Source organism: Salvelinus fontinalis, chromosome 12 (assembly GCF_029448725.1).
Source record: "Salvelinus fontinalis isolate EN_2023a chromosome 12, ASM2944872v1, whole genome shotgun sequence".
Classification (NCBI taxonomy): domain Eukaryota; kingdom Metazoa; phylum Chordata; class Actinopteri; order Salmoniformes; family Salmonidae; genus Salvelinus; species Salvelinus fontinalis.
The window spans coordinates 59,791,345-60,079,702 of record NC_074676.1 but is presented as its reverse complement, the minus strand read 5'-3'; the positions used below and the strand labels follow the sequence as shown (position 1 = coordinate 60,079,702).

Sequence of the window (288,358 nt, the reverse complement as noted above, 5' to 3'; positions counted from 1 at the left end):
ACAGTCCTCACTCCCATAGATAATAAACCAACACCACAGTCCTCACTCCCATAGATAATAAACCAACACCACAGTCCTCACTCCCATAGATAATAAACCAACACCACAGTCCTCACTACCATAGATAATAAACCAACACCACAGTCCTCACTCCCATAGATAATAAACCAACACCACAGTCCTCACTCCCATAGATAATAAACCAACACCACAGTCCTCACTACCATAGATAATAAACCAACACCACAGTCCTCACTCCCATAGATAATAAACCAACACCACAGTCCTCACTACCATAGATAATAAACCAACACCACAGTCCTCACTCCCATAGATAATAAACCAACACCACAGTCCTCACTCCCATAGATAATAAACCAACACCACAGTTCTCACTCCCATAGATAATAAACCAACACCACAGTCCTCACTCCCATAGATAATAAACCAACACCACAGTCCTCACTCCCATAGATAATAAACCAACACCACAGTTCTCACTCCCATAGATAATAAACCAACACCACAGTCCTCACTCCCATAGATAATAAACCAACACCACAGTCCTCACTCCCATAGATAATAAACCAACACCACAGTCCTCACTCCCATAGATAATAAACCAACACCACAGTTCTCACTCCCATAGATAATAAACCAACACCACAGTCCTCACTCCCATAGATAATAAACCAACACCACAGTCCTCACTCCCATAGATAATAAACCAACACCACAGTCCTCACTCCCATAGATAATAAACCAACACCACAGTCCTCACTCCCATAGATAATAAACCAACACCACAGTCCTCACTCCCATAGATAATAAACCAACACCACAGTCCTCACTCCCATAGATAATAAACCAACACCACAGTCCTCACTCCCATAGATAATAAACCAACACCACAGTCCTCACTCCCATAGATAATAAACCAACACCACAGTCCTCACTCCCATAGATAATAAACCAACACCACAGTCCTCACTCCCATAGATAATAAACCAACACCACAGTCCTCACTCCCATAGATAATAAACCAACACCACAGTTCTCACTCCCATAGATAATAAACCAACACCACAGTCCTCACTCCCATAGATAATAAACCAACACCACAGTCCTCACTCCCATAGATAATAAACCAACACCACAGTCCTCACTCCCATAGATAATAAACCAACACCACAGTTCTCACTCCCATAGATAATAAACCAACACCACAGTCCTCACTCCCATAGATAATAAACCAACACCACAGTCCTCACTCCCATAGATAATAAACCAACACCACAGTCCTCACTCCCATAGATAATAAACCAACACCACAGTTCTCACTCCCATAGATAATAAACCAACACCACAGTCCTCACTCCCATAGATAATAAACCAACACCACAGTCCTCACTCCCATAGATAATAAACCAACACCACAGTCCTCACTCCCATAGATAATAAACCAACACCACAGTCCTCACTCCCATAGATAATAAACCAACACCACAGTCCTCACTCCCATAGATAATAAACCAACACCACAGTCCTCACTCCCATAGATAATAAACCAACACCACAGTCCTCACTCCCATAGATAATAAACCAACACCACAGTCCTCACTCCCATAGATAATAAACCAACACCACAGTCCTCACTCCCATAGATAATAAACCAACACCACAGTCCTCACTCCCATAGATAATAAACCAACACCACAGTCCTCACTCCCATAGATAATAAACCAACACCACAGTCCTCACTCCCATAGATAATAAACCAACACCACAGTCCTCACTCCCATAGATAATAAACCAACACCACAGTCCTCACTCCCATAGATAATAAACCAACACCACAGTCCTCACTCCCATAGATAATAAACCAACACCACAGTCCTCACTCCCATAGATAATAAACCAACACCACAGTCCTCACTCCCATAGATAATAAACCAACACCACAGTCCTCACTCCCATAGATAATAAACCAACACCACAGTCCTCACTCCCATAGATAATAAACCAACACCACAGTCCTCACTCCCATAGATAATAAACCAACACCACAGTCCTCACTCCCATAGATAATAAACCAACACCACAGTCCTCACTCCCATAGATAATAAACCAACACCACAGTCCTCACTCCCATAGATAATAAACCAACACCACAGTCCTCACTCCCATAGATAATAAACCAACACCACAGTCCTCACTCCCATAGATAATAAACCAACACCACAGTCCTCACTCCCATAGATAATAAACCAACACCACAGTCCTCACTCCCATAGATAATAAACCAACACCACAGTCCTCACTCCCATAGATAATAAACCAACACCACAGTCCTCACTCCCATAGATAATAAACCAACACCACAGTCCTCACTCCCATAGATAATAAACCAACACCACAGTCCTCACTCCCATAGATAATAAACCAACACCACAGTCCTCACTCCCATAGATAATAAACCAACACCACAGTCCTCACTCCCATAGATAATAAACCAACACCACAGTCCTCACTCCCATAGATAATAAACCAACACCACAGTCCTCACTCCCATAGATAATAAACCAACACCACAGTCCTCACTCCCATAGATAATAAACCAACACCACAGTCCTCACTCCCATAGATAATAAACCAACACCACAGTCCTCACTCCCATAGATAATAAACCAACACCACAGTCCTCACTCCCATAGATAATAAACCAACACCACAGTCCTCACTCCCATAGATAATAAACCAACACCACAGTCCTCACTCCCATAGATAATAAACCAACACCACAGTCCTCACTCCCATAGATAATAAACCAACACCACAGTCCTCACTCCCATAGATAATAAACCAACACCACAGTCCTCACTCCCATAGATAATAAACCAACACCACAGTCCTCACTCCCATAGATAATAAACCAACACCACAGTCCTCACTCCCATTGATAATAAACCAACACCACAGTCCTCACTCCCATAGATAATAAACCAACACCACAGTCCTCACTCCCATAGATAATAAACCAACACCACAGTCCTCACTCCCATAGATAATAAACCAACACCACAGTCCTCACTCCCATAGATAATAAACCAACACCACAGTCCTCACTCCCATAGATAATAAACCAACACCACAGTCCTCACTCCCATAGATAATAAACCAACACCACAGTCCTCACTCCCATAGATAATAAACCAACACCACAGTCCTCACTCCCATAGATAATAAACCAACACCACAGTCCTCACTCCCATAGATAATAAACCAACACCACAGTCCTCACTCCCATTGATAATAAACCAACACCACAGTCCTCACTCCCATAGATAATAAACCAACACCACAGTCCTCACTCCCATAGATAATAAACCAACACCACAGTCCTCACTCCCATAGATAATAAACCAACACCACAGTCCTCACTCCCATAGATAATAAACCAACACCACAGTCCTCACTCCCATAGATAATAAACCAACACCACAGTCCTCACTCCCATAGATAATAAACCAACACCACAGTCCTCACTCCCATAGATAATAAACCAACACCACAGTCCTCACTCCCATAGATAATAAACCAACACCACAGTCCTCACTCCCATAGATAATAAACCAACACCACAGTCCTCACTCCCATAGATAATAAACCAACACCACAGTCCTCACTCCCATAGATAATAAACCAACACCACAGTCCTCACTCCCATAGATAATAAACCAACACCACAGTCCTCACTCCCATAGATAATAAACCAACACCACAGTTCTCACTCCCATAGATAATAAACCAACACCACAGTCCTCACTCCCATAGATAATAAACCAACACCACAGTCCTCACTCCCATTGATAATAAACCAACACCACAGTCCTCACTACCATAGATAATAAACCAACACCACAGTCCTCACTCCCATAGATAATAAACCAACACCACAGTCCTCACTCCCATTGATAATAAACCAACACCACAGTCCTCACTACCATAGATAATAAACCAACACCACAGTCCTCACTCCCATTGATAATAAACCAACACCACAGTTCTCACTCCCATAGATAATAAACCAACACCACAGTCCTCACTCCCATAGATAATAAACCAACACCATAGTCCTCACTCCCATAGATAATAAACCAACACCACAGTCCTCACTCCCATAGATAATAAACCAACACCACAGTTCTCACTCCCATAGATAATAAACCAACACCATAGTCCTCACTCCCATAGATAATAAACCAACACCACAGTTCTCACTCCCATAGATAATAAACCAACACCACAGTTCTCACTCCCATTGATAATAAACCAACACCACAGTCCTCACTCCCATAGATAATAAACCAACACCACAGTCCTCACTCCCATAGATAATAAACCAACACCACAGTCCTCACTCCCATAGATAATAAACCAACACCACAGTTCTCACTCCCATAGATAATAAACCAACACCATAGTCCTCACTCCCATAGATAATAAACCAACACCACAGTTCTCACTCCCATAGATAATAAACCAACACCACAGTCCTCACTCCCATAGATAATAAACCAACACCACAGTCCTCACTACCATAGATAATAAACCAACACCACAGTCCTCACTACCATAGATAATAAACCAACACCACAGTTCTCACTCCCATAGATAATAAACCAACACCACAGTTCTCACTCCCATAGATAATAAACCAACACCACAGTTCTCACTCCCATAGATAATAAACCAACACCACAGTCCTCACTCCCATAGATAATAAACCAACACCACAGTTCTCACTCCCATAGATAATAAACCAACACCACAGTTCTCACTCCCATAGATAATAAACCAACACCACAGTCCTCACTCCCATAGATAATAAACCAACACCACAGTCCTCACTACCATAGATAATAAACCAACACCACAGTCCTCACTACCATAGATAATAAACCAACACCACAGTCCTCACTACCATAGATAATAAACCAACACCACAGTCCTCACTCCCATAGATAATAAACCAACACCACAGTCCTCACTCCCATAGATAATAAACCAACACCACAGTCCTCACTCCCATAGATAATAAACCAACACCACAGTCCTCACTCCCATAGATAATAAACCAACACCACAGTCCTCACTCCCATAGATAATAAACCAACACCACAGTCCTCACTCCCATAGATAATAAACCAACACCACAGTCCTCACTCCCATTGATAATAAACCAACACCACAGGTCTCACTCCCATAGATAATAATAAACCAATATTTAGAATGAAATCTCAGCATCAGCAGCGGACAGTTTCAGCTTTATCAGGAACTCTAGAACAAAATATGTATTTGGTCTAGACACTGTATTCCTGAAGAGACACAAATATTCTCTGATTGCCCCTATCGTACATGTAGTTAATATGTCTGTCAAATATGGGTTCTTCCCCAATGCTTGGAAGTCTGCTGCAGTGATGCCTGTTTTAAAATCTGGTGACCCGACACTGGTGGAAAATGACCAACCTATAAGCATTCTTCCACTGGTAGAAAATGACCGACCTATAAGCATTCTACCAGTGGTATGAAAATGACCGACCTATAAGCATTCTACCAGTGGTATGAAAATGACCGACCTATAAGCATTCTACCAGTGATATGAAAATGACCGACCTATAAGCATTCTTCCAGTGGTATGAAAATGACCGACCTATAAGCATTCTACCAGTGATATGAAAATGACCGACCTATAAGCATTCTACCAGTGGTGGAAAATGACCGACCTATAAGCACTGACTTGGCTCTGACCTAACATAATCGGTTGGTATGCTTTCGTCGTAAAGCCTATTTGAATTCTGACATGTTGGCTGGATTCACAAGTGTAGCTTTAATTTGGTATCTTTCATGTGTGATTTCATGGAAGTTTGATTTTTATAGTAATTTATTTGAATTTGGCACTCTGCATTTTTACTGGCTTTTGGCCAAGTGGGACGTTAGTCCCAAATATCCCAGAGAAGTTCATGTGTCCACTGAAGCCATTAGTTGGATGTATTCCTATCTGACAAACAGAAGTCAAAAGGTTTGTTTGAGGAACACTCAGTCGGACTCTCTTTACATTAACATTGAGGTCCCACAAGGGTCAATATTAGGCCCCATTCTGTTTACCATCTACAGTGCATTCGGAAAGTATTCAGAAATCTTGACTTTTTCCACATTTTGTTACATTACAGTATTATACTAAAATTGATTAAATCGTTTTTTTCTCACATCAATCTACACACAATAACCCATACTGACAAATCAAATACACATTTTGTAATTTTTTTTGCAAATGTATTTAAATAATATAAAAATATCACATTTACATAAGTATTCAGACCCTTTACTCAGTACTTTGTTGAAGCACCTTTGGCATTACAGCCTTGAGTCTTCTTGGGTATCTTGCCTTTTTGGCCCTGTCCGGGGGTATCATCAGATGGGGCCAGTGTCTCCTGACCCCTTCTGTCTCAGCCTCCAGTATGTGTGCTGCAGTAGTTTATGTGTCGGGGGGCTAGGGTCAGTCTGTTATATCTGGAGTACTTCTCCTGTCTTATCCGGTGTCCTGTGTGAATTTAAGTATGCTCTCTCTAATTCTCTCTTTCTCTCTTTCTTTCTCTCTCTCGGAGGACCTGAGCCCTAGGACCATACCTCAGGACTACCTGGCCTGATGACTCCTTGCTGTCCCCAGTCCACCTGGCCATGCTGCTGCTCCAGTTTAAACTGTTCTGCCTGCGGCTATGGAACCCTGACCTGTTCACCGGACATGCTACCTGTCCCAGACCTGCTGTTTTCAACTATCTAGAGACCGCAGGAGCGGTAGAGATACTCTTAATGATCGGCTATGAAAAGCCAACTGACATTTACTCCTGACGTGCTGACTTGCTGCACCCTCGACAACTACTGTGATTATTATTATTTGACCATGCTGGTCATTTATGAACATTTCAACATCTTGGCCATGTTCTGTTATAATCTCCACCCGGCACAGCCAGAAGAGGACTGGCCACCCCTCATAGCCTGGTTCCTCTCTATGTTTCTTCCTAGGTTTTGGCCTTTCTAGGGAGTTTTTCCTAGCCACCGTGCTTCTACACCTGCATTGCTTGCTGTTTGGGGTTTTATGCTGGGTTTCTGTACAGCACTTTGAGATATCAACTGATGTAAGAAGGGCTATAAAAATACATTTGATTTGATGACGCTACAAGCTTGGTACACCTGTATTTGGGGAGTTTCTCCCATTCTTCTCTACAGATCCTCTCGAGCTCTGTCAGGTTGGATAGAGAGCGTTGCTGCACAGCTATTTTCAGGTCTCTCAAGTGATGTTTGATTGGGTTCAAGTCCGGGCTCTGGCTGGGCCACTCAAGGACATTCATAGACTTGTCCAGAAGTCACTCCTGCGTTGTTGTCTTGGCTGTGTGCTTAGGATCGTTGTCCTGTTGGAAGGTGAACCTTTGCCCCAGTCTGAGGTCCTGAGCGCGCTGGAGCAGGTTTTCATCAAGGATCTCTCTGTACTTTGCTCTGTTCACCTTTGCCTTGATCCTGACTAGTGTCCCAGTCCCTGCTGATGAAAAACATCCCCACAGCATGATGCTGCCACCACCATGCCTCACCGTATGTTTCCTCTAGACGTGATGTTTGGCATTCAGGCCAAAGAGTTCAATATTGGTTTCATCAGACCAGAGAATCTTGTTTCTCATGGTCTGAGAGTCTTTATGTGCCTCTTGGCAAACTCCAAGTGGGCTGTCATGTGCCTTTTAATGAAGAGTGGCTTCCGTCTGGCCACTCTACCATAAAGGCCTGATTGGTGGAGTGCTGCAGAGATGGTTGTCCTTCTGGAAGGTTCTCCCATCTCCACAGAGGAGCTCTGGAGCTCTGTCAGAGTGACCATCGGGTTATTTGTCATCTCCCTGACCAAGGCCCTTCTCCCCTGAATGCCCAATTTGGCTGGAAGGCCAGCTCTAGGAAGAGTCTTGGTGGTTCCAAACTTCTTCCATTTCAGAATGATGGAGGCCACTGTGTTCTTGGGGACCTTCAATGCTGGATACATGTTTTGGTACCCTTCCCCAGCTCTGTGCCTCGACACAATCCTGTCTCAGAGCTCTACGGACAATTCCCTTGACCTCATGGCTTGGTTTTTGCTCTGACATGCACTGTCAACTGTGGGACCTTATATAGACAGGTGTGTGCTTTTCCAAACCAATTGAATAGGACTACACAGTCTGACCCCAACCCTACTGTCTACTAACTCATGTAGGACTACACAGTCTGACCCCAACCCTACTGTCTACTAGCTCATGTAGGACTACACAGTCTGACCCCAACCCTACTGTCTACTAACTCATGTAGGACTACACAGTCTGAACCCAACCCTACTAACTACTAGCTCATGTAGGACTACACAGTCTGACCCCAACCCTACTAACTACTAGCTCATGTAGGACTACACAGTCTGACCCCAACCCTACTAACTACTAGCTCATGTAGGACTACACAGTCTGACCCCAACCCTACTGTCTACTAACTACTAACTCATGTAGGACTACACAGTCTGACCCCAAACCTACTGTCTACTAGCTCATGTAGGAATACACAGTCTGACCCCAACCCTACTGTCTACTAACTACTAGCTCATGTAGGACTACACAGTCTGACCCCAACCCTACTGCCTACTAGCTCATGTAGGACTACACAGTCTGACCCCAACCCTACTGTCTACTAGCTCATGTAGGACTACACAGTCTGACCCCAACCCTACTAACTACTAACTCATGTAGGACTACACAGTCTGACCCCAACCCTACTAACTACTAGCTCATGTAGGACTACACAGTCTGACCCCAACCCTACTGCCTACTAACTCATGTAGGACTACACAGTCTGACCCCAACCCTACTAACTACTAGCTCATGTAGGACTACACAGTCTGACCCCAACCCTACTGTCTACTAGCTCATGTAGGACTACACAGTCTGACCCCAACCCTACTGTCTACTAGCTCATGTAGGACTACACAGTCTGACCCCAACCCTACTGTCTACTAACTACTAACTCATGTAGGACTACACAGTCTGACCCCAACCCTACTGTCTACTAACTACTAGCTCATGTAGGACTACACGGTCTGACCCCAACCCTACTAACTACTAACTACTAGCTCATGTAGGACTACACAGTCTGACCCCAACCCTACTAACTACTAACTCATGTAGGACTACACAGTCTGACCCCAACCCTGCTGTCTACTAACTACTAGCTCATGTAGGACTACACAGTCTGACCCCAACCCTACTGTCTACTAACTACTAACTCATGTAGGACTACACAGTCTGACCCCAACCCTACTGTCTACTAGCTCATGTAGGACTACACAGTCTGACCCCAACCCTACTGTCTACTAGCTCATGTAGGACTACACAGTCTGACCCCAACCCTACTAACTACTAGCTCATGTAGGACTACACAGTCTGACCCCAACCCTGCTGTCTACTAACTACTAGCTCATGTAGGACTACACAGTCTGACCCCAACCCTACTGTCTACTAACTACTAACTCATGTAGGACTACACAGTCTGACCCCAACCCTACTGTCTACTAACTACTAACTCATGTAGGACTACACAGTCTGACCCCAACCCTACTGTCTACTAACTACTAGCTCATGTAGGACTACACAGTCTGACCCCAACCCTACTGTCTACTAGCTCATGTAGGACTACACAGTCTGACCCCAACCCTACTAACTACTAACTCATGTAGGACTACACAGTCTGACCCCAACCCTGCTGTCTACTAACTACTAGCTCATGTAGGAATACACAGTCTGACCCCAACCCTACTGTCTACTAGCTCATGTAGGACTACACAGTCTGACCCCAACCCTACTGTCTACTAACTACTAACTCATGTAGGACTACACAGTCTGACCCCAACCCTACTGTCTACTAACTACTAGCTCATGTAGGACTACACAGTCTGACCCCAACCCTACTGTCTACTAACTACTAGCTCATGTAGGACTACACAGTCTGACCCCAACCCTACTAACTACTAACTCATGTAGGACTACACAGTCTGACCCCAACCCTACTAACTACTAACTCATGTAGGACTACACAGTCTGACCCCAACCCTACTGTCTACTAACTACTAGCTCATGTAGGACTACACAGTCTGACCCCAACCCTACTGTCTACTAACTACTAGCTCATGTAGGACTACACAGTCTGACCCCAACCCTGCTGCCTACTAACTACTAGCTCATGTAGGACTACACAGTCTGACCCCAACCCTACTAACTACTAGCTCATGTAGGACTACACAGTCTGACCCCAACCCTACTGTCTACTAGCTCATGTAGGACTACACAGTCTGACCCCAACCCTACTGTCTACTAGCTCATGTAGGACTACACAGTCTGACCCCAACCCTACTGTCTACTAACTACTAACTCATGTAGGACTACACAGTCTGACCCCAACCCTACTGTCTACTAACTACTAGCTCATGTAGGACTACACAGTCTGACCCCAACCCTACTAACTACTAACTACTAGCTCATGTAGGACTACACAGTCTGACCCCAACCCTACTGTCTACTAGCTCATGTAGGACTACACAGTCTGACCCCAACCCTACTGTCTACTAGCTCATGTAGGACTACACAGTCTGACCCCAACCCTACTAACTACTAACTCATGTAGGACTACACAGTCTGACCCCAACCCTACTAACTACTAGCTCATGTAGGACTACACAGTCTGACCCCAACCCTACTGCCTACTAACTCATGTAGGACTACACAGTCTGACCCCAACCCTACTAACTACTAGCTCATGTAGGACTACACAGTCTGACCCCAACCCTACTGTCTACTAGCTCATGTAGGACTACACAGTCTGACCCCAACCCTACTGTCTACTAGCTCATGTAGGACTACACAGTCTGACCCCAACCCTACTGTCTACTAACTACTAACTCATGTAGGACTACACAGTCTGACCCCAACCCTACTGTCTACTAACTACTAGCTCATGTAGGACTACACAGTCTGACCCCAACCCTACTAACTACTAACTACTAGCTCATGTAGGACTACACAGTCTGACCCCAACCCTACTAACTACTAACTCATGTAGGACTACACAGTCTGACCCCAACCCTGCTGTCTACTAACTACTAGCTCATGTAGGACTACACAGTCTGACCCCAACCCTACTGTCTACTAACTACTAACTCATGTAGGACTACACAGTCTGACCCCAACCCTACTGTCTACTAGCTCATGTAGGACTACACAGTCTGACCCCAACCCTACTGTCTACTAGCTCATGTAGGACTACACAGTCTGACCCCAACCCTACTAACTACTAGCTCATGTAGGACTACACAGTCTGACCCCAACCCTGCTGTCTACTAACTACTAGCTCATGTAGGACTACACAGTCTGACCCCAACCCTACTGTCTACTAACTACTAACTCATGTAGGACTACACAGTCTGACCCCAACCCTACTGTCTACTAACTACTAGCTCATGTAGGACTACACAGTCTGACCCCAACCCTACTGTCTACTAGCTCATGTAGGACTACACAGTCTGACCCCAACCCTACTAACTACTAACTCATGTAGGACTACACAGTCTGACCCCAACCCTGCTGTCTACTAACTACTAGCTCATGTAGGAATACACAGTCTGACCCCAACCCTACTGTCTACTAGCTCATGTAGGACTACACAGTCTGACCCCAACCCTACTGTCTACTAACTACTAACTCATGTAGGACTACACAGTCTGACCCCAACCCTACTGTCTACTAACTACTAGCTCATGTAGGACTACACAGTCTGACCCCAACCCTACTGTCTACTAACTACTAGCTCATGTAGGACTACACAGTCTGACCCCAACCCTACTAACTACTAACTCATGTAGGACTACACAGTCTGACCCCAACCCTACTAACTACTAACTCATGTAGGACTACACAGTCTGACCCCAACCCTACTGTCTACTAACTACTAGCTCATGTAGGACTACACAGTCTGACCCCAACCCTACTGTCTACTAACTACTAGCTCATGTAGGACTACACAGTCTGACCCCAACCCTGCTGCCTACTAACTACTAGCTCATGTAGGACTACACAGTCTGACCCCAACCCTACTAACTACTAGCTCATGTAGGACTACACAGTCTGACCCCAACCCTACTGTCTACTAGCTCATGTAGGACTACACAGTCTGACCCCAACCCTACTGTCTACTAGCTCATGTAGGACTACACAGTCTGACCCCAACCCTACTGTCTACTAACTACTAACTCATGTAGGACTACACAGTCTGACCCCAACCCTACTGTCTACTAACTACTAGCTCATGTAGGACTACACAGTCTGACCCCAACCCTACTAACTACTAACTACTAGCTCATGTAGGACTACACAGTCTGACCCCAACCCTACTGTCTACTAGCTCATGTAGGACTACACAGTCTGACCCCAACCCTACTAACTACTAACTCATGTAGGACTACACAGTCTGACCCCAACCCTACTAACTACTAGCTCATGTAGGACTACACAGTCTGACCCCAACCCTACTGTCTACTAGCTCATGTAGGACTACACAGTCTGACCCCAACACTACTGCCTACTAACTCATGTAGGACTACACAGTCTGACCCCAACCCTACTGTCTACTAGCTCATGTAGGACTACACAGTCTGACCCCAACCCTACTGTCTACTAGCTCATGTAGGACTACACAGTCTGACCCCAACCCTACTGTCTACTAGCTCATGTAGGACTACACAGTCTGACCCCAACCCTACTGTCTACTAGCTCATGTAGGACTACACAGTCTGACCCCAACCCTACTGTCTACTAGCTCATGTAGGACTACACAGTCTGACCCCAACCCTACTGTCTACTAGCTCATGTAGGACTACACAGTCTGACCCCAACCCTACTGTCTACTAGCTCATGTAGGACTACACAGTCTGACCCCAACCCTACTAACTACTAACTCATGTAGGACTACACAGTCTGACCCCAACCCTACTAACTACTAGCTCATGTAGGACTACACAGTCTGACCCCAACCCTACTGTCTACTAGCTCATGTAGGACTACACAGTCTGACCCCAACACTACTGCCTACTAACTCATGTAGGACTACACAGTCTGACCCCAACCCTACTGTCTACTAACTCATGTAGGACTACACAGTCTGACCCCAACCCTGCTGTTCCTATACAATACCATCTTGCCTAAAACAATGAAACATCCTGTATTTTGGTATATTCTGTTTGGTTCAGGTTAATTACCTCCATCAGTGTTTAGAAGTGGTAATGATGGGTCTCAGAAAAGGATAGTAATGTGTTTATATGAGGCTCTTACCTTGTGTCTGCACTTCAGGACCACTCCATAGGCACCTGGTGGAGAGAGTAGTACTTTAAGATGTCATCAAACTTACACACCAACACTGTAGACCTAATACTACCTGACCTAAAGCTTCCCTGTTTGTTGTTAACAACATGGAGTCACCTTCAGCAGCTAGTTTATTCAGATAAACAGAGAGTATCAACCAACAGCCACAATTAAATGCTGACAGGATGAATGTAGAACATGACGGGAGGTCTAACTTCTGCCCGTATGGGATCACAGGTAGTGTTCAATGGTTTAAATGTAGTGGTAATGTAGTGGTAGTGTAGTGGTAATGTAGTGGTAATGTAGTGGTAATGTTCCATAGTTTGAGTGTAGTGGTAGTGTAGTGGTAATGTTCCATAGTTAAGTGTAGTGGTAATGTTCCATAGTTTAAGTGTAGTGGTAGTGTAGTGGTAATGTAGTGGTAATGTTCCATAGTTTAAGGGTAGTGGTAGTGTAGTGGTAATGTTCCATAGTTTAAGTGTAGTGGTAGTGTAGTGGTAATGTTCCATAGTCTAAGTGTAGTGGTAATGTAGAGGTAATGTAGTGGTAATGTTCCATAGTTTAAGTGTAGTGGTAATGTTCCATAGTTTAAGTGTAGTGGTAGTGTAGTGGTAATGTTCCATAGTTTAAGTGTAGTGGTAATGTTCCATAGTTTAAGTGTAGTGGTAATGTAGTGGTAATGTTCCATAGTTTAAGTGCAGTGGTAATGTAGTGGTAATGTTCCATAGTTTAAGTGTAGTGGTAGTGTAGTGGTAATGTTCCATAGTTTAAGTGTAGTGGTAATGTTCCATAGTTTAAGTGTAGTGGTAATGTAGTGGTAATGTTCCATAGTTTAAGTGTAGTGGTAGTGTAGTGGTAATGTTCCATAGTTTAAGTGTAGTGGTAATGTTCCATAGTTTAAGTGTAGTGGTAGTGTAGTGGTAATGTTCCATAGTTTAAGTGTAGTGGTATTGTAGTGGTAATGTTCCATAGTTTAAGTGTAGTGGTAGTGTAGTGGTAATGTTCCATACTCTAAGTGTAGTGGTAATGTAGTGGTAATGTTCCATAGTTTAAGTGTAGTGGTAGTGTAGTGGTAATGTTCCATAGTTTAAGTGTAGTGGTAATGTAGTGGTAATGTTCAATAGTTTAAGTGTAGTGGTAATGTAGTGGTAATGTTCCATAGTTTAAGTGTAGTGGTAGTGTAGTGGTAATGTTCCATAGTTTAAGTGTAGTGGTAATGTAGAGGCAATGTTCCATAGTTTAATTGTAGTGGTAATGTAGTGGTAATGTTCCATAGTTTAAGTGTGGTGGTAATGTAGTGGTAATGTTCCATAGTTCAAGTGTAGTGGTAGTGTAGTGGTAATGTTCCATAGTTTAAGTGTAGTGGTAATGTAGTGGTAATGTTCCATAGTTTAAGTGTAGTGGTAATGTAGTGGTAATGTTCCATAGTTTAAGTGTAGTGGTAATGTTCCATAGTTTAAGTGTAGTGGTAATGTTCCATAGTTTAAGTGTAGTGGCAATGTTCCATAGTTTAAGTGCAGTGGTAATGTAGTGGTAATGTTCCATAGTTTAAGTGTAGTGGTAATGTAGTGGTAAAGTAGTGGTAATGTTCCATAGTTTAAGTGTAGTGGTAATGTAGTGGTAATGTTCCATAGTTTAAGTGTAGTGGTAATGTAGTGGTAATGTTCCACAGTTTAAATGTAGTGGTAATGTAGTGGTAATGTTCCATAGTTTAAGTGTAGTGGCAATGTTCCATAGTTTAAGTGTAGTGGTAATGTAGTGGTAATGTTCCATAGTTTAAGTGTAGTGGTAGTGTAGTGGTAATGTTCCATAGTTTAAGTGTAGTGGTAATGCTCCATAGTTTAAGTGTAGTGGTAATGTAGCGGTAATGTTCCATAGTTTAAGTGTAGTGGTAGTGTAGTGGTAATGTTCCATAGTTTAAGTGTAGTGGTAATGTAGTGGTAATGTTCCAGTTTAAGTGTAGTGGTAATGTAGTGGTAATGTTCCACAGTTTAAGTGTAGTGGTAATGTAGTGGTAATGTTCCATAGTTTAAGTGTAGTGGTAATGTTCCATAGTTTAAGTGTAGTGGTAATGTAGTGGTAATGTTCCATAGTTTAAGTGTAGTGGTAGTGTAGTGGTAATGTTCCATAGTTTAAGTGTAGTGGTAATGTAGTGGTAATGTTCCATAGTTTAAGTGTAGTGGTAATGTAGTGGTAATGTTCCATAGTTTAAGTGTAGTGGTAGTGTAGTGGTAATGTTCCATAGTTTAAGTGTAGTGGTAATGTAGAGGCAATGTTCCATAGTTTAATTGTAGTGGTAATGTAGTGGTAATGTTCCATAGTTTAAGTGTGGTGGTAATGTAGTGGTAATGTTCCATAGTTCAAGTGTAGTGGTAGTGTAGTGGTAATGTTCCATAGTTTAAGTGTAGTGGTAATGTAGTGGTAATGTTCCATAGTTTAAGTGTAGTGGTAATGTAGTGGTAATGTTCCATAGTTTAAGTGTAGTGGTAATGTTCCATAGTTTAAGTGTAGTGGTAATGTTCCATAGTTTAAGTGTGGTGGTAATGTAGTGGTAATGTTCCATAGTTCAAGTGTAGTGGTAGTGTAGTGGTAATGTTCCATAGTTTAAGTGTAGTGGTAATGTAGTGGTAATGTTCCATAGTTTAAGTGTAGTGGTAATGTAGTGGTAATGTTCCATAGTTTAAGTGTAGTGGTAATGTTCCATAAATTAAGTGTAGTGGTAATGTTCCATAGTTTAAGTGTAGTGGCAATGTTCCATAGTTTAAGTGCAGTGGTAATGTAGTGGTAATGTTCCATAGTTTAAGTGTAGTGGTAATGTAGTGGTAATGTTCCATAGTTTAAGTGTAGTGGTAATGTTCCATAGTTTAAGTGTAGTGGTAATGTTCCATAGTTTAAGTGTAGTGGCAATGTTCCATAGTTTAAGTGCAGTGGTAATGTAGTGGTAATGTTCCATAGTTTAAGTGTAGTGGTAATGTAGTGGTAAAGTAGTGGTAATGTTCCATAGTTTAAGTGTAGTGGTAATGTAGTGGTAATGTTCCATAGTTTAAGTGTAGTGGTAATGTAGTGGTAATGTTCCACAGTTTAAATGTAGTGGTAATGTAGTGGTAATGTTCCATAGTTTAAGTGTAGTGGCAATGTTCCATAGTTTAAGTGTAGTGGTAATGTAGTGGTAATGTTCCATAGTTTAAGTGTAGTGGTAGTGTAGTGGTAATGTTCCATAGTTTAAGTGTAGTGGTAATGCTCCATAGTTTAAGTGTAGTGGTAATGTAGCGGTAATGTTCCATAGTTTAAGTGTAGTGGTAGTGTAGTGGTAATGTTCCATAGTTTAAGTGTAGTGGTAATGTAGTGGTAATGTAGTGGTAATGTTCCATAGTTTAAGTGTAGTGGTAATGTAGTGGTAATGTTCCACAGTTTAAGTGTAGTGGTAATGTAGTGGTAATGTTCCATAGTTTAAGTGTAGTGGTAATGTTCCATAGTTTAAGTGTAGTGGTAATGTAGTGGTAATGTTCCATAGTTTAAGTGTAGTGGTAGTGTAGTGGTAATGTTCCATAGTTTAAGTGTAGTGGTAATGTAGTGGTAATGTTCCATAGTTTAAGTGTAGTGGTAATGTAGTGGTAATGTTCCATAGTTTAAGTGTAGTGGTAGTGTAGTGGTAATGTTCCATAGTTTAAGTGTAGTGGTAATGTAGAGGCAATGTTCCATAGTTTAATTGTAGTGGTAATGTAGTGGTAATGTTCCATAGTTTAAGTGTGGTGGTAATGTAGTGGTAATGTTCCATAGTTCAAGTGTAGTGGTAGTGTAGTGGTAATGTTCCATAGTTTAAGTGTAGTGGTAATGTAGTGGTAATGTTCCATAGTTTAAGTGTAGTGGTAATGTAGTGGTAATGTTCCATAGTTTAAGTGTAGTGGTAATGTTCCATAGTTTAAGTGTAGTGGTAATGTTCCATAGTTTAAGTGTGGTGGTAATGTAGTGGTAATGTTCCATAGTTCAAGTGTAGTGGTAGTGTAGTGGTAATGTTCCATAGTTTAAGTGTAGTGGTAATGTAGTGGTAATGTTCCATAGTTTAAGTGTAGTGGTAATGTAGTGGTAATGTTCCATAGTTTAAGTGTAGTGGTAATGTTCCATAGTTTAAGTGTAGTGGTAATGTTCCATAGTTTAAGTGTAGTGGCAATGTTCCATAGTTTAAGTGCAGTGGTAATGTAGTGGTAATGTTCCATAGTTTAAGTGTAGTGGTAATGTAGTGGTAAAGTAGTGGTAATGTTCCATAGTTTAAGTGTAGTGGTAATGTTCCATAGTTTAAGTGTAGTGGTAATGTTCCATAGTTTAAGTGTAGTGGTAATGTAGTGGTAATGTTCCATAGATTAAGTGTAGTGGTAGTGTAGTGGTAATGTTCCATAGTTTAAGTGTAGTGGTAATGTAGTGGTAATGTTCCATAGTTTAAGTGTAGTGGTAATGTAGTGGTAATGTGCCATAGTTTAAGTGTAGTGGTAATGTTCCATAGTTTAAGTGTAGTGGTAATGTTCCATAGTTTAAGGGTAGTGGTAATGTAGTGGTAATGTTCCATAGTTTAAGTGTAGTGGTAGTGTAGTAGTGTAGTGGTAATGTTCCATAGTTTAAGTGTAGTGGTAATGTAGTGGTAATGTTCCATAGTTTAAGTGTAGTGGTAATGTTCCATAGTTTAAGTGTAGTGGTAATGTTCCATAGTTTAAGTGTAGTGGCAATGTTCCATAGTTTAAGTGCAGTGGTAATGTAGTGGTAATGTTCCATAGTTTAAGTGTAGTGGTAATGTAGTGGTAAAGTAGTGGTAATGTTCCATAGTTTAAGTGTAGTGGTAATGTAGTGGTAATGTTCCATAGTTTAAGTGTAGTGGTAATGTAGTGGTAATGTTCCACAGTTTAAATGTAGTGGTAATGTAGTGGTAATGTTCCATAGTTTAAGTGTAGTGGCAATGTTCCATAGTTTAAGTGTAGTGGTAATGTAGTGGTAATGTTCCATAGTTTAAGTGTAGTGGTAGTGTAGTGGTAATGTTCCATAGTTTAAGTGTAGTGGTAATGCTCCATAGTTTAAGTGTAGTGGTAATGTAGCGGTAATGTTCCATAGTTTAAGTGTAGTGGTAGTGTAGTGGTAATGTTCCATAGTTTAAGTGTAGTGGTAATGTAGTGGTAATGTAGTGGTAATGTTCCATAGTTTAAGTGTAGTGGTAATGTAGTGGTAATGTTCCACAGTTTAAGTGTAGTGGTAATGTAGTGGTAATGTTCCATAGTTTAAGTGTAGTGGTAATGTTCCATAGTTTAAGTGTAGTGGTAATGTAGTGGTAATGTTCCATAGTTTAAGTGTAGTGGTAGTGTAGTGGTAATGTTCCATAGTTTAAGTGTAGTGGTAATGTAGTGGTAATGTTCCATAGTTTAAGTGTAGTGGTAATGTAGTGGTAATGTTCCATAGTTTAAGTGTAGTGGTAGTGTAGTGGTAATGTTCCATAGTTTAAGTGTAGTGGTAATGTAGAGGCAATGTTCCATAGTTTAATTGTAGTGGTAATGTAGTGGTAATGTTCCATAGTTTAAGTGTGGTGGTAATGTAGTGGTAATGTTCCATAGTTCAAGTGTAGTGGTAGTGTAGTGGTAATGTTCCATAGTTTAAGTGTAGTGGTAATGTAGTGGTAATGTTCCATAGTTTAAGTGTAGTGGTAATGTTCCATAAATTAAGTGTAGTGGTAATGTTCCATAGTTTAAGTGTAGTGGCAATGTTCCATAGTTTAAGTGCAGTGGTAATGTAGTGGTAATGTTCCATAGTTTAAGTGTAGTGGTAATGTAGTGGTAATGTTCCATAGTTTAAGTGTAGTGGTAATGTTCCATAGTTTAAGTGTAGTGGTAATGTTCCATAGTTTAAGTGTAGTGGCAATGTTCCATAGTTTAAGTGCAGTGGTAATGTAGTGGTAATGTTCCATAGTTTAAGTGTAGTGGTAATGTAGTGGTAAAGTAGTGGTAATGTTCCATAGTTTAAGTGTAGTGGTAATGTAGTGGTAATGTTCCATAGTTTAAGTGTAGTGGTAATGTAGTGGTAATGTTCCACAGTTTAAATGTAGTGGTAATGTAGTGGTAATGTTCCATAGTTTAAGTGTAGTGGCAATGTTCCATAGTTTAAGTGTAGTGGTAATGTAGTGGTAATGTTCCATAGTTTAAGTGTAGTGGTAGTGTAGTGGTAATGTTCCATAGTTTAAGTGTAGTGGTAATGCTCCATAGTTTAAGTGTAGTGGTAATGTAGCGGTAATGTTCCATAGTTTAAGTGTAGTGGTAGTGTAGTGGTAATGTTCCATAGTTTAAGTGTAGTGGTAATGTAGTGGTAATGTAGTGGTAATGTTCCATAGTTTAAGTGTAGTGGTAATGTAGTGGTAATGTTCCACAGTTTAAGTGTAGTGGTAATGTAGTGGTAATGTTCCATAGTTTAAGTGTAGTGGTAATGTTCCATAGTTTAAGTGTAGTGGTAATGTAGTGGTAATGTTCCATAGTTTAAGTGTAGTGGTAGTGTAGTGGTAATGTTCCATAGTTTAAGTGTAGTGGTAATGTAGTGGTAATGTTCCATAGTTTAAGTGTAGTGGTAATGTAGTGGTAATGTTCCATAGTTTAAGTGTAGTGGTAGTGTAGTGGTAATGTTCCATAGTTTAAGTGTAGTGGTAATGTAGAGGCAATGTTCCATAGTTTAATTGTAGTGGTAATGTAGTGGTAATGTTCCATAGTTTAAGTGTGGTGGTAATGTAGTGGTAATGTTCCATAGTTCAAGTGTAGTGGTAGTGTAGTGGTAATGTTCCATAGTTTAAGTGTAGTGGTAATGTAGTGGTAATGTTCCATAGTTTAAGTGTAGTGGTAATGTAGTGGTAATGTTCCATAGTTTAAGTGTAGTGGTAATGTTCCATAGTTTAAGTGTAGTGGTAATGTTCCATAGTTTAAGTGTGGTGGTAATGTAGTGGTAATGTTCCATAGTTCAAGTGTAGTGGTAGTGTAGTGGTAATGTTCCATAGTTTAAGTGTAGTGGTAATGTAGTGGTAATGTTCCATAGTTTAAGTGTAGTGGTAATGTAGTGGTAATGTTCCATAGTTTAAGTGTAGTGGTAATGTTCCATAGTTTAAGTGTAGTGGTAATGTTCCATAGTTTAAGTGTAGTGGCAATGTTCCATAGTTTAAGTGCAGTGGTAATGTAGTGGTAATGTTCCATAGTTTAAGTGTAGTGGTAATGTAGTGGTAAAGTAGTGGTAATGTTCCATAGTTTAAGTGTAGTGGTAATGTTCCATAGTTTAAGTGTAGTGGTAATGTTCCATAGTTTAAGTGTAGTGGTAATGTAGTGGTAATGTTCCATAGTTTAAGTGTAGTGGTAGTGTAGTGGTAATGTTCCATAGTTTAAGTGTAGTGGTAATGTAGTGGTAATGTTCCATAGTTTAAGTGTAGTGGTAATGTAGTGGTAATGTGCCATAGTTTAAGTGTAGTGGTAATGTTCCATAGTTTAAGTGTAGTGGTAATGTTCCATAGTTTAAGGGTAGTGGTAATGTAGTGGTAATGTTCCATAGTTTAAGTGTAGTGGTAGTGTAGTAGTGTAGTGGTAATGTTCCATAGTTTAAGTGTAGTGGTAATGTAGTGGTAATGTTCCATAGTTTAAGTGTAGTGGTAATGTTCCATAGTTTAAGTGTAGTGGTAATGTTCCATAGTTTAAGTGTAGTGGCAATGTTCCATAGTTTAAGTGCAGTGGTAATGTAGTGGTAATGTTCCATAGTTTAAGTGTAGTGGTAATGTAGTGGTAAAGTAGTGGTAATGTTCCATAGTTTAAGTGTAGTGGTAATGTAGTGGTAATGTTCCATAGTTTAAGTGTAGTGGTAATGTAGTGGTAATGTTCCACAGTTTAAATGTAGTGGTAATGTAGTGGTAATGTTCCATAGTTTAAGTGTAGTGGCAATGTTCCATAGTTTAAGTGTAGTGGTAATGTAGTGGTAATGTTCCATAGTTTAAGTGTAGTGGTAGTGTAGTGGTAATGTTCCATAGTTTAAGTGTAGTGGTAATGCTCCATAGTTTAAGTGTAGTGGTAATGTAGCGGTAATGTTCCATAGTTTAAGTGTAGTGGTAGTGTAGTGGTAATGTTCCATAGTTTAAGTGTAGTGGTAATGTAGTGGTAATGTAGTGGTAATGTTCCATAGTTTAAGTGTAGTGGTAATGTAGTGGTAATGTTCCACAGTTTAAGTGTAGTGGTAATGTAGTGGTAATGTTCCATAGTTTAAGTGTAGTGGTAATGTTCCATAGTTTAAGTGTAGTGGTAATGTAGTGGTAATGTTCCATAGTTTAAGTGTAGTGGTAGTGTAGTGGTAATGTTCCATAGTTTAAGTGTAGTGGTAATGTAGTGGTAATGTTCCATAGTTTAAGTGTAGTGGTAATGTAGTGGTAATGTTCCATAGTTTAAGTGTAGTGGTAGTGTAGTGGTAATGTTCCATAGTTTAAGTGTAGTGGTAATGTAGAGGCAATGTTCCATAGTTTAATTGTAGTGGTAATGTAGTGGTAATGTTCCATAGTTTAAGTGTGGTGGTAATGTAGTGGTAATGTTCCATAGTTCAAGTGTAGTGGTAGTGTAGTGGTAATGTTCCATAGTTTAAGTGTAGTGGTAATGTAGTGGTAATGTTCCATAGTTTAAGTGTAGTGGTAATGTAGTGGTAATGTTCCATAGTTTAAGTGTAGTGGTAATGTTCCATAGTTTAAGTGTAGTGGTAATGTTCCATAGTTTAAGTGTGGTGGTAATGTAGTGGTAATGTTCCATAGTTCAAGTGTAGTGGTAGTGTAGTGGTAATGTTCCATAGTTTAAGTGTAGTGGTAATGTAGTGGTAATGTTCCATAGTTTAAGTGTAGTGGTAATGTAGTGGTAATGTTCCATAGTTTAAGTGTAGTGGTAATGTTCCATAGTTTAAGTGTAGTGGTAATGTTCCATAGTTTAAGTGTAGTGGCAATGTTCCATAGTTTAAGTGCAGTGGTAATGTAGTGGTAATGTTCCATAGTTTAAGTGTAGTGGTAATGTAGTGGTAAAGTAGTGGTAATGTTCCATAGTTTAAGTGTAGTGGTAATGTAGTGGTAATGTTCCATAGTTTAAGTGTAGTGGTAATGTTCCATAGTTTAAGTGTAGTGGTAATGTAGTGGTAATGTTCCATAGTTTAAGTGTAGTGGTAGTGTAGTGGTAATGTTCCATAGTTTAAGTGTAGTGGTAATGTAGTGGTAATGTTCCATAGTTTAAGTGTAGTGGTAATGTAGTGGTAATGTGCCATAGTTTAAGTGTAGTGGTAATGTTCCATAGTTTAAGTGTAGTGGTAATGTTCCATAGTTTAAGGGTAGTGGTAATGTAGTGGTAATGTTCCATAGTTTAAGTGTAGTGGTAGTGTAGTAGTGTAGTGGTAATGTTCCATAGTTTAAGTGTAGTGGTAATGTAGTGGTAATGTTCCATAGTTTAAGTGTAGTGGTAATGTAGTGGTAATGTTCCATAGTTTAGGTGTAGTGGTAGTGTAGTGGTAATGTTCCATAGTTTAAGTGTAGTGGTAATGTAGAGGCAATGTTCCATAGTTTAATTGTAGTGGTAATGTAGTGGTAATGTTCCATAGTTTAAGTGTGGTGGTAATGTAGTGGTAATGTTCCATAGTTCAAGTGTAGTGGTAGTGTAGTGGTAATGTTCCATAGTTTAAGTGTAGTGGTAATGTAGTGGTAATGTTCCATAGTTTAAGTGTAGTGGTAATGTAGTGGTAATGTTCCATAGTTTAAGTGTAGTGGTAATGTTCCATAGTTTAAGTGTAGTGGTAATGCTCCATAGTTTAAGTGTAGTGGCAATGTTCCATAGTTTAAGTGCAGTGGTAATGTAGTGGTAATGTTCCATAGTTTAAGTGTAGTGGTAATGTAGTGGTAAAGTAGTGGTAATGTTCCATAGTTTAAGTGTAGTGGTAATGTAGTGGTAATGTTCCATAGTTTAAGTGTAGTGGTAATGTAGTGGTAATGTTCCATAGTTTAAGTGTAGTGGTAGTGTAGTGGTAATGTTCCATAGTTTAAGTGTAGTGGTAATGTAGTGGTAATGTTCCATAGTTTAAGTGTAGTGGTAATGTAGTGGTAATGTTCCACAGTTTAAGTGTAGTGGTCATGTAGTGGTAATGTTCCATAGTTTAAGTGTAGTGGTAATGTTCCATAGTTTAAGTGTAGTGGTAATGTAGTGGTAATGTTCCATAGTTTAAGTGTAGTGGTAGTGTAGTGGTAATGTTCCATAGTTTAAGTGTAGTGGTAATGCTCCATAGTTTAAGTGTAGTGGTAATGTAGCGGTAATGTTCCATAGTTTAAGTGTAGTGGTAGTGTAGTGGTAATGTTCCATAGTTTAAGTGTAGTGGTAATGTAGTGGTAATGTTCCATAGTTTAAGTGTAGTGGTAATGTAGTGGTAATGTTCCACAGTTTAAGTGTAGTGGTAATGTAGTGGTAATGTTCCATAGTTTAAGTGTAGTGGTAATGTTCCATAGTTTAAGTGTAGTGGTAATGTAGTGGTAATGTTCCATAGTTTAAGTGTAGTGGTAGTGTAGTGGTAATGTTCCATAGTTTAAGTGTAGTGGTAATGTAGTGGTAATGTTCCATAGTTTAAGTGTAGTGGCAATGTTCCATAGTTTAAGTGCAGTGGTAATGTAGTGGTAATGTTCCATAGTTTAAGTGTAGTGGTAATGTAGTGGTAAAGTAGTGGTAATGTTCCATAGTTTAAGTGTAGTGGTAATGTAGTGGTAATGTTCCATAGTTTAAGTGCAGTGGTAATGTTCCATAGTTTAAGTGTAGTGGTAATGTAGCGGTAATGTTCCATAGTTTAAGTGTAGTGGTAATGTAGTGGTAATGTTCCATAGTTTAAGTGTAGTGGTTATGTAGTGGTAATGTTCCACAGTTTAAGTGTAGTGGTAATGTAGTGGTAATGTTCCATAGTTTAAGTGTAGTGGTAATGTTCCATAGTTTAAGTGTAGTGGTAATGTAGTGGTAATGTTCCATAGTTTAAGTGTAGTGGTAGTGTAGTGGTAATGTTCCATAGTTTAAGTGTAGTGGTAATGTAGTGGTAATGTTCCATCGTTTAAGTGTAGTGGTAATGTAGTGGTAATGTTCCATAGTTTAAGTGTAGTGGTAATGTTCCATAGTTTAAGTGTAGTGGTAATGTAGCGGTAATGTTCCATAGTTTAAGTGTAGTGGTAGTGTAGTGGTAATGTTCCATAGTTTAAGTGTAGTGGTAATGTAGTGGTAATGTTCCATAGTTTAAGTGTAGTGGTAATGTAGTGGTAATGTTCCACAGTTTAAGTGTAGTGGTAATGTAGTGGTAATGTTCCATAGTTTAAGTGTAGTGGTAATGTTCCATAGTTTAAGTGTAGTGGTAATGTAGTGGTAATGTTCCATAGTTTAATTGTAGTGGTAGTGTAGTGGTAATGTTCCATAGTTTAAGTGTAGTGGTAATGTAGTGGTAATGTTCCATAGTTTAAGTGTAGTGGTAATGTAGTGGAAATGTTCCATAGTTTAAGTGTAGTGGTAATGTTCCATAGTCTAAGTGTAGTGGTAGTGTAGTGGTAATGTAGTGGTAATGTTCCATAGTTTAAGTGCAGTGGTAATGTAGTGGTAATGTTCCAGAGTTTAAGGGTAATGGTTCAGACTAGTCTGACCCAGAAGACGCGGTTCAGACTAGTCTGGCCCAGAAGACGCGGTTCAGACTAGTCTGGCCCAGAAGACGCGGTTCAGACTAGTCTGGCCCAGAAGACGCGGTTCAGACTAGTCTGGCCCAGAAGACGCGGTTCAGACTAGTCTGGCCCAGAAGACGCGGTTCAGACTAGTCTGGCCCAGAAGACGCGGTTCAGACGAGGGCCCAGAAGACGTGGGTTCAGACTAGTCTGGCCCAGAAGACGTGGGTTCAGACTAGTCTGGCCCAGAAGACGCGGTTCAGACTAGTCTGGCCCAGAAGACGCGGTTCAGACGAGTCTGGCCCAGAAGGCGTGGTTCAGACGAGGGCCCAGAAGACGCGGTTCAGACGAGGGCCCAGAAGACGCGGTTCAGACGAGAGCCTAGAACTGCTCATTAGGTTGACCATGTAAAGTGGTCAGACTGTGTCAGTACATTGGACTGGTTCTAATAGCTCAGTGTAGAGGTGCTTACAGTACACAGCTGAATGAAGCCTGAGCTTCGCCTTTGCAAAGTGTTCAGATGAATGAAGCCTGAGCTTCGCCTTGGCAAAGTGTTCAGATGAATCCATAAATATGAGCCCAGTGATTCCTTCCTGCCTACTGGCCCCTTTCAGCAGAGAGAGCTCATTCTGTGTCTGGCTCCTCTACAATGGAGAAGAAAGTCCCTGACTGTGGCTAACTGCAGCCAATGTACACAGGTAGAAATGGAATGCACCAGGCAGACAGGGACAACCTGAACAAGATAATATTTGCTCACCCTCTGTTTGATAAAAAGAGAGAATGATGCAAAGCCAGCCTGGCACCATGTTGTGCTGCTGTCCAATCAGCCCTGATTAATCAACACAAACGCAGCCAAACCTACATAATGCCAGCTGTAACCTATCTGAAATGGACCATTTATTTAGTTCTGCCAAGAGAGCAGCTAGGTCACAACACTCAACCTCTCGCTGGTGAAATAAAGCACGAAAACGCCATGATCATGTTATTGTTACATTGTTTAAGCGGAAAAACAGAGAGGGGAGAGGGGCTGGAGCTGGGTAGAGGGGCTAGGAACGGGGAGAGGGGCTGGGTAGAGGGGCTAGGAATGGGGAGAGGGGCTGGGTAGAGGGGCTAGGAACGGGGAGAGGGGCTGGGTAGAGGGGCTAGGAATGGGGAGAGGGGCTGGAGCTGGGTAGAGGGGCTAGGAACGGGGAGAGGGGCTGGGTAGAGGGGCTAGGAATGGGGAGAGGGGCTGGAGCTGGGTAGAGGGGCTAGGAATGGGGAGAGGGGCGGGTAATGGAGAGAGGGGTTGGAGCTGGGTAGAGGGGCTGGAGCTGGGTAGAGGGGTTAGGAATGGGGAGAGGGGCTGGAGCTGGGTAGAGGGGCTAGGAATGGGGAGAGGGGCTGGAGCTGGGTAGAGGGGCTAGGAACGGGGAGAGGGGCTGGGTAGAGGGGCTAGGACCGGGGAGAGGGGCTGGGTAGAGGGGTTAGGAATGGGGAGAGGGGCTGGAGCTGGGTAGAGGGGCTAGGAATGGAGAGAGGGGTTGGAGCTTCGTAGAGGGGCTAGGAATGGGGAGGGGGGTTGGAGCTGGGTAGAGGGGCGGGGAATGGGGAGAGGGGCTGGGAATGGGGAGAGGGGCTGGAGCTGGGTAGAGGGGTTAGGACTGGGGAGAGGGGCTGGAGCTGGGTAGAGGGGCTAGGAATGGAGAGAGGGGTTGGAGCTGGGTAGAGGGCTAGGAATGGAGAGAGGGGCTGGAGCTGGGTAGAGGGGTTGGGACTGGGGAGAGGGGCTGGAGCTGGGTAGAGGGGCTAGGAATGGAGAGAGAGGTTGGAGCTGGGTAGAGGGCTAGGAATGGGTAGAGGGGCTAGGAATGGGGAGAGGGGCTGGAGCTGGGTAGAGGGGCTAGGAATGGGTAGAGGGGAGAGGAGCTAGGAATGGGTAGAGGGGCTAGGAATGGGGAGAGGGGCTGGAGCTGGGTAGAGGGGCTAGGAATGGGGAGATGGGCTAGGAATGGGGAGAGGGGCTAGGAATGTGGAGAGGGGCTGGAGCTGGGGAGAGGGGCTAGGAATGTGGAGAGGGGCTGGAGCTGGGGAGAGGGGAGAGGGGCTAGGAATGGGGAGGGGGGCTGGAGCTGGGGAGAGGGGCTAGGAATGGGGAGATGGGCTAGGAATGGGGAGAGGGGCTAGGAATGGGTAGAGGGGCTGAAGCTGGGTAGAGGGGAGGGGGCTGGGTAGAGGGGATGGGGCTGGGTAGAGGGGTTAGGAATGGGGAGAGGGGCTAGGAATGGGGAGAGGGGCTAGGAATGGGGAGAGGGGCTGGAGCTGGGTAGTGGGGCTAGGAATGGGGAGAGGGGCTAGGAATGGGGAGAGGGGCTAGGAATGGGGAGAGGGGCTAGGAATGGGGAGAGGGGCTAGGAATGGGGAGAGGGGCTAGGAATGGGGAGAGGGGCTGGAGCTGGGTTGAGGGGCTAGGAATAGAGAGAGGGGTTGGAGCTGGGTAGAGGGGCGGGGAATGGGGAGAGGGGCTGGGTAGAGGGGAAGGGACTGGGGAAGGGACTGGGTAGAGGGGAAGGGACTGGGTAGAGGGGAAGGGACTGGGGAAGGGACTGGGTAGAGGGGCTAGGAATGGGTAGAGGGGCTAGGAATGGGGAGAGGGGCTGGAGCTGGGTAGAGGGGCTAGGAATGGGGAGAGGGGCTGGAGCTGGGTAGAGGGGCTAGGAATGGGTAGAGGGGCTAGGAATGGGGAGAGGGGCTGGAGCTGGGTAGAGGGGCTAGGAACGGGGATAGGGGCTGGGTAGAGGGGCTAGGAACGGGGAGAGGGGCTGGGTAGAGGGGTTAGGAATGGGGAGAGGGGCTGGAGCTGGGTAGAGGGGCTAGGAATGGAGAGAGGGGTTGGAGCTGGGTAGAGGGCTAGGAATGGGTAGAGGGGCTAGGAATGGGGAGAGGGGCTGGAGCTTGGTAGAGGGGCTAGGAATGGGTAGAGGGGAGAGGGGCTGGAGCTGGGTAGAGGGGCTAGGAATGGGGAGAGGGGCTGAAGCTGGGGAGAGGAGCTAGGAATGGGTAGAGGGGCTAGGAATGGGTAGAGGGGCTAGGAATGGGGAGAGGGGCTGGAGCTGGGTAGAGGGGCTAGGAATGGGGGGATGGGCTAGGAATGGGGAGAGGGGCTAGGAATGGGGAGAGGGGCTAGGAATGGGGAGAGGGGCTGGAGCTGGGGAGAGGGGCTAGGAATGGGGAGGGGGGCTGGAGCTGGGGAAAGGGGCTAGGAATGGGGAGATGGGCTAGGAATGGGGAGAGGGGCTAGGAATGGGTAGAGGGGAGGGGGCTGGGTAGAGGGGATGGGGCTGGGTAGAGGGGTTAGGAATGGGGAGAGGGGCTAGGAATGGGTAGAGGGGCTAGGAATGGGGAGAGGGGCTAGGAATGGGGAGAGGGGCTAGGAATGGGGAGAGGGGCTGGAGCTGGGTATTGGGGCTAGGAATGGGTAGAGGGGCTAGGAATGGGTAGAGGGGCTAGGAATGGGGAGAGGGGCTAGGAATGGGGAGAGGGGAGAGGGGCTAGGAATGGGGAGAGGGGCTAGGAATGGGTAGAGGGGCTAGGAATGGGGAGAGGGGTTGGAGCTGGGTAGAGGGGCTAGGAATGGGGAGAGGGGCTGGAGCTGGGTAGACGGGCTAGGAATGGAGAGAGGGGTTGGAGCTGGGTAGAGGGGCGGGGAATGGGGAGAGGGGCTGGGTAGAGGGGAAGGGACTGGGGAAGGGACTGGGTAGAGGGGAAGGGACTGGGTAGAGGGGAAGGGACTGGGGAAGGGACTGGGTAGAGGGGAAGGGACTGGGTAGAGGGGAAGGGACTGGGGAAGGGACTGGGTAGAGGGGAAGGGACTGGGTAGAGGGGAAGGGACTGGGGAAGGGACTGGGTAGAGGGGAAGGGACTGGGTAGAGGGGAAGGGACTGGGTAGAGGGGAAGGGACTGGGTAGAGGGGAAGGGACTGGGTAGAGGGGAAGGGACTGGGTAGAGGGGATGGGACTGGGTAGAGGGGAAGGGACTGGGGAAGGGACTGGGTAGAGGGGAAGGGACTGGGTAGAGAGGAAGGGACTGGGTAGAGAGGAAGGGACTGGGTAGAGGGGAAGGGACTGGGGAAGGGACTGGGTAGAGGGGAAGGGACTGGGTAGAGGGGAAGGGACTGGGTAGAGTGTCTGCCACTTTACAACTACTCATTGAAACCGCAGGAAACCAACACCATGGGAGAGAAAGACATGTTACCATGGCTGGCTTGCTGGCTGGCTGGTACAATATCTAGATCCAGTATTATGTAGCCTAGTCCAAAAATGTTCTGATTTCTAAAGTGCTTCATCATCCATTACCCACAAGCAGGCCCGCCGGCACACACACATACACACAGAATTGTTAGAAAGCCTCTGTAAGGTAGTAACGTAGCTAGTTATCTTACCTTCACCTACGATCCCAAGGACTTCAAATTTATTCATCACATCACCAACGTCAGAGTTCTTCATGAAGTTAAAAGGCAGCTGGGGTGAGGTCAAAGGTCAAAGGTGGGGTCAGAGGTATCCCAGCTAGAGGAGGGGGGTCTGGGCTGGTCTCCTGGCTCCTGGGAGGGGTTGACTACCAGTGGGCCTCAGGACGTGACACATTCTCCTTTCAATTGTCCCCCCTCACCAGATCACTTTCACCTTGACACAGAGGAAGTCACAACAATGAGCAGCGGAATCCAACATAATTAGGCTAACGTTTTAGGTCTGAAAATACCTGGCCAACTTTTATTTGAGTGAGCTATCCCTTTAAGTGCTGACTGTTCATGAACACCTCCTCATCTCCCACATAGCTGTGGGTTCAGTATGCAGAGTCCTGAGCTAGAATAAACCAGGCAGTATCCTGGTACAGGATGACTCTGCTGCTTCCTCTCTCTCTCCACTAACTGACAGGCTCAGAAAGCTACAGGTGATTATGGTGGTGGCTGATTTCCTGGACAACTAAGCTCTGCAAACAGCTGAACACACAGATGCTCCTTCCTCTTTGGTTTCAGCAGCAACCGCTGCATAATGTGAACAGGAATGCAGTGAGCAGTGTAGAGGATCTTCATTTCGTTTCCAACGTCAGGATGAATCATGCGTGGTAATGGACAGAGTCAGTGGAATTCAACACCTTCAAATCAGCTGGCAAATGATCCTCACCAGCACAGTGTTACTGAACACAGACTACAAGAGAAAAACAGATCCTGAAAATAAACATCTGGATTATGTAAGAAAATTAGGGAACAATCGTTGCCAATGACAACAAGAAGACATATTATATTATACAACGGGTGGGTCTAATCCTGGACGCTGATTGGTTAAAAGCGCATTCCAGCCAGTGTCTAGTCCACAAGTTACCACCGGTTAAATCTATGACGTTAAAATGCCTATTTACTCTGTTCCATCTGACTGACCAATCCACTGTCTCATCAGCCCAGCCAGGCAATGTAGACTCTGTTCCATCTGACTGACCAATCCACTGTCTCATCAGCCCAGCCAGGCAATGTAGACTCTGTTCCATCTGACTGACCAATCCACTGTCTCCTCAGCCCAGCCAGGCAATGTAGACTCTGTTCCATCTGACTGACCAATCCACTGTCTCCTCAGCCCAGCCAGGCAATGTAGACCCTGTTCCATCTGACTGACCAATCCACTGTCCCATCAGCCCAGCCAGGCAATGTAGACTCTGTTCCATCTGACTGACCAATCCACTGTCTCATCAGCCCAGCCAGGCAATGTAGACTCTGTTCCATCTGATTGACCAATCCACTGTCTCATCAGCCCAGCCAGGCAATGTAGACTCTGTTCCATCTGACTGACCAATCCACTGTCTCATCAGCCCAGCCAGGCAATGTAGACTCTGTTCCATCTGACTGACCAATCCACTGTCTCATCAGCCCAGCCAGGCAATGTAGACTCTGTTCCATCTGACTGACCAATCCACTGTCCCATCAGCCCAGCCAGGCAATGTAGACTCTGTTCCATCTGACTGACCAATCCACTGTCTCCTCAGCCCAGCCAGGCAATGTAGACTCTGTTCCATCTGACTGACCAATCCACTGTCTCATCAGCCCAGCCAGGCAATGTAGACTCTGTTCCATCTGACTGACCAATCCACTGTCCCATCAGCCCAGCCAGGCAATGTAGACTCTGTTCCATCTGACTGACCAATCCACTGTCCCATCAGCCCAGCCAGGCAATGTAGACTCTGTTCCATCTGACTGACCAATCCACTGTCTCCTCAGCCCAGCCAGGCAATGTAGACTCTGTTCCATCTGACTGACCAATCCACTGTCTCATCAGCCCAGCCAGGCAATGTAGACTCTGTTCCATCTGACTGACCAATCCACTGTCTCATCAGCCCAGCCAGGCAATGTAGACTCTGTTCCATCTGACTGACCAATCCACTGTCCCATCAGCCCAGCCAGGCAATGTAGACTCTGTTCCATCTGACTGACCAATCCACTGTCTCCTCAGCCCAGCCAGGCAATGTAGACTCTGTTCCATCTGACTGACCAATCCACTGTCTCATCAGCCCAGCCAGGCAATGTAGACTCTGTTCTATCTGACTGACCAATCCACTGTCTCATCAGCCCAGCCAGGCAATGTAGACTCTGTTCCATCTGACTGACCAATCCACTGTCTCATCAGCCCAGCCAGGCAATGTAGACTCTGTTCCATCTGACTGACCAATCCACTGTCTCATCAGCCCAGCCAGGCAATTTATAAACTTGATCTCCACTATAAAAAGCATCCAGACATTATCTCACATTTCCTTTAGACTAACATTTAGTTTAACAGCGGAGATTTGTATAAACTTTCCTGTTTGTCTCTCCGACATTTACAATGTTGTTTCAATACTCAAATTCGACCTCCAGCTGTCCAATAGTAATTAACGTGTCGGGAGTCGGAACGAGAAAGACAGCCAGGCAGCATTTCTCAGCCAGTCGAAATCATGAATCAGCTGGCATCATTTTAAATCAAATCAAATTGTATGTCACATGCGCTGAATACAACAGGTGTAGTAGACCTCACAGTGAAATGCTGAATACAACAGGTGTAGTAGACATTACAATGAAATGCTGAATACAACAGGTGTAGTAGACATTACAATGAAATGCTGAATACAACAGGTGTAGTAGACCTCACAGTGAAATGCTGAATACAACAGGTGTAGTAGACCTCACAGTGAAATGCTGAATACAACAGGTGTAGTAGACCTCACAGTGAAATGCTGAATACAACAGGTGTAGTAGACCTCACAGTGAAATGCTGAATACAACAGGTGTAGTAGACCTTACAGTGAAATGCTGAATACAACAGGTGTAGTAGACCTCACAGTGAAATGCTGAATACAACAGGTGTAGTAGACCTCACAGTGAAATGCTGAATACAACAGGTGTAGTAGACCTCACAGTGAAATGCTGAATACAACAGGTGTAGTAGACCTTACAGTAAAATGCTGAATACAACAGGTGTAGTAGACCTTACAGTGAAATGCTGAATACAACAGGTGTAGTAGACCTCACAGTGAAATGCTGAATACAACAGGTGTAGTAGACCTTACAGTGAAATGCTGAATACAACAGGTGTAGTAGACCTCACAGTGAAATGCTGAATACAACAGGTGTAGTAGACCTTACAGTGAAATGCTGAATACAACAGGTGTAGTAGACCTCACAGTGAAATGCTGAATACAACAGGTGTAGTAGACCTCACAGTGAAATGCTGAATACAACAGGTGTAGTAGACCTTACAGTGAAATGCTGAATACAACAGGTGTAGTAGACCTTACAGTGAAATGCTGAATACAACAGGTGTAGTAGACCTTACAGTGAAATGCTGAATACAACAGGTGTAGTAGACCTTACAGTGAAATGCTGAATACAACAGGTGTAGTAGACCTTACAGTGAAATGCTGAATACAACAGGTGTAGTAGACCTCACAGTGAAATGCTGAATACAACAGGTGTAGTAGACCTCACAGTGAAATGCTGAATACAACAGGTGTAGTAGACCTTACAGTGAAATGCTGAATACAACAGGTGTAGTAGACCTCACAGTGAAATAGCCTAGCTACTGTATATAGCCTCTCTACTGTATATAGACTAGCTACTGTATATAGCCCCTCTACTGTATATAGCCTCTCTACTGTATATAGCCTCTCTACTGTATATAGCCTCTCTACTGTATATAGCCTCTCTACTGTATATAGCCTCTCTACTGTATATAGCCTCTCTACTGTATATAGCCTCTCTACTGTATATAGCCTCTCTACTGTATATAGCCTCGCTACTGTATATAGCCTCGCTACTGTATATAGCCTCTCTACTGTATATAGCCTCTCTACTGTATATAGCCTCTCTACTGTATATAGCCTCTCTACTGTATATAGCCTCTCTACTGTATGTAGCCTCTCTACTGTATATAGCCTCGCTACCGTATATAGCCTCTCTACTGTATATAGCCTCTCTACTGTATATAGCCTCTCTACTGTATATAGCCTCTACTGTATATAGCCTCTGTACTGTATATAGCCTCTCTACTGTATATAGCCTCGCTACCGTATATAGCCTCGCTACCGTATATAGCCTCTACTGTTATTTTTCACTGTCTTTTTACCGTTGTTTTTATTTCTTTAGAATAATGCCAAGATTGTGCAAAGCTGTCATCAAGGCAAAGGGTGGCTACTTTGAAGAATCTCAAATCTCAAATATATTTTGATTTGTTTAACACTTTTTTGGTTACCACATGATTCCATATGTTTTTTCATAGTTTTGATGTCTTCACTATTATTCTACAATGTAGAAAATAGTATTAAAAATAAAGAAAAACCCTGGAATGAGTAGGTGTGTCCAAACATTTGACTGATAGTGCACATGGATATATACAAAGAAATGTCAATTGATAAAAAGGTCAAACGAAAAGAAGTGCAGCTAGTTTGCAGTCTTTACAGCTTCAGTTTGAAGTGATTGTGTTGGCTGTGTTGTTGGCTGTGTTGTTGGCTGTGTTGTTGCCTGTGCTGTTGGCTGTGCTGTTGGCTGTGCTGTTGGCTGTGCTGTTGGCTGTGTTGTCGGCTGTGTTGTCGGCTGTGTTGTCGGCTGTGTTGTCGGCTGCGTTGTCGGCTGCGTTGTCGGCTGCGTTGTCGGCTGCGTTGTCGGCTGTGTTGTCGGCTGTGTTGTCGGCTGTGTTGTCGGCTGTGTTGCTGGCTGTGTTGTTGGCTGTGTTGTCGGCTGTGTTGTCGGCTGTGCTGTCGGCTGTGCTGTCGGCTGTGTTGTCGGCTGTGCTGTTGGCTGTGTTGCCGGCTGTGTTGTCGGCTGTGTTGTTGCCTGTGTTGTTGGCTGCGTTGTTGGCTGTGTTGTTGGCTGTGTTGTTGGCTGTGTTGCTGCCTGTGTTGTTGGCTGTGTTGTTGGCTGTGTTGTTGGCTGTGTTGTTGGCAGTGTTGTCGGCTGTGTTGTTGGCTGTGTTGTTGGCTGTGTTGTCGGCTGTGTTGTTGGCTGTGTTGCTGCCTGTGTTGTTGGCTGTGTTGTTGGCTGTGTTGTTGGCTGTGTTGTTGGCAGTGTTGTCGGCTGTGTTGTTGGCTGTGTTGTTGGCTGTGTTGTCGGCTGTGTTGTTGGCTGTGTTGTTAGCTGTGTTGTTGGCTGTGTTGTCGGCTGTGCTGTTGGCTGTGTTGTCGGCGGTTCCGTCGGCTGTGCTGTCGGCTGTGTTGCTGGCTGTGGTGTTGTCTGTGTTGCTGGCTGTGTTGTTGGCTGTGTTGTTGGCTGTGTTGTTGGCTGTGTTGTTAGCTGTGTTGTTGGCTGTGTTGTCGGCTGTGTTGTTGGCTGTGTTGTTAGCTGTGTTGTTGGCTGTGTTGTCGGCTGTGCTGTTGGCTGTGTTGTCGGCTGTGCTGTTGGCTGTGTTGCCGGCTGTGCTGTCGGCTGTGTTGTTGGCTCAGTTGCCGGCTGTGTTGTTGGCTGTGTTGTCGGCTGTGTTGTTGGCTGTGTTGTTGGCAGTGTTGTCGGCTGTGTTGTTGGCTGTGTTGTTGGCTGTGTTGTTGGCTGTGTTGTTGGCTGTGTTGTTGGCTGTGTTGCCGGCTGTGTTGTTGGCTGCGTTGTTGGCTGCGTTGTCGGCTGTGCTGTCGGCTGTGTTGCCGGCTGTGTTGTCGGCTGTGTTGTTGGCTGTGCTGTTGGCTGTGTTGTTGGCTGTGCTGTTGGCTGTGTTGTTGGCTGTGTTGTTAGCTGTGTTGTTGGCTGTGGTGTTGGCTGTGGTGTTGGCTGTGGTGTTGGCTGTGGTGTTGGCTGTGTTGTCGGCTGTGTTGTCGGCGGTTCTGTCGGCGGTGCTGTCGGCGGTTCTGTCGGCGGTGCTGTCGGCGGTGCTGTCGGCTGTGCTGTCGGCTGTGTTGCTGGCTGTGTTGCTGGCTGTGTTTTTGGCTGTGTTGTCGGCTGTGTTGTCGGCTGTGTTGTCGGCTGTGTTGTCGGCTGTGTTGTCGGCTGTGTTGTCGGCTGTGCTGTCGGCTGTGCTGTCGGCTGTGCTGTCGGCTGTGCTGTCGGCTGTGTTGTCGGCTGTGCTGTCGGCTGTGGTGTCGGCTGTGTTGTCGGCTGTGTTGCTGGCTGTGGTGTTGGCTGTGGTGTCGGCTGTGTTGTCGGCTGTGTTGTCGGCTGTGCTGTCGGCTGTGTTGTTGGCTGTGTTGCCGGCTGTGTTGTTGGCTGTGTTGTTGGCTGTGTTGTTGGCTGTGTTGTTGGCTGTGTTGTTGGCTGTGTTGTTAGCTGTGGTGTTGGCCGTGTTGTTGGCCGTGTTGTTGGCCGTGTTGTTGGCCGTGTTGTTGGCCGTGTTGCCGGCTGTGTTGCCGGCTGTGTTGTTGGCTGTGCTGTTGGCTGTGTTGTTGGCTGTGCTGTTGGCTGTGTTGTTGGCTGTGTTGTCGGCTGTGTTGTCGGCTGTGCTGTCGGCTGTGTTGTCGGCTGTGTTGTCGGCTGTGCTGTCGGCTGTGTTGTCGGCTGTGCTGTCGGCTGTGCTGTCGGCGGTGCTGTCGGCTGTGGTGTCGGCTGTGGTGTCGGCTGTGTTGTCGGCTGTGTTGTTGGCTGTGTTGCCGGCTGTGTTGTCGGCTGTGTTGTCGGCTGTGTTGTCGGCTGTGTTGTCGGCTGTGTTTTTAGCTGTGTTGTTGGCTGTGCTGTTGGCTGTGCTGTTGGCTGTGTTGTTGGCTGTGTTGCCGGCTGTGTTGTTGGCTGTGTTGTTGGCTGTGTTGTCGGCTGTGCTGTTGGCTGTGTTGCCGGCTGTGCTGTCGGCTGTGTTGTTGGCTGTGTTGTTGGCTGTGTTGTCGGCTGTGTTGTCGGCGGTTCTGTCGGCGGTGCTGTCGGCGGTTCTGTCGGCGGTGCTGTCGGCTGTGCTGTCGGCTGTGCTGTCGGCTGTGTTGTCGGCTGTGTTGCTGGCTGTGGTGTTGTCTGTGTTGCTGGCTGTGTTTTTGGCTGTGTTGTCGGCTGTGTTGTCGGCTGTGTTGTCGGCTGTGTTGTCGGCTGTGTTGTCGGCTGTGCTGTCGGCTGTGCTGTCGGCTGTGCTGTCGGCTGTGTTGTCGGCTGTGCTGTCGGCTGTGGTGTCGGCTGTGTTGTCGGCTGTGTTGCTGGCTGTGGTGTTGGCTGTGTTGCTGGCTGTGGTGTTGGCTGTGTTGTTGGCTGTGGTGTTGGCTGTGTTGTTGGCTGTGTTGTCAGCTGTGTTGTCGGCTGTGTTGTCGGCTGTGTTGTCGGCTGTGTTGTTAGCTGTGCTGTTGGCTGTGTTGTTGGCTGTGTTGTTGGCTGTGTTGCCGGCTGTGTTGTTGGCTGTGTTGTTGGCTGTGTTGTTGGCTGTGTTGTTAGCTGTGTTGTCGGCTGTGCTGTCGGGTGTGCTGTCGGCTGTGTTGTCGGCTGTGTTGTCGGCTGTGCTGTCGGCTGTGTTGTCGGCTGTGCTGTCGGCTGTGCTGTCGGCTGTGGTGTCGGCTGTGGTGTCGGCTGTGTTGTCGGCTGTGTTGCTGGCTGTGTTGATGGCTGTGTTGTTGGCTGTGTTGTTGGCTGTGTTGATGGCTGTGTTGTTGGCTGTGTTGTTGGCTAGCTGTCGGCTGTGGTGTCGGCTGTGTTGTTGGCTGTGTTGTTGGCTGTGTTGCTGGCTGTGTTGATGGCTGTGTTGTTGGCTGTGTTGTTGGCTGTGTTGTTGGCTGTGTTGTTGGCTGTGTTGATGGCTGTGTTGTTGGCTGTGTTGATGGCTGTGTTGTTGGCTGTGTTGTTGGCTGTGTTGTTGGCTGTGTTGTTGGCTGTGTTGTTGGCTGTGTTGATGGCTGTGTTGTTGGCTGTGTTGATGGCTGTGTTGTTGGCTGTGTTGATGGCTGTGTTGTTGGCTGTGTTGATGGCTGTGTTGTCGGCTGTGCTGTCGGCTGTGCTGTCGACGGTGCTGTCGGCTGTGCTGTTGGCTGTGTTGCTGGCTGTGTTGATGGCTGTGGTGTTGGCTGTGTTGTTGGCTGTGTTGATGGCTGTGGTGTTGGCTGTGTTGATGGCTGTGTTGTTGGCTAGCTGCTCTGAACAACAGTTTCCTAACGAGAGAGCACATTTTCTATGCCAGGCGAAATTGCGCCTCATTAGGTCATCGTTATGGATGTATACAAATAAATGTCACTAGAAAAGAGATTAAACAAATGCAGCTACTGTTGTTCTTGTTTTTGACGTTTGACGTGGCTGTGAGTTAGCCGTAGTTGGCTAGCTAGCAAGCAGAGTAGGCTATAGTACAGACCTATTAGTAATAAAACATGGAAACCCTACTCCTATACAGTAAGGGCATATTAGTAATTAAACCATACAGTAGCCTACCCCTATACAGTAAGGGCCTATTAGTAATTAAACCATACAGTAGCCTACCCCTATACAGTAAGGGCATATTAGTAATTAAACCATACAGTAGCCTACCCCTATACAGTAAGGGCCTATTAGTAATAAAACCATACAGTAGCCTACCCCTATACAGTAAGGGCATATTAGTAATTAAACCATACAGTAGCCTACCCCTATACAGTAAGGGCCTATTAGTAATAAAACATGGAAACCCTACTCCTATACAGTAAGGGCCTATTAGTAATTAAACCATACAGTAGCCTACCCCTATACAGTAAGGGCCTATTAGTAATAAAACATGGAAACCCTACTCCTATACAGTAAGGGCCTATTAGTAATTAAACCATACAGTAGCCTACCCCTATACAGTAAGGGCCTATTAGTAATTAAACCATACAGTATCCTACCCCTATACAGTAAGGGCATATTAGTAATTAAACCATACAGTAGCCTACCCCTATACAGTAAGGGCCTATTAGTAATAAAACATGGAAACCCTACTCCTATACAGTAAGGGCCTATTAGTAATTAAACCATACAGTAGCCTACCCCTATACAGTAAGGGCCTATTAGTAATAAAACATGGAAACCCTACTCCTATACAGTAAGGGCCTATTAGTAATTAAACCATACAGTAGCCTACCCCTATACAGTAAGGGCCTATTAGTAATAAAACATGGAAACCCTACTCCTATACAGTACAGGCCTATTAGTAATAAAACCTGGAAACCTTACAGTAGCCTAATCCTATACAGTAAAGGCCTATTAGTAATTAAACCATACAGTAGCCTACTCCTATACAGTACAGACCTATTAAAAACAATATCTGGAAAATCTACTCCTATACAGTACAGACCTATTAGTAATAAAACCATATAGCAAGCTACTCCTATACAGTACAGACCTATTAGTAATAACACATGTAAACTATATAACAGCCTACTCCTACACAGTACAGGCCTATTAGTAATAACACCTGTAAACTATATAACAGCCTACTCCTACACAGTACAGGCCTATTAGTAATGAAACATGGAAACCCTACTCCTATGCAGTGCATGCCTATTAGTAATTGGATTATAGGTTAATTGTATGAAGCTAGATGTTAAATATCTACAGTTAGCCTAGACCTAGACAATATTTCAGCCATAACTCAAATCAATGTGTTCAAAAGGTCCGTTAGAGCCTCTATGTGTGTGTGCGTGTGTTATGATGCAAGTAGGCTAGCAGGGGCATGTTTTAACCCACACATATTACTGTACTGAGTGTCAGGCAGCTAGAGAGCTCTCTATCGTTTCAATACCAGACAGCTATAAACAGGAGAAACCAAAGAACAAGAAAATCCAACAGGAGCACACTGCACTTAACGTTACACAGAAGTCAAATGTTCAACGTCTACAGGGTTGACATTATGCCCTTGATCTAACGTTAGCATGCTAGCCACACAGATCCAGCATCGATGAACCTACCTACGTGCTCTACAGAGGGAGATACTACGCACTAAATGCCGAAATAAAACGGCTGATAAAAACACGTCATCTGAAACCTACTGTATATACCTACCTACTCAAAGTATTTCTAAAGGACGACAAAAAACGCTACTCACTCAGTTGTTTGTAAATTGCTAAACTGGACACATAGTCCACATCCAAGGCAGGAATTGTAATTGCAGCAACAGTAAGCAGAGCCTCCGGTTGACAACACACCACCAAGTAACGCTGCCAAGCAACCGTTTGAGTGACGTAACGGCATCCAGTCAAAATGCTTTAGGCTTCATTATACAAACGCCTTCCTTGTTTGAAACCAATGAAGGTGCAGAAAATACTGTGAGCGTTAAATGGGCGGGACATACTTCTGACAACAATGTCAGTTCACCAAAAAAGTCGACAATAAAGTTAATGTGTACATAATTATCAACATTTTGATTTAGACCTAATGGTAAACTGCTTTAATAATTTAATTCGAAAATGTTTGTTGTTTTACCATAAGAGAGATCCTACTCGGTGGCATAAATTTAGTTGATCAAAATCCAAAATCCAATTATCTATGGTTATGTGTCAACAATAGATACTATTTCCTTTTTTCATCTTCAATTAATTCATGCAGAGAATGTAATCCTAGTAGCTATCTGTAGAAGTGTTGTAAAATTCCTCACATTCTTATGCCCCCACCTGGCCTAAAGGTGACATCACAGGCAGACAAGCCAAAGAGTGTTCAATAAGTTTTCCACTAAGGTTTTCCATCCTCTCTAGACAAGCTACCATTACAGAACTGGCCATAGTGTCTACAGTCAATAACAGTAAGTACAGACTAAAACTGCAATAGACAAGCTACATGGTCTCATAAAAGGTTATCACTGATTTAGATGTGAAAAAATGAACTGTCATTGCAAACTGTAAGTATTGTTAGCAGTGGTGTAAAGTACTACGGGCGTTGTCCAGACAACGGACCGCTGGGAGAGACAGGGAGTTCTCCCAGCGCCTCCACCAGCACAGCCGGGGTCTCCACTACGCGCCCCTCCTTCTCCTGGTCCCAGTGCGATTCGTCTCTCCCTTCCCCAGGAATACAATGGGACGGCTGCAAACTGCCAGGGGTTCCTCATTCAGCTGGACTAGTACCTGGCAACCATCCACCCGGCTCCTTCTGGCCGTGAGACGGTGTCCGCACTCGTCTCGTGCCTCACCGGGAATGCCCTGGAGTGGGCCAACATCGTGTGGAGAGAGGGAGATGCGGCTTTGGACCAGTTTGAGGAGTTCACCCGCTGCTTTCGGGCAGTCTTCGACCACCCGCCCGAGGGTAGAGCGGTGGGTGAATGCCCTATTCCATCTGAGGCAGGAGACGAGGAGCGCCCAGGAGTTCACCCTGGAGTTTCGGACCCTGGCTGCCAGCGCGGAATGGAACGACAGGGCCCTGATCGACCATTATTGCTGCAGTCTGCGCGAGGATGTCCGTCGGGAGTTGGCCTGCAGAGACACCACCCTCACGTTCGACCAGCTGGTGGACCTATCCATCCGGCTGGATAACCTGCTGGCTGCCCGCGGATGTTAAGATCGGGGTCTGTTGGTTCCATCCTCCCTCCGATACCCATGGAGCTGGGAGGGGCGGTGTGCAGGGAGACCGGAGGGGGTTCCAGCTCGTGCACCATCTGTGGCCGCAGAGGTCACACTGCCGGTCGGTGCCGGGTTGGTTCCTCTGGGTATCGAGGCAGCAGGCAGGGCGCTGTGGCGTCACCCCAGGTGAGCCGGCACCATTCTCACACAGAGCCCTCTGTCACACATATGTTTGTGTATGTCACTTTTCCTGAGTTTTCCCCGCATTCCCAGCATAAGGCGCTCGTCGATTCAGGCGCGGCTGGGAATTTTATAGATAGATCATTCACCCATAGTTTAGGGATCCCCATTGTTACCGTGGCTGTGCCTTTCCCTGTTCACGCCTTAGATAGTCGACCATTAGGGTCAGCGTTGATCAGGGACGCCACCGCTCCTCTGGGCATGGTGACGCAGGGGGGTCACAAGGAGAGAATTAGTCTCTTCCTTATTGACTCTCCTGCGTTTCCAGTGGTGCTAGGCCTACCCTGGTTAGTTTGTCATAACCCCACTGTTTCTTGGCCACAGAGGGCTCTCACGGGGAGAGTGCTCGGGGAGGTGTTTAGGGGTTTCCGTTGGTGCTACTACAGTGGAAAGTCCAGATCCAGGTTTCCACCATGCGCATTCCCCCAGAATATTTCCCGATTTGGCTCTCGCCTTCTCCAAAAAGAAGGCGACTCAATTACCACCCCATCGACAGGGCAATTGCGCGATAAATCTCCTGGTAGACTCCTGGTTGCTGTGCGTTTTGTTGCCAACTTTACATTGCTAGCTGACAACTTTACGTTTTTATTTTTATTTTTATTTATTTTTATTACCGTTTAGCTTATATTTTTAATTTTTCATATTTTTTCCCTCATTCAACTTTTTCACTCAGACGCTTTATCTGGACATGGTTCGTCAGCACCTTCAACAGCCGAAGCTAAGTAGTAACATTAACATGATGTCTTCTAATTGCTGTCGCTGTACTCATAATATACAGGAGAACGATCGCCTTACGGCGAAAATAGCTGTGCTGCAAGCCCAGCTTCAGACGCAATCCTTAGGCAAGGGTCATTTCAGTGTAGGAAAGGAAGAAACAGCGTCTGTGCCACCAGTAAGTACAGATAGTAGTATAAATCCCCTCGCACAGTCCCCACAGCCGGACAACTTTCTCATGGCTTCTGGAGGGAAATGCTGTTGGAATGCTCAACTGGTGTCGCTCATTCAGCCGACAGAAACTTTCAACCGTTTTTCCCCATTATGTAGCGAGTCGGAGTCTGAGGCTGAGTCTTCTCTTGTCTCTACTCCTCCCGTTACGGGGTCTGGGACGCCGAAGGCTCCAACCATTAGCTCTGACAAATTGAAAACCCTAGTCATTGGCGACTCCATTACCCGCAGTATTAGACTTAAAACGAATCACCCAGCGATCATACACTGTTTACCAGGGGGCAGGGCTACCAACGTTAAGGCTAATCTAAAGATGGTGCTGGCTAAAGCTAAATCTGGCGAGTGTAGAGAGTATAGCGATATTGTTATCTACGTCGGCACCAACGATGTTAGGATGAAACAGTCAGAGGTCACCAAGCGCAACATAGCTTCAGCGTGTAAATCAGCTAGAAAGATGTGTCGGCATCGAGTAATTGTCTCTGTCCCCCTCCCAGTTAGGGGGAGTGACGAGCTCTACAGCAGAGTCTCTGGCCCCCTCCCAGTTAGGGGGAGTGATGAGCTCTACAGCAGAGTCTCTGGCCCCCTCCCAGTTAGGGGGAGTGATGAGCTCTACAGCAGAGTCTCTGGCCCCTCCCAGTTAGGGGGAGTGATGAGCTCTACAGCAGAGTCTCTGGCCCCTCCCAGTTAGGGGGAGTGATGAGCTCTACAGCAGAGTCTCTGGCCCCTCCCAGTTAGGGGAGTGATGAGCTCTACAGCAGAGTCTCTGGTCCCCTCCCAGTTAGGGGGAGTGATGAGCTCTACAGCAGAGTCTCTGGCCCCCTCCCAGTTAGGGGGAGTGATGAGCTCTACAGCAGAGTCTCTGGCCCCTCCCAGTTAGGGGAGTGATGAGCTCTACAGCAGAGTCTCACAACTCAATCGCTGGTTGAAAACTGTTTTCTGCCCTTCCCAAAAGATAGAATTTGTAGATAATTGGCCCTCTTTCTGGGACTCACCCACAAACAGGACCAAGCCTGACCTGCTGAGGAGTGACGGACTCCATCCTAGCTGGAGGGGTGCTCTCATCTTATCTACCAACATAGACAGGGCTCTAACTCCTCTAGCTCCACAATGAAATAGGGTGCAGGCCAGGCAGCAGGCTGTTAGCCAACCTGCCAGCTTAGTGGAGTCTGCCACTAGCACAGTCAGTGTAGTCAGCTCAGCCATACCCATTGAGACTGTGTCTGTGCCTCGACCTAGGTTGGGCAAAACTAAACATGGCGGTGTTCGCCTTAGCAATCTCATTAGGATAAAGACCTCCTCCATTCCTGCCATTATTGAAAGAGATCGTGATACCTCACATCTCAAAATAGGGCTACTTAATGTTAGATCCCTCACTTCAAAGGCAGTCATAGTCAATGAACTAATCACTGATCATAATCTTGATGTGATTGGCCTGACTGACACATGGCTTAAGCCTGATGAATTGACTGTGTTAAATGAGGCCTCACCTCCTGGTTACACTAGTGACCATATCCCCCGTGCATCCCGCAAAGGCGGAGGTGTTGCTAACATTTACGATAGCAAATTTCAATTTACAAAAAAAAAAATGACGTTTTCGTCTTTTGAGCTTCTAGTCATGAAATCTATGCAGCCTACTCAATCACTTTTTATAGCTACTGTTTACAGGCCTCCTGGGCCATATACAGCGTTCCTCACTGAGTTCCCTGAATTCCTATCAGACCTTGTAGTCATAGCAGATCATATTCTAATTTTTGGTGATTTTAATATTCACATGGAGAAGTCCACAGACCCACTCCAAAAGTCTTTCGGAGCCATCATCAACTCAGTGGGTTTTGTCCAACATGTCTCTGGACCTACTCACTGCCACAGTCATACTCTGGACCTAGTTTTGTCCCATGGAATAAATAGTGTAGATCTTAATGTTTTTCCACATAATCCTGGACTATCGGACCACCATTTTATTACGTTTGCAATCGCAACAAATAATCTGCTCAGACTCCAACCAAGGAGCATCAAATGTCGTGCTATAAATTCTCAGACAACACAAAAATTCCTTGATGCCCTTCCAGACTCCTTCTGCCTACCCAAGGACGTCAGAGGACAAAAATCAGTTAACCACTTAACTGAGGAACTCAATTTAACCTTGCGCAATACCCTAGATGCAGTTGCACCCCTAAAAACGAAAAACATTTGTCATAAGAAACTAGCTCCCTGGTATACAGAAAATACCCGAGCTTTGAAGCAAGCTTCCAGAAAATTGGAACGGAAATGGCGCCACACCAAACTGGAAGTCTTCCGACTAGCTTGGAAAGACAGTACCGTGCAGTACCGAAGAGCCCTCACTGCTGCTCGATCATCCTATTTTTCCAACATAATTGAGGAGAATAAGAACAATTCAAATTTATTTTTGATACTGTTGCAAAGCTAACTAAAAAGCAGCATTCCCCAAGAGAGGATGGCTTTCACTTCAGCAGTAATAAATTCATGAACTTCTTTGAGGAAAAGATCATGACCATTAGAAAGCAAATTACGGACTCCTCTTTGAATCTGCGTATTCCTCCAGGGCTTAGCTGTCCTGGATCTGCACAGCTCTGCCAGGGCCTGGGATCGGGAGAGACACTTAAGTGTTTTAGTACTATATCTCTTGACACAATGATGAAAATAATCATGGCCTCTAAACCTTCAAGCTGCATACTGGATCCTATTCCTACTAAACTGCTGAAGGAGCTGCTTCCTGTGCTTGGCCCTCCTATGTTGAACATAATAAACAGCTCTCTATCCACCGGATGTGTACCAAACTCACTAAAAGTGGCAGTAATAAAGCCTCTCTTGAAAAAGCCAAACCTTGACCCGGAAAATATAAAAAACTATCGGCCTATATCGAATCTCCCATTCCTCTCAAAAAAAATTGAAAAAGCTGTTGCGCAGCAACTCACTGCCTTTCTGAAGACAAACAATGTATACGAAATGCTTCAGTCTGGTTTTAGACCCCATCATAGCACTGAGACTGCACTTGTGAAGGTGGTAAATGACCTTTTAATGGCGTCAGACCGAGGCTCTGCATCTGTCCTCGTGCTACTAGACCTTAGTGCTGCCTTTGACACCATCGATCACCACATTCTTTTGGAGAGACTGGAAACCCAAATTGGTCTACACGGACAAGTTCTGGCCTGGTTTAGATCTTACCTGTCGGAAAGATATCAGTTTGTCTCTGTGAATGGTTTGTCCTCTGACAAATCAACTGTACATTTCGGTGTTCTTCAAGGTTCCGTTTTAGGACCACTATTGTTTTCACTATATATTTTACCTCTTGGGGATGTTATTCGAAAACATAATGTTAACTTTCACTGCTATGCGGATGACACACAGCTGTACATTTCAATGAAACATGGTGAAGCCCCAAAATTGCCCTCGCTAGAAGCCTGTGTTTCAGACATAAGGAAGTGGATGGCTGAAAACGTTCTACTTTTAAACTCGGACAAAACAGAGATGCTTGTTCTAGGTCCCAAGAAACAAAGAGATCTTCTGTTAAATCTGACAATTAATCTTGATGGTTGTAAAGTCGTCTCAAATAAAACTGTGAAGGACCTCGGCGTTACTCTTGACCCTGATCTCTCTTTTGACGAACATATCAAGACTGTTTCAAGGACAGCTTTTTTCCATCTACGTAACATTGCAAAAATCAGACATTTTCTGTCCAAAAATGATGCAGAAAAATTAATCCATGCATTTGTTACTTCTAGGTTAGACTACTGCAATGCTCTACTTTCCGGTGTCATGACGTTGGGTTGGGGGTAGGTTTACGACAGTCATAAATACCTCTCTCCCCACTATAACTGATGTGACATAAGGAAACCCATGGGTTAACATAGAGATTCTGGGTAACATCAGAAGTTGGGGGAAATGAACTATATTCTGGTAATCCGACCAACTGAACATATGCGGTGGTACTTAAGGTATATTATGTCAGTTCGGTTGCCCTCTGACACATTCTCATCAATGATAGAATGACATAAACGCTACTGTGAAAAGTCTAAACGTCAGAGGTATCGGATTCACATGGAATTGTTTTTTAATTCAAATGTTTGAATATGACATTGTTTGTGAAGAGGTGAAATGTAATTTTACCTTCCAAATGAGAGATCTGTGTTTTCATAAATTTGGCTTCTGCTCAACCAGGGGCCCGCCCCTGTGAAGAGACCTGGGTAATAGACTTTTCAGACACACCCCTCTCCCTCCACTATATAAAGCCAGAGACAAGAATATAACTTCCTGTTCCGGGTACTCTAGGATGACGATCCAGGGTCAGAATGGTTCAGATAATCACTATAGATGAAGCCAACATCAGCATGGACTTTGATTGTGAATGGTATGAACTTTGAACTCGTATTCACTACAGAAGTGATATCTCCTAGCCTTGGAGTTAGCAACAGCTAAACGCAGGTTCGGAAGGACAGTCCAAGTATCCCGTCTAATACACACAACGTGTTCCCGTGACTACCAGAGACTTCTTCAAAGGACAGAGGACTCAGGTGATGACACGGGCCATCTACCACCAACCTACTGAAGCGCAGCTCAGAGTAAATATTCATTGCATTTTCAAATGGCGGTAATTTAGAATGCATAAGATAAGATTTACGATAGCACAGCTCGCCTATGCTCAAGTCTCCCGCGCTTTCACTAGGACTCCCCCCCTTTCCTTTGTGTAACAAGCTGTCATATCGATTCTGCCCGCTAGGGACGTTTTTCTGTATGACGTAATTTGTGATCAAGTTATGATTTAATTGTGTATGTGTGTTTCTGTGTGATTAGTTAGATATTTAGTAAATAAATAATTAAACCCAATTTTGTATTGCTGATTCAACTTGTTAGCCAGGATTCTTGCAGATAATCAAGGACTTACAACTTTCAGATGAGACTGAATATAATGACGATTAATGTGACTGCTATTTAGTAAAATATAACTAAATCTTTAAGAGTTTATTCGAAAGATAACAGCTCTATAAATATTCTTTCGTGGTGCCCCTCTCTAGTTAATTAATATTTACATGATGAGTTCAATCAGGTAATATTAATTACGGAGAAATTATTTTATAGAATAGCATGTCATAGCAATCAATCTGGCATAGTCAAAGACACGACACCGGCTACCCGGATAAAGCACTAAATAAACTTCAGTTAGTGCTAAATACGGCTGCTAGAATCCTGACTGGAACCAAGAAATTTGATCATATCACTCCAGTGCTAGCTTCCCTACACTGGATTCCTGTTAAGGCAAGGGCTGATTTCAAGGTTTTACTGTTAACCTATAAAGTGTTACATGGGCTTGCTCCTACCTATCTTTCCGAGTTGGTCCTGCCGTACATACCTATACGTACGCTACGGTCACAAGACGCAGGCCTCCTAATTGTCTCGCTTTCTCCTATATATCTCCATTATTATGGAATGGTCTGCCTACCCATGTGAGAGACGCAGACTTGGTCTCAACCTTTAAGTCTTTACTGAAGACTTATCTCTTCAGTAGGTCATATGATTGAGTGTAGTCTGGCCCAGGAGTGTGAAGGTGAACGGAAAGGCTCTGGAGCAACGAACCGCCCTTGCTGTCTCTGCCTGGCCGGTTCCCCTCTCTCCACTGGGATTCTCTGCCTCTAACCCTATTACAGGGGCTGAGTCACTGGCTTACTGGTGCTCTTTCATGCCGTCCCTAGGAGGGGTGCGTCACTTGAGTGGGTTGAGTTACTGACGTGATCTTCCTGTCTGGGGTGGCGCCCCCCCTTGGTTTGTGCTGTGGTGGAGATCTTTGTGGGCTATACTCGGCCTTGTCTCAGGATTGTAAGTTGGTGGTTGAAGATATCCCTCTAGTGGTGCGGGGGCTGTGCTTTGGCAAAGTGGGTGGGGTTATATCCTTCCTGTTTGGCCCTGTCCGGGGGTATCTTCGGATGGGGCCACAGTGTCTCCTGACCGCTCCTGTCTCAGCCTCCAGTATTTATGCTGCAGTAGTTTATGTGTCGGGGGGCTAGAGTCAGTTGGTTATACCTGGAGTACTTCTCCTGTCTTATCCAGTGTCCTGTGTGAATTTAAGTATGCTCTCTCTAATTCTCTCGTTCTCTCTTTCTTTCTCTCTCTCTGAGAACCTGAGCCCTAGGACCATACGTCACGGCAAACCGGGCATGATGACTCCTTGCTGTCCCCAGTCCACCTGGCCTTGCTGCTGTTCCAGTTTCAACTGCTCTGCCTGCGGTTATGGAACCCCTACCTGTCCCAGACCTGCTGCTTTCAACTCTTAATGATCGGCTATGAAAAGCCAACTGACTTTTATTCCTGATTATTATTTGACCATGCTTGTCATTTATGAACATTTTGAAAATCTTGGCTCTCTCTAATTCTCTCCTTCTCTCTTTCTTTCTCTCTCTCGGAGGACCTGAGCCCTAGGACCATTCGTCAGGACTACCGGGCATGATGACTCCTTGCTGTCCCCAGTCCACCTGGCCTTGCTGCTATTCCAGTTTCAACTGTTCTGCCTGCGGTTATGGAACCGCCACCTGTCCCAGACCTGCTGTTTTCAACTCTTAATGATCGGCTATGAAAAGCCAACTGAAAATTATTCATGATTATTATTTGACCATGCTTGTCACTTATGAACATTTTGAACATCTTGGCATAGTTCTGTTATAATCTCCACCCGGCACAGCCAGAAGAGGACTGGCCACCCCTCATAGCCTGGTTCCTCTCTAGGTTTCTTCCTAGTTTTTGGCCTTTCTAGGGAGTTTTTCCTAGCCACCGTGCTTCTACACCTGCATTGCTTGCTGTTTGGGGTTTTAGGCTGGGTTTCTGTACAGCACTTCGAGATATTAGCTGATGTACGAAGGGCTATATAAAATAAACTTGATTGAAACTTGATTGATAGACGCTGCACTTCCCAGGAGTCATGTGTATCCCCTCTCACAGGCGGAGACGGAGGCTATGGAAACATATGTCTCCGAATCCCTGCGTCAGGGGTACATTCGGTCATCCACTTCACCCGCCTCCTCGAGTTTCTTTTTTGTGAAGAAGAAGGAGGGAGGTCTGCGCCGTGTATTGACTATCGGGTTCTGAACCAGATCACTGTGTGGTATAGTTATCCACTACCGCTCATAGCCACAGCGATTGAGTCGCGCTTCTTCACCAAACTAGGTCTCAGGAGCGCTTACAACCTGGTGCGTATCCGGGAGGGAGACGAGTGGAAGACGGCTTTCAGTACCACCTCAGGGCACTATGAGTACCTCGTCATGACATACGGGTTGATGAATGCGCCATCAGTCTTCCAGGCCTTTGTAGACGAGATTTTCAAGGACCTGCACGGGCAGGGTGCAGTGGTGGATATTGATGACATTTTGATATACTCCGCTACACGCACCGAGCACGTGTCCCTGGTGTGCAGGGTGCTTGGTCGCCTGTTGGAGCATGACCTGTACGTCAAGGCCGAGAAATGCCTGTTCTTTCAGCAGGCCGTCTCCTTCCTAGGGTACCGCATTTCCACCTCAGGGGTGGAGATGGAGAGTGACCACATTTCAGCCGTGCGTAATTGGCCAACTCCAACCACGGTAAAGGAGGTGCAGCTGTTCTTAGGGTTTGCCAACTACTACCGGAGGTTTATCCGGTGTTTTGGTCAGGTAGCAGCTCCCATTACCTCACAGCTGAAGGGGGGCCCGGTGCGATTGCTGTGGTCGGCTGAGGCGGACAGGGCTTTTGGTCACCTGAGGGCTCTGTTTTCCTCGGCTCCCGTGCTGGCCCATCCGTATCCCTCTTTGGCGTTCATAGTGGAGGTGGACGCGTCCGAGGCTGGGATAGGAACTGTGCTCTCTCAGCGCTTCGGTTACGCCACCGAAGCTCCGCTCTTGTCCCTTCTTCTCGAAGGAGCGAACTATGATGTGGGGGACCGGGAGCTGTTGGCTGTAGTCAAGGCTCTGAAGGCGTGGATACATTGGCTTGAGGGGGCTAAACACCCTTTCCTCATCTGGACTGACCACCGCAATCTGGAGTACATCCGGGCAGCGAGGAGACTGAACCCTCACCAGGCAAGGTGGGCCATGTTTTTCACCCATTTTGTGTTTACCCTTTCCTACAGACTAGGCTCCCAGAATGTTAAGGCAGACGCATTGTCCCGGCTGTATGACACAGAGGAGCGGCCCATGGATCCCGCTCCCATACTCCCCGCCTCCTGCCTGGTGGCGCCGGTAGTGTGGGAGCTGGACGCGGACATTGAGCAGGTGTTAGGTGCAGAGCCCGCTCCCGCCCAGTGTCCCGCTGGGCATCTGTACATCCCGTCTGCTGTTCGTGACCGGTTGATCTATTGGGCCCACACGTCACCCTCCTCTGGTCATCCTGGGATCGGTCGGACAGTGCGCTGTTTGAGCGGGAGGTACTGGTGGCCTACCTTGGCTAAGGACGTGAGGGTTTGTGTTTCCTCCAGCTCAGTGTGTGCCCAGTGTAAGGCTCCTAGGCACCTGCCCAGAGGGAAGCTACACCCCTTACCGTTCCACAACGGCCTTGGTCGCACCTGTCGGTGGATTTTCTAACCAATCTCCCCCCTCACAGGGTAACACCGCAATCCTGGTTGTTGTGGATCGGTTCTCGAAGTCCTGTCGTCTCCTCCCTCTGCCCGGTCTCACTACGGCCCTACAGACTGCGGAGGCCTTGTTTACGCACGTCTTCCGGCACTACGGAGTGCCTGAGGATATAGTGTCTGATCGAGGTCCCCAATTCACGTCTAAGGTCTGGAAGGCGTTTATGGAACGTCTGGGGGTCTCAATCAGCCTTACTTCAGGGTTTCACCCCGAGAGTAATGGGCAGGTGGAGAGAGTAAACCAGGATGTGGGCAGGTTTCTGCGGTCCTATTGCCAGGACCGGCCGGGGGAGTGGGCGGCATTCGTGCCCTGGGCCGAGATGGCACAGATCTCGCTTCGCCACTCCTCCACTAACCTCTCTCCCTTCCAGTGCGTACTGGGGTACCAGCCGGTTCTGGCACCATTGCATCAGAGTCAGACCGAGGCTCCTGCGGTGGACGACTGTTTCAGGCGCGCGGAGGAGACATGGGAAGCTGTCCGCGTTCACCTTCAGCGGGCCGTGCTGCGCCAAAAAGAGAACGCGGGCCGCCACCGCAGTGAGGCCCCGGTGTTTGCACCGGGGGACCGGGTCTGGTTCTCGACCCGAAACCTGCCGCTCCACCTGCCCTGCCGGAAGCTGGGTCCGTGGTTTGTGGGGCCATTTAAAGTACTCTGAGGAGAGTAAACAAGGTTTGTTATAGGTTACAGCTTCCCCCCAATTACCGTTCCATGTGTCTCTCCTCAGGCCGGTGGTGGCTGGCCCACTCCAGGAGTCTGAGGTGCGGGAGGTTCCTCCGCCACCCCTCTGGACTTCGAGGGGGTCCCGGCGTACTCCGTTCGCTCCATACTGGATTCGAGGCATAGGGCGAGGGGCCTTCAGTATCTCGTGGAGTGGGAGGGGGATGGTCCGGAGGAGAGGTGCTGGGTTCCAGTCGAGGACGTGTTGGACCCTTTAATGCTGCAGGAGTTCCACCGTCTTCGTCCGGATCGCAGCTGGAGCCGCGCGTCAAGGGGGGGGGGGGGGGGGGGTACTGTCACGACTTCCTCCAAAGTCGGTCCCTCTCCTTGTTCGGGCAACGTTCGGCGGTGGATGTCACCGGTCTTCTAGCCATCGCCGATCCACCTTTCATTTTCCATTTGTTTTGTCTTGTCTTCCCACACACCTGGTTTCAATTCCATCAATTACATGTTGTGTATTTAACCCTCTGTTCCCCCCATGTCCTTGTCCGGTATTGTTTATTGTGCACGTATTGTGTGGTGTGCGTCGGGTTATGTACCCATTTATTGATTGTACGGCACCCCCTACAATAGCCAAATGTTCCTTGGTTTCACTATCTTAAAACAACCACATATGTAAGCTTAGTAGAACTTGAATTTACTATTTCTATTTTTGACAACTTTTACTTCACTACATTCCTAAAGAAAATAATGTACTTTTTACTTACTTTAAATTCCCTGACACCCAAAAGTACATTTTGACAGGAAAATGGTCCAATTCACACACTTATCAAGAGAACATCCCTGGTCATCCCTACTGCCTCTGATCTGGTGGACTCACTAAATAGTTTGTAAATGATGTTTGAGTGTTGGAGTGTGCCCCTGGCTACACATAAATTAACAAAACAATAAAATGGTGCTGTCTGTTTTGCTTTATATAAGGTATTAAAAATATTTTGACTTTTACTTTTGATTCTTAAGTATATTTTAGCAATTAAACTTAATTATCAAAAGTAAATGTATTTCAAACCAAATAATTTTAGACTTACTCAGGTAGTATTTTACTGGGTGACTTTCACTCCTATTTGACACATCTTCAATTTAAGCCTACTAGAGAGTGTGTGCCCTCAGGCCTGGAGGGAAGCTGAAGTCATTCCGCTACCCAAGAATAGCAAAGCCCCCTTTACTGGCTCAAATGCCGACCAATCAGCCTGTTACCAACCCTTAGTAAACTTCTGGAAAAAATTGTGTTTGACAGTAAACAAATTGACAACAGAATTTCAGCATGCTTATAAGGAAGGACACTCAACAAGCACAGTACTTACACAAATGACTGATGATTGGCTGAGAGAAATTGATGATAAAATGATTGTGGGGGCAGTCTTATTAGACTTCAGTGCAGCTTTTGACATTATTGATCATAGTCTGCTGCTGGAAAAAATGTATGTGTTATGGCTTTACACCCCCTGCTCTAATGTGGATAAAGAGTTACTTGTCTGACAGAACACAGAGGGTGTCCTTTAATGGAAGCCTCTCCAACATCATCCAGGTAGAATCAGGAATTCCCCAGGGTATCTGTTTAGGCCCCTTGCTTTTTTCAATTTTTACTAACGATATGCCACTGACTGAGTAAAGCCAGTGTTTCTATGTATGCGGATGACTCAACACTACACATGTCAGCTACTACAGCAACTGAAATGACTACAACACAGTTTCAGAGTGGATGGCAAGGAATAAAACTAAAAGCATTGTATTTGGAACAAAACACTCACTAAACCCTAAACCTCAACTAAATCTTGTAATAAATGATGTGGAAATTGAGCAAGTTGAGAGGACTAAACTGCTTGGAATAACACTAGATTGTAAACTGTCATGTTCAAAACATATTGATGTAGCAGTAGCTAAGATGGGGAGAAGTCTGTCTATAATAAAGCGATGCTCTGCCTTCTTAACAACACTATCCTACAGGCCCTAGTTTTGTCGCACCTTGACTACTGTTCAGTCGTGTGGTCAGGTGTCACAAAAAAGGACTTAGGAAAATTGCAATTGGCTCAGAACAGGGCAGCATGGCTGGCCCTTGGATGTCCACAGAGAGCTAATATTAATAATATGCATGTCAATCTCTCCTGGCTCAAAGTGGAGGAGAGATTGACTTCATCACTACTTGTATTTACTTGTTGAATGCACCGAGCTGTCTGTCTAAACTACTGGCACACAGCTCAGACACCCATCCATACCCCACAAGACATGCCACAAGAGGTCTCTTCACAGTCCCCAAGTCCAGCACAGACTATGGGAGGAACACAGTACTACATAGAGCCATGACTACATGGAACGCTATTCCACACCAAGTAACTGACGAAAACAAATAAAAAAACATCTTATGGAACAGCGGGGACTGTGAAGCAACATAAACATTGGCACAGACACATGCACACACACACACACACACACACACACACACACACACACACACACACACACACACACACACGGTAACATACGTATTATACATTCACGTGGATTTAGTACTGTAGATATGTGGTAGTGGTGGAGTAGGGGCCTGAGGGCACACAGTGTGTTGTAGATATGTGGTAGTGGTGGAGTAGGGGCCTGAGGGCACACAGTGTGTTGTAGATATGTGGTAGTGGTGGAGTAGGGGCCTGAGGGCACACAGTGTGTTGTAGATATGTGGTAGTGGTGGAGTAGGGGCCTGAGGGCACACAGTGTGTTGTAGATATGTGGTAGTGGTGGAGTAGGGGCCTGAGGGCACACAGTGTGTTGTAGATATGTGGTGGTGGTGGAGTAGGGGCCTGAGGGCACACAGTGTGTTGTAGATATGTGGTAGTGGTGGAGTAGGGGCCTGAGGGCACACAGTGTGTTGTAGATATGTGGTAGTGGTGGAGTAGGGGCCTGAGGGCACACAGTGTGTTGTAGATATGTGGTAGTGGTGGAGTAGGGGCCTGAGGGCCCACAGTGTGTTGTAGATATGTGGTAGTGGTGGAGTAGGGGCCTGAGGGCACACAGTGTGTTGTAGATATGTGGTAGTGGTGGAGTAGGGGCCTGAGGGCACACAGTGTGTTGTAGATATGTGGTAGTGGTGGAGTAGGGGCCTGAGGGCAGACAGTGTGTTGTAGATATGTGGTAGTGGTGGAGTAGGGGCCTGAGGGCACACAGTGTGTTGTAGATATGTGGTAGTGGTGGAGTAGGGGCCTGAGGGCACACAGTGTGTTGTAGATATGTGGTAGTGGTGGAGTAGGGGCCTGAGGGCAGACAGTGTGTTGTAAATATGTGGTAGTGGTGGAGTAGGGGCCTGAGGGCCCACAGTGTGTTGTAGATATGTGGTAGTGGTGGAGTAGGGGCCTGAGGGCAGACAGTGTGTTGTAGATATGTGGTAGTGGTGGAGTAGGGGCCTGAGGGCCCACAGTGTGTTGTAGATATGTGGTAGTGGTGGAGTAGGGGCCTGAGGGCACACAGTGTGTTGTAGATATGTGGTAGTGGTGGAGTAGGGGCCTGAGGGCCCACAGTGTGTTGTAGATATGTGGTAGTGGTGGAGTAGGGGCCTGAGGGCACACAGTGTGTTGTAGATATGTGGTAGTGGTGGAGTAGGGGCCTGAGGGCAGACAGTGTGTTGTAGATATGTGGTAGTGGTGGAGTAGGGGCCTGAGGGCACACAGTGTGTTGTAGATATGTGGTAGTGGTGGAGTAGGGGCCTGAGGGCACACAGTGTGTTGTAGATATGTGGTAGTGGTGGAGTAGGGGCCTGAGGGCACACAGTGTGTTGTGGATATGTGGTAGTGGTGGAGTAGGGGCCTGAGGGCACACAGTGTGTTGTGAAATTGTCACGCCCTGGCCTTAGTATTCTTTGTTTTCTTTATGTTTTTTAGTTAGGTCAGGGTGTGACATGGGGAATGTATGTGTTTTTGTAGTGTCTAGGGGTGTTGTATGTGTATGGGGCAGTGTCTAGGGTAGTTGTCTAGTTATGTCTATGGCTGCCTAGATTGGTTCTCAATTAGAGGCAGCTGTGGTTCATTGTCTCTGATTGAGAGCCATATTTAAGGCAGTCATAGGCATTGGGGTTTTGTGGGTAATTGTCTGTGTCTATGTTGCATGTTTGCACTTAGTCTTTGATAGCTTCACGTTTGTTGTTTTGTTTCGTTTGTTCTTCTTCTAATAAAGAGAAGATGTATTTTTCACACGCTGCGCCTTGGTCCTCTCTCTCTCCGCAAGACGATCGTGACAGAAATCTGTGAATGTATTGTAATGTTTTAAAATGGTATAAACTGCCTTAATTTAGCTGGACACCAGGAAGAGTAATGGGGATCCATAATAAATACAAATACTCATTTTCTATCAAGGTATCTTTACTTTTACTCAAGTATTACAATTGTGTACTTTTTCCACCACTGGTAATACTGCAATTAATGTGCTAAAGAAATTAACTTTTTGTCCTTAATACAAAGCATTATGTTTGGGGCAAACTCAACTCAACACATCAGTGAGTGTCACCCTACATATTTTCAAGAATGGTGGTGGCTGCATCATGTTATGGGTATGCTTGTCAACATTAAGGGGTTTTATTTACAAAAACAAGAAAAGGAATGGAGCTAAACACAGGCAAAATCTTAGAGGAAAACCTGGTTCAGTCTGATTTCTAGCACTGGGAAACAATTCCACCTTTCAGCAGGACAATAACCTAAAACACAAAGCCAAATATACACTGGAGTTACATACCAAGATGACATTGAATGTTCCTGAGTGGCCTAGTTACAGTTTTGACTGAACTCTATGGCAATACTTGAAAATGGCTATCTAGCAGTGATGAACAACCAACTTGACAGAGCTTGAAAAATACAAAAATAAATAATAATGGGCAAATACTGTGCAATCCAGGATTGCAAAGCTCTTAGATACTTACCCAGAAAAAAGACTAACAGATCTCCATTATCATCATCCATTCCTATACAGGTTCTAGGCTATCCTAGGCAACCACTAGTGGGCGCTAGATCTCCATTATCATCATCCATTCCTATACAGGTTCTAGGCTATCCTAGGCAACCACTAGTGGGCGCTAGATCTCCACTATCGTCTAGGCCGTGTCCAGAAGAAAATACACTGTCTTAACAAAACACAATTTTCCACCACATGCTAGAGTGGCTAATGCTACTTCCTGATGTTGCGCCCAGTGTTCAGCCAGGAGTTTGACTTGACCTTTTGACTTGCTAATGACATTTTTTTTACTTCCGAATCCAGTGTTATATACCTGTTTATAAATGCTAGCTACATGTCAGGCTAGTCTGGTGTTATATACCTGTTTATAAATGCTAGCTACATGTCAGGCTAGTCTGGTGTTCTATACCTGTTTATAAATGCTAGCTACATGTCAGGCTAGTCTGGTGTTATATACCTGTTTATAAATGCTAGCTACATGTCAGACTAGTCTGGTGTTATATGCTTAACGACACTACTTTTTAGCCACAGACGTAAACGTCTCTTTTTGAATTTCAAGTGCTAGAGCTTGAACAGCAAGACCTGATATTACTACACAGGAGGGAAAAAGAGTGAAAACGTTGAGGTCATCCACTGAACACTACAAATAGGGATCATGAATACACACACATACATTACTCATGGGCATTAAAATGGAGTTGGTCCCCCCTTTGCTGCTATAACAGCCTCCACTCTTCTGGGAAGGCTTTCCACTAGATATTGGAACATTGCTGCTATAACAGCCTCCACTCTTCTGGGAAGGATTTCCACTAGATGTTGGAACATTGCTGCTATAACAGCCTCCACTCTTCTGGGAAGGCTTTCCACTAGATATTGGAACATTGCTGCTATAACAGCCTCCACTCTTCTGGAAAGGCTTTCCACTAGATGTTGGTACATTGCTGCGGGGACTTGATTCCATTCAGCCACAAGCACATTAGTGAGGCTGGGCACTGATGTTGGGCGATTAGGCCTGGCTCGTAGTTGGAGAGGACAGGCGATTTTTACACGCTAAGCGTTTCAGCACTCTGCGGTCCCGTTCTGTGATCTTGTGTGGCCTAGGTTGTTGCTCCTAGATGTTTCCACTTCACAATAACAGCACTTAAAGTTGACCGGGGCAGCTCTAGCAAGGCAGAAATTTGCCGAACTGACTAGTTGAAACGGTGGAATCCTATGACAGCGCCATGTTGAAAGTCACTGAGCTTTTCAGTAAGGCCATTCTACTGTCAATGTTTGTCTTTGGAGATTGCACGGCTTGGTGCTCGATTTAATACACCCGTCAGCAACGGGTGTGGCTGAAATAGCCGAATCCACAAATGTCAAGGGGTGTCCACATACTTTTGTGTCTATAGTGTAGTTTTAACAGAGCTGCGATTATATATTCACATTGTTATATTACAGCCTTATTTAAAAACGGGTTGGATTTTTTTTCTATTTATAATGTGAAATTAACATATGTACAGAAACACTCATGTGAAGGCCAAATTACAGAGGAGGAACTTCTTGAAACTTCTTAAATAGTGAAAGAGGTGACTCCGGGATGCTGCAAAGAAAAAGCCATATCTCAGACTGACCAATAAAAATAAAAGATTAAGATGGGCAAAAGAACACAGACACTGGACAGAGGAACTCCGCCTAGAAGGCCAGCATCCTGGATTCACCTCTTCACTGTTGACGTTGAGACTGGTGTTTTGCGGGTACTATTTAATGAAGCTGCCAGTTGAGGACTTGTGAGGCGTCTGTTTCTCAAACTAGACACTAATGTACTTGTCCTCTTGCTCAGTTGTGCACCGGGGCCTCCCACTCCTCTTTCTATTCTGGTTAGAGACAGTTTGCGCTGTTCTGTGAAGGGAGTAGTACACAGCGTTGTACGAGATTTCAGTTTCTTGGCAATTTCTCGCATGGAATAGCCTTCGATTCTCAGAACAAGAACAGACTGACGAGTTTCAGAAGAAAGGTGTTTGTTTCTAGCCATTTTGAGCCTGTAATTTAACACACAAATGCTGATGCTCCAGATGCTCAACTAGTCTAAAGACAGCCGGTTTTATTGCTTCTTTAATCAGGACAACAGTTTTCAGCTGTGCTAACATAATTGCAAAATTATTTTCTAATGATCAATTAGCCTTTTAAAATGATAAACTTTGATTAGCTAACACAACGTGCCATTTGGAACACAGGAGTGATGGTTGCTGATAACGGGCCTCTGTACTCCTATGTAGATATTCCATAAACAATCTGCTGTTTTCAGCTATAATAGTCATTTACAACATTAACAATGTCTACACTGTACTTCTGATCAATTTGATGTTATTTTAATGGACATAAATGTTGCTTTTCTTCAAAAACAGGGACATTTCTAAGTGACGCCAAACTTTTGAACGGTAGTGTATATATTAATGTTAGCTCTCCATTTAAGGTCCAGCCTTGCTGCTCTGTTCTGAGCCATATGTAATTTTCAGAGGACTCTCTTTTTGTGACACCTGACAGCACGACTGAACAGTAGTCCAGGTGTGACACCTGACAGCACGACTGAACAGTAGTCCAGATGTGACACCTGACAGCACGACTGAACAGTAGTCCAGGTGTGACACCTGACAACACGACTGAACAGTAGTCCAGGTGTGACACCTGACAACACGACTGAACAGTAGTCCAGGTGTGACACCTGACAGCACGACTGAACAGTAGTCCAGGTGTGACACCTGACAGCACGACTGAACAGTAGTCCAGGTGTGACAAAACAAAAGCCTGTAGGAGCTGCCTTGTTGTTAAAAAGGCAGAGTAACGCTTTATTATGGACAGACTTCTTCCCATCTTAGCTACTGTTGTATCAATATGTTTTGACCATGACAGTTTCCAATCCAGTAGTTGAGGTCAGTAGTTGTCAGTAGTTGTGGACATTAGCTGTGTGATTGTTGTCAGTAGTTTAGTTTGGTAGTTGAGGTCAGTAGTTGTCAGTAGTTCTGGTCAGTTGCTGTGTGGCTGCGGTCAGTAGTTTTGTTTGGTAGTTGAGGTCAGTTGCTGTGTGGCTGCGGTCAGTAGTTTAGTTTGGTAGTTGAGGTCAGTAGTTGTCAGTAGTTGTGGTCAGTTGCTGTGTGGCTGCGGTCAGTAGTTTTGTTTGGTAGTTGAGGTCAGTTGCTGTGTGGCTGCGGTCAGTAGTTTTGGTTGGTAGTTGAGGTCAGTAGTTGTTGTCGGTAGTTAGGGTCATTCATTTTGGTCAGTAGTTGTGGACATTAGCTGTGTGATTGTTGTCAGTAGTTTGTAGGGAGTGGTTGTTGTCAGTAATTGTGGTCAGTAGTTGTGTGGTCAGTAATTGTGGTCAGTAGTGTAGTTGTGGTCAGTACTTGTGTGGTGTATTAGTGGTGTGGTCAGTAATTGTATGGTTATGGTCAGTAGTTGTGGTCAATAGGTTTGCTCAGTAGTTGAGGTCAGTAGTTGTGGGATTGTGGTCAGTAGCTGTGTGGTTGTGGTCAGTGGATGTGGAGAGCAGTTTTGATAAATAATTGTGTGGTTTTGATTGATAGTTGTGGTCAGGAGTTGTGTAATTGTGGTCTGCAGTTGTGGTGAGTGGTTTTGGTCTGTAGTGTGGTCAGCAGTTGGGTAGTCAGTAGTTGAGTGACTGAGGTCAGTCGTGGTCAGTAGTTGTGTGGGTCAGTAGTGTGGTCAGTAGTTGTGTGTGTCAGTAGTGTGGTCAGTCAGTGTGGTCAGTAGTTGTGTGGGTCAGTAGTGTGGTCAGTCAGTGTGGTCAGTAGTTGGGTGGTTTTGGTCAGTCGTTGTGGTCAGTAGTTGTGTGGTGGTATTCAGTTAGGTTGGGTCAGTAGTGGTGGTCATTAATGCGTGGATGTGGTCAGTAGTTGTGGTCAGTAGTTGTGGTCATTAATGCGTGGTTGTGGTCAGTAGTTGTGGTCAGTAGTTGTGGTCAGTAGTTGTGGTCATTAATGCGTGGTTGTGGTCAGTAGTTGTGGTCAGTAGTTGTGGTCAGTAGTTGTGGTCAGTAGTTGTGGCCATTAATGCGTGGTTGTGGTCAGTAAATGTGTGGTTGTGGTCAGTAGTTGTGGTTATTAATGCGTGGTTGTGGTCAGTAGTGTGGTTGTGGTCAGTAGTTGTTTGGTGGTGGTTAGTAGGTGTGGTTAGTAGGTGTGGTCAGTAGTTGTGGTCAGTAATTGTGTGGTTGTGGTCAGTAGTTGTTTGGTGGTGGTTAGTAGGTGCGTGGTTATGGTCAATAGTTTTTCTCAGTACTTGTGGTCAGTAGATGAGGTCAGTAGCTGTGTGGTTGTGGTCATTAGTTGTGTGGTTGTGGTCATTAGTTGTGTGGTTGTGGTCAGTAGCTGTGTTGATGTGATCAGAAATTGTGGTCAGTAGTTGTGGTCAATCGTTGTGTGGTTGTGGTCAGTAGGTATGGTAAATACTTGGCTGTGGTCAGTAGTTGTGGTCAGTAGTTATGTTAATTAGATGCTTGGTCAGTTGTCTGTAGTCAATATTTTGTGGTCAATATTTCTGTGGCTGTGGTCAGTAGTTGTGTGGTTGTGGTCAGTAATTGTGGTCAGTAGTTGTGGTCAGTAGTTGTGGCCAATCATTGTGGTCAGTTAAGTAGATGTTTGGTCAGTTAATTAGATGTTTGGTCAGTAGTTGTGGGGTTCAGTATTCTGTGGTCAATATTTCTGTGGTTGTGGTCAGTAGTTGTGTGGTTGTGGTCAGTTATCATGTCGTCAGTAGTTGTGTAGTTGTAGTCACTAGATGTGGTCAGTAGTTGTGGTCAGTTGTGGTCAATAGTTGTGTGGTTTTGGTCAGTAGTTGTGGTCAGATTTTTCAGGGTTGTTGTCAGTATTCATGTCATCATTAGTTGTGTGGTTGTGGTCAATAGTTATGTGGTAGTAGTCACTAGATGTGGTCAGTAGTTGTGTGGTTATGGTCAATAGTTTTGGTAAGTAGTTGAGGTTAGTAGTTGTCAGTAGATGTGGTCAGTAGCTGTGTGGACGTGGATAGTAGTTTTGGTAAGTAGTTGTGTGGTTTTGATTGGTAGTTGTGGTCAGTAGCTGTGTGGACCTGGATAGTAGTTTTGGTAAGTAGTTGTGTGGTTTTGATTGGTAGTTGTGGGCAGTAGCTGTGTGGTTGTGGTCAGTAGCTGTGTGGATGTGGAGAGTAGTTTTGGTAAGTAGTTGTGTGGTTTTGATTGGTAGTTGTGTGGTTGTGGTCGGTAGTTGTGGTCAGTAATTGTGGTGAGTAGTTATGGTCAGTAGCTGTGTGGATGTGGAGAGTAGTTTTGGTAAGTAGCTGTGTGGTTTTGATTGGTAGTTTTGGTAAGTAGCTGTGTGGTTTTGATTGGTAGTTTTGGTAAGTAGCTGTGTGGTTTTGATTGGTAGTTTTGGTAAGTAGCTGTGTGGTTTTGATTGGTAGTTTTGGTAAGTAGCTGTGTGGTTTTGATTGGTAGTTTTGGTAAGTAGCTGTGTGGTTTTGATTGGTAGTTTTGGTAAGTAGCTGTGTGGTTTTGATTGGTAGTTGTGTGGTAGTGGTCAGGTAGGTTAGATCAGTAGCTGTGTTCAGTAGTTGTGAAGTCAGTAGTTTTGCGGTCAATAGTTGTGTGGTTGTGGTCAGTATTTGTGGTCAATACTTCTATGGTTGTGGTCAGTATTTGTGGTCAATACTTCTATGGTTGTGGTCAGTAGTTGTGTGGTTGTGTGGTCAGGAGTTATATTAATTAGATGTGTGGTCAGAAGTTGTGTAGTAGTGCTCAGTAGTTGTGTGGTTGTAGTCAGTAATTGTGTGGTTGTGGTCAGTAGTTGTGTGGTTGTGGTCAGTAATTTAGGTCAGTATGTGGTCAGTTCTGTGGTTATGGTCAATAGTTGTGTGCGTATGGTGAGTGATTGTGGTCAGTAGTTTTGTGGTTGTGCTCAGCAGTTGTGGTCTATAATTGTTGTCAGTGGTTGTGCTCAGTAGATGTTGTCCGTATTTATGGTCAGTAGTTTTGGTCAGTGGTTGTCTTGTGTTCAGTAGTTGTGGGGTAAATACTTGTGTAGTTACGGTCAGCAGTTTTGCTCATTACTTGTGGTCAGTAGCTGTGGTTAATATTTGTGTGGTTATGGTCACTAGCTGTGGTCAGTAGCTGTGGTTAATAGTTGTGTGGTTGTGGTCACTAGCTGTGGTCAGTAGCTGTGCGGCTTTGGTCAGTGGTATTATTATTCAAGATGACGTAGCAGTCGGACGTGTGTCTGTCTTGTCCCGTCCTGTCCCATGTATATATCGTTTTCTTCGTATATATTTGGTGTATATTTTAATCTCACTTTCCATCTACGGACTGAATAAACTCTCCTGCAACCTGCATCACCCAATGTGGTACAGATCTGCTATTTTTATACTTTAGAACCAGAACCCCCTTCAGAACCTAGCCAGCTAACTAGCTACTAGTCAGTAAGCCACTGCTAGCGGTCCTCACCGTTAACTCAGACATCAGCCAGCCTCTACCCGGTAAGTTCCTGCCAGTCTGCACAGCGCGATATCAACCCAGAGCATATCGGACTGCTTTTTCTCTACCACATCTCTGGATTCCTACCGCAAGCTCTGAACCTTTACACCAGATCATTGCAGCTAGCTAGCTGTTATCCGAGTGGCTACTCCTTGCTAACGTCTCCGTCCTGAAGCGAGCACCTGTTCGCCTGGAGCTAGCCTAGAGCTAGGCCCATATTCCGGCTAGCCAAAGAGGTCCACCAGCCAATTCTTGGGCTACAATACCTCTTTTGGCAATTGGCCCAGACCCTTTACTGCCGACACGGAGCCGCGCCGATCCATCACCACTGGTCTGCCGACGTAACTGTCCGAGGTGGTCTCAACAGGCTCCTCCGTTGCGACGTCGCCGGATGCCCATCTGCTATCCCCGGCCTGCTAGCTGTTTGAATCGCAGTGTCTCCAGCTCGCCTAGCGTAGCAGCGACTACTGAATTTGGCTCCCTGACTCATCTACTGCTACCCATTGGACCCTATGATCACTCGGCTACACATTCCTCTCCCTAATGTCAATATGCCTTGTCTATTGCTGTTTTGGTTAGTGATTGTCTTATTTCACTGTAGAGCCCCCAGCCCAGCCCAATATGTCTTAGATAGCCCTTTTGTTCCACCCCCCACACATGCTGAGACCTCACCTGGCTTAACTGGTGCCACTAGAGACAAAACCTCTAATCGTCACTGAATGCCTAGGTTTACCTCCACTGTACTCACATCCTACCATACCTTTGTCTGTACATTATACCTTGAAGCTATTCTTCGGCGACCAGAAATCTGCTCCTTTTACTCTCTGTTCCTAACGCACTAGACGACCAGTTCTTATAGCCTTTAGCTGTACCCTTATCCTACTCCTCCTCTGTTCCTCTGGTGATGTAGAGGGTAACCCAGGCCCTGCAGCCCCCAGCACCACTCCCATTCCCCAGGCGCTATCATTTGTTGACTTCTGTAACCGTAAAAGCCTTGGTTTCAGGCATGTTAACATTAGAAGCCTCCTCCCTAAGTTTGTTTTATTCACTGCTTTAGCACACTCCACCAACCCTGATGTCCTAGCCGTGTCTGAATCATGGCTTAGGAAGGCCACCAAAAACCCTGAAATGTCCATCCCTAACTATAACAGTTTCCGAAGAGATAGAACTGCCAAAGGGGGTGGAATTGCAATCTACTGCAGAGATAGCTTGCAGAGTTCTGTCTTACTATCCAGGTCTGTGCCCAAACAATTCGAGCTTCTACTTTTAAAAATCCACCTTTCCAGAAACAAGTCTCTCGCCGTTGCCGCTTGCTATAGACCACCTTCTGCCCCCAGATGTGCCCTGGAGACAACATGTGAATTGATTGCCACCCCCCATCTACCTTCAGAGCTCATACTGTTAGGTGACCTAAACTGGGACATGCTTAACACCCCGGCCGTCCTACAATCTAAGCTAGATGACCTAAATCTTCCACAAATGATCAAGGAACCCACCAGGTACAACCCCAAATCCGTAACCATGGGCACCCTCTTAGATATCATCCTGACTAACTTGCCCTCTGCTGTCTTCAATACACCTCTGCTGTCTTCAACCAGGATCTCAGCGATCACTGCCTCATTGCCTGCGTGCGTGATGGGTCCGCTGTCAAACGACCACCCGTCATCACTGTCAAACGCTCCCTAAAAACTTCAGCGAGCAGGCCTTTCTAATCGACCTGGCCCGGGTATCCTGGAAGGATATTGACCTCATCCTGTCAGTAGAGGATGCCTGGTTGCTCTTCAAAGGTGCTTTCCTCGCCATCTTAAATGAGCATGCCCCATTCAAAAAATGTAGAACTAAGAACAGATATAGCCCTTGGTTCACCCCAGACTTGACTGCCCTTGACCAGCACAAAAACATCCTGTGGCGTACTGCATTAGTATCGAATAGCCTCTGCGATATGCAACTTTTCAGGGAAGTCAGGAACCAATATTTAAGTATGCTCTCTCTAATTCTCTCCTCTCTTTCTTTCTCTCTCTCGGAGGACCTGAGCCCAAGGACCATGCGTCAGGACTACCTGGCATGATGACTCCTTGCTGTCCCCAGTCCACCTGGCCTTGCTGCTGCTCCAGTTTCAAATGTTCTGCCTGCGGCTATGGAACCCTGACCTGTTCACCGGACGTGCTAAAAAAGCCAACTGACATTTACTCCTGAGGTGCTGACTTGCTGCACCCTCGATAACTACTGTGATTATTATTATTTGACCATGCTGGTCATTTATGAACATTTGAACATCTTGGCCATGTTCTGTTATAATCTCCACCCGGCACAGCCAGAAGAGGACTGGCCACCCCTCATAGCCTGGTTCCTCTCTAGGTTTCTTCCTAGGTTTTGGCCTTTCTAGGGAGTTTTTCCTAGCCACCGTGCTTCTACACCTGCATTGCTTGCTGTTTGGGGTTTTAGGCTGGGTTTCTGTACAGCACTTTGAGATATCAGCTGATGTACGAAGGGCTATATAAATAAATTTGATTTGAATATACAGTCAGTTAGGAAAGCAAAGGCTAGCTTTTTCAAACATATATTTGCATCCTGTAGCACTAATTCCAAAAAGTTTTGGAACACTGTAAAGTCCACTGTATACTGTATACACTGTATTGTATAGTCCATGGAGAATAAGAGCACCTCCTCCCTGCTGCCCACTGCACTGAGGATAGGAAACACTGTCACCACCAATAAATCTACGATAATTTCAATAAGCATTTTTCTACGGCTGGCCATGCTTTCCACCTGACTACCTCTACCCCGGCCAACAGCTCAGCACCCCCTACAGCAACTTGCCCAAGCCCCCCCCCCCCCAACCCGCTTCTCCTTCACCCAAATCCAGACAGCTTATGTTCTGAAAGAGCGGCAACATCTGGATCCCTACAAATCAGCTGGACTAGACAATCTGGACCCTCTCTTTCTAAAATTATCCACCGAAATTGTTGCAACCCCTATTACTAACCTATTCTCAACCTCTCTTTCGTATCGTCTGAGATCCCCAAAGATTGGAAAGCTGCCGCGGTCATCCCCCTCTTCAAAGGGGGAGACACTCTAGACCCAAACTGTTATAGACCTATATCCATCCTGCCCTGCCTTTCTAAAATCTTCGAAAGCCAAGTCAATAAACAGATCACCGACTATTTCGAATCCCACCGTACCTTCTCCACAATGCAATCTGGTTTCAGAGCTGGTCACGGGTGAACCTCAGCCAAGCTCAAGGTCTTAAACAATATCATAACCGCCATCGATAAGATAGTACGTCTCCCGGGTGGCGCAGTGGTCTAGGGTACTGCATCGCAGTGCTAGCTGCGCCACCAGAGTCTCTGGGTTCACGCCCAGGCTCTGTCGCAGCCGGCCGCAACCGGGAGGTCCGTGGGGCGACGCACAATTGGCATAGCGTCGTCCGGGTTAGGGGTTAGGGAGGGATTGGCCGGTAGGGATATCCTTGTCTCAGTATGTGAAAAATGTAATAAAATGTATGCACTCTACTGTAAGTCGCTCTGGATAAGAGCGTCTGCTAAATGACTAAAATGTGAAAATGTAAAATGAGTACTGTGCAGCCGTCTTCATCGACCTGGCCAAGGCTTTCTACTCTGTCAATCATCGCATTGTTATCGGCAGGCTCAATAGCCTTGGTTTCTCAAATGACTGCCTCACCTGGTTGACCAACTACTTCTCAGATAGAGTTCAGTGTGTCAAATTGTGGGCCTGTTGTCCGGACCTCTGGCAGTCTCTATGGGGGTACCACAGGGTTCAATTCTCGGGCCGACTCTTTTCTCTGTATGTATCAATGATGTCGCTCTTGCTGCTGGTGATTCTCTGATCCACCTCTACGCAGACGACACCATTCTGTATACCTCTGGCCCTTCTTTTGACACTGTGCTATCTAACCTCCAAACAAGCTTCAATGCCATACAACACTCCTTCCGTGGCCTCCAACTGCTCTTAAATACAAGTAAAACTAAATGCATGCTCTTCAACCGATCACTGCCCGCACCTGCCCGCCCGTCCAACATCACTACTCTGGACGGTTCTGACTTAGAATATGTGGACAACTATAAATACCTAGGTGTCTGGTTAGACTGTAAACTCTCCTTCCAGACTCATATCAAACATCTCCAATACAAATTAAATATAGAATCGGCTTCCTATTTCGCAACAAAGCATCCTTCACTCATGCTGCCAAACATACCCTCGTAAAACTGACTATCCTACCGATCCTCGACTTCGGCGATGTCATTTACAAAATAGCCTCCAATACTCTACTCAGCCAACTGGATGTAGTTTATCACAGTGCCATCCGTTTTGTCACCAAAGCCCCATATACTACCCACCACTGCGACCTGTAAGCTCTCGTTGGCTGGCCCTCACTACATATTCGTCGCCAAACCCACTGGCTCCATCTATAAGTCTTTGCTAGGTAAAGTCCCGCCTTATCTCAGCTCACTGGTCACCATAGCAACACCCACCCGTAGCACGCGCTCCAGCAGGTATATTTCACTGGACATCCCCAAAGCCAACACCTCCTTTCCTTCTAGTTCTCTGCTCCCTATGACTGTAACGATTTGCAAAAAAATCACTGAAGCTGGAGTCTTGTATCTCCCTCACTAACTTTAAGCATCAGCTAACTACCATTACTGACCAACAGATTCACAAGTTGAAGTGTCAAGATTGGGCAAAGAATTACCTGAAAACAGATTTCTTCAAAGGTTTTATGGACAGATCTATTGAGAGTGACTCTTGATGGACCAGATGGATAGATGGTAGTTTGACCTATTCGGGTTGAAGACGGACTGAAACTCAACTCCCAAACCTACTGCCAGTTTCTGGAACATTCTTTCTTCAAGCAGTGGTACAGGAAGGAGTCCTCAGCATTCAGGAAGGCCATGATCTTTATACAGGACAATGCTCCATCACATGCGTCCAAGTACTCCACTGCTTGGCTAGCCAGCAAGGGCCTCAAAGATGCCCCAATAATGACCTGGCCCCCTTCCTCACCTGACTTAGATCCTATTGGGAACTTGTGGGCCCTTCTCAAACGTGAGATTTACAGTGAGGGAAGACAATACACCTCTTTGAACAGCATTTGGGAGGCTGTAGTTGCTGCTTCAGCGAAAGGTGATCGCGAACAGATGAATGATCTGACAGACTCCATGGACGGAAGGCTCATGACAGTAATTGAAAAGAAGGGTGGCTATATTGGTAACTGAATAATTATGAAAGGCCAAAAATGGTATTTGTCATTGTGTTACTTATTTGTTACACTTACTCAAAAAATGTACAATAAACAAGTGAGTTGGGAGAAATTACTTTTGTAATTTAGTTGCCTAATAATTCGGCACACATATTCCCCTGAGACAGACATATTCCCCAGAGACAGACATATTCCCCAGAGACAGACATATTCCCCAGAGACAGACATACTCCCCAGAGACAGACATATTCCCCAGAGACAGACATATTCCCCAGAGACAGACATATTCCCCTGAGACAGACATATTCCCCTGAGACAGACATATTCCCCTGAGACAGACATATTCCCCTGAGACAGACATATTCCCCTGAGACAGACATATTCCCCTGAGACAGACATATTCCCCTGAGACAGACATATTCCCCTGAGACAGACATATTCCCCTGAGACAGACATATTCCCCTGAGACAGACATATTCCCCTGAGACAGACATATTCCCCTGAGACAGACATATTCCCCTGAGACAGACATATTCCCCTGAGACAGACATATTCCCCTGAGACAGACATATTCCCCTGAGACAGACAAAACTCACCTTTCCATTGTTAAACATTCAGGTTTAACAATAATTGTGCACTTCGGTGTATATAAATTAGCAAATAGTTAAACTTTTTTTTGTCTTTGTCATTATGGAGTATTATGTGTAGATTGAGAAGGAGAAAACGATGTAATACATTGTAGAATAAGGCTGTAACCTAACAATTATGTGGAAAAAGTGAAGGGGTCTGAATACTTAAGGCACTGTATTAATGTAACTAGAATATAAACTGAGTGTACAAAACATTAGAAACAACTGCTCTTCCCATGACAGACTGACCAGGTGAATCCAGGTAAAAACAAATATTGATGTCACATTCACCTCAATGTAGTTGAAGGGGAGGAGACAAGGCTTAAAAATCCTTCTTTAACCTGAGACAATTGAAACATAGTTTGTGTGCCATTCAGAGGGTGAATGGACAAGACTAAATATTTAAGTGTCTTTGAACGGGGATATGGTAGTAGGTACCAGGTTCACCAGTTTGAGTCTGTCAAGAACTGCAACGCTGCTGGGTTTTTCACACTCAACAGTTTCCTGTGTGTATCAAGAATGGTCCAATGGACATCCAGCCAACTGGACACAACAGTAGGAAGCATTGAAGACAACATGGACCAGCATCCCTGTAGGAAGCATTGGAGTCAACATGGACCAGCATCCCTGTAGGAAGCATTGAAGACAACATGGACCAGCATCCCTGTAGGAAGCATTGGAGTCAACATGGACCAGCATCCCTGTAGGAAGCATTGAAGACAACATGGACCAGCATCCCTGTAGGAAGCATTGGAGTCAACATGGGCCAGCATCCCTGTAGGAAGCATTGAAGACAACATGGACCAGCATCCCTGTAGGAAGCATTGGAGTCAACATGGACCAGCATCCCTGTAGGAAGCATTGGAGTCAACATGGACCAGCATCCCTGTAGGAAGCATTGGAGTCAACATGGACCAGCATCCCTGTAGGAAGAATTGGAGTCAACATGGACCAGCATCCCTGTAGGAAGCATTGAAGACAACATGGACCAGCATCCCTGTAGGAAGCATTGAAGACAACATGGACCAGCATCCCTGTGGAACGCTTTCAACACCTTGAATTGAGGCTGTTCTGATGACTGGAGGAGGAGTTTTCTACTCTGATTCACCCAGAGGAGCTGGCCCTGAACCTGGGCCTCCCTCCCAGCCTGCTGGACTTCATCTACCAGTACTGGAAACTGAAGAGGAAGAGCAACTTCAACCGTGCTCTGCTGCCCCCTGGTGAGGAGGAGGAAAACTTGCTGCTGTTGCCTCGTGAGGACAGCATCCACACACGAATGAGGATGTTCATGCACCTCTGACAGGACTTAGAGAGGGTTAGTATTACTTATATTCTATTTAATATAGATATACACTGATTATACAAAGCATAAAGAACACCTGCTCTTTCCATGACATATACTGACCAGGTGAATCCAGGTGAAAGCTATGATCCCTTATTGATGTCTCCTGTTAAATCCACTTCAATCGGTGTAGATGAAGGGGAGGAGACGGGTTAAAGAAGGATTTATAAGCCTTGAGACGTGGATTGTGTGCCATTCAGAGGGTGAATGGACAAGACTAAATATTTAAGTGCCTTTGAACGGCGATATGGTAGTAGGTGCCAGGCGCACCAGTTTGAGTCAAGAACTGCAATGCTGCTGGGTTTTTCACACTCAACAGTTTCCTGTGTGTATCAAGAATGGTCCAATGGACATCCAGCCAACTGGACACAACTGTGGGAAGCATTGGAGTCAACATGGACCAGCATCCCTGTAGGAAGCATTGAAGACAACATGGACCAGCATCCCTGTAGGAAGCATTGGAGTCAACATGGACCAGCATCCCTGAAAGAAGCATTGGAGTCAACATGGACCAGCATCCCTGTAGGAAGCATTGGAGTCAACATGGACCAGCATCCCTGTAGGAAGCATTGGAGTCAACATGGACCAGCATCCCTGTGGAACGCTTTCAACACCTTGAATTGAGGCTGTTCTGATGACAACTCAATATCAGGATGTTTTGTGTGCGCGCGCGCACACACACACACACACACACACACACACACACACACACACACACACACACACACACACACACACACACACACACACACACACACACACGTACATAGATACATATACACACACACACACACACACACACACACACACACACACACACACGTACATAGATACATATACACACATATATACGCATGTATGTATAAATGTACACGTATGTATGTATATATGTATATACACACACATATTATATATATATAGTACTACAGACTGTACTACAGTAGTACTGTATTCTGCTGAACAAGAGGAAATGTGGACTAGGCTACTATTTATGAGATTTATAGTAGAGGAATAATATTTATTAAAAAGCAAGACATATGCCATAGACTTAATAGAGTCCCACAGTGGCAGTGTCATAATACCCATAAATCCCAGTGGTCAAACAGGGAAATGGTTCCAATCGTTTTTCCACCATACATTTTTCCCATATGGGATTTTAGAAACCCTTAAAATAAGGGCTGTGTTTCGTGTAGGCTTGCGCTGGCGTGATGTTTTGATAACCGTGGAAATCTCTCGAGGACAGGGTGATTTATCAATATATTCACATTTATCTACTCTCAGATTACAAAACGCTAATCAGCAGCAAAGTAGATGTCATGCAAAACTACAAATCCCTGCACGTCACCTCTAGCTGACAGCTTTGCTAACAGGTATTGTGTCAATGTAAAACTTGCACAAGCCAAATTTTTCCAATGTATTCATTACTACATTTAGCTAACATTAAATAGTTAATTCAGAGATTCTTTGCCTCGATTCGGTTGTCTCGTCCAGATCATCAAGGCATTTGTTGTTCTTTATGATAGCCACATTAGTAGCTATTGTAATTAGCATTTCATTTTAAATCAAATCAATTTATATAGCCCTTCTTACATCAGCTGATATCTCAAAGTGCTGTACAGAAACCCAGCCTAAAACCCCAAACAGCTAGTAATGCAGGTGTAGAAGCACGGTGGCTAGGAAAAACTCCCTAGAAAGGCCAAACCCTAGGAAGAAACCTAGAGAGGAACCAGGCTACGAGGGGTGGCCAGTCCTCTTCTGGCTGTGCCGGGTGGAGATTATAACAGAACCTGGCCAAGATGTTCAAATGTTCATAAATGACCAGCATGGTCAAATAATAATAATAATAAATAATACATGCCAATATATTGATTAAAGTCACCTTGTCCTAAAGAGATTTACACGTTTATCAAAACATCTCGCCAGTACAGCCTACAACCAGTGGAGGCTCCTCAGAGGAGGAAGGGGAGGACCATCCTCCTCAGTGAATTATATAAAAAAAATTGTAAAACATCATCAAGAAAAATAATTGATTAAAACACAGTTTTGGAATGAAGGTCTACAGTAGCCCCAACAGCACTCTGTAGGGCAGCACCATGGTGTAGCCAGAGGACAGCTAGCTTCCCTCCTGTTATGTAATGTAGGTCTACAGTAGCCTCAACAGCACTCTGTAGGGCAGCACCATGGTGTAGCCAGAGGACAGCTAGCTTCCCTCCTGTTATGTAGTGAAGGTCTACAGTAGCCTCAACAGCACTCTGTAGGGCAGCACCATGGTGTAGCCAGAGGACAGCTAGCTTCCCTCCTGTTATGTAGTGAAGGTCTACAGTAGCCTCAACAGCACTCTGTAGGGCAGCACCATGGTGTAGCCAGAGGACAGCTAGCTTCCGTCCTCCTCTGGGTACATTGACTTCAATATAAAACCTAGGAGGCTCTTGGTTCTCACCCCCTTCCATAGACTTACAGAGTTATGACAACTTCCAGAGAACGTCCTTCAACCTACCAGAGCTCTTGCAGCATGAACTGACATGTTGTCCACCCAATCAAAGGATCAGAGAATTAATCTAGTACTGAAAGCATAAGCTACAGCTAGTTAGCACTGCAGTGCATAAAATGTGGTGAGTAGTTGACTCCGAGAGAAAGGCAATATTTGAACAGTTTTCCACAAATACATTTGTTCTTAGTTTCACTTAGCTAGTAAATGTAGCTGGCTAGTTTAGTTACTCAAACACCCGGCTCAAACAGAGGGATGCTATGTTGGCTAGCTGGCTATGATTATCCAACACAACACTGGACCTCAAGTCAAGGTAAGCTTTAGGTATTATTCATTTGTTACTATCTAACTGATTATCTATTATCTAACTGATTACTGACTAAACACTGTAACGTTACTGCATGATTGTAGCGGGTTTACTAACCGGGGCCGCCGGTCTGATTACTGACTAAACACTAACGTTACTGCATGATTGTAGCGGGTTTACTAACCGGGGCCGCCGGTCTAACTGATTACTGACTAAACACTGTAAAGTTACTGCATGATTGTAGCGGGTTTACTAACCGGGGCCGCCGGTCTAACTGATTACTGACTAAACACTGTAACGTTACTGCATGATTGTAGCGGGTTTACTAACCGGGGCCGCCGGTCTAACTGATTACTGACTAAACACTGTAACGTTACTGCATGATTGTAGCGGGTTTACTAACCGGGGCCGCCGGTCTAACTGATTACTGACTATACACTAACGTTACTGCATGATTGTAGTGGGTTTACTAACACATTAGTTATATTAGCTGAGTTGACTAGGACGTTACTTTAGCTAATATGGGGACAACGATGCAGGCCGTGTGTAGCGGTTATGACATGGTTTGGCTTGGAAAGGTTTTTCCGCTTGGTCACATACAGCTGATGTGTTGTTCATTTGAAGTCCACAAGCGAAGGGAAAAGGTGAGAGGAGGAGAGTGCATTGAGGTTATAATGAATACAACGTGGCTGCTATGAAAGTGAACTGGGTTTATGCGTGATCAGGGATGTATTCATTCTGCCGATTCTGTTGAAAAACCTTTCTTTAAAACGGAAGCGAACAAAACGGGGATAAAATACATGAATTTGTCCAATAGAAACTCTTGTTTGCAACTGTTGGACTAATGATTACACTCTAGATCAGCTAGGTGCAGGCAGGAGTGTGCAAGGCGGTATTGAATGTGTAACTGTCTGTCCATGTGTCACTCTCATCTCAAATTATTCTCACAACCTGCGAGCACCTACATTGAAAACTCATTCATAGGCTAGGTTGTAGCAACCTCATGATGGGTACAGGAGAAATCACAGTATCATGTAGTAGCCTAAACCTATCCATGTTACATTGAACTGGGTGAATATGAATGACAGTAACCTAAACCTATCACTGTTACATTGAACTGGGTGAATATGAATGACAGTAACCTAAACCTATCACTGTTACATTGAACTGGGTGAATATGAATGACAGTAACCTAAACCTATCACTGTTACATTGAACTGGGTGAATATGAATGACAGTATCCTAAACCTATCACTGTTACATTGAACTGGGTGAATATGAATGACTAACCTAAACCTATCACTGTTACATTGAACTGGGTGAATATGAATGACAGTATCCTAAACCTATCACTGTTACATTGAACTGGGTGAATATGAATGACAGTAACCTAAACCTATCACTGTTACATTGAACTGGGTGAATATGAATGACAGTAACCTAAACCTATCACTGTTACATTGAACTGGGTGAATATGAATGACAGTAACCTAAACCTATCACTGTTACATTGAACTGGGTGAATATGAATGACAGTAACCTAAACCTATCACTGTTACATTGAACTGGGTGAATATGAATGACAGTAACCTAAACCTATCACTGTTACATTGAACTGGGTGAATATGAATGACTAACCTAAACCTATCACTGTTACATTGAACTGGGTGAATATGAATGACAGTAACCTAAACCTATCACTGTTACATTGAACTGGGTGAATATGAATGACAGTAACCTAAACCTATCACTGTTACATTGAACTGGGTGAATATGAATGACAGTCATCCAATATGCTGTAATAGAAATACGGCCACGAAACACAGCCCTTATTTTACATGTTTCTATGGGAAAATGAATGGTGGAAAAACGATTGGAACCATTTCCCTGTTTGACTGCCAGGCTTTATGGGTATTATGACTCATACTGTGTTACTCTAAGGTATTTCACAACTTTTACACCATTAGTGAAAAGTGAATATATTATACTGTAAATCTCATATCGATATATTCTATACATGTGGCATTTTCCAGCAATATCATAAAAGGGTTAAGGTTAAGGGTTACGGTTAAGGGTTACAATGGAAGATACCCATGTGTTTTCTGTAGAGCTACAACACAAAGTTGCCTTGATATAAAAACTGCCTTCATATAACACAGTACATATTCCAGTTTACTTTCCTAACAGTTTAAAAAACATTTCTTTTTCTAAAGAACATAGCTACAGAGGTTTCTCTCTCTCATTTCTGTTCTTAAGTCTCTCTGTTTTCCTTCAATACCAAAAGCTAAAAACAGAAATACATACTGTATTATAAATAGTTAGACACAGTTAAAATGTTCTAAGTCAGTCTGGTCCAGTTGTTCTCTACTATCTATTCTAAAACCTTAAGATGTTCCTCTGTTTTACATTTCTGAAAGGTGCTGTCTGTTAGGAGTGGCTCCTGTCTGAGTTCTCCGTCTCGCCCTCTGAGATGGCCTGCATGGGGGCTGGGTACTGCCTGCTGCGGATGCTGTAGCGGCTGCTGGTGGGTGGAGGAGGGATGCGGGATCGGTTCTGTCTGGGACAGGCTGAAGTGGACAGGCCTTTAGGAGAGAAGCCCTCTGTGAAGGGGCTGGGGAGCTTCTCCGTGCCTGGCGGGGGGAAGAGGGGCTTCTCAGCAAGGGGGTCTCCAGGGGCATTGGGGCCGATGGGGCTCTTCAAGATCTCTGTGGCTGACATGCGATAGCTGGAATATGACCGGCTGCCTTTCTTCAGGAGTAAAAGTTTAAACTCCTCATGGGAGGTGCTGGACTTCTTCAGGCTGCGATAGATGGGCCCCGGGGCCTTCTGGGGGCCCGTGGGGGTGGTTGGGGTGCTGGGGTTCACCAGAGAAGTCACAGTGTTGCCAGGTGGGGTGACTGGGGTACAAGGTGAGGTGCTCCCAGACGCAGCACACAGACGGCTCCGGGGACTTAACTCTCCAGAATCCTTCCTACCTAGAACTTTCCTCCTGGATCTATGAAGGACAGTGGAACAGTAGTTAGGACTGGGTGTAACAGTAGTTAGGACTGGGTGTAACAGTAGTTAGGACTGGGTGTAACAGTAGTTAGGACTGGGTGTAACAGAACAGTAGTTAGGACTGGGTGTAACAGAACAGTAGTTAGGACTGGGTGTAACAGTAGTTAGGACTGGGTGTAACAGTAGTTAGGACTGGGTGTAACAGTAGTTAGGACTGGGTGTAACAGTAGTTAGGACTGGGTGTAACAGTAGTTAGGACTGGGTGTAACAGTAGTTAGGACTGGGTGTAACAGTAGTTAGGACTGGGTGTAACAGAACAGTAGTTAGGACTGGGTGTAACAGAACAGTAGTTAGGACTGGGTGTAACAGTAGTTAGGACTGGGTGTAACAGTAGTTAGGACTGGGTGTAACAGAACAGTAGTTAGGACTGGGTGTAACAGTAGTTAGGACTGGGTGTAACAGTAGTTAGGACTGGGTGTAACAGAACAGTAGTTAGGACTGGGTGTAACAGAACAGTAGTTAGGACTGGGTGTAACAGAACAGTAGTTAGGACTGGGTGTAACAGAACAGTAGTTAGGACTGGGTGTAACAGTAGTTAGGACTGGGTGTAACAGTAGTTAGGACTGGGTGTAACAGTAGTTAGGACTGGGTGTAACAGTAGTTAGGACTGGGTGTAACAGTAGTTAGGACTGGGTGTAACAGTAGTTAGGACTGGGTGTAACAGTAGTTAGGACTGGGTGTAACAGTAGATAGGACTGGGTGTAACAGTAGTTAGGACTGGGTGTAACAGTAGTTAGGACTGGGTGTAACAGTAGTTAGGACTGGGTGTAACAGAACAGTAGTTAGGACTGGGTGTAACAGTAGTTAGGACTGGGTGTAACAGTAGTTAGGACTGGGTGTAACAGTAGTTAGGACTGGGTGTAACAGTAGTTAGGACTGGGTGTAACAGTAGTTAGGACTGGGTGTAACAGTAGTTAGGACTGGGTGTAACAGTAGTTAGGACTGGGTGTAACAGTAGTTAGGACTGGGTGTAACAGTAGATAGGACTGGGTGTAACAGTAGTTAGGACTGGGTGTAACAGTAGTTAGGACTGGGTGTAACAGTAGTTAGGACTGGGTGTAACAGTAGTTAGGACTGGGTGTAACAGTAGTTAGGACTGGGTGTAACAGTAGTTAGGACTGGGTGTAACAGTAGTTAGGACTGGGTGTAACAGTAGTTAGGACTGGGTGTAACAGAACAGTAGTTAGGACTGGGTGTAACAGTAGTTAGGACTGGGTGTAACAGTAGTTAGGACTGGGTGTAACAGTAGTTAGGACTGGGTGTAACAGTAGTTAGGACTGGGTGTAACAGTAGTTAGGACTGGGTGTAACAGTAGTTAGGACTGGGTGTAACAGTAGTTAGGACTGGGTGTAACAGTAGTTAGGACTGGGTGTAACAGTAGATAGGACTGGGTGTAACAGTAGTTAGGACTGGGTGTAACAGAACAGTAGTTAGGACTGGGTGTAACAGTAGTTAGGACTGGGTATAACAGTAGTTAGGACTGGGTGTAACAGTAGTTAGGACGGATATGGATAACAGAACAGGGGTTATGGATAACAGAACAGGGGTTATGGATAACAGAACAGGGGTTATGGATAACAGAACACGGGTTATGGATAACAGAACAGGGGTTATGGATAACAGAACAGGGGTTATGGATAACAGAACAGGGGTTATGGATAACAGAACAGGGGTTATGGATAACAGAACAGGGGTTATGGATAACAGAACAGGGGTTATGGATAACAGAACACGGGTTATGGATAACAGAACAGGGGTTATGGATAACAGAACTGGGGTTATGGATAACAGAACAGGGGTTATGGATAACAGAACAGGGGTTATGGATAACAGAACTGGGGTTATGGATAACAGAACTGGGGTTATGGATAACAGAACTGGGGTTATGGATAACAGAACAGGGGTTATGGATAACAGAACAGGGGTTATGGATAACAGAACTGGGGTTATGGATAACAGAACAGGGGTTATGGATAACAGAACTGGGGTTATGGATAACAGAACTGGGGTTATGGATAACAGAACAGGGGTTATGGATAACAGAACAGGGGTTATGGATAACAGAACAGGGGTTATGGATAACAGGACAGGGGTTATGGATAACAGAACAGGGGTTATGGATAACAGAACAGGGGTTATGGATAACAGAACTGGGGTTAGGGATAACAGAACAGGGGTTATGGATAACAGAACAGGGGTTATGGATAACAGGATTACATTTGTAAAAGTTAGAGCGCCTGTGTTTCTTTCTGGCAAAACAAGGTTATTAGCTTAGTGACCAGAAACCCACCTGTGTATCACCAGAAACCCACCTGAGTATCACCAGAAACCCACCTGAGTATCACCAGAAACCCACCTGAGTATCACCAGAAACCCACCTGAGTATCACCAGAAACCCACCTGAGTATCACCAGAAACCCACCTGTGTATCACCAGAAACCCACCTGAGTATCACCAGAAACCCACCTGAGTATCACCAGAAACCCACCTGAGTATCACCAGAAACCCACCTGAGTATCACCAGAAACCCACCTGTGTATCACCAGAAACCCACCTGTGTATCACCAGAAACCCACCTGAGTATCACCAGAAACCCACCTGAGTATCACCAGAAACCCACCTGAGTATCACCAGAAACCCACCTGTGTATCACCAGAAACCCACCTGTGTATCACCAGAAACCCACCTGAGTATCACCAGAAACCCACCTGTGTATCACCAGAAACCCACCTGAGTATCACCAGAAACCCACCTGTGTATCATGGCAAACAGCTCCTCTGTAGTGCAAGCCTTGGTGGGCGACAGGAAGACCTCACCCTCAGCCTTGGTCTCCTCACTCAGAGGAAAGATAGAGTTGTCACTGGGTCTGGAATCTGGAAAACAGGGCGGGGTTAATGTACAAGACAAAGCTTCATTTGGTTTAAAGGCACCTCACAATCCTTAATTTAAGCTAGCGTCTAGACTATTTAAAAAGATTTCTAGTCAATGACAGCAACAGTTGAACAGCTGTCTGATGTTTCAACTTTACTGCAGTAGCCCTGCTCTGTGTTTGGGAAGTCTGGGGCAGTCTCTGCGTACGGGGTAGTCTGGGGCAGTCTCTGCCTACGGGGTAGTCTGGGGCAGTCTCTGCGTACGGGGTAGTCTGTGGCAGTCTCTGCGTACGGGATAGTCTGGGGCAGTCTCTGCGTACGGGGTAGTCTGGGGCAGTCTCTGCGTACGGAGTAGTCTGGGGCAGTCTCTGCGTACGGAGTAGTCTGGGGCAGTCTCTGCGTACGGAGTAGTCTGGGGCAGTCTCTGCGTACGGAGTAGTCTGGGGCAGTCTCTGCGTACGGGGTAGTCTGGGGCAGTCTCTGCGTATGGGGTAGTCTGGGGCAGTCTCTGCGTGCGGGGTAGTCTGGGGCAGTCTCTGCGTGCGGGGTAGTCTGGGGCAGTCTCTGCGTACGGGGTAGTTTGGGGCAGTCTCTGCGTACGGGGTAGTCTGGGGCAGTCTCTGCGTACGGGGTAGTCTGGGGCAGTCTCTGCGTACGGGGTAGTCTGGGGCAGTCTCTGCGTACGGGGTAGTCTGGGACAGTCTCTGCGTACGGGGTAGTCTGGGGCAGTCTCTGCGTACGGGGTAGTCTGGGGCAGTCTCTGCGTACGGGGTAGTCTGGGGCAGTCTCTGCGTACGGGGTAGTCTGGGGCAGTCTCTGCGTACGGGGTAGTCTGGGGCAGTCTCTGCGTACGGGGTAGTCTGGGGCAGTCTCTGCGTACGGGGTAGTATGGGGCAGTCTCTGCGTACGGGGTAGTCTGGGGCAGTCTCTGCCTACGGAGTAGTCTGGGGCAGTCTCTGCGTACGGGGTAGTCTGGGGCAGTCTCTGCGTATGGGGTAGTCTGGGGCAGTCTCTGCGTACGGGGTAGTCTGGGGCAGTCTCTGCGTACGGGGTAGTCTGGGGCAGTCTCTGCGTACGGGGTAGTCTGGGGCAGTCTCTGCGTACGGGGTAGTCTGGGGCAGTCTCTGCGTACGGGGTAGTCTGGGGCAGTCTCTGCGTACGGGGTAGTCTGGGGCAGTCTCTGCGTACGGGGTAGTCTGGGGCAGTCTCTGAGTACGGGGTAGTCTGGGCAGTCTCTGCGTACGGGATAGTCTGGGGCAGTCTCTGCGTACGGGATAGTCTGGGGCAGTCTCTGCGTACGGGGTAGTCTGGGACAATCTCTGCGTACGGGGTAGTATGGGGCAGTCTCTGCGTACGGGGTAGTCTGGGGCAGTCTCTGCGTACGGGGTAGTCTGGGGCAGTCTCTGCGTACGGGGTGTCTGGGGGCAGTGTGTGTGTGTCTGGGGGAAGTGTCTGGGGATAGTGTGTGTGTGTCTGGGGGTAGTGTGTGTCTGGGGGTAGTGTGTTTCTGGGGGTAGTGTCTGGGGGTAGTGTGTTTCTGGGGGTAGTGTGTTTCTGGGGGTAGTGTGTTTCTGGGGGTAGTGTCTGGGGGTAGTGTGTTTCTGGGGGTAGTGTGTGTCTGGGGGTAGTGTGTGTGTGTCTGGGGGTAGTGTGTGTCTGGGGGAAGTGTCTGGGGGTAGTGTGTTTCTGGGGGTAGTGTGTTTCTGGGGGTAGTGTGTTTCTGGGGGAAGTGTCTGGGGGTAGTGTGTTTCTGGGGGTAGTGTCTGGGGGTAGTGTCTGGGGGTAGTGTGTTTCTGGGGGAAGTGTCTGGGGGAAGTGTCTGGGGGTAGTGTCTGGGGGTAGTGTGTGTCTGGGGGTAGTGTGTTTCTGGGGGTAGTGTGTTTCTGGGGGTAGTGTGTGTCTGGGGGTAGTGTCTGGGGGTAGTGTGTTTCTGGGGGTAGTGTGTTTCTGGGGGTAGTGTGTTTCTGGGGTAGTGTGTCTCTGGGGGTAGTGTGTGTCTGGGGGTAGTGTCTGGGGGTAGTGTGTGTCTGGGGGTAGTGTGTGTCTGGGGGTAGTGTCTGGGGGTAGTGTGTTTCTGGGGGTAGTGTCTGGGGGTAGTGTCTGGGGGTAGTGTGTGTCTGGGGATAGTGTGTGTCTGGGGGTAGTGTGTGTCTGGGGGAAGTGTGTGTCTGGGGGTAGTGTGTTTCTGGGGGTAGTGTCTGGGGGTAGTGTGTTTCTGGGGGTAGTGTCTGGGGGTAGTGTGTTTCTGGGGGTAGTGAGTGTCTGGGGGTAGTGTGTTTCTGGGGGTAGTGTCTGGGGGTAGTGTGTTTCTGGGGGTAGTGTCTGGGGGTAGTGTGTTTCTGGGGGTAGTGTGTGTCTGGGGGTAGTGTGTGTCTGGGGGTAGTGTGTGTGTGTCTGGGGGTAGTGTGTGTCTGGGGGTAGTGTGTTTCTGGGGGTAGTGTGTTTCTGGGGGTAGTGTGTGTCTGGGGGGTAGTGTGTTTCTGGGGGTAGTGTGTGTCTGGGGGTAGTGTGTGTCTGGGGGTAGTGTGTGTCTGGGGGTAGTGTGTGTCTGGGGGTAGTGTGTGTCTGGGGGTAGTGTGTGTCTGGGGGTAGTGTGTGTCGGGGGGTAGTGTGTGTCTGGGGGTAGTGTGTGTCTGGGGGTAGTGTGTGTCTGGGGGTAGTGTCTGGGGGTAGTGTGTTTCTGGGGGTAGTGTGTTTCTGGGGGTAGTGTCTGGGGGTAGTGTGTGTCTGGGGGTAGTGTGTTTCTGGGGGTAGTGTCTGGGGGTCGTGTGTGTGTTTCTGGGGGTAGTGTGTGTCTGGGGGTAGTGTGTGTCTGGGGGTAGTGTGTTTCTGGGGGTAGTGTCTGGGGGTAGTGTCTGGGGGTAGTGTGTGTCTGGGGGTAGTGTGTTTCTGGGGGTAGTGTCTGGGGGTAGTGTGTGTCTGGGGGTAGTGTCTGGGGGTAGTGTGTTTCTGGGGGTAGTGTGTTTCTGGGGGTAGTGTGTTTCTGGGGGTAGTGTGTTTCTGGGGGTAGTGTGTGTCTGGGGGTAGTGTGTTTCTGGGGGTAGTGTGTTTCTGGGGGTAGTGTGTTTCTGGGGGTAGTGTGTGTCTGGGGGTAGTGTGTGTCTGGGGGTAGTGTGTTTCTGTGGGTAGTGTGTTTCTGGGGGTAGTGTGTTTCTGGGGGTAGTGTGTTTCTGGGGGTAGTGTCTGGGGGTAGTGTGTTTCTGGGGGTAGTGTGTTTCTGGGGGTAGTGTCTGGGGGTAGTGTGTGTCTGGGGGTAGTGTGTTTCTGGGGGTAGTGTGTTTCTGGGGGTAGTGTGTGTCTGGGGGTAGTGTGTGTCTGGGGGTAGTGTGTTTCTGGGGGTAGTGTGTTTCTGGGGGTAGTGTCTGGGGGTAGTGTGTGTCTGGGGGTAGTGTCTGGGGGTAGTGTGTTTCTGGGGGTAGTGTCTGGGGGTAGTGTCTGGGGGTAGTGTCTGGGGGTAGTGTCTGGGGGTATTGTGTTTCTGGGGGAAGTGTGTGTCTGGGCGTAGTGTGTTTCTGGGGGAAGTGTGTGTGTGTCTGGGGGAAGTGTGTGTGTGTCTGGGGGAAGTGTGTGTGTGTCTGGGGGAAGTGTGTGTGTGTCTGGGGGAAGTGTGTGTGTGTCTGGGGGTAGTGTCTGGGGGTAGTGTGTTTCTGGGGGTAGTGTGTTTCTGGGGGTAGTGTGTTTCTGGGGGTAGTGTCTGGGGGTAGTGTCTGGGGGTAGTGTGTTTCTGGCGGTAGTGTGTCTCTGGGGGTAGTGTGTTTCTGGGGGTAGTGTGTGTCTGGGCGTAGTGTGTTTCTGGGGGAAGTGTGTGTGTGTCTGGGGGAAGTGTGTGTGTGTCTGGGGGAAGTGTGTGTGTGTCTGGGGGAAGTGTGTGTGTGTCTGGGGGAAGTGTGTGTGTGTCTGGGGGTAGTGTCTGGGGGTAGTGTGTTTCTGGGGGTAGTGTGTTTCTGGGGGTAGTGTCTGGGGGTAGTGTCTGGGGGTAGTGTCTGGGGGTAGTGTGTTTCTGGGGGTAGTGTCTGGGGGTAGTGTGTGTCTGGGGGTAGTGTGTGTCTGGGGGTAGTGTGTTTCTGGGGGTAGTGTGTGTCTGGGGGTAGTGTGTGTCTGGGGTTAGTGTGTTTCTGGGGGTAGTGTGTTTCTGGGGGTAGTGTGTTTCTGGGGGTAGTGTGTTTCTGGGGGAAGTGTGTTTCTGGGGGTAGTGTGTTTCTGGGGGTAGTGTGTTTCTGGGGGTAGTGTGTGTCTGGGGGTAGTGTGTTTCTGGGGGTAGTGTGTGTCTGGGGGTAGTGTGTGTCTGGGGGTAGTGTGTTTCTGGGGGTAGTGTCTGGGGGTAGTGTCTGGGGGTAGTGTGTTTCTGGGGGTAGTGTGTTTCTGGGGGTAGTGTGTTTCTGGGGGTAGTGTCTGGGGGTAGTGTCTGGGGGTAGTGTGTTTCTGGGGGAAGTGTGTTTCTGGGGGTAGTGTGTTTCTGGGGGTAGTGTCTGGGGGTAGTGTCTGGGGGTAGTGTGTTTCTGGGGGAAGTGTGTTTCTGGGGGTAGTGTCTGGGGGTAGTGTGTTTCTGGGGGTAGTGTCTGGGGGTAGTGTGTTTCTGGGGGAAGTGTGTTTCTGGGGGTAGTGTCTGGGGGTAGTGTCTGGGGGTAGTGTGTTTCTGGGGGTAGTGTGTTTCTGGGGGTAGTGTGTTTCTGGGGGTAGTGTGTTTCTGGGGGTAGTGTGTTTCTGGGGGTAGTGTGTTTCTGGGGGTAGTGTCTGGGGGTAGTGTGTTTCTGGGGGTAGTGTGTTTCTGGGGGTAGTGTGTTTCTGGGGGTAGTGTGTTTCTGGGGGTAGTGTGTTTCTGGGGGTAGTGTCTGGGGGTAGTGTCTGGGGGTAGTGTGTTTCTGGGGGAAGTGTGTTTCTGGGGGTAGTGTCTGGGGGTAGTGTCTGGGGGTAGTGTGTTTCTGGGGGTAGTGTGTTTCTGGGGGTAGTGTGTTTCTGGGGGTAGTGTCTGGGGGTAGTGTCTGGGGGTAGTGTCTGGGGGTAGTGTCTGGGGGAAGTGTGTTTCTGGGGGTAGTGTCTGGGGGTAGTGTCTGGGGGTAGTGTCTGGGGGTAGTGTGTTTCTGGGGGTAGTGTGTTTCTGGGGGTAGTGTCTGGGGGTAGTGTCTGGGGGTAGTGTCTGGGGGTAGTGTGTTTCTGGGGGAAGTGTGTTTCTGGGGGTAGTGTCTGGGGGTAGTGTCTGGGGGAAGTGTGTTTCTGGGGGTAGTGTCTGGGGGTAGTGTGTTTCTGGGGGAAGTGTGTCTCTGGGGGAAGTGTGTTTCTGGGGGTAGTGTCTGGGGGTAGTGTGTTTCTGGGGGAAGTGTGTGTCTGGGGGTAGTGTGTCTCTGGGGGTAGTGTGTTTCTGGGGGAAGTGTGTGTCTGGGGGTAGTGTGTTTCTGGGGGAAGTGTGTTTCTGGGGGTAGTGTGTTTCTGGGGGAAGTGTGTCTCTGGGGGTAGTGTGTGTCTGGGGGTAGTGTGTTTCTGGGGGAAGTGTGTTTCTGGGGGAAGTGTGTTTCTGGGGGTAGTGTGTTTCTGGGGGAAGTGTGTTTCTGGGGGTAGTGTGTGTCTGGGGGAAGTGTGTTTCTGGGGGTAGTGTGTTTCTGGGGGTAGTGTTTTTCTGGGGGTAGTGTGTCTCTGGGGGTAGTGTGTTTCTGGGGGTAGTGTCTGGGGGTAGTGTCTGGGGGTAGTGTGTTTCTGGGGGTAGTGTGTATCTGGGGGTAGTGTCTGGGGGTAGTGTCTGGGGGTAGTGTCTGGGGGTAGTGTGTTTCTGGGGGAAGTGTGTTTCTGGGGGAAGTGTGTTTCTGGGGGTAGTGTGTTTCTGGGGGAAGTGTGTTTCTGGGGGTAGTGTGTGTCTGGGGGTAGTGTCTGGGGGTAGTGTGTTTCTGGGGGTAGTGTCTGGGGGTAGTGTGTTTCTGGGGGTAGTGTCTGGGGGTAGTGTCTGGGGGTAGTGTGTTTCTGGGGGTAGTGTCTGGGGGTAGTGTCTGGGGGTAGTGTCTGGGGGTAGTGTGTGTCTGGGGGTAGTGTCTGGGGGTAGTGTCTGGGGGTAGTGTCTGGGGGTAGTGTCTGGGGGTAGTGTCTGGGGATAGTGTCTGGGGGTAGTGTCTGGGGGTAGTGTCTGGGGGTAGTGTCTGGGGGTAGTGTCTGGGGGTAGTGTGTTTCTGGGGGTAGTGTGTTTCTGGGGGTAGTGTGTTTCTGGGGGAAGTGTGTTTCTGGGGGTAGTGTCTGGGGGAAGTGTGTCTCTGGGGGTAGTGTGTTTCTGGGGGAAGTGTGTTTCTGGGGGTAGTGTCTGGGGGAAGTGTGTTTCTGGGGGTAGTGTCTGGGGGAAGTGTGTCTCTGGGGGTAGTGTGTTTCTGGGGGAAGTGTGTTTCTGGGGGTAGTGTCTGGGGGTAGTGTGTTTCTGGGGGTAGTGTCTGGGGGTAGTGTCTGGGGGTAGTGTGTTTCTGGGGGTAGTGTGTTTCTGGGGTGACCCTGGCGTGGAGGTGGGCCCTTCCTCTGCTGCTATCCTGAGAGACACTAATGGTTGGAACTCCTGAAGACTTACACTCCTCTTCTCTGCCAGCCACATCGCTGATTGGATAAGCTTGCAATGTTTCAGACTGATCACTTTTAACAGGCACTTTGTCTAGACTCTCTGAGGTTGTGGCTAAGCTGTGCTGACCAGGAAACATCGAAAGGTCTTCAGGTCTCGGGAGTTCAGATGGCTCAGGTGGTAGTGGTCGGTACTGTTCTTCCTCCAGACTGCTGCTACTCCCAGGGAATTTCTGTTCCTCTACCTCCTGACCTGGGGTCACTCTTGTGGTCTCAGCCCCCCTCTGGCAGACCTCCTGGTCTAGCAGGGACTGCTGGTCTGTAAGCGGCTGGTGTTGGTCTAGGAGAGGCTGGTGTTGGTCTCTGATGGTATGGTCCTCTTCTGCCAGTGTCTCCTGGTCTGGTAGTCTCTCCTGGTCTGTCAGTGTTTGGTCTACAGGCTGTCTGAAGGTGGTGGTACTCCACTGGGCTTCAGCAGGGTGTCTGTCCTGCCTGTACCTCACGCTACTGTGACCTGCTGGGTCCCTAGCAACAGGGCCTTCACTGGGGGCCAACAGTGACTCACAGTACTGTTGAGTGGGGGGAACCTGGGAGTTGTAGGCTGGATGCTTCCTGGTTGTAGACTCAGGGGACCTGCTGCTGGAAGGGGGGCTGATGTTCACAGTGGGACTCTTGGGTCTGGTGGCAACATCTGGGCCGGGCCGGTCAGGGCTCCCCTCTCCTTGCTTCCCCACAGACCTCAGCTGGACTGAGTGCAGCACGGTGGGGGTGAGGGTCATGGGAAGACTGATGGAGGTCTCGGTTGCCGCTCTGGCCTCAGCTGCTGCCGTCTGCTTGCTTTGCTGCAGGAGGTAGAGCTGGTTCCTGTGGCCTGGGGGCTTGGTAGAGACTGGAGGAGGGCTGGTAGGGTTAGCGCTGTGAAGGGCACGGAGGTCCTGGTGGCTGGGGGGGATGACTGGCAGCTCCAGATCTCTGGTGGTGACGGACAGAGATGACTTCCTCTCTGGAATCTTTGGCTTCCTCTTCTGATTGGTGGGTGACAGGGGACTGGGGAAGAAGGCGCAGGGAAAGGAAGAGGTGGGGGTGCCGGATTGGCTGGAGTAGCCACTAGATGGTGACACTAAGCAGGCCAGCCTCTCTGGAGAGGACATCTTGAAGTCCCCTTCTACTGAGGGCAGAGAGGACATCTTGAAGTCCCCTTCTACTGAGGGCAGAGAGGACATCTTGAAGTCCCCTTCTACTGAGGGCAGGGAGGACATCTTGAAGTCCCCTTCTACTGAGGGCAGAGAGGACATCTTGAAGTCCCCTTCTACTGAGGGCAGAGAGGACATCTTGAAGTCCCCTTCTACTGAGGGCAGGGAGGACATCTTGAAGTCCCCTTCTACTGAGGGCAGGGAGGACATCTTGAAGTCCCCTTCTACTGATGGCAGTGAGGGGGTGGAGCCTGACTGGGAGGTCTGGGACTCTGAACACTCCTGAGACTTTATGCATTCTATAACAGTTGTACCGGTAGCAGTGGAGGAGTTAGACAGAGAGCGATAGGGGTCCGTGTTTGACTTCAAGTCATTCACAAGCCAGAGATCTGCATAGTCTGACTGGACAGTTCCCTCATCTTTATATGAGCCTCTGTCAGAGGAACCAAACAGGCCGGAGCCCGGCATCTCCTCGGTGTCCTCCATCCGCCAGGTCTCGAGGGCCGCTAGGGGCTCCAGAGGGCCTTGCTCCAACCCTAACCCCCCCAGGCCCCCCTCCCCTCCCAGAGCAGGGTCCTCCAGGTGGCCCAGAGCAGGGTCGGGGTGAGGGAGGTTAGGGTGGCCCAGGGAGCCCTCTAGGTCTAGCTGTAACCTCCTCTCTCTGGAACACGACTTTCTTTGCTGCCCGCTGCGGTTCTTTGGTTCGGTGTCGTCAGGAGAATTTCCCCCCCCGCTGATCTTTCTTAGTGAGGAGCTGCGTCTGGGGGCAGAGGGCTTGGCCTTAGGTTTCCTCAATGTCAGACAGCGTCTCCCCAGAGTCATGTGCTCCTGTTCACAGTCAGAGTAGTTATACATGAAGCTCTTGCTCTCTTTCAGACCACAGTCAAAGTGCATGGAGGTGTAGTATCCTTCATTGTCTATGGAGTAGTATGACACAGTGTCAGCCTTCTCAGAAGGAGGCTTGTCTGTAGTGAAGCTCTCACAGGTAGCCATGCTGGTAAAGCTGGGGTACCCCAGACTCCCCTCCCCCTCTCTGGAGCGCTCAGGGCTGAAGTCATGGAGCCTGGCGTCAGGGTGGGGGTAACTCCACTCCCCATCACTAGCCGTGCTGACCCCTGCATCGTCCAGCTGCCGGTCGGTCTGGTATGGGTCCAGGATGAGGACGGGGGCAGGGTCATCTGTAGCGTGGGGGACGGTGTTCAGCGACAGCTCCGAGTCACAGTGGGAGGAGCCAGTGAGCTGGGGGGAGGCCGCCGTGGGGAGGGTCTCAGAGGTGTGGGAAGGGCATGTTGAGCTGCTGCCGCTCCAGTTCCCACTAGAAGATTGGTGGTCGTCTTTATGGTCCATCTGACACCCTACAACCTGCCTGGTGGATGTAGAGTGGAGCGGACTGGAGAAGGTATCTGAGCTGGAGGACATCTCACAGCTCCCTATTTCAACCTTCCGGGGGAGGCGGGATTGGCTCCTGTCAAACCAGGGGCTGCCAGTGCGCTGCTGGTACTTCAGGCTGGCCAGAGGGTGGTCCGGCTGGGACTGGTCATCTGCACTTTCCTCCCCCTTCTCCTTCAGCTCCCCCAACCCAGACAGGAAGTCATCAGTCTCGGAGGGAGACAGCTCCTCTTCCTCCTCCTCACTGTGGTGGTGAACCTCAATCAGTCTCCTCCCATCCCTTGGCTGGCTGCGTGACCGCAGGCGTACCCCCAGCGAAGAGGAGAACATGGCGCTGTTGCGCTCCGAAGTGTCCAGTAGAGAGGAGATGTTTCCGGTGGAGAGGGACAGCGGGACGGGGGTGGAGCTGACCCCCTGCTGACCACGCTGGTACTGGACCCTCCAGTGGGACGGCGTGCAGACCAGGAAGTCTTCAGTCTGGCAGCCAGAGTCCTTCTTGGTGTTCAGACGACTGCACAGGTCCTCGCTACAGAGAGCAGTGTTGCATCGGACAACCACTGTCCTCCCTCTGGCGCCCGGAGACTCATCAGAATCTGGAGGAGGAGAGGGTCAGAATTATAAACAGGAAGAGGGGTCAGGGTCCGACGCAGGAGGAGACACCGGGTCAGAGACACAGAAAGACAGGGTCAGAGTTAGACACAGGAGGAGACACCGGGTCAGAGACACAGGAAGACAGGGTCAGAGTTAGACACAGGAGGAGACACCGGGTCAGAGTCAGACACAGGAGGAGACACCGGGTCAGAGTCAGACACAGGAGGAGACACCGGGTCAGAGTCAGGCACAGGAGGAGACACCGGGTCAGAGTCAGACACAGGAGGAGACACCGAGTCAGGGTCAGACGCAGGAGGAGACACCGGGTCAGGGTCAGACGCAGGAGGAGACACCGGGTCAGGGTCAGACGCAGGAGGAGACACCGGGTCAGGGTCAGACGCAGGAGGAGACACCGGGTCAGGGTCAGACGCAGGAGGAGACACCGGGTCAGGGTCAGACGCAGGAGGAGACACCGGGTCAGAGTCAGACACAGGAGGAGACACCGGGTCAGGGTCAGACGCAGGAGGAGACACCGGGTCATAGTCAGACACAGGAGGAGACACCGGGTCAGAGTCAGACACAGGAGGAGACACCGGGTCAGAGTCAGACACAGGAGGAGACACCGGGTCAGAGACACAGGAAGACAGGAGGAGACACCGGGTCAGAGTCAGACGCAGGAGGAGACACTGGGTCAGAGTCAGACACAGGAGGAGACACCGGGTCAGAGTCAGACACAGGAGGAGACACTGGGTCAGAGACACAGGAAGACAGGAGGAGACACCGGGTCAGAGTTAGACGCAGGAGGAGACACCGGGTCAGAGACACAGGAAGACAGGAGGAGACACCGGGTCAGAGTTAGACGCAGGAGGAGACACCGGGTCAGAGTCAGACGCAGGAGGAGAGGGTCAGAGTTATAAACAGGAGACGACAACACCGGGTCAGAGACAGACGCAGCAGGAGACACCGGGTCAGAGTTATAAACAGGAGACGACGACACCGGGTCAGAGACAGACGCAGCAGGAGACACCGGGTCAGAGTTATAAACAGGAGACGACGACACCGGGTCAGAGTCAGACGCAGGAGGAGTCACCGGGTCAGAGTCAGACGCAGGAGGAGTCACCGGGTCAGAGTCAAACGCAGGAGGAGAGGGTCAGAGTTATAAACAGGAGATGACGACACCGGGTCAGAGACAGACGCAGCAGGAGACACCGGGTCAGAGACAGACGCAGGAGGAGACACCGGGTCAGAGTTATAAACAGGAGACGACGACACCGGGTCAGAGTCAGACGCAGGAAAAGTCACCGGGTCAGAGACAGACGCAGGAAGAGACACCGGAAGACAGGAGGAGAGGGTCAGAGTTAGACACAGGAAGACAGGGTCAGAATTAGACAGGAGGAGAGGGTCAGAGTTAGACACAGGAAGACAGGGTCAGAATTAGACAGGAGGAGAGAGTCAGAGTGAGACAGGAGGCCAGACTGAATTTACAAACGCACCCAAAATGGTTATTTGCATAGTGGAGTCTTTTGTTAAGAATTGTAGCTAGCTAAAATTTTTTACCATAATCCCAACTCATGACGTTACTACCCTGCATGAATCTGCAGGTAGCTAACCAATATCTGAAAACGTAGCTAGCTAGACTATCTTATACATCATTCATGGATAGACGCATCTCCTGTCGGATGCCATGGTTGCCCTTAGTTTGAAGATGTAATCCAGAGACAGGTGTTTTCTCCACCTCCTTATCTATCAGACTCGAATTCCACTGATTTCAAAACTGAGTCCTCCAGAAAGTGGAAAGCAATACTCTTGCAGTTTTACTACGCAATACACTTTTTTAACACATTACCTAGACATACTGAGCAGCTCAAATAGACAGAAGCGTGCGATATGGCAAAACAATCCAAACTCAATCATGGCTAGTGGGAAGGTTGCTCCCTTTTTCTGTGGCTAAACCAACTAGGCTCGTAATTTTACAATTTTATTCGCATTTACAGATAGCATACAAGTTTGTTATTAAGGCACATGTTTGAGAAGGCATTTCTGACCAAAAAAAGCATTTTGATTAAAAAGAGCTGTTCAGGCGGCTCTCCTGTGAAGTAGCGACCTGCAACATACAGCTTCCTGAAACAGGTCACGTGTGCTGAGGACAATCAGAAAGGGTCTTTAACCTTAACCTTTAGCATTATAAAGTCAACAGCAAAATGTCAGATAAAGCAGTTAGACAAATCCAGCTGTTAAACGTTTCTATAGTAAAGGCTTTACAATGTTGTTTCATTAGAACAGACTGGTATTACTTCTCATGTATGTTGTTGACACTGCTCCAAACAGGCAGATAACATGATATTGTAATCTAACAGCACCTGTTTGTCGTGCAACAGTATCTCTTGCACTTTCCACAAGGATTTTACATGAGGCCTAACATGAGGGTCACATGACACATTGCATTCAGAAAGTATTCAGACTAGACTTTTCCACATTTTGTTAAGTTACAGCCTTACCCCCCCCCCCTCATCAATCTATATGAGAATCAAAAACAGGTTTAGACATTTCTGCTAAAATATATATAATGAAATATCACGTTTACATAAGTATTCAGACCTTTTACTCAGTACTTTGTTGAAGCACCTTTGGCAGCGATTACAGCCTCGAGTCTTCTTGGGTATGACGCTACAAGCTTGGCACACCTGTATTTGGGGAGTTTCTCCCATTCTTCTCTGCATATCCGCTCAAACTCCGTCAGGTTGGATGGGGAGCATCGCTGCACAGATATTTTCAGTTGTGTCCAGATATGTTCGATCGGGTTCAAGTCCGGGCTCTGGCTGGGCCACTCAGGACATTCAGAGACTTGTCCCGAAGCCACCCCTGCGTTGTCTTGGCTGTGTGCTGAGGGTCGTTGTCCTGTTGGAAGGTTAACCTTCGCCACAGTCTGAGGTCCTGAGCGCTCTGGAGCAGGTTTTCATCAAGGATCTCTGTACTTTTACTGAGGAGTGGCTTCGGTCTGGCCACTCAACCATAAAGGCCTGATTGGTGGTGCTGCAGAGATGGTTGTCCTTCTGGAAGGTTCTCCCATCTTCACAGAGAAACTCTAGAGCCCTGTCAGAGTGACCATCAGGTTCTTGTTCACCTCCCTAACCAAGGCCCTTCTCCCCCGATTGCTCAGTTTGGCCGGGCGGCCAGCTCTAGGAAGAGTCTTGGTGGTTCCAAACTTCTTCCATTTCAGAATGATGGAGGCCACTGTGTTCTTAGGGACCTTCAATGCTGCCGAAATGTGTTGGTACCCTTTCCCAAATCTGTGCCTCGACACAATCCAGTCTCGGGGCTCTATGGACAATTCCTTCGACCTCATGGCTTGGTTTTTGTCTGACATGTATTGTCAACTGTGGGGCCTTTATATAAACAGGTGTGTGCCTTTCATGTCCAATCAATTGAATTTTCCACAGGTGGACTCCAATCAAGTTGTAGAAACATCTCAAGGATGATTAATTGAAACAGGATGCAACTGAGCTCAAATACGAGTCTCATAGCGAAGGGTCTGAATACTGTAAATCAGGTCTCTTTTATATATATATATATATATATATATATATATATATATATATATATATATATATATATATATGCAAAAAGATTCTAAACACCTGTTTTCGCTTTGTCATTATGCTGTTTTGTGTGTTGATTGCTGAGGAAAACATTTATTTGATCAATTTTAGAATAAGGCTGTGACAAAACAAAATGTGGAACAAGCCAACGATCTGAATAATTTCCACTGTGTGTCTAAAATACTTCTATCCACTAGACTAATAAATCATCAAAATGTTCCTTTCGATTATTTAATTAACCTATATTATGTTATTTTATGTTATCCCTTTGGAGCACATGCAAAAGCGATTTGGAGTTGTTGAACAGGGGTGACAAAATGTTTTATAATTTAATTGGAATGAACTGAATGATGATGAAGAAGGGGATTTAGAACAGTGTAAGAATTGCTCTTTCCTGCGTGCACACTCATAAAAATCTACTTTTTTCCTACTTTTTCAGAAGAAGCTGTAACTGGTCCGTAGCTTATTACTTACTAAAACTGATGTTACACTAAGGTTTAACAGTTTTAGTAAGGTTTCAATTCTAAGAGAAACGAAAATGGTCTGTTATATTCTGTATAGGTCCCGTGTGGCTCAGTTGGTAGAGCATGGCGCTTGCAACGCCAGGGTTGTGGGTTCAATTCCCACAGGGGGACCAGGATGAATATGTATAAACTTTCCAATTTGTAAATCTCTCTGGATAAGAGCGTCTGCTAAATGATGTAAATGTTATATTCAATTATATTCTTAAAATACATGTCTGCTAAAATAACAAGTTAATGGCGCAGCCATATAACCTTGGCTACTAAGCACAGATAAATAAAAAGAGGTTTCACATATTTCCCCGACCAGAGCTATTTAATGTATGTGTTTCTGTATTACATTTCCTTGTGGAATGTTACAGAAGAGATAACAACAATAGAAAGACAGAATGGAGTGGCAGAGAGTCAGGCAGAATGGAGTGGCAGAGAGTCAGGCAGACTGGAGGGGTAGAGAGTCAGGCAGAATGGAGTGGCAGAGAGTCAGGCAGACTGGAGGGGTAGAGAGTCAGGCAGACTGGAGTGGTAGAGAGTCAGGCAGAATGGAGTGGCAGAGAGTCAGGCAGAATGGGATGGTAGAGAGTCAGGCAGAATGGAGTGGTAGAGAGTCAGGCAGAATGGAGTGGTAGAGAGTCAGGCAGAATGGAGTGGCAGAGAGTCAGGCAGAATGGAATGGTAGAGAGTCAGGCAGAATGGAGTGGTAGAGAGTCAGGCAGAATGGAGTGGTAGCGAGTCAGGCAGAAAGGAGTGGTAGAGAGTCAGGCAGAATGGAGTGGTAGAGAGTCAGGCAGAATGGAGTGGTAGAGAGTCAGGCAGAATGGAGTGGCAGAGAGTCAGGCAGAATGGAGTGGTAGAGAGTCAGGCAGAATGGAGGGGCAGAGAGTGAGGCAGAATGGAGTGGCAGAGAGTCAGGCAGAATGGAGTGGTAGAGAGTCTGGCAGAATGGAGTGGCAGAGAGTCAGGCAGAATGGAGTGGCAAAGAGTCAGGCAGAATGGAGTGGCAGAGAGTCAGGCAGAATGGAGTGGCAGAGAGTCAGGCAGAATGGAGTGGCAGAGAGTCAGGCAGAATGGAGTGGTAGAGAGTCAGGCAGAATGGAGGGGCAGAGAGTCAGGCAGAATGGAGTGGCAGAGAGTCAGGCAGAATGGAGTGGTAGAGAGTCAGGCAGAATGGAGTGGTAGAGAGTCAGGCAGAATGGAGTGGCAGAGAGTCAGGCAGAATGGAGTGGCAGAGAGTCAGGCAGAATGGAGTGGCAGAGAGTCAGGCAGAATGGAGTGGCAGAGAGTCAGGCAGAATGGAGTGGCAGAGAGTCAGGCAGAATGGAGTGGCAGAGAGTCAGGCAGAATGGAGTGGTAGAGAGTCAGGCAGAATGGAGTGGTAGAGAGTCAGGCAGAATGGAGTGGTAGAGAGTCAGGCAGAATGGAGTGGTAGAGAGTCTGACAGAATGGAGTGGTAGAGAGTCAGGCAGAATGGAGTGGTAGAGAGTCAGGCAGAATGGAGTGGTAGAGAGTCAGGCAGAATGGAGTGGTACAGAGTCAGGCAGAATGGAGTGGTAGAGAGTCTGACAGAATGGAGTGGTAGAGAGTCAGGCAGAATGGAGTGGTAGAGAGTCTGACAGAATGGAGTGGTAGAGAGTCTGACAGAATGGAGTGGTAGAGAGTCAGGCAGAATGGAGTGGTAGAGAGTCAGGCAGAATGGAGTGGTAGAGAGTCTGACAGAATGGAGTGGTAGAGAGTCAGGCAGAATGGAGTGGTAGAGAGTCAGGCAGAATGGAGAGGCAGAGAGTCAAGCAGAATGGAGTGGCAGAGTCAGGCAGAATGGAGTGGCAGAGAGTCTGACAGAATGGAGGGGCAGAGAGTCTGACAGAATGGAGTGGCAGAGAGTCTGACAGAATGGAGTGGCAGAGAGTCTGACAGAATGGAGTGGCAGAGAGTCTGACAGAATGAAGGGGCAGAGAATCAGGCAGAATGGAGTGGTAGAGAGTCAGGCAGAATGGAGTGGCAGAGAGTCAGGCAGAATGGAGTGGTAGAGAGTCAGGCAGAATGGAGTGGCAGAGAGTCAGGCAGAATGGAGTGGCAGAGAGTCAGGCAGAATGGAGTGGTAGAGAGTCTGGTAGAATGGAGTGGCAGAGAGTTAGGCAGAATTGAGTGGCAGAGAGTCTGACAGAATGGAGTGGCAGAGAGTCAAGCAGAATGGAGTGGTAGAGAGTCAGGCAGAATGGAGTGGTAGAGAGTCAGGCAGAATGGAGTGGTAGAGAGTCAGGCAGAATGGAGTGGTAGAGAGTCTGACAGAATGGAGTGGTAGAGAGTCAGGCAGAATGGAGTGGTAGAGAGTCAGGCAGAATGGAGTGGCAGAGAGTCAAGCAGAATGGAGTGGTAGAGAGTCAGGCCGAATGGAGTGGCAGAGAGTCTGACAGAATGGAGGGGCAGAGAATCAGGCAGAATGGAGTGGCAGAGAGTCAGGCAGAATGGAGTGGTAGAGAGTCTGGCAGAATGGAGTGGTAGAGAGTCGGGCAGAATGGCGTGTGGCAGATGGTCAGGCAGAATGGAGTGGTAGAGAGTCTGGCAGAATGGAGTGGTAGCGAGTCTGACAGAATGGAGTGGCAGAGAGTCAGGCAGAATGGAGTGGTAGAGAGTCAAGCAGAATGGAGTGGCAGAGAGTCTGGCAGAATGGAGTGGTAGAGAGTCAGGCAGAATGGAGTGGTAGAGAGTCAGGCAGAATGGAGTGGTAGAGAGTCAGGCAGAATGGAGTGGCAGAGAGTCAGGCAGAATGGAGTGGTAGAGAGTCAGGCAGAATGGAGTGGTAGAGAGTCAGGCAGAATGGAGAGGTAGAGAGTCAGGCAGAATGGAGTGGCAGAGAGTCAGGCAGAATGGAGTGGCAGAGAGTCAGGCAGAATGGAGCGGCAGAGAGTCAGGCAGAATGGAGTGGTAGAGAGTCAGGCAGAATGGAGTGGTAGAGAGTCAGGCAGAATGGAGTGGTAGAGAGTCAGGCAGAATGGAGTGGCAGAGAGTCTGACAGAATGGAGTGGTAGAGAGTCAAGCAGAATGGAGTGGCAGAGAGTCAGGCAGAATGGAGTGGTAGAGAGTCAAGCAGAATGGAGTGGCAGAGAGTCTGGCAGAATGGAGTGGTAGAGAGTCAGGCGGAATGGAGTGGCAGAGAGTCAGGCAGAATGGAGTGGTAGAGAGTCAGACAGAATGGAGTGGTAGAGAGTCAGGCAGAATGGAGTGGTAGAGAGTCAGGCAGAATGGAGTGGTAGAGAGTCAGGCAGAATGGAGTGGCAGAGAGTCAGGCAGAATGGAGTGGCAGAGAGTCTGACAGAATGGAGTGGCAGAGAGTCAGGCAGAATGGAGTGGCAGAGAGTCATGGAGTGAATGGAGTGAAACTGCATTGTTCTGTAAGTAGGTAACAAGGCTGTGCTCCAGGTGGATTGGTTTAGCAGCCTTTCCAATAATTTGGAATACAAAAGAAACCATCCACCCATGGTGGGCTATCAGCAGGACAATAGACTTTCACCTAGTTTATGGACTTTAAATGTATTAATGGGTGTTTGCGAGGCATGTCACCTCACCCATTGCTCCACACATTCCACCACTGTTTTCTAACCACATCTGGATGGATCCATAACAAATTATTATTGGAATAAAGTAGGCTAATGCAATTGAAGGCATCACATTGTTGTTTAATTAAACACCCAAAGGTATTGGTGAGCCAATTAGGCTGTAGAAATGTTAGAATTACTATTTAGCTCTTCACTTGCAGTCGCTTAGTAGCCTGTGCCTACTCCCGACCGGTCACGTTGCACAGCGACATATTTTCCTAGTGGAAACCCTAAGGCCTACACATTGCATTTTACAGTAGCCTGTCGTTTTTCTTGGAATAGAAACACCATAAAATTAATCCATTTAATGAAGCCACATTTCTAACCGTATAAACAGCACAACAAATACTATACTAATTTGGATAATTGGTTGTACTAGAGACTTTAAAATATTTTGTTAGAACAGACTATAACGGCCTCCTGGTTGGCGCAGTGGTCTAGGGCACTGCATCGCAGTGCTAGCTGCGCCACCAGAGTCTCTGGGTTCGCGCCCAGGCTCTGTCGTAGCCGGCCGCAACCGGGAGGTCCGTCTGGTCTGGGAAACCGAGAAAAGCCTCTACAGAAATATTATTGACTTTGTGGCAGGGCTTAAGGCATTAGACTTCTGGGTATGGGAATCTGAGAAAAGTCTTGTCACTTTCCTCTTCAAAGATATGTGTGTATGCGGGGCGCTGTCCTCAGATAACCGCATGGTATGCTTTCACCGTAAAGCCTTTTTGAAATCTGACAAAGCGGCTGGATTAACAACAAGTTAATCTTTTAACCAATGTATAACACTTGTATTTTCATGAATGTTTATTATTACTATTTATGTAATTTGAATTTGGCACTCTGCAATTTCACCAGATGTTGTCGGGGTGGGTCGCTAGCGGCACGCCTTGCCCAAAGAGGTTTTAAGGCGTGAGACATGGACAACATGCATATCTTCACCTGTGTAGTTGCCGTACCAGGCTGTGATACAGCCCGACAGGATGCTTTCGATTGTGCATCTGTAAAAGTTTGTCAGGGTTTTGGGTGACAAGCCGAATGTCTTCACCCTCCTGAGGTTGAAGAGGCGCTGTGGTGCCTTCTTCACTACACTGTCTGTGTGAGTGGACCATTTCAGTTTGTCTGTGACGTCTAAGTCGAGGAACTTCAACTTTCCACCTTCTCCACTGCTGGCCCTTCAATGTGGATAGGGGGCTGCTCCCTCTGCTGTTTCCTGAAGTCCACGATCATCTCCTTTGTTTTGGTGACGTTGAGTGTGAGGTTATTTTCCTGACACCACACTCCGAGTGCCCTCACCTCCTCCTTGTAGGTAATCAAGCCCACTACTGCTGTGTTGTCTGCAAACTTGATGATTGAGTTGGAGGCGTGCATGGCCACGCAGTCATGGGTGAACAGGGAGTACAGGAGAGGGCTCAGAACGCACCCTTGTGGGGCCCCTGTGTTGAGGATCAGTGAAGTGGAGGTGTTGTTTCCTACCTCACCACCTGGGGGGCGACCGTCAGGAAGTCCAGGACCCAGTTGCACAGGGCGGGTTGAGACCCAGGGCCTCCAACTTAATGATGAGCTTGGAAGGTACTATGGTGTTGAATGCTGAGCTGTAGTTAATGAGCAGCATTCTAACATAGGTATTCCTCTTGTCCAGATGGGTTAGGGCGGTGTGCCGTGTGATGGCGATTGTGTCATCTGTGGACCTGTTGGGGTGGTAAGCAAACTGAAGTGGGTCTAGGGTGGCCGGTAAGATAGAGATGATATGATTGTTGACTACTCTCTCAAAGCACTTCATGAAGACAGAAGTGAGTGCTACGGGGCGGTAGTCATTTAGTTCAGTTACCTTAGCTTTCTTGGGTACAAGAACAATGGTGTCCATCTTGAAGCATGTGAGGACAACAGACTGGGATAGGGAGCGATGGAATATGTCCGTAAACACACCAGCTAGCTGGTCTGGTCATGCTCTGAGGACGCGGCTAGGGATACCATCTGGGCCAGCAGCCATGCAACGGTTAACAAGTTTAAATGTTTTACTCACACCAGCCACGCAGTCCTTGTTAGCGGACGGTGGCACTGTTTTATCCTCAAAGCAACGAAGGTGTTTAGTTTGTCTGGAAGTGTGGCGGTGTCCGTAACGTGGCTGAATTTCCTTTTGTAGTCCGTGATTTCCTGTAGACCCTGCCACATACGTCTCGTGTCTGAGCCGTTGAAATGCGACTCCACCTTGTCCTTGTACTGGCAGTTTGCTTGTTTGATTGGAGGGAATAGCTGTTTATATTCAGACATATTCCCAGATCTCCGTCCATGGTTATATGCGGTGGCTTTCAGTTTTGCCGCCATCCATCCACGGTTTTACATACTGTCACTGCTGTTGTCCCCAGGGCTCAGTTCTAGGCCCTCTCCTCTATACACCAAGTCACTCGGCTCCGTCATATCCTCACATGATCTCTCCTATCATTGCTATGCGTATGACACTCAACTACTTTTCTCCTTCGACCCTTCTGACATCCAGGTGACAGCACGCATCTCTGTGTGCCTGGCAGGTATCTCCGCTCTGATGTCAGCCCACCACGTCAAGCTCAGGAAGACGGAAATGCTCTTCCTCCCGGGGAAGGCCTACCCTTCCCTACCTTCAGGCTATGCTCAAACCCTACACCCCAACCCGAGCACTTCATTCTGCCACCTCAGGTCTCTTGGTCCTCACACCCCTATGGAAGGGCAGCTCCCGCTCAGTCCAGTCCAAGCTGTTCTCTGTCCTGGAATCCCACTGGTGGAACCAGTTTCCCCCGGACAACAGAGACCCTGCCGATCTTCTTAAAGCACCTGAAACCCTACCTCTTCAAACAGTATCTGAAATAATTCCCCTCTTCACCTCGACCCATCCAAATAAAAATAATAATAATCCTGAACCAACACTTGCACTTGAACCCCCCCCCCCCGCCCTTCTAGCTCTGACTTTGCTGATAACTACTTTGAGGAAAAATGTACTTACTATGACTGTGAAATGTAGCTATCTGGGTTAGGGTTAGGGTTAGGGTTAGGGTTAGGGTTAGGTACTTACTATGACTGTGAAATGTAGCTATCTAGATATATAGATATAGAACATCATAGATGTAGCTATCTAGATATATAGATATAGAACATCATAGATGTAGCTATCTAGATATATAGATATAGAACATCATAGATGTAGCTATCTAGATATATAGATATAGAACATCATAGATGTAGCTATCTAGATATATAGATATAGAACATCATAGATGTAGCTATCTAGATATATAGATATAGAACATCATAGATGTAGCTATCTAGATATATAGATATAGAACATCATAGATGTAGCTATCTTAAGACGAATGCACTAAGTCACTCTGGAAAACAGCATCTGCTAAATGACGGAAATGTCAAATGTTTGGGTTTAAGGTTAGGGCTAAAATGAGTCATACCTAGGTATATAAATAGGACAGGTCGTAGGGTTCAAGGTTAGGTCTAAGGTTAAACATACCTAGGTCCTGCTGAACACTTCTAGGAATCCCGATGACAGTCTTCCGTCTCCTCAGCTTCCTCCTCCTCTGAAGCACGGACTGAGAGTGGATCAGCGAGCAGTGCACACTAGCGTCTCTGTGGAACTGAACCCCTGCAGAACAGCGCAGACACAAGACGTGTGAGAAACCTTTGTATGTCAGTGACAGCAGAGATCAACAGCTATTGTAGTTATAGCTAGAAGCTATAGTAGTTATAGCTAGAAGCTATAGTAGTTATAGCTAGAAGCTATAGTAGTTATAGCTAGAAGCTATAGTAGTTATAGCTAGAAGCTATTGTAGTTATAGCTAGAAGCTATTGTAGTTATAGCTAGAAGCTATTGTAGTTATAGCTAGAAGCTATTGTAGTTATAGCTTAACTAATATTTCCACAGTGAACAAGAGGGAAGGTCAGACAAGCAGAGGATACAAGCTGTACAAGCTGTATCTATATATACACACACCTGTTCTGAAAGGCCACAGGGTCTGCAACACCACTAAGCAAGGGGCACCACCAAGCAAGTGGCATCATGAAGACCAAGGAGCTCGCCAAACAGGTCAGGGACAAAGTTGTGGAGAAGGACATTTCAGGGCTGGTTTATAAAAAACTATCAGAAACTTGGAACATCCCACAGAGCACCATTAAATCCATTATTAAAAAATTGAAAGGATATGGCCCCACAACAAACCTGCCAAGAGAGGGCCACCCACCAAAACTCACAGACCAGGCATGGAGGGCATTAATCAGAGAGGCAACAAAAAGACCAAAGATAACCCTGAAGGAGCTGCCAAGCTCCACAGCGGAGATTGGAGAATCTGTCCATAGGACCACTTTAAGCCGTATACTCCACAGAGCTGGGCTTTATGGAAGAGTGGCCAGAAAAAAGCCATTGCTTAAAGAAAAAAAAAAGAAAACACATTTGGTGTTCGCCAAAAGGCATGTGGGAGACTCCCCAAACATATGGAAGAAGGTACTCTGGTCAGATAAGACTAAAATTGAGCTTTTTGGCCATCAAGGAAAACGCTATGTCTGGCGCAAAGCCAACACCTCTCATCACCCTGAGAACACCATCCCCAAAGTTTCACGCTCCTGCCATCTACAGATTCACACTCCTGCCATCTACAGATTCACGCTCCTGCCATCTACAGATTCACGCTCCTGCCATCTACAGATTCACGCTCCTGCCATCTACAGATTCACGCTCCTGCCATCTACAGATTCACGCTCCTGCCATCTACAGATTCACGCTCCTGCCATCTACAGATTCACGCTCCTGCCATCTACAGATTCACGCTCCTGCCATCTACAGATTCACGCTCCTGCCATCTACAGATTCACGCTCCTGCCATCTACAGATTCACGCTCCTGCCATCTACAATTTCACGCTCCTGCCATCTATATTTTCAGGACCTCAGACTGGGGCGAAGGTTCACCTTCCAACAGGACAACGACCCTAAGCACACAGCCAAGACGACGCAGGAGTGGCTTCGGGACAAGTCTCTGAATGTCCTTGAGTGGACCAGCTAGAGCCCAGACTTGAACCCGATCGAACATCTCTGGAGAAAATAGCTGTGCAGCAACTCTGCCCATCCAACCTGACCGAACTTGAGAAGATCTGCTGAGAAGGACGGAAGAAACTCCCCAAATACAGGTGTGCCAAGCTTGTAGCGTCATACCCAAGACTTGAGGCTGTAATCGTTGCCAAAGGTGCTTCAACAAAGTACTGAATAAAGGGTCTGAATACTTTGGTAATTTTTTACATTTGCAAAAATGTATAATACCTGTTTGCGCTTTGTCATTATGGGGAATTGTGTGTAGATTGATGAAAAAAACCCAAACACAATTCAATCCATTTTAGAATAAGCCTGTAACGTAACAACATTGGGAAAAAGTCAAGTGGGCTGAATACTGTTGATCTTCAACATAAGAATCACTACAAAACGTATTGTATGACCTCTTATATTAGTTCACTACAAAACGTATTGTATGACCTCTTATATTAGTTCCAGCCTTTGGAACGTTGGTTTTCCTGGTTATGGCTACTATATGTGATCAATACATCTGATGGATCTGGATACTGCTTTAGAGCAGAGTTCTGCAGCATTAGTAAAGATGTGATCAATACATCTGATTAGAGCAGAGTTCTGCAGCATTAGTAAAGATGTGATCAATACATCTGATTAGAGCAGAGTTCTGCAGCATTAGTAAAGATGTGATCAATACATGTGGATGATTTAATTCCTGTGCTGTTTGTAACTACCCTGGTAGTCGTTGACTGATAACCTGAACCAGGTTGCAGGTACTAGTTACAGTTTGAAGCTTTTTCTTGAGTGGGCAGCTTGACGAAAGCCAGTCAATATTTAAATCACCCAGAAAAAAGATTCATGTTAATGCCATCTATAGCAAAGCTGCCATCCACATTTTACAGTATCATGCAGGTTTACAAACTGAGGACACAAACTGATGTAGAGAATTCCGGAACAGAATGCAGTAGTTCTGGAATAGAATGCAGTAGTTCTGGAATAGAATGCAGTAGTTCTGGAATATAATGCAGTAGTTCTGGGATAGAATGCAGTAGTTCTGGAATAGAATGCAGTAGTTCTGGAATAGAATGCAGTAGTTCTGGAATAGAATGCAGTAGTTCTGGAACAGAATGCAGTAGTTCTGGAACAGAATGCAGTAGTTCTGGAATAGAATGCAGTAGTTCTGGAATAGAATGCAGTAGTTCTGGGATAGAATGCAGTAGTTCTGGAATAGAATGCAGTAGTTCTGGAACAGAATGCAGTAGTTCTGGAATAGAATGCAGTAGTTCTGGAATAGAATGCAGTAGTTCTGGAATAGAATGCAGTAGTTCTGGAATAGAATGCAGTAGTTCTGGAATAGAATGCAGTAGTTCTGGAATAGAATGCAGTAGTTCTGGAATAGAATGCAGTAGTTCTGGAATAGAATGCAGTAGTTCTGGGATAGAATGCAGTAGTTCTGGGATAGAATGCAGTAGTTCTGGAATAGAATGCAGTAGTTCTGGAACAGAATGCAGTAGTTCTGGAACAGAATGCAGTAGTTCTGGAATAGAATGCAGTAGTTCTGGAATAGAATGCAGTAGTTCTGGAATAGAATGCAGTAGTTCTGGAATAGAATGCAGTAGTTCTGGAATAGAATGCAGTAGTTCTGGAACAGAATGCAGTAGTTCTGGAATAGAATGCAGTAGTTCTGGAATAGAATGCAGTAGTTCTGGAATAGAATGCAGTAGTTCTGGAATAGAATGCAGTAGTTCTGGAACAGAATGCAGTAGTTCTGGAATAGAATGCAGTAGTTCTGGAATAGAATGCAGTAGTTCTGGAACAGAATGCAGTACCTAGTGATCCTAACTGATGGCAGCCTGACTGACTATGCAGCTGCTCTCTGCATATCTAGGTCTCTCTCCGTGTCTCTCCCCCCGTGTCACCCAGTCTACCTCAGTGTTCCCAGTCAACCTCCGTGTCTCTCTCCGTGTCTCCCAGTCAACCTCCGTGTCTCTCTCCGTGTCTCCCAGTCAACCTCCGTGTCTCTCTCCGTGTCTCCCAGTCTACCTCAGTGTTCCCAGTCTACCTCAGTGTTCCCAGTCTACCTCCGTGTCTCTCTCCGTGTCTCCCAGTCTACCTCCGTGTCTCTCTCCGTGTCTCCCAGTCTACCTCCGTGTCTCTCTCCGTGTCTCCCAGTCTACCTCCGTGTCTCTCTCCGTGTCTCCCAGTCAACCTCCGTGTCTCTCTCCGTGTCTCTCGCTGTGTCTCCCAGTCAACCTCCGTGTCTCTCTCCGTGTCTCCCAGTCAACCTCCGTGTCTCTCTCCGTGTCTCTCTCCGTGTCTCCCAGTCAACCTCCGTGTCTCTCTCCGTGTCTCCCAGTCAACCTCCGTGTCTCTCTCCGTGTCTCCCAGTCAACCTCCGTGTCTCTCTCCGTGTCTCCCAGTCAACCTCCGTGTCTCTCTCCGTGTCTCCCAGTCAACCTCCGTGTCTCTCTCCGTGTCTCCCAGTCAACCTCCGTGTCTCTTTCCGTGTCTCCCAGTCAACCTCCGTGTCTCTCTCCGTGTCTCCGTCCGTGTCTCTGTGTCTCCCTCCGTGTCTCCCTCCGTGTCTCCCTGTCTCCCTTCGTGTCTCTGTGTCTCCCTCCGTGTCTCTAGTTGTGGTGTTTCTCTCTCGACTTCGTGACTAGAGACTTCTTTCAGCTCCACATTATTACAGCTCTTTGCTCACAATGTTCAGTTTCTGTCTCAACACTCTGACTCAGCCCATGTTGGCTCCAGATCTCTGAGACTCTATGCAACTCACAGTAAATAAATCTCAACAGGCCTTTTAACTATTCCAATGGGACTAATTGGCATTCATGAAGCAGTATCTTCCCCTCACTGGCACAAACAGACAGCTTTTAACCCTAACTTAAACAGACAGCTTTTAACCCTAACTTAAACAGACAGCCAGGAGGTTCTGCCTGGTTCTAACATGACTTAAACAGACCAACCCTGCCTGGTTCTAACATGACTTAAACAGACCAACAGACAACCAGGAGGCCCTGTCTGGTTCTAACATGACTTAAACAGACCAACAGACAACCAGGAGGCCCTGTCTGGTTCTAACATGACTTAAACAGACCAACAGACAACCAGGAGGCCCTGCCTGGTTCTAACATGACTTAAACAGACCAACCCTGCCTGGTTCTAACATGACTTAAACAGACCAACAGACAACCAGGAGGCCCTGCCTGGTTCTAACATGACTTAAACAGACCAACAGACAACCAGGAGGCCCTGCCTGGTTCTAACATGACTTAAACAGACCAACAGACAACCAGGAGGCCCTGCCTGGTTCTAACATGACTTAAACAGACCAACAGACAACCAGGAGGCCCTGCCTGGTTCTAACATGACTTAAACAGACCAACAGACAACCAGGAGGCCCTGTCTGGTTCTAACATGACTTAAACAGACCAACCCTGCCTGGTTCTAACATGACTTAAACAGACCAACAGACAACCAGGAGGCCCTGTCTGGTTCTAACATGACTTAAACAGACCAACAGACAACCAGGAGGCCCTGTCTGGTTCTAACATGACTTAAACAGACCAACAGACAACCAGGAGGCCCTGTCTGGTTCTAACATGACTTAAACAGACCAACAGACAACCAGGAGGCCCTGTCTGGTTCTAACATGACTTAAACAGACCAACAGACAACCAGGAGGCCCTGGCTGGTTCTAACATGACTTAAACAGACCAACAGACAACCAGGAGGCCCTGGCTGGTTCTAACATGACTTAAACAGACCAACAGACAACCAGGAGGCCCTGGCTGGTTCTAACATGACTTAAACAGACCAACAGACAACCAGGAGGCCCTGGCTGGTTCTAACATGACTTAAACAGACCAACAGACAACCAGGAGGCCCTGCCTGGTTCTAACATGACTTAAACAGACCAACCCTGGCTGGTTCTAACATGACTTAAACAGACCAACAGACAACCAGGAGGCCCTGCCTGGTTCTAGCATGACTTAAACAAACCAACAGACAACCAGGAGGCCCTGCCTGGTTCTAACATGACTTAAACAGACCAACCCTGGCTGGTTCTAACATGACTTAAACAGACCAACAGACAACCAGGAGGCCCTGCCTGGTTCTAACATGACTTAAACAGACCAACCCTGCCTGGTTCTAACATGACTTAAACAGACCAACCCTGCCTGGTTCTAACATGACTTAAACAGACCAACCCTGCCTGGTTCTAACATGACTTAAACAGACCAACCCTGCCTGGTTCTAAAATGACTTAAACAGACCAACCCTGGCTGGTTCTAACATGACTTAAACAGACCAACAGACAACCAGGAGGCCCTGCCGGGTTCTAACATGACTTAAACAGACCAACCCTGGCTGGTTCTAACATGACAAAAAAAAGACCAACCCTGCCTGGTTCTAACATGACTTAAACAGACCAACAGACAGCCAGGGGGCCCTGCCTGGTTCTAACATGACTTAAACAGACCAACAGACAACCAGGACGCCCTGCCTGGTTCTAACATGACTTAAACAGACCAACAGACAGCCAGGAGGCCCTGGCTGGTTCTAACATGACTTAAACAGACCAACAGACAACCAGGAAACCCTGCCTGGTTCTAACATGACTTAAACAGACCAACAGACAACCAGGAGGCCCTGCCTGGTTCTAACATGACTTAAACAGACCAACAGACAACCAGGAGTCCCTGTCTGGTTCTAACATGACTTAAACAGACCAACCCTGGCTGGTTCTAACATGACTTAAACAAACCAACCCTGCCTGGTTCTAACATGACTTAAACAGACCAACCCTGCCTGGTTCTAACATGACTTAAACAGACCAACAGACAACCAGGAGGCCCTGCCTGGTTCTAACATGACTTAAACAGACCAACCCTGGCTGGTTCTAACATGACTTAAACAGACCAACCCTGCCTGGTTCTAACATGACTTAAACAGACCAACCCTGCCTGGTTCTAACATGACTTAAACAGACCAACAGACAACCAGGAGGTCCTGTCTGGTTCTAACATGACTTAAACAGACCAACCCTGGCTGGTTCTAACATGACTTAAACAGACCAACAGACAACCAGGAGGCCCTGCCTTGTTCTAACATGACTTAAACAGACCAACAGACAACCAGGAGGTCCTGGCTGGTTCTAACATGACTTAAACAGACCAACAGACAACCAGGAGGTCCTGGCTGGTTCTAACATGACTTAAACAGACCAACAGACAACCAGGAAGCCCTGCCTGGTTCTAACATGACTTAAACAGACCAACCCTGCCTGGTTCTAACATGACTTAAACAGACCAACCCTGCCTGGTTCTAACATGACTTAAACAGACCAACCCTGCCTGGTTCTAACATGACTTAAACAAACCAACCCTGGCTGGTTCTAACATGACTTAAACAGACCAACCCTGGCTGGTTCTAACATGACTTAAACAGACCAACAGACAACCAGGAGGCCCTGTCTGGTTCTAACATGACTTAAACAGACCAACAGACAGCCAGGAGGTCCTGGCTGGTTCTAACATGACTTAAACAGACCAACAGACAACCAGGAGTTCCTGTCTGGTTCTAACATGACTTAAACAGACCAACAGACAACCAGGAGGTCCTGTCTGGTTCTAACATGACTTAAACAGACCAACAGACAGCCAGGAGGCCCTGCCTGGTTCTAACATGACTTAAACAGACCAACCCTGCCTGGTTCTAACATGACTTAAACAGACCAACAGACAACCAGGAGGCCCTGCCTGGTTCTAACATGACTTAAACAGACCAACAGACAGCCAGGAGGCCCTGGCTGGTTCTAACATGACTTAAACAGACCAACAGACAACCAGGAAACCCTGCCTGGTTCTAACATGACTTAAACAGACCAACAGACAACCAGGAGGCCCTGCCTGGTTCTAACATGACTTAAACAGACCAACAGACAACCAGGAGGCCCTGCCTGGTTCTAACATGACTTAAACAGACCAACAGACAACCAGGAGTCCCTGTCTGGTTCTAACATGACTTAAACAGACCAACCCTGGCTGGTTCTAACATGACTTAAACAAACCAACCCTGCCTGGTTCTAACATGACTTAAACAGACCAACCCTGCCTGGTTCTAACATGACTTAAACAGACCAACAGACAACCAGGAGGCCCTGCCTGGTTCTAACATGACTTAAACAGACCAACCCTGGCTGGTTCTAACATGACTTAAACAGACCAACCCTGCCTGGTTCTAACATGACTTAAACAGACCAACCCTGCCTGGTTCTAACATGACTTAAACAGACCAACAGACAACCAGGAGGTCCTGTCTGGTTCTAACATGACTTAAACAGACCAACCCTGGCTGGTTCTAACATGACTTAAACAGACCAACAGACAACCAGGAGGCCCTGCCTTGTTCTAACATGACTTAAACAGACCAACAGACAACCAGGAGGTCCTGGCTGGTTCTAACATTACTTAAACAGACCAACAGACAACCAGGAGGTCCTGGCTGGTTCTAACATGACTTAAACAGACCAACAGACAACCAGGAAGCCCTGCCTGGTTCTAACATGACTTAAACAGACCAACCCTGCCTGGTTCTAACATGACTTAAACAGACCAACCCTGCCTGGTTCTAACATGACTTAAACAGACCAACCCTGCCTGGTTCTAACATGACTTAAACAAACCAACCCTGGCTGGTTCTAACATGACTTAAACAGACCAACCCTGGCTGGTTCTAACATGACTTAAACAGACCAACAGACAGCCAGGAGGTCCTGGCTGGTTCTAACATGACTTAAACAGACCAACAGACAACCAGGAGTTCCTGTCTGGTTCTAACATGACTTAAACAGACCAACAGACAACCAGGAGGTCCTGTCTGGTTCTAACATGACTTAAACAGACCAACAGACAGCCAGGAGGCCCTGCCTGGTTCTAACATGACTTAAACAAACCAACCCTGCCTGGTTCTAACATGACTTAAACAGACCAACCCTGCCTGGTTCTAACATGACTTAAACAGACCAACAGACAACCAGGAGAACCTGTCTGGTTCTAACATGACTTAAACAGACCAACCCTGCCTGGTTCTAACATGACTTAAACAGACCAACCCTGCCTGGTTCTAACATGACTTAAACAGACCAACAGACAACCAGGAGGCCCTGTCTGGTTCTAACATGACTTAAACAGATCAACCCTGCCTGGTTCTAACATGACTTAAACAGACCAACCCTGCCTGGTTCTAACATGACTTAAACAGACAGCCAGGAGGTCCTGTCTGGTTCTAACATGACTTAAACAGACCAACCCTGCCTGGTTCTAACATGACTTAAACAAACCAACCCTGCCTGGTTCTAACATGACTTAAACAGACCAACAGACAACCAGGAGGCCCTGCCTGGTTCTAACATGACTTAAACAAACCAACAGACAACCAGGAGGCCCTGTCTGGTTCTAACATGACTTAAACAGACCAACAGACAACCAGGAGGCCCTGCCTGGTTCTAACATGACTTAAACAGACCAACAGACAACCAGGAGGCCCTGCCTGGTTCTAACATGACTTAAACAGACCAACCCTGTCTGGTTCTAACATGACTTAAACAAACCAACCCTGCCTGGTTCTAACATGACTTAAACAGACCAACAGACAACCAGGAGGCCCTGCCTGGTTCTAACATGACTTAAACAGACCAACAGACAACCAGGAGGCCCTGCCTGGTTCTAACATGACTTAAACAGACCAACAGACAGCCAGGAGGCCCTGCCTGGTTCTAACATGACTTAAACAGACCAACAGACAACCAGGAGGCCCTGCCTGGTTCTAACATGACTTAAACAGGCCAACAGACAACCAGGAGGCCCTGTCTGGTTCTAACATGACTTAAACAAACCAACCCTGGCTGGTTCTAACAGGACTTAAACAGACCAACAGACAACCAGGAGGCCCTGCCTGGTTCTAACATGACTTAAACAAACCAACCCTGCCTGGTTCTAACATGACTTAGACAGCCAGGAGGCCCTGGCTGGTTCTAACATGACTTAAACAGACTAACAGACAACCAGGAGGCCCTGCCTGGTTCTAACATGACTTAAACAGACCAACAGACAACCAGGAGGCCCTGTCTGGTTCTAACATGACTTAAACAGACCAACAGACAACCAGGAGGCCCTGCCTGGTTCTAACATGACTTAAACAGACCAACAGACAACCAGGAGGCCCTGTCTGGTTCTAACATGACCTAAACAGACCAACCCTGGCTGGTTCTAACATGACTTAAACAGACCAACCCTGGCTGGTTCTAACATGACTTAAACAGACAGCCAGGAGGCCCTGCCTGGTTCTAACATGACTTAAACAAACCAACAGACAACCAGGAGGCCCTGCCTGGTTCTAACATGACTTAAACAGACCAACAGACAGCCACGAGGCCCTGCCTGGTTCTAACATGACTTAAACAGACCAACCCTGCCTGGTTCTAACATGACTTAAACAGACCAACAGACAGCCAGGAGGTCCTGTCTGGTTCTAACATGACTTAAACAGACCAACCCTGGCTGGTTCTAACATGACTTAAACAGACCAACCCTGCCTGGTTCTAACATGACTTAAACAGACAACCAGGAGGCCCTGCCTGGTTCTAACATGACTTAAACAGACCAACAGACAACCAGGAGTCCCTGTCTGGTTCTAACATGACTTAAACAGACCAACCCTGGCTGGTTCTAACATGACTTAAACAAACCAACCCTGCCTGGTTCTAACATGACTTAAACAGACCAACCCTGCCTGGTTCTAACATGACTTAAACAGACCAACAGACAACCAGGAGGCCCTGCCTGGTTCTAACATGACTTAAACAGACCAACCCTGGCTGGTTCTAACATGACTTAAACAGACCAACCCTGCCTGGTTCTAACATGACTTAAACAGACCAACCCTGCCTGGTTCTAACATGACTTAAACAGACCAACAGACAACCAGGAGGTCCTGTCTGGTTCTAACATGACTTAAACAGACCAACCCTGGCTGGTTCTAACATGACTTAAACAGACCAACAGACAACCAGGAGGCCCTGCCTGGTTCTAACATGACTTAAACAGACCAACAGACAACCAGGAGGTCCTGGCTGGTTCTAACATGACTTAAACAGACCAACAGACAACCAGGAGGTCCTGGCTGGTTCTAACATGACTTAAACAGACCAACAGACAACCAGGAAGCCCTGCCTGGTTCTAACATGACTTAAACAGACCAACCCTGCCTGGTTCTAACATGACTTAAACAGACCAACCCTGCCTGGTTCTAACATGACTTAAACAAACCAACCCTGGCTGGTTCTAACATGACTTAAACAGACCAACCCTGGCTGGTTCTAACATGACTTAAACAGACCAACAGACAACCAGGAGGCCCTGTCTGGTTCTAACATGACTTAAACAGACCAACAGACAGCCAGGAGGTCCTGGCTGGTTCTAACATGACTTAAACAGACCAACAGACAACCAGGAGTTCCTGTCTGGTTCTAACATGACTTAAACAGACCAACAGACAACCAGGAGGTCCTGTCTGGTTCTAACATGACTTAAACAGACCAACAGACAGCCAGGAGGCCCTGCCTGGTTCTAACATGACTTAAACAAACCAACCCTGCCTGGTTCTAACATGACTTAAACAGACCAACCCTGCCTGGTTCTAACATGACTTAAACAGACCAACAGACAACCAGGAGGCCCTGTCTGGTTCTAACATGACTTAAACAGACCAACCCTGCCTGGTTCTAACATGACTTAAACAGACCAACCCTGCCTGGTTCTAACATGACTTATACAGACCAACAGACAACCAGGAGGCCCTGTCTGGTTCTAACATGACTTAAACAGACCAACCCTGCCTGGTTCTAACATGACTTAAACAGACCAACCCTGCCTGGTTCTAACATGACTTAAACAAACCAACCCTGCCTGGTTCTAACATGACTTAAACAGACCAACAGACAACCAGGAGGCCCTGCCTGGTTCTAACATGACTTAAACAAACCAACAGACAACCGGGAGGCCCTGCCTGGTTCTAACATGACTTAAACAGACAACCAGGAGGCCCTGTCTGGTTCTAACATGACTTAAACAGACCAACCCTGTCTGGTTCTAACATGACTTAAACAAACCAACCCTGCCTGGTTCTAACATGACTTAAACAGACCAACAGACAACCAGGAGGCCCTGCCTGGTTCTAACATGACTTAAACAGACCAACAGACAACCAGGAGGCCCTGCCTGGTTCTAACATGACTTAAACAGACCAACAGACAGCCAGGAGGCCCTGCCTGGTTCTAACATGACTTAAACAGACCAACAGACAACCAGGAGGCCCTGCCTGGTTCTAACATGACTTAAACAGACCAACAGACAACCAGGAGGCCCTGTCTGGTTCTAACATGACTTAAACAAACCAACCCTGGCTGGTTCTAACATGACTTAAACAGACCAACAGACAACCAGGAGGCCCTGCCTGGTTCTAACATGACTTAAACAAACCAACCCTGCCTGGTTCTAACATGACTTAAACAGACAGCCAGGAGGCCCTGGCTGGTTCTAACATGACTTAAACAGACCAACAGACAACCAGGAGGCCCTGCCTGGTTCTAACATGACTTAAACAGACCAACAGACAACCAGGAGGCCCTGTCTGGTTCTAACATGACTTAAACAGACCAACAGACAACCAGGAGGCCCTGCCTGGTTCTAACATGACTTAAACAGACCAACAGACAACCAGGAGGCCCTGTCTGGTTCTAACATGACCTAAACAGACCAACCCTGGCTGGTTCTAACATGACTTAAACAGACCAACCCTGGCTGGTTCTAACATGACTTAAACAGACAGCCAGGAGGCCCTGCCTGGTTCTAACATGACTTAAACAGACCAACAGACAGCCACGAGGCCCTGCCTGGTTCTAACATGACTTAAACAGACCAACCCTGCCTGGTTCTAACATGACTTAAACAGACCAACAGACAGCCAGGAGGTCCTGTCTGGTTCTAACATGACTTAAACAGACCAACCCTGGCTGGTTCTAACATGACTTAAACAGACCAACAGACAGCCAGGAGGTCCTGTCTGGTTCTAACATGACTTAAACAGACCAACCCTGCCTGGTTCTAACATGACTTAAACAGACCAACCCTGCCTGGTTCTAACATGACTTAAACAGACAACCAGGAGGCCCTGCCTGGTTCTAACATGACTTAAACAAACCAACCCTGGCTGGTTCTAACATGACTTAAACAAACCAACCCTGGCTGGTTCTAACATGACTTAAACAAACCAACCCTGGCTGGTTCTAACATGACTTAAACAAACCAACCCTGCCTGATTCTAACATGACTTAAACAAACCAACCCTGCCTGGTTCTAACATGACTTAAACAAACCAACCCTGGCTGGTTCTAACATGACTTAAATAAACCAACCCTGCCTGATTCTAACATGACTTAAACAAACCAACCCTGCCTGATTCTAACATGACTTAAATAAACCAACCCTGGCTGGTTCTAACATGACTTAAATAAACCAACCCTGCCCGGTTCTAACATGAGTTAAATAAACCAACCCTGGCTGGTTCTAAAATGACTTAAACAAACCAACCCTGGCTGGTTCTAACATGACTTAAACAAACCAACCCTGGCTGGTTCTAACATGACTTAAATAAACCAACCCTGGCTGGTTCTAACATGACTTGCCCGTTGGGACATTGTGTCTAGCATTGTTGCTGTTCATGTATTTCATGCTTTGTTGCTCAGAAGCTGCATGGATAGAATAATATTCACACGGAGAAGTCCACAGCCCCACTCTAAAAGGCTTTTGGAGCCATCATCGACTCAGTGGGTTTTGTCCAACATGTCTCTGGATCTACTCACTGCCACAGTCATACTCTGGACCTATTTTTGTCCCACGGAAAAAATATAGTGGATCGTAATGTTTTTCCTCATAATCCTGGACTATCGGACCACCATCTTATTACGTTTGCAATCGCAACAAATAATCTGCTCAGACCCCAACCAAGGAGCATCAAAAGTCGTGCTATAAATTCTCAGACAACCCAGAGATTTCTAGATGCCCTTCCAGACTCCCTCCACCTACCCACCGATGTCAGAGGACAAATTCCGGTTAACCACCTAACTGAGGAACTAAATTTAACATTGCGTAATACCCTAGATGCAGTCACACCCCTAAAAACATTTGTCACAAGAAACTCGCTCCCTGGTACACAGAAAACACCCGAGCTCTGAAGCAAGCTTCCAGAATATTGGAGCGAAAATGGCGCCACACCAAACTGGAAGTCTTCCGACTAGCTTGGAAAGACAGTACCGTGCAGTACCGAAGAGCGCTCACTGCTGCTCGATCATCCTATTTTTCCAACATAATTGAGGAGAATAAGAACAATTCAAATTTATTTTGGATATTGTAGCAAAGCTAACTAAACAGCAGCATTCCCCAAGAGAGGATGGCTTTCACTTCAGCAGTAATAAATTCATCAACTTCTTTGATGAAAAGATAATTAGAAAGCAAATTACGGACTCCTATTTAAATCTGTGTATTCCTCCAAAGCTCAGTTGTCCTGAGTCTGCACAACTCTGCCAGGACCTAGGATCAAAGGAGACACTCAAGTTTTATGCTATAATACAGTATGGTGACAGGTGGAGACAGTATAACCAGGGTAGTGATGCTATATTACGGTATGGAGACAGTAACAGACAGTATAACCAGGGTAGTGATGCTATAATACAGTATGGTGACAGGTGGAGACAGTATAACCAGGGTAGTGATGCTATATTACTGTATGGTGACAGGTGGAGACAGTATAACCAGGGTAGTGATGCTATATTACGGTATGGTGACAGGTGGAGACAGTATAACCAGGGTAGTGATGCTATAATACAGTATGGTGACAGGTGGAGACAGTATAACCAGGGTAGTGATGCTATATTACGGTATGGTGACAGGAAGAGACAGTATAACCAGGGTAGTGATGCTATATTACTGTATGGTGACAGGAGACAGTATAACCAGGGTATTGATGCTATATTACGGTATGGTGACAGATGGAGACAGTATAACCAGGGTAGTGATGCTATTATACAGTATGGTGACAGGTGGAGACAGTATAACCAGGGGTAGTGATGCTATATTACGGTATGGTGACAGGTGGAGACAGTATAACCAGGGTAGTGATGCTATATTACAGTATGGTGACAGGAGACAGTATAACCAGGGTAGTGATGCTATTATACAGTATGGTGACAGGTGGAGACAGTATAACCAGGGGTAGTGATGCTATATTACGGTATGGTGACAGGAAGAGACAGTATAACCAGGGTAGTGATGCTATATTACGGTATGGTGACAGGTGGAGACAGTATAACCAGGGTAGTGATGCTATATTACAGTATGGTGACAGGAGACAGTATAACCAGGGTAGTGATGCTATTATACAGTATGGTGACAGGTGGAGACAGTATAACCAGGGTAGTGATGCTATATTACGGTATGGTGACAGGAGACAGTATAACCAGGGTAGTGATGCTATTATACAGTATGGTGACAGGTGGAGACAGTATAACCAGGGTAGTGATGCTATATTACAGTATGGTGACAGGAGACAGTATAACCAGGGTAGTGATGCTATTATACAGTATGGTGACAGGTGGAGACAGTATAACCAGGGTAGTGATGCTATATTACGGTATGGTGACAGGTGGAGACAGTATAACCAGGGTAGTGATGCTATATTACTGTATGGTGACAGGTGGAGACAGTATAACCAGGGTAGTGATGCTATATTACGGTATGGTGACAGGTGGAGACAGTATAACCAGGGTAGTGATGCTATTATACAGTATGGTGACAGGTGGAGACAGTATAACCAGGGGTAGTGTGCTATATTACGGTATGGTGACAGGTGGAGACAGTATAACCAGGGTAGTGATGCTATATTACGGTATAGTGACAGGAGACAGTATAACCAGGGTAGTGATGCTATATTACGGTATGGTGACAGGTGGAGACAGTATAACCAGGGTAGTGATGCTATATTACAGTATGGTGACAGGTGGAGACAGTATAACCAGGGTAGTGATGCTATATTACGGTATGGTGACAGGTGGAGACAGTATAACCAGGGTAGTGATGCTATATTACAGTATGGTGACAGGTGGAGACAGTATAACCAGGGTAGTGATGCTATAATACGGTATGGTGACAGGTGGAGACAGTATAACCAGGGTAGTGATGCTATATTACGGTATGGTGACAGGTGGAGACCGTATAACCAGGGTAGTGATGCTATAATACGGTATGGTGACAGGTGGAGACAGTATAACCAGGGTAGTGATGCTATATTACGGTATGGTGACAGGTGGAGACCGTATAACCAGGGTAGTGATGCTATATTACGGTATGGTGACAGGTGGAGACAGTATAACCAGGGTAGTGATGCTATATTATGGTATGGTGACAGGTGGAGACAGTATAACCAGGGTAGTGATGCTATATTACGGTATGGTGACAGGTGGAGACAGTATAACCAGGGTAGTGATGCTATATTACGGTACGGTGACAGGTGGAGACAGTATAACCAGGGTAGTGATGCTATATTATGGTATGGTGACAGGTGGAGACCGTATAACCAGGGGTAGTGATGCTATATTACGGTATGGTGACAGGTGGAGACAGTATAACCAGGGTAGTGATGCTATATTACGGTATGGTGACAGGAAGAGACAGTATAACCAGGGTAGTGATGCTATATTACAGTATGGTGACAGGTGGAGACAGTATAACCAGGGTAGTGATGCTATATTACGGTATGGTGACAGGTGGAGACAGTATAACCAGGGTAGTGATGCTATATTACTGTATGGTGACAGGTGGAGACAGTATAACCAGGGTAGTGATGCTATATTACGGTAGAGTGACAGGAGACAGTATAACCAGGGTAGTGATGCTATATTACAGTATGGTGACAGGTGGAGACAGTATAACCAGGGTAGTGATGCTATATTACGGTATGGTGACAGGTGGAGACAGTATAACCAGGGTAGTGATGCTATATTACGGTATGGTGACAGGTGGAGACAGTATAACCAGGGTAGTGATGCTATATTACGGTATGTGACAGGTGGAGACAGTATAACCAGGGTAGTGATGCTATATTACGGAATGGTGACAGGTGGAGACAGTATAACCAGGGTAGTGATGCTATATTACTGTATGGTGACAGGTGGAGACAGTATAACCAGGGTAGTGATGCTATATTACGGTATGGTGACAGGTGGAGACAGTATAACCAGGGTAGTGATGCTATATTACGGTATGGTGACAGGTGGAGACAGTATAACCAGGGTAGTGATGCTATATTACGGTATGGTGACAGGTGGAGACAGTATAACCAGGGTAGTGATGCTATATTACGGTATGGTGACAGGTGGAGACAGTATAACCAGGGTAGTGATGCTATATTACTGTATGGTGACAGGTGGAGACAGTATAACCAGGGTAGTGATGCTATATTACGGTATGGTGACAGGTGGAGACAGTATAACCAGGGTAGTGATGCTATAATACAGTATGGTGACAGGTGGAGACAGTATAACCAGGGTAGTGATGCTATATTACGGTATGGTGACATGTGGAGACCGTATAACCAGGGTAGTGATGCTATATTACTGTATGGTGACAGGTGGAGACAGTATAACCAGGGTAGTGATGCTATATTACGGTATGGTGACAGGTGGAGACAGTATAACCAGGGTAGTGATGCTATATTACGGTATGGTGACAGGTGGAGACAGTATAACCAGGGTAGTGATGCTATATTACTGTATGGTGACAGGTGGAGACAGTATAACCAGGGTAGTGATGCTATATTACGGTATGGTGACAGGTGGAGACAGTATAACCAGGGTAGTGATGCTATATTACGGTATAGGGACAGGAGACAGTATAACCAGGGTAGTGATGCTATATTACGGTATAGTGACAGGAGACAGTATAACCAGGGTAGTGACGCTATATTACGGTATGGTGACAGGTGGAGAGAGTATAACCAGGGTAGTGATGCTATATTACTGTATGGTGACAGGTGGAGACAGTATAACCAGGGTAGTGATGCTATATTACAGTATGGTGACAGGTGGAGACAGTATAACCAGGGTAGTGATGCTATATTACGGTATGGTGACAGGAGACGGTATAACCAGGGTAGTGATGCTATATTACAGTATGGTGACAGGAGACAGTATAACCAGGGTAGTGATGCTATGTTACGGTATAGTGACAGGAGACAGTATAACCAGGGTAGTGATGCTATATTACTGTATGGTGACAGGTGGAGACAGTATAACCAGGGTAGTGATGCTATATTACTGTTTGGTGACAGGTGGAGCCAGTATAACCAGGGTAGTGATGCTATATTACGGTATGGTGACAGGAGCCAGTATAACCAGGGTAGTGATGCTATATTACTGTATGGTGACAGGTGGAGACAGTATAACCAGGGTAGTGATGCTATAATACGGTATGGTGACAGGTGGAGACAGTATAACCAGGGTAGTGATGCTATATTACTGTATGGTGACAAGTGGAGACAGTATAACCAGGGTAGTGATGCTATATTACGGTATGGTGACAGGTGGAGACAGTATAACCAGGGTAGTGATGCTATATTACGGTATGGTGACAGGTGGAGACCGTATAACCAGGGTAGTGATGCTATATTACGGTATGGTGACAGGTGGAGACCGTATAACCAGGGTAGTGATGCTATATTACGGTATGGTGACAGGTGGAGACAGTATAACCAGGGGTAGTGATGCTATATTACGGTATGGTGACAGGTGGAGACAGTATAACCAGGGTAGTGATGCTATATTACGGTATGGTGACAGGTGGAGACAGTATAACCAGGGTAGTGATGCTATATTACGGTATAGTGACAGGTGGAGACAGTATAACCAGGGTAGTGATGCTATATTACGGTATAGTGACAGGTGGAGACAGTATAACCAGGGTAGTGATGCTATATTACGGTATGGTGACAGGTGGAGACCGTATAACCAGGGTAATGATGCTATATTACGGTATGGTGACAGGTGGAGACAGTATAACCAGGGTAGTGATGCTATATTACGGTATGGTGACAGGTGGAGACAGTATAACCAGGGTAGTGATGCTATATTACGGTATGGTGACAGGTGGAGACAGTATAACCAGGGTAGTGATGCTATATTACGGTATGGTGACAGGTGGAGACAGTATAACCAGGGTAGTGATGCTATATTACTGTATGGTGACAGGTGGAGACAGTATAACCAGGGTAGTGATGCTATATTACGGTATGGTGACAGGTGGAGACAGTATAACCAGGGTAGTGATGCTATAATACAGTATGGTGACAGGTGGAGACAGTATAACCAGGGTAGTGATGCTATATTACGGTATGGTGACAGGTGGAGACCGTATAACCAGGGTAGTGATGCTATATTACTGTATGGTGACAGGTGGAGACAGTATAACCAGGGTAGTGATGCTATATTACGGTATGGTGACAGGTGGAGACAGTATAACCAGGGTAGTGATGCTATATTACGGTATGGTGACAGGTGGAGACAGTATAACCAGGGTAGTGATGCTATATTACTGTATGGTGACAGGTGGAGACAGTATAACCAGGGTAGTGATGCTATATTACGGTATGGTGACAGGTGGAGACAGTATAACCAGGGTAGTGATGCTATATTACAGTATGGTGACAGGAGACAGTATAACCAGGGTAGTGATGCTATTATACAGTATGGTGACAGGTGGAGACAGTATAACCAGGGGTAGTGATGCTATATTACGGTATGGTGACAGGAAGAGACAGTATAACCAGGGTAGTGATGCTATATTACTGTATGGTGACAGGAGACAGTATAACCAGGGTATTGATGCTATATTACGGTATGGTGACAGATGGAGACAGTATAACCAGGGTAGTGATGCTATTATACAGTATGGTGACAGGTGGAGACAGTATAACCAGGGGTAGTGATGCTATATTACGGTATGGTGACAGGTGGAGACAGTATAACCAGGGTAGTGATGCTATATTACAGTATGGTGACAGGAGACAGTATAACCAGGGTAGTGATGCTATTATACAGTATGGTGACAGGTGGAGACAGTATAACCAGGGGTAGTGATGCTATATTACGGTATGGTGACAGGAAGAGACAGTATAACCAGGGTAGTGATGCTATATTACGGTATGGTGACAGGTGGAGACAGTATAACCAGGGTAGTGATGCTATATTACAGTATGGTGACAGGAGACAGTATAACCAGGGTAGTGATGCTATTATACAGTATGGTGACAGGTGGAGACAGTATAACCAGGGTAGTGATGCTATATTACGGTATGGTGACAGGAGACAGTATAACCAGGGTAGTGATGCTATTATACAGTAGGGTGACAGGTGGAGACAGTATAACCAGGGTAGTGATGCTATATTACAGTATGGTGACAGGAGACAGTATAACCAGGGTAGTGATGCTATTATACAGTATGGTGACAGGTGGAGACAGTATAACCAGGGTAGTGATGCTATATTACGGTATGGTGACAGGTGGAGACAGTATAACCAGGGTAGTGATGCTATATTACTGTATGGTGACAGGTGGAGACAGTATAACCAGGGTAGTGATGCTATATTACGGTATGGTGACAGGTGGAGACAGTATAACCAGGGTAGTGATGCTATATTACAGTATGGTGACAGGAGACAGTATAACCAGGGTAGTGATGCTATTATACAGTATGGTGACAGGTGGAGACAGTATAACCAGGGGTAGTGTGCTATATTACGGTATGGTGACAGGTGGAGACAGTATAACCAGGGTAGTGATGCTATATTACGGTATAGTGACAGGAGACAGTATAACCAGGGTAGTGATGCTATATTACGGTATGGTGACAGGTGGAGACAGTATAACCAGGGTAGTGATGCTATATTACAGTATGGTGACAGGTGGAGACAGTATAACCAGGGTAGTGATGCTATATTACGGTATGGTGACAGGTGGAGACAGTATAACCAGGGTAGTGATGCTATATTACAGTATGGTGACAGGTGGAGACAGTATAACCAGGGTAGTGATGCTATAATACGGTATGGTGACAGGTGGAGACAGTATAACCAGGGTAGTGATGCTATATTACGGTATGGTGACAGGTGGAGACCGTATAACCAGGGTAGTGATGCTATAATACGGTATGGTGACAGGTGGAGACAGTATAACCAGGGTAGTGATGCTATATTACGGTATGGTGACAGGTGGAGACCGTATAACCAGGGTAGTGATGCTATATTACGGTATGGTGACAGGTGGAGACAGTATAACCAGGGTAGTGATGCTATATTATGGTATGGTGACAGGTGGAGACAGTATAACCAGGGTAGTGATGCTATATTACGGTATGGTGACAGGTGGAGACAGTATAACCAGGGTAGTGATGCTATATTACGGTACGGTGACAGGTGGAGACAGTATAACCAGGGTAGTGATGCTATATTATGGTATGGTGACAGGTGGAGACCGTATAACCAGGGGTAGTGATGCTATATTACGGTATGGTGACAGGTGGAGACAGTATAACCAGGGTAGTGATGCTATATTACGGTATGGTGACAGGAAGAGACAGTATAACCAGGGTAGTGATGCTATATTACAGTATGGTGACAGGTGGAGACAGTATAACCAGGGTAGTGATGCTATATTACGGTATGGTGACAGGTGGAGACAGTATAACCAGGGTAGTGATGCTATATTACTGTATGGTGACAGGTGGAGACAGTATAACCAGGGTAGTGATGCTATATTACGGTAGAGTGACAGGAGACAGTATAACCAGGGTAGTGATGCTATATTACAGTATGGTGACAGGTGGAGACAGTATAACCAGGGTAGTGATGCTATATTACGGTATGGTGACAGGTGGAGACAGTATAACCAGGGTAGTGATGCTATATTACGGTATGGTGACAGGTGGAGACAGTATAACCAGGGTAGTGATGCTATATTACGGTATGTGACAGGTGGAGACAGTATAACCAGGGTAGTGATGCTATATTACGGAATGGTGACAGGTGGAGACAGTATAACCAGGGTAGTGATGCTATATTACTGTATGGTGACAGGTGGAGACAGTATAACCAGGGTAGTGATGCTATATTACGGTATGGTGACAGGTGGAGACAGTATAACCAGGGTAGTGATGCTATATTACGGTATGGTGACAGGTGGAGACAGTATAACCAGGGTAGTGATGCTATATTACGGTATGGTGACAGGTGGAGACAGTATAACCAGGGTAGTGATGCTATATTACGGTATGGTGACAGGTGGAGACAGTATAACCAGGGTAGTGATGCTATATTACTGTATGGTGACAGGTGGAGACAGTATAACCAGGGTAGTGATGCTATATTACGGTATGGTGACAGGTGGAGACAGTATAACCAGGGTAGTGATGCTATAATACAGTATGGTGACAGGTGGAGACAGTATAACCAGGGTAGTGATGCTATATTACGGTATGGTGACATGTGGAGACCGTATAACCAGGGTAGTGATGCTATATTACTGTATGGTGACAGGTGGAGACAGTATAACCAGGGTAGTGATGCTATATTACGGTATGGTGACAGGTGGAGACAGTATAACCAGGGTAGTGATGCTATATTACGGTATGGTGACAGGTGGAGACAGTATAACCAGGGTAGTGATGCTATATTACTGTATGGTGACAGGTGGAGACAGTATAACCAGGGTAGTGATGCTATATTACGGTATGGTGACAGGTGGAGACAGTATAACCAGGGTAGTGATGCTATATTACGGTATAGGGACAGGAGACAGTATAACCAGGGTAGTGATGCTATATTACGGTATAGTGACAGGAGACAGTATAACCAGGGTAGTGACGCTATATTACGGTATGGTGACAGGTGGAGAGAGTATAACCAGGGTAGTGATGCTATATTACTGTATGGTGACAGGTGGAGACAGTATAACCAGGGTAGTGATGCTATATTACAGTATGGTGACAGGTGGAGACAGTATAACCAGGGTAGTGATGCTATATTACGGTATGGTGACAGGAGACGGTATAACCAGGGTAGTGATGCTATATTACAGTATGGTGACAGGAGACAGTATAACCAGGGTAGTGATGCTATGTTACGGTATAGTGACAGGAGACAGTATAACCAGGGTAGTGATGCTATATTACTGTATGGTGACAGGTGGAGACAGTATAACCAGGGTAGTGATGCTATATTACTGTATGGTGACAGGTGGAGCCAGTATAACCAGGGTAGTGATGCTATATTACGGTATGGTGACAGGAGCCAGTATAACCAGGGTAGTGATGCTATATTACTGTATGGTGACAGGTGGAGACAGTATAACCAGGGTAGTGATGCTATAATACGGTATGGTGACAGGTGGAGACAGTATAACCAGGGTAGTGATGCTATATTACTGTATGGTGACAAGTGGAGACAGTATAACCAGGGTAGTGATGCTATATTACGGTATGGTGACAGGTGGAGACCGTATAACCAGGGTAGTGATGCTATATTACGGTATGGTGACAGGTGGAGACCGTATAACCAGGGTAGTGATGCTATATTACGGTATGGTGACAGGTGGAGACAGTATAACCAGGGGTAGTGATGCTATATTACGGTATGGTGACAGGTGGAGACAGTATAACCAGGGTAGTGATGCTATATTACGGTATGGTGACAGGTGGAGACAGTATAACCAGGGTAGTGATGCTATATTACGGTATAGTGACAGGTGGAGACAGTATAACCAGGGTAGTGATGCTATATTACGGTATAGTGACAGGTGGAGACAGTATAACCAGGGTAGTGATGCTATATTACGGTATGGTGACAGGTGGAGACCGTATAACCAGGGTAATGATGCTATATTACGGTATGGTGACAGGTGGAGACAGTATAACCAGGGTAGTGATGCTATATTACGGTATGGTGACAGGTGGAGACAGTATAACCAGGGTAGTGATGCTATATTACGGTATGGTGACAGGTGGAGACAGTATAACCAGGGTAGTGATGCTATATTACGGTATGGTGACAGGTGGAGACAGTATAACCAGGGTAGTGATGCTATATTACTGTATGGTGACAGGTGGAGACAGTATAACCAGGGTAGTGATGCTATATTACGGTATGGTGACAGGTGGAGACAGTATAACCAGGGTAGTGATGCTATAATACAGTATGGTGACAGGTGGAGACAGTATAACCAGGGTAGTGATGCTATATTACGGTATGGTGACAGGTGGAGACCGTATAACCAGGGTAGTGATGCTATATTACTGTATGGTGACAGGTGGAGACAGTATAACCAGGGTAGTGATGCTATATTACGGTATGGTGACAGGTGGAGACAGTATAACCAGGGTAGTGATGCTATATTACGGTATGGTGACAGGTGGAGACAGTATAACCAGGGTAGTGATGCTATATTACTGTATGGTGACAGGTGGAGACAGTATAACCAGGGTAGTGATGCTATATTACGGTATGGTGACAGGTGGAGACAGTATAACCAGGGTAGTGATGCTATATTACGGTATAGGGACAGGAGACAGTATAACCAGGGTAGTGATGCTATATTACGGTATAGTGACAGGAGACAGTATAACCAGGGTAGTGACGCTATATTACGGTATGGTGACAGGTGGAGACAGTATAACCAGGGTAGTGATGCTATATTACTGTATGGTGACAGGTGGAGACAGTATAACCAGGGTAGTGATGCTATATTACAGTATGGTGACAGGTGGAGACAGTATAACCAGGGTAGTGATGCTATATTACGGTATGGTGACAGGAGACGGTATAACCAGGGTAGTGATGCTATATTACAGTATGGTGACAGGAGACAGTATAACCAGGGTAGTGATGCTATGTTACGGTATAGTGACAGGAGACAGTATAACCAGGGTAGTGATGCTATATTACTGTATGGTGACAGGTGGAGACAGTATAACCAGGGTAGTGATGCTATATTACTGTATGGTGACAGGTGGAGCCAGTATAACCAGGGTAGTGATGCTATATTACGGTATGGTGACAGGAGCCAGTATAACCAGGGTAGTGATGCTATATTACTGTATGGTGACAGGTGGAGACAGTATAACCAGGGTAGTGATGCTATAATACGGTATGGTGACAGGTGGAGACAGTATAACCAGGGTAGTGATGCTATATTACTGTATGGTGACAGGTGGAGACAGTATAACCAGGGTAGTGATGCTATATTACGGTATGGTGACAGGTGGAGACAGTATAACCAGGGTAGTGATGCTATATTACGGTATGGTGACAGGTGGAGACCGTATAACCAGGGTAGTGATGCTATATTACGGTATGGTGACAGGTGGAGACCGTATAACCAGGGTAGTGATGCTATATTACGGTATGGTGACAGGTGGAGACAGTATAACCAGGGGTAGTGATGCTATATTACGGTATGGTGACAGGTGGAGACAGTATAACCAGGGTAGTGATGCTATATTACGGTATGGTGACAGGTGGAGACAGTATAACCAGGGTAGTGATGCTATATTACGGTATAGTGACAGGTGGAGACAGTATAACCAGGGTAGTGATGCTATATTACGGTATAGTGACAGGTGGAGACAGTATAACCAGGGTAGTGATGCTATATTACGGTATGGTGACAGGTGGAGACCGTATAACCAGGGGTAGTGATGCTATATTACGGTATGGTGACAGGTGGAGACCGTATAACCAGGGTAGTGATGCTATATTACGGTATGGTGACAGTGTAATCAGGGGTGAAAGTATAATTCATTTCCTCCCAATACGGGACCTCCTAAATGCAAGCACAGCACCAAATCTTTTTATGGGCCTAATCACATAATTCCATATAGAGTCCCGATTAATTCAACAGGATCTCTGTGGGTCTTGTCGTTAAGAAAGGATGCCGTTTTATTGTGGCATAAATACAACCAGTCATAATGTTTCGTCTGATTGTCAAACAGTCACTTCAAAGGGCGTACCGCGGTCATCCCCCTCTTCAAAGGGGGAGACACCCTGGACCCAAACTGTTACAGACCTATATCCATCCTGCCCTGCCTATCTAAGGTCTTCGAAAGCCAAGTCAACAAACAGATCACGGACCATCTCGAATCCCACCGTACCTTCTCCGCTGTGCAATCCGGTTTCCGAGCCGGTCACGGGTGCACCTCAGCCACGCTCAAGGTACTAAACGATATCATAACCGCCATCGATAAAAGACATTACTGTGCAGCCGTCTTCATCGACCTGGCCAAGGCTTTCGACTCTGTCAATCACCATATTCTTATCGGCAGACTCAGTAGCCTCGGTTTTTCTAATGACTGCCTTGCCTGGTTCACCAACTACTTTGCAGACAGAGTTCAGTGTGTCAAATCGGAGGGCATGTTGTCCGGTCCTCTGGCAGTCTCTATGGGGGTACCACAGGGTTCAATTCTCGGGCCGACTCTTTTCTCTGTATACATCAATGATGTTGCTCTTGCTGCGGGCGATTCCCTGATCCACCTCTACGCAGACGACACCATTCTGTATACTTCCGGCCCTTCCTTGGACACTGTGCTATCTAACCTCCAAACGAGCTTCAATGCCATACAACACTCCTTCCGTGGCCTCCAACTGCTCTTAAACGCTAGTAAAACCAAATGCATGCTTTTCAACCGTTCGCTGCCTGCACCCGCACGCCCGACTAGCATCACCACCCTGGACGGTTCCGACCTAGAATATGTGGACATCTATAATTACCTAGGTGTCTGGCTAAACTGCAAACTCTCCTTCCAGACTCATATCAAACATCTCCAATCCAAAATCAAATCTAGAGTCGGCTTTCTATTCCGCAACAAAGCCTCCTTCACTCACGCCGCCAAACTTACCCTAGTAAAACTGACTATCCTACCGATCCTCGACTTCGGCGATGTCATCTACAAAATAGCTTCCAATACTCTACTCAGCAAACTGGATGCAGTTTATCACAGTGCCATTCGTTTTGTTACTAAAGCACCTTATACGACCCACCACTGCGACCTGTATGCCCTAGTCGGCTGGCCCTCGCTACATGTTCGTCGTCAGACCCACTGGCTCCAGGTCATCTACAAGGCTATGCTAGGTAAAGTGCCGCCTTATCTCAGTTCACTGGTCACGATGGCTACACCCACCCGTAGCACGCGCTCCAGCAGGTGTATCTCACTGATCATCCCTAAAGCCAAAACCTCATTTGGACGCCTTTCCTTCCAGTTCTCTGCTGCCTGCGACTGGAACGAATTGCAAAAATCTCTGAAGTTGGAGACTTTTATCTCCCTCAACAACTTTAAAAATCTGCTATCCGAGCAGCTAACCGATCGCTGCAGCTGTACATAGTCCATCTGTAAACTACCCACCCAATTTACCTACCTCACCCCCATACTGCTTTTATTTATTTACTTTTCTGCTCTTTTGCACACCAGTATCTCTTCTTGCACATGATCATCTGATGATTTATCACTCCAGTGTTAATCTGCTAAATTGTAATTACTCGATTTATTGCCTACCTCATGCCTTTTGCACACATTGTATATAGATTCTCTTTTTCCTACTGTGTTATTGACTTGTTTATTGTTTACTCCATGTGTAACTCTGTGTTGTTGTCTGTTCACACTGCTATGCTTTATCTTGGCCAGGTCGCAGTTGCAAATGAGAACTTGTTCTCAACTAGCTTACCTGGTTAAATAAAGGTGAAATAAATAAATAAAAAAATAAATAAAAAATAGGCTACTCGAGCACGTCCGTCAACTCGCCACGTTTTCCAGCCTCCAAACAGCGGAGGCAAAATGTCAGTGTTCTCATCGAACCACATCGCATTGTGGAGCGTAGGCTGTCCACCTGTTGTCAAATCCATTTGCACATTTTTCATGACTCTGACATGTTGTATAAATAAAAAGTGGTATACATAGCCTACAGATTTCTTTACATTTTGTTTAAATTATCGTGATAGGCTCATGTTTTACAGGTACGGCGTACCCCCACTATTTATTTTGCCGTGACGCCGTACCAGACGATAACGCCTTACTTCCAAGATGGCGTAGCAATGCAGACCTAGTTCGTCGTCTTCTCGTTTTGTATTTATCGTCTTTTTTGTATATATTTCAAATGTATTTTCAATCTCTTTTCCATTTTTAAATTTAATATACCTTCCGGTAAACCGCTTCACCCAATGTGACACGGATCCGCTATTTTTAGACCTTATAGCCAGAACCTCCATTAGTAGCTAGCCATCAGAAGCTAAACAGCTAATTAGCTACCAGCTATTTAGTCATTGTTAGCCACTGCTAGCAGCCTTTAACTTCGGCACAGACTCCAGCTGCTTTTAGCATGGATAATACTTGCCAGCCTGCCTGTATCGGACTGTTTTCTCCACTACAATGCCGTATTCCTGCCGTAAACCCTGGACCATTACTCCTGATCATCACAGCTAGCTAGCTGCCACCGAGTGGCCCAGCCCCGAAGCTGATCATCACAGCTAGCTAGCTGCCACCGAGTGACCCAGCCCCGAAGCTGATCATCACAGCTAGCTAGCTGCCACCGAGTGGCCCAGCCCCGAAGCTGATTATCACAGCTAGCTAGCTGCCACCGAGTGGCCCAGCCCCGAAGCTGATTATCACAGCTAGCTAGCTGCCACCGAGTGACCCAGCCCCGAAGCTGATCATCAAAGCTAGCTAGCTGCCACCGAGTGGCCCAGCCCCGAAGCTGATTATCACAGCTAGCTAGCTGCCACCGAGTGGCCCAGCCCCGAAGCTGATCATCACAGCTAGCTAGCTGCCACCGAGTGACCCAGCCCCGAAGCTAATTATCACAGCTAGCTAGCTGCCACCGAGTGGCCCAGCCCCGAAGCTAAACCTGAGCCAGGCCCACCTCCCAGCCTTCTCTGTGATCACTCGGCTACTCAGCCGATGCCTCCCGGACTCTACCCCAACACGGCTAGAATCCACTTCTCCATCGGATCCTTGCCGCAAGCTGTGGACCTTTGCATCGGATCATCGCTGCTAGCTAACTGCTACCGAGTGGCTATACTGGCTAACGCCCCTGCCCCAAAGCTAGCACCAGTTAGCTGGTTGCCACCGAGTGGCCCAGCCCCGAAGCTGATTTTCACAGCTAGCTAGCGCATCTCCCGGCTAGCAAACTAAATTACTACAACTACAATACCTCTCTCGCCATCTGGCCCGGTCCCTTTGTCGACACGGCGCCCCACCATACCACCACGACTGGTCCACAGACGTCCTACAATCTAAGCTAGATGCCCTCAATCTCACACAAATCATCAAGGAACCCACCAGGTACAACCCTAAACCCGTAAACATGGGCACCCTCATAGATATCATCTTAACCAACCTGCCCTCCAAATACACCTCTGCTGTTTTCAATCAGGATCTCAGCGATCACTGCCTCATTGCCTGCGTCCGTAATGGGTCTGCGGTCAAACGACCTCCACTCATCACTATCAAACGCTCTCTAAAACACTTCTGCGAGCAGGCCTTTCTAATCGACCTGGGTATCCTGGAAGGATATTGACCTCATCATGTCAGTAGAGGATGCCTGGTCATTCTTAAAAAGTAATTTCCTCGCCATCTTAAATAAGCATGCCCCATTCAGAAAATGTAGAACTAAGAAAAGATATAGCCCTTGGTTCACCCCAGACTTGACTGCCCTCGACCAGCACAAAAATATCCTGTGGCGTACTGCAATAGCATCGAATAGCCCCCACGATATGCAACTTTTCAGGGAAGTCAGGAACCAATATACTCAGTCAGTTAGGAAAGAAATGGCCAGCTTTTTCAAACAGAAATTTGCATCCTGTAGCTCTAACTCCAAAAAGTTCTGGGACACTGTAAAGTCCATGGAGAATAAGAGCACCTCCTCCCAGCTGCCCACTGCACTGAGGCTAGGAAACACTGTCACCACCGATAAGAATTTCAATAAGCATTTCTCTACGGCTGGCCATTCCTCCTGGCGACCCCAACCCCGGCCAACAGCTCAGCACCCCCCATAAAGGTGGAATAAATAAATGAACAACTTTCACCCCTGAGTATAAGGGACAGGTAGGGACGGACAGTTAGAAGGATGAGGGCTGCTGTGGTACATGCAGCGACAGAGGAGACCTCTGAAAACACACTGGTCAAGTGGGCCCTGGTCAAAAGTAGTGCACTATATAGGAGATAGGGTGCCATTGGCCCTGGTCAAAAGTAGTGCACTATATAGGAGATAGGGTGCCATTGGCCCTGGTCAAAAGTAGTGCACTATATAGGAGATAGGGTGCCATTGGCCCTGGTCAAAAGTAGTGCACTATATAGGAGATAGGGTGCCATTGGCCCTGGTCAAAAGTAGTGCACTATTAGGAGATAGGGTACCATTGGCCCTGGTCAAAAGTAGTGCACTATATAGGAGATAGGGTGCCATTGGCCCTGGTCAAAAGTAGTGCACTATATGAGCAATAGACTGCCATGCTGGACGCATTCAAAGGGTTAAGAAGCTGCATGGTATTTACCAGTGACGTTAATTGGGATGACGCAGGATGTGATGACTTGTGAGTCGCTCTTCATCCTCTCCTGAGGTGTGGGCAGTGGGAGAACGCTGGACCAGTTAGTCTGCTTGTCCAGCGTGGAGGGAACGTTGGGGACAGGGTGGCGAGGTCGTTGGCCGAGACTGTCAGGGGGAGGAGCAGCCTGAAACAGACAGTAAGTGGTGGTAAAGGTTAGGGTGAGAGGTTATGGTTAAGGTCAGGTTAATGGGTTACAGCAGAGTTACATGCAGATGGTTAGGATTATTGTCATTGATCCATAATAGTGATTTAATGAAAAACATGAATCACAGTTTGAAGTATCCTACAACATGCACAAAGACAAGACAAAGACAAAAAATATAAACTTCATGCAGAGAGAGGAGACATGAATGAGTAGTGTTGAGGAGTACAGTACCATGGTATAAGAGAGAGAGAGGAGACATGAATGAGTAGTGTTGAGGAGTACAGTACCATGGTATAAGAGAGAGAGGAGACATGAATGAGTAGTGTTGAGGAGTACAGTACCATGGTATAAGAGAGAGAGAGAGGAGACATGAATGAGTAGTGTTGAGGAGTACAGTACCATGGTATAAGAGAGAGAGAGAGAGAGGAGACATGAATGAGTAGTGTTGAGGACTACAGTACCATGGTATAAGAGAGAGAGAGAGAGAGGAGACATGAATGAGTAGTGTTGAGGAGTACAGTACCATGGTATAAGAGAGAGGAGACGTGAATGAGTAGTGTTGAGGAGTACAGTACCATGGTATAAGAGAGAGGAGACATGAATGAGTAGTGTTGAGGAGTACAGTACCATGGTATAAGAGAGAGAGAGAGGAGACATGAATGAGTAGTGTTGAGGAGTACAGTACCATGGTATAAGAGAGAGGAGACATGAATGAGTAGTGTTGAGGAGTACAGTACCATGGTATAAGAGAGAGAGAGAGGAGACATGAATGAGTAGTGTTGAGGACTACAGTACCATGGTATAAGAGAGAGGAGACATGAATGAGTAGTGTTGAGGACTACAGTACCATCGTATAAGAGAGAGAGAGAGGAGACATGAATGAGTAGTATTGAGGACTACAGTACCATGGTATAAGAGAGAGGAGACATGAATGAGTAGTGTTGAGGACTACAGTGCCATGGTATAAGAGAGAGGAGACATGAATGAGTAGTGTTGAGGAGTACAGTACCATGGTATAAGAGAGAGAGGAGACATGAATGAGTAGTGTTGAGGACTACAGTGCCATGGTATAAGAGAGAGAGAGAGGAGACATGAATGAGTAGTGTTGAGGAGTACAGTACCATGGTATAAGAGAGAGAGAGAGGAGACATGAATGAGTAGTGTTGAGGACTACAGTACCATGGTATAAGAGAGGAGACATGAATGAGTAGTGTTGAGGAGTACAGTACCATGGTATAAGAGAGGAGAAGAGACATGAATGAGTAGTGTTGAGGGTAGGTGGGTCACCAGAGGAATCCCAGACATGTCTATATGTGATCGTGTATTAGTGTAACACAGTGAAGAACGTGCTGTAAGGTCACGCCACAGAGTTTACACTCTAACCAGACACCTAACCACACAGCTAGCTGTTGTTGAGGTTGGAGGCATCCAAATGGTACCTTTAACGTGCCACGCCACTCCCTACTCCGTCCCGCCACTCCCTACTCCGTCCCGCCACTCCCTACTCCGTCCCGCCACTCCCTACTCCGTCCCGCCACTCCCTACTCCGTCCCGCCACTCCCTACTCCGCCGCGCCACTCCCTACTCCGTCCCGCCACTCCCTACTCCGTCCCGCCACTCCCTACTCCGTCCCGCCACTCCCTACTCCGTCCCGCCACTCCCTACTCCGTCCCGCCACTCCCTACTCCGTCCCGCCACTCCCTACTCCGTCCCGCCACTCCCTACTCCGTCCCGCCACTCCCTACTCCGTCCCGCCACTCCCTACTCCGTCCCGCCACTCCCTACTCCGTCCCGCCACTCCCTACTCCGTCCCGCCACTCCCTACTCCGTCCCGCCACTCCCTACTCCGTCCCGCCACTCCCTACTCCGTCCCGCCACTCCCTACTCCGTCCCGCCACTCCCTACTCCGTCCCGCCACTCCCTACTCCGTCCCGCCACTCCCTACTCCGTCCCGCCACTCCCTACTCCGTCCCGCCACTCCCTACTCCGTCCCGCCACTCCCTACTCCGTCCCGCCACTCCCTACTCCGTCCCGCCACTCCCTACTCCGTCCCGCCACTCCCTACCGCCACTCCCTACCGCCACTCCCTACTCCGTCCCGCCACTCCCTACTCCGTCCCGCCACTCCCTACTCCGTCCCGCCACTCCTTACTCCGTCCCGCCACTCCCTACCGCCACTCCCTACTCCGTACCGCCACTCCCTACCGCCACTCCCTACCGCCACTCCCTACTCCGTCCCGCCACTCTCTACTCCGTACCGCCACTCCCTACCGCCACTCCCTACTCCGTCCCGCCACTCCTTACTCCGTCCCGCCACTCCCTACTCCGTCCCGCCACTCCGTCCCGCCACTCTCTACTCCGTACCGCCACTCCCTACCGCCACTCCCTACTCCGTCCCGCCACTCCTTACTCCGTCCCGCCACTCCCTACTCCGTCCCGCCACTCCGTCCCGCCACTCCCTACTCCGTCCCGCCACTCCCTACCGCCACTCCCTACCGCCACTCCCTACCGCCACTCCCTACCGCCACTCCCTACCGCCACTCCCTACTCCGTCCCGCCACTCCCTACTCCGTCCCGCCACTCCCTACTCCGTCCCGCCACTCCCTACTCCGTCCCGCCACTCCCTACTCCGTCCCGCCACTCCCTACTCCGTCCCGCCACTCCCTACTCCGTCCCGCCACTCCCTACTCCGTCCCGCCACTCCCTACTCCGTCCCGCCACTCCCTACTCCGTCCCGCCACTCCCTACTCCGTCCCGCCACTCCCTACTCCGTCCCGCCACTCCCTACTCCGTCCCGCCACTCCCTACTCCGTCCCGCCACTCCCTACTCCGTCCCGCCACTCCCTACCGCCACTCCCTACTCCGTCCCGCCACTCTCTACTCCGTCCCGCCACTCTCTACTCCGTCCCGCCACTCCCTACTCCGTCCCGCCACTCCCTACTCCGTCCCGCCACTCCCCACTCCGTCCCGCCACTCCCCACTCCGTCCCGCCACTCCCCACTCCGTCCCGCCACTCCCCACTCCGTCCCGCCACTCCCCACTCCGTCCCGCCACTCCCCACTCCGTCCCGCCACTCCCCACTCCGTCCCGCCACTCCCTACTCCGTCCCGCCACTCCCTACTCCGTCCCGCCACTCCCTACTCCGTCCCGCCACTCCCCACTCCGTCCCGCCACTCCCCACTCCGTCCCGACACTCCCCACTCCGTCCCGCCACTCCCTACTCCGTCCCGACACTCCCTACTCCGTCCCGCCACTCCCTACCGCCACTCCCTACCGCCACTCCCTACTCCGTCCCGCCACTCCCTACTCCGTCCCGCCACTCCCTACTCCGTCCCGCCACTCCCTACTCCGTCCCGCCACTCCCTACTCCGTCCCGCCACTCCCTACTCCGTCCCGCCACTCCCTACTCCGTCCCGCCACTCCCTACTCCGTCCCGCCACTCCCTACTCCGTCCCGCCACTCCCTACACCGTCCCGCCACTCCCTACTCCGTCCCGCCACTCCCTACTCCGTCCCGCCACTCCCTACTCCGTCCCGCCACTCCCTACTCCGTCCCGCCACTCCCTACTCCGTCCCGCCACTCCCTACTCCGTCCCGCCACTCCCTACTCCGTCCCGCCACTCCCTACTCCGTCCCGCCACTCCCTACTCCGTCCCGCCACTCCCTACACCGTCCCGCCACTCCCTACTCCGTCCCGCCACTCCCTACTCCGTCCCGCCACTCCCTACTCCGCTCCCCTTAACATGCTGCGCCAAGGCGGCCAAAGGAAGTGTTGGCTTTGGGGATGTCCAGTGACATATACCTGCTGGAGCGCGTGCTACGGGTGGGTGTTGCTATGGTGACCAGTGAGCTGAGATAAGGCGGGACTTTATCTAGCAGAGACTTATAAATGACCTGGAGCCAGTGGGTTTGGCGACGAATATGTAGCGAGGGCCAGCCAACGTGAGCATACAGGTCGCAGTGGTGGGCAGTATATGGGGCTTTGGTGACAAAACGGATGGCACTGTGATAGACTGCATCCAGTTTGTTGAGTAGAGTGTTGGAGGCTATTTTGTAAATGACATCGCCGAAGTCGAGGATCGGTAGGATAGTCAGTTTTACGAGGGTATGTTTGGCGGCGTGGGTGAAGGAGACTTTGTTGCGAAATAAGAAGCCGATTCTATATTTAATTTTGGATCGGAGATGCTTAATGTGAGTCTGGAAGGAGAGTTGACAGTCTAACCAGACACCTAGGTATTTGTAGTTGTCCACATATTCTAAGTCAGAATAGTCCAGAGTAGTGATGCTGGACGGGCGGGGAGGCGCAGGCAGGGATCGGTTGAAGAGCATGCACTTAGTTTTACTAGCATTTAAGAGCAGTTGGAGGCCACGGAAGGAGAGTTGTATGGCATTGAAGCTCGTCTGGAGGGTTGTTAACACAGTGTCAAAAGAAGGGAAGTATACAGAATAGTGTCGTCTGCATAGAGGTGGATCAGAGAATCACCAGCAGTAAGAGCGACGTCATTGGTACATACAGAGAAGAGAGTCTCCTCTACTCCCCATACTATACCACTCTCCTCCCCATACCACTCTCCTCTCCTCCCCTCTACTATACCAGTCTCCTCCCCATACTATACCACTCTCCTCTACTCCCCATACTATACCACTCTCATCTACTATACCACTCTCATCTACTATACCACTCTCCTCTCCTCCCCATTATATACCACTCTCCTCCCCATACTATACCACTCTCCTCTACTCCCCATACTATACCGCTCTCCTCTACTCCCCATACTATACCGCTCTCCTCTACTCCCCATACTATACCACTCTCCTCCCCATACTATACCACTCTCCTCCCCATACTATACCACTCTCCTCTACTCCCCATACTATACCACTCTACTCTCCTCCCCATACTATACCACTCTACTCTCCTCCCCATACTATACCACTCTCCTCTACTCCCCAAACTATACCACTCTCCTCTCCTCCCCATACTATACCACTCTCCTCCCCATACTATACCACTCTCCTCCCCATACTATACCACTCTCCTCTACTCTCCATACTATACCCCTCTACTATACCACTCTCCTCTACTCCCCATACTATACCACTCTCCTCTACTCCCCATACTATACCACTCTCCTCTACTCCCCATACTATACCACTCTCCTCTCCTCCCCATACTATACCACTCTCCTCTCCTCCCCATACTATACCACTCTTCTCTACTCCCCATACTATACCACTCTCCTCTACTCTCCATACTATACCATCTCCTCTACTCCCCTCTACTATACCACTCTCCTCTACACCCCATACCACGCTCCTCTACTCCCCATACTATACCACTCTCCTCTCCTCCCCATACTATACCACTCTCCTCTCCTCCCCATACTATACCACTCCCCTCTACTATACCACTCTCCTCTACTATACCACTCTCCTCTCCTCCCCATACTATACCACTCTCCTCTACTCCCCTCTACTATACCAGTCTCCTCCCCATACTATACCACTCTCCTCTACTCCCCATACTATACCACTCTCCTCTCCTCCCCATACTATACCACTCTCCTCTACTCCCCATACCACGCTCCTCTACTCCCCATACTATACCACGCTCCTCTACTCCCCATACTATACCACTCTCCTCTCCTCCCCATACTATACCACTCTCCTCTCCTCCCCATACTATACCACTCTCCTCCCCATACTATACCACTCTCCTCTACTCCCCATACTATACCACTCTCCTCTACTCCCCATACTATACCACTCCCCTCTACTCCCCATACTATACCACTCCCCTCTACTATACCACTCTCCTCTCCTCCCCATACTATACCACTCTCCTCTACTCCCCATACTATACCACTCTCCTCTACTCCCCATACCATACCACTCTCCTCTACTCCCCATACTATACCACTCTCCTCTCCTCCCCATACTATACCACTCTCCTCTACTATACCACTCTCCTCATACTATACCACTCTCCTCTACTCCCCATACTATACCACTCTCCTCTACTCCCCATACTATACCACTCTCCTCTACTCCCCATACTATACCACTCTCCTCTACTCCCCATACTATACCACTCTCCTCCCCATACTATACCACTCTCCTCCCCATACTATACCACTCTCCTCTACTCCCCATACTATACCACTCTCCTCTACTCCCCATACTATACCACTCTCCTCTACCACCCTCTACTATACCACTCTCCTCTCCTCCCCATACTATACCACTCTACTCTACTCCCCATACTATACCACTCTCCTCTACTATACCACTCCCCTCTACTATACCACTCCCCTCTACTATACCACTCCCCTCTACTCCCCATACTATACCACTCTACTCTACTCCCCATACTATACCACTCTCCTCTACTCCCCATAATATACCACTCTCCTCTACTCCCCATACTATACCACTCTCCTCTACTCCCCATACTATATCACTCTCCTCTACTCCCCATACTATACCACTCTCCTCTACTCCCCATACTATACCACTCTCCTCTACTCCCCTCTACTATACCACTCTCCTCCCCATACAATACCACTCTCCTCTACTCCCCATACTATACCACTCTCCTCTACTCCCCATACTATACCACTCTCCTCTACTCCCCATACTATACCACTCTACTCTACTCCCCATACTATACCACTCTACTCTCCTCCCCATACTATACCACTCTCCTCTACTCCCCATACTATACCACTCTCCTCTACTCCCCATACTATACCGCTATACTCCCCATACTATACCACTCTTCTTTACTCCCCATACTATACCACTCTCCTCTCCTCCCCATACTATACCACTCTCCTCTCCTCCCCATACTATACCACTCTCCTCTACTCCCCATACTATACCACTCTCATCTACTATACCACTCTCCTCTCCTCCCCATACTATACCACTCTCCTCTCCTCCCCATACTATACCACTCTCCTCTCCTCCACATACTATACCACTCTCCTCTACTCCCCATACTATACCACTCTACTCCCCTCTACTATACCACTCTACTCTACTTCCCATACTATACCACTCTCCTCTCCTCCCCATACTATACCACTCTACTCCCCTCTACTATACCACTCTACTCCCCATACTATACCACTCTCCTCTCCTCCCCATACTATACCTCTCTCCTCTCCTCCCCATACTATACCACTCTCCTCTACTCCCCATACTATACCACTCTCCTCTACTATACCACTCTCCTCCTCATACTATACCACTCTCCTCTCCTCCCCATACTATACCACTCTCCTCTACTCCCCTCTACTATACCACTTTCCTCCCCATACTATACCACTCTCCTCTACTCCCCATACTATACCACTCTCCTCTACTCCCCATACTATACCACTCTCCTCTACCACCCTCTACTATACCACTCTCCTCTCCTCCCCATACTATACCACTCTACTCTACTCCCCATACTATACCACTCTCCTCTACTATACCACTCCCCTCTACTATACCACTCCCCTCTACTCCCCATACTATACCACTCTACTCTACTCCCCATACTATACCACTCTCCTCTACTCCCCATAATATACCACTCTCCTCTACTCCCCATACTATACCACTCTCCTCTACTCCCCATACTATGTCACTCTCCTCTACTCCCCATTCTATATCACTCTCCTCTACTCCCCATACTATACCACTCTCCTCTACTCCCCATACTATACCACTCTCCTCTACTCCCTATACTATACCACTCTCCTCTACTCCCCATACTATACCACTCTCCTCTACTCCCCTCTACTATACCACTCTCCTCTACTCCCCATACTATACCACTCTCCTCTACTCCCCATACTATACCACTCTCCTCTACTCCCCATACTATACCACTCTCCTCTACTCCCCTCTACTATACCACTCTCCTCCCCATACTATACCACTCTCCTCTACTCCCCATACTATACCACTCTACTCTACTCCCCATACTATACCACTCTACTCTACTCCCCATACTATACCACTCTCCTCTACTCCCCATACTATACCACTCTACTCTTCTCCCCATACTATACCACTCTCCTCTACTCCCCATACTATACCACTCTCCTCTACTCCCCATACTATACCGCTCTACTCCCCATACTATACCACTCTTCTCTACTCCCCATACTATACCACTCTCCTCTACTATACCACTCTACTCTCCTCCCCATACTATACCACTCTCCTCTACTTCCCATACTATACCACTCTCCTCTACTATACCACTCTACTCTCCTCCCCATACTATACCACTCTCCTCTACTCCCCTCTAATATACCACTCTCCTCTACTCCCCATACTATACCACTCTCCTCTACTCCCCATACTATACCACTCTCCTCTACTATACCACTCTACTCTCCTCCCCATACTATACCACTCTCCTCTACTCCCCTCTACTATACCACTCTCCTCCCCATACTATACCACTCTCCTCTACTCCCCATACTATACCACTCTCCTCTACCACCCTCTACTATACCACTCTCCTCTCCTCCCCATACTATAACACTCTACTCTACTCCCCATACTATACCACTCTACTCTCCTCTACACACTATACCACTCCCCTCTACTATACCACTCCCCTCTACTCCCCATACTATACCACTCTCCTCTACTCCCCATACTATACCACTCTCCTCTACTCCCCATAATATACCACTCTCCTCTACTCCCCATACTATACCACTCTCCTCTACTCCCCATACTATATCACTCTCCTCTACTCCCCATTCTATATCACTCTTCTCTACTCCCCATACTATACCACTCTCCTCTACTCCCCATACTATACCACTCTCCTCTACTCCCCATACTATACCACTCTCCTCTACTCCCCTCTACTATACCACTCTCCTCCCCATACTATACCACTCTCCTCTACTCCCCATACTATACCACTCTCCTCTACTCCCCATACTATACCACTCTCCTCTACTCCCCATACTATACCACTCTACTCTCCTCCCCATACTATACCACTCTCCTCTACTCCCCATACTATACCACTCTTCTCTACTCCCCATACTATACCACTCTCCTCTACTATACCACTCTACTCTCCTCCCCATACTATACCACTCTCCTCTACTCCCCATACTATACCACTCTCCTCTACTCCCCATACTATACCACTCTCCTCTACTCCCCATACTATACCACTCTCCTCTACTCCCCATAATATACCACTCTCCTCTACTCCCCATACTATACCACTCTCCTCTACTCCCCATACTATATCACTCTCCTCTACTCCCCATTCTATATCACTCTTCTCTACTCCCCATACTATACCACTCTCCTCTACTCCCCATACTATACCACTCTCCTCTACTCCCCATACTATACCACTCTCCTCTACTCCCCTCTACTATACCACTCTCCTCCCCATACTATACCACTCTCCTCTACTCCCCATACTATACCACTCTCCTCTACTTTCCATACTATACCACTCTCCTCTACTCCCCTCTACTATACCACTCTCCTCCCCATACTATACCACTCTCCTCTACTCCCCATACTATACCACTCTACTCTCCTCCCCATACTATACCACTCTCCTCTACTCCCCATACTATACCACTCTTCTCTACTCCCCATACTATACCACTCTCCTCTACTATACCACTCTACTCTCCTCCCCATACTATACCACTCTCCTCTACTCCCCATACTATACCACTCTCCTCTACTATACCACTCTACTCTCCTCCCCATACTATACCACTCTCCTCTACTCCCCTCTAATATACCACTCTCCTCTACTCCCCATACTATACCACTCTCCTCTACTCCCCATACTATACCACTCTCCTCTACTATACCACTCTACTCTCCTCCCCATACTAAACCACTCTCCTCTACTCCCCTCTAATATACCACTCTCCTCTACTCCCCATACTATACCACTCTACTCTACTCCCCATACTATACCACTCTCCTCTACTCCCCATACTATACCACTCTACTCTCCTCCCCATACTATACCACTCTCCTCTACTCCCCATACTATACCACTCTCCTCTACTCCCCATACTATACCACTCTACTCCCCATACTATACCACTCTCCTCTACTATAACACTCTACTCTCCTCCCCATACTATACCACTCTCCTCTACTCCCCATACTATACCACTCTCCTCTACTCCCCATACTATACCACTCTCCTCTCCTCCCCAAACTATACCACTCTCCTCTACTCAACATACTATACCACTCTACTCTCCTCCCCATACTATACCACTCTCCTCTACTCCCCATACTATACCACTCTACTCTCCTCCCCATACTATACCACTCTCCTCTACTCCCCATACTATACCACTCTCCTCTCCTCCCCATACTATACCACTCTCCTCTCCTCCCCATACTATACCACTCTACTCCCCTCTACTATACCACTCTACTCTACTCCCCATACTATACCACTCTCCTCTCCTCCCCATACTATACCACTCTACTCCCTTCTACTATACCACTCTCCTCTACTCCCCATACTATACCACTCTCCTCTCCTCCCCATACTATACCACTCTCCTCTACTCAACATACTATACCACTCTACTCTCCTCCCCATACTATACCACTCTCCTCTACTCCCCATACTATACCACTCTACTCTCCTCCCCATACTATACCACTCTCCTCTACTCCCCATACTATACCATTCTCCTCTCCTCCCCATACTATACCACTCTCCTCTCCTCCCCATACTATACCACTCTACTCCCCTCTACTATACCACTCTACTCTACTCCCCATACTATACCACTCTCCTCTCCTCCCCATACTATACCACTCTCCTCTACTCCCCATACTATACCACTCTCCTCTACTATACCACTCTCCTCCTCATACTATACCACTCTCCTCTCCACTACTATACCACTCTCCTCTACTCCCCTCTACTATACCACTCTCCTCCCCATACTATACCACTCTCCTCTACTCCCCATACTATACCACTCTCCTCTACCACCCTCTACTATACCACTCTCCTCTCCTCCCCATACTATACCACTTTACTCTACTCCCCATACTATACCACTCTCCTCTCCTCCACACACTATACCACTCTCCTCTACTATACCACTCCCCTCTACTATACCACTCCCCTCTACTATACCACTCCCCTCTACTCCCCATACTATACCACTCTACTCTACTCCCCATACTATACCACTCTCCTCTACTCCCCATAATATACCACTCTCCTCTACTCCCCATACTATACCACTCTCCTCTACTCCCTATACTATACCACTCTCCTCTACTCCCCATACTATACCACTCTCCTCTACTCCCCTCTACTATACCACTCTCCTCCCCATACTATACCACTCTCCTCTACTCCCCATACTATACCACTCTCCTCTACTCCCCATACTATACCACTCTCCTCTACTCCCCTCTACTATACCACTCTCCTCCCCATACTATACCACTCTCCTCTACTCCCCATACTATACCACTCTACTCTACTCCCCATACTATACCACTCTCCTCTACTCCCTATACTATACCACTCTCCTCTACTCCCCATACTATACCACTCTACTCTCCTCCCCATACTATACCACTCTCCTCTACTCCCCATACTATACCACTCTCCTCTACTCCCCATACTATACCGCTCTACTCCCCATACTATACCACTCTTCTCTACTCCCCATACTATACCACTCTCCTCTACTATACCACTCTACTCTCCTCCCCATACTATACCACTCTCCTCTCCTCCCCATACTATACCACTCTCCTCTACTCCCCTCTAATATACCACTCTCCTCTACTCCCCATACTATACCACTCTCCTCTACTCCCCATACTATACCACTCTCCTCTACTATACCACTCTACTCTCCTCCCCATACTATACCACTCTCCTCTACTCCCCTCTAATATACCACTCTCCTCTACTCCCCATACTATACCACTCTACTCCCCATACTATACCACTCTCCTCTACTCCCCATACTATACCACTCTACTCTCCTCCCCATACTATACCACTCTCCTCTACTCCCCATACTATACCACTCTCCTCTACTCCCCATACTATACCGCTCTACTCCCCATACTATACCACTCTCCTCTACTATAACACTCTCCTCTCCTCCCCATACTATACCACTCTCCTCTACTCCCCATACTATACCACTCTCCTCTACTCCCCATACTATACCACTCTCCTCTCCTCCCCATACTATACCACTCTCCTCTACTCCCCATACTATACCGCTCTACTCCCCATACTATACCGCTCTACTCCCAATACTATACCACTCTACTCTCCTCCCCATACTATACCACTCTCCTTTACTCCCCATACTATACCACTCTACTCTACTCCCCATACTATACCACTCTCCTTTACTCCCCATACTATACCGCTCTACTCCCCATACTATACCACTCTCCTCTACTATAACACTCTACTCTCCTCCCCATACTATACCACTCTCCTCTACTCCCCATACTATACCACTCTCCTCTACTCCCCATACTATACCACTCTCCTCTCCTCCCCATACTATACCACTCTCCTCTACTCCCCATACTACACCACTCTACTCTCCTCCCCATACTATACCACTCTCCTCTCCTCCCCATACTATACCACTCTCCTCTCCTCCCTATACTATACCACTCTACTCCCCTCCCCATACTATACCACTCTACTCCCCTCTACTATACCACTCTCCTCTACTCCCCATACTATACCACTCTCCTCTACTCCCCATACTATACCACTCTCCTCTACTCCCCATACTATACCACTCTCCTCTCCTCCCCATACTATACCACTCTCCTCTCCTCCCCATACTATACCACTCTACTCTACTCCCCATACTATACCACTCTACTCTACTCCCCATACTATACCACTCTCCTCTACTCCCCATACTATATCACTCTCCTCTACTCCCCATACTATATCACTCTCCTCTACTCCCCATTCTATATCACTCTCCTCTACTCCCCATTCTATATCACTCTCCTCTACTCCCCATACTATACCACTCTCCTCTACTCCCCATACTATACCACTCTCCTCTACTCCCCATACTATACCACTCTCCTCTACTCCCTATACTATACCACTCTCCTCTACTCCCCATACTATACAACTCTCCTCTACTCCCCTCTACTATACCACTCTCCTCCCCATACTATACCACTCTCCTCTACTCCCCATACTATACCACTCTCCTCTACTCCCCAAACTATACCACTCTCCTCTACTCCCCTCTACTATACCACTCTCCTCCCCATACTATACCACTCTCCTCTACTCCCCATACTATACCACTCTACTCTACTCCCCATACTATACCACTCTCCTCTACTCCCCATACTATACCACTCTCCTCTACTCCCCATACTATACCACTCTACCCTCCTCCCCATACTATACCACTCTCCTCTACTCCCCATACTATACCACTCTCCTCTACTCCCCATACTATACCGCTCTACTCCCCATACTATACCACTCTTCTCTACTCCCCATACTATACCACTCTCCTCTACTATACCACTCTACTCTCCTCCCCATACTATACCACTCTCCTCTACTCCCCATACTATACCACTCTCCTCTACTATACCACTCTACTCTCCTCCCCATACTATACCACTCTCCTCTACTCCCCTCTAATATACCACTCTCCTCTACTCCCCATACTATACCACTCTACTCCCCATACTATACCACTCTCCTCTACTCCCCATACTATACCACTCTCCTCTACTCCCCATACTATACCACTCTACTCTCCTCCCCATACTATACCACTCTCCTCTACTCCCCATACTATACCACTCTCCTCTACTCCCCATACTATACCGCTCTACTCCCCATACTATACCACTCTCCTCTACTATAACACTCTCCTCTCCTCCCCATACTATACCACTCTCCTCTACTCCCCATACTATACCACTCTCCTCTACTCCCCATACTATACCACTCTCCTCTCCTCCCCATACTATACCACTCTCCTCTACTCCCCATACTATACCGCTCTACTCCCCATACTATACCGCTCTACTCCCCATACTATACCACTCTCCTCTACTATAACACTCTACTCTCCTCCCCATACTATACCACTCTCCTTTACTCCCCATACTATACCACTCTACTCTACTCCCCATACTATACCACTCTCCTTTACTCCCCATACTATACCGCTCTACTCCCCATACTATACCACTCTCCTCTACTATAACACTCTACTCTCCTCCCCATACTATACCACTCTCCTCTACTCCCCATACTATACCACTCTCCTCTACTCCCCATACTATACCACTCTCCTCTCCTCCCCATACTATACCACTCTCCTCTACTCCCCATACTACACCACTCTACTCTCCTCCCCATACTATACCACTCTCCTCTACTCCCCATACTATACCACTCTCCTCTACTCCCCATACTACACCACTCTACTCTCCTCCCCATACTATACCACTCTCCTCTCCTCCCCATACTATACCACTCTCCTCTCCTCCCTATACTATACCACTCTACTCCCCTCCCCATACTATACCACTCTACTCCCCTCTACTATACCACTCTACTCTACTCCCCATACTATACCACTCTCCTCTCCTCCCCATACTATACCACTCTACTCTACTCCCCATACTATACCACTCTCCTCTACTCCCCATAATATACCACTCTCCTCTACTCCCGATACTATACCACTCTCCTCTACTCCCCATACTATATCACTCTCCTCTACTCCCCATTCTATATCACTCTCCTCTACTCCCCATTCTATATCACTCTCCTCTACTCCCCATACTATACCACTCTCCTCTACTCCCCATACTATACCACTCTCCTCTACTCCCCATACTATACCACTCTCCTCTACTCCCTATACTATACCACTCTCCTCTACTCCCCATACTATACAACTCTCCTCTACTCCCCTCTACTATACCACTCTCCTCCCCATACTATACCACTCACCTCTACTCCCCATACTATAACACTCTCCTCTACTCCCCAAACTATACCACTCTCCTCTACTCCCCTCTACTATACCACTCTCCTCCCCATACTATACCACTCTCCTCTACTCCCCATACTATACCACTCTACTCTACTCCCCATACTATACCACTCTCCTCTACTCCCCATACTATACCACTCTCCTCTACTCCCCATACTATACCACTCTACCCTCCTCCCCATACTATACCACTCTCCTCTACTCCCCATACTATACCACTCTCCTCTACTCCCCATACTATACCGCTCTACTCCCCATACTATACCACTCTTCTCTACTCCCCATACTATACCACTCTCCTCTACTATACCACTCTACTCTCCTCCCCATACTATACCACTCTCCTCTACTCCCCATACTATACCACTCTCCTCTACTATACCACTCTACTCTCCTCCCCATACTATACCACTCTCCTCTACTCCCCTCTAATATACCACTCTCCTCTACTCCCCATACTATACCACTCTCCTCTACTCCCCATACTATACCACTCTCCTCTACTATACCACTCTACTCTCCTCCCCATACTATACCACTCTCCTCTACTCCCCTCTAATATACCGCTCTCCTCTACTCCCCATACTATACCACTCTACTCTACTCCCCATACTATACCACTCTACTCTCCTCCCCATACTATACCACTCTCCTCTACTCCCCATACTATACCACTCTACTCTCCTCCCCATACTATACCACTCTCCTCTACTCCCCATACTATACCACTCTCCTCTCCTCCCCATACTATACCACTCTCCTCTCCTCCCCATACTATACCACTCTACTCCCCTCTACTATACCACTCTACTCTACTCCCCATACTATACCACTCTCCTCTCCTCCCCATACTATACCACTCTACTCCCCTCTACTATACCACTCTCCTCTCCTCCCCATACTATACCACTCTCCTCTCCTCCCCATACTATACCACTCTACTCCCCTCTACTATACCACTCTACTCTACTCCCCTCTACTATACCACTCTCCTCTCCTCCCCATACTATACCACTCTACTCTACTCCCCATACTATACCACTCTCCTCTCCTCCCCATACTATACCACTCTCCTCTACTCCCCATACTATACCACTCTCCTCTACTCCCCATACTATACCACTCTCCTCTACTCCCCATACTATACCACTCTACTCTCCTCCCCATACTATACCACTCTCCTCTACTCCCCATACTATACCACTCTCCTCTACTCCCCATACTATACCGCTCTACTCCCCATATTATACCACTCTCCTCTACTATAACACTCTACTCTCCTCCCCATACTATACCACTCTCCTCTACTCCCCATACTATACCACTCTCCTCTACTCCCCATACTATACCACTCTCCTCTCCTCCCCATACTATACCACTCTCCTCTCCTCCCCATACTATACCACTCTCCTCTACTCCCCATACTATACCACTCTACTCTCCTCCCCATACTATACCACTCTCCTCTCCTCCCCATACTATACCACTCTCCTCTCCTCCCCATACTATACCACTCTCCTCTCCTCCCCATACTATACCACTCTCCTCTCCTCCCCATACTATACCACTCTACTCTCCTCCCCATACTATACCACTCTCCTCTACTCCCCATACTATACCACTCTCCTCTCCTCCCCATACTATACCACTCTCCTCTCCTCCCCATACTATACCACTCTACTCCCCTCTACTATACCACTCTACTCTACTCCCCATACTATACCACTCTCCTCTCCTCCCCATACTATACCACTCTACTCCCCTCTACTATACCACTCTCCTCTCCTCCCCATACTATACCACTCTACTCTACTCCCCATACTATACCACTCTCCTCTCCTCCCCATACTATACCACTCTCCTCTCCTCCCCATACTACTAAACTGTTTTAAATACTGCATAGTGTGGTTATGGAAACTGTTTTAAATACTGCATAGTGTGGAAACTGTTTTAAATACTGCATAGTGTAGTTATGGAAACTGTTTTAAATACTGCATAGTGTGGAAACTGTTTTAAATACTGCATAGTGTAGTTATGGAAACTGTTTTAAATACTGTATAGTGTGGAAACTGTTTTAAATACTGTATAGTGTGGAAACTGTTTTAAATACTGTATAGTGTGGAAACTGTTTTAAATACTGCATAGTGTAGTTATGGAAACTGTTTTAAATACTGCATAGTGTGGAAACTGTTTTAAATACTGCATAGTGTAGTTATGGAAACTGTTTTAAATACTGTATAGTGTAGTTATGGAAACTGTTTTAAATACTGTATAGTGTAGTTATGGAAACTGTTTTAAATACTGCATAGTGTAGTTATGGAAACTATTTTAAATACTGTATAGTGTGGAAACTGTTTTAAATACTGTATAGTGTAGTTATGGAAACTGTTTTAAATACTGCATAGTGTGGTTATGGAAACTGTTTTAAATACTGCATAGTGTGGAAACTGTTTTAAATACTGCATAGTGTAGTTATGGAAACTGTTTTAAATACTGTATAGTGTGGAAACTGTTTTAAATACTGTATAGTGTGGAAACTGTTTTAAATACTGCATAGTGTAGTTATGGAAACTGTTTTAAATACTGTATAGTGTGGAAACTGTTTTAAATACTGTATAGTGTAGTTATGGAAACTGTTTTAAATACTGCATAGTGTGGTTATGGAAACTGTTTTAAATACTGTATAGTGTGGTTATGGAAACTGTTTTAAATACTGCATAGTGTGGAAACTGTTTTAAATACTGCATAGTGTAGTTATGGAAACTGTTTTAAATACTGCATAGTGTAGTTATGGAAACTGTTTTAAATACTGCATAGTGTGGAAACTGTTTTAAATACTGCATAGTGTAGTTATGGAAACTGTTTTAAATACTGCATAGTGTAGTTATGGAAACTGTTTTAAATACTGTATAGTGTGGAAACTGTTTTAAAAACTGTATAGTGTGGTTATGGAAACTGTTTTAAATACTGTATAGTGTGGAAACTGTTTTAAATACTGCATAGTGTAGTTATGGAAACTGTTTTAAATACTGTATAGTTATGGAAACTGTTTTAAATACTGCATAGTGTAGTTATGGAAACTGTTTTAAATACTGCATAGTGTGGAAACTGTTTTAAATACTGCATAGTGTAGTTATGGAAACTGTTTTAAATACTGCATAGTGTGGAAACTGTTTTAAATACTGCATAGTGTGGTTATGGAAACTGTTTTAAATACTGCATAGTGTGGAAACTGTTTTAAATACTGCATAGTGTGGAAACTGTTTTAAATACTGTATAGTGTGGAAACTGTTTTAAATACTGCATAGTGTGGAAACTGTTTTAAATACTGCATAGTGTGGAAACTGTTTTAAATACTGCATAGTGTAGTTATGGAAACTGTTTTAAATACTGTATAGTGTGGAAACTGTTTTAAATACTGCATAGTGTGGTTATGGAAACTGTTTTAAATACTGCATAGTGTGGAAACTGTTTTAAATACTGCATAGTGTGGAAACTGTTTTAAATACTGTATAGTGTGGAAACTGTTTTAAATACTGCATAGTGTGGTTATGGAAACTGTTTTAAATACTGCATAGTGTGGAAACTGTTTTAAATACTGCATAGTGTGGAAACTGTTTTAAATACTGCATAGTGTGGTTATGGAAACTGTTTTAAATACTGCATAGTGTGGAAACTGTTTTAAATACTGCATAGTTATGGAAACTGTTTTAAATACTGCATAGTGTGTAAACTGTTTTAAATACTGCATAGTGTAGTTATGGAAACTGTTTTAAATACTGCATAGTGTGGAAACTGTTTTAAATACTGCATAGTGTAGTTATGGAAACTGTTTTAAATACTGCATAGTGTAGTTATGGAAACTGTTTTAAATACTGCATAGTGTGGAAACTGTTTTAAATACTGCATAGTGTGGAAACTGTTTTAAATACTGCATAGTGTGGAAACTGTTTTAAATACTGCATAGTGTGGAAACTGTTTTAAATACTGCATAGTGTAGTTATGGAAACTGTTTTAAATACTGTATAGTGTGGAAACTGTTTTAAATACTGCATAGTGTAGTTATGGAAACTGTTTTAAATACTGCATAGTGTAGTTATGGAAACTGTTTTAAATACTGCATAGTGTGGTTATGGAAACTGTTTTAAATACTGCATAGTGTAGTTATGGAAACTGTTTTAAATACTGCATAGTGTGGAAACTGTTTTAAATACTGCATAGTGTAGTTATGGAAACTGTTTTAAATACTGCATAGTGTAGTTATGGAAACTGTTTTAAATACTGCATAGTGTGGAAACTGTTTTAAATACTGCATAGTGTAGTTATGGAAACTGTTTTAAATACTGCATAGTGTGGAAACTGTTTTAAATACTGCATAGTGTGGTTATGGAAACTGTTTTAAATACTGCATAGTGTGGAAACTGTTTTAAATACTGCATAGTGTGGTTATGGAAACTGTTTTAAATACTGTATAGTGTGGAAACTGTTTTAAATACTGCATAGTGTGGAAACTGTTTTAAATACTGCATAGTGTAGTTATGGAAACTGTTTTAAATACTGCATAGTGTGGAAACTGTTTTAAATACTGTATAGTGTAGTTATGGAAACTGTTTTAAATACTGCATAGTGTAGTTATGGAAACTGTTTTAAATACTGCATAGTGTAGTTATGGAAACTGTTTTAAATACTGCATAGTGTGGAAACTGTTTTAAATACTGCATAGTGTGGAAACTGTTTTAAATACTGTATAGTGTAGTTATGGAAACTGTTTTAAATACTGCATAGTGTGGAAACTGTTTTAAATACTGCATAGTGTGGAAACTGTTTTAAATACTGCATAGTGTGGTTATGGAAACTGTTTTAAATACTGCATAGTGTGGAAACTGTTTTAAATACTGCATAGTGTAGTTATGGAAACTGTTTTAAATACTGCATAGTGTAGTTATGGAAACTGTTTTAAAGACTGCATAGTGTAGTTATGGAAACTGTTTTAAATACTGTATAGTGTGGTTATGGAAACTGTTTTAAATACTGTATAGTGTGGAAACTGTTTTAAATACTGCATAGTGTAGTTATGGAAACTGTTTTAAATACTGTATAGTTATGGAAACTGTTTTAAATACTGCATAGTGTAGTTATGGAAACTGTTTTAAATACTGCATAGTGTGGAAACTGTTTTAAATACTGCATAGTGTAGTTATGGAAACTGTTTTAAATACTGCATAGTGTGGAAACTGTTTTAAATACTGCATAGTGTGGTTATGGAAACTGTTTTAAATACTGCATAGTGTGGAAACTGTTTTAAATACTGCATAGTGTGGAAACTGTTTTAAATACTGTATAGTGTGGAAACTGTTTTAAATACTGCATAGTGTGGAAACTGTTTTAAATACTGCATAGTGTGGAAACTGTTTTAAATACTGCATAGTGTGGTTATGGAAACTGTTTTAAATACTGCATAGTGTGGAAACTGTTTTAAATACTGCATAGTGTGGAAACTGTTTTAAATACTGTATAGTGTGGAAACTGTTTTAAATACTGCATAGTGTGGTTATGGAAACTGTTTTAAATACTGCATAGTGTGGAAACTGTTTTAAATACTGCATAGTGTGGTTATGGAAACTGTTTTAAATACTGCATAGTGTGGAAACTGTTTTAAATACTGCATAGTGTGGAAACTGTTTTAAATACTGCATAGTGTAGTTATGGAAACTGTTTTAAATACTGCATAGTGTGGAAACTGTTTTAAATACTGCATAGTGTAGTTATGGAAACTGTTTTAAATACTGCATAGTGTAGTTATGGAAACTGTTTTAAATACTGCATAGTGTGGAAACTGTTTTAAATACTGCATAGTGTAGTTATGGAAACTGTTTTAAATACTGCATAGTGTAGTTATGGAAACTGTTTTAAATACTGCATAGTGTGGTTATGGAAACTGTTTTAAATACTGCATAGTGTAGTTATGGAAACTGTTTTAAATACTGCATAGTGTGGAAACTGTTTTAAATACTGCATAGTGTAGTTATGGAAACTGTTTTAAATACTGCATAGTGTAGTTATGGAAACTGTTTTAAATACTGTATAGTGTGGAAACTGTTTTAAATACTGCATAGTGTGGAAACTGTTTTAAATACTGCATAGTGTGGAAACTGTTTTAAATACTGCATAGTGTAGTTATGGAAACTGTTTTAAATACTGTATAGTGTGGAAACTGTTTTAAATACTGCATAGTGTGGTTATGGAAACTGTTTTAAATACTGCATAGTGTGGAAACTGTTTTAAATACTGCATAGTGTGGAAACTGTTTTAAATACTGTATAGTGTGGAAACTGTTTTAAATACTGCATAGTGTGGTTATGGAAACTGTTTTAAATACTGCATAGTGTGGAAACTGTTTTAAATACTGCATAGTGTGGAAACTGTTTTAAATACTGCATAGTGTGGTTATGGAAACTGTTTTAAATACTGCATAGTGTGGAAACTGTTTTAAATACTGCATAGTGTGGAAACTGTTTTAAATACTGCATAGTGTGGAAACTGTTTTAAATACTGCATAGTGTGGAAACTGTTTTAAATACTGCATAGTGTAGTTATGGAAACTGTTTTAAATACTGCATAGTGTAGTTATGGAAACTGTTTTAAATACTGCATAGTGTGGAAACTGTTTTAAATACTGCATAGTGTAGTTATGGAAACTGTTTTAAATACTGCATAGTGTGGAAACTGTTTTAAATACTGCATAGTGTAGTTATGGAAACTGTTTTAAATACTGCATAGTGTGGTTATGGAAACTGTTTTAAATACTGCATAGTGTGGAAACTGTTTTAAATACTGCACAGTGTAGTTATGGAAACGGTTTTAAATACTGTATAGTGTAGTTATGGAAACTGTTTTAAATACTGCATAGTGTGGAAACTGTTTTAAATACTGCATAGTGTAGTTATGGAAACTGTTTTAAATACTGCATAGTGTGGAAACTGTTTTAAATACTGCATAGTGTGGTTATGGAAACTGTTTTAAATACTGTATAGTGTGGAAACTGTTTTAAATACTGCATAGTGTGGAAACTGTTTTAAATACTGCATAGTGTAGTTATGGAAACTGTTTTAAATACTGCATAGTGTGGAAACTGTTTTAAATACTGCATAGTGTAGTTATGGAAACTGTTTTAAATACTGCATAGTGTAGTTATGGAAACTGTTTTAAATACTGCATAGTGTGGAAACTGTTTTAAATACTGCATAGTGTAGTTATGGAAACTGTTTTAAATACTGCATAGTGTGGAAACTGTTTTAAATACTGCATAGTGTAGTTATGGAAACTGTTTTAAATACTGCATAGTGTAGTTATGGAAACTGTTTTAAATACTGCATAGTGTGGAAACTGTTTTAAATACTGCATAGTGTAGTTATGGAAACTGTTTTAAATACTGCATAGTGTAGTTATGGAAACTGTTTTAAATACTGCATAGTGTAGTTATGGAAACTGTTTTAAATACTGCATAGTGTGGTTATGGAAACTGTTTTAAATACTGCATAGTGTAGTTATGGAAACTGTTTTAAATACTGCATAGTGTGGAAACTGTTTTAAATACTGCATAGTGTAGTTATGGAAACTGTTTTAAATACTGCATAGTGTAGTTATGGAAACTGTTTTAAATACTGCATAGTGTAGTTATGGAAACTGTTTTAAATACTGCATAGTGTAGTTATGGAAACTGTTTTAAATACTGCATAGTGTGGAAACTGTTTTAAATACTGCATAGTGTAGTTATGGAAACTGTTTTAAATACTGCATAGTGTAGTTATGGAAACTGTTTTAAATACTGCATAGTGTGGTTATGGAAACTGTTTTAAATAGTGCATAGTGTAGTTATGGAAACTGTTTTAAATACTGCATAGTGTGGAAACTGTTTTAAATACTGCATAGTGTAGTTATGGAAACTGTTTTAAATACTGCATAGTGTAGTTATGGAAACTGTTTTAAATACTGTATAGTGTGGTTATGGAAACTGTTTTAAATACTGTATAGTGTGGAAACTGTTTTAAATACTGCATAGTGTAGTTATGGAAACTGTTTTAAATACTGTATAGTTATGGAAACTGTTTTAAATACTGCATAGTGTAGTTATGGAAACTGTTTTAAATACTGCATAGTGTGGAAACTGTTTTAAATACTGCATAGTGTAGTTATGGAAACTGTTTTAAATACTGCATAGTGTGGAAACTGTTTTAAATACTGCATAGTGTGGTTATGGAAACTGTTTTAAATACTGCATAGTGTGGAAACTGTTTTAAATACTGCATAGTGTGGAAACTGTTTTAAATACTGCATAGTGTGGAAACTGTTTTAAATACTGTATAGTGTGGAAACTGTTTTAAATACTGCATAGTGTGGAAACTGTTTTAAATACTGCATAGTGTGGAAACTGTTTTAAATACTGCATAGTGTGGAAACTGTTTTAAATACTGCATAGTGTGGAAACTGTTTTAAATACTGCATAGTGTGGTTATGGAAACTGTTTTAAATACTGCATAGTGTGGAAACTGTTTTAAATACTGCATAGTGTGGAAACTGTTTTAAATACTGCATAGTGTGGTTATGGAAACTGTTTTAAATACTGCATAGTGTGGAAACTGTTTTAAATACCGCATAGTTATGGAAACTGTTTTAAATACTGCATAGTGTAGTTATGGAAACAGTTTTAAATACTGCATAGTGTGGAAACTGTTTTAAATACTGCATAGTGTGGAAACTGTTTTAAATACTGCATAGTGTGGAAACTGTTTTAAATACTGCATAGTGTAGTTATGGAAACTGTTTTAAATACTGCATAGTGTAGTTATGGAAACTGTTTTAAATACTGCATAGTGTGGAAACTGTTTTAAATACTGCATAGTGTAGTTATGGAAACTGTTTTAAATACTGTATAGTGTGGAAACTGTTTTAAATACTGCATAGTGTAGTTATGGAAACTGTTTTAAATACTGCATAGTGTGGTTATGGAAACTGTTTTAAATACTGCATAGTGTGGAAACTGTTTTAAATACTGCATAGTGTGGTTATGGAAACTGTTTTAAATACTGCATAGTGTAGTTATGGAAACTGTTTTAAATACTGCATAGTGTGGAAACTGTTTTAAATACTGCATAGTGTAGTTATGGAAACTGTTTTAAATACTGCATAGTGTGGAAACTGTTTTAAATACTGCATAGTGTAGTTATGGAAACTGTTTTAAATACTGCATAGTGTGGAAACTGTTTTAAATACTGCACAGTGTAGTTATGGAAACGGTTTTAAATACTGTATAGTGTAGTTATGGAAACTGTTTTAAATACTGCATAGTGTGGAAACTGTTTTAAATACTGCATAGTGTAGTTATGGAAACTGTTTTAAATACTGCATAGTGTGGAAACTGTTTTAAATACTGCATAGTGTGGTTATGGAAACTGTTTTAAATACTGTATAGTGTGGAAACTGTTTTAAATACTGCATAGTGTGGAAACTGTTTTAAATACTGCATAGTGTAGTTATGGAAACTGTTTTAAATACTGCATAGTGTGGAAACTGTTTTAAATACTGCATAGTGTAGTTATGGAAACTGTTTTAAATACTGCATAGTGTAGTTATGGAAACTGTTTTAAATACTGCATAGTGTGGAAACTGTTTTAAATACTGCATAGTGTGGAAACTGTTTTAAATACTGCATAGTGTGGAAACTGTTTTAAATACTGCATAGTGTGGTTATGGAAACTGTTTTAAATACTGCATAGTGTGGAAACTGTTTTAAATACTGCATAGTGTGGAAACTGTTTTAAATACTGCATAGTGTGGTTATGGAAACTGTTTTAAATACTGCATAGTGTGGAAACTGTTTTAAATACTGCATAGTGTGGAAACTGTTTTAAATACTGCATAGTGTGGAAACTGTTTTAAATACTGCATAGTGTAGTTATGGAAACTGTTTTAAATACTGCATAGTGTAGTTATGGAAACTGTTTTAAATACTGCATAGTGTGGAAACTGTTTTAAATACTGCATAGTGTAGTTATGGAAACTGTTTTAAATACTGCATAGTGTAGTTATGGAAACTGTTTTAAATACTGCATAGTGTGGTTATGGAAACTGTTTTAAATAGTGCATAGTGTAGTTATGGAAACTGTTTTAAATACTGCATAGTGTGGAAACTGTTTTAAATACTGCATAGTGTAGTTATGGAAACTGTTTTAAAGACTGCATAGTGTAGTTATGGAAACTGTTTTAAATACTGTATAGTGTGGAAACTGTTTTAAATACTGCATAGTGTGGAAACTGTTTTAAATACTGCATAGTGTGGAAACTGTTTTAAATACTGCATAGTGTAGTTATGGAAACTGTTTTAAATACTGTATAGTGTGGAAACTGTTTTAAATACTGCATAGTGTGGTTATGGAAACTGTTTTAAATACTGCATAGTGTGGAAACTGTTTTAAATACTGCATAGTGTGGAAACTGTTTTAAATACTGTATAGTGTGGAAACTGTTTTAAATACTGCATAGTGTGGTTATGGAAACTGTTTTAAATACTGCATAGTGTGGAAACTGTTTTAAATACTGCATAGTGTGGAAACTGTTTTAAATACTGCATAGTGTGGAAACTGTTTTAAATACTGCATAGTGTGGTTATGGAAACTGTTTTAAATACTGCATAGTGTGGAAACTGTTTTAAATACTGCATAGTGTGGAAACTGTTTTAAATACTGCATAGTGTGGAAACTGTTTTAAATACTGCATAGTGTAGTTATGGAAACTGTTTTAAATACTGCATAGTGTAGTTATGGAAACTGTTTTAAATACTGCATAGTGTGGAAACTGTTTTAAATACTGCATAGTGTAGTTATGGAAACTGTTTTAAATACTGTATAGTGTGGAAACTGTTTTAAATACTGCATAGTGTAGTTATGGAAACTGTTTTAAATACTGCATAGTGTGGTTATGGAAACTGTTTTAAATACTGCATAGTGTGGAAACTGTTTTAAATACTGCACAGTGTAGTTATGGAAACTGTTTTAAATACTGCATAGTGTAGTTATGGAAACTGTTTTAAATACTGCATAGTGTGGAAACTGTTTTAAATACTGCATAGTGTAGTTATGGAAACTGTTTTAAATACTGCATAGTGTGGAAACTGTTTTAAATACTGCATAGTGTGGTTATGGAAACTGTTTTAAATACTGTATAGTGTGGAAACTGTTTTAAATACTGCATAGTGTGGAAACTGTTTTAAATACTGCATAGTGTAGTTATGGAAACTGTTTTAAATACTGCATAGTGTGGAAACTGTTTTAAATACTGCATAGTGTAGTTATGGAAACTGTTTTAAATACTGCATAGTGTAGTTATGGAAACTGTTTTAAATACTGCATAGTGTGGAAACTGTTTTAAATACTGCATAGTGTAGTTATGGAAACTGTTTTAAATACTGCATAGTGTGGAAACTGTTTTAAATACTGCATAGTGTAGTTATGGAAACTGTTTTAAATACTGCATAGTGTAGTTATGGAAACTGTTTTAAATACTGCATAGTGTGGAAACTGTTTTAAATACTGCATAGTGTAGTTATGGAAACTGTTTTAAATACTGCATAGTGTAGTTATGGAAACTGTTTTAAATACTGCATAGTGTAGTTATGGAAACTGTTTTAAATACTGCATAGTGTGGTTATGGAAACTGTTTTAAATACTGCATAGTGTAGTTATGGAAACTGTTTTAAATACTGCATAGTGTGGAAACTGTTTTAAATACTGCATAGTGTAGTTATGGAAACTGTTTTAAATACTGCATAGTGTAGTTATGGAAACTGTTTTAAATACTGCATAGTGTGGAAACTGTTTTAAATACTGCATAGTGTAGTTATGGAAACTGTTTTAAATACTGCATAGTGTGGAAACTGTTTTAAATACTGCATAGTGTAGTTATGGAAACTGTTTTAAATACTGCATAGTGTAGTTATGGAAACTGTTTTAAATACTGCATAGTGTAGTTATGGAAACTGTTTTAAATACTGCATAGTGTGGAAACTGTTTTAAATACTGCATAGTGTAGTTATGGAAACTGTTTTAAATACTGCATAGTGTAGTTATGGAAACTGTTTTAAATACTGCATAGTGTGGTTATGGAAACTGTTTTAAATAGTGCATAGTGTAGTTATGGAAACTGTTTTAAATACTGCATAGTGTGGAAACTGTTTTAAATACTGCATAGTGTAGTTATGGAAACTGTTTTAAAGACTGCATAGTGTAGTTATGGAAACTGTTTTAAATACTGTATAGTGTGGTTATGGAAACTGTTTTAAATACTGTATAGTGTGGAAACTGTTTTAAATACTGCATAGTGTAGTTATGGAAACTGTTTTAAATACTGTATAGTTATGGAAACTGTTTTAAATACTGCATAGTGTAGTTATGGAAACTGTTTTAAATACTGCATAGTGTGGAAACTGTTTTAAATACTGCATAGTGTAGTTATGGAAACTGTTTTAAATACTGCATAGTGTGGAAACTGTTTTAAATACTGCATAGTGTGGTTATGGAAACTGTTTTAAATACTGCATAGTGTGGAAACTGTTTTAAATACTGCATAGTGTGGAAACTGTTTTAAATACTGTATAGTGTGGAAACTGTTTTAAATACTGCATAGTGTGGAAACTGTTTTAAATACTGCATAGTGTGGAAACTGTTTTAAATACTGCATAGTGTGGAAACTGTTTTAAATACTGTATAGTGTGGAAACTGTTTTAAATACTGCATAGTGTGGTTATGGAAACTGTTTTAAATACTGCATAGTGTGGAAACTGTTTTAAATACTGCATAGTGTGGAAACTGTTTTAAATACTGCATAGTGTGGTTATGGAAACTGTTTTAAATACTGCATAGTGTGGAAACTGTTTTAAATACCGCATAGTTATGGAAACTGTTTTAAATACTGCATAGTGTAGTTATGGAAACAGTTTTAAATACTGCATAGTGTGGAAACTGTTTTAAATACTGTATAGTGTGGAAACTGTTTTAAATACTGCATAGTGTGGAAACTGTTTTAAATACTGCATAGTGTAGTTATGGAAACTGTTTTAAATACTGCATAGTGTAGTTATGGAAACTGTTTTAAATACTGCATAGTGTGGAAACTGTTTTAAATACTGCATAGTGTAGTTATGGAAACTGTTTTAAATACTGTATAGTGTGGAAACTGTTTTAAATACTGCATAGTGTAGTTATGGAAACTGTTTTAAATACTGCATAGTGTGGTTATGGAAACTGTTTTAAATACTGCATAGTGTGGAAACTGTTTTAAATACTGCATAGTGTGGTTATGGAAACTGTTTTAAATACTGCATAGTGTAGTTATGGAAACTGTTTTAAATACTGCATAGTGTGGAAACTGTTTTAAATACTGCATAGTGTAGTTATGGAAACTGTTTTAAATACTGCATAGTGTGGAAACTGTTTTAAATACTGCATAGTGTAGTTATGGAAACTGTTTTAAATACTGCATAGTGTGGAAACTGTTTTAAATACTGCACAGTGTAGTTATGGAAACGGTTTTAAATACTGTATAGTGTAGTTATGGAAACTGTTTTAAATACTGCATAGTGTGGAAACTGTTTTAAATACTGCATAGTGTAGATATGGAAACTGTTTTAAATACTGCATAGTGTGGAAACTGTTTTAAATACTGCATAGTGTGGTTATGGAAACTGTTTTAAATACTGTATAGTGTGGAAACTGTTTTAAATACTGCATAGTGTGGAAACTGTTTTAAATACTGCATAGTGTAGTTATGGAAACTGTTTTAAATACTGCATAGTGTGGAAACTGTTTTAAATACTGTATAGTGTAGTTATGGAAACTGTTTTAAATACTGCATAGTGTAGTTATGGAAACTGTTTTAAATACTGCATAGTGTAGTTATGGAAACTGTTTTAAATACTGCATAGTGTGGAAACTGTTTTAAATACTGCATAGTGTAGTTATGGAAACTGTTTTAAATACTGCATAGTGTGGAAACTGTTTTAAATACTGCATAGTGTAGTTATGGAAACTGTTTTAAATACTGCATAGTGTAGTTATGGAAACTGTTTTAAATACTGCATAGTGTGGAAACTGTTTTAAATACTGCATAGTGTAGTTATGGAAACTGTTTTAAATACTGCATAGTGTAGTTATGGAAACTGTTTTAAATACTGCATAGTGTGGTTATGGAAACTGTTTTAAATAGTGCATAGTGTAGTTATGGAAACTGTTTTAAATACTGCATAGTGTAGTTATGGAAACTGTTTTAAATACTGCATAGTGTGGAAACTGTTTTAAATACTGCATAGTGTAGTTATGGAAACTGTTTTAAATACTGCATAGTGTGGTTATGGAAACTGTTTTAAATACTGCATAGTGTGGAAACTGTTTTAAATACTGCATAGTGTAGTTATGGAAACTGTTTTAAATACTGCATAGTGTAGTTATGGAAACTGTTTTAAATACTGCATAGTGTGGAAACTGTTTTAAATACTGCATAGTGTAGTTATGGAAACTGTTTTAAATACTGCATAGTGTAGTTATGGAAACTGTTTTAAATACTGCATAGTGTGGTTATGGAAACTGTTTTAAATACTGCATAGTGTAGTTATGGAAACTGTTTTAAATACTGTATAGTGTGGTTATAGAAACTGTTTTAAATACTGCATAGTGTGGAAACTGTTTTAAATACTGCATAGTGTAGTTATGGAAACTGTTTTAAATACTGCATAGTGTGGAAACTGTTTTAAATACTGCATAGTGTGGTTATGGAAACTGTTTTAAATACTGCATAGTGTGGAAACTGTTTTAAATACTGCATAGTGTGGAAACTGTTTTAAATACTGCATAGTGTAGTTATGGAAACTGTTTTAAATACTGCATAGTGTGGAAACTGTTTTAAATACTGCATAGTGTAGTTATGGAAACTGTTTTAAATACTGCATAGTGTGGAAACTGTTTTAAATACTGCATAGTGTAGTTATGGAAACTGTTTTAAATACTGCATAGTGTGGAAACTGTTTTAAATACTGCATAGTGTAGTTATGGAAACTGTTTTAAATACTGCATAATGTAGTTATGGAAACTGTTTTAAATACTGCATAGTGTGGAAACTGTTTTAAATACTGCATAGTGTAGTTATGGAAACTGTTTTAAATACTGCATAGTGTAGTTATGGAAACTGTTTTAAATACTGCATAGTGTGGTTATGGAAACTGTTTTAAATACTGCATAGTGTAGTTATGGAAACTGTTTTAAATACTGCATAGTGTAGTTATGGAAACTGTTTTAAATACTGCATAGTGTGGAAACTGTTTTAAATACTGCATAGTGTAGTTATGGAAACTGTTTTAAATACTGCATAGTGTGGTTATGGAAACTGTTTTAAATACTGCATAGTGTGGAAACTGTTTTAAATACTGCATAGTGTAGTTATGGAAACTGTTTTAAATACTGCATAGTGTAGTTATGGAAACTGTTTTAAATACTGCATAGTGTGGAAACTGTTTTAAATACTGCATAGTGTAGTTATGGAAACTGTTTTAAATACTGCATAGTGTAGTTATGGAAACTGTTTTAAATACTGCATAGTGTGGTTATGGAAACTGTTTTAAATACTGCATAGTGTAGTTATGGAAACTGTTTTAAATACTGTATAGTGTGGTTATAGAAACTGTTTTAAATACTGCATAGTGTGGAAACTGTTTTAAATACTGCATAGTGTAGTTATGGAAACTGTTTTAAATACTGCATAGTGTAGTTATGGAAACTGTTTTAAATACTGCATAGTGTGGAAACTGTTTTAAATACTGCATAGTGTGGAAACTGTTTTAAATACTGCATAGTGTAGTTATGGAAACTGTTTTAAATACTGCATAGTGTGGAAACTGTTTTAAATACTGCATAGTGTGGTTATGGAAACTGTTTTAAATACTGCATAGTGTGGTTATGGAAACTGTTTTAAATACTGCATAGTGTGGAAACTGTTTTAAATACTGCATAGTGTAGTTATGGAAACTGTTTTAAATACTGCATAGTGTGGAAACTGTTTTAAATACTGCATAGTGTAGTTATGGAAACTGTTTTAAATACTGCATAGTGTAGTTATGGAAACTGTTTTAAATACTGCATAGTGTAGTTATGGAAACTGTTTTAAATACTGCATAGTGTGGAAACTGTTTTAAATACTGCATAGTGTAGTTATGGAAACTGTTTTAAATACTGCATAGTGTAGTTATGGAAACTGTTTTAAATACTGCATAGTGTAGTTATGGAAACTGTTTTAAATACTGCATAGTGTGGAAACTGTTTTAAATACTGCATAGTGTGGAAACTGTTTTAAATACTGCATAGTGTGGTTATGGAAACTGTTTTAAATACTGCATAGTGTGGAAACTGTTTTAAATACTGCATAGTGTGGTTATGGAAACTGTTTTAAATACTGCATAGTGTGGAAACTGTTTTAAATACTGCATAGTGTAGTTATGGAAACTGTTTTAAATACTGGATAGTGTGGAAACTGTTTTAAATACTGCATAGTGTAGTTATGGAAACTGTTTTAAATACTGCATAGTGTAGTTATGGAAACTGTTTTAAATACTGCATAGTGTAGTTATGGAAACTGTTTTAAATACTGCATAGTGTGGAAACTGTTTTAAATACTGCATAGTGTAGTTATGGAAACTGTTTTAAATACTGCATAGTGTAGTTATGGAAACTGTTTTAAATACTGCATAGTGTAGTTATGGAAACTGTTTTAAATACTGCATAGTGTGGAAACTGTTTTAAATACTGCATAGTGTGGAAACTGTTTTAAATACTGCATAGTGTGGTTATGGAAACTGTTTTAAATACTGCATAGTGTGGAAACTGTTTTAAATACTGCATAGTGTGGTTATGGAAACTGTTTTAAATACTGCATAGTGTGGAAACTGTTTTAAATACTGCATAGTGTAGTTATGGAAACTGTTTTAAATACTGCATAGTGTGGAAACTGTTTTAAATACTGCATAGTGTAGTTATGGAAACTGTTTTAAATACTGCATAGTGTAGTTATGGAAACTGTTTTAAATACTGCATAGTGTGGAAACTGTTTTAAATACTGCATAGTGTAGTTATGGAAACTGTTTTAAATACTGCATAGTGTAGTTATGGAAACTGTTTTAAATACTGCATAGTGTGGAAACTGTTTTAAATACTGCATAGTGTGGAAACTGTTTTAAATACTGCATAGTGTAGTTATGGAAACTGTTTTAAATACTGCATAGTGTAGTTATGGAAACTGTTTTAAATACTGCATAGTGTGGAAACTGTTTTAAATACTGCATAGTGTAGTTATGGAAACTGTTTTAAATACTGTATAGTGTGGAAACTGTTTTAAATACTGCATAGTGTGGTTATGGAAACTGTTTTAAATACTGTATAGTGTGGAAACTGCTTTAAATACTGCATAGTGTGGTTATGGAAACTGTTTTAAATACTGCATAGTGTGGAAACTGTTTTAAATACTGCATAGTGTAGTTATGGAAACTGTTTTAAATACTGCATAGTGTAGTTATGGAAACTGTTTTAAATACTGCATAGTGTGGAAACTGTTTTAAATACTGCATAGTGTGGAAACTGTTTTAAATACTGCATAGTGTGGTTATGGAAACTGTTTTAAATACTGCATAGTGTGGAAACTGTTTTAAATACTGCATAGTGTGGTTATGGAAACTGTTTTAAATACTGCATAGTGTGGAAACTGTTTTAAATACTGCATAGTGTAGTTATGGAAACTGTTTTAAATACTGCATAGTGTGGAAACTGTTTTAAATACTGCATAGTGTAGTTATGGAAACTGTTTTAAATACTGCATAGTGTAGTTATGGAAACTGTTTTAAATACTGCATAGTGTGGAAACTGTTTTAAATACTGCATAGTGTAGTTATGGAAACTGTTTTAAATACTGCATAGTGTAGTTATGGAAACTGTTTTAAATACTGCATAGTGTGGAAACTGTTTTAAATACTGCATAGTGTGGAAACTGTTTTAAATACTGCATAGTGTAGTTATGGAAACTGTTTTAAATACTGCATAGTGTAGTTATGGAAACTGTTTTAAATACTGCATAGTGTGGAAACTGTTTTAAATACTGCATAGTGTAGTTATGGAAACTGTTTTAAATACTGTATAGTGTGGAAACTGTTTTAAATACTGCATAGTGTGGTTATGGAAACTGTTTTAAATACTGTATAGTGTGGAAACTGCTTTAAATACTGCATAGTGTGGTTATGGAAACTGTTTTAAATACTGCATAGTGTGGAAACTGTTTTAAATACTGCATTGTGTAGTTATGGAAACTGTTTTAAATACTGCATAGTGTAGTTATGGAAACTGTTTTAAATACTGCATAGTGTGGAAACTGTTTTAAATACTGCATAGTGTGGTTATGGAAACTGTTTTAAATACTGCATAGTGTAGTTATGGAAACTGTTTTAAATACTGCATAGTGTGGAAACTGTTTTAAATACTGCATAGTGTGGAAACTGTTTTAAATACTGCATAGTGTGGAAACTGTGTTAAATATTGCATAGTGTAGTTATGGAAACTGTTTTAAATACTGCATAGTGTAGTTATGGAAACTGTTTTAAATACTGCATAGTGTGGAAACTGTTTTAAATACTGCATAGTGTAGTTATGGAAACTGTTTTAAATACTGCATAGTGTGGAAACTGTTTTAAATACTGCATAGTGTAGTTATGGAAACTGTTTTAAATACTGCATAGTGTGGAAACTGTTTTAAATACTGCATAGTGTAGTTATGGAAACTGTTTTAAATACTGCATAGTGTAGTTATGGAAACTGTTTTAAATACTGCATAGTGTAGTTATGGAAACTGTTTTAAATACTGCATAGTGTGGAAACTGTTTTAAATACTGCATAGTGTGGAAACTGTTTTAAATACTGCATAGTGTGGTTATGGAAACTGTTTTAAATACTGCATAGTGTAGTTATGGAAACTGTTTTAAATACTGCATAGTGTAGTTATGGAAACTGTTTTAAATACTGCATAGTGTGGAAACTGTTTAAATACTGCATAGTGTAGTTATGGAAACTGTTTTAAATACTGCATAGTGTAGTTATGGAAACTGTTTTAAATACTGCATAGTGTGGAAACTGTTTAAATACTGCATAGTGTAGTTATGGAAACTGTTTTAAATACTGCATAGTGTAGTTATGGAAACTGTTTTAAATACTGCATAGTGTGGAAACTGTTTTAAATACTGCATAGTGTGGAAACTGTTTTAAATACTGCATAGTGTGGAAACTGTTTTAAATACTGCATAGTGTAGTTATGGAAACTGTTTTAAATACTGTATAGTGTAGTTATGGAAACTGTTTTAAATACTGCATAGTGTGGAAACTGTTTTAAATACTGCATAGTTATGGAAACTGTTTTAAATACTGCATAGTGTAGTTATGGAAACTGTTTTAAATACTGTATAGTGTGGAAACTGTTTTAAATACTGTATAGTGTGGAAACTGTTTTAAATACTGCATAGTGTGGAAACTGTTTTAAATACTGCATAGTGTGGAAACTGTTTTAAATACTGCATAGTGTGGAAACTGTTTTAAATACTGCATAGTGTGGAAACTGTTTTAAATACTGCATAGTGTGGTTATGGAAACTGTTTTAAATACTGCATAGTGTGGAAACTGTTTTAAATACTGCATAGTGTGGAAACTGTTTTAAATACTGCATAGTGTGGAAACTGTTTTAAATACTGCATAGTGTGGAAACTGTTTTAAATACTGCATAGTGTGGAAACTGTTTTAAATACTGCATAGTGTGGAAACTGTTTTAAATACTGCATAGTGTGGTTATGGAAACTGTTTTAAATACTGCATAGTGTGGTTATGGAAACTGTTTTAAATACTGCATAGTGTGGAAACTGTTTTAAATACTGCATAGTGTGGTTATGGAAACTGTTTTAAATACTGCATAGTGTAGTTATGGAAACTGTTTTAAATACTGCATAGTGTGGAAACTGTTTTAAATACTGCATAGTGTGGAAACTGTTTTAAATACTGCATAGTGTGGAAACTGTTTTAAATACTGCATAGTGTGGTTATGGAAACTGTTTTAAATACTGCATAGTGTGGAAACTGTTTTAAATACTGCATAGTGTAGTTATGGAAACTGTTTTAAATACTGCATAGTGTGGTTATGGAAACTGTTTTAAATACTGTATAGTGTGGAAACTGTTTTAAATACTGCATAGTGTGGTTATGGAAACTGTTTTAAATACTGTATAGTGTGGAAACTGTTTTAAATACTGCATAGTGTGGAAACTGTTTTAAATACTGCATAGTGTGGTTATGGAAACTGTTTTAAATACTGCATAGTGTGGAAACTGTTTTAAATACTGCATAGTGTAGTTATGGAAACTGTTTTAAATACTGCATAGTGTGGAAACTGTTTTAAATACTGCATAGTGTGGTTATGGAAACTGTTTTAAATACTGCATAGTGTAGTTATGGAAACTGTTTTAAATACTGCATAGTGTGGAAACTGTTTTAAATACTGCATAGTGTGGAAACTGTTTTAAATACTGCATAGTGTGGAAACTGTTTTAAATACTGCATAGTGTGGAAACTGTTTTAAATACTGCATAGTGTGGAAACTGTTTTAAATACTGCATAGTGTAGTTATGGAAACTGTTTTAAATACTGCATAGTGTGGAAACTGTTTTAAATACTGCATAGTGTAGTTATGGAAACTGTTTTAAATACTGTATAGTGTGGAAACTGTTTTAAATACTGCATAGTGTAGTTATGGAAACTGTTTTAAATACTGTATAGTGTGGTTATGGAAACTGTTTAAATACTGTATAGTGTGGTTATGGAAACTGTTTTAAATACTGCATAGTGTGGAAACTGTTTTAAATACTGCATAGTGTGGAAACTGTTTTAAATACTGCATAGTGTGGAAACTGTTTTAAATACTGCATAGTGTGGAAACTGTTTTAAATACTGCATAGTGTGGAAACTGTTTTAAATACTGCATAGTGTGGAAACTGTTTTAAATACTGCATAGTGTGGAAACTGTTTTAAATACTGCATAGTGTAGTTATGGAAACTGTTTAAATACTGCATAGTGTGGAAACTGTTTTAAATACTGCATAGTGTGGAAACTGTTTTAAATACTGCATAGTGTAGTTATAGAAACTGTTTAAATACTGCATAGTGTGGAAACTGTTTTAAATACTGCATAGTGTGGAAACTGTTTTAAATACTGCATAGTGTGGAAACTGTTTTAAATACTGCATAGTGTGGAAACTGTTTTAAATACTGCATAGTGTGGAAACTGTTTTAAATACTGCATAGTGTGGAAACTGTTTTAAATACTGCATAGTGTGGAAACTGTTTTAAATACTGCATAGTGTGGAAACTGTTTTAAATACTGCATAGTGTGGAAACTGTTTTAAATACTGCATAGTGTGGAAACTGTTTTAAATACTGCATAGTGTGGAAACTGTTTTAAATACTGCATAGTGTGGAAACTGTTTTAAATACTGCATAGTGTAGTTATGGAAACTGTTTTAAATACTGTATAGTGTGGAAACTGTTTTAAATACTGCATAGTGTAGTTATGGAAACTGTTTTAAATACTGTATAGTGTGGTTATGGAAACTGTTTAAATACTGTATAGTGTGGTTATGGAAACTGTTTAAATACTGCATAGTGTGGAAACTGTTTTAAATACTGCATAGTGTGGAAACTGTTTTAAATACTGCATAGTGTGGAAACTGTTTTAAATACTGCATAGTGTAGTTATGGAAACTGTTTTAAATACTGCATAGTGTGGAAACTGTTTTAAATACTGCATAGTGTAGTTATGGAAACTGTTTTAAATACTGCATAGTGTGGAAACTGTTTTAAATACTGCATAGTGTGGAAACTGTTTTAAATACTGCATAGTGTGGAAACTGTTTTAAATACTGCATAGTGTGGAAACTGTTTTAAATACTGCATAGTGTGGAAACTGTTTTAAATACTGCATAGTGTGGAAACTGTTTTAAATACTGCATAGTGTGGAAACTGTTTTAAATACTGCATAGTGTGGAAACTGTTTTAAATACTGCATAGTGTAGTTATGGAAACTGTTTAAATACTGCATAGTGTGGAAACTGTTTTAAATACTGCATAGTGTGGAAACTGTTTTAAATACTGCATAGTGTAGTTATAGAAACTGTTTAAATACTGCATAGTGTGGAAACTGTTTTAAATACTGCATAGTGTGGAAACTGTTTTAAATACTGCATAGTGTGGAAACTGTTTTAAATACTGCATAGTGTGGAAACTGTTTTAAATACTGCATAGTGTGGAAACTGTTTTAAATACTGCATAGTGTGGAAACTGTTTTAAATACTGCATAGTGTGGAAACTGTTTTAAATACTGCATAGTGTGGAAACTGTTTTAAATACTGCATAGTGTGGAAACTGTTTTAAATACTGCATAGTGTGGAAACTGTTTTAAATACTGCATAGTGTGGAAACTGTTTTAAATACTGCATAGTGTGGAAACTGTTTTAAATACTGCATAGTGTGGAAACTGTTTTAAATACTGCATAGTGTGGAAACTGTTTTAAATACTGCATAGTGTAGTTATGGAAACTGTTTTAAATACTGCATAGTGTAGTTATAGAAACTGTTTTAAATACTGTATAGTGTGGAAACTGTTTTAAATACTGCATAGTGTAGTTATGGAAACTGTTTTAAATACTGCATAGTGTGGAAACTGTTTTAAATACTGCATAGTGTAGTTATGGAAACTGTTTTAAATACTGCATAGTGTGGAAACTGTTTTAAATACTGCATAGTGTAGTTATGGAAACTGTTTTAAATACTGTATAGTGTAGTTATGGAAACTGTTTTAAATACTGCATAGTGTGGAAACTGTTTTAAATACTGCATAGTGTGGAAACTGTTTTAAATACTGCATAGTGTGGAAACTGTTTTAAATACTGCATAGTGTGGAAACTGTTTTAAATACTGCATAGTGTGGAAACTGTTTTAAATACTGCATAGTGTAGTTATGGAAACTGTTTTAAATACTGCATAGTGTGGAAACTGTTTTAAATACTGCATAGTGTGGTTATGGAAACTGTTTAAATACTGCATAGTGTGGAAACTGTTTTAAATACTGCATAGTGTGGAAACTGTTTTAAATACTGCATAGTGTGGAAACTGTTTTAAATACTGCATAGTGTGGAAACTGTTTTAAATACTGCATAGTGTAGTTATGGAAACTGTTTAAATACTGCATAGTGTGGAAACTATTTTAAATACTGCATAGTGTGGAAACTGTTTTAAATACTGCATAGTGTGGAAACTGTTTTAAATACTGCATAGTGTGGAAACTGTTTTAAATACTGCATAGTGTGGAAACTGTTTTAAATACTGCATAGTGTGGAAACTGTTTTAAATACTGCATAGTGTAGTTATGGAAACTGTTTTAAATACTGCATAGTGTAGTTATGGAAACTGTTTTAAATACTGCATAGTGTGGTTATGGAAACTGTTTTAAATACTGCATAGTGTGGTTATGGAAACTGTTTTAAATACTGCATAGTGTGGTTATGGAAACTGTTTTAAATACTGCATAGTGTGGAAACTGTTTTAAATACTGCATAGTGTGGTTATGGAAACTGTTTAAATACTGCATAGTGTGGAAACTGTTTTAAATACTGCATAGTGTAGTTATGGAAACTGTTTTAAATACTGTATAGTGTGGAAACTGTTTTAAATACTGCATAGTGTGGAAACTGTTTAAATACTGCATAGTGTGGAAACTGTTTAAATACTGCATAGTGTGGAAACTGTTTTAAATACTGCATAGTGTAGTTATGGAAACTGTTTTAAATACTGTATAGTGTAGTTATGGAAACTGTTTTAAATACTGCATAGTGTAGTTATGGAAACTGTTTTAAATACTGCATAGTGTAGTTATGGAAACTGTTTTAAATACTGCATAGTGTAGTTATGGAAACTCAAAACAGACTAATAAAAATTGTTTTACCATCAAAAGGTTTGGGGCTGGACCAAAAACACTGAGTCAGACGACTTTCTTACTTCCTGCTTCGCCAAACTTCAATCAGGTAACTAAACGTCATAAATGTTTTCTTTGCTTCTCTCCGTGGAGCTTGGCAGTGCTGAAAACAAACCATTCTGGCATCCAAGCTGAAAGAAACACTGTATTTCTGAATGAATGAATCTGGTTAAAGAGCTCTTACCTTCAGGTCCTAACAGAGAGGTAGACATGGGTTCAACTGGTTCCCACCCTCCTCTACCCTCCTCTCATTCTTACCCTCCACTACCCCCATGCCCAAGTTAAAGCAGCTCTCTCCTCTGGGTGGCAGTTCCCAGCAGATTTAAGAGGCCACAAAATGCAACAAAAGGAACCGTCTCCTTGGAAACATTCCCCAAATAGTAAAACAAATCAAAGAGAACATTTACAGCTGATTTGTTTTTAGAATAATAAGGACAGAGAGCGAGTGAGACACAGCGAGACACAGCGAGACACAGCGAGAGACAGCGAGACACAGCGAGACAGAGCGAGAGACACAGCGGGACACAGAGAGACACAGCGGGACACAGCGAGAGACACAGCGGGACACAGCGAGACACAGTGAAACAGAGCGAGAGACAGAGCGAGAGACACGGCGGGACAGAGCGAGAGACACGGCGGGACAGAGCGAGAGACAGAGTGAGCGAGACACAGTGAGACAGAGCGAGAGACAGAGCGAGAGACACAGCGAGAGACACAGCGGGACACAGAGAGAGACAGCGAGACAGAGCGAGACACAGAGTGAGCGAGACACAGTGAGACAGAGCGAGAGACAGAGCGAGAGACACAGAGAGACACAGAGAGAGACAGCGAGACAGAGCGAGACACAGAGTGAGCGAGACACAGTGAGACAGAGCGAGAGACAGAGCGAGAGACACAGCGAGACAGAGCGAGACACAGAGTGAGCGAGACACAGTGAGACAGAGCGAGAGAGCCAGAAAGCGAGAGACAGCGCGAGACAGCAAGAGAGACAGGCAGACAATAAAAAGTTTTGTTTTCTTTGGTATTAAAGCTGGTCTGGCTGTCCACTCTCGGAGACGGATGAACGGGGGGATTTCTGGGTAACCGCAGTACTGAGGCATGATGGGTAATCACAGACAGAACGCCGTCATTATGGAACCCAGTCATTATGTAACCCCAGGCTGCTAGGACTCTAACAGGTTGGAACCCTCTAATGCGACACACATTCCAAACATACTGCAGCTCAGATGTCAAATAACTATTATTCTACAGCCTGTCTCTGACCCTACAGGAACTAGGAAACAACAGTCTGCTCCGTGAACATTTAAATTGATCCAACTGTGTAAAAGAGAAGGATTACTCAGCGGGGATTGATCGATTTTTTACAGACAGCAGTTTATGATTCTGACCAGGTTAGAATCAGAGGAAACAAACAGTATAGAAAAGGAATGTTGAAAGAATGTTTGAGAAGCATTCTAGAGTTAGAACATCACAACATCAGCACAGGCACAGAGAAGAGAGGAGAAGAGAGGAAGAGACAGGAGAGGAGAGAAGGAGAGAGGAAGAGACAGGAGAAGAGAGAAGGAGAGAGGAAGAGACAGGAGAGGAGAGAAGGAGAGAGGAAGAGACAGGAGAGGATAGAAGGAGAGAGGAAGAGACAGGAGAAGAGAGAAGGAGAGAGGAAGAGACAGGAGAGGAGAAGGAGAGAGGAAGAGACAGGAGAGGAGAGAAGGAGAGAGGAAGAGACAGGAGAAGAGAGAAGGCGAGAGGAAGAGACAGGAGAGGAGAGATGAAGAGAGGAAGAGACAGGAGAGGAGAGAAGGAGAGAGGAAGAGACAGGAGAAGAGAGAAGGAGAGTGGAAGAGACAGGAGAGGAGAGAAGGAGAGAGGAAGAGACAGGAGAGGAGAGAAGGAGAGAGGAAGAGACAGGAGAGGAGAGAAGGAGAGAGGAAGAGACAGGAGAAGAGAGAAGGAGAGAGGAAGAGACAGGAGAGGAGAGAAGGAGAGAGGAAGAGACAGGAGAGGAGAGAAGGAGAGAGGAAGAGACAGGAGAGGAGAGAAGGAGAGAGGAAGAGACAGGAGAGGAGAGAAGGACGGATGAAGAGACAGGAGAGGAGAGAAGGCAAGAGGAAGAGACAGGAGAGGAGAGAAGGCAAGAGGAAGAGACAGGAGAGGAGAGAAGGAGAGAGGAAGAGACAGGAGAGGAGAGATGAAGAGAGGAAGAGACAGGAGAGGAGAGAAGGAGAGAGGAAGAGACAGGAGAGGAGAGAAGGAGAGAGGAAGAGACAGGAGAGGAGAGAAGGAGAGAGGAAGAGACAGGAGAGGAGAGAAGGCAAGAGGAAGAGACAGGAGAGGAGAGAAGGCGAGAGGAAGAGACAGGAGAGGAGAGAAGGAGAGAGGAAGAGACAGGAGAGGATAGAAGGCGAGAGGAAGAGACAGGAGAGGAGAGAAGGCGAGAGGAAGAGACAGGAGAGGAGAGAAGGCGAGAGGAAGAGACAGGAGAGGAGAGAAGGCGAGAGGAAGAGACAGGAGAGGAGAAGGAGAGAGGAAGAGACAGGAGAAGAGAGAAGGAGAGAGGAAGAGACAGGAGAGGAGAGAAGGAGAGAGGAAGAGACAGGAGAGGAGAGAAGGAGAGAGGAAGAGACAGGAGAGGAGAGGAAGAGACAGGAAGAGACAGGAGAGGAGAAGGAGAGAGGAAGAGACAGGAGAGGAGAAGGAGAGAGGAAGAGACAGGAGAGGAGAGAAGGAGAGAGGAAGAGACAGGAGAGGAGAGAAGGAGAGAGGAAGAGACAGGAGAGGATAGAAGGAGAGAGGAAGAGACAGGAGAAGAGAGAAGGAGAGAGGAAGAGACAGGAGAAGAGAGAAGGAGAGAGGAAGAGACAGGAGAGGAGAGAAGGCGAGAGGAAGAGACAGGAGAGGAGAGAGGAAGAGACAGGAGAGGATAGAAGGAGAGAGGAAGAGACAGGAGAGGAGAGAAGGCAAGAGGAAGAGACAGGAGAGGAGAGAAGGCAAGAGGAAGAGACAGGAGAGGAGAGAAGGAGAGAGGAAGAGACAGGAGAGGAGAGAAGGAGAGAGGAAGAGACAGGAGAGGAGAGAAGGCAAGAGGAAGAGACAGGAGAGGAGAGAAGGAGAGAGGAAGAGACAGGAGAGGAGAGAAGGAGAGAGGAAGAGACAGGAGAAGAGAGAAGGAGAGAGGAAGAGACAGGAGAGGAGAGAAGGAGAGAGGAAGAGACAGGAGAGGAGAGAAGGAGAGAGGAAGAGACAGGAGAGGATAGAAGGAGAGAGGAAGAGACAGGAGAAGAGAGAAGGAGAGAGGAAGAGACAGGAGAGGAGAGAAGGAGAGAGGAAGAGACAGGAGAGGAGAGAAGGAGAGAGGAAGAGACAGGAGAGGATAGAAGGAGAGAGGAAGAGACAGGAGAGGAGAGAAGGCGAGAGGAAGAGACAGGAGAGGAGAGAAGGCGAGAGGAAGAGACAGGAGAGGAGAGAAGGCGAGAGGAAGAGACAGGAGAGGAGAGAAGGAGAGAGGAAGAGACAGGAGAGGAGAGAAGGAGAGAGGAAGAGACAGGAGAGGAGAGAAGGAGAGAGGAAGAGACAGGAGAGGAGAGAAGGAGAGAGGAAGAGACAGGAGAGGAGAGATGAAGAGAGGAAGAGACAGGAGAGGAGAGAAGGAGAGAGGAAGAGACAGGAGAGGATAGAAGGAGAGAGGAAGAGACAGGAGAGGAGAGAAGGCAAGAGGAAGAGACAGGAGAGGAGAGAAGGCGAGAGGAAGAGACAGGAGAGGAGAGAAGGAGAGAGGAAGAGACAGGAGAGGATAGAAGGCGAGAGGAAGAGACAGGAGAGGAGAGAAGGAGAGAGGAAGAGACAGGAGAGGAGAGAAGGAGAGAGGAAGAGACAGGAGAAGAGAGAAGGCAAGAGGAAGAGACAGGAGAGGATAGAAGGAGAGAGGAAGAGACAGGAGAAGAGAGAAGGCGAGAGGAAGAGACAGGAGAGGAGAGAAGGAGAGAGGAAGAGACAGGAGAGGAGAGGAAGAGACAGGAGAGGAGAGAAGGAGAGAGGAAGAGACAGGAGAAGAGAGAAGGAGAGAGGAAGAGACAGGAGAAGAGAGAAGGAGAGAGGAAGAGACAGGAGAGGAGAGAAGGAGAGAGGAAGAGACAGGAGAAGAGAGAAGGAGAGAGGAAGAGACAGGAGAGGAGAGAAGGCAAGAGGAAGAGACAGGAGAAGAGAGAAGGAGAGAGGAAGAGACAGGAGAGGAGAGAAGGAGAGAGGAAGAGACAGGAGAGGAGAGAAGGAGAGAGGAAGAGACAGGAGAGGAGAGAAGGAGAGAGGAAGAGACAGGAGAAGAGAGAAGGAGAGAGGAAGAGACAGGAGAAGAGAGAAGGAGAGAGGAAGAGACAGGAGAGGATAGAAGGCGAGAGGAAGAGACAGGAGAGGAGAGAAGGCAAGAGGAAGAGACAGGAGAGGAGAGAAGGCGAGAGGAAGAGACAGGAGAGGAGAGAAGGAGAGAGGAAGAGACAGGAGAGGAGAGAAGGAGAGAGGAAGAGACAGGAGAGGAGAAGAAGAGAGGAAGAGACAGGAGAGGAGAGAAGGAGAGAGGAAGAGACAGGAGAGGAGAGAAGGAGAGAGGAAGAGACAGGAGAGGAGAGAAGGAGAGAGGAAGAGACAGGAGAGGAGAGAAGGAGAGAGGAAGAGACAGGAGAGGAGAGAAGGACGGATGAAGAGACAGGAGAGGAGAGAAGGAGAGAGGAAGAGACAGGAGAGGAGAGAAGGAGAGAGGAAGAGACAGGAGAGGAGAGAAGAAGAGAGGAAGAGACAGGAGAGGAGAGAAGGAGAGAGGAAGAGACAGGAGAGGAGAGAAGGCGAGAGGAAGAGACAGGAGAGGAGAGAAGGAGAGAGGAAGAGACAGGAGAAGAGAGAAGGAGAGAGGAAGAGACAGGAGAGGATAGAAGGAGAGAGGAAGAGACAGGAGAGGATAGAAGGAGAGAGGAAGAGACAGGAGAGGAGAGGAAGAGACAGGAGAGGAGAGAAGGAGAGAGGAAGAGACAGGAGAGGATAGAAGGAGAGAGGAAGAGACAGGAGAGGAGAGATGAAGAGAGGAAGAGACAGGAGAGGAGAAGGAGAGAGGAAGAGACAGGAGAAGAGAGAAGGAGAGAGGAAGAGACAGGAGAGGAGAGAAGGAGAGAGGAAGAGACAGGAGAGGAGAGAAGGAGAGAGGAAGAGACAGGAGAGGAGAGAAGGCAAGAGGAAGAGACAGGAGAGGATAGAAGGAGAGAGGAAGAGACAGGAGAGGAGAGAAGGCAAGAGGAAGAGACAGGAGAGGAGAGAAGGAGAGAGGAAGAGACAGGAGAAGAGAGAAGGAGAGAGGAAGAGACAGGAGAGGAGAGAAGGAGAGAGGAAGAGACAGGAGAGGAGAGAAGGCAAGAGGAAGAGACAGGAGAGGAGAGAAGGCGAGAGGAAGAGACAGGAGAGGAGAGAAGGCAAGAGGAAGAGACAGGAGAGGAGAGAAGGCGAGAGGAAGAGACAGGAGAGGAGAGAAGGAGAGAGGAAGAGACAGGAGAGGATAGAAGGAGAGAGGAAGAGACAGGAGAGGATAGAAGGAGAGAGGAAGAGACAGGAGAGGATAGAAGGAGAGAGGAAGAGACAGGAGAAGAGAGAAGGAGAGAGGAAGAGACAGGAGAGGAGAGAAGGAGAGAGGAAGAGACAGGAGAGGATAGAAGGAGAGAGGAAGAGACAGGAGAAGAGAGAAGGAGAGAGGAAGAGACAGGAGAAGAGAGAAGGAGAGAGGAAGAGACAGGAGAAGAGAGAAGGAGAGAGGAAGAGACAGGAGAGGAGAGAAGGAGAGAGGAAGAGACAGGAGAGGAGAGGAAGAGACAGGAGAGGAGAGAAGGAGAGAGGAAGAGACAGGAGAAGAGAGAAGGAGAGAGGAAGAGACAGGAGAGGAGAGATGAAGAGAGGAAGAGACAGGAGAGGAGAAGGAGAGAGGAAGAGACAGGAGAAGAGAGAAGGAGAGAGGAAGAGACAGGAGAAGAAAGAAGGAGAGAGGAAGAGACAGGAGAGGATAGAAGGAGAGAGGAAGAGACAGGAGAGGATAGAAGGAGAGAGGAAGAGACAGGAGAGGAGAAGGAGAGAGGAAGAGACAGGAGAGGAGAGAAGGAGAGAGGAAGAGACAGGAGAAGAGAGAAGGCGAGAGGAAGAGACAGGAGAGGAGAGATGAAGAGAGGAAGAGACAGGAGAGGAGAGAAGGAGAGAGGAAGAGACAGGAGAAGAGAGAAGGAGAGAGGAAGAGACAGGAGAGGAGAGAAGGAGAGAGGAAGAGACAGGAGAGGATAGAAGGAGAGAGGAAGAGACAGGAGAAGAGAGAAGGAGAGAGGAAGAGACAGGAGAGGAGAAGGAGAGAGGAAGAGACAGGAGAGGAGAGAAGGAGAGAGGAAGAGACAGGAGAAGAGAGAAGGCGAGAGGAAGAGACAGGAGAGGAGAGATGAAGAGAGGAAGAGACAGGAGAGGAGAGAAGGAGAGAGGAAGAGACAGGAGAAGAGAGAAGGAGAGAGGAAGAGACAGGAGAGGAGAGAAGGAGAGAGGAAGAGACAGGAGAGGATAGAAGGAGAGAGGAAGAGACAGGAGAAGAGAGAAGGAGAGAGGAAGAGACAGGAGAGGAGAAGGAGAGAGGAAGAGACAGGAGAGGAGAGAAGGAGAGAGGAAGAGACAGGAGAAGAGAGAAGGCGAGAGGAAGAGACAGGAGAGGAGAGATGAAGAGAGGAAGAGACAGGAGAGGAGAGAAGGAGAGAGGAAGAGACAGGAGAGGAGAGAAGGAGAGAGGAAGAGACAGGAGAAGAGAGAAGGAGAGTGGAAGAGACAGGAGAGGAGAGAAGGAGAGAGGAAGAGACAGGAGAGGAGAGAAGGAGAGAGGAAGAGACAGGAGAGGAGAGAAGGAGAGAGGAAGAGACAGGAGAAGAGAGAAGGAGAGAGGAAGAGACAGGAGAGGAGAGAAGGAGAGAGGAAGAGACAGGAGAGGAGAGAAGGAGAGAGGAAGAGACAGGAGAGGAGAGAAGGAGAGAGGAAGAGACAGGAGAGGAGAGAAGGACGGATGAAGAGACAGGAGAGGAGAGAAGGCAAGAGGAAGAGACAGGAGAGGAGAGAAGGAGAGAGGAAGAGACAGGAGAGGAGAGATGAAGAGAGGAAGAGACAGGAGAGGAGAGAAGGAGAGAGGAAGAGACAGGAGAGGAGAGAAGGAGAGAGGAAGAGACAGGAGAGGAGAGAAGGAGAGAGGAAGAGACAGGAGAGGAGAGAAGGCAAGAGGAAGAGACAGGAGAGGAGAGAAGGCGAGAGGAAGAGACAGGAGAGGAGAGAAGGAGAGAGGAAGAGACAGGAGAGGATAGAAGGCAAGAGGAAGAGACAGGAGAGGAGAGAAGGCAAGAGGAAGAGACAGGAGAGGAGAGAAGGCGAGAGGAAGAGACAGGAGAGGAGAGAAGGCGAGAGGAAGAGACAGGAGAGGAGAAGGAGAGAGGAAGAGACAGGAGAAGAGAGAAGGAGAGAGGAAGAGACAGGAGAGGAGAGAAGGAGAGAGGAAGAGACAGGAGAGGAGAGAAGGAGAGAGGAAGAGACAGGAGAGGAGAGGAAGAGACAGGAAGAGACAGGAGAGGAGAAGGAGAGAGGAAGAGACAGGAGAGGAGAAGGAGAGAGGAAGAGACAGGAGAGGAGAGAAGGAGAGAGGAAGAGACAGGAGAGGAGAGAAGGAGAGAGGAAGAGACAGGAGAGGATAGAAGGAGAGAGGAAGAGACAGGAGAAGAGAGAAGGAGAGAGGAAGAGACAGGAGAAGAGAGAAGGAGAGAGGAAGAGACAGGAGAGGAGAGAAGGCGAGAGGAAGAGACAGGAGAGGAGAGAGGAAGAGACAGGAGAGGATAGAAGGAGAGAGGAAGAGACAGGAGAGGAGAGAAGGCAAGAGGAAGAGACAGGAGAGGAGAGAAGGCAAGAGGAAGAGACAGGAGAGGAGAGAAGGAGAGAGGAAGAGACAGGAGAGGAGAGAAGGAGAGAGGAAGAGACAGGAGAGGAGAGAAGGCAAGAGGAAGAGACAGGAGAGGAGAGAAGGAGAGAGGAAGAGACAGGAGAGGAGAGAAGGAGAGAGGAAGAGACAGGAGAAGAGAGAAGGAGAGAGGAAGAGACAGGAGAGGAGAGAAGGAGAGAGGAAGAGACAGGAGAGGAGAGAAGGAGAGAGGAAGAGACAGGAGAGGATAGAAGGAGAGAGGAAGAGACAGGAGAAGAGAGAAGGAGAGAGGAAGAGACAGGAGAGGAGAGAAGGAGAGAGGAAGAGACAGGAGAGGAGAGAAGGAGAGAGGAAGAGACAGGAGAGGATAGAAGGAGAGAGGAAGAGACAGGAGAGGAGAGAAGGCGAGAGGAAGAGACAGGAGAGGAGAGAAGGCGAGAGGAAGAGACAGGAGAGGAGAGAAGGCGAGAGGAAGAGACAGGAGAGGAGAGAAGGAGAGAGGAAGAGACAGGAGAGGAGAGAAGGAGAGAGGAAGAGACAGGAGAGGAGAGAAGGAGAGAGGAAGAGACAGGAGAGGAGAGATGAAGAGAGGAAGAGACAGGAGAGGAGAGAAGGAGAGAGGAAGAGACAGGAGAGGATAGAAGGAGAGAGGAAGAGACAGGAGAGGAGAGAAGGCAAGAGGAAGAGACAGGAGAGGAGAGAAGGCGAGAGGAAGAGACAGGAGAGGAGAGAAGGAGAGAGGAAGAGACAGGAGAGGATAGAAGGCGAGAGGAAGAGACAGGAGAGGAGAGAAGGAGAGAGGAAGAGACAGGAGAGGAGAGAAGGAGAGAGGAAGAGACAGGAGAAGAGAGAAGGCAAGAGGAAGAGACAGGAGAGGATAGAAGGAGAGAGGAAGAGACAGGAGAAGAGAGAAGGCGAGAGGAAGAGACAGGAGAGGAGAGAAGGAGAGAGGAAGAGACAGGAGAGGAGAGGAAGAGACAGGAGAGGAGAGAAGGAGAGAGGAAGAGACAGGAGAAGAGAGAAGGAGAGAGGAAGAGACAGGAGAAGAGAGAAGGAGAGAGGAAGAGACAGGAGAGGAGAGAAGGAGAGAGGAAGAGACAGGAGAAGAGAGAAGGAGAGAGGAAGAGACAGGAGAGGAGAGAAGGCAAGAGGAAGAGACAGGAGAAGAGAGAAGGAGAGAGGAAGAGACAGGAGAGGAGAGAAGGAGAGAGGAAGAGACAGGAGAGGAGAGAAGGAGAGAGGAAGAGACAGGAGAGGAGAGAAGGAGAGAGGAAGAGACAGGAGAAGAGAGAAGGAGAGAGGAAGAGACAGGAGAAGAGAGAAGGAGAGAGGAAGAGACAGGAGAGGATAGAAGGCGAGAGGAAGAGACAGGAGAGGAGAGAAGGCAAGAGGAAGAGACAGGAGAGGAGAGAAGGCGAGAGGAAGAGACAGGAGAGGAGAGAAGGAGAGAGGAAGAGACAGGAGAGGAGAGAAGGAGAGAGGAAGAGACAGGAGAGGAGAAGAAGAGAGGAAGAGACAGGAGAGGAGAGAAGGAGAGAGGAAGAGACAGGAGAGGAGAGAAGGAGAGAGGAAGAGACAGGAGAGGAGAGAAGGAGAGAGGAAGAGACAGGAGAGGAGAGAAGGAGAGAGGAAGAGACAGGAGAGGAGAGAAGGACGGATGAAGAGACAGGAGAGGAGAGAAGGAGAGAGGAAGAGACAGGAGAGGAGAGAAGGAGAGAGGAAGAGACAGGAGAGGAGAGAAGAAGAGAGGAAGAGACAGGAGAGGAGAGAAGGAGAGAGGAAGAGACAGGAGAGGAGAGAAGGCGAGAGGAAGAGACAGGAGAGGAGAGAAGGAGAGAGGAAGAGACAGGAGAAGAGAGAAGGAGAGAGGAAGAGACAGGAGAGGATAGAAGGAGAGAGGAAGAGACAGGAGAGGATAGAAGGAGAGAGGAAGAGACAGGAGAGGAGAGGAAGAGACAGGAGAGGAGAGAAGGAGAGAGGAAGAGACAGGAGAGGATAGAAGGAGAGAGGAAGAGACAGGAGAAGAGAGAAGGAGAGAGGAAGAGACAGGAGAGGAGAGATGAAGAGAGGAAGAGACAGGAGAGGAGAAGGAGAGAGGAAGAGACAGGAGAAGAGAGAAGGAGAGAGGAAGAGACAGGAGAGGAGAGAAGGAGAGAGGAAGAGACAGGAGAGGAGAGAAGGAGAGAGGAAGAGACAGGAGAGGAGAGAAGGCAAGAGGAAGAGACAGGAGAGGATAGAAGGAGAGAGGAAGAGACAGGAGAGGAGAGAAGGCAAGAGGAAGAGACAGGAGAGGAGAGAAGGAGAGAGGAAGAGACAGGAGAAGAGAGAAGGAGAGAGGAAGAGACAGGAGAGGAGAGAAGGAGAGAGGAAGAGACAGGAGAGGAGAGAAGGCAAGAGGAAGAGACAGGAGAGGAGAGAAGGCGAGAGGAAGAGACAGGAGAGGAGAGAAGGCAAGAGGAAGAGACAGGAGAGGAGAGAAGGCGAGAGGAAGAGACAGGAGAGGAGAGAAGGAGAGAGGAAGAGACAGGAGAGGATAGAAGGAGAGAGGAAGAGACAGGAGAGGATAGAAGGAGAGAGGAAGAGACAGGAGAGGATAGAAGGAGAGAGGAAGAGACAGGAGAAGAGAGAAGGAGAGAGGAAGAGACAGGAGAGGAGAGAAGGAGAGAGGAAGAGACAGGAGAGGATAGAAGGAGAGAGGAAGAGACAGGAGAAGAGAGAAGGAGAGAGGAAGAGACAGGAGAAGAGAGAAGGAGAGAGGAAGAGACAGGAGAGGAGAGAAGGAGAGAGGAAGAGACAGGAGAGGAGAGGAAGAGACAGGAGAGGAGAGAAGGAGAGAGGAAGAGACAGGAGAAGAGAGAAGGAGAGAGGAAGAGACAGGAGAGGAGAGATGAAGAGAGGAAGAGACAGGAGAGGAGAAGGAGAGAGGAAGAGACAGGAGAAGAGAGAAGGAGAGAGGAAGAGACAGGAGAAGAGAGAAGGAGAGAGGAAGAGACAGGAGAGGAGAGAAGGAGAGAGGAAGAGACAGGAGAGGATAGAAGGAGAGAGGAAGAGACAGGAGAGGAGAGAAGGAGAGAGGAAGAGACAGGAGAGGAGAGAAGGAGAGAGGAAGAGACAGGAGAGGAGAGAAGGAGAGAGGAAGAGACAGGAGAGGAGAGAAGGAGAGAGGAAGAGACAGGAGAGGAGAGAAGGAGAGAGGAAGAGACAGGAGAGGAGAGAAGGAGAGAGGAAGAGACAGGAGAAGAGAGAAGGCGAGAGGAAGAGACAGGAGAGGAGAGAGGAAGAGACAGGAGAGGAGAGAAGGCAAGAGGAAGAGACAGGAGAGGATAGAAGGAGAGAGGAAGAGACAGGAGAGGAGAGAAGGCAAGAGGAAGAGACAGGAGAGGAGAGAAGGAGAGAGGAAGAGACAGGAGAGGAGAGAAGGAGAGAGGAAGAGACAGGAGAAGAGAGGAAGAGACAGGAGAGGATAGAAGGAGAGAGGAAGAGACAGGAGAGGATAGAAGGAGAGAGGAAGAGACAGGAGAGGAGAGAAGGCAAGAGGAAGAGACAGGAGAGGAGAGAAGGAGAGAGGAAGAGACAGGAGAAGAGAGAAGGAGAGAGGAAGAGACAGGAGAAGAGAGAAGGAGAGAGGAAGAGACAGGAGAGGATAGAAGGCGAGAGGAAGAGACAGGAGAGGAGAGAAGGCAAGAGGAAGAGACAGGAGAGGAGAGAAGGAGAGAGGAAGAGACAGGAGAGGAGAGAAGGAGAGAGGAAGAGACAGGAGAGGAGAGAAGGAGAGAGGAAGAGACAGGAGAGGAGAGAAGGAGAGAGGAAGAGACAGGAGAGGAGAGAAGGAGAGAGGAAGAGACAGGAGAGGATAGAAGGCGAGAGGAAGAGACAGGAGAGGAGAGAAGGCAAGAGGAAGAGACAGGAGAGGAGAGAAGGATAGAGGAAGAGACAGGAGAGGAGAGAAGGAGAGAGGAAGAGACAGGAGAGGAGAGAAGGAGAGAGGAAGAGACAGGAGAGGAGAGAAGGCGAGAGGAAGAGACAGGAGAGGAGAGAAGGCGAGAGGAAGAGACAGGAGAGGAGAGAAGGAGAGAGGAAGAGACAGGAGAGGAGAGAAGGCAAGAGGAAGAGACAGGAGAGGATAGAAGGCAAGAGGAAGAGACAGGAGAGGAGAGAAGGACGGATGAAGAGACAGGAGAGGAGAGAAGGAGAGAGGAAGAGACAGGAGAGGAGAGAAGGAGAGAGGAAGAGACAGGAGAGGAGAGAAGGAGAGAGGAAGAGACAGGAGAGGAGAGATGAAGAGACAGGAGAAGAGAAGGAGAGAGGAAGAGACAGGAGAGGAGAAGGAGAGAGGAAGAGACAGGAGAGGAGAGAAGGAGAGAGGAAGAGACAGGAGAGGAGAGAAGGAGAGAGGAAGAGACAGGAGAGGAGAGAAGGCAAGAGGAAGAGACAGGAGAGGAGAGAAGGCGAGAGGAAGAGACAGGAGAGGAGAGAAGGAGAGAGGAAGAGACAGGAGAGGAGAAGGAGAGAGGAAGAGACAGGAGAGGAGAGAAGGAGAGAGGAAGAGACAGGAGAAGAGAGAAGGAGAGAGGAAGAGACAGGAGAGGAGAGAAGGAGAGAGGAAGAGACAGGAGAGGAGAGAAGGAGAGAGGAAGAGACAGGAGAGGAGAGAAGGAGAGAGGAAGAGACAGGAGAAGAGAGAAGGAGAGAGGAAGAGACAGGAGAGGAGGAGAGAGGAAGAGACAGGAGAAGAGAGAAGAAGAGAGGAAGAGACAGGAGAAGAGAGAAGGAGAGAGGAAGAGACAGGAGAAGAGAGAAGGCAAGAGGAAGAGACAGGAGAGGAGAAGGAGAGAGGAAGAGACAGGAGAAGAGAGAAGGAGAGAGGAAGAGACAGGAGAAGAGAGAAGGCAAGAGGAAGAGACAGGAGAGGAGAGAAGGAGAGAGGAAGAGACAGGAGAAGAGAGAAGGAGAGAGGAAGAGACAGGAGAGGAGAGAAGGAGAGAGGAAGAGACAGGAGAGGAGAGAAGGAGAGAGGAAGAGACAGGAGAAGAGAGAAGGAGAGAGGAAGAGACAGGAGAAGAGAGAAGGAGAGAGGAAGAGACAGGAGAAGAGAGAAGGAGAGAGGAAGAGACAGGAGAGGAGAGAAGGAGAGAGGAAGAGACAGGAGAGGAGAGAAGGAGAGAGGAAGAGACAGGAGAAGAGAGAAGGAGAGAGGAAGAGACAGGAGAAGAGAGAAGGAGAGAGGAAGAGACAGGAGAAGAGAGAAGGAGAGAGGAAGAGACAGGAGAAGAGAGAAGGAGAGAGGAAGAGACAGGAGAAGAGAGAAGGAGAGAGGAAGAGACAGGAGAGGAGAGAAGGAGAGAGGAAGAGACAGGAGAAGAGAGAAGGAGAGAGGAAGAGACAGGAGAAGAGAGAAGGAGAGAGGAAGAGACAGGAGAGGATAGAAGGCGAGAGGAAGAGACAGGAGAGGAGAGAAGGCAAGAGGAAGAGACAGGAGAGGAGAGAAGGCGAGAGGAAGAGACAGGAGAGGAGAAGGAGAGAGGAAGAGACAGGAGAAGAGAGAAGGAGAGAGGAAGAGACAGGAGAGGAGAGAAGGAGAGAGGAAGAGACAGGAGAGGAGAGAAGGAGAGAGGAAGAGACAGGAGAGGAGAGAAGGAGAGAGGAAGAGACAGGAGAGGAGAGAAGAAGAGAGGAAGAGACAGGAGAGGAGAAGGAGAGAGGAAGAGACAGGAGAGGAGAGAAGGAGAGAGGAAGAGACAGGAGAGGAGAGGAAGAGACAGGAGAGGAGAGAAGAAGAGAGGAAGAGACAGGAGAGGAGAGAAGGAGAGAGGAAGAGACAGGAGAGGAGAGAAGGCGAGAGGAAGAGACAGGAGAGGAGAGAAGGCGAGAGGAAGAGACAGGAGAGGAGAAGGAGAGAGGAAGAGACAGGAGAAGAGAGAAGGCGAGAGGAAGAGACAGGAGAGGAGAGGAAGAGACAGGAGAGGATAGAAGGAGAGAGGAAGAGACAGGAGAGGAGAGAAGGCGAGAGGAAGAGACAGGAGAGGAGAGAAGGCGAGAGGAAGAGACAGGAGAGGAGAAGGAGAGAGGAAGAGACAGGAGAAGAGAGAAGGCGAGAGGAAGAGACAGGAGAGGAGAGGAAGAGACAGGAGAGGATAGAAGGAGAGAGGAAGAGACAGGAGAAGAGAGAAGGAGAGAGGAAGAGACAGGAGAGGAGAGAAGGCGAGAGGAAGAGACAGGAGAGGAGAGAAGGCGAGAGGAAGAGACAGGAGAGGAGAGAAGGAGAGAGGAAGAGACAGGAGAGGATAGAAGGCGAGAGGAAGAGACAGGAGAGGAGAGAAGGCAAGAGGAAGAGACAGGAGAGGAGAGAAGGAGAGAGGAAGAGACAGGAGAGGAGAGAAGGCGAGAGGAAGAGACAGGAGAGGAGAGAAGGAGAGAGGAAGAGACAGGAGAGGAGAGAAGGAGAGAGGAAGAGACAGGAGAGGAGAGAAGGAGAGAGGAAGAGACAGGAGAAGAGAGAAGGAGAGAGGAAGAGACAGGAGAGGAGAGAAGGAGAGAGGAAGAGACAGGAGAGGAGAGAAGGAGAGAGGAAGAGACAGGAGAGGAGAGAAGGAGAGAGGAAGAGACAGGAGAGGAGAGAAGGAGAGAGGAAGAGACAGGAGAGGAGAGAAGGAGAGAGGAAGAGACAGGAGAAGAGAGAAGGAGAGAGGAAGAGACAGGAGAGGAGAGAAGGAGAGAGGAAGAGACAGGAGAGGAGAGATGAAGAGAGGAAGAGACAGGAGAGGAGAGAAGGAGAGAGGAAGAGACAGGAGAGGAGAGAAGGAGAGAGGAAGAGACAGGAGAAGAGAGAAGGAGAGAGGAAGAGACAGGAGAAGAGAGAAGGAGAGAGGAAGAGACAGGAGAAGAGAGAAGGAGAGACATGGACCAATACCTTTCTGCTCCAGGGAGAGAAGTGGCAACATTCGGTGAGGGAGGAGGAGCGGGGGGCGAGGCTGTCAAACTACAACATGAGGATGACAAAATGAATGAATGATGGAGAAATATAAATGGATTCAGACTCAGACATTTGAAGGGTTATTGAACCACAATGGAGACAAAGGAAATCTCAGGATGGAGAGGAGCTAGACGGAGAGGAGTGGATATGTAGACAGAGGGTGAGACAGTCACCAGGTGTTTATGTCCTGAAGGAGAGCCGTATAAACCAGTTACATTACAGAGCTGCCAGAACTGGTACCCAGGACCTCTGATCAACTGCAGGATGAAGGATTGTGACATTTCCCAGACCCATGAATGACTGAGGAGAAACAGAACGCAGAGTTCAAACCCATGGAACACATGGGTAACCCTTCCTTCCTGTTACCTTGGTCTGTTCTAGCTGCTGATCATCGAGTGCTTTCCCCTGCCGCTGGAGAGGACAAACATACATGGCACAGACATTCATTCATATGTTGTCATTCACTAGTATCCACTCAACGGAAAGGAACAACGAAACGCTGCATTTCAGGATGAAATAGTATACACTGTGACTTCACACATGCAGACAGCTGCATCTAGAGAGGAGAAATGACAGCTGCATCTAGAGAGGAGAAATGACAGCTGCATCTAGAGAGGAGAAATGACAGCTGCATCTAGAGAGGAGAAATGACAGCTGCATCTAGAGAGGAGAAATGACAGCTGCATCTAGAGAGGAGAAATGACAGCTGCATCTAGAGAGGAGAAATGACAGCTGCATCTAGAGAGGAGAAATGACAGCTGCATCTAGAGAGGAGAAATGACAGCTGCATCTAGAGAGGAGAAATGACAGCTGCATCTAGAGAGGAGAAATGACAGCTGCATCTAGAGAGGAGAAATGACAGCTGCATCTAGAGAGGAGAAATGACAGCTGCATCTAGAGAGGAGAAATGACAGCTGCATCTAGAGAGGAGAAATGACAGCTGCATCTAGAGAGGAGAAATGACAGCTGCATCTAGAGAGGAGAAATGACAGCTGCATCTAGAGAGGAGAAATGACAGCTGCATCTAGAGAGGAGAAATGACAGCTGCATCTAGAGAGGAGAAATGACAGCTGCATCTAGAGAGGAGAAATGACAGCTGCATCTAGAGAGGAGAAATGACAGCTGCATCTAGAGAGGAGAAATGACAGCTGCATCTAGAGAGGAGAAATGACAGCTGCATCTAGAGAGGAGAAATGACAGCTGCATCTAGAGAGGAGAAATGACAGCTGCATCTAGAGAGGAGAAATGACAGCTGCATCTAGAGAGGAGAAATGACAGCTGCATCTAGAGAGGAGAAATGACAGCTGCATCTAGAGAGGAGAAATGACAGCTGCATCTAGAGAGGAGAAATGACAGCTGCATCTAGAGAGGAGAAATGACAGCTGCATCTAGAGAGGAGAAATGACAGCTGCATCTAGAGAGGAGAAATGACAGCTGCATCTAGAGAGGAGAAATGACAGCTGCATCTAGAGAGGAGAAATGACAGCTGCATCTAGAGAGGAGAAATGACAGCTGCATCTAGAGAGGAGAAATGACAGCTGCATCTAGAGAGGAGAAATGACAGCTGCATCTAGAGAGGAGAAATGACAGCTGCATCTAGAGAGGAGAAATGACAGCTGCATCTAGAGAGGAGAAATGACAGCTGCATCTAGAGAGGAGAAATGACAGCTGCATCTAGAGAGGAGAAATGACAGCTGCATCTAGAGAGGAGAAATGACAGCTGCATCTAGAGAGGAGAAATGACAGCTGCATCTAGAGAGGAGAAATGACAGCTGCATCTAGAGAGGAGAAATGACAGCTGCATCTAGAGAGGAGAAATGACAGCTGCATCTAGAGAGGAGAAATGACAGCTGCATCTAGAGAGGAGAAATGACAGCTGCATCTAGAGAGGAGAAATGACAGCTGCATCTAGAGAGGAGAAATGACAGCTGCATCTAGAGAGGAGAAATGACAGCTGCATCTAGAGAGGAGAAATGACAGCTGCATCTAGAGAGGAGAAATGACAGCTGCATCTAGAGAGGAGAAATGACAGCTGCATCTAGAGAGGAGAAATGACAGCTGCATCTAGAGAGGAGAAATGACAGCTGCATCTAGAGAGGAGAAATGACAGCTGCATCTAGAGAGGAGAAATGACAGCTGCATCTAGAGAGGAGAAATGACAGCTGCATCTAGAGAGGAGAAATGACAGCTGCATCTAGAGAGGAGAAATGACAGCTGCATCTAGAGAGGAGAAATGACAGCTGCATCTAGAGAGGAGAAATGACAGCTGCATCTAGAGAGGAGAAATGACAGCTGCATCTAGAGAGGAGAAATGACAGCTGCATCTAGAGAGGAGAAATGACAGCTGCATCTAGAGAGGAGAAATGACAGCTGCATCTAGAGAGGAGAAATGACAGCTGCATCTAGAGAGGAGAAATGACAGCTGCATCTAGAGAGGAGAAATGACAGCTGCATCTAGAGAGGAGAAATGACAGCTGCATCTAGAGAGGAGAAATGACAGCTGCATCTAGAGAGGAGAAATGACAGCTGCATCTAGAGAGGAGAAATGACAGCTGCATCTAGAGAGGAGAAATGACAGCTGCATCTAGAGAGGAGAAATGACAGCTGCATCTAGAGAGGAGAAATGACAGCTGCATCTAGAGAGGAGAAATGACAGCTGCATCTAGAGAGGAGAAATGACAGCTGCATCTAGAGAGGAGAAATGACAGCTGCATCTAGAGAGGAGAAATGACAGCTGCATCTAGAGAGGAGAAATGACAGCTGCATCTAGAGAGGAGAAATGACAGCTGCATCTAGAGAGGAGAAATGACAGCTGCATCTAGAGAGGAGAAATGACAGCTGCATCTAGAGAGGAGAAATGACAGCTGCATCTAGAGAGGAGAAATGACAGCTGCATCTAGAGAGGAGAAATGACAGCTGCATCTAGAGAGGAGAAATGACAGCTGCATCTAGAGAGGAGAAATGACAGCTGCATCTAGAGAGGAGAAATGACAGCTGCATCTAGAGAGGAGAAATGACAGCTGCATCTAGAGAGGAGAAATGACAGCTGCATCTAGAGAGGAGAAATGACAGCTGCATCTAGAGAGGAGAAATGACAGCTGCATCTAGAGAGGAGAAATGACAGCTGCATCTAGAGAGGAGAAATGACAGCTGCATCTAGAGAGGAGAAATGACAGCTGCATCTAGAGAGGAGAAATGACAGCTGCATCTAGAGAGGAGAAATGACAGCTGCATCTAGAGAGGAGAAATGACAGCTGCATCTAGAGAGGAGAAATGACAGCTGCATCTAGAGAGGAGAAATGACAGCTGCATCTAGAGAGGAGAAATGACAGCTGCATCTAGAGAGGAGAAATGACAGCTGCATCTAGAGAGGAGAAATGACAGCTGCATCTAGAGAGGAGAAATGACAGCTGCATCTAGAGAGGAGAAATGACAGCTGCATCTAGAGAGGAGAAATGACAGCTGCATCTAGAGAGGAGAAATGACAGCTGCATCTAGAGAGGAGAAATGACAGCTGCATCTAGAGAGGAGAAATGACAGCTGCATCTAGAGAGGAGAAATGACAGCTGCATCTAGAGAGGAGAAATGACAGCTGCATCTAGAGAGGAGAAATGACAGCTGCATCTAGAGAGGAGAAATGACAGCTGCATCTAGAGAGGAGAAATGACAGCTGCATCTAGAGAGGAAAAATGACAGCTGCATCTAGAGAGGAAAAATGACAGCTGCATCTAGAGAGGAGAAATGACAGCTGCATCTAGAGAGGAGAAATGACAGCTGCATCTAGAGAGGAGAAATGACAGCTGCATCTAGAGAGGAGAAATGACAGCTGCATCTAGAGAGGAGAAATGACAGCTGCATCTAGAGAGGAGAAATGACAGCTGCATCTAGAGAGGAGAAATGACAGCTGCATCTAGAGAGGAGAAATGACAGCTGCATCTAGAGAGGAGAAATGACAGCTGCATCTAGAGAGGAGAAATGACAGCTGCATCTAGAGAGGAGAAATGACAGCTGCATCTAGAGAGGAGAAATGACAGCTGCATCTAGAGAAGAGAAATGACAGCTGCATCTAGAGAGGAGAAATGACAGCTGCATCTAGAGAGGAGAAATGACAGCTGCATCTAGAGAGGAGAAATGACAGCTGCATCTAGAGAGGAGAAATGACAGCTGCATCTAGAGAGGAGAAATGACAGCTGCATCTAGAGAGGAGAAATGACAGCTGCATCTAGAGAAGAGAAATGACAGCTGCATCTAGAGAGGAAAAATGACAGCTGCATCTAGAGAGGAAAAATGACAGCTGCATCTAGAGAGGAGAAATGACAGCTGCATCTAGAGAGGAGAAATGACAGCTGCATCTAGAGAGGAGAAATGACAGCTGCATCTAGAGAGGAGAAATGACAGCTGCATCTAGAGAGGAGAAACTGATGCACAACCTTCTGTGTTTTGTTAAACATATATTTTCACAATAACTGATGAAAATGGAACACACATGTACAGTGCAGTCGCAAAAGTTTCCACGTTTTGTTAAGTCACAGCCTTATTCTAAAATGGATTAAATAAAACATTTCCCTCAATCTACACACAATGCCCCATTATGGCAATGCAAAAAAATGGTTTGTAGAAATGTTTGCAAATTTATTTAAAATAAAAAACAGAAATACCTTATTTACGTAATTATTCAGACACTTTGCTAAGAGACTCAAAATTGAGCTCAGGTGCATCCTGTTTCCATTGATCATCCTTGATGTTTCTATAACTTGGTTAGTCCACCTGTGGTAAATTGAATTGATTGGACATTATTTGGAAAGGCACACACCTGTTTATATAAAGGTCCCACAATTGACAGTGCATATCAGAGCAAAAACCAAGCCATGAGGTCAAAGGAATTGTCCGTAAAGCTCTGAGACAGGATTGTGTCGAGGCACAGATCTGGGGAAGGGTACAAACATGTCTGCAGCATTGAAAGTCCCTAAGAACACAGTGGCCTCCATCATTCTGAAATGGAATAAGTTTGGAACCACGAAGACTCTTCCTAGAGCTGGCCGCCCGGCCAAACTGAGCAATCAGGGGAGAAGGGCCTTGGTCAAGGAGGTGACCAAGAACCCGATGGTCACTCTGACAGAGTTCCTCTGTGGAGATGGGAGAACCTTCCAGAAGGACAACCATCTCTGCAGCACTCCACCAATCAGGCCTTTATGGTAGAGTGGCCAGACGGAAGCCACTTCTCAGAAAAAGGCACATGACAGATCGCTTGGAGTTTGTCAAAAGGCACCTAATGGACTCAGACCATGAGAAACAAGATTCTCTGGTCTGATGAAGCCAAGATTGACCTCTTTGGCCTGAATGCCAAGCGTCTCGTCTGGAGGAAACCTGGCACCATCCCCACGGTGAAGCATGGTGGTGGCAACATCATGCTGTGGGGATGTTTTTCAGTGGCAGGGAATTGGAAACTAGTCAGGATCAAGGCAAAGACAAACGGAGAAAAGTACAAGTCCCAAGTGGCTCAGAGGACACTGCATCTCAGAGGCCTCCCAAGTGGCTCAGAGGTCTAAGACACTGCATCTCAGAGGCCTCCCAAGTGGCTCAGAGGTCTAAGACACTGCATCTCAGAGGCCTCCCAAGTGGCTCAGTGGTCTAAGACACTGCATCTCAGAGGCCTCCCAAGTGGCTCAGAGGTCTAAGACACTGCATCTCAGAGGCCTCCCAAGTGGCTCAGAGGTCTAAGGCACTGCATCTCAGAGGCCTCCCAAGTGGCTCAGAGGTCTAAGACACTGCATCTCAGAGGCCTCCCAAGTGGCTCAGAGGTCTAAGACACTGCATCTCAGAGGCCTCCCAAGTGGCTCAGAGGTCTAAGGCACTGCATCTCAGAGGCCTCCCAAGTGGCTCAGAGGTCTAAGGCACTGCATCTCAGAGGCCTCCCAAGTGGCTCAGAGGTCTAAGGCACTGCATCTCAGAGGCCTCCCAAGTGGCTCAGAGGACACTGCATCTCAGAGGCCTCCCAAGTGGCTCAGAGGTCTAAGACACTGCATCTCAGAGGCCTCCCAAGTGGCTCAGAGGTCTAAGACACTGCATCTCAGCGCAAGAGGCGTTACTACAGACCCGGGTTCATTCCCAGGATGTGCCAGGGTGTTGGCCCAGCGTCTGTGTTTCCTCCGACACATTGGTGCGGCTGGCTTCCGGGTTAAGCAGGTGGGTGTTGAGTGCCTTTTGGCGGGTCATGTTTCGGAGGAAGCATGACTCCACCTTCGCCTCTCCTGAGCACGTTGGGGAGTTGCAGCGATGAGACATGATTGAAAATTGGGGAGAAAAAGGGGGTAAAATCCACACAAGAAAACCACCTGCATTGTTAGTTATGGGCTTGTCAGCATTTCACTGTAAGGTGACATTTTGCATTTGGCACATTATGACAAATATTATGGTCACCTAATAATCCCCAGTTTACAATTGGCTCATTCATCCCCCTCCTCTCCCCTGTAACTATTCCCCAGGTCGTTGCTGCAAATGAGAACGTGTTCTCAGTCAACTTACCTGGTAAAATAACGGTAAAATAAATAAAAATAAAAAATACAATTTGATTTGAGTGCCTGTGAGGATGGAATATGGTCATCAGTCTAGGAAACAGATGACTCAAAATGGCCCCCGGAGGCTTTATCATAGATATTGTCTGGAAGTATATGTCTGTTATCCATAAGTTGGTCGTTGATCATATGAGTGGAAGTTGTGTTACCGCTGTCAGGCTCCGTCCCCTCTGCTGTCTCCTCCTGGCAGAGTGTGGTGAGGGGTACGTGGGCGTAGGGGGCGCCACAGAGACGTTCACTCTGCGTCTTCTTCTGCTGCTCGCTTGCTGCCTCAGTTGGTAATCTGACACACACACACACACACACACACACACACACACACACACACACACACACACACACACACACACACACACACACACACACACACACACACACACACACACAGTAACATATTTCAGCAATGAAAACAGCAAAACATGTATAGAGAATATCCAAAATGCTAAATCCACCAATTTTTCCATCAGAAATGATTATAGGTACCTTCATGTGTAAAATATTACTGTTCTCAGATTTCAAATTCACTTTAGTGTGGATGGTTTTTGGTTTGTTGCATATCTGGAAGGGAATGTTACCAGCCTGTATATTTGACTGTGGTTGTCTCACCTAGCAATCTTAAAATGAAATGCACTATTGAAGGCTGTCCTGGAAAGACCATCTGGTAAATGACTAAAGAGTAAATGTTATAAATCTCCCGTGACATTACCCCTGTACCACATCTCACCATACTACTGTACTATATCTACTGTACTATATCTACTGTACTATATCTACTGTCACCATACTACTGTACTATATCTACTGTCACCATACTACTGTACTATATCTACTGTACTATATCTACTGTACTATATCTACTGTCACCATACTACTGTACTATATCTACTGTACTATATCTACTGTACTATATCTACTGTACTATATCTACTGTACTATATCTACTGTCACCATACTACTGTACTATATCTACTGTACTATATCTACTGTACTATATCTACTGCCACCATACTACTGTACTATATCTACTGCCACCATACTACTGTACTATATCTACTGTACTATATCTACTGTCACCATACTACTGTACTATATCTACTGTACTATATCTACTGTACTATATCTACTGTACTATATCTACTGTACTATATCTACTGTCACCATACTACTGTACTATATCTACTGTCATCATACTACTGTACTATATCTACTGTACTATATCTACTGTACTATATCTACTGTACTATATCTACTGTACTATATCTACTGTACTATATCTACTGTCACCATACTACTGTACTATATCTACTGTACTATATCTACTGTACTATATCTACTGTCACCATACTACTGTACTATATCTACTGTCACCATACTACTGTACTATATCTACTGTTACCATACTACTGTACTATATCTACTGTACTATATCTACTGTACTATATCTACTGTACTATATCTACTGTCACCATACTACTGTACTATATCTACTGTACTATATCTACTGTACTATATCTACTGTACTATATCTACTGTACTATATCTACTGTCACCATACTACTGTACTATATCTACTGTACTATATCTACTGTACTATATCTACTGTACTATATCTACTGTACTATATCTACTGTCACCATACTACTGTACTATATCTACTGTCATCATACTACTGTACTATATCTACTGTACTATATCTACTGTCACCATACTACTGTACTATATCTACTGTACTATATCTACTGTACTATATCTACTGTACTATATCTACTGTACTATATCTACTGTCACCATACTACTGTACTATATCTACTGTCACCATACTACTGTACTATATCTACTGTACTATATCTACTGTCACCATACTACTGCACTATATCTACTGTACTATATCTACTGTACTATATCTACTGTACTATATCTACTGTACTATATCTACTGTCACCATACTACTGTAAAATATCTACTGTCACCATACTACTGTACTATATCTACTGTCACCATACTACTGTACTATATCTACTGTCACCATACTACTGAATAATTGAATTAAAACATAAGTTAGTTGAAATCAAATAAAATAATTTAAATACAGTAAGACATTGTTAGTTTGGCAAAAAAAACCTAAGCAAACATTTGTGGGTTACATCTTTTGTCCAATGGAAAATAATTGCAAAAAAGGCCAATGACCAATGTACCTATCTACTGTACTATATCTACTGTACTATATCTACTGTCACCACACTACTGTACTATATCTACTGTACTATATCTACTGTACTATATCTACTGTACTATATCTACTGTCACCACACTACTGTACTATATCTACTGTACTATATCTACTGTACTATATCTACTGTACTATATCTACTGTACTATATCTACTGTCACCATACTACTGTACTATATCTACTGTACTATATCTACTGTACTATATCTACTGTACTATATCTACTGTCACCATACTACTGTACTATATCTACTGTACTATATCTACTGTACTATATCTACTGTACTATATCTACTGTACTATATCTACTGTACTATATCTACTGTCACCATACTACTGTACTATATCTACTGTACTATATCTACTGTACTATATCTACTGTACTATATCTACTGTCACCATACTACTGTACTATATCTACTGTCACCATACTACTGTACTATATCTACTGTACTATATCTACTGTACTATATCTACTGTACTATATCTACTGTCACCATACTACTGTACTATATCTACTGTACTATATCTACTGTACTATATCTACTGTCACCATACTACTGTACTATATCTACTGTACTATATCTACTGTACTATATCTACTGTACTATATCTACTGTCACCATACTACTGTACTATATCTACTGTACTATATCTACTGTACTATATCTACTGTACTATATCTACTGTACTATATCTATTGTACTATATCTACTGTCACCATACTACTGTACTATATCTACTGTACTATATCTACTGTACTATATCTACTGTACTATATCTACTGTACTATATCTACTGTCACCATACTACTGTACTATATATACTGCCACCATACTACTGTACTATATATACTGTCACCATACTACTGTACTATATCTACTGTACTATATCTACTGTCACCATACTACTGTACTATATCTACGGTCACCATACTACTGTACTATATCTACTGTACTATATCTACTGTCACCATACTACTGCACTATATCTACTGTACTATATCTACTGTACTATATCTACTGTCACCATACTACTGTACTATATCTACTGTACTATATCTACTGTACTATATCTACTGTACTATATCTACTGTACTATATCTACTGTACTATATCTACTGTACTATATCTACTGTCACCATACTACTGTCACCATACTACTGTACTATATCTACTGTACTATATCTACTGTACTATATCTACTGTACTATATCTACTGTACTATATCTACTGTCACCATACTACTGTACTATATCTACTGTACTATATCTACTGTCACCACACTACTGTACTATATCTACTGTCACCATACTACTGTACTATATCTACTGTACTATATCTACTGTCACCATACTACTGTACTATATCTACTGTACTATATCTACTGTACTATATCTACTGTCACCATACTACTGTACTATATCTACTGTACTATATCTACTGTCACCATACTACTGTACTATATCTACTGTACTATATCTACTGTACTATATCTACTGTACTATATCTACTGTACTATATCTACTGTACTATATCTACTGTACTATATCTACTGTCACCATACTACTGTACTATATCTACTGTCACCATACTACTGTACTATATCTACTGTCACCATACTACTGTACTATATCTACTGTACTATATCTACTGTCACCATACTACTGTACTATATCTACTGTACTATATCTACTGTACTATATCTACTGTACTATATCTACTGTACTATATCTACTGTACTATATCTACTGTACTATATCTACTGTCACCATACTACTGTACTATATCTACTGTCACCATACTACTGTACTATATCTACTGTACTATATCTACTGTCACCATACTACTGTACTATATCTACTGTACTATATCTACTGTCACCATACTACTGTACTATATCTACTGTACTATATCTACTGTACTATATCTACTGTCACCATACTACTGTACTATATATACTGCCACCATACTACTGTACTATATCTACTGTCACCATACTACTGTACTATATCTACTGTCACCATACTACTGTACTATATCTACTGTACTATATCTACTGTCACCATACTACTGTACTATATCTACTGTACTATATCTACTGTCACCATACTACTGTACTATATCTACTGTACTATATCTACTGTCACCATACTACTGTACTATATCTACTGTCACCATACTACTGTCACCATACTACTGTACTATATCTACTGTACTATATCTACTGTCGTATGTCGGGGGTGTTGTCGTGTGTTGGGGGTGCTGTCGCGTGTCGGGGGTGCTGTCGCGTGTCGGGGGTGTTGTCGTGTGTCGGGGGTGCTGTCGCGTGTCGGGGGTGCTGTCGCGTGTCGGGGGTGCTGTCGCGTGTCGGGGGTGCTGTCGCGTGTCGGGGGTGCTGTCGCGTGTCGGGGGTGCTGTCGTGTGTTGGGGGTGCTGTCGCGTGTCGGGGGTGCTGTCGCGTGTCGGGGGTGCTGTCGCGTGTCGGGGGTGCTGTCGCGTGTCGGGGGTGCTGTCGCGTGTCGGGGGTGCTGTCGCGTGTCGGGGGTGCTGTCGCGTGTTGGGGGTGCTGTCGCGTGTCGGGGGTGCTGTCGCGTGTCGGGGGTGCTGTCGCGTGTCGGGGGTGCTGTCGCGTGTCGGGGGTGCTGTCGCGTGTCGGGGGTGCTGTCGCGTGTCGGGGGTGCTGTCGCGTGTCGGGGGTGCTGTCGCGTGTCGGGGGTGCTGTCGCGTGTCGGGGGTGCTGTCGCGTGTCGGGGGTGCTGTCGCGTGTCGGGGGTGCTGTCGCGTGTCGGGGGTGCTGTCGCGTGTCGGGGGTGCTGTCGCGTGTCGGGGGTGCTGTCGCGTGTCGGGGGTGCTGTCGCGTGTCGGGGGTGCTGTCGCGTGTCGGGGGTGCTGTCGTGTGTCGGGGGTGCTGTCGCGTGTCGGGGGTGCTGTCGCGTGTCGGGGGTGCTGTCGCGTGTCGGGGGTGTTGTCGCGTGTCGGGGGTGTTGTCGTGTGCGTGTACCTCTGTGCCTGGCCCGAAGGCTCTGCTCTGCGGTGTGGTGCAGCTCCTGGAGACATGGTGGTCTGGTGGAGGGCAGGAACACATTCCTCTGGAGGAGCCATGGAGACACGTAGTGGTCTGATAACTTACACTCTACATCCAGATCTGATACCGCTGTGGAGGGGGGAGAGGAGCGAGATGCATGAGAACAGGAGAATGGGTGGTGTTTAGGCAGAGCAGGGTTCCGAATGATCTGTATGAAACCAATCTGAGGTGAAACGCTCCATGAGTTCTGTGAACATAAGGACTACCAGAGAATGAAATGAACTCGGTCTACCAGCTAAATCGCGTCCACACGACCTGGTCTACCAGCTAAATCACATCCACACGACCTGGTCTACCAGCTAAATCACATCCACACGACCTGGTCTACCGGCTAAATCACATCCACCTGGTCTACCAGCTAAATCACATCCACACGACCTGGTCTACCAGCTAAATCCCATCCACACGACCTGGTCTACCAGCTAAATCACATCCACACGACCGGGTCTACCAGCTAAATCACATCCACACGACCGGGTCTACCAGCTAAATCACATCCACACGACCTGGTCTACCAGCTAAATCACATCCACACGACCTGGTCTACCAGCTAAATCACATCCACACGACCTGGTCTACCAGCTAAATCACATCCACACGACCTGGTCTACCAGCTAAATCACATGCACACGACCGGGTCTACCGGCTAAATCACATCCACACGACCTGGTCTACCAGCTAAATAGCATCCACACGACCGGGTCTACCAGCTAAATCACATCCACACGACCTGGTCTACCAGCTAAATCACATCCACACGACCTGGTCTACCAGCTAAATCACATCCACACGACCGGGTCTACCAGCTAAATCACATCCACACGACCTGGTCTACCAGCTCAATCACATCCACACGACCGGGTCTACCAGCTAAATAACATCCACACGACCGGGTCTACCAGCTAAATCACATCCACACGACCTGGTCTACCAGCTAAATCACATCCACACGACCCGGTCTACCAGCTAAATCACATCCACACGACCCGGTCTACCAGCTAAATCACATCCACACGACCTGGTCTACCGGCTAAATCACATCCACACGACCCGGTCTACCGGCTAAATCACATCCACACGACCTGGTCTACCAGCTAAATCACATCCACCTGGTCTACCAGCTAAATCACATCCACACGACCTGGTCTACCGGCTAAATCACATCCACCTGGTCTACCAGCTAAATCACATCCACACGACCTGGTCTACCAGCTAAATCACATCCACACGACCTGGTCTACCAGCTAAATCACATCCACACGACCGGGTCTACAAGCTAAATCACATGCACACGACCGGGTCTACCAGCTAAATCACATCCACACGACCTGGTCTACCAGCTAAATCACATCCACACGACCTGGTCTACCAGCTAAATCACATCCACACGACCTGGTCTACCAGCTAAATCCCATCCACACGACCTGGTCTACCAGCTAAATCACATGCACACGACCGGGTCTACCGGCTAAATCACATCCACACGACCTGGTCTACCAGCTAAATAGCATCCACACGACCGGGTCTACCAGCTAAATCACATCCACACGACCTGGTCTACCAGCTAAATCACATCCACACGACCTGGTCTACCAGCTAAATCACATCCACACGACCGGGTCTACCAGCTAAATCACATCCACACGACCTGGTCTACCAGCTAAATCACATCCACACGACCGGGTCTACCAGCTAAATCACATGCACACGACCGGGTCTACCGGCTAAATCACATCCACACGACCTGGTCTACCAGCTAAATAGCATCCACACGACCGGGTCTACCAGCTAAATCACATCCACACGACCTGGTCTACCAGCTAAATCACATCCACACGACCTGGTCTACCAGCTAAATCACATCCACACGACCGGGTCTACCAGCTAAATCACATCCACACGACCTGGTCTACCAGCTAAATCACATCCACACGACCGGGTCTACCAGCTAAATCACATCCACACGACCGGGTCTACCAGCTAAATCACATCCACACGACCTGGTCTACCAGCTAAATCACATCCACACGACCCGGTCTACCAGCTAAATCACATCCACACGACCTGGTCTACCGGCTAAATCACATCCACACGACCCGGTCTACCGGCTAAATCACATCCACACGACCTGGTCTACCAGCTAAATCACATCCACCTGGTCTACCAGCTAAATCACATCCACACGACCTGGTCTACCAGCTAAATCACATCCACACGACCTGGTCTACCAGCTAAATCACATGCACACGACCTGGTCTACCAGCTAAATCACATCCACACGACCTGGTCTACCAGCTAAATCACATCCACACGACCTGGTCTACCAGCTAAATCACATGCACACGACCTGGTCTAACAGCTAAATCACATGCACACGACCTGGTCTACCGGGCTAAATCACATCCACCTGGTCTACCAGCTAAATCACATCCACACGACCTGGTCTACCAGCTAAATCACATCCACACGACCGGGTCTACCAGCTAAATCACATCCACACGACCGGGTCTACCAGCTAAATCACATCCACACGACCTGGTCTACCGGCTAAATCACATCCACACGACCTGGTCTACCAGCTAAATCACATCCACACGACCGGGTCTACCAGCTAAATCACATCCACACGACCTGGTCTACCAGCTAAATCACATCCACCTGGTCTACCAGCTAAATCACATCCACACGACCTGGTCTACCAGCTAAATCACATCCACCTGGTCTACCGGCTAAATCACATCCACACGACCTGGTCTACCAGCTAAATCACATCCACACGACCTGGTCTACCAGCTAAATCACATCCACACGACCTGGTCTACCAGCTAAATCACATGCACACGACCTGGTCTACCAGCTAAATCACATCCACACGGTCTACCAGCTAAATCACATCCACACGACCGGGTCTACCAGCTAAATCACATCCACACGACCTGGTCTACCAGCTAAATCACATCCACACGACCTGGTCTACCAGCTAAATCACATCCACACGACCTGGTCTACCAGCTAAATCACATCCACACGACCTGGTCTACCAGCTAAATCACATCCACACGACCTGGTCTACCAGCTAAATCACATCCACACGACCTGGTCCACCGGCTAAATCACATCCACCTGGTCTACCAGCTAAATCACATCCACACGACCGGGTCTACCAGCTAAATCACATCCACACGACCTGGTCTACCAGCTAAATCACATCCACCTGGTCTACCAGCTAAATCACATCCACACGACCTGGTCTACCAGCTAAATCACATCCACCTGGTCTACCGGCTAAATCACATCCACACGACCTGGTCTACCAGCTAAATCACATCCACACGACCTGGTCTACCAGCTAAATCACATCCACACGACCTGGTCTACCAGCTAAATCACATCCACACGACCTGGTCTACCAGCTAAATCACATCCACACGACCTGGTCTACCAGCTAAATCACATCCACACGACCTGGTCCACCGGCTAAATCACATCCACCTGGTCTACCAGCTAAATCACATCCACACGACCTGGTCTACCGGCTAAATCACATCCACACGACCTGGTCTACCAGCTAAATCACATCCACACGACCGGGTCTACCAGCTAAATCACATCCACACGACCTGGTCTACCAGCTAAATCACATCCACCTGGTCTACCAGCTAAATCACATCCACACGACCTGGTCTACCAGCTAAATCACATCCACCTGGTCTACCGGCTAAATCACATCCACACGACCTGGTCTACCAGCTAAATCACATCCACACGACCTGGTCTACCAGCTAAATCACATCCACACGACCTGGTCTACCAGCTAAATCACATGCACACGACCTGGTCTACCAGCTAAATCACATCCACACGGTCTACCAGCTAAATCACATCCACACGACCGGGTCTACCAGCTAAATCACATCCACACGACCTGGTCTACCAGCTAAATCACATCCACACGACCTGGTCTACCAGCTAAATCACATCCACACGACCTGGTCTACCAGCTAAATCACATCCACACGACCTGGTCTACCAGCTAAATCACATCCACACGACCTGGTCTACCAGCTAAATCACATCCACACGACCTGGTCCACCGGCTAAATCACATCCACCTGGTCTACCAGCTAAATCACATCCACACGACCCTAACCCTAACCCACATCACATAACCAGGCTAGCCTGTCGCTACTGCTACAAAGCTGTATATAACCAGGCTAGCCTGACGCTACTGCTACAGAGCTGTATATAACCAGGCTAGCCTGACGCTACTGCTACAGAGCTGTATATAACCAGGCTAGCCTGACGCTACTGCTACAGAGCTGTATATAACCAGGCTAGCCTGACGCTACTGCTACAGAGCTGTATATAACCAGGCTAGCCTGACGCTACTGCTACAGAGCTGTATATAACCAGGGTAGCCTGACGCTACTGCTACAGAGCTGTATATAACCAGGGTAGCCTGACGCTACTGCTACAGAGCTGTATATAACCAGGGTAGCCTGACGCTACTGCTACAGAGCTGTATATAACCAGGGTAGCCTGACGCTACTGCTACAGAGCTGTATATAACCAGGCTAGCCTGACGCTACTGCTACAGAGCTGTATATAACCAGGCTAGCCTGTCACTACTGCTACAGAGCTGTATATAACCAGGCTAGCCTGACGCTTCTGCTACAGAGCTGTATATAACCAGGCTAGTCTGACGCTACTGCTACAGAGCTGTATATATCCAGGCTAGCCTGACGCTACTGCTACAGAGCTGTACATATCCAGGCTAGCCTGTCGCTACTGCTACAGAGCTGTATATAACCAGGCTGGCCTGACGCTACTGCTACAGAGCTGTATATAACCAGGCTAGCCTGACGCTACTGCTACAGAGCTGTATATAACCAGGCTAGCCTGACGCTACTGCTACAGAGCTGTATATAACCAGGCTAGCCTGACGCTACTGCTAGAGAGCTGTATATAACCAGGCTAGCCTGACGCTACTGCTACAGAGCTGTATATAACCAGGCTAGCCTGGCGCTACTGCTACAGAGCTGTATATAACCAGGCTAGCCTGGCGCTACTGCTACAGAGCTGTATATAACCAGGCTAGCCAGACGCTACTGCTACAGAGCTGTATATAACCAGGCTAGCCTGACGCTACTGCTACAGAGCTGTATATAACCAGGCTAGCCTGACGCTACTGCTACAGAGCTGTATATAACCAGGCTAGCCTGACGCTACTGCTACAGAGCTGTATATAACCAGGCTAGCCTGACGCTACTGCTAGAGAGCTGTATATAACCAGGCTAGCCTGACGCTACTGCTACAGAGCTGTATATAACCAGGCTAGCCTGGCGCTACTGCTACAGAGCTGTATATAACCAGGCTAGCCAGACGCTACTGCTACAGAGCTGTATATAACCAGGCTAGCCTGACGCTACTGCTACAGAGCTGTATATAACCAGGGTAGCCTGACGCTACTGCTACAGAGCTGTATATAACCAGGGTAGCCTGACGCTACTGCTACAGAGCTGTATATAACCAGGCTAGCCTGTCGCTACTGCTACAGAGCTGTATATAACCAGGCTAGCCTGTCGCTACTGCTACAGAGCTGTATATAACCAGGCTAGCCTGACGCTACTGCTACAGAGCTGTATATAACCAGGCTAGCCTGACGCTACTGCTACAGAGCTGTATATAACCAGGCTAGCCTGACGCTACTGCTACAGAGCTGTATATAACCAGGCTAGCCTGACGCTACTGCTACAGAGCTGTATATAACCAGGCTAGCCTGACGCTACTGCTACAGAGCTGTATATAACCAGGCTAGCCTGACGCTACTGCTACAGAGCTGTATATAACCAGGCTAGCCTGACGCTACTGCTACAGAGCTGTATATAACCAGGCTAGCCTGACGCTACTGCTACAGAGCTGTATATAACCAGGCTAGCCTGACGCTACTGCTACAGAGCTGTATATAACCAGGCTAGCCTGACGCTACTGCTACAGAGCTGTATATAACCAGGCTAGCCTGACGCTACTGCTACAGAGCTGTATATAACCAGGCTAGCCTGACGCTACTGCTACAGAGCTGTATATAACCAGGCTAGCCTGACGCTACCGCTACAGAGCTGTATATAACCAGGCTAGGCTGTCGCTACTGCTACAGAGCTTTGGAAGTACAGTAATATAAAATGATAGGTGTGCCATGCACGCACTTAAGCAAGCAAGAAAAGCCCAGAAGAAGAATGTATGCTTACTCAAAGTGCTGTTACTGAGCTTCCTGTAATAATTCTGGTCGTGCTATGGTATTGATGATACAGTAGGTTACATGCTTTCTGGGGCATTTGAGTGTTACCCTGTAAACTTCAGGAGTATGAAGTTCAGTTACAAGACTTTCAAAACATTAGGATCTGTAGAAAGTCATGGTATTAAGATGAAATCATCCACATATTGTAACTGGTCCAAGGTATTGTCTATTGTACTGTGTTATTGTGTTATTGTATACACAGCCAGATTAAAAGGCAGGCAGGGATTTCAGTTTGAATTCAATCCCCTCTGATTCTAGGGATTTGACCCAGAATGGGACCATGTAGATTATGGCCCCTTATGTCCACAACATGCTGTTTGTTTCTCTGCATCATTGACGTTTCTCCACAGTCTGCATTTCACAGAAAGAGGTTCTATTTCAAATTTAGATGACCCATATTTCGTAGCTGGGCATGACAAGGCAGATATTTGAATAACAACACATTTGACAGGTGGCCAGGGTCAGTTACTGGAAAACAAAAGATGTAGAAGCGTTGGGGGGGTGCTAACACTGAATAATACCATATACAACCCCCCCCCCCCCCCTGGCTGGGAAGAGGGGCACCATAGACAGAAGTGTGTCACCAGCAGTGAGTAGGCTACAGGATCGGAGGATAATAAATTGTTTGCCTTAGACAACTTTGTTCCAATATTTCTGTAAACTCAGTGATATTTATTCCCATAGAAATTCGTTATGGATCCATAACATCTGTATTTTGAAAGAGTATTTTTTGATGATTATTTTATTAACAAAATGTGTTTGTTTATTAGGCTACAATAAATACTGTAGTAAACATGGGAAAGTGCCCAATTCCTTCCATAAGGGAGAGCAGGCCATGTCTGCGCTACAGAATGTGGGGTAAGTGGGAGACGGGGGTTCAAATCCCCGTTGGGGAGGAAGAGGAGCAGGCTGTCCTTGTAAATAAGAATTTGTTCTTAACCGATTCCATAGTTGTGATGTCTTTGCTATTATTCTACAATGTAGAAAATAGTCAAAAATAAAGAAAAACCTGGAATGAGTAGGTGTCCAAACTTTTGACTGGTACTTGCTTAAATAATTAGATTAATATTATGGTGTTTTTGTTCCATGAAAAACTAAAAACCCTCAGTTTGATAGAATGGAAAATATGGCGCTGTATGTGATTCCATGTGTTATTTCATAGTTGTGATGTCTTCACAACATAGTAATGAAGTCTACTACAGAATTAGACATTACTCAACACTAGTGAGACTCATTTCACCTATGGGCCTACAGTATTTCAAGAAAATATGTTTTAAATGGTGTGACTCTCCGTCAAATTCAATTTAGAGGATTGGAGGACTCTAAAATTAATATCTAAGGGGCATTTTCCGTTTGATATAAAAGCCCCTGTGAGAATATCTTTCTAAATTAATTTATAATAATCACTTTGTTTAAAAAGTAACGATATTTTGGAGATTTCGTTTTCATTTAACATAGAGCGAGCGAGAAAAGGGCAAAAAAGCAGACACTTGCTTATAGTCAGTCAACATCTCAAGAATATCGTGGCTTATTTGAACAAGTAATTCATTATGGACATTTTGAAATAGTATTTTTGTCATCATTTTATTAACGAAAGCATAAAGATGCTGATGAAGAAATACAGTACTGTACAGTATATGCTTTACATTTGGATAATAAAGCATTTTGAAGATAAGCCACCTGCATTTGTTTATTAGGCTACTGTGCAGTCTGACAAGTAAACATAGCCTCCAGTACATACTGTAGTAAACATGGGAAAGTGCCTAATTCCTTACATAAGGGAGAGCAGCCCATGACCAGACTATCTGTGACCTCAAGTACTCATTAACTCGGTCTTTAATGCTTTTTGGAGATGCATCAGTCATGGACGGTATCTTCTGAGACACCGTATTATTGATGAACACACGGAGGTTCACTGGTAAGCCACATTTGCCTCGGGATCCATCCCAGTTGGTATTCTGTGCCCACTCGTGGTATCTCTCTTCGGTTACAGAACCTTGGAATAGCAGAACTGCATAACGGTCCGGGAGGCCCTTGCTGTGCCTGGTGAGCAGTTGGTCAAGTTCTGTTGCCAGAGGAGGAATAGAAATGTCAGGGTGAACCGACGACCTGACGAACCCGCCAGGTATGTTGACTCCGCCTGCCGGAGGGGGAGTTCCAGAGCTCACAGGTGTGCCTGGCATGGATTCTGACTCCATCTGGTTCCTCTCCCTTTTCAATGGGTCATTCTCCACCCGACTCTCCGCCAATACCCCCTGGCTCTGGACCAATGCATCAGCAGTACATTTCTCCATCTGCTGGTCTGCCATCAATGACTTCATATCAGTCTTCAAAGTTTGAATCTGATCCGTGAGCACCTTCAGATGAGCAGAATGGTACCGCCCCCATCGATTACAGTGGCCTATGATAGAAACAGTAGATCAATTAAGAATTGAAAGTGACTCCAACACACAAATGCTGTACACATGTTAAGAATCTAGCTTCACAAACCGCTTTCTTGGCAACCACGTGTTTCTTCGGTGTGGCCCGTTGTCCACGGATCTCCACGGATGGTTATCTGATGGTTGTCTGATGGTTGTCTGATGGTTATCTGATGGTTGTCTGATGGTTGTCTGAGGGTTGTCTGAGGGTTGTCTGAGGGTTGTCTGATGGTTGTCTGATGGTTGTCTGATGGTTGTCTGATGGTTGTCTGATGGTTGTATGATGGTGTCCAGCCCTTTGTCCACTGATCTCCACGGATGGTTGTCTGATGGTTGTCTGATGGTTGTCCAGCCCTTTGTCCACTGATCTCCACGGATGGTTGTCTGATGGTTGTCTGATGGTTGTCTGATGGTTGTCTGATGGTTGTCTGATGGTTGTCTGATGGTTGTCTGATGGTTGTCTGATGGTTGTCTGATGGTTGTCTGATGGTTGTCTGATGGTTGTATGATGTTGTCCAGCCCTTTGTCCACTGATCTCCACGGATGGTTGTCTGATGGTTGTCTGATGGTTGTCCAGCCCTTTGTCCACTGATCTCCACGGATGGTTGTCTGATGGTTGTCTGATGGTTGTCTGATGGTTGTCTGATGGTTGTCTGATGGTTGTCTGATGGTTGTCTGATGGTTGTCTGATGGTTGTCTGATGGTTGTCCAGCCCTTTGTCCACTGATCTCCACGGATGGTTGTCTGATGGTTGTCTGATGGTTGTCTGATGGTTGTCAGAAACGAGTGCATTGTAGAAACGAGTGCATTACAACGGAACGACTTGATCAGTGTAGTGTTGGCTGACTACACAGTTGTCTTTGCTATCTTTGATTTGTATTTGTTCGATCTTAGCTAGCTACTTAGCTGGCTCCATAGCCGTCTTTGTATCGGTGATACTTGTGTAGTTATCAAGGTTCGCTGAGGTTCGCTAGCCAGGTATTCTCGCCCTAACGTAACGTAACGTAGTCAACCCTGCTAACTAGCCAGCTAGCCACCGATTAGCAGCACGGTAGAAACGATTACATTACAACGGAACGACTTGACTTGTGTAGTGTTAGCTAGCTACATAGTTTTCTTTGCTATCTTTTTATCTAAGATAATTGTGTAGCTTTGAGTAATTATCGGTTAGCTAGCCAGCTATTTTTCGCCTGCCGCGCTGCCGTCCTCCTACCTAGCCAACACTGCTAGCTAGCCAACTTCTACCGAATAGCAGCACTGTAGAAACTTACACTACAACGGGACGACTTGATTAGCGTAGTGTTAGCTAGTTGTCTTTGCTGTCCTTGTATCCATGATAATTGTGTAGTTTAGAGAAATTTAGTGAAATTGTCGAGGTTACCTAGCCAGCTTCACTTTCAACAACGTAGCCACTGCTAGCCAGGCTACTTCACCAGCCAGCAGTACTATATCATTTTAGTCAATAAGATCTTGTATTTTATTTTTATCTTTTTGCAACGTAAGCTTAACTTTCTGAACATTCGAGACGTGTAGCCCACTTGTCATTCTAATCTCCATTGCATTAGCGTAGCCTCTTCTGTAGCCTGTCAACCATGTGTCTGTCTATCCCTGTTCTCTCCTCTCTGCACAGACCATACAAACGCTTCACACCGCGTGGCCGCGCCCACCCTAACCTGGTGGTCCCAGCCCGCACGACCCACGTGGAGTTCCAGGTCTCCGGTGGCCTCTGGAACTGCCGATCTGCGGCCAACAAGGCAGAGCTCATCTCAGCCTATGCGTCCCTCCAGTCCCTCGACTTCCTGGCACTGACGGAAACATGGCTCACCACAGATAACACTGCTACTCCTACTGCTCTCTCTTCGTCTGCCCATGTGTTCTCGCACACCCCGAGACCTTCTGGTCAGCGGGGTGGTGGCACCGGGATCCTCATCTCTCCCAAGTGGTCATTCTCTCTTTCTCCCCTTACCCATCTGTCTATCGCCTCCTTTGAATTCCATGCTGTCACAGTTACCAGCCCTTTCAAGCTTAACATCCTTATCATTTATCGCCCTCCAGGTTCCCTTGGAGAGTTCATCAATGAGCTTGATGCCTTGATAAGCTCCTTTCCTGAGGACGGCTCACCTCTCACAGTTCTGGGTGACTTTAACCTCCCCATGTCTACCTTTGACTCATTCCTCTCTGCCTCCTTCTTCCCACTCCTCTCCTCTTTTGACCTCACCCTCTCACCTTCCCCCCCTACTCACAAGGCTGGCAATACGCTTGACCTCATCTTTACTAGATGCTGTTCTTCCACTAACCTCATTGCAACTCCCCTCCAAGTCTCCGACCACTACCTTGTATCCTTTTCCCTCTCGCTCTCATCCAACACTTCCCACACTGCCCCTACTCGGATGGTATCGCGCCGTCCCAACCTCCGCTCTCTCTCCCCCGCTACTCTCTCCTCTTCCATCCTATCATCTCTTCCCTCTGCCCAAACCTTCTCCAACCTATCTCCTGATTCTGCCTCCTCAACCCTCCTCTCCTCCCTTTCTGCATCCTTTGACTCTCTATGTCCCCTATCCTCCAGGCCGGCTCGGTCCTCCCCTCCCGCTCCGTGGCTCGACGACTCATTGCGAGCTCACAGAACAGGGCTCCGGGCAGCCGAGCGGAAATGGAGGAAAACTCGCCTCCCTGCGGACCTGGCATCCTTTCACTCCCTCCTCTCTACATTTTCCTCTTCTGTCTCTGCTGCTAAAGCCACTTTCTACCACTCTAAATTCCAAGCATCTGCCTCTAACCCTAGGAAGCTCTTTGCCACCTTCTCCTCCCTCCTGAATCCTCCTCCCCCTCCCCCCCCCTCCTCCCTCTCTGCAGACGACTTCGTCAACCATTTTGAAAAGAAGGTCGACGACATCCGATCCTCGTTTGCTAAGTCAAACGACACCGCTGGTTCTGCTCACACTGCCCAACCCTGTGCTTTGACCTCTTTCTCCCCTCTCTCTCCAGATGAAATCTCGCGTCTTGTGACGGCCGGCCGCCCAACAACCTGCCCGCTTGACCCTATCCCCTCCTCTCTCCTCCAGACCATTTCCGGAGACCTTCTACCTTACCTCACCTCGCTCATCAACTCATCCTTGACCGCTGGCTACGTCCCTTCCGTCTTCAAGAGAGCGAGAGTTGCACCCCTTCTGAAAAAACCTACACTCGATCCCTCCGATGTCAACAACTACAGACCAGTATCCCTTCTTTCTTTTCTCTCCAAAACTCTTGAACGTGCCGTCCTTGGCCAGCTCTCCTGCTATCTCTCTCAGAATGACCTTCTTGATCCAAATCAGTCAGGTTTCAAGACTAGTCACTCAACTGAGACTGCTCTTCTCTGTATCACGGAGGCGCTCCGCACTGCTAAAGCTAACTCTCTCTCCTCTGCTCTCATCCTTCTAGACCTATCGGCTGCCTTCGATACTGTGAACCATCAGATCCTCCTCTCCACCCTCTCCGAGTTGGGCATCTCCGGCGCGGCCCACGCTTGGATTGCGTCCTACCTGACAGGTCGCTCCTACCAGGTGGCGTGGCGAGAATCTGTCTCCTCACCACGCGCTCTCACCACTGGTGTCCCCCAGGGCTCTGTTCTAGGCCCTCTCCTATTCTCGCTATACACCAAGTCACTTGGCTCTGTCATAACCTCACATGGTCTCTCCTATCATTGCTATGCAGACGACACACAATTAATCTTCTCCTTTCCCCCTTCTGATGACCAGGTGGCGAATCGCATCTCTGCATGTCTGGCAGACATATCAGTGTGGATGACGGATCACCACCTCAAGCTGAACCTCGGCAAGACGGAGCTGCTCTTCCTCCCGGGGAAGGACTGTCCGTTCCATGATCTCGCCATCACGGTTGACAACTCCATTGTGTCCTCCTCCCAGAGCGCTAAGAACCTTGGCGTGATCCTGGACAACACCCTGTCGTTCTCCACCAACATCAAGGCGGTGGCCCGTTCCTGTAGGTTCATGCTCTACAACATCCGCAGAGTACGACCCTGCCTCACACAGGAAGCGGCGCAGGTCCTAACCCAGGCACTTGTCATCTCCCGTCTGGATTACTGCAACTCGCTGTTGGCTGGGCTCCCTGCCTGTGCCATTAAACCCCTACAACTCATCCAGAACGCCGCAGCCCGGCTGGTGTTCAACCTTCCCAAGTTCTCTCACGTCACCCCGCTCCTCCGCTCTCTCCACTGGCTTCCAGTTGAAGCTCGCATCCGCTACAAGACCATGGTGCTTGCCTACGGAGCTGTGAGGGGAACGGCACCTCAGTACCTTCAGGCTCTGATCAGGCCCTACACCCAAACAAGGGCACTGCGTTCATCCACCTCTGGCCTGCTCGCCTCCCTACCACTGAGGAAGTACAGTTCCCGCTCAGCCCAGTCAAAACTGTTCGCTGCTCTGGCACCCCAATGGTGGAACAAACTCCCTCACGACGCCAGGACAGCGGAGTCAATCACCACCTTCCGGAGACACCTGAAACCCCACCTCTTCAAGGAATACCTAGGATAAAGCAATCCTTCTGCCCCACCCCCCCCCCCCCCCCCCCCCCCCCCCTTAAAAGATCTAGATGCACTATTGTAAAGTGGCTGTTCCACTGGATGTCATAAGGTGAATGCACCAATTTGTAAGTCGCTCTGGATAAGAGCGTCTGCTAAATGACTTAAATGTAAATGTAAATGTAATGTCTGATGGTTGTCTGATGGTTGTCTGATGGTTGTCTGATGATTGTCTGATGATTGTCTGATGGTTGTCTGATGGTTGTCTGATGGTTGTCTGATGGTTGTCTGATGGTTGTATGATGTTGTCCAGCCCTTTGTCCACTGATCTCCACGGATGGTTGTCTGATGGTTGTCTGATGGTTGTCTGATGGTTGTCTGATGGTTGTCTGATGGTTGTCTGATGGTTGTCTGATGGTTGTCCAGCCCTTTGTCCACTGATCTCCACGGATGGTTGTCGGCATGGTTGTAAGCTCTGCAAAAACACATTCACATTTTAGGTACACAACTAGAGTTAATTATGCAGTATGCCTACACATTGAAAGGCTACATACCTTTGATTTGTTTTAATATAAAATGCTTTGAAGCCAAAATACCTTCAGTTTTGGTGATCCTCTCAGCTCTGGCTCATTTTCAAGTCCTCTCGTGGTTACAGTCCTAACCTTGGAACAGGTAGCGCCATAGAAAGAAGCTGGTGGTTACAGTCCTAACCTTGGAACGGGTAGCACCATAGAAAGAAGCTGGTTTGATGAAAACAATGTCCATTTCGTCTGTTTTCTTAGGTCGCAATGTGATTCTTTTTTGATTAACAGCTCGTTTTTGAATGGTAACTGTGTTAAGGGTGGAGTTTCGGGCGGGGTGAGGAAAGGCGTGACTTTCAGGTTACAATAGGCTATAAGAATACAGCAGATTGCCGATGGTCCTCACTTTGATTATACAGTAGCACCATGACCAGGATCTCTATTGATTATACTGTAGCACCATGATCTCTATTGATTATACTGTAGCACCATGACCAGGATCTCTATTGATTATACTGTAGCACCATGACCAGGATCTCTATTGATTATACTGTAGCACCATGATCTCTATTGATTATACTGTAGCACCATGATCTCTATTGATTATACTGTAGCACCATGACCAGGATCTCTATTGATTATACTGTAGCACCATGACCAGGATCTCTATTGATTATACTGTAGCACCATGACCAGGATCTCTATTGATTATACTGTAGCACCATGATCTCTATTGATTATACTGTAGCACCATGATCTCTATTGATTATACTGTAGCACCATGACCAGGATCTCTATTGATTATACTGTAGCACCATGACCAGGATCTCTATTGATTATACTGTAGCACCATGACCAGGATCTCTATTGATTATAATGTAGCACCATGACCAGGATCTCTATTGATTATTCTGTAGCACCATGACCAGGATCTCTATTGATTATACAGTAGCACCATGACCAGGATCTCTATTGATTATACTGTAGCACCATGATCTCTATTGATTATACTGTAGCACCATGACCAGGATCTCTATTGATTATACTGTAGCACCATGATCTCTATTGATTATACTGTAGCACCATGACCAGGATCTCTATTGATTATACTGTAGCACCATGACCAGGATCTCTATTGATTATACTGTAGCACCATGACCAGGATCTCTATTGATTATACTGTAGCACCATGACCAGGTTCTCTATTGATTATACTGTAGCACCATGACCAGGATCTCTATTCATTATACTGTAGCACCATGACCAGGATCTCTATTGATTATACTGTAGCACCATGACCAGGTTCTCTATTGATTATACTGTAGCACCATGACCTCTATTGATTATACTGTAGCACCATGACCAGGTTCTCTATTGATTATACTGTAGCACCATGACCAGGTTCTCTATTGATTATACTGTAGCACCATGACCAGGATCTCTATTGATTATACTGTAGCACCATGACCAGGTTCTCTATTGATTATACTGTAGCACCATGACCAGGATCTCTATTGATTATACTGTAGCACCATGACCTCTATTGATTATACTGTAGCACCATGACCAGGATCTCTATTGATTATACTGTAGCGCCATGACCAGGATCTCTATTGATTATACTGTAGCGCCATGACCAGGATCTCTATTGATTATACTGTAGCACCATGACCTCTATTGATTATACTGTAGCACCATGACCTCTATTGATTATACTGTAGCACCATGACCAGGTTCTCTATTGATTATACTGTAGCACCATGACCAGGTTCTCTATTGATTATACTGTAGCACCATGACCAGGTTCTCTATTGATTATACTGTAGCACCATGACCAGGATCTCTATTCATTATACTGTAGCACCATGACCAGGATCTCTATTGATTATACTGTAGCACCATGACCAGGTTCTCTATTGATTATACTGTAGCACCATGACCTCTATTGATTATACTGTAGCACCATGACCAGGATCTCTATTGATTATACTGTAGCACCATGACCAGGATCTCTATTGATTATACTGTAGCACCATGACCTCTATTGATTATACTGTAGCACCATGACCAGGATCTCTATTGATTATACTGTAGCACCATGACCTCTATTGATTATACTGTAGCACCATGACCTCTATTGATTATACTGTAGCACCATGACCAGGATCTCTATTGATTATACTGTAGCACCATGACCAGGATCTCTATTGATTATACTGTAGCACCATGACCTCTATTGATTATACTGTAGCAACATGACCTCTATTGATTATACTGTAGCACCATGACCAGGATCTCTATTGATTATACTGTAGCACCATGACCAGGATCTCTATTGATTATACTGTAGCACCATGACCAGGATCTCTATTGATTATACTGTAGCACCATGACCTCTATTGATTATACTGTAGCACCATGACCTCTATTGATTATACTGTAGCACCATGACCAGGATCTCTATTGATTATACTGTAGCACCATGACCAGGATCTCTATTGATTATACTGTAGCACCATGACCTCTATTGATTATACTGTAGCACCATGACCAGGATCTCTATTGATTATACTGTAGCACCATGACCAGGATCTCTATTGATTATACTGTAGCACCATGACCAGGATCTCTATTGATTATACTGTAGCACCATGACATCTATTGATTATACTGTAGCACCATGACCTCTATTGATTATACTGTAGCACCATGACCAGGATCTCTATTGATTATACTGTAGCACCATGACCAGGATCTCTATTGATTATACTGTAGCACCATGACCAGGATCTCTATTGATTATACTGTAGCGCCATGACCAGGATCTCTATTGATTATACTGTAGCACCATGACCAGGATCTCTATTGATTATACTGTAGCACCATGACCAGGATCTCTATTGATTATACTGTAGCACCATGACCTCTATTGATTATACTGTAGCACCATGACCTCTATTGATTATACTGTAGCACCATGACCTCTATTGATTATACTGTAGCACCATGACCTCTATTGATTATACTGTAGCACCATGACCAGGATCTCTATTGATTATACTGTAGCACCATGACCAGGATCTCTATTGATTATACTGTAGCACCATGACCAGGATCTCTATTGATTATACTGTAGCACCATGACCAGGATCTCTATTGATTATACTGTAGCACCATGACCAGGATCTCTATTGATTATACTGTAGCACCATGACCAGGATCTCTATTGATTATACTGTAGCACCATGACCAGGATCTCTATTGATTATACTGTAGCACCATGACCAGGATCTCTATTGATTATACTGTAGCACCATGACCAGGATCTCTATTGATTATACTGTAGCACCATGACCAGGTTCTCTATTGATTATACTGTAGCACCATGACCTCTATTGATTATACTGTAGCACCATGACCTCTATTGATTATACTGTAGCACCATGACCTCTATTGATTATACTGTAGCACCATGACCAGGATCTCTATTGATTATACTGTAGCACCATGACCTCTATTGATTATACTGTAGCACCATGACCTCTATTGATTAAACTGTAGCACCATGACCAGGATCTCTATTGATTATACTGTAGCACCATGACCAGGATCTCTATTCATTATACTGTAGCACCATGACCAGGATCTCTATTCATTATACTGTAGCACCATGACCAGGATCTCTATTGATTATACTGTAGCACCATGACCAGGATCTCTATTGATTATACTGTAGCACCATGACCTCTATTGATTATACTGTAGCACCATGACCTCTATTGATTATACTGTAGCACCATGACCAGGATCTCTATTGATTATACTGTAGCACCATGACCAGGATCTCTATTGATTATACTGTAGCACCATGACCAGGATCTCTATTGATTATACTGTAGCACCATGACCTCTATTGATTATACTGTAGCACCATGACCTCTATTGATTATACTGTAGCACCATGACCTCTATTGATTATACTGTAGCACCATGACCAGGTTCTCTATTGATTATACTGTAGCACCATGACCAGGATCTCTATTGATTATACTGTAGCACCATGACCAGGATCTCTATTGATTATACTGTAGCACCATGACCTCTATTGATTATACTGTAGCACCATGACCAGGTTCTCTATTGATTATACTGTAGCACCATGACCAGGTTCTCTATTGATTATACTGTAGCACCATGACCAGGTTCTCTATTGATTATACTGTAGCACCATGACCAGGTTCTCTATTGATTATACTGTAGCACCATGACCAGGTTCTCTATTGATTATACTGTAGCACCATGACCAGGTTCTCTATTGATTATACTGTAGCACCATGACCAGGATCTCTATTGATTATACTGTAGCACCATGACCAGGTTCTCTATTGATTATACTGTAGCACCATGACCAGGATCTCTATTGATTATACTGTAGCACCATGACCTCTATTGATTATACTGTAGCACCATGACCAGGTTCTCTATTGATTATACTGTAGCACCATGACCAGGATCTCTATTGATTATACTGTAGCACCATGACCTCTATTGATTATACTGTAGCACCATGACCTCTATTGATTATACTGTAGCACCATGACCAGGATCTCTATTGATTATACTGTAGCACCATGACCTCTATTGATTATACTGTAGCACCATGACCTCTATTGATTATACTGTAGCACCATGACCTCTATTGATTATACTGTAGCACCATGACCAGGATCTCTATTGATTATACTGTAGCACCATGACCAGGATCTCTATTGATTATACTGTAGCACCATGACCAGGATCTCTATTGATTATACTGTAGCGCCATGACCAGGATCTCTATTGATTATACTGTAGCACCATGACCAGGATCTCTATTGATTATACTGTAGCACCATGACCAGGATCTCTATTGATTATACTGTAGCACCATGACCTCTATTGATTATACTGTAGCACCATGACCTCTATTGATTATACTGTAGCACCATGACCTCTATTGATTATACTGTAGCACCATGACCTCTATTGATTATACTGTAGCACCATGACCAGGATCTCTATTGATTATACTGTAGCACCATGACCAGGTTCTCTATTGATTATACTGTAGCACCAGGTTCTCTATTGATTATACTGTAGCACCATGACCTCTATTGATTATACTGTAGCACCATGACCTCTATTGATTATACTGTAGCACCATGACCTCTATTGATTATACTGTAGCACCATGACCTCTATTGATTATACTGTAGCACCATGACCTCTATTGATTATACTGTAGCACCATGACCTCTATTGATTATACTGTAGCACCATGACCTCTATTGATTATACTGTAGCACCATGACCTCTATTGATTATACTGTAGCACCATGACCAGGTTCTCTATTGATTATACTGTAGCACCATGACCAGGATCTCTATTGATTATACTGTAGCACCATGACCAGGATCTCTATTGATTATACTGTAGCACCATGACCAGGATCTCTATTCATTTAATTAAGCAGACTAGGGCATTCAGGAGGAACGGGAAATCTACTGGAGACATTTCAAAAATACTGGTAGACTTGGGGATTTGTGTCACGAACAGTGCTATTCGCAAACACTACCATCAGATGCCTGTTCGACGCCAAACTCGAAAGCCCAGGAAAATGAACAGGTACAATAGGCTACCATACTTTAATGTAGGCCTAATAAAACTAAAAATAATGCTTAAATAAATTGACTGCTGGTCTTTACTGTACGCTGCACATTTATTGTATTTGTATTTCATGTCCAGGTTAGAAGCTGTTAAGAAGCCTTTTGGACCTAGACTTGGTACTCCGGTACCGCTTGCCGTGCGGTAGCAGATAGAACGGTCTATGACTAGGGTGACTGGAGTCTGACAATTTTATGGGCTTTCAGGAAGCTTGGCCCCAGTGATGTACTGGGCTGTACGCACTACCCTCTGTAGCGCCTTACAGTCAAATGCCGAGCAGTTGCCATACCAGGTGGTGATGCAACCGGTCAGGATGTTCTCTGGTGCAGCTGTAGAACTTTTTGAGGATCTGGGGACCCATGCCCAATCGTTTTAGTCTCCTGAGGGAGAAAAGGTTTTGGCGTGCCCACTTCACGACTGTCTTGGTGTGTTTGGACCACGATAGATCGTTGGTGATGTGGACACCAACTTGAAGCTCTCGACCCGCTCCACTACAGCCCCGTCGATGTTAATGGGGGCGTGTTCGGCTCTCCTTTTCCTGTAGTCCACGATCAGCTCCTTTGTCTTGATCACATTGAGGGAGAGGTTGTTGTCCTGGAACCACACTGCCAGGTCTCTGACCTTTTCCCTATAGGCTGTCTCATCGTTGTTGGTAATCAGGCCTATCACTGTTGTGTCGTCAGCAAAATGAAGGATGGCGTTGGAGTCGTGTTTGGCCACGCAGTCGTGGGTGAATAGGGAGTACAGGTGGGGACTAAGGGCACACCCCTGAGAGACCCCTGTGTTGAGGATCAGTGTGGCAGACATGTTGTTACCTACCCTCAACACCAGGGGGCGGCCCGTCAGGAAGTCCAGGATCCAGTTGCAGAGGGAGGAGTTTAGTCCCAGGGTCCTTAGCTTACTGATGAGCTTTGTGGGCACTATGGTGTTGAACGCTGAGCTGTAGTTAATGAACAGCATTCTCACATAGGCATTCCTTTTATCCAGGTGGGAAAGGGCAGTGTGGAGTGCGATTGAGATTGCGTCATCTGTGGATCTGTTGGGGCGGCGGTTTGGAGTGGGTCTAGTGTTTCCGGGATGATGATGTGAGTCATGACCACCCTTTCATGGCACTTCATATGTTAGTTAAAGTAGAGACAAACGATTGGGCATATTTTTTGTCAAAGTTTAATTTATGAAAATCGCTATTTTGCAAGTGTTTCTTTCTTTCTGTCATATCCATGTGTATCAAACTCCATTCTGTGAATGGTGCCGTGTCTGCATGTATGTATTACAATTATACACTTCAACAGTGTTCCACTCCTGCTCCTGGGACATCAATGATTACACATTGCAACTATGCAATAGACTAGAAACATGATTTTTTTAAATTGATATACACAGAATAAAATAACAGAACATCCTGCCACACATGGGGTTTGAGCGGATGCTTGGGACTCGGCTTGCTTGATCTTCTTACTTAAAAAAAAAAAATTATGCAATTTTGAGCAAATTGCTCAAGGGCCACGGTTGATCCGTCTGTGAAGCTGATATTGAATGTCTCGCCAGCTTTGATCCATGCCTGGGCCTGCAGGACGCAAAGTTATTTGTTTGTCAGATGAATCATTGGGTCGAAACAACTACAGAACAGCAGAAAACAAGTGACCACACATGGTTAATGTTCTGATCATTAAAAAAATATATATATGTACAGTTGAAGTTGGAAGTTTACATACACTTAGGTTGGAGTCATTAAAACTCGTTTTTCAACCACTCCACACATTTCTTGTTAAACTATAGTTTTGGCAAGTCGGTTAGGACATCTACTTTGTGCATGACACAAATAATTTTTCCAAGAATTGTTTAGACACAATTAATTATAAGTGAAATAATCTATCACAATTCCAGGGGTCAGAAGTTTACATCCACTAAGTTGACTCTGCCTTTAAACAGCTTGGAAAATGCAAGAAAATGATATCATGGTTTTAGAAGGTTCTGATAGGCTAATTGACATCATTTGAGTCAATTGGAGGTGTACCTGTGGATGTATGTCAAGGCCTACCTTCAAACTCAGTGCCTCTTTGCTTGACATCATGGGAATATCAAAAGAAAATCAGCCAAGACAACAATTGTAGACCTCCACAAGTCTGGTTCGTCCTTGGGGGCAATTTCCAAAACGCCTGAAGGTACCACGTTCATCTGTACAAACAATAGTACGCAAGTATAAACACCATGGGACCACACAGCCGTCATACCGCTCAGGAAGGAGACGTGTTCTGCCTCCTAGAGATTAACGTACTTTGGTGTGAATAGTGTAAATAAATCTCAGAACAACAGCAAAGGACCTTGTGAAGATGCTGGAGGAAACAGGTACAAAAGTATCTATATCCACAGTAAAACGAGTCCTATATCGACATAACCTGAAAGGCCGCTCAGAAAGGAAGAAGCCACTGCTCCAAAAACCGCCATAAAAAAGCAAGACTACGGTTTGCAAATGCACATGGTGACAAAGATCGTACTTTTTCTAAAGAACACCATCCCAACCGTGAATCACGGGGGTGGCAGCATCATGGTGTGGGGTGCTTTGCTGCATGGGGAAGGAAAATTATGTGGATATATTGAAGCAACATCTCAAGACATCAGTCAGGAAGTTAAAGCTTGGTCGCAAATGGGTCTTCCAAATGGTCAATGACCCCAAGCATACTTCCAAAGTTGTGGCAAAATGGCTTAAAGGACAACAAAGTCAAGGTATTGGAGTGGCCATCACAATGCCCTGACATCAATCCTATAGAAAATGTGTGGGCAGAACTGAAAAAGTGTGCACGAGCAAGGAGGCCTACAAACCTGACTCAGTGACACCAGCTCTGTCAGGAGGAATGGGCCAAAATTCACCCAACTTATTGTGGGAAGCTTGTGGAAGGCTACCCAAAATGTTTGACCCAAGTTAAACAATTTAAAGGCAATGCTACCAAATATTAATTGAGTGTTTGTAAACTTCTGACCCACTGGGAATGTGATGAAAGAAAGGAAAGCAATAAATAAATAATTCTTTTAACTATTATTCTGACATTTCACATTCTTAAAATACAGTGTTGATCCTAACTGACCTAAGACAGGGAATTTTTACTATGATTAATGTCAGGAATTGTGAAAAACTGAGTTTTAAAGTATTTGGCTAAGGTGTATGTAAACTTCCGACTTCAACTGTATGTACGCTAAACGGGTCGAGGAGGTCGAGGCCGCTGACTCTAAACGGGTCGAGGAGGTCGAGGCCGCTGACTCTAAACGGGTCGAGGAGGTCGAGGCCGCTGACTCTAAACGGGTCGAGGAGGTCGAGGCCGCTGACTCTAAACGGGTCGAGGAGGTCGAGGCCGCTGACTCTAAACGGGTCGAGGAGGTCGAGGCCGCTGACTCTAAACGGGTCGAGGAGGTCGAGGCCGCTGACTCTAAACGGGTCGAGGAGGTCGAGGCCGCTGACTCTAAACGGGTCGAGGAGGTCGAGGCCGCTGACTCTAAACGGGTCGAGGAGGTCGAGGCCGCTGACTCTAAACGGGTCGAGGAGGTCGAGGCCGCTGACTCTAAACGGGTCGAGGAGGTCGAGGCCGCTGACTCTAAACGGGTCGAGGAGGTCGAGGCCGCTGACTCTAAACGGGTCGAGGAGGTCGAGGCCGCTGACTCTAAACGGGTCGAGGAGGTCGAGGCCGCTGACTCTAAACGGGTCGAGGAGGTCGAGGCCGCTGACTAAACGGGTCGAGGAGGTCGAGGCCGCTGACTAAACGGGTCGAGGAGGTCGAGGCCGCTGACTAAACGGGTCGAGGAGGTCGAGGCCGCTGACTAAACGGGTCGAGGAGGTCGAGGCCGCTGACTAAACGGGTCGAGGAGGTCGAGGCCGCTGACTCTAAATGGGTCGAGGAGGTCGAGGCCGCTGACTCTAAATGGGTCGAGGAGGTCGAGGCCGCTGACTAAATGGGTCGAGGAGGTCGAGGCCGCTGACTAAATGGGTCGAGGAGGTCGAGGCCGCTGACTAAACGGGTCGAGGAGGTCGAGGCCGCTGACTAAACGGGTCGAGGAGGTCGAGGCCGCTGACTAAACGGGTCGAGGAGGTCGAGGCCGCTGACTAAACGGGTCGAGGAGGTCGAGGCCGCTGACTAAACGGGTCGAGGCCGCTGACTAAACGGGTCGAGGCCGCTGACTAAACGGGTCGAGGAGGTCGAGGCCGCTGACTAAACGGGTCGAGGAGGTTGAGGCTGCTGACCAAATGGGTTAAGGACGTTGAGGCTGCTGAGGCTTTTGAGTAAATGGGTTGAGGTGAAGGATGGGAACTCTAAAAGGGTTGAGGCTGGTGAATAAATAGATATCTGTATTCCCAGTCGTGAGAATCCATAGATTAGGACCTAATGATATTCAATTGACTGATGTCCTTTTATGAACTGTAAATCTTAGAAATGATTGCATGTTGTGTTTCTATTTTTGTTCAGTCTATTTGATATGTTGTTTGCTACAGTATGTATAGAGAAAGACGGAAAACGGCTGAGTCAGCAGATTTTGGAACCATTGTCGTCTTCATGACACAATCTCTATAGCTGAAACATCCAGGCCTTTTACCCGGTATGAAATCATAAAGATGTCTGGCCAAGCAGTAGCCAGAAGTTAAGGACCATAATAATAAAGACACAGGGCTGGTCTAGTTCTTCTTCAGTGGTATTGTGGAGATAATGAGGGCTGGAACAAAATGTAAGTCCTGCTAATAATGAAAGAACCCGTCTCAGTGTTTTAGCATTTCAGTGCTCTGTTTTGGTGGAACACAGCACCATATTGGGACATCTGCCAGGTTTATCTGTTTCTCCACAGAGGCCCACGTGGGGAACTAACATGTTGCTCTAACTACACAACACCACACCCCCAGGTACTTTCCAAGGCAGCCTGTGTCCAACTAGCATCTTTTTCAGAGTTTGACTGCAGGAGTTCTCTGGAGAAAGAGTGAAGCCGAACTCGGCCCGGCCCCTCCGTCAGCCCTGTGACGCAACAGGTCAACAGTACCACAGTTCCCAGAAATGAGTCAACATCAGGAAACAAACGTTTCCAATAACATATTCTCCTGGGTGACTCGGAAAACAAATGTCTGAAACCCCAATGAAGCTCCAGAGAACAGTAAATCTCACAACATGAAATGAATAGTAGACAGCGTTCTATTAAAGCACAGAGAAGACTGGGGTGGAAAAAGTCTCTTTATCAGGGCTGTTCTTTAGCTCTTACACCTCACAGATGGTCCTGGTTAGAAGGCAGATACAGTCTCCATTCAGTTTTAGATTTCATGCTTCTCTGATGTGCAATAAACCAAAACATGAACTGCCGTTAGAGATTATATAGCAACACATTCAGGAAATCAGTTGGTATAAAACTAGTCACTCATTGGTTGATATAATTTTTTCCCGGAGTATATGAAAACAATGTCAAGGTCCGTCTTAGGTCCAGCCCATCTTAACAATACAGCCATGTTCTCTACCTAGGACAGAGCCATCATCTCATTGGACAGAGCCGTCACAGGCCATTAAACCCACCTCTGTTCTCTTAGCGACAGGCTGAGTAGCGGGGTTATTTAACCATTCTTCCCTGATCCTCGCTGGTGCACAAAGTCTGACTCTGTTTGCCAAAATAACTCTGGAGAATAAGCTGTACAATACTGGCATAATTTCAAGCGCTAAATTCTCAGACTATCGCCCTCCATCTTGAAACATTCCCTCCAACAGAAGAATCAGGTAACAGAAGAATCACTGAGGTACTGTTCACTCAGGTAGAATATCCTGTAGTCAAACATTTATTGTCCCGCTTTTCTTAGTCCCACCGTGTCTCTACTAAACCGAACTAGATGAGCAACACAATGTTTAGTGATGTAAACTCAACCACTGTTCAGGGCAATACTGTTTTGGCTCTTAAGTTATTTTCTCATTGGATAAAACTGTTGATTGTACTAAAGTGATATTAATGACTGAAAACTAAGCATGTACTTTAAAATGGTCTTTCTCTCTAAGATGTCAGGTTGCCTGGACAACCAGGCTTGCCCAGCTATAGTCTGGGCTCATAGCCCCAGGCCTAAGAGTCTGGGGTATAGTGCTGGGGCTGGCTAGGGTATAGTGCTGGGGCTGGCTAGGGTATAGTGCTGGGGCTGGCTAGGGTATAGTGCTGGGGCTGGCTAGGGTATAGTGCTGGGGCTGGCTAGGGTATAGTGCTGGGGCTGGCTAGGGTATAGTGCTGGGGCTGGCTAGGGTATAGTGCTGGGGCTGGCTAGGGTATAGTGCTGGGGCTGGCTAGGGTATAGTGCTGGGGCTGGCTAGGGTATAGTGCTGGGGCTGGCTAGGGTATAGTGCTGGGGCTGGCTAGGGTATAGTGCTGGGGCTGGCTAGGGTATAGTGCTGGGGCTGGCTAGGGTATAGTGCTGGGGCTGGCTAGGGTATAGTGCTGGGGCTGGCTAGGGTATAGTGCTGGGGCTGGCTAGGGTATAGTGCTGGGGCTGGCTAGGGTATAGTGCTGGGGCTGGCTAGGGTATAGTGCTGGGGCTGGCTAGGGTATAGTGCTGGGGCTGGCTAGGGTATAGTGCTGGGGCTGGCTAGGGTATAGTGCTGGGGCTGGCTAGGGTATAGTGCTGGGGCTGGCTAGGGTATAGTGCTGGGGCTGGCTAGGGTATAGTGCTGGGGCTGGCTAGGGTATAGTGCTGGGGCTGGCTAGGGTATAGTGCTGGGGCTGGCTAGGGTATAGTGCTGGGGCTGGCTAGGGTATAGTGCTGGGGCTGGCTAGGGTATAGTGCTGGGGCTGGCTAGGGTATAGTGCTGGGGCTGGCTAGGGTATAGTGCTGGGGCTGGCTAGGGTATAGTGCTGGGGCTGGCTAGGGTATAGTGCTGGGGCTGGCTAGGGTATAGTGCTGGGGCTGGCTAGGGTATAGTGCTGGGGCTGGCTAGGGTATAGTGCTGGGGCTGGCTAGGGTATAGTGCTGGGGCTGGCTAGGGTATAGTGCTGGGGCTGGCTAGGGTATAGTGCTGGGGCTGGCTAGGGTATAGTGCTGGGGCTGGCTAGGGTATAGTGCTGGGGCTGGCTAGGGTATAGTGCTGGGGCTGGCTAGGGTATAGTGCTGGGGCTGGCTAGGGTATAGTGCTGGGGCTGGCTAGGGTATAGTGCTGGGGCTGGCTAGGGTATAGTGCTGGGGCTGGCTAGGGTATAGTGCTGGGGCTGGCTAGGGTATAGTGCTGGGGCTGGCTAGGGTATAGTGCTGGGGCTGGCTAGGGTATAGTGCTGGGGCTGGCTAGGGTATAGTGCTGGGGCTGGCTAGGGTATAGTGCTGGGGCTGGCTAGGGTATAGTGCTGGGGCTGGCTAGGGTATAGTGCTGGGGCTGGCTAGGGTATAGTGCTGGGGCTGGCTAGGGTATAGTGCTGGGGCTGGCTAGGGTATAGTGCTGGGGCTGGCTAGGGTATAGTGCTGGGGCTGGCTAGGGTATAGTGCTGGGGCTGGCTAGGGTATAGTGCTGGGGCTGGCTAGGGTATAGTGCTGGGGCTGGCTAGGGTATAGTGCTGGGGCTGGCTAGGGTATAGTGCTGGGGCTGGCTAGGGTATAGTGCTGGGGCTGGCTAGGGTATAGTGCTGGGGCTGGCTAGGGTATAGTGCTGGGGCTGGCTAGGGTATAGTGCTGGGGCTGGCTAGGGTATAGTGCTGGGGCTGGCTAGGGTATAGTGCTGGGGCTGGCTAGGGTATAGTGCTGGGGCTGGCTAGGGTATAGTGCTGGGGCTGGCTAGGGTATAGTGCTGGGGCTGGCTAGGGTATAGTGCTGGGGCTGGCTAGGGTATAGTGCTGGGGCTGGCTAGGGTATAGTGCTGGGGCTGGCTAGGGTATAGTGCTGGGGCTGGCTAGGGTATAGTGCTGGGGCTGGCTAGGGTATAGTGCTGGGGCTGGCTAGGGTATAGTGCTGGGGCTGGCTAGGGTATAGTGCTGGGGCTGGCTAGGGTATAGTGCTGGGGCTGGCTAGGGTATAGTGCTGGGGCTGGCTAGGGTATAGTGCTGGGGCTGGCTAGGGTATAGTGCTGGGGCTGGCTAGGGTATAGTGCTGGGGCTGGCTAGGGTATAGTGCTGGGGCTGGCTAGGGTATAGTGCTGGGGCTGGCTAGGGTATAATGCTGGGGCTGGCTAGGGTATAGTGCTGGGGCTAGGGTATAGTGCTGGGGCTAGGGTATAGTGCTGGGGCTAGGGTATAGTGCTGGGGCTAGGGTATAGTGCTGGGGCTGGCGTATAGTGCTGGGGCTGGCGTATAGTGCTGGGGCTGGCGTATAGTGCTGGGGCTGGCGTATAGTGCTGGGGCTGGCGTATAGTGCTGGGGCTGGCGTATAGTGCTGGGGCTGGCGTATAGTGCTGGGGCTGGCGTATAGTGCTGGGGCTGGCGTATAGTGCTGGGGCTGGCGTATAGTGCTGGGGCTGGCGTATAGTGCTGGGGCTGGCGTATAGTGCTGGGGCTGGCGTATAGTGCTGGGGCTGGCGTATAGTGCTGGGGCTGGCGTATAGTGCTGGGGCTGGCGTATAGTGCTGGGGCTGGCGTATAGTGCTGGGGCTGGCGTATAGTGCTGGGGCTAGGGTATAGTGCTGGGGCTAGGGTATAGTGCTGGGGCTAGGGTATAGTGCTGGGGCTAGGGTATAGTGCTGGGGCTAGGGTATAGTGCTGGGGCTAGGGTATAGTGCTGGGGCTGGGGTATAGTGCTGGGGCTGGGGTATAGTGCTGGGGCTGGGGTATAGTGCTGGGGCTGGGGTATAGTGCTGGGGCTGGCGTATAGTGCTGGGGCTGGCGTATAGTGCTGGGGCTGGCGTATAGTGCTGGGGCTAGGGTATAGTGCTGGGGCTAGGGTATAGTGCTGGGGCTAGGGTATAGTGCTGGGGCTAGGGTATAGTGCTGGGGCTAGGGTATAGTGCTGGGGCTAGGGTATAGTGCTGGGGCTAGGGTATAGTGCTGGGGCTAGGGTATAGTGCTGGGGCTAGGGTATAGTGCTGGGGCTAGGGTATAGTGCTGGGGCTAGGGTATAGTGCTGGGGCTAGGGTATAGTGCTGGGGCTAGGGTATAGTGCTGGGGCTAGGGTATAGTGCTGGGGCTAGGGTATAGTGCTGGGGCTAGGGTATAGTGCTGGGGCTAGGGTATAGTGCTGGGGCTAGGGTATAGTGCTGGGGCTAGGGTATAGTGCTGGGGCTAGGGTATAGTGCTGGGGCTAGGGTATAGTGCTGGGGCTAGGGTATAGTGCTGGGGCTAGGGTATAGTGCTGGGGCTAGGGTATAGTGCTGGGGCTAGGGTATAGTGCTGGGGCTAGGGTATAGTGCTGGGGCTAGGGTATAGTGCTGGGGCTAGGGTATAGTGCTGGGGCTAGGGTATAGTGCTGGGGCTAGGGTATAGTGCTGGGGCTAGGGTATAGTGCTGGGGCTAGGGTATAGTGCTGGGGCTAGGGTATAGTGCTGGGGCTAGGGTATAGTGCTGGGGCTAGGGTATAGTGCTGGGGCTAGGGTATAGTGCTGGGGCTAGGGTATAGTGCTGGGGCTAGGGTATAGTGCTGGGGCTAGGGTATAGTGCTGGGGCTGGCGTATAGTGCTGGGGCTGGCGTATAGTGCTGGGGCTGGCGTATAGTGCTGGGGCTGGCGTATAGTGCTGGGGCTGGCGTATAGTGCTGGGGCTGGCGTATAGTGCTGGGGCTGGCGTATAGTGCTGGGGCTGGCGTATAGTGCTGGGGCTGGCGTATAGTGCTGGGGCTAGGGTATAGTGCTGGGGCTAGGGTATAGTGCTGGGGCTAGGGTATAGTGCTGGGGCTAGGGTATAGTGCTGGGGCTAGGGTATAGTACAGGCGCATAGTGCATGGACTGAGCTGGGGCCAGCGTATGACGTATGACCAGTACCAGATCAATGTGGAGCTATATACAGGAAGTACCAGTACCAGATCAATGTGGAGCTATATACAGGAAGTACCAGTACCAGATCAATATGGAGCTATATACAGGGAGTACCAGATCAATGTGGAGCTATATACAGGAAGTACCAGATCAATGTGGAGCTATATACAGGAAGTACCAGATCAATGTGGAGCTATATACAGGGAGTACCAGATCAATGTGGAGCTATATACAGGGAGTACCAGATCAATATGGAGCTATATAGAGGAAGTACCAGATCAATGTGGAGCTATATGCAGGAAGTACCAGTACCAGATCAATATGGAGCTATATACAGGGAGTACCAGATCAATGTGGAGCTATATACAGGGAGTACCAGATCAATATGGAGCTATATACAGGAAGTACCAGATCAATGTGGAGCTATATACAGGGAGTACCAGATCAATATGGAGCTATATACAGGAAGTACCAGATCAATGTGGAGCTATATACAGGGAGTACCAGATCAATATGGAGCTATATACAGGAAATACCAGATCAATGTGGAGACTATATACAGGGAGTACCAGATCAATGTGGAGCTATATACAGGAAGTACCAGTACCAGATCAATGTGGAGCTATATACAGGGAGTACCAGATCAATGTGGAGCTATATACAGGAAGTACCAGTACCAGATCAATGTGGAGCTATATACAGGGAGTACCAGATCAATGTGGAGCTATATACAGGGAGTACCAGATCAATGTGGAGCTATATACAGGAAGCACCAGATCAATGTGGAGCTATATACAGGAAGTACCAGTACCAGATCAATGTGGAGCTATATACAGGAAGTACCAGATCAATGTGGAGCTATATACAGAGAGTACCAGTACCAGATCAATGTGGAGCTATATACAGGAAGTACCAGTACCAGATCAATGTGGAGTTATATACAGGAAGTACAAGTACCAGATCAATGTGGAGCTATATACAGGAAGTACCAGTACCAGATCAATGTGGAGTTATATACAGGGAGTACCAGATCAATGTGGAGCTATATACAGGGAGTACCAGTTCATTGTGGAGCTATATACAGGGAGTACCAGATCAATGTGGAGCTATATACAGGAAGTACCAGATCAATGTGTAGCTATATACAGGAAGTACCAGATCAATGTGGAGCTATATACAGGAAGTACCAGTACCAGATCAATGTGGAGCTATATACAGGAAGTACCAGATCAATGTGGAGCTATATACAGGGAGTACCAGATCAATGTGGAGCTATATACAGGGAGTACCAGATCAATGTGCAGCTATATACAGGAAGTACCAGATCAATGTGGAGCTATATACAGGGAGTACCAGATCAATGTGGAGCTATATACAGGGATTACCAGATCAATGTGGAGCTATATACAGGGAGTACCAGATCAATGTGGAGCTATATACATGGAGTACCAGTACCAGATCATTGTGGAGCTATATACAGGAAGTACCAGTACCAGATCCTTGTGGAGCTATATACAGGAAGTACCAGATCAATGTGGAGCTATATACAGGAAGTACCAGTACCAGATCAATGTGGAGCTATATACAGGAAGTACCAGATCAATGTGGAGCTATATACAGGGAGTACCAGATCAATGTGGAGCTATATACATGGAGTACCAGTACCAGATCAAAGTGGAGCTATATACAGGAAGTACCAGGTCAATGTGGAGCTATATACATGGAGTACCAGTACCAGATCAATGTGGAGCTATATACAGGGAGTACCAGATCAATGTGGAGCTATATACAGGGAGTACCAGTACCAGATCAATGTGGAGCTATATACAGGAAGTACCAGGTCAATGTGGAGCTATATACATGGAGTACCAGATCAATGTGGAGCTATATACAGGAAGTACCAGATCATTGTGGAGCTATATACATGGAGTACCAGATCATTGTGGAGCTATATACATGGAGTACCAGATCAATGTGGAGCTATATACAGGAAGTACCAGATCAATGTGGAGCTATATACAGGAAGTACCAGATCAATGTGGAGCTATATACAGGGAGTACCAGATCAATGTGGAGCTATATACAGGGAGTACCAGATCAATGTGGAGCTATATACAGGAAGTACCAGTACCAGATCAATGTGGAGATATATACAGGAAGTACCAGTACCAGATCAATGTGGAGATATATACAGGAAGTACCAGATCAATATGGAGCTATATACAGGGAGTACCAGATCAATGTGGAGCTATATACAGGAAGTACCAGATCAATGTGGAGCTATATACAGGAAGTACCAGTACCAGATCAATGTGGAGCTATATACAGGAAGTACCAGATCAATGTGGAGCTATATACAGGGAGTACCAGATCAATGTGGAGCTATATACAGGGAGTACCAGATCAATGTGGAGCTATATACAGGGAGTACCAGATCAATGTGGAGCTATATACAGGAAGTACCAGATCAATGTGGAGCTATATACAGGAAGTACCAGTACCAGATCAATGTGGAGATATATACGAAGTACCAGTACCAGATCAATGTGGAGCTATATACAGGAAGTACCAGATCAATGTGGAGCTATATACAGGAAGTACCAGATCAATGTGGAGCTATATACAGGAAGTACCAGATCAATGTGGAGCTATATACAGGAAGTACCAGATCAATGTGGAGCTATATACAGGAAGTACCAGATCAATGTGGAGCTATATACAGGGAGTACCAGATCAATGTGGAGCTATATACAGGAAGTACCAGATCAATGTGGAGCTATATACAGGAAGTACCAGATCAATGTGGAGCTATATACAGGAAGTACCAGATCAATGTGGAGCTATATACAGGAAGTACCAGATCAATGTGGAGCTATATACAGGGAGTACCAGATCAATGTGGAGCACCAGATCAATGTGGAGCTATATACAGGGAGTACCAGATCAATGTGGAGCTATATACAGGAAGTACCAGATCAATGTGGAGCTATATACAGGAAGTACCAGATCAATGTGGAGCTATAGACAGGAAGTACCAGATCAATGTGGAGCTATATACAGGGAGTAGAAGGAAATAAAAGCTGAAATAAATAAATCTCTACAATTATTCTGACATTTCACATTCTTAAAATAAAGTGGTGATCCTAACTGACCTAAAACAGGGAATTTTTACTAGGATTAAATGTCAGGAATTGTGATAAACTGAGTTTAAATGTATTTGGCTAAGGTGTATGTAAACTTCCGACTTCAACTGTATATCCATCCTGCCCTGCCTTTCTAAAATCTTCGAAAGCCAAGTTAACAAACAGATCACTGAACATTTCGAATCCACCATACCTTCTCCGCTATGAAATCTGGTTTCAGAACTGACCACGGCTGCACCTCAGCCACGCTCAAGGTCCTAAACGATATCATAACCGCCATCGATAAAAGACAGTACTGTGCAGCCGTATTCATCGACCTGGCCAAGGCTTTTGACGCTGTCAATCACCGCATTCTTATCGGCAGACTCAACAGCCTTGGCTTCTCAAATGACTGCCTCACCTGGTTCACTAACTATTTCTCAGATAGAGTTCAGTGTGTCAAATCGGAGGGCCTGTTTACGAACCTCTGGCAGTCTCTATGGGGGTACCACAGGGTTCAATTCTCAGGCCAACTCTCTTCTCTGTATATATATCAACGATGTTGCTCTTTATTCTGGTGATTCTCTGATTTGAGAATTAACCAATGATATTAGGCCACTCTTGGCCATGATTACAGACACCTGTGTGCCTTTTGACACTATATAAACGAGTCATCCCGCAGTGTTTGTGATTATACCCTGATGAAGACAGCTTGCCTGTCGAAACGTTGGATATTACATTTTTGCATCTGAGCTCCTAGAGTGTGCGGCTCTCCTTTATTTTCAAGATTCTCTGATCCACCTCTATGCAGACGACACCATTCTGTACACATCTGGCCCTTCTTTGGACACTTAAACATCCAAACGAGCTTCAATGGCATACAACACTCCTTCCGTGGCCTCCAACTGCTCTTAAATGCCAGTAAAACCAAATGCATGCTTTTCAACCGATTGCTGCCCGCACCTGCCCGCCCGACTAGCATCACTACTCTGGACGGTTCTGACTTAGAATAATGTGGACAACTACAAATACCTAGGTGTCTGGTTAGACTGTAAACTCTCCTTCCAGACTCACATCAAACATCTCCAATCCAAAATTACATCTAGAATTGGCTTCTTATTTCGCAACAAAGCATCCTTCACTCATGCTGCCAAACATACCCTCGTAAAACTGACTATCCTACCGATCCTTGACTTCGGCGATGTCATTTACAAAATAGCCTCCAGCACTCTACTCAACAAACTGGATGCAGTCTATCACAGTGCCATCCGTTTTGTCACCAAAGCCCCATATACTATCCACCACTACGACCTGTATGCTCTCGTTGGCTGGCACTCGCTACATATTCGTCGCCAAACCCACTGGCTCCAGGTCATCGATAAGCCTCTGCTAGGTAAAGCCCCGCCTTATCTCAGCTCACTGGTCACCATAGCAACACCCACCCGTAGCACGCGCCTCAGCAGGTATATCTCACTGGTCATCCCCAAAGCCAACACCTCCTTTGGCCGCCTTTCCTTACAGTTCTCTGCTGCCAATGACTGGAACGAAATACTAAAAAATATATATATATTTTTTTTTTAAGAAATCACTGAAGCCTTGTATCTCCCTCTAACTTTAAGCATCAGCTGTTAGAGTAGCTTACTGATGACTGTACACAGCCCATCTGTAAATAGCACACCCAACTACCTCATCCCCATATTGTTATTAATTTTTTGCTCCCCAGAATCTCTACTTGCACATCAATCACTCCAGTGTTAATGCTACATTGTAATTATTTCCTCTATATTGCCTTACCTCTCTAATCTTACTACATTTGCACACACTGTACATTTCTATTGTGTTATTGACTATACGTTTGTTTATCCCTTTTAGTGTAACTCTGTTGTTTGTCGTCGCAGTGCTTTACTTTCGTGGCCAGGTCGCAGTTGTAAATGAGAACTTGTTCAACTGGCCTACCTGGTTAAATGAAGGTTTAACAAAACATACGTAGTGTATGTGACTGTATGTGAGAGTGTCAATGTAAAATATATTTTTTCCACACACACAAAAGTTTGGCGTCACTTATTAGAAATGTCCCTGTTTTTGCCCATTAAAATAACATCAAATTGATCAGAAATACAGTGTAGGGGGCCTCCCGGGTGGCGCAGTGGTCTAGGGCACTGCATCGCAGTGCTAACTGCGCCACCAGAGTCTCTGGGTTCGCGCCCAGGCTCTGTCGCAGCCGGCCGCGACCGGGAGGTCCGTGGGGCGACGCACAATTGGGCTAGCGTCGTCCGGGTTAGGGTGGGTTTGACCGGTAGGGATATCCTTGTCTCATCACGCTCCAGCGACTCCTGTGGCGGGCCGGGCGCAGTGCGAGCCAACCAAGGGGGCCAGGTACACGGTGTTTCCTCCGACACATTGGGGCGGCTGGCTTCCGGGTTGGAGGCGCGCTGTGTTAAGAAGCAGTGCGGCTAGGTTGGGTTGTGCTTCGGAGGACGCATGGCTTTCGACCTTCGTCTCTCCCGAGCCCGTACGGGAGTTGTAGCGATGAGACAAGATAGTAATTATTAGCGATTGGATACCACGAAAATTGGGGTGAAAAGGGGATAAATAAATAAATAAAATAAAAAAAGAAATACAGTGTAGACATTGTTAATGTTGTAAATTACTATTGTAACTGGAAACGGCTGATTTTTAATGGAATATCTACATAGGCGTACAGAGGCCCATTATCAGCAACCATCACTCCTGTGTTCCGATGGCACGTTGTGTTAGCTAATCCAAGTTAATCATTTTATAAAGGCTAACTGATCATTAGAAAACCCTTTTGCAATGATGCTAGCACAGCTGAAAACTGTCGTTCTGATTAAAGAAGCAATAAAACTGGCCTTCTTTAGACTAGTTGAGTATCTGTGGGTTCGGTTTCAGGCTCAAAATTGCTAGAAACAAATAACTTCCCCCTGAAACTCGTCAGTCTGTTCTTGTTCTGAGAAATTAAGGCTATTCCATGCGAAACTAAAGATCTCGTACAACGCTGTGTTAGTATGGAAGGTCTTCAACATGCATTAGGAACAGTCATGTCTGTTATATGCATGAGGTGTACCATAACCTGCTGGACAAAACATGTTCATCTCCCAATTATTAATTGCTACAGATTGTGTCCTGAAGATATACACCAGGTTCTAGGAGGAGAGGACCATGCAGCAGCTCTGCTCGCCCGTCTGCCAGGAGCCTCAGGAATGTAGCAGTAATGACTAACATGTCCTCCAGCTAAACCCTTACACACATAACCTAAACACTTTCATAAACAAGCCCTGCCACCTCTCGACTCTTCCTAATCTCCCCGGTCTTCCCCTCCCATGTGAGGAGTATCTGTGGGGTACCGCATCATCCCAGAGGAGCAGGCAGGGGAGTGGTTAGGTGGTTAGGGTCAGGTAGGCTGCTCCCCTGCCCCCCTAGCTGCCGGCACACCTGCTCCCCTGCCCCCCTAGCTGCCGGCACACCTGCTCCCCGGCCTCCCTAACCCTGCCTGCCTGTCTGCTGCCCTGCCCATCTGCTGCCCTGAATTCCTCTGTTGATCCTACAGCTATTGTATGCAGTAATCATGAGCCTATGAACCAGAGTTACACTGTTAGCACTGAGGCGGTGTGCCCTAGTAGGAAGTCCGCTGTGTGCAGCTCACCCTGCACTAACAGCTCAAACATAAAAATCACTTTCATGTGTACTTCTAATAAGCCTCCCAGTACAGCTGGGTGATATGGTCTAAAATCAGATTTCCATTTGTTTTTTTTGTTTTTGTTTTTAACTTATGGGCGATTCACAATATATCTAAAAATGTTTATGTTCTCTCTAAATAAGCTTTGTACCATTAAAAGATCAAATACACTGCATTTCAAACAGTCAGCAATAATCTAATGACTTCCAAGTTTGTAAAATTATACCTTAGCTAAATATAAGCCTTCAACAACCATAAGACCCACAATTTTTTTTAATTATTTTATAAAAATAGTTCAACGTGCTTTTTTGGGGGAATAATCAATGATCAGCCTATGAAAATAACCTTTGTTACAAATGTAAATAGAAGCATGCATAATGCACATTCACTAATAATGACTAACTTATTGTAGCAGGCATTAGGCTATAGAAAATGAACACAGGTCTCATCAACAAGTGATTAGCCAGCTAATGTTTATATTTCAAGTTAAAGAGAGTTTGATTTTCTAGTTCCCGTTCTAAAAGTAGCTTTTGATTGAAGATCTGATAATTCTGTATAAAAACAATATGCATAAAGTAGAGAAATGTATAACATTTTGGCTCCAGAGAGATCCCCGATGAAAACCTGCTCCAGAGAGATCCCCGATGAAAACCTGCTCCAGAGAGATCCCCGATGAAAACCTGCTCCAGAGAGATCCCCGATGAAAACCTGCTCCAGAGAGATCCCCGATGAAAACCTGCTCCAGAGAGATCCCCGATGAAAACCTGCTCCAGAGAGATCCCCGATGAAAACCTGCTCCAGAGAGATCCCCGATGAAAACCTGCTCCAGAGAGATCCCCGATGAAAACCTGCTCCAGAGAGATCCCCGATGAAAACCTGCTCCAGAGAGATCCCTGATGAAAACCTGCTCCAGAGAGATCCCCGATGAAAACCTGCTCCAGAGCGCTCAGGACCTCAGACTGTGGCGAAGGTTAACCTTCCAACAGGACACCGACCCTAAGCACACAACCAAGACAACGCAGGAGTGGCTTCGGTACAAGTCTCTGAATGTCCTTTAGAGGACCTGCCAGAGCTCGGACTTGAACCCGATCTAACATCTCTGGAGAGACCTGAAAATAGCTGTGCAGAGACGCTCCTCATCCAACCTGACAGAGCTTGAGAGGATCTGCAGAGAAGAACGGAAGAAACTCCCCAAATACAGGGGTGCTAAGCTTGTAGCATCATACCCAAGAAGACTCAATGCTGGGATCGCTGCGAAAGGTGCTTCAACAATGTACTGAGTAAAGGGTCTGAAAACGTATGTAAATGTGATATTTCCGCTTTTTTTTAATACATTTGCTAAAATTTCTAAAAAGCTGGTTTTGCCTTGTCATCTTGTCATCATTGGGTATTGTGTGTGTGTGTGTAGACTGATCAGTGGACAGATTTAATCATTTTTAGAATAAGGCTGTAATGTAGCAAAATGTGGAAAAAGTCAAGGGGTCTGAATACTTTCCGGCACTGTTTATCAACAAATTGGCGAGGGCACTAGAAGTCTGCAGCCCCCGGCCTCACCCTACTAGAATCTGAAGTCAAATGTCTACTTTTTGCTGATGATCTGGTGCTTCTGTCACCAACCAAGGAGGGCCTACAGCAGCACCTAGATCTTCTGCACAGATTCTGTCAGACCTGGGCCCTGACAGTAAATCCTAGTAAGACACAAATAATGGTGTTCCAAAAAAGGGTAGCTGCCAAGACAACAAATACAAATTCCATCTAGTCACCGTTGCCCTAGAGCACACAAAAAAATAATACCTACCTCGGCCTAAACATCTCAGCCAACGGTAACTTCCACAAAGCTGTGAACGATCTGAGAGACAAGGCAAGAAGGGCCTCCTATGCCATCAAAAGGAACATAAAATTCAACATCCCAATTAGGATCTGGCTAAAAATACTTGAATCAGTTATAGAACCCATTGCCCTGTATGGTTGTGAGGTCTGGGGTCCGCTCACCAACCAAGAATTCACAAAATGGGACAAACACCAAATTGAGACTCTGCATGCAGAATTCTGCAAAAATATCCTCCATGTACAATGTAAAACACCAACTAGTGCATGCAGAGCAGAATTAGGCCGATACGCACTAATTATCAAAATCCAGAAAAGAGCTGTTAAATTCTACAACCACCTAAAAAGGAGGCGATTCCCAAACCTTCCATAACAAAGCCATCACCTACAGAGAGATGAACCTGGAGAAGAGTCCCCTAAGCAAGCTGGTCCTGGGGCTCTGAACACAAACACAAACAGACCCCACAGAGCCCCAGGACAGAAACACAATTAGACCCAACCAATCTATTGAGAAAGCAAAACGATAATTACTTTGACACATTGGAAAGAATTTACCAAAAAAACTGAGCAAACTAGAATGCTATTTCGCACTAAACAGAGAGTACACAGTGGCAGAATACCTGACACAAAATTAAGGAAAGATTTGACTATGTACAGACTCAGTGAGCAATGACTTGCTATTGAGAGAGGCCACCGTAGGTAGACCTGGCTTCACTGCCAATCCTGAAGTATACCTTTAAAGCTACAAAAGTGTCAGTGTTCAATCTTAACAAAACAGAATAACCAGAATGACATTTACTCTATATATATATATAGGGGGTACTGGTACAGAGTCAATGTGCGGGGCACCGGTTAGTTGAGGTAATATGTACATGTAGGTAGAGTTATTAAAGTGACGATGCAAATAGTCTGGGTAGCCATTTTAATAGCTGTTCAGGTCTAGGACCTAGACTTGGCGCTCCGGTACCGCTTGCCATGTGGTAGCAGAGAGAACAGTATGACTAGGGTGGCTGGAGTCTGACCATTTTTAGGGCCTTCCTTGGATCACCTGGTATAGAGGTCCTGGATGGCAGGAAGCTTGGTGATGTACTGGGCTGTACACACTACTCTCTGTAGTGCCTTGCGGTCAGAGGCCAAGCAGTTGCCATACCAGGCAGTGATGCAACCAGTCAGGATGCTCTCGATGGTGCAGCTGTAGAACTTTTTGAGGATCTGAGGAAACATGCCAAATCTTTTCAGTCTCCTGAGGGGGAATCGGCTTTGTCGTGCCCGCTTCACCACTATCTTGGTGTGCTTGGACCATGTTAGTTTGTTGGTGATGTGGACACCAAGGAATTTGAAGCTCTCAACCTGCTCCACTACAGCCCCGTCGATGAGAATGGGAGCATGCTCGGTCCTCCTTTTCCTGCAGTCCACAATCATCTCCTTTGTCTTGCTCACATTGAGGCAGACGTTGTTGTCCTGGCACCCCACGGCCAGGTCTCTGACCTCCCTATAGGCTGTCTCATCGTTGTCTGTGATGAGGTCTACCACTGTTGTGTCATCGGCAAACTTTATGGTGGTGGAGTCGTCATAGCTGAATAACCCAGCATTAAACACCCCAACCTTGATCTTTTTAATGAAAGCATGACCCTACTACATCCCAGCAGTTGGGTCATCCAAACAACCCAGAATGTTTTAGAGTGTAGAAACTAAAGTAGCCAGCTAACAGCATCATGCTGTGCCAGTATCAGGGAAATGATTGGTTACTCCCTCACACCCCTTCTTTTCCATCCTGCATTGAAATGTTGATGAGGACTGAAGAAATGCAATAGGTTGGGACTGAAATTACTGACAAAACATGAATCAAACACATTTAAATCTAATCTTCAATTAAACTGAAAAATGCATCTTACACAATAAACAAAACAAACAAAAAGACCCAGCTGCTGCTCCAGCCCTCCACATGCCCTCATTATGTTACCATGGACCCAACCCTAATTCAGCCCTCATTATGTTACCATGGACCCAACCCTAATTCAGCCCTCTAACCCTCCACATGCCCTCATTATGTTACCATGGACCCAACCCTAATTCAGCCCTCTAACCCTCCACATGCCCTCATTATGTTACCATGGACCTAACCCCAATACAGGACAGCAAACTAACCTCATTGTCGCATTTAGATTGAAAGCATAGTATGTATGGATAGAGCCTGGTTATGAAAACATTGACATGGCGATTACACCACGCCAGTTATCAATAAACTGGTGCCATTGATGATAACCGTGAAACAGTCAACATGCCACTCTAGCGATCAATTGCGCTTAGAATAGAATTGAAACACATGAACACATAAAGACCATATCGTAGACCCAAGCTTTTAATAAACCAATACAGTCGCAACATGAACATGATGGAACTCACTGTGTCCTATTGACTACTATTCCGTATCAATGCTTCAGATTCAATATTTATAGCACCAATCTGAGTTGTAGTTTATATTAGAAGACCATGTGCTGGCTACGCAGCACCGCAGAGAACACATGGCACGCTGTGGCTAAAAGGAGAAATAGTTGAGCTGTAGTAGAAAGTGGTGTACTCACGTACTGTCTCCTGCTTGGCGTCTAACCCAGAGATAGACTGCTGAAGTTGACCGACTTTACTCTGCAGTCCGCGGACCCGTTGGTTGGTAAACACGATATCGCTCTCCAGCTCCTGGAAGAGAGAGCAGGCGTGCCGGGCCAGGTCGGAGAGCTGCCGTAGGGTCCGGGACAGAGCCACATTGTTGACCGTACACAGATCCTCGAAAACCAAACTCTCTTCTTTCGGGACTGAATGCCTGCACAGTAACTGGGGTTCCACGATCCGTTTGGCAAATGGCATTTTGACATGGACCCGACTAGAAATCCACACAAAAACCTGAACCAATAAATGATTTTCAAAACAATAGCTGCCCCCATTAATCCAACTGTCCCCGATTGCGCGGTTCTTCAGGCATCATTTCACTCTCTACAGACCGAGTGCTCGCACCCGCTGCCCCTCTGGTCATCAGCTGCCTATCTATCCGTAGGTAGTAACCGATGTTTTTCAGAGCTTTAAAAGTGAGGCGCTTTTAAAAAAGATCACCCCAAAACCTGGTGCGGTATTCCCTCCTTTCCCGGATCTGGACTCGGAGCGAAGTCTGTGTCCATGGAGCATCAATCAAGCGCGCCGCCGAGACTGAGTGCGTGCACTATTACCACAACAGAGGATTCTTGGTGTGGAAGAGTTCCTCGATAATAATAATCCCTTTAAACGGCTATATAAGAGACTGATATAGAGAGTTGTAGTGTCATAAGATGCCTGTAGCCTATGTGTTCAAGTGTATTAAACTGTTCTCTGTGTGTAGAAGCATCAGTTACTCTTCCAGGGGCCCACATGAAACAATATATTTATTTAACTAGGCAAGTCAGTTAATGACGGCCTACCCCGGCCAAACCATAACGGTGCTGGGTCAGTTGTGTGCCACCCTATGTGACCCCAATCATGGCCGGTTGTGATACAGCCTGGATTCGAATCAGGGTCTGTAATGACACCTCTAGCACTGAGATGCAGCCCAGCTAGCAATGAGGAATCGACCCAGAAGCGGCCCTCTTCCGGGGGGCCGGAACTAGTTGAATCGGCCCGGAATCGTGTGTCGGACTCGGCCCGGAATCAAAATGAATGACTGCCCAGAATCGGCCCAAGTACATCGGGCCGTTTCCCTCTACCGGAATTCAGCCTACTTTGCCGGCATCTTACCAGAATCCCCCCAGAAGTGACCCGATACAAATTTAAATAAATGTATACAAAATTGGGACAAGGACATCCCCCTCCCCTCACTCGAAGGACGCTGAGCAAATTGTGCGTCACCTCATGGGTCTCCCGGGCGCGGCTGGCATGAGCCTCAAACAGGAATCTGTAGCAACACAGTTTACAGTGCGATGCGGTGTCTTAGACCGCTGCACCACTCGGGAGGTTCCAGCCATAAAGTTTTTAATGGTTATCAAATGCCTTGCACCAAGTATCAAAATACTAAAATACTGCACAGAACTCTAAAATAATTTAATAGAAAAGTTAATTGTATGTTAATTTGATCACAGAAACAATGAGAAAATATGAGAAAATAAATATTGGAATGTTAATTATATAAAGCAGCCTGTGTAATCATCTGCCAGAGTAGCCCCAATCAGCCCGAGCCCCAGGTAATACATTTGGTCCAGATAACTCACACCAGAATCGGGCCAAGCTCAATCTCAACATTTTAGTCATAAGTAATACTGCCGAAGGCGGCCCAGACTCGGGCTACATGACATCAGCCGAGTCTGACTCTCAGCCGGAATCGGCCCAGATCCACTTTGCTAGCTGGGAGTGCCTTAGACCGCTGCACCCCAGATCCACTGTGCTAGCAGGGAGTGCCTTAGACCGCTGCGCCCCAGATCCACTGTGCTAGCAGGGAGTGCCTTAGACCGCTGCGCCCCAGATCCACTGTGCTAGCAGGGAGTGCCTTAGACCGCTGCGCCCCAGATCCACTGTGCTAGCAGGGAGTGCCTTAGACCGCTGCGCCCCAGATCCACTGTGCTAGCAGGGAGTGCCTTAGACCGCTGCGCCCCAGATCCACTTTGCCTGCTGGGAGTGCCTTAGACCGCTGCACCCCAGATCCACTTTGCTAGCTGGGAGTGCCTTAGACCGCTGCACCCCAGATCCACTGTGCTAGCAGGGAGTGCCTTAGACCGCTGCGCCCCAGATCCACTGTGCTAGCTGGGAGTACCTTAGACCGCTGCGCCACAGATCCACTGTGCTAGCTGGGAGTGCCTTAGACCGCTGCGCCCCAGATCCACTGTGCTAGCAGGGAGTGCCTTAGACCGCTGCGCCCCAGATCCACTGTGCTAGCAGGGAGTGCCTTAGACCGCTGCGCCCCAGATCCACTTTGCTAGCTGGGAGTGCCTTAGACCGCTGCACCCCAGATCCACTGTGCTAGCAGGGAGTGCCTTAGACCGCTGCGCCCCAGATCCACTTTGCCTGCTGGGAGTGCCTTAGACCGCTGCACCCCAGATCCACTGTGCTAGCAGGGAGTTCCTTAGACCGCTGCACCCCAGATCCACTGTGCTAGCAGGGAGTGCCTTAGACCGCTGCGCCACAGATCGACTGTGCTAGCCGGGAGTGCCTTAGACCGCTGCGCCCCAGATCCACTGTGCTAGCAGGGAGTGCCTTAGACCGCTGCGCCCCAGATCCACTGTGCTAGCAGGGAGTGCCTTAGACCGCTGCGCCACAGATCCACTTTGCTAGCTGGGAGTGCCTTAGACCGCTGCACCCCAGATCCACTGTGCTAGCAGGGAGTGCCTTAGACCGCTGCGCCCCAGATCCACTTTGCCTGCTGGGAGTGCCTTAGACCGCTGCACCCCAGATCCACTGTGCTAGCAGGGAGTGCCTTAGACCGGTGCGCCACAGATCCACTGTGCTAGCAGGGAGTGCCTTAGACCGCTGCGCCACAGATCGACTGTGCTAGCCGGGAGTGCCTTATACCGCTGCGCCCCAGATCCCCTGTGCTAGCAGGGAGTTCCTTAGACCGCTGCACCCCAAATCCACGTTGCTAGCTGGGAGTGCCTTAGACCGCTGCGCCCCAGATCCACTGTGCTAGCCGGGAGTGCCTTAGACCGCTGCGCCCCAGATCCACTGTGCTAGCCGGGAGTGCCTTAGACCGCTGCGCCACAGATCCACTGTGCTAGCCGGGAGTGCCTTAGACCGCTGCGCCCCAGATCCCATGTGCTAGCAGGGAGTGCCTTAGACCGCTGCGCCACAGATCCACTGTGCTAGCCGGGAGTGCCTTAGACCGCTGCGCCACAGATCCACTGTGCTCGTTGGGAGTGCCTTAGACCGCTGCACCCCAGATCCACTGCGCTAGCAGGGAGTGCCTTAGACCGCTGCACCCCAGATCCACTGTGCTAGCTGGGAGTGCCTTAGACCGCTGCGCCCCAGATACACTCTGCTAGCTGGGAGTACCTTAGACCGCTGCGCCACAGATCCACTGTGCTAGCTGGGAGTGCCTTAGACCGCTGCACCCCAGATCCACTGTGCTAGCAGGGAGTGCCTTAGAACGCTGCACCCCAGATCCACTGTGCTAGCTGGGAGTGCCTTAGACCGCTGCGCCCCAGATACACTCTGCTAGCTGGGAGTACCTTAGACCGCTGCGCCACAGATCCACTGTGCTAGCTGGGAGTGCCTTAGACCGCTGCACCCCAGATCCACTGTGCTAGCAGGGAGTGCCTTAGAACGCTGCACCCCAGATCCACTGTGCTAGCAGGGAGTGCCTTAGACCGCTGCGCCCCAGATCCACTTTGCCTGCTGGGAGTGCCTTAGACCGCTGCGCCCCAGATCCCTTGTAATAGCACGGAGTGCCTTAGACCGCTGCGCCCCAGATCCACTTTGCTAGCCGGGAGTGCCTTAGACCGCTGCACCCCAGATCCACTGTGCTAGCTGGGAGTGCCTTAGACCGGTGCGCCACAGATCCACTGTGCTAGCAGGGAGTGCCTTAGACCGCTGCGCCACAGATCCACTGTGCTAGCTGGGAGTGCCTTAGACCGCTGCGCCACAGATCCACTGTGCTAGCAGGGAGTGCCTTAGACCGGTGCCGCACAGATCCACTGTGCTAGCAGGGAGTGCCTTAGACCGCTGCGCCACAGATCCACTGTGCTAGCTGGGAGTGCCTTAGACCGCTGCACCCCAGATCCACTTTGCTAGCTGGGAGTGCCTTAGACCGCTGCACCCCAGATCCACTGTGCTAGCAGGGAGTTCCTTAGACCGCTGCACCCCAGATCCACTGTGCTAGCAGGGAGTGCCTTAGACCGCTGCGCCACAGATCCACTGTGCTAGCAGGGAGTGCCTTAGACCGCTGCGCCCCAGATCCACTTTGCTAGCAAGGAGTGCCTTAGACCGCTGCGCCCCAGATCCACTGTGCTAGCCGGGAGTGCCTTACACCGCTGCGCCCCAGATCCACTGTGCTAGCAGGGAGTTCCTTAGACCGCTGCACCCCAGATCCACTGTGCTAGCAGGGAGTGCCTTAGACCGGTGCGCCACAGATCCACTGTGCTAGCAGGGAGTGCCTTAGACCGCTGCGCCACAGATCCACTGTGCTAGCTGGGAGTGCCTTAGACCGCTGCGCCACAGATCCAGTGTGCTAGTTGGGAGTGCCTTAGACCGCTGCGCCCCAGATCCACTTTGCTACTGGGAGTGCCTTAGACCGCTGCGCCCCAGATCCACTTTGCTAGCAGGGAGTGCCTTAGACCGCTGCGCCCCAGATCCACTGTGCTAGCCGGGAGTGCCTTAGACCGCTGCGCCCCAGATCCACTGTGCTAGCCGGGAGTGCCTTAGACCGCTGCGCCCCAGATCCTCTGTGCTAGCAGGGAGTGCCTTAGACCGCTGCGCCCCAGATCCACTGTGCTAGCCGGGAGTGCCTTAGACCGCTGCGCCCCAGATCCCTTGTGCTAGCACGGAGTACCTTAGACCGCTGCGCCCCAGATCCACTTTGCTAGCCTGGAGTGCCTTAGACCGCTGCGCCCCAGATACACTTTGCTAGCCGGGAGTGCCTTAGACCGCTGCACCCCAGATCCACTGTGCTAGCAGGGAGTGCCTTAGACCGCTGCGCCCCAGATCCACTTTGCCTGCTGGGAGTGCCTTAGACCGCTGCACCCCAGATCCACTTTGCTAGCTGGGAGTGCCTTAGACCGCTGCACCCCAGATCCACTGTGCTAGCAGGGAGTGCCTTAGACCGCTGCGCCCCAGATCCACTGTGCTAGCTGGGAGTACCTTAGACCGCTGCGCCACAGATCCACTGTGCTAGCTGGGAGTGCCTTAGACCGCTGCGCCCCAGATCCACTGTGCTAGCAGGGAGTGCCTTAGACCGCTGCGCCCCAGATCCACTGTGCTAGCAGGGAGTGCCTTAGACCGCTGCGCCCCAGATCCACTTTGCTAGCTGGGAGTGCCTTAGACCGCTGCACCCCAGATCCACTGTGCTAGCAGGGAGTGCCTTAGACCGCTGCGCCCCAGATCCACTTTGCCTGCTGGGAGTGCCTTAGACCGCTGCACCCCAGATCCACTGTGCTAGCAGGGAGTTCCTTAGACCGCTGCACCCCAGATCCACTGTGCTAGCAGGGAGTGCCTTAGACCGCTGCGCCACAGATCGACTGTGCTAGCCGGGAGTGCCTTAGACCGCTGCGCCCCAGATCCACTGTGCTAGCAGGGAGTGCCTTAGACCGCTGCGCCCCAGATCCACTGTGCTAGCAGGGAGTGCCTTAGACCGCTGCGCCACAGATCCACTTTGCTAGCTGGGAGTGCCTTAGACCGCTGCACCCCAGATCCACTGTGCTAGCAGGGAGTGCCTTAGACCGCTGCGCCCCAGATCCACTTTGCCTGCTGGGAGTGCCTTAGACCGCTGCACCCCAGATCCACTGTGCTAGCAGGGAGTTCCTTAGACCGCTGCACCCCAGATCCACTGTGCTAGCAGGGAGTGCCTTAGACCGCTGCGCCACAGATCCACTTTGCTAGCAGGGAGTGCCTTAGACCGCTGCGCCACAGATCGACTGTGCTAGCCGGGAGTGCCTTAGACCGCTGCGCCCCAGATCCACTGTGCTAGCAGGGAGTGCCTTAGACCGCTGCGCCCCAGATCCACTGTGCTAGCAGGGAGTGCCTTAGACCGCTGCGCCACAGATCCACTTTGCTAGCTGGGAGTGCCTTAGACCGCTGCACCCCAGATCCACTGTGCTAGCAGGGAGTGCCTTAGACCGCTGCGCCCCAGATCCACTTTGCCTGCTGGGAGTGCCTTAGACCGCTGCACCCCAGATCCACTGTGCTAGCAGGGAGTTCCTTAGACCGCTGCACCCCAGATCCACTGTGCTAGCAGGGAGTGCCTTAGACCGCTGCGCCACAGATCCACTGTGCTAGCAGGGAGTGCCTTAGACCGCTGCGCCACAGATCGACTGTGCTAGCCGGGAGTGCCTTATACCGCTGCGCCCCAGATCCCCTGTGCTAGCAGGGAGTTCCTTAGACCGCTGCACCCCAAATCCACGTTGCTAGCTGGGAGTGCCTTAGACCGCTGCGCCCCAGATCCACTGTGCTAGCCGGGAGTGCCTTAGACCGCTGCGCCCCAGATCCACTGTGCTAGCCGGGAGTGCCTTAGACCGCTGCGCCACAGATCCACTGTGCTAGCCGGGAGTGCCTTAGACCGCTGCGCCCCAGATCCCCTGTGCTAGCAGGGAGTGCCTTAGACCGCTGCGCCACAGATCCACTGTGCTAGCCGGGAGTGCCTTAGACCGCTGCGCCACAGATCCACTGTGCTCGTTGGGAGTGCCTTAGACCGCTGCACCCCAGATCCACTGTGCTAGCAGGGCGTGCCTTAGACCGCTGCACCCCAGATCCACTTTGCTAGCTGGGAGTGCCTTAGACCGCTGCACCCCAGATACACTCTGCTAGCTGGGAGTACCTTAGACCGCTGCGCCACAGATCCACTGTGCTAGCTGGGAGTGCCTTAGACCGCTGCACCCCAGATCCACTGTGCTAGCAGGGAGTGCCTTAGAACGCTGCACCCCAGATCCACTGTGCTAGCAGGGAGTGTCTTAGACCGCTGCGCCCCAGATCCACTTTGCCTGCTGGGAGTGCCTTAGACCGCTGCGCCCCAGATCCCTTGTAATAGCACGGAGTGCCTTAGACCGCTGCGCCCCAGATCCACTTTGCTAGCCGGGAGTGCCTTAGACCGCTGCACCCCAGATCCACTGTGCTAGCTGGGAGTGCCTTAGACCGGTGCGCCACAGATCCACTGTGCTAGCAGGGAGTGCCTTAGACCGCTGCGCCACAGATCCACTGTGCTAGCTGGGAGTGCCTTAGACCGCTGCGCCACAGATCCACTGTGCTAGCAGGGAGTGCCTTAGACCGGTGCCGCACAGATCCACTGTGCTAGCAGGGAGTGCCTTAGACCGCTGCGCCACAGATCCACTGTGCTAGCTGGGAGTGCCTTAGACCGCTGCACCCCAGATCCACTTTGCTAGCTGGGAGTGCCTTAGACCGCTGCACCCCAGATCCACTGTGCTAGCAGGGAGTTCCTTAGACCGCTGCACCCCAGATCCACTGTGCTAGCAGGGAGTGCCTTAGACCGCTGCGCCACAGATCCACTGTGCTAGCAGGGAGTGCCTTAGACCGCTGCGCCCCAGATCCACTTTGCTAGCAAGGAGTGCCTTAGACCGCTGCGCCCCAGATCCACTGTGCTAGCCGGGAGTGCCTTACACCGCTGCGCCCCAGATCCACTGTGCTAGCAGGGAGTTCCTTAGACCGCTGCACCCCAGATCCACTGTGCTAGCAGGGAGTGCCTTAGACCGGTGCGCCACAGATCCACTGTGCTAGCAGGGAGTGCCTTAGACCGGTGCGCCACAGATCCACTGTGCTAGCAGGGAGTGCCTTAGACCGCTGCGCCACAGATCCACTGTGCTAGCTGGGAGTGCCTTAGACCGCTGCGCCACAGATCCAGTGTGCTAGTTGGGAGTGCCTTAGACCGCTGCGCCCCAGATCCACTTTGCTACTGGGAGTGCCTTAGACCGCTGCGCCCCAGATCCACTTTGCTAGCAGGGAGTGCCTTAGACCGCTGCGCCCCAGATCCACTGTGCTAGCCGGGAGTGCCTTAGACCGCTGCGCCCCAGATCCACTGTGCTAGCCGGGAGTGCCTTAGACCGCTGCACCCCAGATCCACTTTGCTAGCTGGGAGTGCCTTAGACCGCTGCACCCCAGATCCACTGTGCTAGCAGGGAGTTCCTTAGACCGCTGCACCCCAGATCCACTGTGCTAGCAGGGAGTGCCTTAGACCGCTGCGCCACAGATCCACTGTGCTAGCAGGGAGTGCCTTAGACCGCTGCGCCCCAGATCCACTTTGCTAGCAAGGAGTGCCTTAGACCGCTGCGCCCCAGATCCACTGTGCTAGCCGGGAGTGCCTTACACCGCTGCGCCCCAGATCCACTGTGCTAGCAGGGAGTTCCTTAGACCGCTGCACCCCAGATCCACTGTGCTAGCAGGGAGTGCCTTAGACCGGTGCGCCACAGATCCACTGTGCTAGCAGGGAGTGCCTTAGACCGGTGCGCCACAGATCCACTGTGCTAGCAGGGAGTGCCTTAGACCGCTGCGCCACAGATCCACTGTGCTAGCTGGGAGTGCCTTAGACCGCTGCGCCACAGATCCAGTGTGCTAGTTGGGAGTGCCTTAGACCGCTGCGCCCCAGATCCACTTTGCTACTGGGAGTGCCTTAGACCGCTGCGCCCCAGATCCACTTTGCTAGCAGGGAGTGCCTTAGACCGCTGCGCCCCAGATCCACTGTGCTAGCCGGGAGTGCCTTAGACCGCTGCGCCCCAGATCCACTGTGCTAGCCGGGAGTGCCTTAGACCGCTGCGCCCCAGATCCCCTGTGCTAGCAGGGAGTGCCTTAGACCGCTGCGCCCCAGATCCACTGTGCTAGCCGGGAGTGCCTTAGACCGCTGCGCCCCAGATCCACTGTGCTAGCCGGGAGTGCCTTAGACCGCTGCGCCCCAGATCCCCTGTGCTAGCAGGGAGTGCCTTAGACCGCTGCGCCCCAGATCCACTGTGCTAGCCGGGAGTGCCTTAGACCGCTGCGCCCCAGATCCACTGTGCTAGCCGGGAGTGCCTTAGACCGCTGCGCCCCAGATCCCTTGTGCTAGCACGGAGTACCTTAGACCGCTGCGCCCCAGATCCACTTTGCTAGCCTGGAGTGCCTTAGACCGCTGCGCCACAGATCCACTGTGCTAGCCGGGAGTGCCTTAGACCGCTGCGCCCCAGATCCCCTGTGCTAGCAGGGAGTGCCTTAGACCGCTGCGCCCCAGATCCACTGTGCAAGCTGGGAGTGCCTTAGACCGCTGCGCCACAGATCCACTGTGCTAGCTGGGAGTACCTTAGACCGCTGCGCCCCAGATCCACTGTGCTAGCTGGGAGTGCCTTAGACCGCTGCGCCACAGATCCACTGTGCTCGTTGGGAGTGCCTTAGACCGCTGCAACCCAGATCCACTGTGCTAGCTGGGATTGCCTTAGACCGCTGCGCCCCAGATCCACTGCGCTCGTTGGGAGTGCCTTAGACCGCTGCACCCCAGAACCACTGCGCTAGCAGGGAGTGCCTTAGACCGCTGCGCCCCAGATCCACTTTGCTAGCTGGGAGTGCCTTAGACCGCTGCGCCCCAGATCCACTGTGCTAGCTGGGAGTGCCTTAGACCGCTGCGCCCCAGATCCCCTGTGCTAGCAGGGAGTGCCTTAGACCGCTTCACCCCAGATCCACTGTGCTCGTTGGGAGTGCCTTAGACCGCTGCGCCACAGATCCACTGTGCTAGCTGGGAGTGCCTTAGACCGCTGCGCCCCAGATCCACTGTGCTAGCAGGGAGTGCCTTAGACCGCTGCGCCCCAGATCCCCTGTGCTAGCAGGGAGTGCCTTAGACCGCTGCGCCCCAGATCCACTGTGCAAGCTGGGAGTGCCTTAGACCGCTGAGCCACAGATCCACTGTGCTAGCTGGGAGTACCTTAGACCGCTGCGCCCCAGATCCACTGTGCTAGCAGGGAGTGCCTTAGACCGCTGCGCCACAGATCCACTGTGCTCGTTGGGAGTGCCTTAGACCGCTGCAACCCAGATCCACTGTGCTAGCTGGGATTGCCTTAGACCGCTGCGCCCCAGATCCACTGCGCTCGTTGGGAGTGCCTTAGACCGCTGCACCCCAGAACCACTGCGCTAGCAGGGAGTGCCTTAGACCGCTGCGCCCCAGATCCACTTTGCTAGCTGGGAGTGCCTTAGACCGCTGCGCCCCAGATCCACTGTGCTAGCTGGGAGTGCCTTAGACCGCTGCGCCCCAGATCCCCTGTGCTAGCAGGGAGTGCCTTAGACCGCTTCACCCCAGATCCACTGTGCTCGTTGGGAGTGCCTTAGACCGCTGCGCCACAGATCCACTGTGCTAGCTGGGAGTGCCTTAGACCGCTGCGCCCCAGATCCACTGTGCTAGCAGGGAGTGCCTTAGACCGCTGCGCCCCAGATCCACTGTGCTAGCAGGGAGTGCCTTAGACCGCTGCGCCCCAGATCCACTTTGCTAGCTGGGAGTGCCTTAGACCGCTGCACCCCAGATCCACTGTGCTAGCAGGGAGTGCCTTAGACCGCTGCGCCCCAGATCCACTTTGCTAGCTGGGAGTGCCTTAGACCGCTGCACCCCAGATCCACTGTGCTAGCAGGGAGTTCCTTAGACCGCTGAACCCCAGATCCACTGTGCTAGCAGGGAGTGCCTTAGACCGCTGCGCCACAGATCGACTGTGCTAGCCGGGAGTGCCTTAGACCGCTGCGCCCCAGATCCACTGTGCTAGCAGGGAGTGCCTTAGACCGCTGCGCCCCAGATCCACTGTGCTAGCAGGGAGTGCCTTAGACCGCTGCGCCACAGATCCACTGTGCTAGCAGGGAGTGCCTTAGACCGCTGCGCCACAGATCCACTGTGCTAGCTGGGAGTGCCTTAGACCGCTGCGCCCCAGATCCACTGTGCTAGCAGGGAGTGCCTTAGACCGCTGCGCCCCAGATCCACTGTGCTAGCAGGGAGTGCCTTAGACCGCTGCGCCCCAGATCCACTTTGCTAGCTGGGAGTGCCTTAGACCGCTGCACCCCAGATCCACTGTGCTAGCAGGGAGTGCCTTAGACCGCTGCGCCCCAGATCCACTTTGCTAGCTGGGAGTGCCTTAGACCGCTGCACCCCAGATCCACTGTGCTAGCAGGGAGTTCCTTAGACCGCTGAACCCCAGATCCACTGTGCTAGCAGGGAGTGCCTTAGACCGCTGCGCCACAGATCGACTGTGCTAGCCGGGAGTGCCTTAGACCGCTGCGCCCCAGATCCACTGTGCTAGCAGGGAGTGCCTTAGACCGCTGCGCCCCAGATCCACTGTGCTAGCAGGGAGTGCCTTAGACCGCTGCGCCACAGATCCACTTTGCTAGCTGGGAGTGCCTTAGACCGCTGCACCCCAGATCCACTGTGCTAGCAGGGAGTGCCTTAGACCGCTGCGCCCCAGATCCACTTTGCCTGCTGGGAGTGCCTTAGACCGCTGCACCCCAGATCCACTGTGCTAGCAGGGAGTTCCTTAGACCGCTGCACCCCAGATCCACTGTGCTAGCAGGGAGTGCCTTAGACCGGTGCGCCACAGATCCACTGTGCTAGCAGGGAGTGCCTTAGACCGCTGCGCCACAGATCGACTGTGCTAGCCGGGAGTGCCTTATACCGCTGCGCCCCAGATCCCCTGTGCTAGCAGGGAGTTCCTTAGACCGCTGCACCCCAAATCCACGTTGCTAGCTGGGAGTGCCTTAGACCGCTGCGCCCCAGATCCACTGTGCTAGCCGGGAGTGCCTTAGACCGCTGCGCCCCAGATCCACTGTGCTAGCCGGGAGTGCCTTAGACCGCTGCGCCACAGATCCACTGTGCTAGCCGGGAGTGCTTTAGACCGCTGCGCCCCAGATCCCCTGTGCTAGCAGGGAGTGCCTTAGACCGCTGCGCCACAGATCCACTGTGCTAGCCGGGAGTGCCTTAGACCGCTGCGCCACAGATCCACTGTGCTCGTTGGGAGTGCCTTTGACCGCTGGACCCCAGATCCACTGTGCTAGCAGGGCGTGCCTTAGACCGCTGCGCCCCAGATCCACTTTGCTAGCTGGGAGTGCCTTAGACCGCTGCGCCACAGATCCACTGTGCTAGCTGGGAGTGCCTTAGACCGCTGCACCCCAGATCCACTGTGCTAGCAGGGAGTGCCTTAGAACGCTGCACCCCAGATCCACTGTGCTAGCAGGGAGTGCCTTAGAACGCTGCACCCCAGATCCACTGTGCTAGCAGGGAGTGCCTTAGACCGCTGCGCCCCAGATCCACTTTGCCTGCTGGGAGTGCCTTAGACCGCTGCGCCCCAGATCCCTTGTAATAGCACGGAGTGCCTTAGACCGCTGCGCCCCAGATCCACTTTGCTAGCCGGGAGTGCCTTAGACAGCTGCACCCCAGATCCACTGTGCTAGCTGGGAGTGCCTTAGACCGCTGCGCCACAGATCCACTGTGCTAGCAGGGAGTGCCTTAGACCGCTGCGCCACAGATCCACTGTGCTAGCTGGGAGTGCCTTAGACCGCTGCGCCACAGATCCACTGTGCTAGCAGGGAGTGCCTTAGACCGGTGCCGCACAGATCCACTGTGCTAGCAGGGAGTGCCTTAGACCGCTGCGCCACAGATCCACTGTGCTAGCTGGGAGTGCCTTAGACCGCTGCACCCCAGATCCACTTTGCTAGCTGGGAGTGCCTTAGACCGCTGCACCCCAGATCCACTGTGCTAGCAGGGAGTTCCTTAGACCGCTGCACCCCAGATCCACTGTAATAGCAGGGAGTGCCTTAGACCGCTGCGCCACAGATCCACTGTGCTAGCAGGGAGTGCCTTAGACCGCTGCGCCCCAGATCCACTTTGCTAGCAAGGAGTGCCTTAGACCGCTGCGCCCCAGATCCACTGTGCTAGCCGGGAGTGCCTTACACCGCTGCGCCCCAGATCCACTGTGCTAGCAGGGAGTTCCTTAGACCGCTGCACCCCAGATCCACTGTGCTAGCAGGGAGTGCCTTAGACCGGTGCGCCACAGATCCACTGTGCTAGCAGGGAGTGCCTTAGACCGCTGCGCCACAGATCCACTGTGCTAGCTGTGAGTGCCTTAGACCGCTGCGCCACAGATCCAGTGTGCTAGTTGGGAGTGCCTTAGACCGCTGCGCCCCAGATCCACTTTGCTAGCTGGGAGTGCCTTAGACCGCTGCGCCCCAGATCCACTTTGCTAGCAGGGAGTGCCTTAGACCGCTGCGCCCCAGATCCACTGTGCTAGCCGGGAGTGCCTTAGACCGCTGCGCCCCAGATCCACTGTGCTAGCCGGGAGTGCCTTAGACCGCTGCGCCCCAGATCCCCTGTGCTAGCAGGGAGTGCCTTAGACCGCTGCGCCCCAGATCCACTGTGCTAGCCGGGAGTGCCTTAGACCGCTGCGCCCCAGATCCCTTGTGCTAGCACGGAGTACCTTAGACCGCTGCGCCCCAGATCCACTTTGCTAGCCTGGAGTGCCTTAGACCGCTGCGCCACAGATCCACTGTGCTAGCCGGGAGTGCCTTAGACCGCTGCGCCCCAGATCCCCTGTGCTAGCAGGGAGTGCCTTAGACCGCTGCGCCCCAGATCCACTGTGCAAGCTGGGAGTGCCTTAGACCGCTGCGCCACAGATCCACTGTGCTAGCTGGGAGTACCTTAGACCGCTGCGCCCCAGATCCACTGTGCTAGCTGGGAGTGCCTTAGACCGCTGCGCCACAGATCCACTGTGCTCGTTGGGAGTGCCTTAGACCGCTGCAACCCAGATCCACTGTGCTAGCTGGGATTGCCTTAGACCGCTGCGCCCCAGATCCACTGCGCTCGTTGGGAGTGCCTTAGACCGCTGCACCCCAGAACCACTGCGCTAGCAGGGAGTGCCTTAGACCGCTGCGCCCCAGATCCACTTTGCTAGCTGGGAGTGCCTTAGACCGCTGCGCCCCAGATCCACTGTGCTAGCTGGGAGTGCCTTATACCGCTGCGCCCCAGATCCCCTGTGCTAGCAGGGAGTGCCTTAGACCGCTTCACCCCAGATCCACTGTGCTCGTTGGGAGTGCCTTAGACCGCTGCACCCCAGATCCACTGTGCTAGCTGGGATTGCCTTAGATCGCTGCGCCCCAGATCCACTGTGCTCGTTGGGAGTGCCTTAGACCGCTGCACCCCAGAACCACTGTGCTAGCAGGGAGTGCCTTAGACCGCTGCGCCACAGATCCACTGTGCTAGCAGGGAGTGCCTTAGACCGCTGCGCCCCAGATCCACTTTGCTAGCAAGGAGTGCCTTAGACCGCTGCGCCCCAGATCCACTGTGCTAGCCGGGAGTGCCTTACACCGCTGCGCCCCAGATCCACTGTGCTAGCAGGGAGTTCCTTAGACCGCTGCACCCCAGATCCACTGTGCTAGCAGGGAGTGCCTTAGACCGGTGCGCCACAGATCCACTGTGCTAGCAGGGAGTGCCTTAGACCGCTGCGCCCCAGATCCACTGTGCTAGCCGGGAGTGCCTTAGACCGCTGCGCCCCAGATCCACTGTGCTAGCCGGGAGTGCCTTGGACCGCTGCGCCCCAGATCCCCTGTGCTAGCAGGGAGTGCCTTAGACCGCTGCGCCCCAGATCCACTGTGCTAGCCGGGAGTGCCTTAGACCGCTGCGCCCCAGATCCCTTGTGCTAGCACGGAGTACCTTAGACCGCTGCGCCCCAGATCCACTTTGCTAGCCTGGAGTGCCTTAGACCGCTGCGCCACAGATCCACTGTGCTAGCCGGGAGTGCCTTAGACCGCTGCGCCCCAGATCCCCTGTGCTAGCAGGGAGTGCCTTAGACCGCTGCGCCCCAGATCCACTGTGCAAGCTGGGAGTGCCTTAGACCGCTGCGCCACAGATCCACTGTGCTAGCTGGGAGTACCTTAGACCGCTGCGCCCCAGATCCACTGTGCTAGCTGGGAGTGCCTTAGACCGCTGCGCCACAGATCCACTGTGCTCGTTGGGAGTGCCTTAGACCGCTGCAACCCAGATCCACTGTGCTAGCTGGGATTGCCTTAGACCGCTGCGCCCCAGATCCACTGCGCTCGTTGGGAGTGCCTTAGACCGCTGCACCCCAGAACCACTGCGCTAGCAGGGAGTGCCTTAGACCGCTGCGCCCCAGATCCACTTTGCTAGCTGGGAGTGCCTTAGACCGCTGCGCCCCAGATCCACTGTGCTAGCTGGGAGTGCCTTAGACCGCTGCGCCCCAGATCCCCTGTGCTAGCAGGGAGTGCCTTAGACCGCTTCACCTCAGATCCACTGTGCTCGTTGGGAGTGCCTTAGACCGCTGCGCCCCAGATCCACTGTGCTAGCTGGGAGTGCCTTAGACCGCTGCGCCACAGATCCACTGTGCTCGTTGGGAGTGCCTTAGACCGCTGCAACCCAGATCCACTGTGCTAGCTGGGATTGCCTTAGACCGCTGCGCCCCAGATCCACTGCGCTCGTTGGGAGTGCCTTAGACCGCTGCACCCCAGAACCACTGCGCTAGCAGGGAGTGCCTTAGACCGCTGCGCCCCAGATCCACTTTGCTAGCTGGGAGTGCCTTAGACCGCTGCGCCCCAGATCCACTGTGCTAGCTGGGAGTGCCTTAGACCGCTGCGCCCCAGATCCCCTGTGCTAGCAGGGAGTGCCTTAGACCGCTTCACCCCAGATCCACTGTGCTCGTTGGGAGTGCCTTAGACCGCTGCGCCACAGATCCACTGTGCTAGCTGGGAGTGCCTTAGACCGCTGCGCCCCAGATCCACTGTGCTAGCAGGGAGTGCCTTAGACCGCTGCGCCCCAGATCCACTGTGCTAGCAGGGAGTGCCTTAGACCGCTGCGCCCCAGATCCACTTTGCTAGCTGGGAGTGCCTTAGACCGCTGCACCCCAGATCCACTGTGCTAGCAGGGAGTGCCTTAGACCGCTGCGCCCCAGATCCACTTTGCCTGCTGGGAGTGCCTTAGACCGCTGCACCCCAGATCCACTGTGCTAGCAGGGAGTTCCTTAGACCGCTGCACCCCAGATCCACTGTGCTAGCAGGGAGTGCCTTAGACCGCTGCGCCACAGATCGACTGTGCTAGCCGGGAGTGCCTTAGACCTCTGCGCCCCAGATCCACTGTGCTAGCAGGGAGTGCCTTAGACCGCTGCGCCCCAGATCCACTGTGCTAGCAGGGAGTGCCTTAGACCGCTGCGCCACAGATCCACTTTGCTAGCTGGGAGTGCCTTAGACCGCTGCACCCCAGATCCACTGTGCTAGCAGGGAGTGCCTTAGACCGCTGCGCCCCAGATCCACTTTGCCTGCTGGGAGTGCCTTAGACCGCTGCACCCCAGATCCACTGTGCTAGCAGGGAGTTCCTTAGACCGCTGCACCCCAGATCCACTGTGCTAGCAGGGAGTGCCTTAGACCGGTGCGCCACAGATCCACTGTGCTAGCAGGGAGTGCCTTAGACCGCTGCGCCACAGATCGACTGTGCTAGCCGGGAGTGCCTTATACCGCTGCGCCCCAGATCCCCTGTGCTAGCAGGGAGTTCCTTAGACCGCTGCACCCCAAATCCACGTTGCTAGCTGGGAGTCCCTTAGACCGCTGCGCCCCAGATCCACTGTGCTAGCCGGGAGTGCCTTAGACCGCTGCGCCCCAGATCCACTGTGCTAGCCGGGAGTGCCTTAGACCGCTGCGCCACAGATCCACTGTGCTAGCCGGGAGTGCTTTAGACCGCTGCGCCCCAGATCCCCTGTGCTAGCAGGGAGTGCCTTAGACCGCTGCGCCACAGATCCACTGTGCTAGCCGGGAGTGCCTTAGACCGCTGCGCCACAGATCCACTGTGCTCGTTGGGAGTGCCTTAGACCGCTGGACCCCAGATCCACTGTGCTAGCAGGGCGTGCCTTAGACCGCTGCGCCCCAGATCCACTTTGCTAGCTGGGAGTGCCTTAGACCGCTGCGCCCCAGATACACTCTGCTAGCTGGGAGTACCTTAGACCGCTGCGCCACAGATCCACTGTGCTAGCTGGGAGTGCCTTAGACCGCTGCACCCCAGATCCACTGTGCTAGCAGGGAGTGCCTTAGAACGCTGCACCCCAGATCCACTGTGCTAGCAGGGAGTGCCTTAGACCGCTGCGCCCCAGATCCACTTTGCCTGCTGGGAGTGCCTTAGACCGCTGCGCCCCAGATCCCTTGTAATAGCACGGAGTGCCTTAGACCGCTGCGCCCCAGATCCACTTTGCTAGCCGGGAGTGCCTTAGACAGCTGCACCCCAGATCCACTGTGCTAGCTGGGAGTGCCTTAGACCGGTGCGCCACAGATCCACTGTGCTAGCAGGGAGTGCCTTAGACCGCTGCGCCACAGATCCACTGTGCTAGCTGGGAGTGCCTTAGACCGCTGCGCCACAGATCCACTGTGCTAGCAGGGAGTGCCTTAGACCGGTGCCGCACAGATCCACTGTGCTAGCAGGGAGTGCCTTAGACCGCTGCGCCACAGATCCACTGTGCTAGCTGGGAGTGCCTTAGACCGCTGCACCCCAGATCCACTTTGCTAGCTGGGAGTGCCTTAGACCGCTGCACCCCAGATCCACTGTGCTAGCAGGGAGTTCCTTAGACCGCTGCACCCCAGATCCACTGTGCTAGCAGGGAGTGCCTTAGACCGCTGCGCCACAGATCCACTGTGCTAGCAGGGAGTGCCTTAGACCGCTGCGCCCCAGATCCACTTTGCTAGCAAGGAGTGCCTTAGACCGCTGCGCCCCAGATCCACTGTGCTAGCCGGGAGTGCCTTACACCGCTGCGCCCCAGATCCACTGTGCTAGCAGGGAGTTCCTTAGACCGCTGCACCCCAGATCCACTGTGCTAGCAGGGAGTGCCTTAGACCGGTGCGCCACAGATCCACTGTGCTAGCAGGGAGTGCCTTAGACCGCTGCGCCACAGATCCACTGTGCTAGCTGGGAGTGCCTTAGACCGCTGCGCCACAGATCCAGTGTGCTAGTTGGGAGTGCCTTAGACCGCTGCGCCCCAGATCCACTTTGCTAGCTGGGAGTGCCTTAGACCGCTGCGCCCCAGATCCACTTTGCTAGCAGGGAGTGCCTTAGACCGCTGCGCCCCAGATCCACTGTGCTAGCCGGGAGTGCCTTAGACCGCTGCGCCCCAGATCCACTGTGCTAGCCGGGAGTGCCTTAGACCGCTGCGCCCCAGATCCCCTGTGCTAGCAGGGAGTGCCTTAGACCGCTGCGCCCCAGATCCACTGTGCTAGCCGGGAGTGCCTTAGACCGCTGCGCCCCAGATCCCTTGTGCTAGCACGGAGTACCTTAGACCGCTGCGCCCCAGATCCACTTTGCTAGCCTGGAGTGCCTTAGACCGCTGCGCCACAGATCCACTGTGCTAGCCGGGAGTGCCTTAGACCGCTGCGCCCCAGATCCCCTGTGCTAGCAGGGAGTGCCTTAGACCGCTGCGCCCCAGATCCACTGTGCAAGCTGGGAGTGCCTTAGACCGCTGCGCCACAGATCCACTGTGCTAGCTGGGAGTACCTTAGACCGCTGCGCCCCAGATCCACTGTGCTAGCTGGGAGTGCCTTAGACCGCTGCGCCACAGATCCACTGTGCTCGTTGGGAGTGCCTTAGACCGCTGCAACCCAGATCCACTGTGCTAGCTGGGATTGCCTTAGACCGCTGCGCCCCAGATCCACTGCGCTCGTTGGGAGTGCCTTAGACCGCTGCACCCCAGAACCACTGCGCTAGCAGGGAGTGCCTTAGACCGCTGCGCCCCAGATCCACTTTGCTAGCTGGGAGTGCCTTAGACCGCTGCGCCCCAGATCCACTGTGCTAGCTGGGAGTGCCTTAGACCGCTGCGCCCCAGATCCCCTGTGCTAGCAGGGAGTGCCTTAGACCGCTTCACCCCAGATCCACTGTGCTCGTTGGGAGTGCCCTCGACCGCTGCACCACAGATCCACTGTGCTAGCTGGGATTGCCTTAGATCGCTGCGCCCCAGATCCACTGTGCTCGTTGGGAGTGCCTTAGACCGCTGCACCCCAGAACCACTGTGCTAGCAGGGAGTGCCTTAGACCGCTGCGCCCCAGATCCACTTTGCTAGCTGGGAGTGCCTTAGACCGCTGCGCCACAGATCCACTGTGCTCGTTGGGAGTGCCTTAGACCGCTGCACCCCAGATCCACTGTGCTAGCAGGGCGTGCCTTAGACCGCTGCACCCCAGATCCACTGTGCTAGCAGGGAGTGCCTTAGACCGCTGCGCCCCAGATCCACTTTGCTAGCCGGGAGTGCCTTAGACCGCTGCACCCCAGATCCACTGTGCTAGCTGGGAGTGCCTTAGACCGCTGCGCCCCAGATCCCCTGTGCTAGCAGGGAGTGCCTTAGACCGCTGCACCCCAGATCCACTGTGCTCGTTGGGAGTGCCTTAGACCGCTGCACCCCAGATCCACTGTGCTAGCTGGGATTGCCTTAGACCGCTGCGCCCCAGATCCACTGTGCTCGTTGGGAGTGCCTTAGACCGCTGCACCCCAGAACCACTGTGCTAGCAGGGAGTGCCTTAGACCGCTGCGCCCCAGATCCACTTTGCTAGCTGGGAGTGCCTTAGACCGCTTCGCCACAGATCCACTGTGCTCGTTGGGAGTGCCTTAGACCGCTGCACCCCAGATCCAATGTGCTAGCAGGGCGTGCCTTAGACCGCTGCGCCCCAGATCCACTGCGCTCGTTGGGAGTGCCTTAGACCGCTGCACCCCAGAACCACTGCGCTAGCAGGGAGTGCCTTAGACCGCTGCGCCACAGATCCACTGTGCTAGCCGGGAGTGCCTTAGACCGCTGCGCCACAGATCCACTGTGCTAGCAGGGAGGGCCTTAGACCGGTGCGCCACAGATCCACTGTGCTAGCAGGGAGTGCCTTAGACCGCTGCGCCACAGATCCACTGTGCTAGCAGGGAGTGCCTTAGACCGCTGCGCCACAGATCCACTGTGCTAGCAGGGAGTGCCTTAGACCGCTGCGCCACAGATCCACTGTGCTAGCAGGGAGTGCCTTAGACCGCTGCGCCACAGATCCACTGTGCTAGCAGGGAGTGCCTTAGACCAGTGCCCCACAGATCCACTGTGCTAGCAGGGAGTGCCTTAGACCGCTGCGCCCCAGATCCACTTTGCTAGCTGGGAGTGCCTTAGACCGCTGCGCCACAGATCCACTGTGCTCGTTGGGAGTGCCTTAGACCGCTGCACCCCAGATCCACTGTGCTAGCAGGGCGTGCCTTAGACCGCTGCACCCCAGATCCACTGTGCTAGCCGGGAGTGCCTTAGACCGCTGCGCCACAGATCCACTGTGCTAGCCGGGAGTGCCTTAGACCGCTGCGCCCCAGATCCACTGTGCTAGCAGGGAGTGCCTTAGACCGCTGCTCCCCAGATCCACTTTGCTAGCTGGGAGTGCCTTAGACCGCTGCACCCCAGATCCACTGTACTAGCCGGGAGTGCCTTAGACCGCTGCGCCCCAGATCCACTTTGCTAGCTGGGAGTGCCTTAGACCGCTGCACCCCAGATCCACTGTGCTAGCAGGGAGTTCTTTAGACCGCTGCACCCCAGATCCACTGTGCTAGCTGGGAGTGCCTTAGACCGCTGCGCCACAGATCCACTGTGCTCGTTGGGAGTGCCTTAGACCGCTGCAACCCAGATCCACTGTGCTAGCTGGGATTGCCTTAGACCGCTGCGCCCCAGATCCACTGCGCTCGTTGGGAGTGCCTTAGACCGCTGCACCCCAGAACCACTGCGCTAGCAGGGAGTGCCTTAGACCGCTGCGCCCCAGATCCACTTTGCTAGCTGGGAGTGCCTTAGACCGCTGCGCCCCAGATCCACTGTGCTAGCTGGGAGTGCCTTAGACCGCTGCGCCCCAGATCCCCTGTGCTAGCAGGGAGTGCCTTAGACAGCTTCACCCCAGATCCACTGTGCTCGTTGGGAGTGCCCTCGACCGCTGCACCCCAGATCCACTGTGCTAGCAGGGAGTGCCTTAGACCGCTGCACCCCAGATCCACTGTGCTCGTTGGGAGTGCCTTAGACCGCTGCACCCCAGATCCACTGTGCTAGCTGGGATTGCCTTAGACCGCTGCGCCCCAGATCCACTGTGCTCGTTGGGAGTGCCTTAGACCGCTGCACCCCAGAACCACTGTGCTAGCAGGGAGTGCCTTAGACCGCTGCGCCCCAGATCCACTTTGCTAGCTGGGAGTGCCTTAGACCGCTTCGCCACAGATCCACTGTGCTCGTTGGGAGTGCCTTAGACCGCTGCACCCCAGATCCAATGTGCTAGCAGGGCGTGCCTTAGACCGCTGCACCCCAGATCCACTGTGCTAGCAGGGAGGGCCTTAGACCGGTGCGCCACAGATCCACTGTGCTAGCAGGGAGTGCCTTAGACCGCTGCGCCACAGATCCACTGTGCTAGCAGGGAGTGCCTTAGACCGCTGCGCCACAGATCCACTGTGCTAGCAGGGAGTGCCTTAGACCAGTGCCCCACAGATCCACTGTGCTAGCAGGGAGTGCCTTAGACCGCTGCGCCCCAGATCCACTTTGCTAGCTGGGAGTGCCTTAGACCGCTGCGCCACAGATCCACTGTGCTCGTTGGGAGTGCCTTAGACCGCTGCACCCCAGATCCACTGTGCTAGCAGGGCGTGCCTTAGAACGCTGCGCCCCAGATCCACTGTGCTAGCAGGGAGTGCCTTAGACCGCTGCTCCCCAGATCCACTTTGCTAGCTGGGAGTGCCTTAGACCGCTGCACCCCAGATCCACTGTACTAGCCGGGAGTGCCTTAGACCGCTGCGCCCCAGATCCACTTTGCTAGCTGGGAGTGCCTTAGACCGCTGCACCCCAGATCCACTGTGCTAGCAGGGAGTTCTTTAGACCGCTGCACCCCAGATCCACTGTGCTAGCAGGGAGTGCCTTAGACCGCTGCGCCACAGATCCACTGTGCTAGCTGGGAGTGCCTTAGACCGCTGCACCCCAGATCCACTTTGCTAGCGGGGAGTGCCTTAGACCGCTGCGCCTCAGAACCACTTTGCTAGCCGGGAGTGCCTTAGACCGCTGCGCCCCAGATCCACTGTGCTAGCCGGGAGTGACTTAGACCGCTGCGCCCCAGATCCACTTTGCTAGCCGGGAGTTCCTTAGACCGCTGCACCCCAGATCCACTGTGCTAGCAGGGAGGGCCTTAGACCGGTGCGCCACAGATCCACTGTGCTAGCAGGGAGTGCCTTAGACCGCTGCGCCACAGATCCACTGTGCTAGCAGGGAGTGCCTTAGACCGCTGCGCCACAGATCCACTGTGCTAGCAGGGAGTGCCTTAGACCGGTGCCCCACAGATCCACTGTGCTAGCAGGGAGTGCCTTAGACCACTGCGCCACAGATCCACTGTGCTAGCTGGGACTGCCTTAGACCGCTGCACCCCAGAACCACTGTGCTAGCAGGGAGTGCCTTAAAACGCTGCGCCCCAGATCCACTTTGCTAGCTGGGAGTGCCTTAGACCGCTGCACCCCAGATCCACTGTGCTAGCAGGGAGTTCCTTAGACCGCTGCACCCCAGATCCACTGTGCTAGCAGGGAGTGCCTTAGACCGGTGCGCCACAGATCTACTGTGCTAGCAGGGAGTGCCTTAGACCGCTGCGCCACAGATCCACTGTGCTAGCTGGGAGTGCCTTAGACCGCTGCGCCCCAGATCCACTGTGCTAGCAGGGAGTGCCTTACACCGCTGCGCCCCAGATCCACTGTGCTAGCTGGGAGTACCTTAGACCGCTGCACCCCAGATCCACTGTGCTAGCAGGGAGTGCCTTAGACCGCTGCGCCCCAGATCCACTGTGCTAGCAGGGAGTTCCTTAGACCGCTGCGCCCCAGATCCACTGTGCTAGCAGGGAGTGCCTTAGACCGGTGCGCCACAGATCCACTGTGCTAGCAGGGAGTTCCTTAGACCGCTGCACCCCAGATCCACTGTGCTAGCAGGGAGGGCCTTAGACCGCTGCGCCACAGATCCACTGTGCTAGCTGGGAGTGCCTTAGACCGCTGCGCCCCAGATCCACTGTGCTAGCAGGGAGTGCCTTACACCGCTGCGCCCCAGATCCACTGTGCTAGCTGGGAGTACCTTAGACCGCTGCACCCCAGATCCACTGTGCTAGCAGGGAGTGCCTTAGACCGCTGCGCCCCAGATCCACTGTGCTAGCAGGGAGTTCCTTAGACCGCTGCTCCCCAGATCCACTGTGCTAGCAGGGAGTGCCTTAGACCGGTGCGCCACAGATCCACTGTGCTAGCAGGGAGTTCCTTAGACCGCTGCACCCCAGATCCACTGTGCTAGCAGGGAGGGCCTTAGACCGGTGCGCCACAGATCCACTGTGCTAGCAGGGAGTGCCTTAGACCGCTGCGCCACAGATCCACTGTGCTAGCTGGGAGTGCCTTAGACCGCTGCGCCACAGATCCACTGTGCTAGCAGGGAGTGCCTTAGACCGCTGCACCCCAGATCCACTGTGCTAGCAGGGAGTTCCTTAGACCGCTGCACCCCAGATCCACTGTGCTAGCAGGGAGGGCCTTAGACCGGTGCGCCACAGATCCACTGTGCTAGCAGGGAGTGCCTTAGACCGCTGCGCCACAGATCCACTGTGCTAGCTGGGAGTGCCTTAGACCGCTGCGCCACAGATCCACTGTGCTAGCAGGGAGTGCCTTAGACCGGTGCCCCACAGATCCACTGTGCTAGCAGGGAGTGCCTTAGACCGCTACGCCACAGATCCACTGTGCTAGCTGGGACTGCCTTAGACCGCTGCACCCCAGAACCACTGTGCTAGCAGGGAGTGCCTTAAAACGCTGCGCCCCAGATCCACTTTGCTAGCTGGGAGTCCCTTAGACCGCTGCACCCCAGATCCACTGTGCTAGCAGGGAGTTCCTTAGACCGCTGCACCCCAGATCCACTGTGCTAGCAGGGAGTGCCTTAGACCGGTGCGCCACAGATCCACTGTGCTAGCAGGGAGTGCCTTAGACCACTGCGCCACAGATCCACTGTGCTAGCTGGGACTGCCTTAGACCGCTGCACCCCAGAACCACTGTGCTAGCAGGGAGTGCCTTAAAACGCTGCGCCCCAGATCCACTTTGCTAGCTGGGAGTGCCTTAGACCGCTGCACCCCAGATCCACTGTGCTAGCAGGGAGTTCCTTAGACCGCTGCACCCCAGATCCACTGTGCTAGCAGGGAGTGCCTTAGACCGGTGCGCCACAGATCTACTGTGCTAGCAGGGAGTGCCTTAGACCGCTGCGCCACAGATCCACTGTGCTAGCTGGGAGTGCCTTAGACCGCTGCGCCCCAGATCCACTGTGCTAGCAGGGAGTGCCTTACACCGCTGCGCCCCAGATCCACTGTGCTAGCTGGGAGTACCTTAGACCGCTGCACCCCAGATCCACTGTGCTAGCAGGGAGTGCCTTAGACCGCTGCGCCCCAGATCCACTGTGCTAGCAGGGAGTTCCTTAGACCGCTGCGCCCCAGATCCACTGTGCTAGCAGGGAGTGCCTTAGACCGGTGCGCCACAGATCCACTGTGCTAGCAGGGAGTTCCTTAGACCGCTGCACCCCAGATCCACTGTGCTAGCAGGGAGGGCCTTAGACCGCTGCGCCACAGATCCACTGTGCTAGCAGGGAGTGCCTTAGACCGCTGCGCCACAGATCCACTGTGCTAGCAGGGAGTTCCTTAGACCGCTGCACCCCAGATCCACTGTGCTAGCAGGGAGGGCCTTAGACCGGTGCGCCACAGATCCACTGTGCTAGCAGGGAGTGCCTTAGACCGCTGCGCCACAGATCCACTGTGCTAGCTGGGAGTGCCTTAGACCGCTGCGCCACAGATCCACTGTGCTAGCAGGGAGTGCCTTAGACCGGTGCCCCACAGATCCACTGTGCTAGCAGGGAGTGCCTTAGACCGCTGCGCCACAGATCCACTGTGCTAGCTGGGACTGCCTTAGACCGCTGCACCCCAGAACCACTGTGCTAGCAGGGAGTGCCTTAAAACGCTGCGCCCCAGATCCACTTTGCTAGCTGGGAGTCCCTTAGACCGCTGCACCCCAGATCCACTGTGCTAGCAGGGAGTTCCTTAGACCGCTGCACCCCAGATCCACTGTGCTAGCAGGGAGTGCCTTAGACCGGTACGCCACAGATCCACTGTGCTAGCAGGGAGTGCCTTAGACCACTGCGCCACAGATCCACTGTGCTAGCTGGGACTGCCTTAGACCGCTGCACCCCAGAACCACTGTGCTAGCAGGGAGTGCCTTAAAACGCTGCGCCCCAGATCCACTTTGCTAGCTGGGAGTGCCTTAGACCGCTGCACCCCAGATCCACTGTGCTAGCAGGGAGTTCCTTAGACCGCTGCACCCCAGATCCACTGTGCTAGCAGGGAGTGCCTTAGACCGGTGCGCCACAGATCTACTGTGCTAGCAGGGAGTGCCTTAGACCGCTGCGCCACAGATCCACTGTGCTAGCTGGGAGTGCCTTAGACCGCTGCGCCCCAGATCCACTGTGCTAGCAGGGAGTGCCTTACACCGCTGCGCCCCAGATCCACTGTGCTAGCTGGGAGTACCTTAGACCGCTGCACCCCAGATCCACTGTGCTAGCAGGGAGTGCCTTAGACCGCTGCGCCCCAGATCCACTGTGCTAGCAGGGAGTTCCTTAGACCGCTGCGCCCCAGATCCACTGTGCTAGCAGGGAGTGCCTTAGACCGGTGCGCCACAGATCCACTGTGCTAGCAGGGAGTTCCTTAGACCGCTGCACCCCAGATCCACTGTGCTAGCAGGGAGGGCCTTAGACCGCTGCGCCACAGATCCACTGTGCTAGCTGTGAGTGCCTTAGACCGCTGCGCCCCAGATCCACTGTGCTAGCAGGGAGTGCCTTACACCGCTGCGCCCCAGATCCACTGTGCTAGCTGGGAGTACCTTAGACCGCTGCACCCCAGATCCACTGTGCTAGCAGGGAGTGCCTTAGACCGCTGCGCCCCAGATCCACTGTGCTAGCAGGGAGTTCCTTAGACCGCTGCTCCCCAGATCCACTGTGCTAGCAGGGAGTGCCTTAGACCGGTGCGCCACAGATCCACTGTGCTAGCAGGGAGTTCCTTAGACCGCTGCACCCCAGATCCACTGTGCTAGCAGGGAGGGCCTTAGACCGGTGCGCCACAGATCCACTGTGCTAGCAGGGAGTGCCTTAGACCGCTGCGCCACAGATCCACTGTGCTAGCTGGGAGTGCCTTAGACCGCTGCGCCACAGATCCACTGTGCTAGCAGGGAGTGCCTTAGACCGCTGCACCCCAGATCCACTGTGCTAGCAGGGAGTTCCTTAGACCGCTGCACCCCAGATCCACTGTGCTAGCAGGGAGGGCCTTAGACCGGTGCGCCACAGATCCACTGTGCTAGCAGGGAGTGCCTTAGACCGCTGCGCCACAGATCCACTGTGCTAGCTGGGAGTGCCTTAGACCGCTGCGCCACAGATCCACTGTGCTAGCAGGGAGTGCCTTAGACCGGTGCCCCACAGATCCACTGTGCTAGCAGGGAGTGCCTTAGACCGCTGCGCCACAGATCCACTGTGCTAGCTGGGACTGCCTTAGACCGCTGCACCCCAGAACCACTGTGCTAGCAGGGAGTGCCTTAAAACGCTGCGCCCCAGATCCACTTTGCTAGCTGGGAGTCCCTTAGACCGCTGCACCCCAGATCCACTGTGCTAGCAGGGAGTTCCTTAGACCGCTGCACCCCAGATCCACTGTGCTAGCAGGGAGTGCCTTAGACCGGTGCGCCACAGATCCACTGTGCTAGCAGGGAGTGCCTTAGACCGCTGCGCCACAGATCCACTGTGCTAGCTGGGAGTGCCTTAGACCGCTGCGCCACAGATCCACTGTGCTTGTTGGGAGTGCCTTAGACCGCTGCGCCCCAGATCCACTTTGCTAGCTGGGAGTGCCTTAGACCGCTGCGCCCCAGATCCACTTTGCTAGCAGTGAGTGCCTTAGACCGCTGCGCCCCAGATCCACTGTGCTAGCCGGGAGTGCCTTACACCGCTGCGCCCCAGATCCACTGTGCTAGCTGGGAGTACCTTAGACCGCTGCACCCCAGATCCACTGTGCTAGCAGGGAGTGCCTTAGACCGCTGCGCCCCAGATCCACTGTGCTAGCAGGGAGTTCCTTAGACCGCTGCGCCCCAGATCCACTGTGCTAGCAGGGAGTGCCTTAGACCGGTGCGCCACAGATCCACTGTGCTATTAGGGAGTGCCTTAGACCGCTGCGCCACAGATCCAGTGTGCTAGTTGGGAGTGCCTTAGACCGCTGCGCCCCAGATCCACTTTGCTAGCTGGGAGTGCCTTAGACCGCTGAGCCCCAGATCCACTTTGCTAGCAGGGAGTGCCTTAGACCGCTGCGCCCCAGATCCACTTTGCTAGCAGGGAGTGCCTTAGACCGCTGCGCCCCAGATCCACTTTGCTAGCCGGGAGTGCCTTAGACCGCTGCGCCCCAGATCCACTGTGCTAGCCGGGAGTGCCTTAGACCGCTGCGCCCCAGATCCCCTGTGCTAGCAGGGAGTGCCTTAGACCGCTGCGCCCCAGATCCACTGTGCTAGCTGGGAGTGCCTTAGACCGCTGCGCCACAGATCCACTGTGCTAGCTGGGAGTACCTTAGACCGCTGCGCCCCAGATCCACTGTGCTAGTTGGGAGTGCCTTAGACCGCTGCGCCCCAGATCCACTTTGCTAGCGTGGAGTGCCTTAGACCGCTGCGCCCCAGATCCACTTTGCTAGCAGGGAGTGCCTTAGACCGCTGCGCCCCAGATCCACTGTGCTAGCCGGGAGTGCCTTACACCGCTGCGCCCCAGATCCACTGTGCTAGCTTGGAGTACCTTAGACCGCTGCGCCACAGATCCAGTGTGCTAGTTGGGAGTGCCTTAGACCGCTGCGCCCCAGATCCACTTTGCTAGCTGGGAGTGCCTTAGACCGCTGCGCCCCAGATCCACTTTGCTAGCAGGGAGTGCCTTAGACCGCTGCGCCCCAGATCCACTGTGCTAGCCGGGAGTGCCTTAGACCGCTGCGCCACAGATCCACTGTGCTAGCCGGGAGTGCCTTAGACCGCTGCGCCCCAGATCCCCTGTGCTAGCAGGGAGTGCCTTAGACCGCTGCGCCCCAGATCCACTGTGCTAGCCGGGAGTGCCTTAGACCGCTGCGCCCCAGATCCCTTGTGCTAGCACGGAGTACCTTAGACCGCTGCGCCCCAGATCCACTTTGCTAGCCGGGAGTGCCTTAGACCGCTGCGCCACAGATCCACTGTGCTAGCTGGGAGTGCCTTAGACCGCTGTGCCCCAGATCCCCTGTGCTAGCAGGGAGTGCCTTAGACCGCTGCGCCCCAGATCCACTGTGCTAGCTGGGAGTGCCTTAGACCGCTGCGCCACAGATCCACTGTGCTAGCTGGGAGTACCTTAGACCGCTGCGCCCCAGATCCACTGTGCTAGCTGGGAGTGCCTTAGACCGCTGCGCCCCAGATCCACTGTACTAGCTGGGAGTGCCTTAGACCGCTGCGCCCCAGATCCACTGTGCTAGCTGGGAGTGCCTTAGACCGCTGCGCCCCAGATCCCCTGTGCTAGCAGGGAGTGCCTTAGACCGCTGCACCCCAGATCCACTGTGCTCGTTGGGAGTGCCTTAGACCGCTGCACCCCAGATCCACTGTGCTAGCTGGGATTGCCTTAGACCGCTGCGCCCCAGATCCCCTGTGCTAGCAGGGAGTGCCTTAGACCGCTGCGCCCCAGATCCACTGTGCTAGCCGGGAGTGCCTTAGACCGCTGCGCCCCAGATCCCTTGTGCTAGCACGGAGTACCTTAGACCGCTGCGCCCCAGATCCACTTTGCTAGCCGGGAGTGCCTTAGACCGCTGCGCCACAGATCCACTGTGCTAGCTGGGAGTGCCTTAGACCGCTGTGCCCCAGATCCCCTGTGCTAGCAGGGAGTGCCTTAGACCGCTGCGCCCCAGATCCACTGTGCTAGCTGGGAGTGCCTTAGACCGCTGCGCCATAGATCCACTGTGCTAGCTGGGAGTACCTTAGACCGCTGCGCCCCAGATCCACTGTGCTAGCTGGGAGTGCCTTAGACCGCTGCGCCCCAGATCCACTGTACTAGCTGGGAGTGCCTTAGACCGCTGCGCCCCAGATCCACTGTGCTAGCTGGGAGTGCCTTAGACCGCTGCGCCCCAGATCCCCTGTGCTAGCAGGGAGTGCCTTAGACCGCTGCACCCCAGATCCACTGTGCTCGTTGGGAGTGCCTTAGACCGCTGCACCCCAGATCCACTGTGCTAGCTGGGATTGCCTTAGACCGCTGCGCCCCAGATCCACTGCCCTCGTTTGGGAGTGCCTTAGACCGCTGCACCCCAGATCCACTTTGCTAGCTGGGAGTGCCTTAGACTGCTGCGCCCCAGATCCACTGTGCTAGCTGGGAGTGCCTTAGACCGCTGCGCCCCAGATCCCCTGTGCTAGCAGGGAGTGCCTTAGACCGCTGCACCCCAGATCCACTGTGCTCGTTGGGAGTGCCTTAGACCGCTGCACCCCAGATCCACTGTGTTAGCTGGGAGTGCCTTAGACCGCTGCGCCCCAGATCCACTTTGCTAGCTGGGAGTGCCTTAGACCGCTGCACCCCAGATCCACTGTGCTAGCAGGGAGTTCTTTAGACCGCTGCACCCCAGATCCACTGTGCTAGCCGGGAGTGCCTTAGACCGCTGCGCCCCAGATCCCCTGTGCTAGCAGGGAGTGCCTTAGACCGCTGCGCCCCAGATCCACTGTGCTAGCCGGGAGTGCCTTTGACCGCTGCGCCACAGATCCACTGTGCTAGCCGGGAGTGCCTTAGACCGCTGCGCCACAGATCCACTGTGCTAGCCGTGAGTGCCTTAGACCGCTGCGCCCCAGATCCCCTTTGCTAGCAGGGAGTGCCTTAGACCGCTGCACCCCAGATCCACTGTGCAAGCCTGGAGTGCCTTAGACCGCTGCGCCACAGATCCACTGTGCTAGCAGGGAGTGCCTTAGACCGGTGCCCCACAGATCCACTGTGCTAGCAGGGAGTGGCTTAGACCGCTGCGCCACAGATCCACTGTGCTAGCTGGGAGTGCCTTAGACCGCTGCACCCCAGATCCACTGTGCTAGCAGGGAGTGCCTTAGACCGCTGTGCCCCAGATCCCCTGTGCTAGCAGGGAGTGCCTTAGACCGCTGCGCCCCAGATCCACTGTGCTAGCTTGGAGTGCCTTAGACCGCTACGCCACAGATCCACTGTGCTAGCTGGGAGTACCTTAGACCGCTGCGCCCCAGATCCACTGTGCTAGCTGGGAGTGCCTTAGACCGCTGCGCCCCAGATCCACTGTACTAGCTGGGAGTGCCTTAGACCGCTGCACCCCAGATCCACTGTGCTAGCTGGGATTGCCTTAGATCGCTGCGCCCCAGATCCACTGTGCTAGCCGGGAGTGCCTTAGACCGCTGCGCCCCAGATCCCTTGTGCTAGCACGGAGTACCTTAGACCGCTGCGCCCCAGATCCACTTTGCTAGCCGGGAGTGCCTTAGACCGCTGCGCCACAGATCCACTGTGCTAGCTGGGAGTGCCTTAGACCGCTGTGCCCCAGATCCCCTGTGCTAGCAGGGAGTGCCTTAGACCGCTGCGCCCCAGATCCACTGTGCTAGCTGGGAGTGCCTTAGACCGCTGCGCCACAGATCCACTGTGCTAGCTGGGAGTACCTTAGACCGCTGCGCCCCAGATCCACTGTACTAGCTGGGAGTGCCTTAGACCGCTGCGCCCCAGATCCACTGTGCTAGCTGGGAGTGCCTTAGACCGCTGCGCCCCAGATCCCCTGTGCTAGCAGGGAGTGCCTTAGACCGCTGCACCCCAGATCCACTGTGCTCGTTGGGAGTGCCTTAGACCGCTGCACCCCAGATCCACTGTGCTAGCTGGGATTGCCTTAGACCGCTGCGCCCCAGATCCACTGCCCTCGTTTGGGAGTGCCTTAGACCGCTGCACCCCAGATCCACTTTGCTAGCTGGGAGTACCTTAGACCGCTGCGCCCCAGATCCACTTTGCTAGCCGGGAGTGCCTTAGACCGCTGCGCCACAGATCCACTGTGCTAGCTGGGAGTGCCTTAGACCGCTGTGCCCCAGATCCCCTGTGCTAGCAGGGAGTGCCTTAGACCGCTGCGCCCCAGATCCACTGTGCTAGCTGGGAGTGCCTTAGACCGCTGCGCCACAGATCCACTGTGCTAGCTGGGAGTACCTTAGACCGCTGCGCCCCAGATCCACTGTACTAGCTGGGAGTGCCTTAGACCGCTGCGCCCCAGATCCACTGTGCTAGCTGGGAGTGCCTTAGACCGCTGCGCCCCAGATCCCCTGTGCTAGCAGGGAGTGCCTTAGACCGCTGCACCCCAGATCCACTGTGCTCGTTGGGAGTGCCTTAGACCGCTGCACCCCAGATCCACTGTGCTAGCTGGGATTGCCTTAGACCGCTGCGCCCCAGATCCACTGCCCTCGTTTGGGAGTGCCTTAGACCGCTGCACCCCAGATCCACTTTGCTAGCTGGGAGTGCCTTAGACTGCTGCGCCCCAGATCCACTGTGCTAGCTGGGAGTGCCTTAGACCGCTGCGCCCCAGATCCCCTGTGCTAGCAGGGAGTGCCTTAGACCGCTGCACCCCAGATCCACTGTGCTCGTTGGGAGTGCCTTAGACCGCTGCACCCCAGATCCACTGTGTTAGCTGGGAGTGCCTTAGACCGCTGCGCCCCAGATCCACTTTGCTAGCTGGGAGTGCCTTAGACCGCTGCACCCCAGATCCACTGTGCTAGCAGGGAGTTCTTTAGACCGCTGCACCCCAGATCCACTGTGCTAGCCGGGAGTGCCTTAGACCGCTGCGCCCCAGATCCCCTGTGCTAGTAGGGAGTGCCTTAGACCGCTGCGCCCCAGATCCACTGTGCTAGCCGGGAGTGCCTTAGACCGCTGCGCCACAGATCCACTGTGCTAGCCGGGAGTGCCTTAGACCGCTGCGCCACAGATCCACTGTGCTAGCCGTGAGTGCCTTAGACCGCTGCGCCCCAGATCCCCTTTGCTAGCAGGGAGTGCCTTAGACCGCTGCACCCCAGATCCACTGTGCAAGCCTGGAGTGCCTTAGACCGCTGCGCCACAGATCCACTGTGCTAGCAGGGAGTGCCTTAGACCGGTGCCCCACAGATCCACTGTGCTAGCAGGGAGTGGCTTAGACCGCTGCGCCACAGATCCACTCTGCTAGCTGGGAGTGCCTTAGACCGCTGCACCCCAGATCCACTGTGCTAGCAGGGAGTGCCTTAGACCGCTGCGCCCCAGATCCACTTTGCTAGCTGGGAGTGCCTTAGACCGCTGCACCCCAGATCCACTGTGCTAGCAGGGAGTTCCTTAGACCGCTGCACCCCAGATCCACTGTGCTAGCAGGGAGTGCCTTAGACCGGTGCGCCACAAATCCACTGTGCTAGCAGGGAGTGCCTTAGACCGCTGCGCCACAGATCCACTGTGCTAGTTGGGAGTGCCTTAGACCGCTGCGCCACAGATCCACTGTGCTTGTTGGGAGTGCCTTAGACCGCTGCGCCCCAGATCCACTTTGCTAGCTGGGAGTGCCTTAGACCGCTGCGCCCCAGATCCACTGTGCTAGCAGGGAGTGCCTTAGACCGCTGCGCCCCAGATCCACTTTGCTAGCAGGGAGTCCCTTAGACCGCTGCGCCCCAGGTCCACTGTGCTAGCCGGGAGTGCCTTACACCGCTGCGCCCCAGATCCACTGTGCTAGCTGGGAGTACCTTAGACCGCTGCACCCCAGATCCACTGTGCTAGCAGGGAGTGCCTTAGACCGCTGCGCCCCAGATCCACTGTGCTAGCAGGGAGTTCCTTAGACCGCTGCACCCCAGATCCACTCTGCTAGCAGGGAGTGCCTTAGACCGGTGCGCCACAGATCCACTGTGCTAGCAGGGAGTGCCTTAGACCGCTGCGCCACAGATCCACTGTGCTAGCTGGGAGTGCCTTAGACCGCTGCGCCACAAATCTAGTGTGCTAGTTGGGGGTGCCTTAGACCGCTGCGCCCCAGATCCACTCTGCTAGCTGGGAGTGCCTTAGACCGCTGCGCCCCAGATCCACTTTGCTAGCAGGGAGTGCCTTAGACCGCTGCGCCCCAGATCCACTTTGCTAGCAGGGAGTGCCTTAGACCGCTGCGCCCCAGATCCACTGTGCTAGCCGGGAGTGCCTTAGACCGCTGCGCCCCATATCCACTGTGCTAGCCGGGAGTGCCTTAGACCGCTGCGCCACAGATCCACTGTGCTAGCCGGGAGTGCCTTAGACCGCTGCGCCCCAGATCCCCTGTGCTAGCAGGGAGTGACTTAGACCGCTGCGCCCCAGATCCACTGTGCTAGCCGGGAGTGCCTTAGACCGCTGCGCCCCAGATCCCTTGTGCTAGCACGGAGTACATTAGACCGCTGCGCCCCAGATCCACTTTGCTAGCCGGGAGTGCCTTAGACCGCTGCACCCCAGATCCACTGTGCTAGCCGGGAGTGCCTTAGACCGCTGCGCCCCAGATCCCCTGTGCTAGCAGGGAGTGCCTTAGACCGCTGCGCCCCAGATCCCCTGTGCTAGCAGGGAGTGCCTTAGACCGCTGCACCCCAGATCCACTGTGCTCGTTGGGAGTGCCTTAGACCGCTGCACCCCAGATCCACTGTGCTAGCTGGGATTGCCTTAGACCGCTGCGCCCCAGATCCACTGCCCTCGTTTGGGAGTGCCTTAGACCGCTGCACCCCAGATCCACTTTGCTAGCTGGGAGTGCCTTAGACTGCTGCGCCCCAGATCCACTGTGCTAGCTGGGAGTGCCTTAGACCGCTGCGCCCCAGATCCCCTGTGCTAGCAGGGAGTGCCTTAGACCGCTGCACCCCAGATCCACTGTGCTCGTTGGGAGTGCCTTAGACCGCTGCACCCCAGATCCACTGTGTTAGCTGGGAGTGCCTTAGACCGCTGCGCCCCAGATCCACTTTGCTAGCTGGGAGTGCCTTAGACCGCTGCACCCCAGATCCACTGTGCTAGCAGGGAGTTCTTTAGACCGCTGCACCCCAGATCCACTGTGCTAGCCGGGAGTGCCTTAGACCGCTGCGCCCCAGATCCACTGTGCTAGTAGGGAGTGCCTTAGACCGCTGCGCCCCAGATCCACTGTGCTAGCCGGGAGTGCCTTAGACCGCTGCGCCACAGATCCACTGTGCTAGCCGGGAGTGCCTTAGACCGCTGCGCCACAGATCCACTGTGCTAGCCGTGAGTGCCTTAGACCGCTGCGCCCCAGATCCCCTTTGCTAGCAGGGAGTGCCTTAGACCGCTGCACCCCAGATCCACTGTGCAAGCCTGGAGTGCCTTAGACCGCTGCGCCACAGATCCACTGTGCTAGCAGGGAGTGCCTTAGACCGGTGCCCCACAGATCCACTGTGCTAGCAGGGAGTGGCTTAGACCGCTGCGCCACAGATCCACTCTGCTAGCTGGGAGTGCCTTAGACCGCTGCACCCCAGATCCACTGTGCTAGCAGGGAGTGCCTTAGACCGCTGCGCCCCAGATCCACTTTGCTAGCTGGGAGTGCCTTAGACCGCTGCACCCCAGATCCACTGTGCTAGCAGGGAGTTCCTTAGACCGCTGCACCCCAGATCCACTGTGCTAGCAGGGAGTGCCTTAGACCGGTGCGCCACAAATCCACTGTGCTAGCAGGGAGTGCCTTAGACCGCTGCGCCACAGATCCACTGTGCTAGTTGGGAGTGCCTTAGACCGCTGCGCCACAGATCCACTGTGCTTGTTGGGAGTGCCTTAGACCGCTGCGCCCCAGATCCACTTTGCTAGCTGGGAGTGCCTTAGACCGCTGCGCCCCAGATCCACTGTGCTAGCAGGGAGTGCCTTAGACCGCTGCACCCCAGATCCACTTTGCTAGCAGGGAGTCCCTTAGACCGCTGCGCCCCAGGTCCACTGTGCTAGCCGGGAGTGCCTTACACCGCTGCGCCCCAGATCCACTGTGCTAGCTGGGAGTACCTTAGACCGCTGCACCCCAGATCCACTGTGCTAGCAGGGAGTGCCTTAGACCGCTGCGCCCCAGATCCACTGTGCTAGCAGGGAGTTCCTTAGACCGCTGCACCCCAGATCCACTCTGCTAGCAGGGAGTGCCTTAGACCGGTGCGCCACAGATCCACTGTGCTAGCAGGGAGTGCCTTAGACCGCTGCGCCACAGATCCACTGTGCTAGCTGGGAGTGCCTTAGACCGCTGCGCCACAAATCTAGTGTGCTAGTTGGGGGTGCCTTAGACCGCTGCGCCCCAGATCCACTCTGCTAGCTGGGAGTGCCTTAGACCGCTGCGCCCCAGATCCACTTTGCTAGCAGGGAGTGCCTTAGACCGCTGCGCCCCAGATCCACTTTGCTAGCAGGGAGTGCCTTAGACCGCTGCGCCCCAGATCCACTGTGCTAGCCGGGAGTGCCTTAGACCGCTGCGCCCCATATCCACTGTGCTAGCCGGGAGTGCCTTAGACCGCTGCGCCACAGATCCACTGTGCTAGCCGGGAGTGCCTTAGACCGCTGCGCCCCAGATCCCCTGTGCTAGCAGGGAGTGACTTAGACCGCTGCGCCCCAGATCCACTGTGCTAGCCGGGAGTGCCTTAGACCGCTGCGCCCCAGATCCCTTGTGCTAGCACGGAGTACATTAGACCGCTGCGCCCCAGATCCACTTTGCTAGCCGGGAGTGCCTTAGACCGCTGCACCCCAGATCCACTGTGCTAGCCGGGAGTGCCTTAGACCGCTGCGCCCCAGATCCCCTGTGCTAGCAGGGAGTGCCTTAGACCGCTGCGCCCCAGATCCACTGTGCTAGCTGGGAGTGCCTTAGACCGCTGCGCCACAGATCCACTGTGCTAGCTGGGAGTACCTTAGACCGCTGCGCCCCAGATCCACTGTGCTAGCTGGGAGTGCCTTAGACCGCTGCGCCCCAGATCCACTGTACTAGTTGGGAGTGCCTTAGACCGCTGCACCCCAGATCCACTTTGCTAGCAGGGAGTGCCTTAGACCGCTGCGCCCCAGATCCACTTTGCTAGCAGGGAGTGCCTTAGAACGCTGCGCCCCAGATCCACTGTGCTAACCGGGAGTGCCTTACACCGCTGCGCCCCAGATCCACTGTGCTAGCTTGGAGTACCTTAGACCGCTGCACCCCAGATCCACTGTGCTAGCAGGGAGTACCTTAGACCGCTGCGCCCCAGATCCACTGTGCTAGCAGGGAGTTCCTTAGACCGCTGCACCCCAGATCCACTGTGCTAGCAGGGATTGCCTTAGACCGCTGCGCCACAGATCCACTGTGCTAGCAGGGAGTGCCTTAGACCGCTGCGCCACAGATCCAGTGTGCTAGTTGGGAGTCCCTTAGACCGCTGCGCCCCAGATCCACTTTGCTAGCTGGGAGTGCCTTAGACCGCTGCGCCCCAGATCCACTTTGCTAGCTGGGAGTGCCTTAGACCGCTGCGCCCCAGATCCACTTTGCTAGCAGGGAGTGCCTTAGACCGCTGCGCCCCAGATCCACTTTGCTAGCAGGGAGTGCCTTAGACCGCTGCGCCCCAGATCCACTGTGCTAGCCGGGAGTGCCTTAGACCGCTGCGCCACAGATCCACTGTGCTAGCCGGGAGTGCCTTAGACCGCTGCGCCCCAGATCCCCTGTGCTAGCAGGGAGTGCCTTAGACCGCTGCGCCCCAGATCCACTGTGCTAGCCGGGAGTGCCTTAGACCGCTGCGCCCCAGATCCCTTGTGCTAGCACGGAGTACCTTAGACCGCTGCGCCCCAGATCCCCTGTGCTAGCAGGGAGTGCTTTAGACCGCTGCACCCCAGATACACTGCGCTCGTTGGGAGTGCCTTAGACCGCTGCACCCCAGAACCACTGTGCTAGCAGGGAGTGCCTTAGACCGCTGCGCCCCAGATCCACTTTGCTAGCAGGGAGTGCCTTAGAACGCTGCGCCCCAGATCCACTGTGCTAGCAGGGAGTGCCTTAGACCGCTGCTCCCCAGATCCACTTTGCTAGCTGGGAGTGCCTTAGACCGCTACACCCCAGATCCACTGTGCTAGCAGGGAGTGCCTTAGACCGCTGCGCCCCAGATCCACTTTGCTAGCTGGGAGTGCCTTAGACCGCTGCACCCCAGATCCACTGTGCTAGCAGGGAGTTCTTTAGACCGCTGCACCCCAGATCCACTGTGCTAGCAGGGAGTGCCTTAGACCGCTGCGCCCCAGATCCCCTGTGCTAGCAGGTAGTGCCTTAGACCGCTGCGCCCCAGATCCACTGTGCTAGCCGGGAGTGCCTTAGACCGCTGCGCCACAGATCCACTGTGCTAGCCGGGAGTGCCTTAGACCGCTGCGCCACAGATCCACTGTGCTAGCCGTGAGTGCCTTAGACCACTGCGCCCCAGATCCCCTTTGCTAGCAGGGAGTGCCTTAGACCGCTGCGCCCCAGATCCACTGTGCTAGCCTGGAGTGCCTTAAACCGCTGCGCAAAAGATCCACTGTGCTAGCCGGGAGTGCCTTAGACCGCTGCGCCCCAGATCCCCTGTGCTAGCAGGGAGTGCCTTAGACCGCTGCACCCCAGATCCACTTTGCTAGCGGGGAGTGCCTTAGACCGCTGCGCCTCAGATCCACTGTGCTAGCAGGGAGTGCCTTAGACCGCTGCGCCACAGATCCACTGTGCTAGCTGGGAGTGCCTTAGACCGCTGCGCCCCAGATCCACTTTGCTATTAGGGAGTGCCTTTGACCGCTGCTCCCCAGATCCACTGTGCTAGCAGGGAGTGCCTTAGACCGCTGCACCCCAGATCCACTGTGCTAGCAGGGAGTGCCTTAGACCGCTGCGCCCCAGATCCACTTTGCTAGCTGGGAGTGCCTTAGACCGCTGCGCCCCAGATCCACTGTGCTAGCCGGGAGTGCCTTAGACCGCTGCGCCACAGATCCACTGTGCTAGCCGGGAGTGCCTTAGACCGCTGCGCCCCAGATCCCCTGTGCTAGCAGGGAGTGCCTTAGACCGCTGCGCCACAGATCCACTGTGCTCGTTGGGAGTGCCTTAGACCGCTGCACCCCAGAACCACTCTGCTAGCAGGGAGTGCCTTAGACCGCTGCGCCCCAGATCCACTTTGCTAGCTGGGAGTGCCTTAGACCACTGCGCCCCAGATCCACTGTGCTAGCAGGGAGTGCCTTAGACCGCTGCGCCCCAGATCCACTTTGCTAGCTGGGAGTGCCTTAGACCGCTGCGCCCCAGATCCACTGTGCTAGCTGGGAGTGCCTTAGACCGCTGCGCCCCAGATCCCCTGTGCTAGCAGGGAGTGCCTTAGACCGCTGCACCCCAGATCCACTGTGCTCGTTGGGAGTGCCTTAGACCGCTGCACCCCAGATCCACTGTGATAGCTGGGATTGCCTTAGACCGCTGCGCCACATATCCCCTGTGCTAGCCGGGAGTGCCTTAGACCGCTGCGCCACAGATCCACTGTGCTAGCCGGGAGTGCCTTAGACCGCTGCGCCACAGATCCCCTGTGCTAGCCGGGAGTGCCTTAGACCGCTGCGCCCCAGATCCCCTGTGCTAGCAGGGAGTGCCTAAGACCGCTGCGCCCCAGATCCACTTTGCTAGCCGGGAGTGCCTTAGACCGCTGCGCCCCAGATCCACTGTGCTAGCAGGGAGTTCCTTAGACCGCTGCGCCACAGATCCACTGTGCTAGCAGGGAGTGCCTTAGACCGCTGCGCCACAGATCCACTGTGCTAGCTGGGAGTGCCTTAGACCGCTGCGCCACAGATCCACTGTGCTAGCAGGGAGTGCCTTAGACCGGTGCCCCACAGATCCACTGTGCTAGCAGGGAGTGCCTTAGACCGCTGCGCCACAGATCCACTGTGCTAGCTGGGAGTGACTTAGACCGCTGCACCCCAGATCCACTTTGCTAGCAGGGAGTGCCTTTGACCGCTGCTCCCCAGATCCACTGTGCTAGCAGGGAGTGCCTTAGACCGCTGCACCCCAGATCCACTGTGCTAGCAGGGAGTGCCTTAGACCGCTGCGCCCCAGATCCCCTGTGCTAGCTGGGAGTGCCTTAGTCCGCTGCGCCCCAGATCCACTGTGCTAGCTGGGAGTGCCTTAGACCGCTTCGCCACAGTTCCACTGTGCTAGCTGGGAGTACCTTAGACCGCTGCGCCCCAGATCCACTGTGCTAGCTGGGAGTGCCTTAGACCTCTGCGCCCCAGATCCACTGTGCTAGCTGGGAGTGCCTTAGACCGCTGCGCCCCCCGGATCCACTGTGCTAGCTGGGAGTGCCTTAGACCACTGCGCCCCAGATCCACTGTGCTAGCAGGGAGTGCCTTAGAACGCTGCGCCCCAGATCCACTGTAATAGCAGGGAGTGCCTTAGACCGCTGCGCCCCAGATCCACTGTGCTAGCAGGGAGTGCCTTAGACCGCTGCCCCACAGATCCACTGTGCTAGCTGGGAGTGCCTTAGACCGCTGCGCCACAGATCCACTGTGCTAGCTGGGAGTGCCTTAGACCGCTGCGCCACAGATCCACTGTGCTAGTTGGGAGTGCCTTAGACCGCTGCGCCCCAGATCCACTTTGCTAGCTGGGAGTGCCTTAGACCGCTGTGCCCCAGATCCACTTTGCTAGCTGGGAGTGCCTTAGACCGCTGCGCCTCAGATCCACTTTGCTAGCTGGGAGTGCCTTAGACCGCTGCGCCACAGATCCACTGTGCTAGCTGGGAGTGCCTTAGACCGTTGCGCCACAGATCCACTGTGCTAGTTGGGAGTGCCTTAGACCGCTGCGCACCAGATCCACTTTGCTAGCTGGGAGTGCCTTAGACCGCTGCTCCCCAGATCCACTTTGCTAGCTGGGAGTGCCTTAGACCGCTGCGCCCCAGATCCACTGTGCTAGGCAGGGAGTGCCTTAGACCGCTGCGCCCCAGATCCACTTTGCTAGCTGGGAGTGCCTTAGACCGCTGCACCCCAGATCCACTGTGCTAGCAGGTAGTTCCTTAGACCGCTGCACCCCAGATCCACTGTGCTAGCAGGGAGTGCCTTAGACCGGTGCCCCACAGATCCACTGTGCTAGCAGGGAGTGCCTTAGACCGCTGCGCCACAGATCCACTGTGCTAGCTGGGAGTGCCTTAGACCGCTGCACCCCAGATCCACTTTGCTAGCAGGGAGTGCCTTAGACCGCTGCGCCCCAGATCCCCTGTGCTAGCTGGGAGTGCCTTAGTCCGCTGCGCCCCAGATCCACTGTGCTAGCTGGGAGTGCCTTAGACCGCTGCACCCCAGATCCACTGTGCTAGCAGGTAGTTCCTTAGACCGCTGCACCCCAGATCCACTGTGCTAGCAGGGAGTGCCTTAGACCGGTGCCCCACAGATCCACTGTGCTAGCAGGGAGTGCCTTAGACCGCTGCGCCACAGATCCACTGTGCTAGCTGGGAGTGCCTTAGACCGCTGCACCCCAGATCCACTTTGCTAGCAGGGAGTGCCTTAGACCGCTGCGCCCCAGATCCCCTGTGCTAGCTGGGAGTGCCTTAGTCCGCTCCGCCACAGATCCCCTGTGCTAGCCGGGAGTGCCTTAGACCGCTGCGCCCCAGATCCCCTGTGCTAGCAGGGAGTGCCTTAGACCGCTGCGCCCCAGATCCACTGTGCTAGCCGGGAGTGCCTTAGACCGCTGCGCCACAGATCCACTGTGCTAGCAGGGAGTGCCTTAGACCGCTGCGCCCCAGATCCCCTGTGCTAGCTGGGAGTGCCTTAGTCCGCTGCGCCCCAGATCCACTGTGCTAGCTGGGAGTGCCTTAGACCGCTTCGCCACAGTTCCACTGTGCTAGCTGGTAGTTCCTTAGACCGCTGCGCCCCAGATCCACTGTGCTAGCTGGGAGTGCCTTAGACCTCTGCGCCCCAGATCCACTGTGCTAGCTGGGAGTGCCTTAGACCGCTGCGCCCCCCGGATCCACTGTGCTAGCTGGGAGTGCCTTAGACCACTGCACCCCAGATCCACTGTGCTAGCAGGGAGTGCCTTAGACCGCTGCGCCCCAGATCCACTGTGCTAGCAGGGAGTGCCTTAGACCGCTGCCCCACAGATCCACTGTGCTAGCAGGGAGTGCCTTAGACCGCTGCGCCACAGATCCACTGTGCTAGCTGGGAGTGCCTTAGACCGCTGCGCCACAGATCCACTGTGCTAGTTGGGAGTGCCTTAGACCGCTGCGCCCCAGATCCACTTTGCTAGCTGGGAGTGCCTTAGACCGCTGTGCCCCAGATCCACTTTGCAAGCTGGGAGTGCCTTAGACCGCTGCGCCTCAGATCCACTTTGCTAGCTGGGAGTGCCTTAGACCGCTGCGCCACAGATCCACTGTGCTAGCTGGGAGTGCCTTAGACCGCTGCGCCACAGATCCACTGTGCTAGTTGGGAGTGCCTTAGACCGCTGCGCACCAGATCCACTTTGCTAGCTGGGAGTGCCTTAGACCGCTGCTCCCCAGATCCCCTTTGCTAGCTGGGAGTGCCTTAGACCGCTGCGCCCCAGATCCACTGTGCTAGGCAGGGAGTGCCTTAGACCGCTGCGCCCCAGATCCACTTTGCTAGCTGGGAGTGCCTTAGACCGCTGCACCCCAGATCCACTGTGCTAGCAGGTAGTTCCTTAGACCGCTGCACCCCAGATCCACTGTGCTAGCAGGGAGTGCCTTAGACCGGTGCCCCACAGATCCACTGTGCTAGCAGGGAGTGCCTTAGACCGCTGCACCCCAGATCCACTGCGCTCGTTGGGAGTGCCTTAGACCGCTGCACCCCAGAACCACTGTGCTAGCAGGGAGTGCCTTAGACCGCTGCGCCCCAGATCCACTTTGCTAGCAGGGAGTGCCTTAGAACGCTGCGCCCCAGATCCACTGTGCTAGCAGGGAGTGCCTTAGACCGCTGCTCCCCAGATCCACTTTGCTAACTGGGAGTGCCTTAGACCGCTGCACCCCAGATCCACTGTGCTAGCAGGGAGTGCCTTAGACCGCTGCGCCCAAGATCCACTTTGCTAGCTGGGAGTGCCTTAGACCGCTGCACCCCAGATCCACTGTGCTAGCAGGGAGTTCTTTAGACCGCTGCACCCCAGATCCACTGTGCTAGCAGGGAGTGCCTTAGACCGCTGCGCCCCAGATCCCCTGTGCTAGCAGGTAGTGCCTTAGACCGCTGCGCCCCAGATCCACTGTGCTAGCCGGGAGTGCCTTAGACCGCTGCGCCACAGATCCACTGTGCTAGCCGGGAGTGCCTTAGACCGCTGCGCCACAGATCCACTGTGCTAGCCGTGAGTGCCTTAGACCGCTGCGCCCCAGATCCCCTTTGCTAGCAGGGAGTGCCTTAGACCGCTGCGCCCCAGATCCACTGTGCTAGCCTGGAGTGCCTTAAACCGCTGCGCAAAAGATCCACTGTGCTAGCCGGGAGTGCCTTAGACCGCTGCGCCCCAGATCCCCTGTGCTAGCAGGGAGTGCCTTAGACCGCTGCACCCCAGATCCACTTTGCTAGCCGGGAGTGCCTTAGACCGCTGCGCCTCAGATCCACTTTGCTAGCCGGGAGTGCCTTAGACCGCTGCGCCCCAGATCCACTGTGCTAGCAGGGAGTTCCTTAGACCGCTGCGCCACAGATCCACTGTGCTAGCAGGGAGTGCCTTAGACCGCTGCGCCACAGATCCACTGTGCTAGCTGGGAGTGCCTTAGACCGCTGCGCCACAGATCCACTGTGCTAGCAGGGAGTGCCTTAGACCGGTGCCCCACAGATCCACTGTGCTAGCAGGGAGTGCCTTAGACCGCTGCGCCACAGATCCACTGTGCTAGCTGGGAGTGCCTTAGACCGCTGCACCCCAGATCCACTTTGCTAGCAGGGAGTGCCTTTGACCGCTGCTCCCCAGATCCACTGTGCTAGCAGGGAGTGCCTTAGACCGCTGCACCCCAGATCCACTGTGCTAGCAGGGAGTGCCTTAGACCGCTGCGCCCCAGATCCACTTTGCTAGCTGGGAGTGCCTTAGACCGCTGCGCCCCAGATCCACTGTGCTAGCCGGGAGTGCCTTAGACCGCTGCGCCACAGATCCACTGTGCTAGCCGGGAGTGCCTTAGACCGCTGCGCCCCAGATCCCCTGTGCTAGCAGGGAGTGCCTTAGACCGCTGCGCCACAGATCCACTGTGCTCATTGGGAGTGCCTTAGACCGCTGCACCCCAGAACCACTGTGCTAGCAGGGAGTGCCTTAGACCGCTGCGCCACAGATCCACTGTGCTCGTTGGGAGTGCCTTAGACCGCTGCACCCCAGATCCACTTTGCTAGCTGGGAGTGCCTTAGACCACTGCGCCCCAGATCCACTGTGCTAGCAGGGAGTGCCTTAGACCGCTGCGCCCCAGATCCACTTTGCTAGCTGGGAGTGCCTTAGACCGCTGCGCCACAGATCCACTGTGCTCGTTGGGAGTACCTTAGACCGCTGCACCCCAGATCCACTGTGCTAGCAGGGCGTGCCTTAGACCGCTGCGCCCCAGATCCACTTTGCTAGCAGGGAGTGCCTTTGACCGCTGCTCCCCAGATCCACTGTGCTAGCAGGGAGTGCCTTAGACCGCTGCACCCCAGATCCACTGTGCTAGCAGGGAGTGCCTTAGACCGCTGCGCCCCAGATCCACTTTGCTAGCCGGGAGTGCCTTAGACCGCTGCGCCCCAGATCCACTGTGCTAGCCGGGAGTGCCTTAGACCGCTGCGCCACAGATCCACTGTGCTAGCCGGGAGTGCCTTAGACCGCTGCGCCCCAGATCCCCTGTGCTAGCTGGGAGTGCCTTAGACCGCTGCGCCCCAGATCCACTGTGCTAGCCGGGAGTGCCTTAGACCGCTGCGCCACAGATCCACTGTGCTAGCCGTGAGTGCCTTAGACCGCTGCGCCCCAGATCCCCTTTGCTAGCAGGGAGTGCCTTAGACCGCTGCGCCCCAGATCCACTGTGCTAGCCTGGAGTGCCTTAAACCGCTGCGCAAAAGATCCACTGTGCTAGCCGGGAGTGCCTTAGACCGCTGCGCCCCAGATCCCCTGTGCTAGCAGGGAGTGCCTTAGACCGCTGCACCCCAGATCCACTTTGCTAGCCGGGAGTTCCTTAGACCGCTGCGCCTCAGATCCACTTTGCTAGCCGGGAGTGCCTTAGACCGCTGCGCCCCAGATCCACTGTGCTAGCTGGGAGTGCCTTAGACCGCTGCGCCCCCCGGATCCACTGTGCTAGCTGGGAGTGCCTTAGACCACTGCACCCCAGATCCACTGTGCTAGCAGGGAGTGCCTTAGAACGCTGCGCCCCAGATCCACTGTGCTAGCAGGGAGTGCCTTAGACCGCTGCGCCCCAGATCCACTGTGCTAGCAGGGAGTGCCTTAGACCGCTGCCCCACAGATCCACTGTGCTAGCAGGGAGTGCCTTAGACCGCTGCGCCACAGATCCACTGTGCAAGCTGGGAGTGCCTTAGACCGCTGCGCCACAGATCCACTGTGCTAGTTGGGAGTGCCTTAGACCGCTGCGCCCCAGATCCACTTTGCTAGCTGGGAGTGCCTTAGACCGCTGCGCCTCAGATCCACTTTGCTAGCTGGGAGTGCCTTAGACCGCTGCGCCACAGATCCACTGTGCTAGCTGGGAGTGCCTTAGACCGCTGCGCCACAGATCCACTGTGCTAGTTGGGAGTGCCTTAGACCGCTGCGCACCAGATCCACTTTGCTAGCTGGGAGTGCCTTAGACCGCTGCTCCCCAGATCCCCTTTGCTAGCTGGGAGTGCCTTAGACCGCTGCGCCCCAGATCCACTGTGCTAGGCAGGGAGTGCCTTAGACCGCTGCGCCCCAGATCCACTTTGCTAGCTGGGAGTGCCTTAGACCGCTGCACCCCAGATCCACTGTGCTAGCAGGTAGTTCCTTAGACCGCTGCACCCCAGATCCACTGTGCTAGCAGGGAGTGCCTTAGACCGGTGCCCCACAGATCCACTGTGCTAGCAGGGAGTGCCTTAGACCGCTGCACCCCAGATCCACTGCGCTCGTTGGGAGTGCCTTAGACCGCTGCACCCCAGAACCACTGTGCTAGCAGGGAGTGCCTTAGACCGCTGCGCCCCAGATCCACTTTGCTAGCAGGGAGTGCCTTAGAACGCTGCGCCCCAGATCCACTGTGCTAGCAGGGAGTGCCTTAGACCGCTGCTCCCCAGATCCACTTTGCTAGCTGGGAGTGCCTTAGACCGCTGCACCCCAGATCCACTGTGCTAGCAGGGAGTGCCTTAGACCGCTGCGCCCAAGATCCACTTTGCTAGCTGGGAGTGCCTTAGACCGCTGCACCCCAGATCCACTGTGCTAGCAGGGAGTTCTTTAGACCGCTGCACCCCAGATCCACTTTGCTAGCAGGGAGTGCCTTAGACCGCTGCGCCCCAGATCCCCTGTGCTAGCAGGTAGTGCCTTAGACCGCTGCGCCCCAGATCCACTGTGCTAGCCGGGAGTGCCTTAGACCGCTGCGCCACAGATCCACTGTGCTAGCCGGGAGTGCCTTAGACCGCTGCGCCACAGATCCACTGTGCTAGCCGTGAGTGCCTTAGACCGCTGCGCCCCAGATCCCCTTTGCTAGCAGGGAGTGCCTTAGACCGCTGCGCCCCAGATCCACTGTGCTAGCCTGGAGTGCCTTAAACCGCTGCGCAAAAGATCCACTGTGCTAGCCGGGAGTGCCTTAGACCGCTGCGCCCCAGATCCCCTGTGCTAGCAGGGAGTGCCTTAGACCGCTGCACCCCAGATCCACTTTGCTAGCCGGGAGTGCCTTAGACCGCTGCGCCTCAGATCCACTTTGCTAGCCGGGAGTGCCTTAGACCGCTGCGCCCCAGATCCACTGTGCTAGCAGGGAGTTCCTTAGACCGCTGCGCCACAGATCCACTGTGCTAGCAGGGAGTGCCTTAGACCGCTGCGCCACAGATCCACTGTGCTAGCTGGGAGTGCCTTAGACCGCTGCGCCACAGATCCACTGTGCTAGCAGGGAGTGCCTTAGACCGGTGCCCCACAGATCCACTGTGCTAGCAGGGAGTGCCTTAGACCGCTGCGCCACAGATCCACTGTGCTAGCTGGGAGTGCCTTAGACCGCTGCACCCCAGATCCACTTTGCTAGCAGGGAGTGCCTTTGACCGCTGCTCCCCAGATCCACTGTGCTAGCAGGGAGTGCCTTAGACCGCTGCACCCCAGATCCACTGTGCTAGCAGGGAGTGCCTTAGACCGCTGCGCCCCAGATCCACTTTGCTAGCTGGGAGTGCCTTAGACCGCTGCGCCCCAGATCCACTGTGCTAGCCGGGAGTGCCTTAGACCGCTGCGCCACAGATCCACTGTGCTAGCCGGGAGTGCCTTAGACCGCTGCGCCCCAGATCCCCTGTGCTAGCAGGGAGTGCCTTAGACCGCTGCGCCACAGATCCACTGTGCTCGTTGGGAGTGCCTTAGACCGCTGCACCCCAGAACCACTGTGCTAGCAGGGAGTGCCTTAGACCGCTGCGCCACAGATCCACTGTGCTCGTTGGGAGTGCCTTAGACCGCTGCACCCCAGATCCACTTTGCTAGCTGGGAGTGCCTTAGACCACTGCGCCCCAGATCCACTGTGCTAGCAGGGAGTGCCTTAGACCGCTGCGCCCCAGATCCACTTTGCTAGCTGGGAGTGCCTTAGACCGCTGCGCCACAGATCCACTGTGCTCGTTGGGAGTACCTTAGACCGCTGCACCCCAGATCCACTGTGCTAGCAGGGCGTGCCTTAGACCGCTGCGCCCCAGATCCACTTTGCTAGCAGGGAGTGCCTTTGACCGCTGCGCCCCAGATCCACTGTGCTAGCAGGGAGTGCCTTAGACCGCTGCACCCCAGATCCACTGTGCTAGCAGGGAGTGCCTTAGACCGCTGCGCCCCAGATCCACTTTGCTAGCTGGGAGTGCCTTAGACCGCTGCGCCCCAGATCCACTGTGCTAGCCGGGAGTGCCTTAGACCGCTGCGCCACAGATCCACTGTGCTAGCCGGGAGTGCCTTAGACCGCTGCGCCCCAGATCCCCTGTGCTAGCTGGGAGTGCCTTAGACCGCTGCGCCCCAGATCCACTGTGCTAGCCGGGAGTGCCTTAGACCGCTGCGCCACAGATCCACTGTGCTAGCCGTGAGTGCCTTAGACCGCTGCGCCCCAGATCCCCTTTGCTAGCAGGGAGTGCCTTAGACCGCTGCGCCCCAGATCCACTGTGCTAGCCTGGAGTGCCTTAAACCGCTGCGCAAAAGATCCACTGTGCTAGCCGGGAGTGCCTTAGACCGCTGCGCCCCAGATCCCCTGTGCTAGCAGGGAGTGCCTTAGACCGCTGCACCCCAGATCCACTTTGCTAGCCGGGAGTTCTTAGACCGCTGCGCCTCAGATCCACTTTGCTAGCCGGGAGTGCCTTAGACCGCTGCGCCACAGATCCACTGTGCTAGCAGGGAGTTCCTTAGACCGCTGCGCCACAGATCCACTGTGCTAGCAGGGAGTGCCTTAGACCGCTGCGCCACAGATCCACTGTGCTAGCTGGGAGTGCCTTAGACCGCTGCGCCACAGATCCACTGTGCTAGCAGGGAGTGCCTTAGACCGGTGCCCCACAGATCCACTGTGCTAGCAGGGAGTGCCTTAGACCGCTGCGCCACAGATCCACTGTGCTAGCTGGGAGTGCCTTAGACCGCTGCACCCCAGATCCACTTTGCTAGCAGGGAGTGCCTTTGACCGCTGCTCCCCAGATCCACTGTGCTAGCAGGGAGTGCCTTAGACCGCTGCGCCCCAGATCCACTTTGCTAGCTGGGAGTGCCTTAGACCGCTGCGCCCCAGATCCACTGTGCTAGCCGGGAGTGCCTTAGACCGCTGCGCCACAGATCCACTGTGCTAGCCGGGAGTGCCTTAGACCGCTGCGCCCCAGATCCCCTGTGCTAGCAGGGAGTGCCTTAGACCGCTGCGCCACAGATCCACTGTGCTCGTTGGGAGTGCCTTAGACCGCTGCACCCCAGAACCACTGTGCTAGCAGGGAGTGCCTTAGACCGCTGCGCCACAGATCCACTGTGCTCGTTGGGAGTGCCTTAGACCGCTGCACCCCAGATCCACTTTGCTAGCTGGGAGTGCCTTAGACCACTGCGCCCCAGATCCACTGTGCTAGCAGGGAGTGCCTTAGACCGCTGCGCCCCAGATCCACTTTGCTAGCTGGGAGTGCCTTAGACCGCTGCGCCACAGATCCACTGTGCTCGTTGGGAGTACCTTAGACCGCTGCACCCCAGATCCACTGTGCTAGCAGGGCGTGCCTTAGACCGCTGCGCCCCAGATCCACTTTGCTAGCAGGGAGTGCCTTTGACCGCTGCGCCCCAGATCCACTTTGCTAGCTGGGAGTGCCTTTGACCGCTGCTCCCCAGATCCACTGTGCTAGCAGGGAGTGCCTTAGACCGCTGCACCCCAGATCCACTGTGCTAGCAGGGAGTGCCTTAGACCGCTGCGCCCCAGATCCACTTTGCTAGCTGGGAGTGCCTTAGACCGCTGCGCCCCAGATCCACTGTGCTAGCCGGGAGTGCCTTAGACCGCTGCGCCACAGATCCACTGTGCTAGCCGGGAGTGCCTTAGACCGCTGCGCCCCAGATCCCCTGTGCTAGCTGGGAGTGCCTTAGACCGCTGCGCCCCAGATCCACTGTGCTAGCCGGGAGTGCCTTAGACCGATGCGCCACAGATCCACTGTGCTAGCCGGGAGTGCCTTAGACCGCTGCGCCCCAGATCCCCTGTGCTAGCAGGGAGTGCCTTAGACCGCTGCTCCACAGATCCACTGTGCTCGTTGGGAGTGCCTTAGACCGCTGCACCCCAGAACCACTGTGCTAGCAGGGAGTGCCTTAGACCGCTGCGCCCCAGATCCACTTTGCTAGCTGGGAGTGCCTTAGACCACTGCGCCCCAGATCCACTGTGCTAGCAGGGAGTGCCTTAGACCGCTGCGCCCCAGATCCACTTTGCTAGCTGGGAGTGCCTTAGACCGCTGCGCCACAGATCCACTGTGCTCGTTGGGAGTACCTTAGACCGCTGCACCCCAGATCCACTGTGCTAGCAGGGCGTGCCTTAGACCGCTGCGCCCCAGATCCACTTTGCTAGCTGGGAGTGCCTTAGACCGCTGCGCCCCAGATCCACTGTGCTAGCTGGGAGTGCCTTAGACCGCTGCGCCCCAGATCCCCTGTGCTAGCAGGGAGTGCCTTAGACCGCTGCACCCCAGATCCACTGTGCTCGTTGGTAGTGCCTCAGACCGCTGCACCCCAGATCCACTGTGCTAGCTGGGATTGCCTTAGACCGCTGCGCCACATATCCCCTGTGCTAGCCGGGAGTGCCTTAGACCCCTGCGCCACAGATCCACTGTGCTAGCCGGGAGTGCCTTAGACCGCTGCGCCACAGATCCCCTGTGCTAGCCGGGAGTGCCTTAGACCGCTGCGCCCCAGATCCCCTGTGCTAGCAGGGAGTGCCTTAGACCGCTGCGCCCCAGATCCACTTTGCTAGCCGGGAGTGCCTTAGACCGCTGCGCCCCAGATCCACTGTGCTAGCAGGGAGTTCCTTAGACCGCTGCGCCACAGATCCACTGTGCTCGTTGGGAGTGTCTTAGACCGCTGCACCACAGATCCACTGTGCTAGCTGGGAGTGCCTTAGACCGCTGCGCCACAGATCCACTGTGCTAGCAGGGAGTGCCTTAGACCGGTGCCCCACAGATCCACTGTGCTAGCAGGGAGTGCCTTAGACCGCTGCGCCACAGATCCACTGTGCTAGCTGGGAGTGACTTAGACCGCTGCACCCCAGATCCACTTTGCTGGCAGGGAGTGCCTTTGACCGCTGCTCCCCAGATCCACTGTGCTAGCAGGGAGTGCCTTAGACCGCTGCACCCCAAATCCACTGTGCTAGCAGGGAGTGCCTTAGACCGCTGCGCCCCAGATCCCCTGTGCTAGCTGGGAGTGCCTTAGTCCGCTGCGCCCCAGATCCACTGTGCTAGCTGGGAGTGCCTTAGACCGCTTCGCCACAGTTCCACTGTGCTAGCTGGGAGTACCTTAGACCGCTGCGCCCCAGATCCACTGTGCTAGCTGGGAGTGCCTTAGACCTCTGCGCCCCAGATCCACTGTGATAGCTGGGAGTGCCTTAGACCGCTGCGCCCCCCGGATCCACTGTGCTAGCTGGGAGTGCCTTAGACCACTGCGCCCCAGATCCACTGTGCTAGCAGGGAGTGCCTTAGAACGCTGCGCCCCAGATCCACTGTGCTAGCAGGGAGTGCCTTAGACCGCTGCGCCCCAGATCCACTGTGCTAGCAGGGAGTGCCTTAGACCGCTGCCCCACAGATCCACTGTGCTAGCAGGGAGTGCCTTAGACCACTGCGCCACAGATCCACTGTGCTAGCTGGGAGTGCCTTAGACCGCTGCGCCACAGATCCACTGTGCTAGTTGGGAGTGCCTTAGACCGCTGCGCCCCAGATCCACTTTGCTAGCTGGGAGTGCCTTAGACCGCTGTGCCCCAGATCCACTTTGCTAGCTGGGAGTGCCTTAGACCGCTGCGCCTCAAATCCACTTTGCTAGCTGGGAGTGCCTTAGACCGATGCGCCACAGATCCACTGTGCTAGCTGGGAGTGCCTTAGACCGCTGCGCCCCAGATCCACTGTGCTAGTTGGGAGTGCCTTAGACCGCTGCGCACCAGATCCACTTTGCTAGCTGGGAGTGCCTTAGACCGCTGCTCCCCAGATCCACTTTGCTAGCTGGGAGTGCCTTAGACCGCTGCGCCCCAGATCCACTGTGCTAGGCAGGGAGTGCCTTAGACCGCTGCGCCCCAGATCCACTTTGCTAGCTGGGAGTGCCTTAGACCGCTGCACCCCAGATCCACTGTGCTAGCAGGTAGTTCCTTAGACCGCTGCACCCCAGATCCACTGTGCTAGCAGGGAGTGCCTTAGACCGCTGCGCCACAGGTCCACTGTGCTAGCTGGGAGTGCCTTAGACCGCTGCGCCCCAGATCCACTTTGCTAGCAGGGAGTGCCTTAGACCGCTGCGCCCCAGATCCCCTGTGCTAGCTGGGAGTGCCTTAGTCCGCTGCGCCCCAGATCCACTGTGCTAGCTGGGAGTGCCTTAGACCGCTGCACCCCAGATCCACTGTGCTAGCAGGTAGTTCCTTAGACCGCTGCACCCCAGATCCACTGTGCTAGCAGGGAGTGCCTTAGACCGGTGCCCCACAGATCCACTGTGCTAGCAGGGAGTGCCTTAGACCGCTGCGCCACAGATCCACTGTGCTAGCTGGGAGTGCCTTAGACCGCTGCACCCCAGATCCACTTTGCTAGCAGGGAGTGCCTTAGACCGCTGCGCCCCAGATCCCCTGTGCTAGCTGGGAGTGCCTTAGTCCGCTGCGCCACAGATCCCCTGTGCTAGCCGGGAGTGCCTTAGACCGCTGCGCCCCAGATCCCCTGTGCTAGCAGGGAGTGCCTTAGACCACTGCGCCCCAGATCCACTGTGCT

At 48.4% G+C, this 288,358-nt stretch overlaps 2 protein-coding genes across 3 annotated transcripts in view; both read right to left on the bottom strand.

Moving 5' to 3' along the window:
• The window catches only part of LOC129867662 (cyclin-dependent kinase-like 5), a 177,435-nt gene extending 137,725 nt beyond the window's left edge, over window positions 1–39,710 (bottom strand). For both annotated transcript variants that reach the window (XM_055941238.1, XM_055941239.1), the window contains exons 1-3: window positions 39,597–39,710; window positions 29,582–29,822; window positions 13,440–13,474 (exon numbers count right to left, since the gene is read on the bottom strand). In XM_055941238.1, coding sequence (XP_055797213.1) covers window positions 13,440–13,474; window positions 29,582–29,645 — 99 coding nt within the window. In that variant the 5' untranslated portion in view covers window positions 29,646–29,822; window positions 39,597–39,710. The remainder of the gene's footprint in view (window positions 1–13,439; window positions 13,475–29,581; window positions 29,823–39,596) is intronic.
• Window positions 39,711–74,845: 35,135 nt separating this feature from the next.
• Window positions 74,846–237,297, bottom strand: LOC129867661 (actin remodeling regulator NHS-like). Its single transcript, XM_055941237.1, has 9 exons — window positions 236,849–237,297; window positions 196,188–196,340; window positions 191,104–191,237; window positions 184,317–184,385; window positions 130,032–130,209; window positions 99,786–99,917; window positions 85,429–88,590; window positions 78,773–78,893; window positions 74,846–75,958 (listed from the first exon to the last, which is right to left on the bottom strand). The coding sequence occupies exons 1-9, from the start codon at window positions 237,126–237,128 to the stop codon at window positions 75,391–75,393; spliced, it is 4,797 nt and encodes a 1,598-aa protein (XP_055797212.1). The 5' UTR covers window positions 237,129–237,297; the 3' UTR covers window positions 74,846–75,390.
• Window positions 237,298–288,358: the final 51,061 nt, after the last annotated feature.

Coding starts and splice junctions, on each gene's coding strand:
- LOC129867661 (XM_055941237.1), bottom strand. CDS start 237,128: ATGCCATTTGCCAAACGGATCGTGGAACCCCAGTTACTGTGCAGGCAT. Junction 130,210..184,316: donor TCTCTCCCTGGAGCAGAAAG/GTATTGGTCCAT, acceptor TGTCTGTTTCAG/GCTGCTCCTCCCCCTGACAG. Junction 78,894..85,428: donor GGCTGGCAGAGAAGAGGAGT/GTAAGTCTTCAG, acceptor CCTGTTTTCCAG/ATTCCAGACCCAGTGACAAC.